The sequence below is a fragment of the Macaca nemestrina genome, chromosome 5, assembly GCF_043159975.1.
Source record: "Macaca nemestrina isolate mMacNem1 chromosome 5, mMacNem.hap1, whole genome shotgun sequence".
In the NCBI taxonomy this organism is placed as follows: Eukaryota; Metazoa; Chordata; class Mammalia; order Primates; family Cercopithecidae; genus Macaca; species Macaca nemestrina.
This window is the reverse complement of record NC_092129.1, coordinates 39,642,851-39,862,214: the sequence shown is the minus strand read 5'-3', so window position 1 is coordinate 39,862,214 and position 219,364 is coordinate 39,642,851. Positions and strand designations below refer to the sequence as shown.

At 38.5% G+C, this 219,364-nt stretch overlaps 2 protein-coding genes and 1 long non-coding RNA gene across 12 annotated transcripts; 2 read left to right on the top strand and 1 right to left on the bottom strand.

Annotated features, from left to right (window-relative positions):
- The first annotated feature begins 67,023 nt into the window (after window positions 1–67,023).
- Window positions 67,024–164,799, top strand: LOC105465656 (HBS1 like translational GTPase). Of its 7 annotated transcripts, none has more exons than XM_011714208.2 (18): window positions 67,025–67,216; window positions 71,569–71,634; window positions 80,031–80,156; window positions 83,884–84,078; window positions 121,114–121,222; window positions 126,465–126,724; window positions 127,180–127,345; window positions 130,299–130,416; window positions 136,619–136,765; window positions 138,813–138,887; window positions 139,441–139,558; window positions 140,211–140,279; window positions 143,022–143,126; window positions 146,314–146,404; window positions 146,787–146,895; window positions 156,210–156,310; window positions 159,101–159,245; window positions 160,277–164,799. In XM_011714208.2, exons 1-18 carry the CDS (start codon window positions 67,174–67,176, stop codon window positions 160,286–160,288), a joined length of 2,055 nt encoding a protein of 684 aa, XP_011712510.1. In that variant the 5' UTR covers window positions 67,025–67,173; the 3' UTR covers window positions 160,289–164,799. The 7 variants fall into 7 exon arrangements, with proteins under 7 accessions (XP_011712513.1, XP_011712510.1, XP_011712509.1 ...); XM_011714207.3 differs by having other exon boundaries at window positions 67,025–67,294; XM_011714210.2 differs by lacking the exon at window positions 80,031–80,156.
- On the bottom strand, window positions 86,840–93,815 carry LOC139363310 (uncharacterized). The gene is made up of 3 exons (XR_011623382.1): window positions 93,685–93,815; window positions 92,089–92,287; window positions 86,840–86,976 (listed from the first exon to the last, which is right to left on the bottom strand). It is a non-coding gene; the product is annotated as an uncharacterized lncRNA (long non-coding RNA).
- Window positions 164,800–178,833: 14,034 nt separating the features above from the next.
- LOC105465655 (aldehyde dehydrogenase 8 family member A1) lies at window positions 178,834–209,883 on the top strand. Of its 4 annotated transcripts, XM_011714203.3 has the most exons (8): window positions 178,835–179,048; window positions 184,917–185,064; window positions 186,316–186,471; window positions 189,218–189,367; window positions 189,517–189,567; window positions 194,985–195,241; window positions 198,762–198,923; window positions 209,078–209,883. In XM_011714203.3, the coding sequence occupies exons 1-8, from the start codon at window positions 178,911–178,913 to the stop codon at window positions 209,528–209,530; spliced, it is 1,515 nt and encodes a 504-aa protein (XP_011712505.2). In that variant the 5' UTR covers window positions 178,835–178,910; the 3' UTR covers window positions 209,531–209,883. The 4 variants fall into 4 exon arrangements, with proteins under 4 accessions (XP_011712507.2, XP_011712505.2, XP_011712508.2 ...); XM_011714205.3 differs by lacking the exon at window positions 198,762–198,923 and having other exon boundaries at window positions 178,834–179,048; XM_011714204.3 differs by lacking the exon at window positions 189,517–189,567 and having other exon boundaries at window positions 178,836–179,048.
- Window positions 209,884–219,364: the final 9,481 nt, after the last annotated feature.

Here is a 219,364-nt window from a genome sequence, read left to right as displayed (position 1 = left end):
GCTCATAGACGGGCCTAGCATCAAGCCATGAAGCCTGAGCCATCTCTTGGGGAAAAGCCTGAGCAGAATCTGAAGAAATGATGACCCATACATTTTTATTGGAGGCATAAGTTAGAAAACCAGTGCAGAAAAACACTGTTTTTTCTTAAACCATTCAATTATAGCTAAATAGATTATCTTTTAAAACAAAAATGAAAAAGAAAAGAGGAGAAGGAAGGCTGATCCACTAAGTATGTGAGATCATGTTTATACTCAGGGTATGGGCCCAGTCAGTGTTGAACCCTTGATGGCTACAGATATTCCCCTAAATCATAACCTCAGAGCTGTGCTTCATTAGTCATATGGAGAATCACAGAAGAAAATGTGGGTTAGTTTGTGCAAATGAAACACGACTCCAGGAAAAAACAGCGCAACGTGCGCGCCCTGGAGACCATGGTTCCGAAACATTTTACACAAGGGAAAACATTTTATAAATAGCAAATGCCACATGCTTTTGAGTGTCTGAATAGTAGAAGTGGCTTTTCACTCTCATTCAGTATCCCTTGTGACCAAGCATCTGCTCCCTACCTACACATAGCAATGACCACAAATCCTATATTTAGTAGAACTATGCTCACTTGTTACTTAGAAAAATAAATTGACCATTTGAATTTTTATGTATTATGATCTAGAACTCACATGGATTATCTGCGTTACTTTTTCCCTTACAAATCTGAAGGGGAAAAAAAGTTTAATTTTGATAGACATTTTTGGACTAGACTTCTGGGAGTATTTTATATTTTGTGATCCTCTTTTTCTTTTTGTAAATTTCTTTATGGGAAAGACAAGGTTCAAAAAGCAAGTGGTTGTGGTCTGTTTCCTTAGACTTGCCTGGCAGTGCCTACTCATTTCTTCACGGTTGGACCTAAATGCCAATGATAATGGCACAGGCATAAGTGACAGAGCAAGGGAAATGTCAACCAGATTAATTTGAATCAGCCCAAGGCTGCCTTTATTCCTGGATTTTTTCACTGATATGTTTTTTAAAGATTAGAAAGCAAACTTTAGCAAATACATCTATTTTATTTTTAATTTTTAATTTTTTTATTTCAATAGGCTTTGGGGGAACAGGTGGTGTTTCGTCACATGAACAAGTTCTTCACTGGTGATTTCTGAGATTTTGGTGCACCCATCACCCGAGCAATATACACTGTACCCAATGTATAGTCTTTTATCCCTTGCCACCCTCCACCCTTTCCCCCGAGACCCCAAAGTCCAATGTATGATTCTTATGCTTTTGTATCCTCATAGCTCAGCTCCCACATATGAGTGAGAGCATACGATGTTCGGTTTTCCATTCCTGAGATACTTAACTTAGAATAATAGCCTCCAATTCCATCCAGGTTGCTGTGAATGCCATTATTTTGTTCCTTTTTATGGCTGAGTCATATTCCATTGTATATATCACATTTTCTTTATCCACCTGTTGATTGATGGGCACTCGGGTTGTTTCTATATTTTTACAATTGCAAATTGTGCTGCTGTAAACACGCATGTGCATGTGGGTTTTTTGTTTCTTTGTTTTTTGTATAATGACTTCTCTTCCTCTGGGTAGATACCTAGTAGTGGAGTTGCTGGATGAAACAGTAGATCTACTGTTAGTTCTTTAAAGAATCTCCACACTGTTTTCCCTACTGGTTGTACTAGTTTACATTCCCACCAGCAGTGTAAAAGTGTTCCTTTTCACTACATCCATGCCAACATTTATTATTTTTTGATTATGACCATATTTGCAGGAGTGAGGTGGCATCACATTGTAGTTTTTATTGGCATTTCCCTGATCATTAGTGATGTTAAGCATTTTTCCACATGTTTGTTAGCCATTTGTATATCTTCTTTTGAGAATTGTCTATTCATGTCCTTAGCCCATTTCTTGATGGGATTGTTCATTTTTTTTCTTGCTACTTTGTTTGAGTTTTTTGTAGGTTAGGGATATTAGTTCTTTGTCAGATGTATAGATTGTGAAGATTTTCTCCCACTCTGTAGGTTGTCTGTTAACTCTGCTGATTATTTCTTTTGCGGTGCAGAAGCCTTTTAGTTTAACTAAGTCCCATCTGTTTATCTTTGTTTTCATTGCATTTGCTTTTGGGTTCTGAGTCATGAACTCTTTGCCTAAGCCAATGACTAGAAGGGGTTTTCCAATGTTATCTTCTAAAGTATTTATGGTTTCTGGTCTTAGATTTAAGTCTTTGATCCATCTTGAGTTGCTTTTGGTATAAGGTGAGAAATGAGGATCCAGTTTCATTCTACATGTGGCTTGCCAATGATCCCAGCACTATTTGTTGAATAGCGTGTCCTTTCCCCACTTTATATTTTGTTTGCTTTGTCAAAGATCAGCAGGCTGTAAGTATTTGGCTTTATTTCTGGGTTCTCTATTCTGTTCCATTGGTCTGTGAGCCTATTTTTATACTAGTACCATGCTGTTTTGGTGAGTATGGCCTTATAGTATAGTTTGAAGTCAGGTAACATGATGCCTCCAGATTTGTCCTTTTTGCCTAGTCTGAGCAAATGCATTTCTTTTTTCTTTTCTTTTTTTTTTTTTTTTTTTTTTTGAGATGGAGTTTCACTCTTGCTGCCCAGGCTGGAATGCAATGGTGCAATCTCAGCTCACTGTAACCTCCACCTCCCAGGTTCAAGCGATTTTCATGCCTCAGCCTCCCAAGTAGTTGGAATTACAGGCATGCACCACCCCCGGCTAATTTTGTATTTTTAGTAGAGATGGGGTTTCACCATGTTGATCAGGCTGGTCTCAAACTCCTGACCTCAGGTGATCCACCCGCCTCGGCCTCCCAAAGTGCTGGGATTATAGGCATGAGCCACTGTGCCCAGCCTGCATTTTAAATATTATAATGAAAATAGTTTTGACCTCATGGACCTCAGACCATACTTTGAGAGTCACTGCTGTGAAGTGGTTATTTCCATATCTGATTGATATTAATATAAGTATAGGTAGCATACTACATGCTTCATCCTCACCTTGCTTATTTTCCACGTAACTATGTATTCTGAAGATCTTTCCACATAAATATAAGGAAAGCTTCCTCACTTGCTTTCATAATAGCCTGCTTTTCCATTGTCTGCATTGACTATAACTGATTTTAGCAGTTCTCTTTTGAATTCTGCCTGTCCCATTGAATTATTTTTCTGTAATAAATAATAATGCAGTGGACAGCCTTGTAAATACAGAATTTTATGTACAGGCAGGTGTATATGTGAGAAAGCACTGCAGAAGGAGGGTGCAACTTGCAGTTTCTTATATTTGGCCAAACTGCCCTTAATGGTGGTTGCTCTGTTTTGCACACCCACCCTGAACAGGCCTTCTCCCCCAACTTGCTGGTGGAAACTTTGCAAATCTGTCAGGTGAACAATGTTATCTTAGTGTAGTTTTAATGTGTGTTTCTCTCCTTATAAACAAGACTGAACATTTTTTCATATGTTAGGGCCATCTGTATTTTCTTTTCTGTGAACAATAGGTTTTCTTTCAGGTTTTTGTTTTTTTTTTTTTCCTCAATTTCTAGTGACTTTTAAAGTATTAGGGACGATATAGAGGGACTTTTAGAGCATTGCTCCTGCTACGAATTTCAAATGCTTTATCTTAATTTGTCATTTGTCTGTATAGTTGTTTGTGGTGTCTTTTGCCATGTTGTAGTTTTCCATTTTTATGCAGTCAACTTGATCAGTCTTTTTTTTTTTTTTTTTTTTTTTTAATTCTTGGCTTCCAGATTTTGAGACTTGGTTTAGAAAGGCTTTTTCTACTCCAAAGTTGTAAAGAAATGCACAAATATTTTCTTCTTGTATCTTTACTTTCCTGTATCATAGTGTACATTAAATTATCGACACATGTGTAGAGTACCTTGATATTTATTTATTTTTATTATACTTTAAGTTCTAGGGTACATGTGCACAACGTGCAGGTTTGTCACATATGCATACATGTGCCATGTTGGTGTACTGCACCCATTAACTCGCCATTTACATTAGGTATATCTCCTAATGCTATCCCCTCGCCCCCACCCCACAACAGGCCCCGGTGTGTGATGTTCCCCTTCCTGTGTCCAAGTGTTCTCATTGTTCAGTTCCCATCTATGAGTGAGAACATGTGGTGTTTGGTTTTCTGTCCTTGTGATAGTTTGCTGAGAATGATGGTTTCCAGCTTCATCCATGTCCCTACAAAGGACATGAACTCATCATTTTTTATGGTTGCATAGTATTCCATGGTGTATATGTGCCACATTTTCTTAATCCAGTCTATCATTGATGGACATTTGGTTGGTTCCAAGTCTTTGCTATTGTGAATAGTGCCGCAATAAACATACATGTGCATGTGTCTTTATAGCAGCATGATTTATAATCCTTTGGGTATATACCTAGTAATGGGATGACTGGGTCAAATGGTATTTCTAGTTCTAGCTCCTTGAGGAATCGCCACACTGTCTTCCACAATGGTTGAACTAGTTCATAGTCCCACCAACAGTGTAAAAGTGGTCCTATTTCTCCACATCCTCTCCAGCACCTGCTGTTTCCTGACTTTTTAATGATCACCGTTCTAACTGGTGTAAGATGGTATCTCATTGTGGTTTTGATTTGCATTTCTCTGCTGGCCAGTGATGATGAGCAGTTTTTCATGTGTCTGTTGGCTGCATAAATGTCTTCTTTTGAGAAGTGTCTGTTCATACCCTTTGCCCACTTTTTGATGGGGTTGTTTGTTTTTTTCTTGTAAATTTGTTTGAGTCCTTTGTAGATTCTGGATATTAGCCCTTTGTCAGATGAGTAGATTGCAAAAATTTTTTCTCATTCTGTAGGTTGCCTGTTCACTCTGATGGTAGTTTCTTTTGCTGTGCAGAAGCTCTTTAGTTTAATTAGATCCTATTTGTCAATTTTGGCTTTTATTGCCATTGCTTTTGGTGTTTTAGACATGAAGTCCTTGCCCATGCCTAAGTCCTGAATGGTATTGCCTAGGTTTTCTTCTAGGGTTTTTATGGTTTTAGGCCTAACATTTAAGTCTTTAATCCATCTTGAATTAATTTTTGTATAAGGTATAAGGAAGGGATCCAGTTTCAGCTTTCTACATATGGCTAGCCAGTTTTCCCAGCACCATTTATTAAATAGGGAATCCTTTCCCCATTTCTTGTTTTTCTCAGGTTTGTCAAAGATCAGATGGTTATAGATGTGTGGTATTATTTCTGAGGGCTCCGTTCTCTTCCATTGGTCTATATCTCTGTTTTAGTAACAGTACCATGTTGTTTTGGTTACTGTAGCCTTGTAGTATAGTTTGAAGTCAGGTAGCATGATGCCTCCAGCTTTGTTCTTTTGGCTTAGGATTGACTTGGCAATGCAGGCTCTTTTTTGGTTTCATATGAACTTTAAAGTAGTTTTTTCCAATTCTGTGAAGAAAGTCAATGGTAGCTTGATGGGGATGGCATTGAATCTATAAATTACCTTGGGTAGTATGGCCATTTTCATGATATTGATTCTTCCTATCCATGAGCATGGAATGTTTTTCCATTCGTTTGTGTCCTCTTTTATTTCGTTGAGCAGTGGTTTGTAGTTCTCCTTGAAGAGGTCTTTCACATCCCTTGCAAGTTGGCTTCCTAGGTATTTTATTCTCTTTGAAGCAATTGTGAATGGGAGTTCACTCATGATTTGGCTGTTTGTCTGTTACTGGTGTATAAGAACGCTTGTGATTTTTACACATTGATTTTGTATCCTGAGACTTTGCTGAAGTTGCTTATCAGCTTAAGGAGATTTTGGGCTGAGACGATGGGGTTTTCTAAATATACAATCATGTCATCTGCAAACAGGGACAATTTGACTTCCTTTTCCCCTAATTGAATACCCTTTATTTCTTTCTCCTGCCTGATTGCCCTGGCTAGAACGTCCAAAACTATGTTGAATAGGAGTGGTGAGAGAAGGCATCCCTGTCTTGTGCCGGTTTTCAAAGGGAATGCTTCCAGGTTTTGCCCATTCAGTATATTGGCTGTGGGTTTGTCATAAATAGCTCTTATTATTTTGAGATATGTCCCATCAATACCGAATTTATTGAGAGTTTTTAGCATGAAGGGGTGTTGAATTTTGTCAAAGGCCTTTTCTGCATCTATTGAGATAATCATGTGGTTTTTGTCTTTGGTTCTGTTTATATGCTGGAATACATTTATTGATTTGTGTATGTTGAATCAGCCTTGCATCCCAGGGATGGAGCCCTGGGATCATGGTGGATAAGCTTTTTGATGTGCTGCTGGATTCAGTTTGCCAGTATTTTATCGAGGATTTTCGCATTGATGTTCACCAGTGATATTGGTCTAAAATTCTCTTTTTTTATTGTGTCTCTGCCAGGCTTTGGTATCAGGATGATGTTGGCCTCATAAAATGAGTTAGGGAGGATTCCCTCTTTTTCTATTGATTGGAATAGTTTCAGAAGGAATGGTACCAGCTCCTCCTTGTACCTCTGGTAGAATTCGACTGTGAATCCGTCTGGTCCTGGACTTTTTTTGGTTGGTAAGCTATTAATTGTTGCCTCAATTTCAGTGCCTGTTATTGGTCTATTCAGGGATTCAACTACTTCCTAGTTTAGTCTTGGGAGGGTGTATGTGTCCAGGAACTTATCCATTTCTTCTAGATTTTCTAGTTTATTTGCATAGAGGTGTTTATAGTATTCTCTGATGGTAGTTTGCATTTCTGTGGGATCAGTGGTGATATACCCTTTGTCATTTTTTATTGCATCTATTTGATTCTTCTCTCTTTTCTTCTTTATTAGTCTTGATAGTGGTCTATCAATTTTGTTGATCTTTTCAAAAAACCAGCTCCTGGATTCATTGATTTTTTTGAAGGGTTTTTTGGGTCTCTATCTCCTTCAGTTCTGCTCTGATCTTAGTTATTTCTTGCCTTCTGCTAGTTTTTGAATGTGTTTGCTCTTGCTTCTCTAGTTCTTTTAATCGTGATGTTAGGGTGTCAATTTTAGATCATTCCTGCTTTCTCTTGTGGGCATTTAGTGCTATAAATTTCCCTCTACACACTGCTCTAAATGTCCCAGAGATTCTGGTATGTCGTGTCTTTGTTCTCATTGGTTTCAAAGAACATCTTTATTTCTGTCTTCATTTCGTTATGTACCCAGTAGTCATTCAGGAGCATGTTGTTCAGTTTCCATGTAGTTGAGTGGTTTTGAGTGAGTTTCTGAATCCTGAGTTCTAGTTTGATTGCAGTGATCTGAAAGACAGTTTGTTATAATTTCTTTTCTTTTACATTTGCTGAGGAGTGCTTTACTTCCAACTATGTGGTCAGTTTTGGAATAAGTGTGATGTGGTGCTGAGAAGAATGTCTATTCTGTTGATTTGGGGCTGAGAGTTCTGTAGATGTCTATTAGGTCTGCTTGGTGCAGAGATGAGTTCAATTCTTGGATATCCTCCTTAACTTTCTGTCTTGTTGACCTGTCTAATGTTGACAGTGGGGTGTTAAAGTCTTCCATTATTACTGGGTGGGAGTCTAAGTCTCTTTGTAAGTCTCTAAGCATTTGCTTTATGAATCTGGGTGCTCCTGTATTGGGTGCATATATATTTAGGATAGTTAGCTCTTCTTGTTGAATTGATCCCTTTACCATTATGTAATGGCCTTCTTTATCTCTTTTGATCTTTGTTGGTTTAAAGTCTGTTTTATCAGAGACTAGGATTGCAACCCCTGCCTTTTTTTGTTTTCCATTTGCTTGGTAGATCTTCCTCCATCTCTTTATTTTGTGCCTATGTGTGTCTCTGCATGTGAGATGGGTCTCCTGAATACAGCACACTGATGGGTCTTGACTCTTTATCCAATTTGCCAGTCTGTCTCTTTTACTCGGGGCAGTTAGCCTATTTACATTTAAGGTTAATATTGTTATGTGTGAATTTGATCCTGTCATTATGATGTTAGCTGGTTATTTTGCTCATTAGTTGATGTAGTTTCTTCCTAGCATCGATGGTCTTTATAATTTGGCATGTTTTTGCAGTGGCTGGTACCGGTTGTTCTTTTCCATGTTTATTGCTTCCTTCAGGAGCTCTTGTAGGGCAGGACTGGTGGTGACAAAATATCTCAGCATTTGCTTGTCTGTAAAGGATTTTATTTCTCTTTCACTTATGAAGCTTTGTTTGGCTGGATATGAAATTCTGGGTTGAAAATTCTTTAAGAATGTTGAATATTGGCCCCCACTGTCTTCTGGCTTGTAGAGTTTCTTCTGAGAGATCCGCTGTTAGTCTGATGGGCTTCCCTTTGTGGGTAACCTGACCTTTCTCTCTGGCTGCCCTTAACATTTTTTCTTTCATTTCAACTTTGGTGAATCTGACCATTATGTGTCTTGGAGTTGCTCTTCTCGAGGAGTACCTTTGTGGTGTTCTCTGTAATTCCTGAATTTGAATGTTGGCCTGCCTTGCTAGGTTGGGGAAGTTCTCCTGGATAATATCCTGCAGAGTGTTTTCCAACTTGGTTCCATTCTCCCTGTCACTTTCAGGTACACCGATCAGACGTAGATTTGGTCTTTTCACATAGTCCCATATTTCTTGGAGGTTTTGTTCTTTTCTTTTTACTCTTTTTTCTCTTAACTTCTCTTCTTGCTTCATTTCACTCATTTGATCTTCAATCACTGATACTCTTTCTTCCAGTTGATCGAATCAGCTACTGAAGCTCGTGCATTCATCATGTAGTTCTCGTGCCATGGTTTTCAGCTCCATCAGGTCATTTGAGGACTTCTCTACACTGGTTATTCTAGTTAGCCATTCGTCTAATCTTTTTTCAAGGTTTTTAGCTTCTTTGCAATGGGTTCGAACTTCCTCCTTTAGCCCGGATTTTGATCATCTGAAGCCTTCTTCTCTCAGTCGTCAAAGTCATTCTCTTTCCAGCTTTGTTCTGTTGCTGGTGAGGAGCTGCGTTCCTTTGGAGGGGGAGAGGTGCTCTGATTTTTAGAATTTTCAGCTTTTCTGCTCTGTTTTTTCCCCATCTTTGTGGTTTTTCTACCTTTGGTCTTTGATGATGGTGACATGCAGATGGAGTTTTGTTATGGATGTACTTTCTATTTGTTAGTTTTCCTGCTGACAGTCAGGACCCTCAGCTGCAGGTCTGTTGGAGTTTGCTGGAGGTCCACTCCAGACCCAGTTTGCCTGGGTATCAGCAGCGGAGGCTGTAGAACAGTGACTATTGCTGAACAGCAAATGTTGCTGCCTGATCGTTCCTCTGGAAGTTTTGTCTCAGAGGGGTACCCGGCTGTGTGAGGTGTCAGTCTGCCCCTACTAGAGGGTGCCTCCCAGTTAGGCTACTTGGGGGTCAGGGATCCATTTGAGGAGGCAGTCTGTCCTTTCTCAGATCTCAAACTCTGTGCTGAGAGAACCACTACTCTCTTCAAAGCTTTTAGACAGGGACATTTAAGTCGCAGAGGTTTCTGCTGCCTTTTTTTGGCTATGCCCTGCCCCCAGAGGTGGAGTCTACAGAGGCAGGCAGGCCTCCTTGAGCTGCGGTGGGCTCCACCCAGTTCGAGCTTCCCCCTTGCTTTGTTTACCTACTCAAGCCTCAGCAACGGTGGGGCACCCCTCCCCGAGCCTCACCGCCACCTTGCAGTTCAATCTCAGACCGCTGTGCTAGCAATGAGCAAGGCTCCATGGGTGTGGGACCCTCCGAGCCAGGCGTGGGATACAGTCTCCTGGTGTGCTGTTTGCTAAGACCATTGGAAAAGCGCAGTATTAGGGTGGGAGTGATCCGATTTTCCAGGTGGTGTCTGTCACAGCTTTGCTTGGCTAGGAAAGGGAATTCCCTGACCCCTTGCACTTCCCAGGTGAGGCAATGCCTTTCCCTGCTTCAGCTCATGCTGGGTGCACTGCACCCACTGTCCTGTACCCACTGTCCAACAAGCCCCAGTGAGATGAACCCAGTACCTCAGCTGGAAATGCAGAAATCGCCCGTCTTCTGCGTCGCTCATGCTGGGAACCGTAAACTGGAGCTGTTCCTATTCAACCATCTTGGAACCACTGTACCTTGATATGTATTTAAAAGATGAATCCAATTTAGTATTTTTCTATATTTTATTAACTTTCCCTACACCATATATTTATTGAAAAGCCCATCTTTTCCACACTGAATTGAGAAGGAACATTTATTATGTAATAAATTTCTAATTATATTTGGTTTCAGTAGCATATGAACAAAAAACACAAACCTTGTAAAGCAGTAGGATTTATTCCAGCAATGCAAGAATCATTCAGCGTTAGAAAATGCAGTTATACCAGGCGTGGTGGCTCACTCCTGTAATCCCAGCACTTTGGGAGGTTGATGTGGGCAGATCACTTGAAGTCAGGAGTTTGAGACCAGCCAGGCCAACATGGTGAAACCCTGTCTCTACTTAAAATACAAAAATTAGGTGGGCATGGTAATCCTAGCTACTTGGGAGGCTGAGGCAGAAGAATCGCTTGAGCCTAGGAGGTGGAGGTTGCAGTGAGCTGAGATCACGCCACTGCACTGCAGCCTAGGTAACAGAGTAAGACTCAGTCTCAAAAAACAACAACAAAAATAAAAAGAAAATGCAGTTATATAGCTCATTAGATTTAAAGATATTGCCCCCACCATGTTGATAAATGTCAGTAGTAGAATCGAATTGACTGAGAGACCAAAGACACTTCCTGATAAATCAAAAAAATTTACTTATCTAGAAGCTGCAGAAGGAAGTCAGTGTGATCAGGATATACAGCAAAAAATGCCAGCAGCCTTCTTCAGTAACAGACAGAGGTCACTGGCAGATGTGCAATTGCAGATAGCAAATCTAAAAGAGTAGGAGTCTTATGAAAACTCCTAAAATTTCAACAGACCCCCTCCAAACCCAGCCTTATATTCATAAGACTGTGGCAATTCTCCTACAGATGAGAGTGGACAGGCACAGAGAACTGTATCATCAGAATTCAATGTATCATCAGTCTCAGTGGAACCCAGTACATACTTGACTACCTGGCATGGTGCAGACAGCATGGCATATTTAGTATATTCATCCTCTCAGCTTCTTCAAGATGCACATCCTGTTCCAATTGTTTTCCCGAACTGAGATCTGTGAAAGAAGAAAAAGTGCCGGTTATAAACTTCTTTGGGAATAATGTTTACAACCTCTTAGAAGAGCTGTTAAGACCAAATCTATAAAAAGAAAATATATGTAATTATTTCAACAGATATGAAAAATAACATTTACTGGTAAATAATCAAGAACTCATAAAGATAGAAATCTTAATAGTCTAGGACTTTACCAAGAACCTGTAGCAAACATCCTTTTGGTGAAATATCAGAAGTATTCCTACAAATAAAAGGATTTTTGCAAAACTACCAGCATTCAATATGTACTGAAGGTCCTGAAAAACACTCTGAAAAAAAGAAATTGAAAACATGAATATTAAAAGGGAAGGGATAAAATTGCCACTTACAGGAGATAGGATCACCTCTACAGATGTCTCGCGCCTGTAATCCCAGCACTTTGGGAGGCCGAGGCAAACGGATTACCAGGTCAGGAGATCGAGACCATCCTGGCTAACAGGGTGAAACCCCGTCTCTACTAAAAACACACAAAAAATTAGCCAGGCTTGGTGGCGGGTGCCTGTAGTCACAGCTACTCGGGAGGCTGAGGCAGGAGAATGGCATGAACCTGGGATGCGGAGCGTGCAGTGAGCCGAGATTGCACCACTGCACTCCAGCCTGGGCAACAGAGTGAGACTCTGTCTCCAAAAAAAAAAAAAACTCAATAGATGAACTACAATAACAATATAACAGTCCACTAAGATGGTCAGATACAAGATTAACATACAAAAATAAAGTGTTCTATATACCAGATATAAGAAAATATAAAAGGGAAAAAGCCCCATTTACAGTAGCAACAATGAAAAGTGAGATACTTAATAATAAATCTTAATACACCTATAACAAAAAAAGATCAAACTTCCTTAGGGTTGTCAAAGAAGACTTGAAAAAAATGTAGAGATAAGTCATGTTCTTAGACAGGAAGACTCAATATTGTAAAAAAATTTTAATTATATAATAATGTATAAGTTTAATGCAATCATAAGTAAAATGTTATCAACATGTTTAATAAAGTTTAATTCAGAAATTCCTCCAGAAGATAATTCAAAAATTCACAGAGAAATTATGCAAAGATATGTAATAAACAATGGGGGAAAATCACAATCACTGGACCTTGCATTACTATAGAGGAAAACAAAAAGCTTCACTAATGATAATAATATGATATGGGTATTGAAGTGGACATAAAAAGAGAAAAGAATTGGTAGCCCAGAAGTCAACCTTACTTGCATATAAATATGGTAATTTAAATCTAAGGGGGGAGGGTAATAAATGTTATTGGGAAATTTAGAAAATGATTTGGAAAAGAACAAATTGACTAAGACATGGTTCCTATGTTAAAGAAGTAAAGAGTTTAGTCAACATGTACCACATTTCCTCATTTTCTTATCTCTTGTGACATGCACACTGTTTTGAGGAGGAAACCAAGGATTTTTTTCCCCCAATCTCTTTTCTTTATTCCCAAGAAAATTAGTGGTTCCAAGACCATGGAGACAGTGAGCTTAATGATTGCAAATTTGAGGTGGATTTTTCAGCACTTTATTAAACAAATGCTGCTTATTTTTGCACTTTATAAAGACTCTGATTTATTGTTTCTAGTATTTGATAAAAGGAAAATGTTTATTGCTATTTGAGATCTTTTACAAATAATGATGATATAAACTTAGATGCAAGTCGGCCTTTCTGAGGAAGTTTTTAAATAGTTTGAATATGGAGAGTGCATTCAAAGATCTTTTTTTCCCTCTATATTTCTCTGTTGAATTCCTTTTTTATTCTAGAACTTGTTGGGGGAAGGAAACAGAGGCCTTTCTTATAGTAGTAAAAGAATTTATCTTTTTTAAAAAAGAATTTATCTTTTTATCTGTAAGAATGAAAATAAACGGAAAAATTCTGACTGTAATACAGATATGTTGTTACTTAGACACACAAATAGCTTAGTCAAGGGAGTTTTGGAAATGATCTTCCTGGCAGGGCACAGTGGCTCACACCTGTAATTCCAGCACTTTGGGAGGCCAAGGCAGGTAGATCACCTGAGGTCAAGAGTTCAAGACCAGCCTGACCAACATGGTGAAACCTTGTCTCTACTAAAAATACAAAAAATTAGCTGGACATGGTGGTGAGCACCTGTAATTCCAGCTACTCAGGAGGCTGAGGCAGGAGAATCACTTGAACCCAGGAGGTGGAGGTTGCAGTGAGGCAAGATCACACCATTGAACTTCAGCCTGGGTGACAAGAGCAAAAAACTCCATCCCCCCGCCACAAAAAAAAAAAAAGGAAATGATCTTCCCCTATTAAATGATTAACAGTGTGTTTAAAGTGTATTACTAGCTAGGACTTTATTATTATCAGTAGAAATTCTACTCTCTACAAAAGCTGTCAAACGGTATTTATCATTGTAACTTCTCTCTCCATTTCTACCTCCAACTTAGTGCTGTATCTATAAGAACGGAAGTAGATATCCATGCAGGTGGAGACTATTAATCACCTATGTGTGTTATAACTTCAGTTTCTAAACAAGAATTTATCCTTGCAGTCTCACTCTGATCTTCAACTGGAATCTCAACTTGAAAGCTAGACTTGTTGGACTGCTTTCTGTACAAAACAGAAAACTGACTAAAGTTAGCAAAACCAGATAGATCACAACCCAGGAAAAATACATCAAGTTTGCAGTTCTGAATAAAAGTAAGAAAAATAAGAGGAGATTCTATTGATTAATATTTTTTCATGGTGAAGCTATGTGCCTACACCTTTTAGTAGTGAAGGAAGATTTTGAGGAGGCTCAAAGGAAGCATCATTGTCCTTCTATTAACTTGGTGACTTGTTGGCTCTCTTTCCTAGCAAGCCTTGATATTCAATCCAAATAGGACTCCTTGGGCCAGGTGTGGTGGCTTATGCCTGTAATACCAGCACTTTGGGAGGCTGAGGTGGGCGGATTGCCTAAGGTCAGGAGTTCGAGACCAGCCTGGCCAAAGTGGTGAAAACTTGTCTCTACTAAAAATACAATAATTAACCCAATGTGGTGGTGAGCACTTGTAATCCCAGCTACTCGGGAAGCTGAGGCAAGAGAATCGCTTGAACCCGGGAGGTAGAGGCTGCAGTGAGCTGAGATCACAGCACTTCACTCCAGCCTGCGTGACAGAGTGAGACTCCGTCTCAAAACAAAACAAAACCAAATAGGACTCCCTTAGTTATTCCAGACAGAGGATAATTTTCTGTTAACCCTGCATTTTGCAAACTACTAAGGAGAGTGCTGCCCCTCAAATATCTCTCTCTGCAAACCCTAGACAATAGTCTGACAAGGCCTCCTACCCTCACTGCTGCTCTGTCTACCCTCAACTCCCCAACTTACTCCCTTCAATCTAAGCCTGGGAATGGCCTGTGAGGTCCACGGCTTCCTGCTGTTAGATCCCAGCCAGGGCAGCTGCCAAGCGTCCCAGACTTGGCGTGACCATGAAGCTTTCTGGGGCTTCTCCTTTCCCCTTCACCAGAACTGCTGCCCTGAGGCCCATCTTTGCTATGGACAAAACTCCCCTTTGTCATTGTCACAATGGGTGCTCTTTTCCAGAGATGTAGAGATGACTCCTCTGCTTTCCTGCATTTAGTCGGATGACAGAGAACAGAAAAGAAAAATCCATCTCAAGGTCACACACTTTAAACTTCTCTGCTCTCTTCTCACAGATGGAATGGAGAATTGAAGTCAGTTTTTTCTTTTCTTCTATTCTGCACCGTGAAAATTTAAGGTTGTCAGGATGCAGCTCTCCTGGTGGAAATGCTTCCTGTTCTTCCTGGCCTGGAACAAGGAACTGAATTGAAAAGGTGTCTATAGAACATTCTGTTGATACCTTTCAATGCATTAGGGGGAAACCTCAACTCTGTCTCCTGATTCCCCACCCCCACTTTCAACAAGCACAATAGTCCAACCTTCCAACATAAGAGGAATAAACTTTCAACATGGTGACCCCTGGCCTATGGTCTTAGCTTCCCAGGGCACAAGTAAATCCCCTGTGTGATTGTTTGGTTTAACCTGTGTATATTCTGCTGCTTATGTTAATGTGCATTTTATGTCATTACTGGTCTATTTTTTTTTAAACCAGCACCTGTTACTTGCCATAAATTTACACAGATTTTAAGAGTTCATTAATATTTCTTGAGTATCTTCTGTCTGTCAAGAACTATAGTGTCACCTTCTGATGTGAAGAACTATGTGTAGTTCTTTAAGGTAGAGATACAAAGAAAAGAAATGAAAAGGAAAGAAAAAGAAAAAAAATGAAGAATGGTGATCATTGGGTTGGCCAACATCGTTAGTCTTTGTTTCTCATTCTGCCTGTGCTTCTTCGTATGAGCTACCTCCCAGTTACTACACCCCCACAGCAGCTTGTCCCAGATGGCAGTAGCAGAAAGGGAGCCAGAATTACTCAACTCTGAAAGGCTTTCTCAATGTATGGGTGAATGGATGGGTGATCATGTGTTTGCTTTACTATTTTTGGTGTTTTAGGGTGAAGAACAGAAACAATACGGCAATCACCAATTTTGACTGGCAACACCACAGATCAAATTGCTTCTCTGCTCAAAAGCCTCCACTTTCTTTCTATCTATCTTGCAATATAATATAACACCATAATACAATAAAACAACACGTTCTCATTGTGGTCTAGAAAACCCTACAGGATTTCACTGCTACCCAATATTCTGACTTCACCGGCTGCCATTTTTTTCTTTCCTCCTGTAATCTAGCCAGTAACAATAGCCTCCTTACTCTTTTCTAAACATGCTGGGACACTCTTATCTGAGGGCCTTTGAACTTACTCTTCCCTCTGCCTGGATCTCCCTGTCTTCAGATACTTACTAGGTTATCTCTCTCACTTACTCAGTTCTCTACTCAAGTATCACTTTACAAAGGGCCTTTCCCCAGCCACGCTTTCTAAACTGGTTTCCTTCTTACCCCCATCACTCTCTATTCCCATAACCAGCTTTACTTTTTTATAGTACTTACCATCTTTCGTTATACGTTTGTTTATCATTTGTCTCCCCTAGCCAGAATATATAGATTTCATGAGCTTGGATTTTTGTCTATGGCCTATATCCCAGCACTTAGAATAACACCTGGGACAAAGTAGGTATTCAAACATAGCAGGTGCTGTCATATCCGCCTAGGTTCCTTGGATTGTAGCATTCAAGTGTGCTCTGGCCCACTTCAAACTGCCTGTATCTGCATCTCCAAACTGCAGGACGCTTTCTAGAAATGATATAGAAGACCATTCGACCTATTCTATGCATCAGGCTTGAGGATTTACAACATCACTGCCACAGAGCAGCCCTCAATCAGTGATTCTCATCATTTGAGGCATAAATACTACAACTGCCTTGCCTTTCAATGGAGGAGAATGAGAGTAAGGAAAAGAGGGGAGGGGAGTTGTTCTGAGACTTCGGTAGCTGTCTTAATAATACACCTTTGTTGGCTGCCTTCTTTCCCTGCATCATTTCCCCCTCGTCTGCTGGTTTTTCCTTCTCAAGCAAATAATTCACTCTCACTCTCAAATTCTTATCTCAAGGTCTGTTTGGAGCAATCCAAACCAAGAAAATAAATATTTGCTATTGTTGAATGAAATATTCATAGCAGATTCTGGATACACATGTAGAAAAAGGCTGGATGGGGGCAGTTAGGGAATAGTTTCACAGACGGCGGAAAGTCGGCTGAGCAGCAAGGAGGAGGAGCTATCACCAATCAGGAGGAAACAAGTTGGTTGCATTAATAGGACTTCCAGGATAATGTTGAAAAAAGAAAGGAAAAAAAATGATACATTAAGGTGAAAATGAAAATGAGTCCTTGGCAGCATCTGAGAATCAGTATCTGCAGTTGAGTCCTAGAAATGGCTGAACACAGAAACAAGCACACGAAATGCCAACTTCATGGGTGTGAAACCTGTGCAGCTGCACAGACTGCACGCTCAGAATGACCCTGTGTTTGCCTTAATGCTCTGCTGTTGCCATCTTGAAATTCTTAATAATTTTTGAACAAGGGGCCCCACATTTTCATTTTGTACTGGGCCTCACAGATTATGTAAGCAAGCCTAAGTTCATTCCATAGTTTCTCACTGCAGTTTAGGAAAAGTCAAGAACTATAGTTCAGAAAGAATAATAGAATGTTAAGGATTTAGAATGAAAGAAACAAGACTTAAAGAGCTGGCTCACTAAGGAATTCTCAGGGTCTTCCCACAGTCTGCTTTAGTTAAGAGTGCTGATTTCCGGTCTCAGATACAGCCATATTGGAAACAGAAATAAGTTATTTAGTAATGTTTCATGGTACTAATTACTTAGTACAAATATGAAAACATTTGAAATATATGTGTATATGTGTGTGTATACATATGTATAAACTATATAGTTTATAGTTTGTTTTGTTCAGAGAAAAAAATACAGTTGGTGCTAACTAGAAAAACACTGATGAATGGCAGGGCGGGGTGGCTCCCACCTGTAATTCCAGCACTTTGGGAGGTTGAGGTTGGGGAATAACCTGAGGTCAGGAGCTCAACACCAGTCTGGCCAACATGGTGAAACCCCCCATCTCTACTTGAAGTACAAAAATTAGATGGGCATGGTGGCGTGCGCCTGTAATCCCAGTTACTTGGGAGGCTGAGGCAGGAGAATCGCTAGAACCCAGGAGGTGGAGATTGTAGTGAGCTGAGAGTGTACCATTGCACTCCAGCTTGGGCAATAAGAGTGAAACTTTGTCTCAAAAAAAAAAAAAAAGAACAGAAACAGAAAAAACACTGATGGAATGCTAGCCAAAAAGTCATATTTTTCATCATAGTCGACCTGTAATGTTCTGTTTTTGTGGTATGTGCCCTATTAGCTGTTAGTGGCTTTTTAATTGATCATTCATCTGGCTGTATAATTGGGAGGCTGCCAGGAATTTTTGATGTTTCCTGTCTGAAAAAATGGCATTTAAAATGCTATTTTAAAATATGCCATTCTACTTATTTCCACTTAAAATAGAGGAGATTGAGAACAGTACATGTAAATACCAAAAAGATGTCTTCTGATATTAAAAAATAAAGAAAAAAGTATTTGAGAAAAAATTAATGATCCCCCTTGTGGGAAATTTTGAAGCTTGTGGATTTTTAAGCAAGGAGGCAAATAAGTAAAGCATCGCAGCATTTTTCACTAACTAAAAACAGATGTCATGTGATAATGGGTGTTACATCTGCAGCTGACACCCACTTCAAAGAACAGGTGCCTCTGGTTGTTTAAAAAAAGAGAGAGAGAGAGAGAGAGAGAGAGAGGGCAGCTCTTACAGCAGTCTACAACAGCCTTCATGAAGTGATGAGGGGGAGCCATGGAAAGACCAGCCCCTTGGATGTTCTGGGTCACTATGTCATGGAGGTACATCTGGGCACTTAGATCCTCAGTGACCTTTCTCCTGGGTAAGCCTTCAATGTCAGAGGTTAAACTGCTAGATGATTACATTTATTTAAAAGTTATTACTTTAAATGCAGTAGAATGAAGTGCAGGCCTTCCTTTATATCATATACAAAAATTAACTCAAAATGGATGAAAGATCTAAACACAAGAGCTAAAACTATAAAATTCTTAGATGCACACATGGGGAAAAACTTCATGACATTGAATTTGGCAGTGATGTTAAGATATGACACTAAAAGTACAGTCTAAAAAAGAAAAAATAGATAAATTGGATTTCATCAGGATTAAAAATGTTTGTGCATCAATGAATACAATCAGCAGAGTGAAAAGGCAACCCACACAATGCAGGAAACATTTGCAAATCATGTATCATATAAGAGATTAACATCCAGAATATATAAAGAACTACAACTCAACAACAACAACAGAACCAACTCAATTCAAAAATAGGCAAAGTACTTGAATAGATATTTCTAAAAGGAAGATATACAAAGGACAATAAATATATGAAAAGAGGCTCAATACCACTAAGCACCAGATAAACGCAAATCAAAACCACAATGAGATATTACATCACACCTATTAGAATGCTCATTGTATATATTTTGTAAAGTGTTGGAGAAGAAGAGGAGAAATTGAAACCCTTGTGCCTTGCTTATGGAAATGTAAAAGGGTGTAGCTGCTTTGGAAAAATGGTGTGACAATTTTTCCAAAAAATTAAATATAGAATTACCATATGATCCAGCAATTCCACTTCTAGATCTATACCCAAAAGAATTGAAAGCAGGAACTAGAACAGATATTTGTATACCAATATTCAGAGTAATCCAAAAGTAGAAATAAACCAAATGTTCATTGACAAATGGATAAACATATGGATAAACAAAATGTGGTATATATATACAGTGAAAAATTATTCCATCTTAAAAAGAAATAAAACTAATACATGCTACAATATGGATGAACCTTGAAAACATTGTGCTAAGTGAAATAAGCCAGATGCAAAAGGACAAATAGTGAATGATTCCATTTATATAAGGGATCTAGAACACAAAAATCCATGGAGACAAAAAGAATAGTGGTTAATAAGGGCTGCAGTGGGGGGAACTGGGGAGTTATTGTTTAATGGACACAGAGTTTCATTTTGGGAAATGCTGATGGAAACGTTCTGAGATGGATAATCACCATGGCCGCACAATATGAATGTACTTAATGCCACAGAACTGTACACTTAATTGAGACCAGCCTGGCCAACATGGTGAAGCCTCGTCTCTACTACAAATATAAAAATGAACTGGGTGTGGTAGCGTGTACCTGTAGTCCCAGCTACTTGGGAGGCTGAGGCAGAAGAATCGCTTGAACCTGGGAGGCAGAGGATGCAGTGAGCCAAGACTGTGCCACTGTACTCCAGCCCGGTGACAGAGAAAAGACACTATCTCAAAAAAAAAAAAAAGAAAGAAAGAAAAGAAAAGGTAAAAATGGTACATTTAGTCTTTTTCTCTTGTTTATATTGAATTTAACTGGAAATTGAATTAAAGCTTAGTTCAAAATTCTGCCTTCTATAATAGAGGGTGGCGTGTTCTCCCAACTCTATTTTAACTTACCTCTGAGACATATTTGTTCTTTTCCTTAAGAGCTAATGTTGAGGATAGTTTCATTCTTCCAATCCACTTTTCTGTTGTGTAGTGACAAAGAGATTAAGGAAGAGAAAGAGAGTGAGCTTAATCTGGGCTGGTGCAGTCCTGGCTGAGAAATCTTGTTCTTCAGGGTCCTTTGGGGATGTTAAATGTCCTGTCCTATAGCCTACCCCAATCAGGCAGAGGTAGATCCCAGCCATGAGCTCACACTGCAAGACGCCTGGCGACCTGTGAGACGGCAAGTCTTTGCAGCCTTTTGTCTCAACTTAGGTTCTAAGTCAATTTTAGGAGCTGCTACTCTTGAGGAATTTTTCATGACTTTTCCCACCACTATCAAGAGACACCCTTGACCCAGTGCAGTGGCTCACGCCTATAATCCCAGCACTTTGGAAGGCCGAAGTGGATGGATCACCTGAGGTCAGGACCTCGATACCAGCCTGGTCAACATGGTGAAACCCCATCTCTACTAAAAATACAAAATTAGCCAGACATGGTGGTGGCTGCCTGTAATCCCAGCTACTCGGGAGGCTGAGGCAGGAAAATCGCTTGAACCCGGGAGGCAGAGGTTGCAGTGAGCCAAGATCTCACCATTGCACTCCAGCCTGGCCAAAAAGAGCAAAACTCTGTCTCAAAAAAACAAAACAAAAAACCAAAACAAAAGAGAGACACTCTTACTTAGCACACTCTACAAAATTTGTAGCTCATCTTTTTTACTCCTCTCTGTTTATATCTGGGAAGAATTGGAAGCTGTGCAATGCTATGCTGTGTCCCATCAAAATCTTTTTTTTCTCTCCTATTCACCACTTAATCTAATTTTATAGTCCAAATTTATCCACTCTTCCTAGTTCTGTTGCTTGGAGGGGAGATTCTGTGATCCTGCTTTATTCCACACATTTTCCCCCAGAAGTCTTTTTAAAAAAAATATCTTGGCTGGGCGCGGTGGCTCACTCCTGTAATCCCAGCACTTTGGGAGGCCAAGACGGGCGGATCACGAGGTCAGGAGATCGAGACCATCCTGGCTAACGCGGTGAAACCCCGTCTCTACTAAAAAAATACAAAAAACTAGCCGGGCATGGTGGCGGGCGCCTGTAGTCCCAGCTACTCGAGAGGCTGAGGCAGGAGAATGGCGTAAACCCAGGAGGCAGAGCTTGCAGTGAGCTGAGATCCGGCCACTGCACTCTAGCCTGGGTGACAGAGTGAGACTCCGTCTCAAAAAAAACCAAAAAAACAAAAAAACAAAAAAAAAACTCCACAGTAAAGATTCCTAGATGACCTATACCAACATGATTCAATCAGTCTTGATTAATTATAAAAGTTTTGATTTTTAAATTGAACAAGTGTTGCAATAATTAAAGACCAATGCCAGACTACAGTGAAATTATGACTACAGTTAAATAGGTAGCATAGGCCAGGCACGGTGGCTCATACCTGTAATCCCAGTACTTTCAGAAGCCGAGGTGGGTGGATCACTTGAGGTCAGGGGTTCAAGACCAGCCTGGACAATATGGTGAAACCCTGTCTCTACTAAAAATACAAAAATTAGCCAGGCGTGGTGGTGCACACCTGTAATCCCAGCTACTTGGGAGGCTGAGGCAGGAGAATCACTTGAACTTGGCGGACAGAGGTTGCAGTGAGCCAAGATCACGCCACTGCACTCTTGCCTGGGCGACAGAGGGAGACTTTGTCTCCAAAAAAAAAAAAAAAAAAAAAAAAAAGGTAGCATAATCTTGAAGGAAACAAAACAAAAACATAGAATCACAGGATTGGAAATGACCCTATAAGTATGAACGTTGATGATATACTGTCTCGTGCAGACGCTGGGCTGGTAGGGTGTTTGCAATTTGCCCTTGAGAGATTGGATATATATAACACCAAACACACACACACACACACACACGCACACACACACGCACACACACGTACCCCTCAACAATAAAAGCAATATATACCAAGGGCAGTCTAATCTCAGTTCTCAGCAAAAAAGAGAATGCCAAGGTCTGCAGGGAATAGCCTTTCTGTCATGGAGGGAACGTTAGCAGCACCTTGAATGTTATCTGCACATAACTTGTATGTCTCTTTTATGATTTTTGAGTTAAAAAATTATTCTTGCTTCACAAACTGCACTATTTTAAATACAGCATGATTTTGGGACAACATAGGTCACACTTTCAGAAATGTTGTGTGGGAAAATTAATGAAACTTTATGACTAACAAGGAATGCATCCAATGCCTTGTTTTCATGTCCCTCTTCATCTAAATGACTCTATCCTAGAATTAAAGACATGGAGAGAACAATCCCCGGCTGTCTCTAATATCATGTTCTGTAATTTACAATCTTGTTTCCTTTTACCAGTCATAATTATGGCAATTTTAAGCATCTTGTGGAAGAACAATCTCTATTTAAGTCACTAATGGACAAATAGTAGATTTTAGCTATAAAAGTGTATGTCAAAATGACTGTTAAATTTACTTGGAAGAAAAACTGAGTGAAACTTGCTAAGAAAATGAAAAGCAATGGCAGACATTGTCCTATAAATTTTTAGAAAGGAATATAAAGCCATCATAATTAAAACACTGTGAAACTGGTACAAGAATGAGAAGAGCAATAGTACAAAAAGCCCATAAACAGACATGACTAGAAAGAAAAATGAAGTATATGGACAAAATGGCATTTCTAATCAATGGGGAAAGGATAGTTATTCGATAGTGTTTTGATAAATGGCTAATCATTTGAGGGCAAAATATAAAATATATTGTTTGTATCCTATACAGGTGTCTTTCTAACTCAAACAATGTTGCAAAACAGATTCTAGAGATATCATGTTCTCAAATGTTAAAACTAAAAACCTTTAAGTGCCGGAGAATAATTGTTAATATTTTTACAATATTCAGGTAGAGTGAGAATTTCTAAGTTTGGTGCCAAAGGTGGCAGATTAGTTTACATAAAACTTAAAACTTTGAGAGTTGTTTTATGTTAAAACACGAAAAATTAAGAATCGGCCTGGGCATAGTAGCTCACACTTGTAATCCTGCTTTGGGAGGCTGAGACAGGTGGATTGCCTGAGCTCAGGAGTTCGAGAGCAGCCTGAGCAACATGGTGAAACCTCGTATCTACTAAAACATAAAAAATTAGTCAGGTGTGGTGGTGTGTGCCCGAAATCTCAGCTACCCAGGAGGCTGAGGCAGGAGAATTGCTTGAACCCTAGAGGCGGAGGTTGCAGTGAGACAAGATTGCCCCACTGCACTGCAGCCAAAACCAAAAACAAACAAAAATAAATTAGTAAAAAATAAAAATCAAAAGAAAAAAGACTGATAAAAATATTGCTACATGTATAACAAAGGAGTACTACATAACAAGTCCACAGAAATGAATAATGAAAAATGCCCAGTATAAAAATGATGAAGTATATGAAAAGGCGTTTCACAAAAGAAGGTAAAGTAAAAGATAAATATATTTTAAAATTTGAATACCATTAGTAATGAAGAAATACAGAGTTTTAAAAACCCGGCAAGATACCATTTAAAGCAAAACAATAACAAATGGATTAAGATTGTTTTTAGTAATACTATTTATTGTTACACGGTTAATTCACTGCCAGAAGCACTTTGGCAAGCATTAAAAATATTTGTTCAAGTGATTCCACTTTCAGAATTTATCCCAAGATTTTAACTATATCTGTGCACAGAAATAGTCACAGCAGGGTTGCTTAGTGAAAAAACTGTAAACAACCATATGTTCAGGTAATTACGTTATTGTATATCCATACAATACAGCCTTTTAAGGTGATGTTGTACAAAATATCTAATGACATGAAAAATGTCTATTGTAGAAACAAAGCACAAATTACACATTTTGCTTATAATCCGATATAATTCCATCATTTCTTCTCCCACCCCAAACCCACCCCAGGCTTATGCTTTTCTCAGTGATGGTATTTCTGGAGACTTCATTTTACTCTTTTTTTTTTCTTTGTATTTTCTGAATTTTCTACTATAAACTCTCATAAGAGAAAAATGTTAATGTTTTCAATAGTAAATGCCAGAAGTTTTTGCCAGTAAGTGTCTTCTGAGGGAACCGCCCTGATAACATTTTGTGGTTTTGATATAATAACATCTGCTGTCCAGAGTGAATTTAATCCTGATGTTGTGTCAGTAGAGTTTCTTAATCGGGAAAACCAAATTGCTTTGTCCTTCTGCAACATCACAAAATTGTTTTCACAACCGGGCCGAAAACCAGAACTTAAAAATGATATGCATTGAAAATACGATGGTGCCATTAGATGGATGTAAAAGTTATTCAGTTTGCTCCAGTTACCATAGAGGAGAAGAATAACAATGAGTGTCTGGACGGGCTAGATTAGAAATCTGGAGAACTAGGTTGTGGTTTCATTTGTTCCATCAGTTAGAGGTGTGCTTTGAGATTAATGAGAATCATCACCATAAAAATAAGCGCAGGCATTATTATTATTAATCGTGTGATTACTATATATTACTTTCTGCAGTTCTTTTTTATATTATCCCGAATTCTCACAACTTCTTTCTCAGGCTATTTAATATCCCTATTTTACTGATAAAGAACTGGGCTTTGGAGAGCTTGTTGATTTACTCAAGATTACCCAGCTTCTAAGTAGCGGAGCAAGGTGTGATGACATTTTCAGTTTGCATAGTTCACTAAAGCTCTGATTGCCCCAGTAAACATCAATTAAAGGCTGTGGCTTTTGTTTACTTTGGAGGCACTGGTCTAATGGTGTGGTTCACAAAGAAAGGCCCAGTATTCTGACCAAAAATTTTCCACTGCTGCCATCATTCTATTCAGGAAATAATAAACGCCTCTAAATACAATGCACTGTGTTAGTTATGGCAAGATACACCATTGTTGAAAGTAGTCCACTCTTTAGAAGCTTAAAATCCAGAATTCTGGGTATGAATCCTCAATGCTTCGCATACTAGCTGTGTGGACCTTGGCTTTAACTTCACTGTGCCCAGGTCCTTATTTGTAAAATGGGGAAAGGAAGAATAACCATCTCAAAACTTACTAGAAGAATTAAAAGAATTATATGTATGGTGCTGAGACTGATATTTGGCATTCATAAGTACTGATATGTGCTAATGAAACAATATATAAATATATAACCAATCTAGTGGCTAATTGGATAATGTTGATAGCATTCACTGATAGAACTACTAGTCTACTTCAAAGTTTATATATGTATGATTTCTTTTAGCCTCGTTTCTCTTGAGCAATAGCCTTTTGTTACCTGGTCCTCTGCTTGGTTACATTATCTGAAACACGCAATCAGTAACATTTCTAAACTCACTACTTTGTTGGCTAGGTTAAATGATAGAAGACATTTAAAAGCACTTTATATGAAAAAATATGTAAATATATGTATATTATTAGTAGTAGATCATTTAATTGTCTACTCAGTAGCTTTCTGTAAGCACAGGGATTGAAGAGGAAAGAAAAGGACTAAAATCATAATTAGGGTCAAATCTAGAATTAACTTTTAACAACACAATACCGTCCTCAGTGTGTGAGACACTGTTTCTTTTAAGTATGGTCCAGACACGCAAGATGATGTGAATAGATGTTTTACTAAAATTTGACAGAATTCTGAGTAGTTATTGTTTTAGCACTTTAATATGCATGACCACTAGCCTTTTCAATGACTTTGTAACTTCATACAAAGTTCTGATTATGTATCCCTGTCTAGGTTGGCAAGTACAAAGAATATATTGAGACATTTATAAAGTCGGAAAAGACAGTCCTATTTCATAAATAAAAGAGAGAGTTAGTAAACAAATATTTAAAAAAGAGGGGTAAGTCTCTTGGTTAAGCACATGTTGTAAATTAGCAGCAGTGCTAATCAAATAATGAAATTCTTGGCAAAGTACAGTTTTCTGCCAAGTCAGATGAGATTGTTAAAATATATATGCACAAACACATACTTAATCTCTTAATTTCACTCATTTTTATATGACTTCATTGTAATTTAAAAGTAGCTCATTGAACAGCAAACTGTGTGTGCCAAGTACTATGCTAGAAGCCTAGAATTGCAAAAGAGCAAGGACCATGCAAGGGAAGCAATCTGGTCTTTGGAGGCTATGCTTTTGCTATTCTTTAGAGTATATTACATTATTTCCTTATTCAGAAATTGTTAGGATTTTAAAACATAAACCCAATTATTTAATGGAGAGTTCAGTTGCATCCAGCCTACCTATCAGATGCATTCACTCATTAAAGAACAGGTATAGTAGTGAGAATAGCTGAAGTAGTTAGTATCTCAGGAGATTCTCAGCCCCAGGCCAGGCCATTTTCACTTAGAATATAACCATAATCACGCACATGTCAAAACTCATTTACTGTAAAAATCATATTGGTTTTGAAATCAGTTAATACTCATTTAAGTAAAGGCAGTGAAAATATCTCAAAGACTTTTCCCTCCCACCTTCTAGTTCTCTCTTCCTTTGCTGACCTTCATGGGCTCAGTGTTGGAAAAACATTGAAATAGCATTGTTTAGCAATATCTTTTACAATTCTACCTTACAGTTGATGAGAAATTTAAAAAATCTTATTCTTTCAAAAAGTGATCTAGAATGGAAACTCAGAAGACATCCTGTATTACAAAAATGTAACCAAGTCTAATGTTAGACTTGAAAAGCTCAGAGTATTTAATCTTATTTACTTTAAACAATGGAATAAAAATCCAACAAAGCCTCAAGGGTTTTAAAAAATTGTTTTTGGAAATAAGAAAAGCTTAATTTAAGCAGTAAAGATAATTATCATGCTTAAAAAAAAAATAAGTAGCAGTGAATCACCAAGACCCATTTTACTATGAGTCATAATGATATGTGGTCAGAGTCTTTAGTAGGTATACCTTTCTTTCTTCTTCTTCTTCTTCTTTTTTTTTTTTAAGAATACCCTTTGGTGGTTTTCTTCTTCCTCCGGATTTTTCATAATTTGGCATTGCTTTCTGGGGCTGAGACTTTTCATCTCTAGAAGATTCAGCACCCTATAAATAAAGTTCTTGTGGTTCACATGGTACAATAGGACTGATCATATAGATGAGTCCCCTGCAGTGTCACCTACTCAGCTTCTTTCCCCACCCCATCCTGTCTCATGTGCAGACACACAAAATGTTCAGTTGATAAACAGGATGGCTTAAGGTAAAAGGTGAGAAGGAAAAAAAGGATAATATGAAGTGTTTTGAGGGTACAGATATTATATCTTTTTTTTTTTTTTTTTTGAAATAAGTTCTCACTCTGTTGCTCAGGCTGGAGTGTAGTGGCACGATCACGGCTCACTGCAGCCTTTGACTCCTAGGTTCAATCAATCCTCCCGCCTCAGCCTCCCAAAGTGTGGGATTACAGGCATGACCCACTGCACCCAGCTGAGATATTATATCTTCATATGCCCCTCTTTTGACTAGCACATTTACTCTGTATCTTATAGGAGATCAATAAAGATCTGTCAACAATGTGAATGAATGAATGAATGAACGAATGAATGAATGAATGAGGGGTCCTTGAGAATGGTTTGCAGCCTCTTGTACTGCATCTGGGAAAGCAACTGAATTGAAAGAAAGTTGTATATAAGGACATTGGACTAATAATAACATCTATTATAGTACTTTATAATAGCTATAAAATACTTTCACATGGTTTATCTCATTTGAACCTTACAAAACCCTTGTTAAGGAGGCAGATGTTATTATACATGGAAAAGATGACAGTGTTTTCCTTCAATATATCACTTATAAAGCACCAGCCTGTGGGAGCGTTTGTCCCCTGGATAGCATATCATTAGTTGTGGTCACTGTGGTGAGCAACAAACCATTTTAAAGATTAGAACTGCACCAGTTTAAGGATGAAATAATTAATGCAACAAGTAGTCTTTATGTACACATGGACAGAGTGGCAAGGAATGGGATGGGATAGAAGCTTATAAACTATTATGTAAACAACAAACATATAATGGGAACTTACTATATGCCAGGCACTTTGATGGGTCTCTTTTCATACATTTTTCCCATTTAACGAATGAGGAAATTGAGACTCTTAGAGATTGAGTGACTTGCCCAAGGCCACAGAGTAAGTATATGCCAGTGGTAGAATTCTAATACCCAAAGAGTAAAATAAAAGTTCCTGTGTTGGCCAAGTGTGGTCACGCCTGTGATCCCAGCACTTTGAGAGGCTGAGGTGGGAGGATTGCTTGAGCCCAAGAGTTTGAGACCAGCCTGGGCAACAGAGTGAGACCTTGTCTCTAAAAGAAAAGTTCCTATTTTAAAGAGCTTGAAGGAAAAACCGTGAATAACACACATCGACAGATAAATATAGATGTAGCACAGGACAGACTCAATTGCTCTAATTAAAAACTCAAGCAGTGCACACTGCATGAGCTAAAGTGGTTGTTAAGTTCTTGAGAGAGGTCAAAAACTTGAACTGACCCTTGAAAGGCGAATAGAATTTGGACAGGTTGTGTGGAAGGGGGAGGTGTTTCAGGCAAAGTGAAATGCATCAGCAATTTGCAATACAAGTATGAGCATAACATAGTCAAGGGACAATACAAAGCCTGGGAAGATTTCCATGGTCATTCGCAACCATGATCTTGTATGATTTTAGATATGTCAAAAAATTCAGAGAGATATTAGACTGGTCCTACAGGAGGTTAGAGGGGGATCAGTGGGGGCCACTGAAAACTGAGTATGTTGATAAAAGTTCCATGGAGGATCTAAATCTAGAGCTCAATTCGAATGAAATTTTAGACCTTACGTATGCATAGAGGGGAAAGAGAGACTGGGAGAATGCTCTTGGTAAAGTATGCTGGGTTCATGGTGTGTTTTGGTAGAAAACAACATTGCTGTGGGCCTTGGATACCAAGCTAACGAGTTTGTACTTTTTCCACCCAACATTTAGAAGTTTGGGGTTGCCTGTCATGGAGGACAGACATGGATAAGTCTTTATTCTAGAAAAATTAGCCATGTGGCTCTTGATAAGACTGACTGAAGGAGAGGAGAAACAGCAGCCAGAGTTAGAACCATTAGGAGGCTTTTAAGATAATTGAGCATGAGTATGTGGAATGGGCTGTGGAAAAGAAAAAGAGAGACAGAAAAGTGCGGGCTGGGCATGGTGGCTTATGCCTATAATCACAGCACTTTGGGAAGCCGAGGCAGGCGGATCACTTGAGGTCAGGTGTTCGAGACCAGCCTGGCCAACATGGTGAAACCCCCATCTCTACTAAAAATACAAATATGAAAATTAGGCAGGCATGGTGGCGCATGCCTATAATCCCAGCTACTCAGGAGGCTGAGTCAGGACAATTGCTTGAACCCAGGAGGCAGAGGATACAGTGAGCCAAGATCGCGCCACTGTACTCCAGCCTGGGCAACAGAGCAAGACTCTATCTCAAAAAATAAAAATAAAAATAAAGGAAAGCGTGGGGACCTACTGGATGTGGATTGAGGAGGAAAGAGCAAAGACAAAGAGGGTACCAAGGGTTCTAGTCTGCTGACTAGATGCCTAAGGACAGCAGGGCCACCTGCCTAATATTCTGCAGTGTTCAAAGCTCTCTGTTTTTATGATATGATTTCACCCTTTACTTTTATGATGGACCTGTAGGCTGGATATCATTCCTCCTGTCGATGAAAGAAGAAACTGAGAGGTCAAGCCAGAGCTCCTAAGCACCTGGCATGAAAAGGCAGTGAACATAGGGAGTTGGTAGGGAGTGGCGTGGGGATTGCTGTGAACTGGAGAGCCTAATTCTTATCTTCCATTTTTCATAGATTCTATTGTTCACGTTTTACTTAATTAGAGATGTGGCCTCACTATGTTGTCCAGGCTGGTCTCGAACTCCTGGGCTCCAGTAATCCTCCTGCCTCAGTCTTTGTTCACATTTTAATTTTTCTGCAGTTGGGGTGCATCTTACAATCCTATAGTCATTGCCAGTGAGGTGGCGGTCAGAATGAAGTTATTATCATAGCTGTTTGTATTATGGTTGATTCATGCATTATTTAATGCATGCATTATTGACACTACATATGATGATTTACTTGCCATATAAGATGTCTTTTAAAAGTATACCTTGAAAGTGAAGGTAAGTGTATACAAAGAAAGGCATGTAAACAAACCTGTGGGATATACTTTTGATATTTAACCACATTCATTTTCTATTGCCTCTTTTTAACAAATTTATACAAATGTAGTGGCTTAAAATAAATAGCACAAATATATTATCTTACAGTTTCGTAGGTCAGAAGTCTGACGGAGGTATCACTGGGCTAAAATAAAGATGTTGGTGGGCTGTGTTCCTTTCTAGAGGCCCTAGGGGAGAATATGTTTCCTTGCTATTTCCAGCTTCTAGAGGCTGCCGACATTCCATGGCCCCTTTCCTCCATCTTCAAAGCCAGCAGCAGCAGGTAGAAGCCTCACACTGCATCTGTGTAACCCTTCTACTGTCTTCACATCTCCCTCTGACTCTGACCTGGGAAAGGTTCTCAAGTTTAATGACTCATGTGAGTGATGTGGGTCTACCTAGATAATCCAGGATAATCTTGCCATCTCCAGGTCCTTAACTTTAATTACATCTGCAAACTCCCTTTTCCCATGTAAATTAACACATTTCCAGGTTCCAGGGAATCAGTCACCTATTGAGGCCATTATTCTGCTCACCACAGTGTTAAAACAAAAATTCATCTTTTGAGCAAAGACCACAGCAAAGAAACAATTGCTATTCTATGGGTCTCTAAAAAGGAAATTATTACAGAGTAGGTACAACTATGTTCAATGTTATTACTGAGATGTATGTGGAAGATTTTACCAAAAACCAACCAGTGCAACTAAAGTGAAGGGGGATTTTGTTCAGTCTCTCAAAATGGATATATTTCCAATCCAAGAGGCTTTACTGATAGAGACTTAGAATATCAGAAGGATAATGATTTTCTAGACTGCTTAAAATCTAAGCTACATAACTTTTCTCTATTTTAATGTCTGAACTAGTTCAGCCTAGTTAAGTACTGATGTTTTTCAACTTGGCTTTGTTAGAACTAGAATCTGTCCTCTTTTTGCCCCTTGACCTCTTTCTATGATAAAAGTGAAAGAATAAGACAAGCGTTACAAGTCAGAGCATGTGTTATTCCTGGGCAAGAGTATGTTAGTGACAATTTCCAGTGTGGGTGGATTTGAGGTTCTGGAGGATGAATGAATATTTTCCAGTTTGCTTTTCTATCAACATCAAAGACTCTATTGTCACATCTGCCCCATCTACTGCTTCAGTCTTGTGCCCATTATATAATATGTTCTCGACCTTAAGATTTTTTTACAGAGGTTTTGTTTCATATATCTAAGTTTATAGTTAATTAAGTGAAAGCTTTTTGAGTAGCTACTTATGCCAAAACAGTGCTAGAGGCTTCAGTGTGTGTCAGCGCACAGAATTTAATCCTCAGAGTGCATCCAGGAGGCACATATCCCATTACTGGGAGCTGGTCTTCATTTGTTCCTGGCAGTATCCCCCCAGCTAACACTCAGCTAGACTTAGCTTCATATGATATTGGCCATATTCAACAACATCACATCCTCTTCAAATATCCAAGATTTGCTAACACGGAGGCTATGGGAAGCCCCAAATGCTCTGGTGGATGTTATTAGGTGGGTGCAAAAGTAATTGCCTCCCAAGGCAAATGCTTTGAAGAAAACAAGTCATGTAGATAACAGGTTTTTGGAACTTTTATTTAGCAAAAATCAATAATGTTAATTTTAGTTATGCTTGCATGAAAGTTGTGACAAAAGCTAATCATCTTTTATATCTAAATCCCTAGCCCCTTTGGATTTTATCAGCAGTTGTAATTGTTCAATAAATATTAGAACAAGTACATGACTTAAAAATATGTCATGTATGCGAGGCATAGCAAAAAAACTAAAGAGAAGTGACCGGCTAGATTTGGCATAAATAAATAAATATCATGAAGCAGCACTTGTTTATGCAAATTTCCAATTCCCCTTCCAGTGCCTCTGCTCCCATCCACTGGGGCCCACCAAACCTATTTCTGCTGGTTTTTATTCTCCCTTATAGTGAAAGTGTTGGCTGATAAAGGATTAAAGTGGCAGCTGTCCATAGAGAATATTCACTTTTACAGTGGCTTTAATGTCCTGATAAGGTTTGGAAAAATCAAAGAATAGCACCCCTAATGGTAGAATCTCAGGAGTAGACAACAGGGCAAAAAAATTCCTATTTGAAGCCTTCAGGTCTTCATTTTGTGGTGACTTTTTAGGCTGATGTTTTTTGCTACCCATTCAGGGTAGCAAATAGTCGCTAACAGACAATAGTCGTTATCACTTCATTTATCAGTAAGATTCTAAAATGAGAACCCATGTCCCCGGGTTATTTTTTCTCCAGAGTTCAAACGTGAAACCATGTTCCATCAAACAGGATCTTAACTGTAACTTCAATCCCATGCAGATTAAAAAAATAACCTTCCATTCCCAATGATGTTGGTTTTTCCTGGTCAATCATTTGTATGTGACTTTATTTCATGGGGTCTCTAATTACACGCCACGGGAAGACAAAAGGTATCGTAGGCTGCTCTTGTGGCTACAGTTATGATAAATCATGGGAGTGATGCAATAGTTGAGAGTATCTGTGGGTGTGAGGTAGTGTATGCTAGTGCTGCTTCGAATTGGCTCATGAGAGCTGATTGTGTGCATTTCTTCCCGACTCAGGTCCAATAACTTCATACTGGTAGTCTGAAATTGGATATGAGGGGGAGTATTTGCACCATGGAATTTGTCAAACAATACAAATCAGGGTTATTGATTGATTGGCTGATTAATTTCAAGAGAACTGGCTTACCATTTCACCACGGGTGTGGGTAATCTATGTCTCCCAAAGAAAGAAATATGCACTTTATTCCTCAATTAATATTTACTCATTTTATCCTAGCTGACCCTAAATCAGGTCAGCTGAACCATTACCTCAGGAGCATGTAAGATTGCAGACAACATAAAGACCTGCATTTGTTAATAAATATGAGTGCCTTCTAGGTGCTGTGGATACAGTACTGACTAAAGTCAGACACATGTCAATAAAAGAATGCCATAAATAATGTAAAATTTAGCCATGGTTAAGAGCTGTGAAAGACAGAGTTGTCATATTACCAGAGTGTGTAAAAGGAGGATCTGACTCAGGGAAGGAAGGAGAGGCTTTTGTAAGAAAGTGATGTTTGCCTGAGATTTAAAGGAACAGCAGGATTAAAATAGACAAAGCTAGCAGGTGTATAGTACCTGGCACACAGTAGGTGCTCATTAAAGATAAATGGTGGGTAAATTATGTTCTGCTCATGCACTGGAATCTCTGTTGAACTTTGATAGCAATTTCCTGGGAAATATGGGTTTCTTTCTATTAAAACATATCACTCTGGGATGACAGCTATGATCTCTTATAAACTGGTTTTCAGGGACCGTTAACACCTGCTCACTGGAAGAACTCCAGCTCTGTGTGAGATCATGTGATAGGAGAGCCGTGGCCTTTAGCTACACATCAACCACACAAGTAGCTGTGGTTTGCAGAGTTAAAAAAAAAAAAAAAATTATTTTCCTTTTGAAGCCCAGAAACTGCCAGCCTCTGGAGTTGTTGTGACGGTGTCTGCCTTCATGTCTGGATGTTTGTTCCCTTCTGTACGGTGACTCATGTTCCATCTTGTCCATTTGCCATATGGTTTAGAGAGGTAACATTCCCTGAAGGAAACAAAAACACAACCACACGATCATCTTTAAGGTAGTGGAACTTAGGTTTTGAATGTAATTGTATGTAGAATATGAGAACATTTTGCTTAGAGAAATCAAACATATGTGTAATATACAGTGCAGGCGGATGTGGAAAGGAAGGCAGGACACATGTGTGATTTGGTGAGAGCTGTGGTGGATATGCCAACTGGGACCTGTAGTGGGAGAACCTCGCTGCCTCAAACACAAATGCATAAAACTCACACTAGGGGGCTCAGGGCTCTAGGATTTATGGGTTGGGAAGGGGAAGAGGAAGGGTGTCCTCCACCATCTGGCGCTCTGTGGTCCAGCTGTGTTAATCCAACCATTACTGTCCTCATGTTTAGCCCACAGCATCAACAGCTCTTTCTTTTTCATTAAATTTCATAAAGGGATATGAAAGTTTTTAATGTCAAAGTTTTGATTCCTATAACCATGTCATCCCCAGAGAAGCCTCAGTCTTTCCACATAGTTGTCATAAATAGCCTGGCCTGGTACTTTACCTCTGTCCACATAATGAGCAGAAAGGGGTCTTCCTAATGTGTACTGAATGCATACTATGTACCAAGTATTACAGTTCACCTATCATCCTGTAATCCTTCAGCAAAGCGATGAAGGAGGCGTCATCTCTATTTTATAGATAAGGAAACTTAATTGTAGTGATATTAAGTAGCTCAACAAAATGTACTTACCCAGTAAGTGGAGAACTTGGGGATTTGTGTCTATGTGTGTCTGCTTTCTTTCTACTATGCTGAAGTGTGTTTTTATCTCTCTGGGTTTTTTGTTTGTTTGTGTTTTATTTATTTATTTATTTATTGCCATGGTCTGGTCATGGTGGATAAGAATTTGGAAAAAAATTGTTTAGTTGCTTTTTTGAAATCTCAGACTAATTTTCCTTAGTTTCAACAATGAAGCAAACTCAGTAATAGTAAGTGATGTAGTTCAGAATAAACTTTCTTATCTTCTTCCAAATGTGACTGAAATTAAGTAAAAAGAGGTGCCATTGTTTTTAACACATCATTTAAATATACAAGATTCTGAGAGTCTGGAATGTTTCAGTGAAAGTTACCCATGCTGAGTTTCTACTGATGGAATCTTTTAAACAGAGCTGCTAAAAATGACTTATGGCAATTATCGTTGAGACTTTAAAATCCCGAGTGTATAACCACAACAGTAGTAACAGACACAAGGTGTGTAATATAGAAACACAAAGTTCAGAGGCTTTACCAAATTCACAATAAATTTAGAACCCAGTCAATCTAAAGGAAATTAGTATATAAACAAAAATAGAAAACACGTAAGAGAACGACCTTGTATGAAAGCAAAGTGAAAGCTGTTGAATTTGTCTTTCTATGGTATGCTTAAATACACAGAAACACTTTAATGCATCCACCCAAGTTAGTTATCTTGGTCTGTTCATCCTTAAAGTCAGTCCGTGGCAGCACATCAGTCTCACTGCAGCCATGGGTAACTTTGGTTAGAGGTGTGCTGGGGATGTCGAGTGGTCATTCCAGACACCCTTGCCAAGGGGCTTTCCTGCTGGCCTCAAGGAAAGATACAGAACATTTCCTGGAATTGGTTAGAGACCCCTAAGCTGAAGCCAAGAACTTAATTTTTAAAATATTCCAGACACTGAAATAAACACAAACTGACTGTTGTTGCTTTTTTCCCCCAATATTTGACTGAAGATTTGGTTGGTGCATGTCTTGTTATGTAGATCATCTACCTAAAAAATTCTTCGAAGAACTTACCTTCACAGGCAATTTGATTTAATTTTTACAGTAATTTTAAAGCCTAACTTGTCTAGTTGGGAGGGAGGGGGAGTTCCAAGCTTGACTCAGATATGTACCAATGTTACTGTTTTAATAAATGAGCTGTAATCATTATCCTCTGCCTGTTATTCATCCTGGATAGTCTTTGCTTTGATAACCCAAAGTCAATCACATAAACTCTTCTTTCTTAGGATTTTCTTGGTGAATTATTTCCAATATATACAATTTTTAGGGAAAAAAGTGCCTTTAAGGCACTCTGCATATATGATTTCATTCTCAATAAGGTTGGGTAAAGCCCAGGTTAAATTTCAGAATCAATCTATATATCTGTCAATCTATATTTATTTATTTTTGTTATTCTTCACTAAATTATGGTTTCCTATCTGTGACTAATACTGTAAATGCTACTTCTAATTTGATTGTTTTTATGGCTGTAATATACACAAAATACATTGACTTTTAGCAAATATTTGAGACTATTCTTTATGGATAAGGGTTGAGTTGTAAATAAAACCTATAATGCAGGTTAAACAATGTTAAGGAAATGTTCATTTTAAGACTGTATACTTATTGAAATTATTTGGCTGTACTAATCAAATGTATGAAAACACTCAATATAATTATTATTGTAGATTTCCTTCACAGCAGAAACAAACTAGTATCTCTAGTGATTAGACTGAAGGATTACTTTGAGAGACTGAGGCGGGAGGATTACTTGAGGCCAGGAGTTTGAGACCAGCTTGCCCACATGGTGAAACCTTGTTTCTACCAAAAATACAAAAATTACCTGGGTGTGGTGCCTCATGCCTATAGTCCCAGCTACTCAGGAGACTGAGGTGGGAGGGTGGTTTGAGCCCAGGAGGTGGAGGTTGCAGTGAGCTAAGATCAAGCCACTGCACTCCAGCCTGGGCAACAGAGTCAGACCCTGTCTCAACAACAAAAAAAAAAAAAAAAAAAAAGACATTTCTGGTGAGGGGATATTAGGTAAATAAATTAAAAAGGGTTTTGTTATAATTATAGAGTTTTTTTTTAATAAAAAAGAACTAAATAATCAGGTTGTTTTCCCCAGTACATGAGGTGAGTTCCCAAGCCTGCAATACCAGCTCAAAGGTCTCATTCAAAGAATTCTCACTGCTCTGCCTTCCCTCTTTATCTGATGCTTCAAACGATTCTTTGTAAGAGCATAAGTCATAAAATCTGCAGTTAATAACTATGCAAAAGTGGCTTATGTTTTGAGTTCTTTTATGTTTTTGCATTTTTTTCTCTCTCCTAGGTCCTACAGATAGTAGTTGTTCCAAGAATTTGCTGTAAATCATTCCTCTCATATGTCAAATCATGCTTGATTCATGATATGCTGTTAATGGCCTTGCAGAAGATCTGACCATTGTACCCTTGTACTTTATTTCTTCACTTTTACTACAAATGTATTTATGCATTTCTCCAAAGGGCAATAAAGTCTTTATAGCAATAAAATAGGCACTTACTGTGACACACAGTGATACAATGAATAATTTCAGATCACATTCAATGTTAAAAGTATTTATGAAAACAATGTGGTACAAATAGGCAGAAATCATGGTAATCTCATGATTCTGTCAGAATAATGCTTTCCTTTCGTTTGTTTTGTTTTTCAAAGAAGTAACAATGGCAGAGACATAGACATCAGAGTTCTAAAAAGGTAAGAAGAAGGTTAAATAAAAATTGCTGTAGTTGAGTGAGTTCTATTGAATAAGTTATGGAAATCCTCTGGCAATTGAAGAAACAAAATTGAGCAGGTGTAACTGCATGCACATTATGCAAATTTGAAAGGAGCAAGGGCTCGTTCTGCAGGCTGTTCATACCTTTATCACAGCAAGACAAAACTTTAGAAGGAATAAAGAAAGTGCCACTGAACAGTAACAGATCTTTAAACTTTTTTAGTTTTCAGCAATACATAATCATATCTAAAAATGAAATATTATTTTTGTACTACATAGTCCTTTGCTGAAACAGGTTATTTCTACTAGTCTGAGAAACCCGTTCAAGCCAGCTGAAACCAAGGGTGGATGTACCACCACTTACCCACTCACCTATTGTTGATCATTCACTTCATTTCCAGGTTTCTGCCATTACAAATGAGGACTGCAATCAACATCTTTGCACGTATATCCTTATGCTGGCTATAAAATAGATTCCTAGCAGTGAGATTGCTGAGCTGAAACTAAATGTGTATTTTCACTTAAATCTTAATAGATGCTATAAAAATGCTTTCCAAAGGGTTGTTAATATTTCACATTACCAAATACTATGTCTCTGCCTCCCACCAGTAGAAGCATTCATACTTTTACATTTTAGTCTTTTCTGGCAGGGTAAAATGAAATCTAGGGAAAAAATGCTAGAGGTAATAAGCAAATATATCAAGGTTGCAGGATATAAGGTTAATACGCAAATATCAGTTCTGTCTTTACATTAGCAGTATACAAGTAGAAAACAAACCGATTATAACAGCATAAGTAGCATGAGATATTTGGGGATAAATTTAACAGTATATATGTGAGGCCTGTATAATGAAATGAAAACTACAAAAAAATTTTCCTCAGATCGATCTATAGAACGAATACAATCATAAACACAGTATTTACTTGATAATAGTGACCAGATTTAAATCGTTGAAAACAATTTCTCATAATCAGATTGTACCAGAATGCTAAAACATAGTGCTTAATTTGCCCTACAAGTTAGTAGCCAAATATGAATACTAAACAGTGTTTGATACAAGGCAAACTAAGTTGATTGTTCAAAATACCTAAACTTTTCTGTTAAAAGTAAGGCAGTTTTATATCAAAGTTGGCCAGGGACAGTTTATGTGATTTGACCTGATATAAATAATGTCCTCAAACTACTTTGATTTGAATGATGAACTATATGGTCACCTTAGCTAATGGGAACTCAGTGCTTAGTTTCAAAACCTTAAACCAGAAAGTTAAATGGAATTTAATAACTAGCTGCTTTTGTGTTTAATTGGTATGTTCTTGTGTAACATTATGATTCTTCTGGGTTTTTTTGTTATATATTGTTACTTTCTTAATGGTTGCCCTGGGGATTGTAATTAGCATATAAATTTAAATAATTTACTTAAATTACTAGTGATTTATTTAAATGGAATACAAAAATTTTGCTCCACTATATCTTTGTTCCTCCCCCCTCTATTGTGCTATTATTGTCATACAAATTACATCTTTTTTTTTTTTTGAGATGGAATCTCACTCTGTTGCCCAGGCAGGAGGGCAGTGGCATGATCTTGGCTCACTGCAACCTCCACCTCCTGGGTTCAAGCCATTCTCCTGCCTCAGTCTCCTGAGTAGCTGGGATTACAGGCATGTGCTACCATGCCTGGCTAATTTTTGTATTTTTAGTAGAGATGGGGTTTTGCCATGTTTGCCAGGCTGGTCTTGAACTCCTGACCCCAAGTGATCCACCCACCTCAGCCTCCCAAAGTGCTGGGATTACAGGCGTGAGTCACCCCACCTGGCCACAAATTACATCTTTATAGATTATAAGAGCATCAGCACAGTATAAAACTGTTGCTTTATACAACTGTCTTTTAAATCCAATAGAAGAAAAGAGTTACCTCCAAAATGCATATATACTGTCTTTTATATTAATCTATGTAGTTTCCTTCTTGTGGATTTTCTTCATGCGGATTTGAGTTACTATCCAGTGTTCTTTCATTTCAGTCTAAATGTCTACCTTTAGTATTTTTTGTATTTTATGTTATAATGTCTCCATTTCTTCATTTTTAAAGGATAGTTTGGCTGGATATAAAATTCTTGGTTGACAATTTTTTTTCTTTCAGTGTTTTGAATATGGCATCATACCATCTTCTGGTCTTCATGATTTCTGATGAGAAATCAAAATACTACTGTTTTTAGGGATCTCTTGTACGTGTTGAGTCACTTGTCTCTTGTGTTTTCAAGACTGTGTCTTTGTCTTTTGACTTATGACAGTGTATATGTAGGTGTTGATCTCTTTGAATTTATCCTAGAGTTTAAGCTTCCTGAATGTGCAGATTAATGTTTTTCACCAAATTTTGAAATTTTTTGACAATTATTTTTTCAAATGTTCTTTCAGCTTCTTTCTGTCTCCTCTCCCACTGGTGTTTCCATTATGTCAATTGTACTAAGTACAATTAAGGTTATTGGGGCTCTGTTGATTTTTCTTCATTCTTTATTTTTTGTTTCTTAGGTTGGATACTCTCAATTGACCTATCTTCAAGTTTACTGATTCTTTTTTTTTGCCAGTTTAAATCTCCTAGAGCTCCTCTAGTGAAATTTTCATTGTACTTATAGTACTTTATAACTCTCGAGTTTCTATTTGGTGCATTTAAAAATAATTTCTACCATTTAATTGATTTTTTAAAAATTTGATGAAACATCATTCTCAGCCGGGAGCAGTGGCTCATGCCTATGATACCAGCACTTTGGAAAGCTGAGGTGGGCAGATCACTTGAGTCCAGAAGTTTGAGACCAGCCGGGGCAACAGAGTGAGACACTGTCTCCACTAAAAATACAAAAATTAGCTGGACATAGTGGAGTGCACCTGAAGTCCCAGCTCCTCAGGAGACTGAGGTGGGAGGATCATTTGAACCTGGGAGGTGGAGGCTGCAGTGAGCCAAGATTGTGCCACTGCACTCCAATCTGGGTGACAGAGCAAGATCTTGTCTCAAAAACACAAAGAAAGAGAGAAAGGGAGAGAGAGAGAGAGAGAGAGAGAGAGAGAGAGAGAGAGAAAGGGAAAGAAAGAAACATCATTTTCATACTTTCCCTTAATTCTTTAGCTATGGTTTCCTTTAGTCATTTGAACATATTTGCAATAGCTGATTTAAAGTCTTTATTTAGGTAGTCTACTGTCTGTGTTTCCTCCGAGATAGTTTTTATTGACTACTATTTTCCTGTGTGTTAACCATGTTTTCCTGCTTGTGTATCTTGTGATATTTTTTGGTCAAAACTGGGCATTTAAAATATTACAATGTGGCAACTCTGGTAATCAGATTCCCTCCCTTTTAAGGATTTGCTGTTGTTGCTGCTGTTTCTTTGTTTAATGACTTTCCAAACTAACTCTGTAAAGTATTTTGTTGTTGTGTGTGGACACTAAACTCTGCTTGTTTAGCTTAGGGGTCAGCTAATGATTAATCCAGGATTTCCTTGATGCCTTGAATAGTATATCTACTATACTTTGCTGAAAAGCTATGTGTGTGTGCGCAGGCATGTGTGTATGCACACATCTGTGTGTGTGTTGAGGCTCATTTTAGACTCTGATAGAGAATTTTTATTATGTAAAAAAGGAATTTTTTTATACCACATATCTTCTGTTTCTTAAATTAAAAGCAATGTAAAAATCCCTAAAACATCTTGAAACAACAAAACCCAACACTGTTTCCCTCAAGTCTTTGCATTGGGTTTGTTTTCCAATTTTAAAAAATGACTATCTTGCTGTGCTTAGACATTCTAAGGACCATGTGGCAATGCTTACAAACACCTTCTTTTCATAGTAAAATACTGCTGTTCACAGAAATCAATGTGTTAGGCTTGCATTAGATTTAGAGTGTAAATAATTGAACAGGCAGAAGTCTTGAACAGACTGCTTAAATATCATTGTTATCACAAAAAGTGTTACAGTGAATCCACACTTTCAGCAATTCATTATAATACTGCAATGTGCACTCCAGCATATGGAGTGGCAATGTCTCAGAACATTTTGAAATATTCTGTTGCTCTCTATGTCTTTTTGTGTATACCCCAAAGCATGATTAAACATTTAATGATCTTTAGAATTAAACTTCTAAAGACAAACTATGAAAAGTATTCATAAAATAGTATTTAATCTAATTTAAGATGTAGAGGTTTTAAGGGGAATTCATGGTTAGAATTTGGTGGCATAGCTTCTGTGTTTCTTTTTAGAGATCTTAGCACACCACTTTTCATAGCAGAACACATGATTGGTGTATGAAAGCTGTTGACTTTTGTGGTTCCCTACCTGAGAAAGTAAGTGGGAGAACAGCCTCCCCTAAAATAGTAGGAGATATTGTAAATACAAGCACAATGTTAAATTGAATATTAAATTAGTGTTATTCTCTTAAATTAAATATTAAATTCATTTCAATACTTGTGACTTGTATTTCCCTTACTTCACATAATTTGCAATATCTAATTCATTTAGCACATATTTTAGCAGAATCAAAATTTCATCCTAGGATTATGCATTATTATTATCATGTGGGGTTTTTTTTTTTTTTTTTTTTGAAATGGAGTCTCACTCTGTCACCCAGGCTGAAGTGCAGTAGTGCAATCTCTGCTCACTGTGACCTCCACCACCCAGGTTCAAGTGATTCTTGTGCCTCAGCCTCCAGAGTAGCTGGGAAATACAGGTGTGTACCAACATGCCCAGCTAATTTTTGTATTTTTAGTGGAGACATACCTGAGACTGGCTAATTTATGAAGAAAAGAAGTTTAATTGACTCACAGTTCTGCATGGCTGGGGAGGCTCAGGAAACTCACAATCATGGGGGAAGGGGAAGCAGACGCCTTCTTCACAAGGCAGCAGGAGGGAGTGAGTGTGAGAGCGCAGGAAAAACTACCATTTATAAAACCATCAAATCTCGTGAGAACTCACTCACTATCACGAGAACAGCATGGGGGAACCACCTCCATGATCCAATCACCTCCCACTAGGTGCCTCCCTCAACACATGGTGATTACAGGGATTACAATTCAAGATGAGATTCGGGTGGGGACACAGCCTAACCATGTGGCATAGCATGCCACATGCTATGCTCTTTATTCTCCAATCTTTCTCCCTATGCACTTGGTCACCTATTTCCTCCCCCTTGAGTCACTAAAATCTATTTCCTCATCTTTGAACCAAAACAAAGAAACAAGCAGATAGATAACCAACCAAAATAAATAAATATATCAACTTATAAAAATTGACTTCTCTTGGGCCATCTTATAGTCTCAGTCAATGTGCTTAGATATTCCTGAACCACAGTAGTGGACATAGTCTAGGCTCACACAGATTTCCTCTATACATAGTGTACCAGTCAGGCATCACGCCTATCTTAAGGTCTGAGTCTCAGGTCCATGAACCTCTCCCTCTGATCTTCCAGGCATCAGCACCAGCCCTGCAGTGGCTCCTCTTCAGAGGCCTGAGTCCTGGCTATGCTGTGTCCTTCTTCTGGGTTTCTAGGTTCTGACAAGACCCATGTCTTTCTTTTTGCCCTAGAGTGGTAGCTTCTCCCTGGGGTGACTTATCTCTGTGTTACCTTAGTATTTCCTTTTTGCTTTAGTTCTCTAACACCTGATCAGTATTTCATTCATTACATTAAACGGTCTCATTATATTAAATTATCAATCTTTCATTCATTATACTAAATTCATTATATTTCGTTCATTATATTAAACTAGTGTAGTTTCTATTTTCCTGACTGGGTGCTGGTGGTCCGGTGGTGTCATTGTAGTGGCGCCATGAGGATGGCTCTGGGAGTGCTGAGAAAGGCAGGAGACCTGGCCTCTGCCAGGCTGAGACTTTTGCTGAAATAACACTGTGGAACAAACAGGAAGATGCAAATCCTTTCTTCAACCTGGCTTTCCTGCCTGCTTCCAGCATCTTCTTTTCTTTTTTGAGACAGAGTCTCCCTCTGTCGCCCAGGCTGGAGTGTAGTGGGTTCACCTCCTGGGTTCATGCCATTCTCCTGCCTCAGCCTCCCGAGTAGCTGCGACTACAGGCACCCACCACCACGCCCAGCTAATTTTTATATTTTTAGTAGAGACAGAGTTTCACCGTGTTAGCCAGGGTGGTCTCGATCTCCTGACCTTGTGATCCAACCACCTCAGCCTCCCAAAGTGCTGGGGTTACAGTCGTGAGCCACCACGCCTGGCACCTCCAGCATCTTCTATTGACCAAGCCTAACAGGGAGCTGGAGGACCAAAGAGAAAAGCTCTTTACAGAGGCTCAGCCCCAGCATCACAACACAGAGTAGAAACGGTGAGTTTGGACACACACAGTTTTGACCACGGCTTTTAATTATTAGTGTTCCCAATTGGACTTTTGACTACTCTTGGGGATTCAATGATATAATGTTAAGTGCTAGGAAGAGAGGCATTTCACAGTATCCAAAGTATTCATTGTTTTTGTCTTGAATATGTATATGAAGATGTACTTTGTTATTTCTTGACTAATAGTGAAAAAGATAGTTTGAACATATGCCCATACTTTTCAAATTAACTTGATGGTTATATAATCTGAAACTAGGAATCTAAAACTAGCAATTAGAAATTAATAAAGATGGAGTTATAGAACTTAGTTGTAAGATATAGTGGAAAGAGACTTGAAAGTGCATATGGGCTGTAAACAGCGGGCACAAAATTGTAACACTGGAGTCACAATGCTATCATTTTTTCCCTTGCTTTAATAAGTATATTCTTCTCCGGAGACTCAGGAATTAAAACACAAACAAACAAACAAACAAACAAACAAAGGATATTCTATTTTACTCCACCAATTTATTAAAGTATTTAATTTTTTCTTTGTATACTATATATTAAGACATAACATACTTATAGATATTAAACAACATCTCTTCATTCATTTACTCACTCATTAAATATTTACTGAGCATGAACTATGGGCCCAGAAATGTGTAAGGTATTCGAGTTATGGTAGCAAACAAAAGCAAGATGGTTCCTGCCTTTAAATCTCCAAAGGTAGACATTAAGCAAGTAATGTAATAAAATTGTGGCCGGGCGCGGTGGCTCACGCCTGTAATCCCAGCACTTTGGGAGGCCGAGGCGGGCGGATCACAAGGTCAGGAGATCGAGACCACGGTGAAACCCCGTCTCTACTAAAAATACAAAAAAAAAAAATTAGCCGGGCGCGGTTGTGGGCGCCTGTAGTCCCAGCTACTCGGGAGGCTGAGGCAGGAGAATGGCGTGAACCCGGGAGGCGGAGCTTGCAGTGAGCCGAGATCGCGCCACTGCACTCCAGCCTGGGCGACAGAGCAAGACTCCGTCTCAAAAAAAATAAAATAAAATAAAATAAAATAAAAAATAAATTTGTTGGGTGTTATGATATGGAAAAATGGCCACTTTATAGCTAGCATATTTATCCACATCTATGGAGTTGGAAAATGGCTTCCTGAAGGAGTGAGGTTTCAGTTGAAACCGGAAGGAAGGACAGGCATTAAGCAGGTGAGGGAAAGTGGGATGGAGGAGTGAAGAGGGATGTGGGACCCTTGTGAGTAAAGGAGGAGTTAGAAGAAGGAAGAGTGAAGAAGAGTATTCCAGGTACAGCATAGGCCATATTCAATGATAATATTGTTTTCTTTAGACTGAAGGCTCCTTTTGTATTATTATATTTTTCCTTTCCATTATTTTTCCATTATTTTTCCTTTTGCGGTTTTGTGTCTCTGGTTTCCAATGAAAGGCTTGTCACACAGCAGGTGTTCAATAAATACATAAAAACTGTATGAGTGAATGTGTTTTTCCTTTTCCTAAAATATTGAAATTCATTGATTTTCTTGGCAACAGTGATTCCATCTAGTAGGTATTCATACTGGTAGATTTAGATATTTTGGTTTTAGGAAGCTCAGTTTAATATCCAAAGATCTGGCTGGGTATGGTGGCTCACACCTGCAATCCTAGCACTTTAGGAAACCAAGGCTGGCAGATCACTTGAGGCCGGTAGTTCGAGCCCAGCCTTGCCAACATAGTGAAATCCATCTCTACTAACAATACAAAGAACTATTAGCTGGGTGTGGTGGCATGTGCCTGTAGTCCCAGCTACTGGGGAGGCTGAGACAGGAAGATCCCTCGAACCTGGAGGCAGAGGCTGCAGTGAGCTGAGATCTCACCACCGCACTCCAGCCTGAGTGACAGACCGAGACTCTACCTCCAAAAAAAAAAGGCCAAAAATATGCCTGTAATCTCAGCACTTTGAGAGGCCATGACTGGAGCCCAGGAGTTCAAGGTCACAGTGAGCCATAGCCATGCTACTGCACTCCAGCCTGGGTGACAGAGCAAGACCTCAGCTAAAAAAAAAAGAACAAAAGGCTGGCTGCGGTGGCTCATGCCTGTAATCCCAGCACTCTGGGAGGCCAAGGCAGGCAGACCACGAGGTTGGGAATTCAAGACCAGCCTGGCCAATATGGCGAAACCCCATCTCTACTAAAAATACAAAAATTAGCCGGGCATGATTGCGGGCATCTGTAATCCCAGCTACTCGGGAGGCTGAGGCAGGAGAATCGCTTGAACCCAGGAGGCGGAGGTTGCAGTGAGCCGAGATTGTGCCATTGCACTCCAGCCTTGGCGACAAGAGCACGACTCTGTCTCAAAAACAAACAAACAAATAAAACAAACAACAACAACAAAAATACACCAAAGATTCCACCCCCTAAAAAGAAATACTGGATAGAGTCATATTCAGTTAATAATAGAACATTTTGAGACAACACTAATATGTGACGTTTCACTGAGCCAGGTCCAGGACCTCTAAAGGAGAAATCAGATGTTGTCATGTTTTAGCTTTGCCTACAACATTCAAATATAAAATATCAATATTGTTTGCTCAGTTCTCTAAAATGGAAGTAGAAAGTATTCATTTATTCATTTAATACTTTTATACTCATATTTTAAGTGGCCATAAGGAAAGGAAAGCTATTTACTGGTCTATACATGAAGTTTTCTAACAAAATTCTTAAAAACGTGAGTATGAAATGTTATTACATCAGTACAATAATAAAATATCATATGAGTTATTTCACTGTTCCATAGTCAGATTCCTAACTAAACAAATAAGCACAAACATGTAATAATCAATAATCAATGAAACAAAAAGGACTAAAAAGCAAAACAAAATAAGGGCTTTAGATAAATTCCCAACTTCTTAACTAGAGTACATAGTGCAGAGGAAGAAAGAAGCAAAGGGAGGGAAGGAGGGGGTAAGGAAGAGAGGGAAGGAGGAAGGAAGGGAGGGAGGGAAGGAAAGAAAACTTCTATTCCTGCCACCTAGTGTCATGAAAAAGTCACGCCAAGATCAAGCACAAGTGAGAAAAGTCAGGTGAAGAGCAATTAATTATCCATTTACAAAGCAAAGATAGAGATCCTAATTTAGTATTCAGTAATTTTTTTAAAAATTAGGTCCTGAGAATAGTAGGAGTACCCTAACCAATGTATGATTGAATACTCTTGTTTAATTATATATGCATGAATCTGGTCTCTGAGATAGGGAGGAGCTGGTTAAATTAATTAGGAAAATGTGGGCTTTTAGGGCCAGACTTTCAAATTTTTAAAAATGTTTCTACCTTAGAATTGTTTAATTAGATTTCAAAGGAACAGTTTCTCATGTTTGAAATTGAGCATAGTTAAATTAAAATACCCTAATAAAGCATTAAAGAGTTTATAAAAATAAACCTTAACTTTCAATTACAGGCTATTAAACTTAGCCAGTGGTTTCTATAAGTAAAGCCACATTATAAATTTACTCACAAACAACTAAATAGAGTCTCTGAGGCAAAAAAATAAGAGAAAACTAGGAAATGATGGGGAGCTAGAACACAACTTCTGTAAGTAAAGAGACAGCCGTCCCTTCTCACTGGTGTACAAAAATGCCTCCAATATTTGAAAGAAGTAAGAGGCATAGTCCCAATTTCAAGAGTTATATTCTCTATTTCATTTGAGAATGAGCCAGGATGATATGTATAATCTTAATTTTAAAGTAATGATAACAGCCAAAGTAAATACACTTTTTAAAAAGATTTACTACTTTCTCAGGCAAATTGGCAGTTTGTCTCTTCATACTCATGTCATAAAGTCTAAAAAAACTCATTAGACCTTATTTTTCCTGTAACTTAAAAAAAAAACAAACATGTTTCTTCTTTTCATTTTGTGGCTAATGTTGTCTGATTATCAAGACTTTGCATGCTTTTAACATGCACCAGCCCCATCATATTATTTTTCTCTGGCTGAGGTCAGACTGACAAGTACATCGATACAACTGAATCATCCTTCTGCAGGCATGTCTTTGTTATCAGATTAGTTTTCAAGAAGATTTATGCATTTAAAAAACATGTCCGTTTGAACAAGATTAGTCTTTGCAAGATATGACATTTATCCTAGCAATAGGTGATAGATTTCTATACATTCGACATGTGAACCAAACTAGATAGTAAGCTGACATATTGTTAAGTAGTTCTTTTCTTCTTGGCTATCAGATCAAGTCACCAAAATGAAGCTGAAAGAGTGTTGTCATGAAAGTTTATTGGATTAGGGCCAAATTTCCACCCTCTTATGATGCCAGGTGATGCCCAGGTTTTCCAACAACCAAGCCAAGTTAAGTCTTGCCTTAATATAAAGAGAATTCACAAAAACTGACAAACGAGAGGTGAAGTAAAGAAGCAAGCAAAAGTTGACGTTTTCTTGGATTTCCGTGGTGAGCCTAAAAAGCATTCCAAAGAGAACCATATAAAATACAAGAAAGGTTGAAAAGATGCATCCCATCAATGTAATTTTAGAGAAGATGCTATATTGCTATACAAAAATAATCCTATTATATTCCTTAATCATGATCCTTCATAAATATATATTAATAACATAATAAAGATCTAAAGTGTTACTGCTGGGAAAAATGCTAACAACCAAAAGTTAAAGAGCCTTTTTTGAGGGATATAAAGAGTTTTGTGGACACTTAAAAATCTAAGAATCACATTATACCACATAGTATGATAGTGTAAACAACTCCAGACATGTTTTATTAGTTTGTAAGGAAGTAGAGTGAAGTATGACTTCCTTCAATTAAACAGCAGAGGATTTAGGTAGGTAGAATAAAACTATTTGACTTGGAGTTTAACCAAAATGTAGGGGTATTAGCACACCTTCTCACTGAAGTACTGTATGATCTTTTAAAATACAGGTGGGTAAAGAGCCCCGGTTTTATTTTATTTTCCAGAAAAGGATTCCCTTTTTCTTGATGGAGAAGTAACATTGCACAAAAACCTGACGCGTAAACTCTGCAGGCCTTTTGGAAAGTTCTCTCCCTTACCTTCAAAACAGCTTCTCACATCTCCTTTTCTACCCATTTTTCCCAACTTCTTGTCTTCCTCTCTCTCCCCCATCACATATCTCATTGGCATAAATTACACAGAAACAAATGGTCAGGGATTTAGCCCACATCCTTGTCATTTCCCACCTCAATTGCTTCAAAGTCATTGGATGCTGTCTACCGTTAGCAAGGGCACATTTTAACAATCATTAACTGCAGTCCTCTAGGAGGACATACCAACCTTCTATTTGTACTTTTCTGGTTCATCTGTCAACTTCCTTTTGCATTTTGGATCAAGTCCCTTGACTCCATATATGAAAAGGGAGAAATCTGGATCACTTGAGGTCAGGAGCTCAAGACCAGCCTGGTCAACATGGTGAAACCCATCTCTACTAAAAATACAAAAATTAGCCAGGCATGGTGGTGCATGCCTGTAGTCCCTGCTACTTGGGAGGCTGAGGCAGGAGAATCACTTGAATCTGGGAGGTGGAGATTGTAGTAAGCCAAGATCACACCACTGCATTCCAGTCTGGGCAACAAAGTGCGATTCCATCTCAAAAAAAAATAATAATTAAATAAATAAACTGGAAAGAAACTTAGAGGTCCTGTAGTAAAACCTGTTTAAAAGCAAGCAAGCAAACAAACAAACAAACAGAGGCTGGCGAAGAAAGTTGCCTTGACACAGTTGATTGGTAACCGGAAGAGCTCCTAAATTATAGATAGATATTCTTTGCCTTGCACCAAGTTGTTTTTTGAAAGGAGGCGAAACAAAGGAGTCTTCCCATGCATTTTTTCATGACAAAGTTTTCTCTGGTCACTGCTAATATTGGTAAATGAAGTACTCTTCTTAGGTTCTTTGGGACACATGCTAAATACTGGAAATTTGCCATAACATGAAGGATACCAGAAATCAGTCCTACTAATAGGCTTACCATAATACAGGTTATTTCTGAATTCCTGATTTACCCCTTACTCTAGAGTGCCTATATTAAGGCACATAAAGAATTTAAAAATCTCTCTCCTTGTGGGACACTCCCTCCCTAAACATCAGTGTGCCCCTGAAAGGTTCTTTTCCCTAAGTAGAATGAGTAAATCGGAAGGCAACATCTCTATACAAGGAATTCAGAATTCATCAAGCCAATACTTCTAGGTCCAGGGCTGAGAAGAAAGAGGGGCCAGTACAAAGGCCAGTCTATGTTTGGCTCTTCCTATTGGTCTGGTTAACCAAATTGTGATTTTAAAAAAATTTCTAGTATATTTTTCCTCTAAAGCTGTTTATTGTTTTTTCGTCTTTTTCACTGACTGTCAATAGGCTACGACTAGTGGATAAAGCAATAATTACCTATATATTAAGATGGATTTATGTACACTAGTATGTCTGAGTATAGGAACAAACTTATCTCAGATTTTGTCTGGCCTAAGACTCTTGGAATGGGATAATTAATTCTTAAGCATTTTACCGAAGGTTTAAAAACATCTTTATAGAGAATTTACTGTGTTTAATGGATTAGGACTATCCTAATAACATGACAGTGTGTTTCGTTGCTTGCTGCTTAATTTCCTGTCCTCTTTTTCATTCACTAATAAAAACATGAGTTAAGAAATAAACAGTCCTTGGGACACATCTGAATCAATTATCAGTGCAAGTGAAATATAATAACCCTATAGTAATTTCTCTTTTTTTTTTTTTTTTTGAGATGGGGTCTCGCACTGTCACCTGGGCTGGAATACAATGGCATGATCTCGGCTCGCTGCAACCTCCACCTCCCGGGTTCAAGTGATTCTCCCTCCTCAGCCTCCCAAGTAGTTGGGATTACAGGCGCCCTACACCTCACCCAGCTAATTTTTTGTATTTTTAGTAGAGATAGGGTTTCACTATGTTGGCCAGGCTGGTCTCAAACTCTTGACCTCGTGATTCGCCTGCCTCGGTCCCTCAAAGTGCTGGGATTACAGGCGTCAGCCACCGCACTGGGCCGTAATTTCTTTTTTGAGATGGAATTTCACCCTGTTGCCCAGGCTGGAGGGCAATGGCGCAATCTCAGCTCACTGCAACCCTCCACCTCTTGGGATCAAGCAATTCTCCTGCCTCAGCCTCCTGGGTAGCTGGGATTACAGGCACGTGCCACCATGCCAGGCTAATTTTTTGTATCTTTAGTAGAGATGGGGTTTCACCATGTTGGCCAGGCTGGTTTCGAACTCCTGACCTCATGATCCACCCGCCTCAGCCTCTCAAAGTGCTGGGATTACAGGCATGAGCCACCATGCCCGGCCAACCCTGTAGTAGCAAAAAATAATAACAATAAATGACCCACATTAATATTACTTGGGAAGACAATATTTTATCAAAAGTTTCCTTGTTCAGCTGTCATTTTTTTAAAGAGCATCAACCTTTGAATAAAATATCTGTTCCTTAAAACTTCTGAGGCAATTAATATGTTGGGTAACAAGTGAAAGAATGGAGACTACAGAATTTCATAACATAAATTTTCCACACAGAAAATCAAGCCCTTGCTACACTAGCTTTCTTGAGTTGTTTTAGTGTAACATTTCAATGGGGTAGAATAAAAAGATCTTTTATGATTATTTATGGTATAGCTAGGAGGCAGTTTTCAGAATTGTGATTAGGGACAAAAGAAAATCTCACTTAGAACAGACTCTCTAAACTTGTATTCCTTGTCATATAAATAATCACAATCAATAGTACTTATAATTAACTTGATATAACTACACTAGCATTTTTATGAATTATGAGAGCCTATAGACATGTAACATGGTGGTATTTACTACTGTCTCCTGTGAGATGTTTTTTGGGTTGGTAATTATTCTGGTTATATATTGCTACACAACAACCCCAAAACTTAGTGGCTTAAAATAAACATTTATATTTGTTCACAGTTACACAGCATGGGTAGAATCAGTGAGGACAGAGGATCTCTATTCCACTCAGCATCTGCTGGGGTATCTGGAAGGCTTGACACTGGGATCATCTGAAGCCTCATTCACATTTGTGTCTGGTCATGAAGGCTGGTTGTCATCTGGAATCTCAGCAAAGGCACTGCTGGGCACCTACCCATGGCCTTTCCAAATGGCTGTTTGCCTTCCTCACAATATGGCAACTGGGTTCTGAGGGTGAGCATCCAAAGAGGACCAAGTGAAAGCCATATCACATTTTATGGCTTAGCTTTAGCAGGTACCCAATGTTGCTTCCAATGTAGTCATAGGTCCATCCAGTTTGTGGAGAGGAAAGATCTCTCAATGGAAAAGTATGTCTCAAAGGAGGAGTCTCCCAATCTCTCAATGGAGAAGAGTCAGTGTATTAGCCTGTTCTCACACTACTATAAAGAACTGCCTGAGATTGGGTAATTTATGAAGAAAAGAGGTTTAATTGACTCATAGTTCCACAGGCTGTACAGGGAGCATGGCTGGGAGGCCTCAGGAAACTTACAATCATGGTTGAAGGATGAAGGGGAAGCAAACACATCTTCAGATGGCTGCAGAGAGAGAAAGCAAAGAGGGAAGTGCTACACAGTTTCAAACAACCAGATCTTATGAGAACTCACTATGATGAGAACAGCAAGGGGGAAATCCGCCCCTATGATCTAATCACCTCCCACCAGGCCCCTCCCCCAACACTGGGCATTACAATTCAACATGAGATTTGGGTGGGGACACATAGGCAAACCATATCAGTCAGTATTACAAGGAAAGAAGATCATGTTGAATAGAATGTACTGGTGTGGACATCTTAGGAAAATATAATCTACCAAAATACCACAGTCATAATGGGAAACCGAAAGGACTAATTTTTGCCCAGTATTCTACTTGAAAAGGATTAATGTCTATTCTGTTAATCTAAATGCAAACATGGCTTTAAAAACTTCTAGTTATATCAATGTGATTATGTGTATCTCAACCAGAGTCAAAAGCAACTCTTGCCTAATAAAACCATGCCCCAGAATCACAAGTCAGGAAATAAGGAAATATGAAGAAATACGAAGAAAATGACTAATCATATTGAACCATTTCCTGAGAGAAACAGAAATTAGGAACCAAAGTCTTCTAAATGACCCCTGGTAAAATTACATAGGCAATCAGTATCAAGTGGCCTCTTCTCAGTGTGAAAGTTTTTCGGAACTTTTAGTGAATTTTACGGGATAGTTTGCAAAATCTATGGCCCAATATACAGGCAACACTGTTGTGTGACTGTCCCATATCCAAGTTTTTCGAGATGAGCAATGGCTTAACCCTATACACATATTGAGGTGAGAAGGAAAACAAATGCTTCCCTTTGGCCTTTCCTATTTTCCAACCTGTCCTTCTGAAAAAAATCTACTAAGAATTGTATCTAGTGGCTTAAAGTGTTTTGATTTAAATTATTTTACTCCTGTCTTCTCAGAGTTTTTCTAGATATAGGTTTCTAAACAACACATTGACACTATATCCCATTTTCTGCCTTTTCAAAGAAAACAGAGCATGACAGGGCAAGGAAGGGAAATTCCTCAAGCAGTTCAGTGTTTTAAATGACTTTTAATGAGAGCCGCTTTTACCTTTTAAAACCCTACTTTTTATGTGCATGCTTTTTTTCTGGTTTAAATTTGATTTGCAAATTTTCTTTGCTTTGAATTTTCCCTTAGGATTTAAAGATGTTTCATCCTTTGATTTGTCATTAACATTCCGTTGGTGCCTTGGAGCATTTTGTACTGTGGACACACCTCTTTCCCATGGCTGAAAAGCTGTATGTGACCCTACATTATACATACATGGGGAGCCCTAGGATGATACCCAGAGGTAGACAGTCTATAAATCCTAGAAGAAGTTGTGCATACACTAAGATGGTATATTGGCAAGTCTGGATTCCGACTAGGATGGATCTAGAAAATAAGTATTTCATCTTTGAAATATTCCCACCCAACTTTCTTTCTTAAAGGATACTATACTCAAAATGGACAGCTCTCTTCAACCTGTGTGGAAGCTGTTGTATGAAAGATTTCCAAATGTATTGGATATATCCAGCAATATTGGGAGCTATGCTAATTTCTTTTTTTCTTGTCTTTTTTTTTTTTTTTTTTTTTGAGAGAGAGTCTTCTCTGTTGCCCAGGCTGGAGTGCAATGGCACAATCTTGGCTCACTGCAGCCTCTGACTCCTGGGTTCAAGCAATTCTCCTGCCTCAGACTCCTGAGTAGCTGGGATTACAGGCACCCACCACCACATCCAGCTAATTTTTGTATTTTTAGTAGAGACAGGGTTTCATCATGTTGGCCAGCTAGTCTCACACTCCTGACCTCAGGTGATCTGCCCGCCTCGGCCTCCCAAAATGCTGGGATTACAGGCATGAGCCACCGTGCCCCGCCAAGCTGTGCTAATGTCTTGATAACATAACCTGGAAAGGCTGAAAGTCCCTCAAAAAAGCCTGCTCCTTGGCATGGTGCAGTGGTGAGAGGTGGGCAGGAGGGTAGTGATATTACTTGGCTAGGGGCTGAAAGCAGTGACCGAGGGCAGACCCACTGAGCGTTGCACGCTGCAGCATAGAGCTGAGAAAACACTTGACAATCATGAGCCCTACCAAGGGGCAAGAAAATGCTAAATGTTTTGTTGGACCAACAGGCATGACATAAAGACAGGGAGGCCTCCTGAGGGCCTCATCACTGGATGCAGTGGTAAAGTTCAAGGGTAACAGTGGTGATGTCAGCACCCAGGCAACCAAATGAGACCAACCTCATCTCATAATTTTCAAGACCCCAATGGAATCTGTCCTGTGCAGCGGAAGTCAGTGGGGCCAAAGAAGAATACAAGCATTGTTGGAGTACTTTCTATGTGCCTAGAGCTGCTCTAGATGCTTTAATGAATTCAGCCATTCAAATCTTCACAACTGTTTAGAGTAGTTCAATTTTTATCCTCTGTCTCACAGTGTGACAACTAAGGCCCTGAGAGGAGAAGCATTTGGCCCTAGTTTATGCAGTGGCTCATGCCTGTAATCCCAGCACTTCAAGAGGCTAGGCAGGAGGATCCCTTGAGCCCAGGAGTATGAGACCAGCCTAGGCAAGATAGCAAGACCTCGTCTCCACTAAACATAAAAAAAATTACTAGGGTATGGTGAAGTGTGCCTGTAGTCCCAGTGTGAACCTAAAAGTATCTGAGACAGGTCTCAATCAATTTAGAAAGTTTATTTTGCCAAGGTTAAGAATGCACTCGTAACACAGTCTCAGGAGATACTGAAGACACGTGCCCAAGGTGTTCAGGGTACAGCTTGCTTTTATACATTTTAGGGAGACACAATACATCAATTAATACATGTAAGATTTACACTACTTCTATCTGGAAGGGTGGGACAATGTGAAGTTGCCGGGTCTTCCAGGTCATAGGTAGATTTAAAAATGTTCTAATTAGCAATTGGTTGAAAAAGTTATTATCAGTAGTAAGGAATGTCTGGGTCACAATAACGGATTGTGGAGACCAAGGTTTTATCATGCAGATGAAGCCTCCAAGTAGCAGGCTTCAAAGAGGGCAGACTGTAAATGTTTCTTGTCACACTTAAGGTCTGTGTTGATGTTAATGGAGGAGGGGTATAATGAGGCATATCCAACTCCCTCTTCCATCATGACCTGAATTAGATTTTCATGTTAACTCTGTAATGCCGTTGGCAGAGAGAAGGGGTCCATTCAGATGACTGAGGGGCCTTAGAAATGTATATTTGGTTTATACTAGCTACGCTGAGTGGTTAAGGAAGGAGGAGCACTTGAGCCTGGGAGATTGAGGCTGCAGTGCACTGACATTGTGCTAACGCACTCCAGTCTGGGCATCAGAACGAGAACTTGTCTCAAAACAAAAGATTGCACATTTGGTAAATTGCAGAACAGAGCTTTTTGCCCAAGTGGCTTATAATCATTACAGAAATTGCCATTGTGCCAGACCTTTCTCCTTCTCTGCCTCCAAGTTACAGAAGTCACAGAAGCTTTACATTGCACCCATGTTTCTCAGGTGGCTCTCGGCTTTCAAACGGACTGAATACCGCCCAGGCACAGTGGCTCACACCTGTAATCACAGCACTTTGGTAGGCAGAGGTGGGTGGATCACTTGAGGTCAGGAGTTCGAGACCACCCTGGCCAACATGGTGAAACCCCATCTCTACTAAAAGTGCAAAAATTAGATGGGGGTGGTGGCACATGCCTGTAGTCCCAGCTACTCTGGAGGTTGAGGCAGGAGAATTGCTTGAACCCGGGAGGCAGAAGTTTGCAGTGAGCCGAGATCACACCACTGCACTCCAGCCTGGGTGACAAAGTGAGTCTCTGTCTCAAAAAAAAAAAAAAAAAAAAAAAAAGATTGAATATTTATCCAGAACAGATTGTTTCACTGAAAAAGACTCTTTAAAAAAAAAAAATTAGAGCTATACAGATACATAATTAACACCACAGAATTGAAGCAGCTGTCTTGTCTGGGGTAAATACTTGGGGTTCATCATCACGTGTCATGAAAATTTAGGACACAGACATACCTAAGGAGTTTAGGAGTGGAGGTTTAATAGGCAAAAGAAAGAGAAAGGAAACAAAAAAAGCTCTCTCTTTCTAGTGAGAGACAGGGGACTTCTGAGAGGAAGGAGCCAGCTGGTGGATGCGCTAGATTTTATAGTCAGGCTGGAGGAAGCAGTGTCGGATTTACATAGGACTCGCAGATTGGTTGAATAAGGTACAAGGTTTAGGTAGCTCAGGAGAAGGTTGGCTGCTCCATCCTAATCTTATTATGCAAATGAACTCTCCCATTGTCCGGTGCCATCTTATTTGTTCCTTCCTGTACACCTGGCTGGCAGAGAAGGGAAGATGGAGCCGCCATTTTGAACACAATTGACACAACTGCTAGCGTGTATGTCTGCAGCTCGATTTTACAGGCTGCTCTTTGTTAGTAAGCAAAATGACTTGGGGCTGCTTTTCATTAAAAGGAAAACCTTACCGAGGTTTTCTATACCCTCACTATCTAAATAATTTCTTTCTTTTTTTTTTTTTTTGAGACGGAGTCTGGCTCCATCGCCCAGTCTGGAGTGCAGTGGCGTGATCTTGGTTCACTGCAATCCCCACCTCCCAGGTTCAAGCAATTCTCCTGCCTCAGTCTCCCTAGTAGCTGGGATTACAGACGCGTGCCACTATTCCCAGCTAATTTTTGTATTTTTAGTAGAGACGGGGTTTCTCAAACTCCTCACCTCGGGCGATCTACTCTCGCCCTTCACAGTGCTTTTCTATACAATGTCTGTAATCTATAGATAACATAACCAATTAGGTCAGGGGTCGATCTTTAACTACCAGGCCCAGGGTGTGGCGCCGGGATGTCTGCTTGTGGATTTCATTTCTGCCTCTTAGTTTTTACTTTATCTTTCTTTGGAGGCAGAAATTGGGCATAAGACAATATGAGGGGTTGTCTCCTCCCTTACTTTAAGGCACACAGGAGGGATACTTATTCTGCAGAGTCAAGGAAGGTGTCACAGAGTGTGTGATAGAAACTGGGCTGTCCTGAGCAATAAAGAAGGAATGAGGATAGATGGGCATTCTAAGCAGAAGAAATAGTATGTGTGAATGTCCCGAGTCAGGAAGAGCATGACTGGACCTGCAACCATAAAAGTAGGGGCTGAAACATAGAGTTCCCCACGTCTGGTGGTGGAGAGGTGGCAGGTGAGGTGGGAAACCAGGCAGCATTGACATCATAGTGGAATTCGTATATCCTTCTAAGGGTTTGGACTTATTTTGTAAATAATGTGTTTCCATTGAAAGATGTTTAACCTGGAGAACTGATTATTATTAGAGTTTAGAACAATATGAACTTTTGAAAAAGTATCATAAAGAACTCCTGAAACATCTTTATTATTATATTTCATGATTAAGTGCTTGACAGCCGGAAAGCCTAGGGTTGTTGGTTGAAAGAACCTATCTGTGCAGGAAGAAAATTTCACCCAGGTGGTATTTTGCTGGTATTCCCCATTTAGTGGTTCATGTCTCAGTGTAGAACTCTTTGACTTTTATTTTGTTGTTGCAGGGCATTACTCTGCCTTATCAAATGCATGACCCTATCATTACCTCTCCAAGGTTTTGGTATGTTCTACATGAAGCTCTATAATACCACAAAGAAATTAAAAATCACCCACTGAGTCTTCTTTGAAGATCCGTTTCAGCGTCCCTGAATACCTTTTTGTTTGCTCAGTTATGCTGTCAGCGCTTCTGTCAAACATGGAATTCCCAGATGGCCTCAAGTCCTTTGGGGGCAAAGCTTTGTCTTGATCACGGGATCTTGTCACAAGATCTTGCCAATTTTTACTTAGCTGAATTTCTGTCAAGAAACAAAGGGGTGGGGAGGGGGAGAGGGAGAAAGAGAGAGAGAGAGAACAATATGTGAGGAAAGTAGTCAGGGGGAATTGCAAATAGGAAGGTAAGAATATCATTTGTTCAGACAGAGGGTTATAGAAGTAATTCGGGATATCAACAGGAAAATAAAGTCATCTGTTTATAAATTTTACGAATATTTAGTAACAATAATCAAGATGAGTAGATTCACATTAACGTGTAATAATAAGTATAATTCACAAGTCCTCAAAACAATTGCAAAACTGCAAAGGACCCCAAAGGATCTTCCCACACACCCATGACATTTTCTAGTTTGTAGCATAGGCCCTACTTTCCTAGACACTTAACTGGAAAATTCTAGAACTTTTCTTATATAACGTATCTAATGTCACAAGTATAACTATCCTCTATCCCTCCTTTTTTTTTTTTTTTTTTTTTGGAGGCTGTGTCTTGCTCTGTCACCTAGGCTGGAGTATGGTAGCACGATCTTGGCTCACTGCAACCTCTGCCTCCTAGGTTTAAGCGATTCTCCTGCCTCAGCAACCTCCGTCTCCTAGGTTCAAATGATTCTCCTACCTCAGCCTCCCAAGTAGCTGGGATTACGGGCTTCCGGCACCACACCTGGCAAGTTTTTGTATTTTTAGTGGAGACGTGGTTTCGCCATGTTGGCCAGGCTGGTCTTGAACTCCTGACCTCTGGTGATCCGCCCACCTCAGCCTTCCAAAGTGCTGGGATGACAGGCGTGAGCCACCGTGCCTGGCCTTTTTTTTTTTTCTTTTTTTTGAGACGGAGTCTGGCTCTGTCGCCCAGGCTGGAGTGCAGTGGCCGGATCTCAGCTCACTGCAAGCTCCACCTCCCGGGTTTACGCCATTCTCCTGCCTCAGCCTCCCGAGTAGCTGGGACTACAGGCGCCCACCACCTCGCCCGGCTAGTTTTTTGTATTTTTTAGTAGAGACGGGGTTTCACCGGGTTAGCCAGGATGGTCTCGATCTCCTGACCTCGTGATCCGCCCGTCTCAGCCTCCCAAAGTGCTGGGATTACAGGCTTGAGCCACCGCGCCCGGCCCATTCTTTCTTTCTTAATGACTAAGATCAATTCCTTCATTTCTTTTTAATAGTTATGGAGTACAAGCATCACTATAATTTATTTACCAAACCTCATATAAGTATTTAAGTAGCTAACAAAGATAGTGTTATTTCAGGAACAACAGAACATTTTAAGTGTAAATGGATCAGTAATTGTTTAGTTCTGAATAGAGGATGGAAGACTATATTCTGAGAAATATTGATATATTGTTAAGTAAATTCTAACTCAGCTGTATCACAGTGCTTAGTTTTTATTTATATCTTTAAAACAGGACACTATATGCTGGGCATAGTGGCTCATGCTTGTAATCCTAGCACTTTGGGAGGCGGAGGTGGGAGGATGGCTTGAGCTGAGGAGTTTGAGACCAGCCTGGGGAACATAGTGAGAACTCGTCAATACAAAGAAGAGAAAATAAATAAATAAAACAACACTGTGAGGCATAAAGGAAACATCTGAAACATATGTATATATTTCACATTAAATATAGTAATGAAAATTCCATTTAAGAAATTTTTGCATGTTTTGATTTGGTTTTTAAATTGAGGTATAACTTGTTACTGAAAGGTGCATAAATTTTAAATGTACAGTACAATAAAATTGTACACATGTATAAAACCTTATAATCCTAATCCAGATCAATATCTAGAACATCTTCAGCACCTCTGAAAGCTCCCTTTAATTCTCTCTTCCCTGACTCCATGAATATCTACTTCAAAAGTAACATTTTGACTTTTTCTAAGTTTATTTTTTTCAAACAGAGTTTTGCTCTATCACCCAGGCTGGAGTGCAGTGGCAATCTTGGCTTACTGCAGCCTCCGCTGCCCAGGTTCAAGCAATTCTCCTGCCTCAGCCACCCGAATAGCTGGGATTACAGGTACATGCATGGCTAATTTTTGTGTTTTTAGTAGAGACAGAGTTTCACCATGTTGGCCAGGATGGTCTCGAACACCTGACCTCAGGTGATCTGCTCTCCTCGGCTTCCCAAAGTGCTGGGATTACAGGCAGGAGCTACAGCACTTGGCCTAAATTTTCTTTTGCTGCCCTGGCGATTATGTAGAGCAATCATTTTGACTTCTATCACTATAGCGTGGTTTTGCGTGTCCTAGAATTTCACATAAATAGAATCAAACAGCACATACTATTTAGGTCTGGCTTCTTTTGGCTCGCTGCAGCCTGGACCTCTCGGGTTCAAGTGATCCTCCCATCTCAGCCTCCTGAGTAGCTGAAACTACAGGCACTGGAACTACAGGCACGTGCCACCATGCCTGGCTAATTTTTGTACATTTTGTAGAGATGAGGTTTCATCATATTGCCTAGGCTCATCTTGAACCCTGGGCTCAAGCATTCTTCCTGCCTCAGCTTCCCAAAGTGCTGGGATCGCAAGCATGAGCTACTGTGCCTGGGCTTGGTACCTTTATGAGATTATTTTAACCATTCTAGGATCTTTGCATCTCCATTTAAATGACAGGATCTAACTGACAATTTCCACAAAAAAAAAACCTGGTAGGATTTTGATCGAGATAACACTGAATATAGATTAACTTTGGAGGAATTGACATCTCTCCCATTTAACATAACAATAGTGACTTTTCCAATCTATGAACATGGAATATCTCTCCATTTAATGTCATTTTCTGTATTTCTCTTAATAATATTTTCTAGTTTCCTAGGATTAAAAAAAAACTTTAAGTTTTTTTTTTTTTTAATAGGGTCTCACTCTGTTTCTCAGGCTGGAGTGCAATGGTGCAATCAGGGCTTACTGCAGCCTTGACTTCCCTGACTCAAGCAATTCTCCCACCTCAGCCTCCCAAGTAGCTGAAACTGCAGGCATACACCACCATACCTGGATAATTTCTGTATTTTGTGTAGAGACAGGCTCTCCCTACATTGCCCAGGCTGGTCTCGAACTCCTGGGCTCAAGCTATCCTCTAGCTTTGGCCTCCCAAAGTGTTGGGATTACAAGTGTGAGCCACCACACCTGGCTGGATGATATTTCTATGCCAATGTGGCTAATACATTTTTAATTTTTATTTTTCTATTGTTTGTTTCTATTATATATAAGTCATACAGTTTCATGATTATATATACAATTTTATAATTTTATCCAATTATATATGAATTATATACCTTATATATAAATTATACATATAGTTGTATATATAATTTACACAACTATATTCACAATTGCAAACAAATTATACAATGTATAAAATATACAATTTTGTGTACTGGTAGTGCCAATTAATTAATTAATTTTAATAGTTTAATTGTACAATTTTACCTTGAAATTTTTAAAAAAATTTACATAGCATCAAAAATATATGGAGTACTTGGCCAGATGTGGTGGCCCACACCTGTAATCCCAGCACTTTGGGAGGCCGAGGTGGGTGGATCACCTAAGGTCAGGAGTTCGAGACCAGCCTGGCCAACATGGCAAAACCCTGTCTCTACTAAAAATTAGCCAGGCCTGGTGGCGCGTGCCTGTAGTCCTAGCTCCTCAGGAAGCTGAGGGAGGAGAATTGCTTGAACCCAGTATATGTAGGTGGCAGTGAGCAGAGATTGCCACTGCACTTCAGCCTGGGTGACAGAGTGAGACTCAGTCTCAAACAAAAACAAAAACAAAAACAAAACACACACACACACACACACACACACGGAGTATTTAGAATTAAATATTCCAAAATTGTGCAAGACCAGTCACTGAAAAACAAAAAGCATTATTGAAAGAAATCAAAGGAGACCTATATAAATGGAGAGAGATATGTTGTTCCTGTGTTGAAAGACTCAATGCTAAAATGTCAGTTTTCCCCAAATTGATCTATAGAGTAAGAAAAATACAAGTTAAACTCAGAAGGAACATGTGTAGTAATTGAAAAACCTCATTTAAAAACACCTATGGAAATACCAAGGACCTAATATAACTAAGAAAACTTTGAAAAAATAGAACAAAGTTGGAGGATTAACATTACTAGATTTTCAGATTTATGAGGCTGCATTATCATGACAGCATGGTAGTAGTGTTAAGGTAGATCAATAGATCAGTAGTAGATCAGTAGTATATCAATGGTCCAGAGACACACTGACACCAACAACTGATTTTGGATAAAGATGTTGATGCAATTCAGGGAAGAAAGGACCTTCTTTTCAACAAATGGTTGCAGAACAACTGAATGTCCATAATAAGCAAGAAATAAACTTTTTTTTTTTTTGAGACAGGGTCTTGCTCTGTTGCCCTGCTCACTGCAACCTCTGTCTCTCTGTCTCTTGGGTTCAAGCGATTCTCCCACCTCAGCCTCCTGAGTAGCTGGGACTACAGGTGCGTGCCACTATGCCTGGCTAAGTTTTGTGTTTTTTATTAGAGACGGGGTTTCGCCATCTTGGCCAAGCTGGTCTCCGACTCCTGACCTCAAGTGATCCTCTCACTTCAGCCTCCCGAAGAGCTGGGATTACAGGTGTGAGTCACCACGGCCAGCCAAGAAATGAACTTTGATCCAAACCTTTCCTCATATACAAAAATCAACTGAAAATCAACCATAAACCTACATGGAAAATCCCAAATTGTAAAACTTATTTTAAAAAGGAGAAAATTTTTGTAACTTTAGATCAGGCAGAGATTTCTTAGTTATGAAATCAATAGCATACTCTATTAAAGAAAAATTTGATAAACTGGACTTTTTAAAAATGAAAAACTTCTATTCAAAAGACACTGTTAACAGTATAAAGAGATGAGTCATGTACTGGAAGAAATATTTCCAAATTTTATATCAGATAAAGAAATTATATCCAGAATATAGAAAGAACTCTCTACTACAAACACCCTATTAAAAACTGACCAAAGATGCAAAGACTTCACCAAAGCTGATATATGGAACTGTCAAATAAGCTTAACATCTTTTTATTTTTTTTCCTCAAGACAGAGTCTCGTTCTGTCACCCAGGCTGGAGTGCAGTGGTGTGATCTCGGCTCACTGTGACCTCCACCTCCCGGGTTCAAGCGATTCTCCCCCATCAGCCTCCCGAGTAGCTGGGATTACAGGTGTGTGCCACCACACCCAGCTAATTTTTTGTATTTTTAATAGAAAAAATCACCATGTTGGCTAGGCTGGTCTCAAACCCCTGACCTTGTGCTCCACCCATCTCACCCTCCCAAAGTGCTGGGATTACATGCATGAGCCACCGCGCCAGGCCATAAGCTTAACATCTTTAGACCATATGAAGTGTTGGTAATGATGTGGAGAAGATAGAGAAAATGGAACTACATTGCTGGTGGAAACATAAAATGTTACAACTGTTTTGGAAAACAGTTTCACAGTTTCTTTAAAAAGCTAAAGATAACCAATCATATCATTCTGCTCCTAGGTATTTACCCAGGAAAAATTAAAGTTTATGTTTATATGAAGATTTGTACACAGATATTCACAGAAGCCTTATTTGTAGCCATCAAAATGGAAAACAACCCAAATAGCTCTCAATGGGTGACTGGAAAAACAAATTGTGGTATACCCACACAGTGGAATCCTCCTCTAATGAAAAGGAATGAACTGTTGATTCAAGCAACTACAAGGGTGAATCTCAAAATAATTATGCTGAGTGAATTAAGACAGATAAAAAACAACACATACCATATGACTTCACCTGTATAAAATTTTAAAGAATGCAAACAACTCATAGTGACAGAAAGACGAGCAGTTATTGTGAGGGGCCATGGTGAGGAAGCCTTGATGGGCAGGAAGGATCCTTGGATATTCTGGAATTTTTATTCTGGATATAAAGGTACTTTAGGAAACTTTTGAAAGTCTGGATATGTTCATTATCTTGATGGGGTTGATAGCTTCACTGGTGTATACATATGTCAAAATGTATCAAAATTACACATTATATGCAGTTTATTGTCAATGATACCTCAATAAGGCTGTTAAATTTTTTTTCAGTAATGTAGTTATGCTTCTTTCATTCATAATTTTTTTCACAAATCAATACAAAATGATTTGTATTGTTATTTATGACATTTAACAATTCCATAGCAAGATAAATGTCATTTTATTTCTCTTCTTTTACTCATTAATTCATTCAGCAAAAATTTAAAGTGCCAGACATTAGGGTGCTGGAGAAACAAAGATAAAGCTTTGTAATTAGTGGGGGTAGAGAACTGGCATCTATTGAGTACCCACTCTGCAACACCTACTGTTTTTTCATACATCATTTACTTTTCACAAAACAGAAGACATACATTTTCATATATATCCATTTTACAGATGAAGAAATTAAATCCAAAGGGATTAACAGCAACAAAACTGGGACTGAAATCCAGGTTCGTGATATTCCAGAGTCATAGTACTTTCCATCAAAACACAATACCAGAGTCTTTTTTTTTTTTTCTTTCTTTTTTTGAGACGGAGTTTTGCTCTTGTTGCCCAGGCTGGAGAGCAATGGCGCGATCTCGGCTCACTGCAACTTCTGCCTCCTCGGTTCAAGCGATTCTCCTTCCTCAGCCTCCCAAGTAGCTGGGATTACAGTCGCCCACCACCATGCACGGCAAATGTTTTTTTATTTTTAGTAGAAGACTGGGGTTTCACCATGGTAGCCAGGCTGGTCTCGAACTCTTGACCTCAGGTGATCCACCTGCCTCGATGTCCCAAAGTGCTGGGATTACAGGTGTGAGCCACGGTGCTCGGACCACACCTGCAGAGTCCTGAGGGGAGTGTAACAGTCCTAACTTTTTCTGAAGAAATCAGTGAAGGCTTTGCTATTGAGGCTCTATTGTTTGAGATGCAGTAGAGACTGTGCAATATTTAGAGTTTTAAAGGAGTGCATTATTGACGACCTAAGGGCAAATTATATATTATCTGGCAGAAGTAATGTTTTCTTATTCATTGCTTCTGTAGCACTTTGCTTATGTGGTCTATTTATAACTCATTCACTTCATACCTCAGTGAGTTGTAGTTAAGCTTGCAATTGACAATTACAGTGGAGTGCAAGCTGCCATTTGTATTTTAATAACACGATTTTTTTGGGGGGGGCGGGGAGGACAGAGTCTCACTCTGTCGCCAGGCTTCAGTGCAGTGGTATGATCTCAGCTCACTGCAAACTCTGCCTCCTGGGTTCAATCAATTCTCCTGCCTCAGCCTCCCGAGTAGCTGGGACTATAGGCATGCACCACCATGCCCAGCTAATGTTTGTATTTTTAGTGGAGAGGGGGTTTCACCATGTTGGCCAGGATGGTCTTGATCTCTTGACCTCATGATCTGCCTGCTTCAGCCTCCCAAAGTGCTGGGATCACAGGAGTGAGCCACCGCACTCGACCAATAACACAATATTTTTAAGCACCTACTATGATCTGTGATAAATCCTCTTATGTGGATAAATTATTCACAGCTCGCGAGTTAGTATTACTATCTCCATTTTACAAAGAAACAGGTGGCAAAATAAAAATTACCTAAGGGTATAAAATAATAAAAACACTTAAGCCATATAACATTAGCAACTATCTCTATTTTTTTTTTATCTTGGAGCTACATTAAACAACAATTTTTGTAGTCGAATACATTCAAATGCATGAATAAATTACGTTCCAAGCCACTTACAAATATAAACTAAATTTGGATTACTCTTATTTCTTTCTATTGTGCATAGCAAAAAGCTGAGTAAGCTTTTAATTATCTCTAGAATTTGACATTTGCCTTTGATGTGAAGTATCATCATTTCAAAAACACAAGCTAAAACTGAAGTGGTTTGTTCAGTATAATGAGGTTGGTTTCTTATATAACATTATTAACTTTATGTTCTAAGAAATGAGGACATTTAATAGTGGGTTATAGATTCATGCATCAACAACATTCATCATTACTACCTAAGGCCAGTGCTATGTCTAAAAACCTATATTTAATACAATGTTATACACAATTATGTGTTCAATGAATGTTCAGTGAATCTTTCTTTATGATGCTAATAAATATCGTTTATATAGCTAAAATCGTTTACATAGCTAAGGGCAAATCGTTGTTTACTGGAGATACTAATGCCGAACGGAGTGAATACATGAAGTTGTAAATTATATGAAAGCAGGGTGACCTATTATAGCCAGAGTCTCAATTTAATAATATATACCCGTTTAAAAATAGCCTTATTTCCTCCTCTAAAGCTTGGACTCCTTTTTTTTTTTTTTTTTTTTTTTTTTTTTTTTTAAGATAAGTTCTCACTTTGTCGCCCAGGCTGGAAATGGAGAGGCCCGATCTCAGCTCACTGCAGCCTCGACTGCCCGGGCTCAGAGGATCCCCCCACCCCAGCCTCTTCAGTAGCTGGGACTATAGGTCTGCATCACGGGGCCGGCTAGTGTTTGTATTTTTTGTAGAGACGGAGTCTCGCTATGTTGCTCAGGCTGGTCTCAAACACCTGGGTTTAAGCGATCCGCCCTCCTGGGCGTCCCAAAGTGCTGAGATTACAAGCAGGAGCCACCGCACCGGCCTGGGCTAAATCTGCTACCAAGTTTACACAAGTTTGTTGAATGCCTACTGTGTGCCTAATTAAAGATCAAAGTTTGATAAGACAAGGTCCCTGCTCTTACTGAGCACATAGCTTTCTCAGGTTATCAGAAACCACATTTGTAAAATAATCCAGAACGCTGGCGTAAGTAGGTCAAGGTTCCCCGCTTGCAACATTTAGTCCAAACCAGTCAGTTCTAGGAGGCGCGATTTCCCCATCCCCCTCCGTCGCCCAACCTTTGGGTGGGGCCACGCCCAAAGGCTCCCTCCCCTCTTCCCGCGGTGCGCAGCAGTGCGCATGCGCCCTCAGGGAGGCGAACAGTGACCCCCCCCCCCCCAGGCTTTGCCGTCGCGCGGTGCACAGATAAGACGTCGCGCTTGCGCAGGCGCTCGGCGCAGAGGCTTGCGGGAAACCAAGATGGCGCATGGGGGTTCTCCAGGGCGCAGTTGGCACCTTATCAGTATCTAAGCGGAGTGTTTTGGAAGGAGTTAAGGGGCTGTGGCAAACGCCCTCTCCGCCGTCATGGCCCGGCATCGGAATGTTCGAGGCTATAACTACGATGAAGGTAGGAGGCAGGGTCATGCCGGGACGTTCTTTTGCGGTTACAGCTGGGATCCTAGCCCGTTGGCATCTACTTCAATCTGTGAGTTTCTCGTCAGTGGTGCCCTGTCGGAATTGGGAGAGCCCAGTTGGGGAATATTACAGGCCTTCTAGTGCCGCCAAATGCCGTCGTTTTAAAGTCATGATTTCTGCCCTCTGGTGTTGATTTTGTTTGGGGAGGGAGAGGTGCTGAATAGCGTCATATGGGTAGGACATTGGTGAGGTTGGGATCCGGTGATATTTAGTCACGTAAGCATTATCACCTCTTCCATTGTTTCCTCCCATGTCGGGCACTCACGTGCCTGCTTCTAGCTCCTCTCTTTCAGACCCCCTTTGAGAAATGGCCTTGAAACGTTGCTTATTTGTAAAACACAGATTGACTTAATGCTTACATTCAACAGACCTGTACCTGTGCTAGATTTACACGGTAAATCTTTTCTGTGTGTCCATACATACTTAGTGCAGAACCAGTTTGCGCTAATTTATTTTTCAACAAATTTCAAAGTGGAAACTTAGGAGACAGTAGAAAAGACACATATTAAAAAGGCCCAAATAATGAGTCGATCAGATGATCGTGAAGTTTATACTCAGTTCTTGGCTGGTAATGCTTGATGTAAATGTATTTTGAAATGTAAATAAACGGCGGTACTAGAAGAAAGAGTGTATGGGAAAGGACTTTTTGATATTAAAAAATGAAATAAAAGAAAAATGTCTATATGAATGTTCTGTAGGAGTTAACAGGAGTTAGAATTATTTTTAGGAGGAGCACATCCCTCTTCATGCAGTAGATAACTATAGGCATCACCAAGCATCACATAAACTAAAAATATAAACAAGTATGAACTAATGCAGAAGAAGAATAAAGACCTATGCTTTGCAAAGTGCAGAACATGTAATGCTTAATATGTTGGTGATTGTCGTTGGCACCCCAGTAGATTATTATGGAACATCAGTGTGCTCTAACTAGAGTGAGGGCAGCTAGCACCCTGTTCTCCATTTGGAACCTGTGACTTCAGTCCGTCTAGAACATGTGAATTTTCTGGTGGTTACTTTAGAATAGAGGCCCTTTTAAATAAGTATTGCAATGGATGGTGTTGCATGTGGACCATTGTCACCTAAGAAATGACTTTAGACTGAGAGATATTTTTGCAAATATAAAGTACATGAATAGGCCTAATTATTATTCGTTTCTTTAATAGTTGTTGATCATTTCCTCAACCACCATTAAGTTAGTGCTTAGAGTACTGTTCTAAGCTTTGAGGACTGACGGTAAGATATTTGAGGGTAGTCTAAAAGGAGAAGATTATACCAGTTACAGATTATTAGAGTATGAAAAATGCTACAAAAGGTACTGAGAAAACGCTATGGGAGGGATACACAGATGAGAACACTTAATTCAGAATGGATTGGGGGGAGTAAGCAGGATTTCTATGTGAAGGAATGCTTCATGGAGGAGAGGTGGTTGGCCTCAGGGAGCACCTTGGCTACTTGAGGTCAGGTTGTCATGTTTCTTTGGAACAATTGGTGACATCATAACCAAGCTGTTCCTGTAACATTAAGGAGGTTCATCCCCTTTTCTTGTTTATAAAAGTTGTACTCATTATCAAGGTCCAGTTTATTTCTCTTCTTCCCAGTTAGGCTTTCTCTTGAATTCTCAGAATAATAATTTAAAAATTCTCTTAAGTAATACAACCTCATTAGAGAGAGTGTGTGTTCTAAAACCTATTGGTTTCTCTACTTAACTCCCACTTTGTTTTTCTCTGTAATTTATATAATACTTTACATGACTGCCTCAGTCACTGATTTAAAAGTCCCAGGAAGGCAAAATCCATACTTTAAGTGGCTGACATAGTGTTCTTTACATGTAGTAAATATTCCATAATTTTGTTGATTGAGGAAACAAACTACGAAGATTGCAGGAAAGAATTCTCTTCATCTTTTTATGTGGTGGCACTTTAGGGTCAATTTCAGCATTGACAAGCTGACTTAGTAAAAAAAGAGTCTTATTATGTTTTTTTTTTAAGAGACGGGATCACACTTTGTTGGCCAAGCTGCAGTGTGAGTCCAGTGGCATGATCATAGCTCTCTGTAACCTCCAACTCCTGGGCTCAAGCAGTCCTCCTGCCTCAGCCTCCAGAGTAGCTAGGTCTATAGGCATGTGCCCCATGGCTGGTTGATTTTTTTTTTTATTTTAGTAGAGACAGCATCTGGCTGTATTGCCCAGGCTGGACTCAAATTCCTGGGCCCAAGTGAGATCCTGCCTCCTTGGCTTCCCAAAGTACTGGAATTATAGGTGTGAGCCACCATGCCTGACCTATTGTTGTCTTCAGTATCTGAAAATATTTTGTTTGTGAATGGCCCCTTGTTTATTTTCAAATAAATTTTTATTAACTTGGGATTGTGATCTAATAATTTATTTAATCATATATCTTTTTGCCCAATAGTAGCATTTATCTAATTTTTCTTTGCTGTAAGCATTTGGTCTCAGCCTTTGAGCATGCTGTTTCTGCTGCATGAATACCCTCAGAAATTAGCTAACTCTATCCTTTGGGATTGGTTTGGATTTTATATTCCTGGGGATCTTTCCCTGGCTACCCCACTCCCAGTTCTAGTTTTGTCGTTCATGTGTGTGTTCCCAAATTGCTCTGTGTTTCTCACGTCAGGCACTTACCACGTGGTTTTGTAATTGCCCATTTTCTTGGGTGTATACCTTGTCAGATTTTAGGTGCACTGATAACTCGAAATGTGTTCACTGTTATACCACAGTTGTCTCAGCTACTCCCTGGCATGGTGTTAGTGTTTGTGAAGTGAAATTTATGTAAATATATTTATGTTCTTTGTGGGTTTTTAGTTGTAATTAGTTTGATTTGTTAATTTATGATAAAACAAATATTAATCTAGTTCCACATGTGTGCCAGGTGGCTAAACCAAGTCTTGCCCTGAAGAAGCTGATAGTCTCATGTAGTGAACAGGCGTAGTACTCTGTAAATTGGGTAAGTGTGCTGGAGGGTAACAGTGGCAGAGGGGCTTACTGCTTTACCCAGAGTGGTCAGGGAAGACTTGTGCAAAGAGGAGACATTTGAGCTAGAACCTTAGCTAGCAGAAAGAAATGGCCTAGGAAAATCAAGGCAAAGAGCATATCCCAGGAAGCAGGAAAAAAAGGGCAATTAGCCATCAGTGGGTGAGCATAGGGGTTTAGGGTAAGCTGGTTTGTATGGATGCTACTTAGCTCTTCATGAAGAAATACTACTTTCGTGATCTATTGTATACCCCCATGTTAGTCAGTTCTGTGGAAGAGACGTGCTTTGGTTATAGAGGGAACTTGGTAAAAAAAATGGTTTATTTCAGATTTTTGTCAACACTGGAGAAACTAAGTATTTTTTTTTCTTTTTTCTTTTCTTTTTTTTTTTTTTTTTTTTTTTTTTTTTTTTTTTGAGACGGAGTCTCGCTCTGCCACCCAGGCTGGAGTGCAGTGGCCAGATCTCGGCTCACTGCAAGCTCTGCCTCCCGGGTTCACGCCATTCTCCTGCCTCAGCCTCCTGAGTAGCTGGGACTACAGGCGCCCGCCACCTCGCCCGGCTAGTTTTTTTTTTGTATTTTTTAGTAGAGACGGGGTTTCACCGTGTCAGCCAGGATGGTCTCGATCTCCTGACCTCGTGATCCGCCCGTCTCGGCCTCCCAAAGTGCTGGGATTACAGGCTTGAGCCACCGCGCCCGGCTTTTTTTTTTTTTTTTTTTTTTTTTTGAGATGGAGTCTCTCTGTCACCCAGGCTGAAGTGCAGTGGCGCGATCTCGGCTCACTGCAACCTCCACCTCCTGGGTTGAAGTGATTCTCCTGCCTCAGACTCCTGAGTAGCTGGAATTTCAGGTGTGCGCCACCACGCCCAGCTAATTTTTGTATTTTTAGTAGAGACGGGGTTTCGCTATGTTGGTCAGGTGGGTCTCAAACTTCTGACCTCATGATCCGCCTACCTCGGCCTCACAAACTGTTGGGATTACAGGCGTGAGCCACCGTACCTGACCTCAGCTATGTTTTTTATAGGATTATTATATTTGATCCTATGAGGTGAAAACTTGGGACCTGGGTAACCCAATTAATTTAACAACTGAAGAACTGTATATGTCTTTATAAATATAGTTAGTAGATAACTATTTTGTGGGTGAAATTCTTAGAGTTTTTTTGAAAATAGACATTCTAGATTCCTTAAATTTTGGATAAACAGTTTATTTTGGAGAGGATTCAGATGCTTCCTCACTAGTAACTAAGAATATAAAAAGAACTTGTAAATGAATTTATCTCTTTTGTCTTTATTTTAGATTTTGAAGATGATGATCTCTATGGCCAGTCTGTAGAGGATGATTATTGTATTTCGCCATCAACAGGTGAATTTTAAAAAATAATTTGATTCCTTTGATTTGGTGTTTAAAAACATAAAGTAAATGTTAGTCGTTCAAGGACTAGAAGTGTTCTGTGAGACTGTAATGTATAACACTTAAAAAGTTAATTATATGTTAATTTTTAAAGGCATATAAAATAATTTCTTTACCTGTGAGTAGAATTTAAACTTATGATTCTGTTATTTAGTTTTAAATAATATAAAAAAGACTTTGGCTTTTTTTTCCCAGCATACTTTGCATCCTGCAGTTAATCTAAATATACTAAAATGGTAATTTAGTCAATAATGAAATTCTGAAGCCTCTAGAGGCAGGCAGCCATTATATCCTCAAGGATCCTTTGAGTGTTAGAAACATGGAGGTCTTATGCATAGACTTTCCTTTATACAGTACTTTAGTTTATCTATTGTTAAACAGTCTGGTAAATAAACCAATACATGTAGTTCAGACTTCTTTTGGAGTCTGATTTGGAGAGGGATTTGGCATTCATATTTCTGTATGATTCCACATCGGAGCTGTATCTTCTAGATTATCAGCCCAAAGATTTCTTCTCTGCCACCATATAAGGAAAACATTCATATATTCTTTCCTGCAAAGACTGCGTCATTAGTCCTGATCCTCCTCTCACTTATTTCCCTAACACTACCCTTGTCTCCAAATTTCAGCCTACTATCTACACAGGTTAAAATGCCCTGCTAAATTTTAGTATGGTATAGGCTGGGTGCAGTGGCTCACGCCTGTAATCCCAGCACTCTGGGAGGCTGAGGCACGTGGATCACCTGAGGTCAGGAGTTCGAGACCAGCCTGGCCAACATGGTGAAACCCCATCTCTACTAAAAATACAAAAATTAGCCAGGCATGGTGGCGAGTGCCTGTAATCCCAGCTACTCGGGAGACTGAGGCAGGAGAATCACTTGAACCCGGGAGGCGGAGGTTGCAGTGAGCTGAGATCACCCCATTCCAGCCTGGGCAACAAAAGCTAAACTCCATCTCAAAAAATTGAAAAAAAAAATTTACTATGGTATAAAAAGAGGGTATAATAGTATATTTACCTATAGTTGAATGTAGCATAAATGTAATTTATAAAACTCATTTTTCACAAGTTTAAAGATTTAATAAACATTTCTTTCAGAGCCTTCTGCCATGGTCTGAATGTTTGTGTTTCTCTCAGATTCACATGTTGAAATTCTAACCCCCAAGGTGATGGTATTAGGAGGTGGGGCCCTTGGTAGGTGATCAGGCCGTGACGGTGGAGCCCTCATAAATGGGATTAGTGCCCTAATAAAAGAGGTCCCAAGGAGAACTCTTGCCCTTCTATCATGTTAGGACACAGCAAGTGGGTGCTATCTGTGAGCCAGAAAGTGGGCCTTCACCGCACACAGGCTGCCTTGATCTTGGACTTCCTAGCCTCTGAACTGTCAGAAATTTCTGTTTGTAAGCTACCTAGTTTATGGCATTTTGTTATAGCAGCCTGAATGGACTAAGACATCCTTGTCTTAATTACCTTCTAGTCTGCTGGGCTGTCTTATAAACTGTACCTATTTTCATCCCATTTTTAGCCTCTTCTGACCAAATATGTCCCTTCTGACTTTTATAATTTCTTTTTCTTTATAAAGGCATAGATATGCTAGAAGTTATCTTTATCGTATCTACTCTTACCACCTTTTTCCTGTTAATTGGTTATTCTGAAATGCATCTAGCTCTTTATTTACAGGCCTGCCCTTCTGGTCAAGTACTTTTCTCATTTAGCTTAATCGTGGCCTTTCCTCTCATCTTTTAATGTTTCACTGTTATCAGTCCATATTCTGTTAGGAGATAAAGATTGTACCAGTTATTTTATCAGAAAGTATTTAACATAAAAAGTTGTTAACCAGGTATTATAGAACAAAGAATGCAAAAAGTGCAACCAGGATATCAAGAAGGTAATAAGTTCAGGAAGCACTTTACTGTCCCTAGTTCTTGGGGGAACAAATGGCAAGGTTGACATCACCTTTTAGAAGCTGGTGGAGGCACCTTGGAACTGTGACTTAGACCTTGAGGAGACGGTTTTTTGCTGCGTTGCCTCTGAAGTTTTCAAGAGGGACTGTGGGGCCAGGACTCAGACCTCTGGGCAGGGAGGCACTGCATGACTGATGCTGGTGCCTCAGAAAGCCCCTGAATCTTAGAGCTGGGATTCAGTCTTTTAAAGAGGGGATTCCAACCTACTGGCTGGTTGTGTTGTCTGGGGAGTGAAGAGGCAGATTGAAGCTGGTTCTGGGAGTTTTTGAAAAACCGAAAATGGATATTAATTGCAGTTACTGGAAGAAACTGCTTCTGGAAGGTGAAGTGAGTATTGCTGGGGTGATACTGGAACAAGAAGCAAAGGGAGAGGAGCATGTGCCTGCCTTCTCTGGCTTTCCAGTGTCCCTTTAGTATCTCCTTATTGGATGATCCTAAAAGGGAGCTGGGTATCAAAGAAGAAATGTGCTTTGCAGTGACTTCAATCCAGCATCACAAAGCTTAGTAAAGGATGGTAGGTTAGAAGCTGAGAGATGGCTTAATAAGCAGCATTCCTTTATAGCTCCTTATTCAGGGATTCAAAAGAGAAAAGACATTTTATAGTGATTTAGGAATAAAACAATTTCACATTTTTCTAGGAACCTCTTAGGCATTTGCCCTTTGGGGCTTCTATAATTCAGCATCACAGTTGACTAGGTAACTTAAATATTAGAGGTGACAAAGTGATGTCTGGTAGTGCTATCCTCATCACTTGCATTCTAAGCACATTAGAGAGCATGGCATATTCATAGAACTGAGAAGATGATATGGTTATATTAGATTTGAGTTAAAAAATCTCTAATACATTGATAATGGATTAAAGGTGGTATATGGGTAGATGTAGGTAGACTCGTTAGGAGAGTGTTATATGTATTTATCTAGAGGAGATGAGGCTATTTAGGACAGTGTTCTCAAAGTGAACCATCAGCATCACTTGAGAGTTTGTTCGAAATGCAATGTTGGGGACTCCACCCAAGAGTTGGAAACTGGGAGTGAGGCATAGCAGATGTTTTAACAAGCCCACCGGGGGTATGCTCGTGATATGCATTGAGAACCATTTGTTGAGGGCAAGAGTGGTAGCATTGGATTTGGAAATACATTCAAGAGAAAATTTACAGGAGTTGAGGTCTACAGGACTTGGAAGTTGGTTGAATATGGCTTTGTGTAAGCGTGGAATCTTTCAGATGGGGGATTACTGAAAGACACCTTAATATTGCAGGTTAATATAGTCATTTAGGCTTCTCTGGATAAATGTTATGTTATCTTGAATAATAAGCTAACAGCACAGAAAGTCAGACCTTCAAAGGGTGTTTCTCTGAGATTTGCATTTATGGCCTAGCTTTCTTGAGGACAGGGTCAGAGTTTATCCATGTGTCTCTCATAGCTTTTGATGTGGCTCTTACCTGTGGTTTGTATTCAGGACAGTCTGACTCTTGAGAGTTACTTTTCGAACACCCCAGAAGCCAACTGATCTTATCAAAGCAGGAGATAGTTAAATGTTTTTGAGTTTCTTCTGTGAAAAACTGATATTTTTAACAAAAGCATACGACTTTGGATTTTTAAAATTTTCAAAACATTTTAAAAATAACAGTAATATCAGATAAGAAACTTAACTTTCCTCTTTAGTGGTATATTTTCCAAGTAATTTTCAATAAAAAATGAATAGTTTTAGAAGAATATTTTCCTTTCTTAAGCAGCTCATGTCATTGAATAGCTGATTATATTCATGGTGTAATGAAGTCTGATAATTGAATGACTTTACCAATTAATTGGAATTTCTCTCTAAAATTCATCAGCATGTGTATATTTTTTTGAATTCTATTAAGCCCAGTTTTCCTGGTCTCACTACGCTGCCCAGGCTTGCCTCAAACTCCTGAGCTCCAGTGATCCTCCTGCGGTGGCCTCCCCAAGTGCCAGGGTTATAGGTGTACGCCACGATGCCCAACCTAGGATGGTGATTTTTAAATGTTAACTTTTCTTTCTTTTAGAAAGATTGACTTTGATACTGAGTATTGAACCTATGTCAAAGAGTGGGGGTAGCAAAAAGTTCATATGTAAAACTTTATTTGAATGGTGATGTATTTTGTTTCAGCGAATATGATTAGAAGTAATCTTTATTTGCTCCATTCTAATTTCAAACCTTTATTGTGTATTTTTTTTTTGTAAGAAAAATGTTATTCTAATACATTTATAAATTAGTTTGGTATAAGGAAGCTTGTTTAAAGTCTTGTTCAAATAACTTGCTACAACAGTATGGTGGGTAAAGAAAATAACCCTGACTGAAAGAGTATGGGAAGGCTTCTGGAAGGAGTTGGGATTGAAGCTAGTAAATTTGGGAGTAAGAATGGCATCCCAGCTAGAGGAAACAGTGTTGCTTAAGCAGTGACCTGTAAGTGAGGCTTGTTTCATCAGACTACCAGGATTAATGCACGTGGCAGGAGGAAACAGGGCTAGGAAAGAAAATGGGAACGAAATTGTGAAAGACAGTTTTTAATTTTGTGTTTTTAGTGTCGACTGATTGGAGTTTTTTGAGTAAGGGAGCTAGTATTTTGTGCAGATAATTGATCATGGTCCACAAAGTGGTGTATTGGTGTGACAGAAGAAAGGGAAGACTTGTAGGTCACCAGTGTTTCTTAATCTTACCTTGTGATATGAATCTGCTGGGAATAGTTCTTTTTTTTTTTTTCCTTTGAGACAGAGTCTCATTCTGTATCCTAGGCTGGAGTGCAGTGGCATGATCTCGGCTCACCCCAACCTCCACGTGGCTCCCAGGTTCAAGCAGTTCTCGTGTCTCAGCCTCTCAAGTAGCTGGGATTGCAGGTGCCCGCCACCATGCCTGGCTAATTTTGTATTTTTAGTAGAGATGGGGTTTTGCCATGTTGGCCAGGCTGGTCTTGAACTCCTGACCTCAGGTGATCCACCTGCCTGGGCCTCCCAAAGTGCTGGGATTACAGGCATGAGCCACTGTGCCTGGCCGGAGTAATTCTTAGGAATACAAATTTCCTGCTTCATTCCAGCACCACTGAATCATAATCTCCAGGGGAAGAAGCCTAGAAAGCTGTATTTTTAATGAATGCCTCATGTGATTTTTATTTTAAGGTGTTTAGGAAACCATTTTAGGAAGTTTCAGGTGTTAGGTTTTGAATTCTTTGCACTTTTATGTTTGTCAAAATGCCTTAAGTTTTGAAAATTATAAGTGTCCATTTTTTCAGAAAGCACTTCCATCAAAGTTTGTGATTTACAATTTTAGAGAATAGCATTTTGTATTTATCATTTTCTCGTCATTACTTTCTCTCACTCCATTATTTCTTGTATTTGTTGCTTTTGGGGCTCTCAGTACAATTTCAGAGGTTTGGACTGCTCCCCGCCTCACCCACCCACCGTTTGAAAGTAATGGAAAAACCTGCAGTTACTTTTACACCAACCCAATGTTTCTCCTGGGGGAATTTTCTTACTCTTCCCCCCACCAACCCTTCGCAAATCCAACCATTACTACTTCCAGAATAGTGGCCACAGTCTAGGTTTCTGAGTTGGAATTATGTGTTGGGTGTGTGTGGTGGTACAGGACCAGCCCGACCCCATTGCAGAAAAAATAGCTCCTGGCAGGCAGAGGAGAAACCTGTACATTGAAAACTTCCTGTTCCCTGTCAGTATTTCCTGACTGAAACTTGTTAAGGGAAACATCTGATTTCATGCCTCACTTAATTTTTTAATTTGTTTTGGGTTTCTCCCTCCTACTTCATGGGTAGGAGGAGAAGTTGGGGGAAGTATGTTTGTTACTTTTAGACTAAACTGTACACAGTTTATTAAAGCCAGGAAAGCACCAGGGACCAAAGGGCCTCATTTATACCACATTAAATCTAAAATGCTATGAATTGTAAGGTATATCATTATTTTAAGGACCACTTTAAAACTGAAAGCTATCAGTCTAAGTATTACGTAATGCTAAGATGTCATTTGATTGAAAGACACATCTCTAATTCTGAGATTTGTAATGTGAAAAAAAGTTGTCCTCCTAGAGAATTGATAAAATAGGATGTCTCTTCTGCTATTTAGCCATGCTGACTTTATACCAGTGTTGTTATCTCCTTGCACAAGAGGGGGGAAATAGAGAGATATATGCAACATAACGTGCATTCTTAAAAATCTTTGTGATCTTCAGAATTACATGGAAAAAATAAGATCAGGACAAACCACTCCACCTGTAGAGTACTAACAGAAATAATCATCTTAATAAAAATGCTTGCACATTTGAAAAGATAAATTAATTTCCTATTAAGTATTCCAGTAAATATAGGATTTTACACTTTAAAAAAAATGGTGAAAGGAGATAGGAGATGTAAGAAAGGGTTGAAACTAAAGAGTAATATTGTAAATGCTCACAGACCTTGGAGAGCCAAGCAGTAAAGGCTGCCCAAACAGGGCACATGTCCAAACTGAGCTAAGGGGAAGAATGTGAAGCTATGTGGCATTACAATACAATTATACTTACAGTATAATATTTCTCTGTGGTTGGTGTTATCGGACTTTATATGTATTATTATTATGCAGTGATGCAAAACCTTGAAGTATTGGGAGAAAAATTTCATAAACTAAAGCATCCTCAATGTTACACTTTCATAGCCCATTGACATGAGCTAATTTGTTTTAAGGAAACATGCATTATAATAGAATGGATTGAATTCTGTCAACTGTTCTTTATTAATATTTCTCTTATTCTGTTCTTGTTCAGGATCTCTTCCACCTCTTCAATTTTCCCTATATTCCTACCTCCTTTATTATAATGCTCCAGTCTTCATTGGTTACTTCTGTGCTTCCACAGTGCTTGTTGTCTGGTATTACTCATTTGGCTTTTAAAATAAATCATTAGGTTTTTCTTCTTTGCCTTCCCTCCTAATTTGTAAGGCCATTGACTTTTACAATAAATAGAGAGTGCTTATGCTTTAACCTTCTGAGTATAGGTGTTACACATACACTGCAGCTTTATGTTCTATGCATTATCTATGCATTTTGATGTCTTTTTCTCTACCCCTAGTGTGATTGTATATCTATAAATTTTGAATGTAGCTTCCCTTTAATAAGTAATATCTTCCTGATAACCTATACACAAGTCAATGAACTTAACATGTTTTGTGCTCTTATAGAAAGCTAGATAATACCTCTAATAATACCTTGCCTTGTGAATATCATATCTGTATTTCTGTCCTTCTTAACATATTCTTTAATTTTATTCCTTTACAATTGAACACAGTCTCCAGGATTCAGTTCAGTGGCCATCAGTAGAGCTGAAAGCGTTAGTACTTTGGATATGCCTGTGATTTTCTCTTTTGCTCACTTGTATTTCATTTATGATACTCAGGCATGTATCAGCATTTTGATAATCTGCCTTTCCTTTCCTTGATCAGATATATATAAATACCCAGTTATATATTGAGTGATGGTGTTGACAGTATTGCAGAGTAGCACAGATGTCTGAAAGTTAAAGTTAGGTATATGACCCTAGTTTACAGTGTCAGTGTATGATTGAAAGTGTGTGATTGAAAGCATGAGTTGTTTAAAGATTAAAGTCTGTATTTTCTGTGAACTCTTACATTCAGGCAAAATTAGCACTTCTTGGGAAGTGAAAATTAACTTTGTGTTTTCCTTCCTTTTCTTTTTTGTTTGAGATGGAGTTTTGCTTTTGTCACCCAAACTGGAGTGCAATGGTGCGATCTCGGCTCACTACAACCTCTGCCTCCTGGGTTCAAGAGGTTCCCCTGCCTCATCCTCCTGAGTAGCTGGGATTATAGGCGCCCATTACCACGCCCAGCTAATTTTTATATTTTTAGTAGAGATGGGGTTTCACTGTATTTGCCAGGCTGGTCTTGAACTCCTCACCTCAGGTGATCCACCCACCTCAGCCTCCCAAAGTGCTGGGGTTACAGGGGTGAGCCACCGCGCCTGGCCACCATGTGTTTTCTTAATTATGTAAATTAGAGGTTTGATATTTGGTTTGAAATACTTGTATCGAAGAGAAAATTTCAGGGAACACAGAATAGTATACAAAGAAGAGATGATAGGAAAGGTAGATTTTGGAAGCCATGGAGAAAGTAGGCTGAGTGGAATGGTTTCAGAGATTGGGGCAGAGAAGGAAGAAGATTATAAGAGATTAATAAGTGTAAGCACATTCGGGTAGGATTTTGGGTATATGTTTTGGTACGATATTGTTTTTGTTTTCTTCCCTTATTTTGAAATGTGGGTAACTATAGGTGATTGATTAGAATTTTTAATTTTTACTTTAACATTTGTAAAAAAAGTTAATAGGAAATGACTATACCATAGCATTCTTTGGTCATTTTATATTCTAGCTGCTCAGTTTATTTATTCACGGCGTGACAAACCTTCCGTTGAGCCTGTAGAAGAATATGATTATGAAGATCTGAAAGAATCTTCCAATTCTGTTTCAAACCATCAGCTCAGTGGATTTGATCAAGGTATAGCAAAAAGTAGTGCATCTGTTATCTGAAAATGATTAATAACCGAACACACCAGAATTTATCAGTTTTGTTCTGAGTGTTTATAACAGTGACTATGAACAGTAATGATGTAAACATATCTGTCCTATTAAGGACAATTTATGTTTTATTAAGTATGTTTTGTGAGGAGTGTATTTAACTGTATGATTGAAAAATTGTATGGCTGTTGTTTAGTGACTGGAATTTTAATTGAACTGTCCCATTTAAAATTTTTTTCCATGGGAGAGAAACTCCAGTGATTTGTTAAGAAGACCTTTTTGAGACGATTTAATTGTTTGATAAGCTGTATGTGGAGCTTATGATTAGAATACATAAACTCTTTTACTTACAAAGATGTTAAGTTCAAAAGGTTTGAAAAAAAGCAGTTGAAGTCTAAAGTGACAATGGTAAGTGTACTCAGGATTTACATCCGTGTGAATTAAGTTTCAAAATAGAACTTGGTAATGTCATTGGTTCTGAGTTTTTGCATATTTTCAACTCTCTTAAACATTTTAATGAACATATTTATATTTTGGCTTTCTTCTTTTATAAATAAGTTCCAAACGTGACATGGCTTCAAACATCACTCAAGCCATAGATTTGATAGCAGAACTAAAATGGCCAGGTATAACAATAATGTCATTTGTTGATAGCACAGGGATTTGATCTTTCTCTGGAGTGTGGCTTTGTTCTCTAATTTTTTTTTTTGAGACAAGAGTTTCGCTTTGTCGCCCAGGCTGGAGTGCAGTGGTGCAGTCTTGGCTCACTGCAGCCTCTGCCTCCCAGTTTAAAGGGATTCTCTTGCCTCAGCCTCCTGAGTAGCTGGGATTGTGGGTGCCTGCCACCACAGATGGGTAATTTTTGTATTTTTAGTAGAGATGGAGTTTCACCATGTTGGCCGGGCTGGTCTCGGTCTCCTGACTTCAAGTGATCCACCCGCCTCAGCCTCCCAAAGGGCTGGGATTACAGGCGTGAGCCACTGTGCTTGGCATGATTGTTTTTACATTGAAAATTTATAATAATTTTAAAACAGAGGAATTTTATGAATCTGGGAGTTGATCTTTGAATTAATCAATAAAATATATACCAGCTGCTAACCAACTCAAGAAAAATGGAGAGAAAGCATGAATATACAAAAGTAGAAAGCAGAAAGGGAAACAACAGATAAAGAAGAAATAAAGGGAATTTACCAACTCTGAAAATACGTTGGAAAATCTGGATAAAAGTCTGTAGCTGTTGTATGCACTCACTTTATAATTGTGTTTTTAAAGAGTATTATTGTTAAGATTGTAAGGAGAGAGGATACGAATAGGATGGAAGTTCTGTCCTGTTATGCCTCAGTGGACAATGATTAAGGAGTTAGGAAATTCAGAGTATTTTTGAGAAGGAAAGTTAATCATTCCAACCTGACTTACATGTAAGTGATGACAGTAATAATGATCGTAGCTGATTTTTGCTAATGCTGTCTAGGTACTTTCTATGTACTGTTCAGGTGTTAGCATCTTTAATCTTCGCAACAACTTTATGAAGTAGGACAGTTGCCCTCATTTTACAAGAGAGGAAAAATGAGACACTGAGAAGTAACTTGCCTGAGGTTGTACCTGCTAGTAAGTGGCATTAGGATATGAACCAAGCTAGCCTAACTCTATAACCTCTACTTAAAATTCATAACCAGCCTGACCCACATGGAAAAACCCTGTTTCTACTAAAAATACAAAATTGCCCGGGTGTGGTGGCACATGGCTGTCATCCCAGCTATTCGGGAGGCTGAGGCAGGAGAATCACTTGAACCTGGGAGATGGAGGCTGCTGTGAGCTGAGATCATGCCATTGCACTCCAGCCTGGGCAATAAGAGCGAAACTCTATCTCAAAAAAAAAAAAAAAAAAAAAAAGGAGGCCCTAATGCTAGCTATACTAAGTATTTTGTTACAGTTTCAATAATTGATGTTATTTATCAAAGAGATAATATTATCCCAGTATAGCTTATTAGCCTTTAAAAGTTAATCTTAGATTGAAGCAAAGCAAAATTGCCCAAATATTTCAGGAATGTATTGTTAATAATTAAGGGGCCAATGAAATAAGTATCAAATACTTTTTTTTTTTTTTTTTAAAGAAAGAGTATTGCCAGTAGATTACTTGTTAAGCATATGAGCATGTACAATTAAATATAAGTTGCATTCTGTGAAATGGTTTTGTGGAATAGGGAGTTTGAAAACCTCTATTCTGTTTTGGTTATTGCTGACTTAGTAGTGCCATGATTTTCAATCTTATCTTTATTAAGTTAGAATTTGCCTGATATATCTAGCTCATAGACTTATTATGAGGATTACAAAAGAAGTATATATATAAAAGTATTGTGAAACTTGGCAAGTGCTATACAAAAATATAAAGGAATATATCATAGATTTTTATTCATTGGCCCCTAGTTACCTGGTACTGTTTTAGGTTCTAGGGATACAAAGCCTCTCTTCTCTTACAGATTTTACATTAATAAGTATTATTAATAATTTTAATACTGTCATCAGAAAATTAAAATTCATAAACAGCTGAGATAATTCCAGACCTAAATTTTTTTATTTTAAAAGTGAATGCTGGCTGGGTGTGGCGGCTCATGCTGGTAATCCCAGCACTTTGGCAAGCTGAGGCAGGTGGAAACCTGAGATCAGGAGTTTGAGAACAGCCTGGGCAACATGGTGAAACCCATCTCTACTAAAAATGGAAAAATCACCCGGGTGTGGTGGCGGGCATCCGTAATCCCAGCTACTCAGGAGGCTGAGGTGGGAGAATTGCTTGAACCTGGGAGACAGAGGTTGCAGTGAGCTGAGATCACGCCACTGCGTTCCAGCCTGGGCAACAGAGTGAGACTCTGTCTCAAAAAAAAAAAAAAAGCCTATCCTCCCCTTAACTTCCTGGACCTTCTTGTTTTTATGGCATTTTTATATTACGTTATCTTGCTGTTTTTTTAAAGAGTCATTAAGGATTATTTTAGTTAGCTGGGAAGAACTGAAGTTAGCCAAAAAGGAAACAAGGTAGCAGCTTGAGAAATATAAGAAATATACTTTGTGAGTAACTGGGTTCACTAACAAATTAGAAATAGTTCCACACTCACCCCTTCCTTTCTGTACATGCGAAAAATGATCAATGCAGATACCATCATCATTGGTGACTGAAAATAGATATTAATGTATACTGTGCAGTGTACACTTTTTAAAATTATTATTATTATACTTTAAGTTCTATGGTATATGTGCACAACGTGTAGGTTTGTTACATATGTGTACTTGTGCCATGTTGGTGTGTTGCAACCATGAACTCGTGGGCACCCATCAACTCGTCATTTACATCAGGTATAACTCCCAATGCCATCCCTCCCTGCTCCCCCCTCCCCATAATAGGCCCTGGTGTGTGATGTTCCCCTTCCCGAGTCCAAGTGATCTGCAATGTACACTTTTTAGAAACATTTAGTCACTATTATTCAGGAGACATTTTATTATAGTGATTTTTAAATTAACGAAATCGTTCCTCTGATAAGGGAAGATAAGGTATATTGTAGATAAAAATGTGATCATTAGAAATAATTTTTGCCAAAGAGAAAGGAGAGTTGAATATTCTAGTACAGCTGTAAATTTTAAAATCAGTTTTGAAGATTAAAAGTTCTTTCATGGCGCCATTTAGTATAGCTTTTGACCATTGTTGTCTTTTCTAGCTCGTCTTTATTCGTGCCTTGATCACATGAGAGAGGTACTTGGAGATGCTGTGCCAGATGAAATATTAATTGAAGCAGTTCTGAAGAACAAGTTTGATGTGCAGAAGGCTTTGTCAGGGGTTCTGGAACAAGATAGAGTGCAGAATTTGAAGGACAAGAATGAGGGAACAGTATCTACAAGAAAGATGGCAAAAGGTATGCCTTTACTTGTTCTTTTTCACTTGTTTTACATAGTTAATGCCTAAAGAGAGGCTTTCATTTGCTTGAGCTTTTAAGAAAATACTTAATTTGCTTGAGCTATTAAGAAAATCTTGCATGTTATTGTTAACTTTTGATTATCAGTTAATCTTCTAGTTGTGAATTTTTAGGATGAGTACTGAGTTTCCTTTCTTCTGTTGTAGCCTGTTTTTGTGGTTATTTTACTACTTGATTTTTTTTGTTTGTTTATTTGTTTGTTTTTTGAGACAGAGTCTCACTCTGTCACCCAGGCTGGAGTGCAGTGGCATGATCTTGCTCACAGCAGCCTCCTACCTCCTGGGTTCAACTGATTGTCCTTCCTCAGCCTCCCAAGTAACTGGGATTACAGGTGCATGCTACCGTGCCTGACTTATTTTTTTTTTCTTTGTGTTTTTTTTTTTTTTTTTTGAGACAGAGTCTCGCTCTGTCGCCCAGTCTGGAGCGTAGTGGCCGGATCTCAGCTCACTGCAAGCTCCGCCTCCCGGGTTCACGCCATTCTCCTGCCTCAGCCTCCTGAGTAGCTGGGACTACAGGCACCCACCACCTCGCCCGGCTAGTTTTTTTTTTTGTATTTTTTAATAGAGACGGGGTTTCACCGTGTTAGCCAGGATGGTCTCGATCTCCTGACCTCGTGATCCACCCGTCTTGGCCTCCCAAAGTGCTGGGATTACAGGCTTGAGCCACCGCGCCCGGCCCTTTGTGTTTTTATTAGAGATGGGATTTCACCATGTTGGCCAGGCTGTTCTTGAACTCCTGGCCTCAAGGGATCCGCCCGCCTCGGCCTCCTGAAGTTCTTGGATTACAGGTGTGAGCCACTGCACCCGGCCTCACTACTTGATTTTATAACTAACAACAGAGTGGAAATAAAATTAGATAAGACAAGACATCTTTTTCTTCTTGTTAGTAGCTTACAGAACTTTTCAATTGTTATTTTTTTAAACTCTAGTGAAATAGGAAAAGGAAATTAACAGCCAGCTAATTAATGTTAAAAAAATCCCTTTATGCTTTTATTATGTATACTTTTTAAAATTTAAATATAATTAGGTATAAGTATCATAATTATACTACTTTGCATTTTATAGCCAGAGATTTAATTTTAAATTTGTAAAATTTGGGGTGAAATTTGGAATTCAGTGGACGTAAGAGGGGAACTGAGGTGGTAGCATTATGTTAATTGGCATGCTATCTCTCAGTATGAGTATGGCAATTTGTTTACTTATGTCAGTGTTTATTGTAACCTTTGGGCTAAATTTTTCTACAACAAAGCTGCATACAGCCTGTTACGATGAAATAAGAGTGTTTTCCGGGGATGCTGGGCCCACAGATGGGCACTTTTAACTGGCTGTGATGGGAATGAATCTGTAATATGTCATCTTGTATTGGTAGTGTATCCCAGATTATGGTAGAAATTACTGGGAGTTATTTGTTTGCTTATTTGTTTCTAATACATTAAAATACAGAATAAAATGAACCTAGTTTCTTTTGTTTTTTTAAAGAAGTTTTTGAATTTGAGACAATCCTGACTATAATTTAATTATGGTTAAAACCTCACATTTTTAAATTCATGAAAATTAGAACATTGACTGACTTACATTGTATTTATCAGTGAATAGAGTATAAAGAGTACTTTAAATTGTTAAAGGAAGGTAATACTCCCTTACTGGTTTTTAGAGTATTCATGTTAAGTAATGATCAAGTATCACTTTATTCATGTCATAATCAAAAGAAGCATTTAGTAATTAAATGCCTCATTTCATGTTTCCTTTTGGTTGCTGTGACTGTCTTCTGCGTGTATCAACCTATTCATCTGAAAATTAATGGCTCTTGTAAGGTAAGGAGTCTTATTTTCTTCTTCTGAAGTTTCAGCTGATAATGTTCAAAGTTCTTATCCTCAGTCAGCAAATCATTTGGATTATAGTTGCAAACCCTTTGATTTGTCTAGCTCAGTAGGAAAATATGGATTATCTCATAATTCTTCAGTTCCAAGTCACTATTTACTCCATAGAAGAAAGAAACTTGACAGACTTAAAAGTGAAAAGAAACTAGAATCATGTAAGTTAACAAAAGAACTTTCACTAGCTAACCTAATTCATGATATGTCAAGAGATTCCTGTGAAAGTCAGCCATCAGTCAGATTATCATCTACAGAGAGTCTGGAAAGTCTACTGTCAAAGAACGTAGATGCTGATTTGTTGAGACTTCATGCATCTGAATGTATTTCCAAAGATGATTCTGCATTGAAAGAAATGCCAGATTTAAAGCCCGTAATCATAAAGAGCACAACACCGAATAATACTTTATATATTCAAAATAATTCGCTATCTGATTTTCAAAACATTCCAGTATGGGACAGTTTAGGAAGTTCAAATAATCATTTGTACTTAACTAGCTCATTGGAAAATATGACTGTTGATCATTTAAATGCTAGTAAAGAAACTGAAGTTGGAAGTGTTTCTTTAGTTGAACAAAGTGCTGAGAATTACATTTTAAAAAATGATAATTTGCAGTTTTCTCAGTGTGAAAGTCCATCCCTCACTGAACTGTTTCAGGAACACAAAGAAAACAATATAAGCCAGTGCTTTACTTTATCTGACCTTTATGACCAGTCATCTGCCAGTTTCACAGATCTAAGTTTGGGATCCTTTCCTCTGTCACAATTAGCAAATCGCTGTCAGTCTTCACCCGGAATATCAGAATTAACAGGATCTCTCTCGTCATTGGCATTTCATAAAGCTTCTCCCACAAGAGACCTTGAGAATTTGTCACTTTCTGAATTGATTGCAGAAACAATTGATGTAGACAACTCTCAGATTAGGAAAGAGTCCTTTGAGGTCAGTTTATCTGAAGTGAGGTCTCCTGGAATAGATTCAAATATTGATCTTAGTGTCCTTATAAAAAACCCAGATTTTGTTCCAAAGCCTATAGTAGACCAATCCATTGGTCCATCATCACGAACTAAAGTTCTAAATTCAAAGCTAGGGAAGAATTCCAATCTTGCTAAGGATAATAAAAAAAACAATAAAGGCTCTCTGACCAGGAAACCACCTTTTTCTCTCTCTTGGACCAAGGCCCTTGCTGCTAGACCTTCAGCTTTTGCCTCAACACTGTGTCTTCGTTACCCACTGAAAAGCTGCAAGCGACGCACCCTTGACCTCTATAAGACTTTTCTTTATAGTAGACAAGTTCAAGATGTAAAGGACAAAGAAATAAGTCCTCTTGTAGCGATAACACCATTTGACTTCAAATCAGCATCACCTGATGACATTGTAAAAGCTAATCAAAAAAAAGCATTTACTAGAGAATAGTAACAAAAGAAAAACTTGATTGCTGTTGTAGAGCTTTTTATTTTTAATTAAAGTCTTCAGAGGAATCACTTTATATTATGGGATTCAAATTGTGATTTTTATGAAAATTGTCCTAGGTCAGTTGATTAGTTGATACTTATTTTTGCACTGAATTTTTTTTAAACTATACCTTCTTTCAGTGATAACTGGCTTTATTTAAGTTGGTAACCTATACTGAGTATATGTTTACAAAGTGGATATGGAAACTTGATGTTGTGAAATCAGACCTCAGATATTTTTGTTTGAAGCATTCAACTTTCTATGTTTTTTATGACAAAGTATTTTTTTCTATGAAATATTTTTGTGCTTTGTTCTTAAACGAAAATGCCAGCATTTGGGATTATTATAGTTTAGTGTGAAGATTATTCTTATGTGGCACAGCATAGCTGAGACGTTATATTTTAAAATATGATATAATTCCTAGTCTCATTATTTTTCTGTAGATAAATACTAAAATTTTTCTATTAGAAAAATCTTAAAATTCCTGACTTTTGAGAGTACTGTGGAGATTGTTGAAATACATTTTTGATAATAATAAACTGAAAATCTTTTAAGGAACCATGTAAATATAGAAGTTGGATTAATATGTGAATTATTTTTTTACATTTTTAAAAACCATTTGTCCTAAATATACACTTTAAAATAAATGTATAAAAAGTGTTTTCAGGTATGGTTGCATGTTCTTTGAATGGAGAATTTTACCAGATGTCTTTAGCTGCTGCTGCTGCTGCTGCTGCTGCTGCTGCTGCTGCTTCTGCTGCTGCTTCTGCTTCTGCTGCTTCTTCTGCTTCTTCTTCTGCTTCTGCTTCTGCTTCTTCTTCATTATTATTATTATTTCTTCTTCTTTGTTATTATTATTACTTTATTTTATTTTATTTTTTTGAGATAGAGTCTTGCTCTGTCATCCAGGCTGGAGTGCAGTGGCGCGATCTCGGCTTACTGCAAGCTCCGCCTCTGGGGTCACGCCATTCTCCTGCCTCAGCCTCCCGAGTAGCCGGGATTACAGGCGTCCGCCACCACACCCGGCTACCTTTTTTTTTTTTTAAATTAAAAAAAAAAATTTTTTTTTTTGTAGAGACAGGATTTCACCGTGTTAGCCAGGATGGTCTCCACCATCTCCTGACCTCGTGATCCGCCTGCCTCGGGCTCCCAAAGTGCTGGGATTACAGGTGTGAGCCTCCGCGCCCGGCCTGTTCTTATTTTTTTAAGATGGAGTCTTTCTCTGTGGCTAGGCTGGAGTGCAGTGACAGTGACACTCACTGCAGCCTCCGCCTCCTGGGTTCAAGCGATTCTCCTGACTCAGCCTCCTGAGTAGCTGGGACTACAGACGTGTGTCACCATGCCCAGTTAAGTTTTGTATTTTTAGTAGAGACGGGGTTTCACCATGTTGGCTAGGATGGTCTTGATCTCTTGACCTTGTGATCCACCCCCTCATCCTCCCAAAGTGCTGGGATTATAGGCATGAGCCACTGTGCCCGGCCTAACTTGTTCTTTTCAGTAAGTAATGGAATGTGGAGTTTTCCTTTTTGCTACTGACAGCTGTGTGCCCCACAGTGACAAAGTTTCAGCAATGGGGGATCAATAAAAGCTTTTCCAATCATTAGAATAAGTATGTAATTAATCCCTTAAAGCAGTGGTTCTCAACTAGCAATCAGAATCACTGGAGGAATTACTTCAGAACACAGACGCTGAGGCTTCACTCCATATATGCTGAAGCAGTCTCTGAGGAATGGCACTTGGGAATGTGTATTTTCAAAATTATTCCCCAAAATGTATATTTCTGTTTGAGAATCATTGCCTTAAAGGGAGAAATCAGTAGAATGGACTTATTAATGCCAAGAATAACATCTGACTGACTTGAATGAATGATTTCTAGAAATAAGGAATACCAAGGAAAAATGCTACTTAGGAATTATAGCTTTTTGCATAAAATGATGGAGATATTATTAGTATTCCTTGCAAAAATATAATACAGTAGTATCTAAAATGTTATTTTATTTTTTTGAGACGGAGTCTCACTGTGTTCCCCAGCTTGGAGTGCAGTGGCATGATCTCGGCTCACTGCAACCTACGCCTCTCAGATTCAAGTGATTCTCCTGTCTCAGCCCCCCGAGTAGCTGGGATTACAGGTGCATGTCACCATGCCTGGCTAGTTTTTGTATTTTTAGTAGAGATGGGGTTTCACCACATTGGCCAGGCTGATCTCTAACTCCTGACCTCAGGTGATTCGCCCACCTCGGCCTCCCGAAGTGCTGGGGTTACAAGCATGAACCACCACGCCTGGCCAAATATTTTTTTTAATGAAAATGAAAAGGCTGATCTTTTCCCAGTAAATATTTTTTCTCTGGCAGCTACTTTACTGTACATTTGATAATTTTTTGTGTTACTTTTGTTTCTGTTTATTTTCAGAATGACATTCCAAAATTTTAATCTCTGTGTGATGTTTTTCAGTATTTCGATGGGAAAAGTTAAGATGGCATTATGTCTTTTTTTTTTTTTTTAAACCAAACACTTCTTGATTTCTTGTGATGTCTTCAGGTTTTTGTTTTTTAATTGAATATATCAGTGCACCATAATACTAATGGTTAGGAGATCATTTAAATCACAAGCTATATTTTGTGATTGATTTTAAAATTTTAATTATCCCAGTGGTTGAGATTGTTTTTCTAGTCTTGAACCTTGGTCAAACATTTTAGTAACTTTGAATTAGTGTATGACTGAACTAGATGTATATATTGGCAGTCTTCAATTTAGGAGTGAATTAATTAATTATAAGAGTTTGTTTGTAACTGATGATAATTATTGATAGGTTAAGTGCTGCACGGGTGGTCCACATTGCACATGAATCCTCAAATACTTATGTAATCTATACTGTAGTTGAATATTGAATAGCAGCACTATTGTGTTACCTCTTTTATAACAAAGTAATTTTCAAGTGGAAATGCAATACTTTTAAAGCCATATAGTAGACCTTGTCGGTTGAACTAGGTCTCCATTTGTTGGCTGATTAGGGTTGTAACTACCAGGTATGAGATTCTTTTGGTGGGGAAAAAAATTATATATTATAGGGTGGTAAGAGATGGCAACGATATCTTAAATAGGTTTCCAGGCTTCCTATTTTCCTTGGCTTGGCTACTGGTCTGTCAGGCATGTACACGACAAGTACTTGGCTGTTGACTAAGGGAATGTCACAGTCTCTGAGATTGCAGAGGTGGAACTGAGCAGACCTTTCCACCTTCCACCCTTGGCCATTGGTCCTTGGTAAAAAGCCAAGTGTCTTTGCTTGTTCATGAATATGCTCCTTGTGATTGTTGGCACTAAGTGTATATTCTGTACCAGCTGCTGTTTATTGACTGCTGTCTTAGTAGCTCAGGTATGCTAGGTGTTTTAGTTTACTTTACTTTCCAGTTCAGCTATAAATTTTAAGATGCAAAGCTGTTTTTATTTGCATTATGATCAAGGGCATTAATAATTTACTTTAGGAATAGAAATAATATTGTAATTATATTCTAAATGATATAAAATACATTAAAAACAATTTTTGCTCTTCACTCTTTTTGGTTTCTTAAAAGATCTGATGTTGTTCATGGATGGATGTTTTGTCCTTTTGCATTCTAAAGTGTTTAGTTGGCTCTTTTGGATATGATTCTTCTTACAATAAATTGCCAAGAACCAGGGTTTCATTTCTGTGCAGAGCACTTTTTAAAACTTTTCCTTTTTAAAACCTTTCCTAGTTACTAAACTGGCATTTTAACCTTTTTTTCTCCTTTTAGCTTTGAATCTGTCTTTCTTAAACTTGCCTTTTACACTTTTTCTTCTCATATGTAATGATAACTATAGTCAGTGTTTTATATTTAGTTTTTAGTATTCAGTGGGGGGTCATGTAACTAATTGTCATACCAGGGATAAAACTAATAAGGTGCTCATTTTTTGTAAGTAAAAGAAACCACTGAAGATAAAATACAGTTAAAGAGAAGAATAATGAGTTCTCTTATGATTATTTCCCTTTTTAAATTGACCCTGAATCTATATGTGGACCATTGCAAATAAACAAGTATACATTGTATGTTGAGAAAGAACTGTGTATCAACATGTTTTCTCTTTTATGTTCATGCAGGTATATATTTGGTTATAAAGTCAATTTTATAATAGTTCAGAAATTGTTTTATATATAAACAGTAGATTATACATAAATAATGTGGACTAGACAGGGAGGGATTAATATGAATTTCTATACTTGTTTTCTTTTACCTATATATTTATAATGACATAAAGCTCAGTTTATGCAGTTACACAATTTTAATTTTTAGATTGTAAAAAATTTGTCACATTTTGAGTTTGTATATATTTTGTAAAAGCTACACAGAAAGAAATGAAAATTCTGAGATTTTCCTAAATCAAGTGTAAAAACATGCAATCTATCCATTAGGATTTTCTATATAAACTTGATATTTCCGAATGATCTTTTAATCATTTATGCTGAAAGTACTGTTTTATTTCTATAAACAAATTAAAAAACAAACTACCTGTTTGTGAAAATTTTCTTTTAAGATATTTGGCATTTAGAATTCTTGCTTTCCATGGGGTAAAATTTTATATATTCTTTTTACTGTTTAGGACTCACCTAGAAATACTATATAAGTATAGGTTGTGATGAATATTGGCGATGTAATTGCAGAGATGACAGTGGAAGGCAAAGGAAATGATGAGCTGGGTATGGTGGTGGCATGCACCTGTAGTCCGAGCTCTTTGGAAGGCTGAGGCAGGAGGATTGCCACTTGAGCCCAGAAATTCAAGTTCAGCCTGGGCAGTGTGGTGAGACCCTGTCTCAAAAAAAAAAAAAAGAAGTGATAAAATGCGTATTTATTTCTGAAATTGACAGGCCTGATATCTACTGGATGAGTGAAGAAAAGCGTTTTAGATGAAAGATATAACCCAAGATGAACAGATAGTATTCTTACGTCAAAGGGGTGGGGGATATATGCACACTTCAACACATGATTATCTTTATTACAGTGTGGCATATTATACCCTTCAAAGCTGACATCTTTGTCTTCCTCATCTAAGGTGCCACCTTCTCTTCTGTTTCCCGTCTTTGTTATTACTATCACCATCTAGTTAACCAAAACCAGGAACCTAGTATCATCCTTGGTTCATCTCTCTTCACCTGCTACTCATAATTGATTACCATTCCTGTTATTCTCACCTTACAAATAAGTAAATATACGTGTGTGTGCGTATAATATGCATACATACATAGTCGACTCTTGTTATTTACAGTAGTTATGTTTTATAGTCACTACAAACACCGAAATAATGAATACTGAACCATTGCTCCTACAGGAAATACAGGGGTAGGTTCCTGTGAGCCTCTCATAACATTTTCATCAATCAGTGAATACATAACATTGTTTTATATGTGTCTCTATTTAAAGACACCTTATTTAATGGACGTGTATAGCATGGATTCATTAACACCGAACTCAGGCCAACAGCACTGTAACTCATGCGTTATCTCCTTATCTAACATCGTTTATTTGTTAGGCACATCCTAGCCTTCTTGTGTTTAGAATACTAAGCACTACACTTACAGGCCATTTTAAAAATTATCAACAAAAAGCACAAAATTACCAACAAAAAGCACAAAACTGGAAAAAATGTGACACTAGGTAGACCATGAAAAGGACATTTGTTTACAGTATGAGAGCTGTAACAAGAAGGCCGACTGTCACCTTCCTCACCTCACCTGGGAACTTGCATATTGGATGATTTTTTTGCTGCTCTGCACATGTCCACAAGTGAGTGCAAAAGTGAGTAGTGATTTTGGGATTACAAGTAAATTTGTTGTGATTAGGTGAATTCACAATGTGGAACCTGTGAATAATGAGAATCAACTGTACATTTTTTGGCCCACTACTCTTGTTATTTTTCCTCTTCATTATTTTCTCCTTTATTGTTACTTTTCCTCTTTATTGTTACTTTTATTTTTATTATTTTATTTCCTGTTACTTTTCCTTTTACAGGCCATTAGCTTTTAGCAGAATTACCTAAACATCTAACTGGTTTCTTGACTTTTCAGTTTATTTTGGCCAGAATAAGTTTTCTAAACTAAAGATCTAATTTTCTCTCTCCCTATCTAAATCCTTTTATTTCCTGAGCCCCTTTATGAGCTCATTTCTGTTTTGTACCTGTTTACCCAAACCTACCCAAGAACACCTACCTGAGTTTCCTCTGCTTCTATAGTGCTTGCCTTTTTTCTCTCCCCCTTCCCTCCTGGCTAATCACTGTTTGAATGGTAGTTTCGATATCACTTTACTCTCAATCATGGGGTAGGGGAACTTTCATATGCACCCGTAGTTCACTGTTCTGCCTTTATTACCACCCCATGTGAAGTCATAATTCCTCTCTCACACATGCATAGACTTTCTGTTGTCACTCTGCTTTATTCTTAACAGCACTTATATCCTCTGACACTGTGTTTGTTGTATATACACTTGTTTTTGTTATGTTTTCTCTCTGCTCTCCCTCCACCCCCCTTCCACGTAAGTCCTACAAATATAGGAATTTTGTGTATTCACTGCTGTATTCCCAACTCAGAATATGTCTGGCACATAAACGTAGGCAAGGATTTTAAGTAAAAATTGAGTCTGTCTCCTAATATGGTCCCACAATCTTGTTCCTTAGAGGGAGCCACTGTAAATACACTGTTTCTTCTTTATTCTTCCAAAGGTTTCACTAGCATGTTACACATATGTGAATGTACGGATACATTTTTATACAAATGGAGAATATACTGTAACACTTGCATATGTATCACTTAAAGCATTTTGCAGAACTTTCTTTACTGCCATATACAGATCAATCTCATTTAACAGCTACCTAGAATTCTGTAATATGATTATACCATAATTTATTTAAACAGCCTCTGTTGATGAACATTTTAAGTGTTCCAGTTGTTATTGCTGATAATAAATGAACATCCTACATTTCTAGAAATTGAACTGATACACTTGAAAGTTTTGGATAGATATTGCCTAATTGCTCTTGATAGAAATTGATTTCCCTCCCACTAGTTTATGAGCATTTCTGCCCAAATTCTTATAGATAGGGGTATTATTCCTTTTGGTATTATACCAACCTGATAATTGGAAAATATTTTTTTCATTTATTTATATTTCTTATCTGTAAAGCTATATTTTTCTCCCTGTCTACTCTTAACTGCCCACTTTTCTGCTGGTTTATCTCTTGTTTCATGATTTTTAGGATGTGTGTGTCTGTGTATGTGTGTATGTGTATGTATATGTGTGGATCCATATGCACACATACATAGGTGCATATTTATATACTAAGGAAATTAGTCATAAAAATTGTTATATGCATGGAAAACACTTCTGACTTCTAGTTTGTCAGGTCATTTTTTTAGAAGATAGATTTTGAACTTTTATATATTCAGATTTATTAGCCTTTTTTCTTAGGGTTTTGGAAAGTTATGCTCCACTGTGACAAGATAATTTTTAAAAAAGTGTCCTTGTTTTTTCTAATACATTTGTCAGATTCATTGTTTTACAGTTGGATCTTTGATTTAGCTGATATTAAGGGCTAACATAGGAATCCCATTTCTCCACCATCTTTTCTCCGTGTGGAAAGATGGATTTATCGTAGTATCTTTTTAAATTACTATAGCTTTTTAGTACCTGTTTTAATATTTGGTAGGCTGTCTTGTTTTTTTCACTCCTTATTGTAGTTTTCCTGAGTTATCTCACATGCCTCTTTTTCCCATATGAGCTTTAGAAACAGCTTGTCTCGTTACTAAAAAAAGAAGAAAATCCAGCTGTAATTTTTATTGTTGTATTTAATGCTAGCAAGAGATTTCTGAAGGAAAAAAATACTGTCTCCAGAGTTGCCAAAGGTTAGATAACGTTAGACATTATTATTATCTTAGTAGATTTTCTAGTATTGTTCTAGTGTTAAGATGTAGAACCATCTCCAGTTGGTCATGGTGGATTTTTCTTTTAAGGTGATGGATTTTATTTGCTAACATTTTATTTAAGATGATTTCATCTATTCATAAAATTACTTGAAATTGTGTGTATGTGTATGCTCTTTGGATATTGTTTTTTCTTGTGATGGTTTTACAAAAAATTTAGAATGATTTTGTCTTCAAATAATTCAGTAGCATTGAAATGATATGTTTTAATGATAGGATTTATCTTTTCGAAGATTCTGGGATCAGTTTTGAAAGTTTTAATTTTCTTAGAAAAACATCCATTTCATCCAAGGTGACAAATGTGTTTGTTGTGCATCGTACCAAACATTGTCTTACTCTTTTAGATTTTTCTATGTCTGTAGTTACTTCTCTATTCTCATTTTCAGTGTGGTTTTCTCTCCTCTAGTCTCCCCTTTCTCTCTGCCCAGCATTTTTTTTTTTTAATTACCTTGCAATTTATTTTGTTTTTTCTTCCCTAAATTTTAGTTCCTAGATCTGTAATTAGTTCTCCTGGTTTAATTCATTACTTTGTAAGTTTGTGTATGACTTAATGTATTTTCCTTATGTTTTTTGCTTTTTATTTCCTATCCTTCTGAGTAGAATATTTAACATATATGCATTTTTAATTCATCTTAAAAGTTTTTATGGCCAGGCACGGTGGCTCATGCCTGTATTCCCAGCACTTAGGAGGCCGAGGTAGGTGAATTGCTTGAGCTCAGGAGTTCAAGACCAGCCTGGGCAACAGCCGTCTCTACCAAAAATACAAAAAAATTAGCTGGGCGTGGTGGCACACATCTGTGATCCCAGCTACTTGGGAGGCTGAGGTGGGAGGATTGCTTGAGCCTGGGGACAGAGGTTGCAGTGAGCCGAGATTGTGCTAATGCACTCCAGCCTGGGTGACAGAGTGAGACTGTCTCAAAAAAAAAAAAAAAAAAAAAAAAAAGTTAGTTTTTATTTATGGAATTTCTAACAGAAAAATGCAGAAAATAATGTAACAGACACTCATGGAACTAGCACTTGGTTTTAACAAGCTAACATTTTGCCACGTAAATTTCAGATCTCTGTTTAAATAAACTGTTAGATTAGAATCTAGCCTCATCCTTTGCTTGTTCCTTTCTAATATTTTAAAGTTGATATGCATAATTCTCACTTTATTCTTATTTAATTCTATCTCTGTAGTCATTATTTTTCCTATGAATACTACATTTGCGGTGGCTTGTGGGTTCTTTTCGAGTTACTGTTATTTTCCGGATAATCAACAATTTTAATTTTCATTTCCTTTTTAAGCCAAGAGTCCAAGAGAGTTTTAGAATTTTGGTTGTTGGGGAGTTTTGTTATTTTTGTTATGATTACTGGTTTTATTATACTGTTTATCAGAGTATCTGGTCTGTACTCTGTTTATTGAGTTTGTCTTTGCGACCTAATGTATTTCATAGGCATTTGTCTACAACACTGTTCTGTTTGCAGAATACAAAATACAATAATTTTCTGTTAGCTTATTTTTCTTTTTTTTTTTTGAGATGGAGTCTCACTCTGTCGCCCAGGCCTGAGTGCAGTGGCACCATCTCGGCTCACTGCAACCTCTGCCTCCTGGGTTCAAGCTATTCTCAGGCTTTAGTCTCCCGAATAGCTGGGATTACAGGTGCCTGCAATCACACCTGGCTAATTTTTGTAATTTTAGTAGAGATGGGGTCTTGCCATATTATCTATGCTGGTCTTGAACTCCTGGGCCCAAGCCATCTACCCATCTCGGCCTCCCAAAGTGCTAGGATTACAGGCGTGAGCCACTGCAGCCGGCCTGTTCATTATTCTTATAATCTGTTTTTTTTGTTTTTTTTTTTTGATTGGCGATAGGCTGAGAGTGGTAAGTTAATATATAACACTCTTGCATTTTTATTTCATATTGCCTGGAGAGTTTACTCTGTAAAATTTGATATACAAAGATACATGATCTTTCTATGGATTTGAATTTATCATTAAATTTCCCTTTTTGCTAGTTTTTTGCTTTTTGCCTTAAATTCAGTTTAGCATTAATATCATGATTGCTGCTTTCTCTTGTTTTATTTGTCCTTTCTTTTGCTTTCAATGTTTTGAGTCGCTTAGGTTTAGTTGTATCTCCTGTATTTATATACTTGGGTTTGGATAGAGAGTCTTTGTTTTAATAGATGGGTTCTTCTCATTTATGTTATTAATAGACCAGATAATAATGTCTGTCATTTTTTAAAAAGTTGTTGTCTTTTATATTTACATATTTTGATATGATTTGTGTTTGTTTTTATCTTTGTGTATTCTATGATAACTTGGAAATTTTATAGTTCATTTTTATCATGTAATAACATACTTTATCTTTTTAACTTCACTAACTTTAAAGAATGTATATTGATCTCTCACTGTTAAAAATGGAGATGTGAACATTTACAATTCACCCCTTTTCTGTTTCTCATTAATTGTGTTAATATTTTAAATTCTTAGGTAAGGTGTTCTCCTTTACACCTTTACACCTTTACTGAATTTATTAGCTTTTAAACAATTTTTTAAAACAATTTATTAAACAGTTTTTAAAAACAGTTTATTAGTTATTTTAAAAGTGATTTTGTGACCTATATTTGCATGACAAATGGAAAATAATAGTTTAGCATTACTCTTTCCTGGAGGAATTTGCAGCTGCTGCTCTACTGTTTTCTGTTGTTGCATGTTGCTAACTAGCTACCTGGATTCTGCCACCTCCAGTGTGGCTTTTATTTCTACAGGAGTTTCCCACTCTCCCTCTGTTCTTCTGAGCCCTGCTGGCTTACTTTTCCATTTGTCCTCCTATTTGTTTTTAGCATCTTTATTTTATCCTCTGTGTCTTTCTTTTAAGCTCTTGGGTCAGATACTGTATTTTCTTTGCTATACTTGATATCATAAAACTTTAAAAACCCTTTTTCTTTTTACATTCAACTGTTACATATTCGTCATCTGCCTTTTGTTTTCCTCCATATTTATTCTTAGAGTATTTACCTATAGCTTCTATGTCATGCCCTCTTTGAATATTTGAAAAGGGAGGGATTTCTTTTTTGACAGCATTTTATAAAGAATAATGGGAGGGGTGTGGTGACTGAGCTCGGACCACCTCGTACTCGTGAACTTGCTGTTTATCCTTAGGTCATGTTGCAGCAGTTTTCTCAGCAGTGTCAGTTTTCTCTCTTTGAGGCAAAACAGAAACAGTGAAAGGCTAAGTGAAATTCTCTTTCGAAGGTTTTTGTGATTTCCTTGTCCTTGGCGTGGATGGGTTCTGAGATTCTTCCTTAGCCTTCACTGTTGCTATTTTCCTTGTTGGGTCCTTCAGAGGTATGTTTCCAACTTTGGAGAACTCTGGCTTCTGGACAGAATCTGGAGTCCTATGTTTCTCATGTACACTGAGTTTGATCCACATTTCTGTTTGGTAAGATGTTCTTCATAGTTTGTGCTTTGGTATTATGACTGTTTCCTACTTTTTTGAAAATGCAGTATTCTGCTTTTCTTGCTGTCTCTCTTTTGGGAAAATGGGATGGGTGTCTTTTGGAAGAAGAGTGGGATAGAAACATCTTTGCTTTGGCTCTTAAAGTGAATGTATTTTTCCAAGGGCACTTGTTAGATTAGATACCCCCTTTTCAACTGTGAAACTAGACCGATCTGAGAGGCTTGTGACAATTTCTTTCTCGGTGTGTGATACAACAGGCCTTGTCCTAAAGATTTAGGAGCTTATGTATAATAGCTCCAGTATCACGTCAACTTGATACCACTAAACATTCCAGAAGATTTCTCTTTTTTCCCCCAGAGAAATTTTCAGTATTTTAATATATCTATAGTTTTAGAATGTGAACTTCCTAGTATTTACATAAATTAGCCTCTTCTGGTACTAAGTTAGAACTAACTTCTAAAATAATATATTACATGTTAACATATCTTAATTTAGACAATATTTTAGTTCATTTTGTTAACAGCAAATACATATAACCTTAGAGTGTTATTTTATAATTGTGTTATACATGCCCATGAATGAACTGCTAAAAAAGCATATATTTGGGGAATAAAATTGTGGAATAATCTTAATTTTCTGATGTTATTTTCCTTGCCACCTTAAATCTACCAAGAAAAAAAAACACCCCCAAGAATATGAAACTGAGTAACACAAAGTCTTCCACAGGAAAATGCAGAAATTAAAATTCATACATCTTTTTTTTGGGGGGGGGAAACAGAGTCTCGCTGTGTCACCCAGGCTGGAGTGCAGTGGCGCGATCTTGGCTCACTGCAAGCTCCGTCTCCCGGGTTCACGCCATTCTCCTGCCTCAGCCTCCCGAGTAGCTGGGACTACAGGCACCCTCCACCATGCCTGGCTAATTTTTTGTATTTTTAGTAGAGACAGGGTTTCACCGTGTTAGTCAGGATGGTCTCGATCTCCTGACCTCGTGATCCGCCTGCCTTGGCCCCCCAAAGTGCTGGGATTACAGGCGTGAGCCACTGCTCCTGGCCCATCATTATTGTTTTAAAGGATCCTCTTCTCAGAAAAATATTATTTATGGATTAAAATTTTATAATTAGTCAACTGGAAGATAGTTTTCAACAGAGTAGATATTATGTGAAGTGAGGTTTCACTCTTACGATTCCTATTGAGGCTTTTTCTACCACTGGATTAATTTTATTTCATTGAAAAAATAGTTAATGTTAAAAAAAAGTGAGCATTGAGAAAAATAGTTGGTCTAAAAGTCTGGAAAAACTATCATGTATAATTTAAATTGGCCATTTTTCACAGTTTTCAAAATTGGTATTTCCATTGCTTCACAAATAAAGTAGCTGATAAATGTTTATACTAATCAGATCATTAAGATAATTGATTGTTGAAAAGTATTTGCTTGGTTTGAAGAAATAAATGTATAATTGAGCTACTATTGACAAGGTGTGCTTTAAGTAATAGTGGTTTACCTATACTGGTTAGAAACCTATTATATATCATTTTCCTTTTCTCTTGAATTTTATCTAGTTTTCCCTTCAAGTAAAACTTTTGTTTAGAAAGTAAAGCCTACTTTTATATGATGAGGTTATATTCTTTCTAGCATTGTTTTACCATTTTCATAGTGTTAATCTGTTAAACTTTACATAGTATATCTGTATATGAATATCTTTAATATTATTTATAACTCAGGTGATGATTGTCATACTTTTGGTTCTTATCTTTTGTTGTTGTTTTTGAGACAGTCGCGCTCTGTCGCCCAGGTTAGAGTGCAGTGGCGCAATCTTGGCTCACTGCAAGCTCCGCCTCCCGGGTTCACACCATTCTCCTGCCTCAGCCTCCCAAGTAGCTGGGACTACAGGCGCCCGCCACCACGCCCGGCTAATTTTTTGTATTTTTAGTAGAGACAGGGTTTCACCATGTTAGCCGGGATGATATCTATCTCCTGACTTCGTGATCCTCCCACCTCGGCCTCCCAAAGTGCTGGGATTACAAGCGTGAGCCACTGCGCCCGGCCACTTTTGGTTCTTAATGTCAGGTTGTTCCCTATTGAAGATTCAAGAAGTTAAAAAAAAAGATAAAGGAGCTATAAACAGTTTCCCTAAGATCATTATTTTCCTACTTGTTTATTTTGCTGTATTTGTCTTTCTCTTAGCCATCTATGTATCTCATCAGTAAATGGGAAACATAGTAACATTTGATTTTTATGAGAAAATGCAACCTCTTTTTTTTTTCCTGCTCAGGTCAAATGTATTATGAGATTTTATCTTTATCCTGGAAATAAATCCTGTGATTAATTTGAAAAGTTTATATTACAAAGAAATATGAGATATTATGAATCCTACTAAATCTGTGTGAACTTTTCAATAATGCACTTAAAATGCCTCTTTTATTTTAATCCTTTTTAGTAGATTGTTAACATAGTCATATTTAATGCATCTTTTTTGGTTTCCCCTTTTGAATATATTTTTCGTTGAAAATATTTTTTCACTAATTTATTCATCACTGAGTATTTTTATTTAGACAGGAGAATTTTATACTTACACAGGTAACTTCAGAATTAATTGGCTTTCTGCTTAAAATTATGTGGGCTTTGTAAAGGAAGTGGTTTATTTTAGTGAAAAAAACTTTAGTTCAGAATGTTCTCAGCTATGTTTTAAGATTCTCTTTGTATGTACACCTACACTGGAAAAACTGAAACACTAATTGCTTAATTTAAAAATAATTTGCTTTAGACTCTCAAAACAGCGTGTCTCCATGAACAGCTGGTACCATCTATGAATTACATGAATGTTAAATATAGAGTTTTCTTCTAACACTAATTACCTTGCTTTTTTTTTTTTAACTTTACAAATTCTAATCACATTATGTATATTTGTATATACTTTCTTGTTTTATTCTAAGGCAATTATACATCCTTTTAGTAAAAAATAATTTTTGAGTGCTTTTTATGTGCTAAGTACTTTAGCCAAAGAATAGAATGGAGGGAGAGGACAAATAAAATTTAGCTTAGCCAGCATTTATTGCGTGCTCTTTTTTTTAAATTAGAAAAGCATGCTAGGCATAGGGGACATAAAACTAAGATACAAACTTTGCCCTCGAGTTTTAGAGTAGCCCCTTAGGGGCTAGGTCTCTGATTTAATAGAAGTACCTTTATGGCCAACTGCTTTCAGTCTGAACATGGTGACTGCTTTTTTCTGTTATTTGTAAAGCTTCCTGTTCTGGGAGCTACCTCTCAAGGGGAGATAGGATGGTGAATTAACATTTTGAATATCAGCTATGCATCAGGCTTTGTGTATGTTTTATTTGATCATTGTAAGAAACTTTGAGGTAGATGGAGAAACTGAGGCTCATATAAAATAAATAAATTGCCTAATTTTACATAGGTGTTAAGAGGCCAATTGTAATTCCAATAGAGTTCTTTGAATCTCCAGTGCCCTTTTCATTGTTATACATTACTTTCTTGCAACAAACTTTTATTCTGTAACAGTTTAATCTTGTTAAGTGATAAGTATCTTAGGGATAAAACTGAATCCATTGTCAAGGAAACCAACTTTATCATTAGTAGGGTATTTAAAAATTATTTTTAGTTTTTTTTTTCTGCTAGTATTATTTAAACAAGAGACTTGACATTCATGTATAGACAATTGTATGTTTCTAAATCCTGCAAATTAGCAGTCCTAAGAAATGAAGTCATTTGCTAGTCTGTTTAAATTTCAGATCACTTTGTGGTCTTTGGATTGTAAAACAACAATTCTGTTTGACTTAAAATACTGTATAATTTAGTTTCTTAATATTTGCTAGCTTGGTGCCATTGTAAGGACCAGCTTAAATAATATTGTTTATTGAGAACCAATTTAAGAGGAAGCTCATACCTAATCCTATGGAATCTAGAATTATGTAGCATTTTGATGCATTTAAGCAGTAATCGTAGGCAATATTAATGAGTACTTTACACCAAATGTACTAAATTCTTTATATCTGCTATCACTTAGTATTCATAATAATCATAGAGAGTAGGGATTATTTTTATGCTGGTTTTATAGTTGGAGGATCTGAAGCTCCAGAATGTGTAAACATCTTCCCCAAGGCCACAAAACGAGTAAATGGTAGAAACAGCATTCACAGCAATATGTTTGTGATACTGAAGTCTTCGTTTTTATACTTTGTGTGTGTTTCTACATTTTAGAGTATATTAGTCCTTTTTTAAAAAGTGGTCATCTGCCTTTTTGAAAAACCCATTTTAACTTAATCATGTGCAACATTAAACAACTCTTCATTTTGCCCTCCCCTTAGTCTCTGACAACCACACATAGACCCTTTTTTAATACCAATAAATTTAGATTTCATAGTATTCCATTGTCTAGCTGTCTGGTTATTATAGGAACTTAAGTGTTTCAATTTATTGTTATATAAAAGATACAATTTTAGAGTGGAATTGCTGGATAAAAAGGGATGGTCATTTTTAAGACTTTTAGTACATATTGTACATATAGTACTTTTAGCACATTTCTTCAGAAAGATACTAATTCTTAAATTTAATTATTACTCATAATGGCATTGATAGTGTTATTTCATAAAGGATAATTATACTCCACTGAAGGATTTTGTATTTGTATTGAAGTTTTCATTCATTGACAGTGGATAAAAGATAAATTATGCAGTTTTTCTTGGGCTTATGGCAGTTACCTTGTGTCCCTGAAAATTGTGTCCATAGTGCATTGAACATGCTGTTATAGGTCGGCATTGCCAAAAATACCATTTATCCATGAGAAAATAATGTCTGCCTTACAAGTTTCTGAGAAGTAAAGTAACCCATATGATGCAGTTGTCATAATGTCTTGCTCTTGGAACATGCCCAGGAAATGATCATTGAACTTAGTTCAAAGAAGTAATGTTCTTTTATTACTACTTAAGGAACAAATGCGGTTAAAAAGTGGATTATTATGTTAAAGTCTAATGAATTGAGATGCTCAAGTTACTTCCACTGAGTTTTTTTTTTTTTTTGGAGGGATTTTTAAAAATTCTTCACAATGTTTTTATGTAGGCCCTTTTACCTGTTACCCCTTTCTCCATTTAGCCATTTTAACAGTCTAATGTATATTCTTTCACATAACCATTTATAAAAATAGACACATATAGGGATTTTTTATTATGGTTTTGTAAATAAAAGGCATACTATATTTTTCATTTTCCTTACCCCCCCCAAGAATACACTGTCAAGATAGAATAGTTATACATCTACATAGTAGTCCCCAAACAATATTAATTTCCTTTTCCTTTACTAATTGCTTTAAAATTCGTTATATTTGTTACTATGGAGTTATTTCTGGATATTGGTGCCATTACTAAGTCTTTTGCTCACACACATAAATTCAAAATGGTGTTTGGAAATAATGTATTATATCTGGAGATATACAATGATCTTATTTTATATCTTTTTTAAAACTAAATGTTTTTTTTAGGATTATTCAAATGGAGTAACCTCTCCCTGTCTTTAAGGTCATGTTTCTGAAAATCCCAGGTTGAAATAAGGATTATGCTGAATCTATGAAGACCTGTGTATGTGTATTTTATTGTCACTAAAAACAGTGTGTGGCACCTAAATATACAGAATATTAGTAAATTTTGATGCCATTTAAATTTGATTAACACAGTTTAATTTTCATTTATCATCTCTGATTCTAGAACCCTTGAAGTTTTCAGTAAGGTCCTTGTAAACCTTTTTTTCCTTATTTCAGCTCATGCATACTGTGAAATTTTTATTTCTCCTGAACTTTTTCTTGTATCCAAATGTTCACTATTTTTCTGATTTTTGTGACCAGAGTTGATTCTCACTGCTAGTTTCCACATTAATTTAGAAGAGCACTGGTACTTGTGTCAGAGTGCTTGGATTTAGATTTCAGCACTAGTCGTGTGTCCTTTAGCAAATTACTTAACACTATGCCACAGTTTCCTCATTTGCAAAAGTAGGGTTATAGTTCTTGTTTTTTCTGGTAGTTGCAATGCTAAATGAGCCGTTATAGTATATATTAAGTCATTATAGCATTTCTTGGTGTGTGGTTGGTACTTACTCAATTTAGATTATTCTGCATTGCTGAGGAGGTATTTCTCAAATATACATTCTTAGCTTTGCTTATAAATAATATGCCTAAGCTTAGGACAGAAGGATTAATGTGATTAGGGAGAGACTTAAGGGTAGATAGTTCCAGGGATAGGGATATAAATGAGATCTCTCAGAGAGTTTGGGATAAATGAAAGAGAAGTCCTAGGACAGAATGTTAAAAAACACCAATGTATTTGTTTAGTGTAGGTTTTTTTCCTTGTTTTTTTTAAAGGTAGTATACTATTTCATTCTGTAAAGTAAAAAGGCTTCGTTTTGTAGGCTGTCCTATTTCTAGTCCAACAAAATTTTCAGTCACAGTAATATTTTCAAATAAAATATAAATCTTTTTGAAGGAAAATTATTAGTAATAAGAATTCTTAGTGCTATAGAGTGGTCATAATATAATTTAAATTCATTGCATGTATTAGATTATAAATTTTGCATATACTACCTCAAGGTATATAATCCAATCTAATATGTAGGTTGAATTTGTTCGTTTAAATGTCTTTGTTTTAAACAATTGCTGGTTCAGTGCTATTTACATAAAATTGAAATCTAGGCTTAGTGCATCTTTTAGGTTGTTTTCTTCTATTGTGATAGGAGATGGATGCTTTATAATGGATTTGATGACACAAGTTATGCTATAAAGCTGCTTTAAAGTGGGAAAGTAATTCATAACAAATAAATCACAATCAGTGCAACAGTGCTATTGAAGGAAGTGGTTTATTCTCTATAGCCTAGGTGGGGTACTTTCTGAATGTACATCTAGTAACTAGAATTTAAATGTTTAGTCAGATTCAGTGAAATGATTTCATATTTTAAGTAGTGTTTTTTTCATTGGAAATTTAACATTGGTTTCTTTGAAATTTTGAAAATCTTAATTTTTGTGTGTGTGTACATGTATCTGTATGTACTGGCACATTGAAACATTTATAGGAATAATATCGATTGATGGCAAAAGTGTACTTATCTGGAAAACCTCAGTTTTTTTTTTTTGGTTTGTTTGTTTTTTTTAAAATAAGCTTGAGTATTGTTTTCACCAAGGCATTTTGATCTGAATGACTTTAAATTGTGAATTTATCTCACATTAAAAGTCTGTTGTGAATTTGTTTTGAATATTTCTAAGCCATATAAATATAAAAAAAAAATTCCCCTTTTTGAAATCTTTCAAATCACCTTTTCACAATGTCAAAGTAATATATTAATGTAATAAAAGGGAAAAAAGTCACTCATAATTTTCTTACCTTGAGATAGCATAATTTATCTTTGCTTTATTTTTTCAGTTTTTTTCTATGCATTTCTATATGTTAAGGTTATATTATACATACATTTCTGTAGCCTATATTTTCCTCCTTTTCTTTATATATTTTAAAATGTGGAATAAATTTTTACATCTCAGTTTGATTCAGAATACTTTCAAAATATTGATTAAAAGTTATAAAGGCATTTTAAATTTAAAACGAAAACTAGTGTTCTACATTAGTGTTTCACATCTTTATAGATACTAATTAAAATTGAAATTACTTAATGCCACAAGTTTACTTTTAGAAATTCTCCCTTGTAATATTTCTCACATTCAGTTGAGGATTTTATGTGAAGAAAGAAACCCAACTTGATGGTTTGGATTGCATTTAAGAACATTATCCCTAGGCAAGAGTTTTCATTAACTAGTACCCTATTTTATGTAGATGATAGTATTAAAATGTTCAAACATCTTGCATTTGATGTCATTTAGAGATAAATGATCTATTTCTATGGGGGAATGATTAGGATTATAAGGACATAAACCCTAAAAGGTCATCTGATTTTCTGATTTGAGGCAGGTCTTCAAATGTCTTTTTAGTTAGGAACCTGAAACCAGTCAACAATAGGTTAGGTGATTATAATTTGCAAGTAATGTTAAATGAGTGTGAACAAATTGTTTAATTTACGTAAGCCCGACTTCTCTATCTATAAAATTAGTTTTATACTAGATGAATAGTTCTAAATCTTTTTTTCTGACCCATGACACGTGAGAGAACACTTGTCAGGATCAGTGTCTCCTAGTGACAGTGGTTTTTAAAAGGGGGAGGAGCAAGGATGTCCCTATTATTTTGATGTACCTGTTCCTCCCAAGCTGAGAATCACTGGGTTAGAGAGTATGTTCCGTTTTTTCATAAATAAATAATTTTATTAAATATTTGAGTGCCTAGTATGTACCATGCACTGGACTGGATGTTGTAAAATACATCAGAAAACAAACTTCTGGAGCTCTTAGTTTAGTTGAAGAGGTAAGGCACTATATATTTTACAAGATAGACAGAAAACAGTATATGCTACACGAGAATATGCAATAAAGTCTTGATATGCAAGTTACGTCATTTTGGTCTGGAGCTATTATTTTTAGCAATTTGAGATTATCATGTGTGACCTAAAGTTGATAGGATTATGTTGTGATATACACTTTAGAGGCTAAATATACCTTTCTCACCTCCCCAAATCACCGTTCACAGAGTGTTAAGAGAACAGTATCCAGGTGTTTATTGCCAAAGGAAGAATAGCCTAGCCTTCCGGTTTCCCATTGGAAGTTAAAATTGTAGTAAACAGAAACTTTCTCTTTGTTAAGCAGAAAATGATCTAACTAGTAGGCTTTAACTGTGTATTAGGACATTCTGAAATGCAAACATTAAACCTAATCAGAATAATTGGTTTTAACATTAACTCTTACTCAGAAGTATCTGAGTAGATGTTAATGGTGGTTAACCTCACTTAAACTCACAAAATCGTGATCTGGACAAAGCATTAATATTTTTAAAGGGGCTGGGCACGATGACTGAGGCCTGTAATCCCAGCACTTTGGGAGGCCAAGGTGGGCGGATCACCTGAGGTCAGGAGTTCAAGACCAGCCTGGCTAACATGGCAAAACCCCATCTCTTCTAAAAATAGAAAAATTAGCTGGTCATGGTGGCAGGCACTTGTAATCCCCAGCTACTCGGGAGGCTGATGCAGGAGAATCTCTTGAACCCAGGAGGCGGAGGTTGCAGTGAGCTGAGATCGTGCCACTGCACTATAGCTTGGGCAACAGAACAAGACGCCATTTAAAAAAAAAAAAAAAAAAAAGGCTGGGTGCAGTAGCTCATGCCTGTAATCCCAGCACTTTGGGAGCCCGAGTTGGGTGGATTGCTTGAGCTCAGGAGTTCAAGACCAGCCTGGGCAACACAGTGAAACCCCGTATGTACTAAAATACAAAAAACGTAGCTAGCTGGGTGTGATGGCATGTGCCTGTAATCCCAGCTACTGGGGAGGCTGAGGCAACAGAATTGCTTGAACCCGGAAGGCAGAGGTTGCAGTGAGCCAAGATCGTGCCATTGCACTCCAGCCTGGGCAACAGAACGAGACTCCGTCCCCCAAGAAAAATAAATAAATGTGTGTGTGTATTTTGTGTGTGTGTATGTATATTTAGAGGCACTTGGTTGGCAGTTTTTGTATACATTCAACTTCAAAATCACCCTGCTTCAGTTACCTTGGGAACACCACTTCCATGAGGTTCTGAGAAGATTTAGAGGACAGAGAGTGGAAAGGGGAGGGTGCCTTGGAAGCAACCTAGAGAACACCAGAGCGAAAACTCCACTAATCAGCCATGTGAACTTTTGGAAACTCACTTAAATTTTCATCTGTAAAATGATGGACAAGATCAAATGACCTCTAACATATGACTCTCAAATTGTATGATATGTGAATCTCAATTCTATGTAAGGATTCTATGAGGAAGGTAGATACTTGTTTTCAGCCTCCCTCTCTTTTGAGTATTAGTGTTGCTTCATTGGCTGCCTTCTCATTCTTCTTTTTCTATAAGCTATCTAGGTCTTGAATCACTTCATGTGTTTTAATGTTGTTTAGCATTCCTGTAAAACTGATTATCCAGCTGTTTTCTATGGATTTCTATCTGTATGTCTGGGTTATTTTTTGTTTATTTGATTTTTTGAGACAGGGTCTTGCTCTGTCGCCTAGGCTGGAGTACAGTGGCATGATCTTGGCTCACTGCAACTTCCACCTCCTGGGCTCAAGCGATCCATCTTACTCAGCCTCCCGAGTACTTGGGACTACAGGTGTGTACCGCTATGCCCAGCTAATTTTTGTGTGTGTGTGTGTGTGTTTTTTTTTTTGTAGAGACAGTTTCTCCATGTTACCCAGGCTGGTCTTGAACTCCTGGGCTCAGGTGATCTGCCCACCTCAGTCTCCCAAAGTGGGATTATAGGCGTGAACCACTGCACCTGGCCTCTATCTGTATGTCTTGAAGGAATGTCTGACCAAATGTGTCTATATTCATGAACAGTGTCTAGGTTAGAGTCATAGCAGTCATTTAGGTTCCTGTGTTTTGCCTTCCTAAGATTTAATTAATTTCCATGTTCTATTAATGTATTGACTCTCATGTCTGTTCCTTCTTACTCATTTCCGGTGCTATAGTACTTGTTCAGCTGCAGTCACAGTGGTTGTGGTCTCCTAGAAACTTATCTTAATTTCTCTGTCTCTTTTTTCTTTTCATCTTATCGTGCTGTTCATCACATCTGTTAGAATGAAAGCTATCTGAAAATAGTCTGTCACTCATCTTTGTGTCCTCAGTGCCAAGAACATGCTGTAATTTAACCTGAAAAGCTCTAAAGATCCAAGATCATGTCTAGGCAGTCTTTAATAAAATAAAAATTTTGGTGACAGTTTCTACTTAGGAGGAGGAAGCAGAGTTCCTCTATGGACTGTTGTAATTTTGTACTGAATGAAAGGAGTAAGAGAAATAAGATTCTGACCAGCAGACTTCTCTTAGTTTCCTGGAAGGTATTTCCTGTTTGTTCATGGCATCACCATCTACCCTTTCTTTCTTGGCAGAAAATCTGAGGACTGTCCTTTCTCTCATCTCCTCCATTCATTCAGATATCCAGGATTCATGATTTTACCTTGTACACTTGTCTCTCGTTTCCTTGCGTTTTGGCTCTGCTACCCGCCCCCCGTCAACCATCTGCTGATGCTTAAACACCTGATATAAAATGTCATTGTATTTGCATATAACTTATGCATATCTTCCTGTATACTTTTAAATCATCTCTAGATTACTTTTTTAAAAGTACCATTACATGAAAAGGAATCTAGGTTATAAGTAATGTGGATACCAAATGCTATGTAAATAGTAGTTAAATACTGTATTCTTAAATTTTTTCCAGTATTTTCAATTTGTGTTTGGTTGAATCCATGGATGCAGAACCCAAGGATATGAAGGACTGACTGTAATATCTTTTAAAGTAATATCGTTTAAATATTCCTTTGTCTATCTCCATTGCTCATAGATCACTTCATAGAATTTCTTACATGTATTTGTACAACAGTCTTCTAACTGCTTTCCTTTCAATCTTGCCTCCACAATCCATTTTGTATTCTGAGGTCAGAGTAAGTTTTAAAAGTATGATATGTATCTCCAATGCTTAAATTCCTTCAGTGGCTCTTGTGTTTCAAGATCAAGTGAAACGTTAGACGTAGTCCTAAATGAGTTGCCTGCTTTTCTAAGCTTATGTCTCACCACATTCTTGGATCTGTTTATTTCTGTACCTAGCACAGTGTCACACAGTTGGCATTTCTCGGCCTTCCCTTCATGAATGAATATGTGATAGCCAGAGAGTAATTTGTGTCTGTAAATGTCCTGGTATCACATGAGAAAAAGAGGAAGTTGGCATTTTGGTGACTGTCAGAGACCCACGGACTATGTGCTTTCTGTTAGTTGTATGAAGCATTAGGTATTTCATATGTGCCAGTCATTTCTCTAAGTACTTTACATGTATTGGCTCATTTAATTCTCAATTCTTCTAACATCTCTGTTAGGCAGATACTATTATTTAATGGACGAGGAAACTAGGCATAGAGAAAAGTTAAGTGATTCACTTGAAGTCATGCAGTGGCAAGGCCTGGCTTCACACTCAGGTTGTGTTGCTGCAGAGTCCATGTCTTATCTACCAACCTAACTGGCTGGTGAATTGGAGGCATTTGGTGTGGAAAACTTGTTGGGATTCCCCTGTGAGGGCATGAAAAGTATTCATGTAACTTTATATGTACTTTATTCTGTTGGTAATTACCTCAGAGGCTCTCAGTAAATCTTTGTGAAATGAATCTAAGAGTCTTTCATCATACATTGCTGAAGTTGGCCTCTGTGATTCATGTATTACACAAGAAGCTATGGCTTCCTTCTATTAATAATCACAAATCTTAGCACAATAAAATTAAAGTATAATTTTCATGAAAGTAGTGGCTTTTGCATGAAACATGGAAATAGATGAGCCATGGCCATGCATGGGAGAAAACAAGAGTGTTTATGTCAGGGGTTCTCAGTCTGTTTATGGGAGTTGCAAGGAAGAGATGGATCTTGAAGGGTAAATTGTGGTCATGTTAAAGACTAAATGTACAAGTAGATTTTTTCTGTACAGAGCTATGGAGTATATTTTAGCAGGTGAGATGATGAAAACCCTAGTGGACAGAAGTAGAACATGGTTTGGGGAGCAAGAGGTAGAAAGCAGAGACACCATATCAGATACTAGAGGCATGAGTCATTTTTATTATAAAAATAATATATAGTCATTGTAGCATAGAAGTATATAAAGTTTGAATTGAAAAGTCAACTCCTCTCTTTCCTACTATCACTCCCTAGAAGTAATCACTTTAAAAAGTGTGCACTTTTTAATGCCAGTCGCATAGTGGTATGATATAGGACCATTGCTATATTATATTTCAGTTGCTTTTTCTACTTCATGTGTCATAGTGATCTTTTCATACATGTAGGTCTTCTAATTCTGTATCTGTAGCGTACTATTCCATTGTTTAGATACATCAAAGCCGTTCCCTTATATACATCTACAATTTTTTGTCATTACGTATGGTAACACAGTGAACAATCTCATTCATATACTGTTGCACATTAGTGTTAATGTTTCTATAGGCCATATTCTCAGAAGTATGGTGTACATAGCAACATTTTTTTTTCCCTTTCCTCTGCCACACCTCTGACTTGTGTTTATTGACCTGGCCCATTTATTGCTCACTTTCTTTTTCTGAGGAGTTTTTTCTCACTAGTTTGTAGGAACTCTTTATTTTTTTTCTTTTTTTTTTTTTAGACTACTTTCGCTCTTGTCGCCCAGGCTGGAGTACAATGGCACAATCTTGGCTCACTGCAACCTCTGCCTCCTGGGTTCAAGTGATTCTTCTGCCTCAGCCTCCCGAGTAGCTAGATTACAGGTGCATGCCACCACGTCTGGCTAATTTTTGCATTTTTTAGTAGAGATGGGATTTCATAATGTTGGCCAGACTGGTCTCAAACTCCTGACCTCAGGTGATCCACCCGCCTCAGCCTTCCAAAATGCTGGGATTACAGGTGTGAGCCACCATGCCTGGCCAGGAACTCTTTATTGTATATATTAACTAACCCCTTGCATGTATTTTCCTCACATATTTTATGCTCACTTGTGGTATCTTTAATCAGGGAGAAACTTTTTTAATGAGACAATGCCTCACTCTGTTGTTCAGGCTAGAGTTCATTGGTACAATCATAGCTCACAGCAGCCTCAAACTCCTGGGCTCAATCGATCCTCCCATCTCAACTTCCTGAGTAGCTAGGACTACAGGTGCATGCCACTATGCCCAGCGAATTAAAATTTTTTTTGTGTGTGTGGAGACAAGGCCTTGCTTTTTGCACAGGCCAGTTTTGAACTCCTGGCCTTAAGTGATCCTCCCACGTTGGCCTCCCAAAGTGCTGGGATTTGTAGGCGTGAGCCACCACGCCTAGTCAGGCAGAAATTTTTATAACAGATTTGTACATCTGTACCTGAAGTAATTATACACATATTTTTGTGTTTTTCTCTTTGCTTTACGTTCATATCATTAATCGATAAGGAATTTATATGATATGCTGTATATATGATAGAGCCTTTTCTCCAAATGAATTGGCCAGTGTTCCCAGTATAATGTGTTGAATAACTCATCCTTTTCCCATTGATTTGAAACACTTCTGCATATACTGAATTTCTATTTATAACTACATATAATGTATACATTCCTATATATTTTTTCCATATATTTAATTCCTGTTAATTCCTATATATAACATTCATGTAAATATATTTCTACTAATTGGATTATTTGCAGATGCCCTACTCTAATTCATTGCATTAGATATCTGGTATCTTGATATCTGGTAGTTCAACTTCCCTGTTATTATTCTTAGTTTATTTTATTGGTCATTCTTTCACATTTACTCTTCCAGAGGAACTTCAACATCAACCTGGCATTTTTCCCCCCAAAATAGTCCCACTGGACTTGTTCTACCAGATCATTCTTAATTTGTTATGTACTCTTGAAACTTATCTGCATGACACTTAAGCAAATAAAAAACACTGAGTTCAAGCCAAGGTAAGGTACTTTGTGATACTATTTATCTGTGGTGAGATACATATTTATTGTAGTATTTCTTGATCCTATCATCACCTAAAATGATTTTAAAACTAAAAGAAGTTAGTAGGTACAGAAATAGACAGTAAAACCAAAAATTATCAGTAAACATGTACTGATAACAAACTTTAGCCATTACGTAAGTGTTTTCTTCCCGGGATATTACTATAGAAACAATAAAATAATTTTATAGAATAAAGGTCTGATTTTTTAGTTTGGTATGAGAATGTCTTAAATGCTTGTATGTATATGATATGTATTATATCATGGTGAGGTGGGGGTACATTTTTCAGATGGGGTAAACTCAGTCTCTGAAATATCTGATGACTAGGTCAAGGCTCAAGTTCTGTGAATTGTCTGATGGCCGAGCCTTAGATTTCTAGCCATAGTAGACTAGTAGGATTGGTTGCCCTTGTGTATAAAAGATATCTGTAGATTGTAAATAGGATCCTAGGGCTGAAGCTTAGGGAATGCCTTATAATGGCTTGGAAAAGGTGAGGAATTATAGAATGATGAGACACAGCAGAATATTTTATGGAGAAATCATCACATATACATTTCTATGGTTTTTCTCTTTCATAATCTTAATTTGGCTTTCCTCATTTCTAAACAGTTTTACTACTTACCCTTCCAAAGAATATTTAATACTAGTTCTGTTTTACTTTCTACTTATTAAATGAGAAAAGGAGTCCATGAACATAAATCTACAAAAGATCTTTTTTTTTTGAAAAAAAGCCATTTTTTCAAAACTTTAGCCATATAGTCTTTAAAAGTTTATTGATGAGTGCCCACATTTAGAATTTTTGCCCCACTGACCCCTGCATATGCCTTTTCTCTTTTTTTTTTTTTTTTTTTTTGCCTCCTCTTTATTACTTTTGAGTCAAGTCAAATCTCATTTCATTTGCTAAGCCTTCTAGAATTACTCAGGTACATATTTTGAATTTCTCTTGCTTATTGCCTCTACAGCTAAGCTTAACAACTTTTATAACTTGTCTCTCAGAATAGTGTAGAATACGCTTTTTGATAATAGCACTAGGTAATTCGTATCTTTTTTTTTTTTAATTTAGCTATGTCACAGGCCACAGTTTTATGGCCTCTGGCAGATCAGCCTGTCTGAACCCCAGTTTCTCTAAAGAAATGTAGGAGTAATTATACCTATTCTGCATGGTTGTGTAAAGGTAAAAGACCATGTAAAGCACCTGGCTGAAGAGCATATGAGAGTGCCATGTTGACTTTCTAGAATTTATATCTCAACTTTGGGAGGTAGCTGGTATTAAATGCAAGGAGTAAGTAAAGAGAGTAAATTGAGGAGGTTATTGCCATCTAAGATAACTTATAAAGACAGTAGAGGTCACCTTATAGTTTCACAATTTAAACCCTTAAGGATTAATCATTAAACTGTATTTATTGGTGACTTGTTACAGGCAGAGCACTGTGTCATGTGCTGTGTACTATGTGAACGTGTATAAGGCATTTCCTGACCCCTGACAGCTAGTATTCTGATAATGAGTGTGCTTAAAGACCAAAGGAATGATTCAGAAGAGCATAAATTGGGGATATGCAAGCAGAGGGTTTCATTAAATTCAGCGAGTCTGTATCAGTTGTGTGATGTGAGAGAGATCTACCTTTGCATCCTTCATAAATGAATATACATTGGAAAAAAAGCATCTTCAGGGCAAGAGACCTACATCATTTCATGGTCAAGAGAAAACCTAGACTCTATTTAGATCTTAGCCCCAGGAAGGAACCAGGAGAGCCCTGGGGAAAGCAGCTTCTCAAGGGGTAACCACTAGGGACAGAGGAGGCAGTTTCTAATCATGTTTTGCTGTAGAGGTGGCTGGAATATGAGAGAGGTCAACTGGACAGGCAATGAGGTAATTTGGTTTAAGTGCAAGCTCTGCCACTAAGGTCAGGTCACTTATTTGTCCCTTGTTTCTTCGTCTATAAAATAAGATTAGACTTGATCAGTTGGGTAGCCCTTCAGCTGGGTGGCTATTATTTCTGTCTGAATGAAAACTCTACCTAACAAATGATCAGTTCTTCTCTATTCTAGAGACAGAACACTAATGATGAATATGAGAGTTTTCAGAATATGTATCTTTTGGGTGATCATGATTTGGTGGGTGGGTTTTGTGAGGCTTAGGGGAGGACATTGATGATCTTTCTTTGGAATGGTGCATTTTACTTTTATCTCATAATGGGCTAGTTGATTTAAAGGACGTCTTAGTGGTTTAATTCACCTCTTAATAGGAAATGGAAATTTTACGTACTTCATGGAAAAGTTTGGAGGAAACTGAAGCTAGTGAAATTAAATGAACTGCTTAAGCCATAAGGTGACAGCTAATTAGTGGTAGGGCAGGGACTAGAATCAATGCTTCCTGTTTTTTCATCCAGTACTTATTTCTTACTGTCATATTTTGGGACTTACTGAAAATTTAGTGTTCAATTTCTTGGGATTGTTAAGTGGTGAATGAATTTCCAGTTGTTTGGGGAAGATGAGAGAACACAGTAAACATTTTACATTTTAAAAAATATGATGGATTTGATTATATATATGTATCTCTTATTGATCTGTGACTGGTTATTTTAGTTATGAGTTCCTTTCTGACCTATATCAGTAGAGTTTGCCTGCCTTCCAGAATGGTGCTAGCCATGAGGGGGACTTTGTAATGTGATTGAGTAAGTAGAAGTATATCACCTTGCTGTTAAGAACAGCTTAGTGGATAATTTACTGAATGTATGTTTTTATCCTTGACTATGGAGAACATTATTAATTTAAATTAATATATTTCCAAAATAGCCTTAGCCATGGTTATCTCTCAAAAGTTCTAGAGTTGGACTTATTAATGTCCTTGAAATAGCCTGCAAAATTTTATATGTATGGTACATTTTTCTATGAAGAATGCCCCATGGTTTTTGTTAGTTTTTAAAAGGGGTACCTGACTGAAAATAAAGATTTAAGAACCACTGCTTTAATGGGGTGGTATTCAAATCCATACTAGACTTTCACTTAAATAACTGCATTTTTGAAATGCTACATCACAAGTTTGATGTTCTATAGAAAAGTCACAAAAAGAAAAGTATTATGATATTTATTGTATCCCCAGAAATATTACAGGATCACATTGCAATTTTTTTGTGTGCTTAGAACCTTTTATGCCATTGTATGACCCACCTACTTTTTTAAAAGCCAAAATTTCCATATTTCAGTGCACTAAATATGTTAAGTGGGACAAGAAATTTTTTACGTGCAAAATGGTTGGAAGATACTAAGATGAACTATAACAGGAAGTTGGAATTAGTGTTGTAAAGACTGGATTGAGACATTTTCATGCTCTATGGTTTTTTTTCCCTCCTTTTGACAGAGGCCAGAATCCCCCATGCCACTTTTCCTTGTTTTAATCTGTCAGGATGTCTCCTTGTTCCTAGCACACATGCATGCACATAACCACACCTCATCATCGTCATCATCATCATGCTCTTAAGTATCCTCCTTCCTTATCTCCTCACTCACCTCTCACTACCCTTTACTTTGGCTGTAACTTCAGGAACTGCTTTTTCATGCAAAGCCAATCCTTCTGTAATTCTCAATCTATTTTCCTAGTGTTTTTTTCTACTCCTTGCTTTACTTCATTTATAGCCTCTTAAACCTCAGGCTCTGGAAGGTAACTTTGTTCTCTTTCCTTCCTTTCCATCATTATTCTGTTATCATCTTCCCCCCTTGATTTCTGTTCTTTTGAAGTTACTGTCTTTAGCTGAGCCAGCCTTCTGTCAGTCCTTACTGCTGTCATCTAGTGAACAGCCTCACGGTCACTTCTCCTTACTCATGGGAGACTTTGGCAGCTGGCTTACTCTTTTCTTCTCTCCCTAAGCTCTTCATGATCACCGCTCATGACCCATCTGTACCACCAAGTCCAACACTGGATTTTCAGTTCTTTGACTATCTTATTTCCAGTGAGCTTCACCTCTCATCAGAAATTTACTAAGATTTCTTCTCCTTCTTTACTTACAGACCCCTCTGCTTTCTCCTAGTGCATCAGGACTCTTCCTTTGTCATTTTATTTATTTTTTAAAAATCAGCTTAGATTTCATTATTTGTTATTTCAGTGCCATATAATTTCTTCTTATACCTGTTGGATAGATCCTTAACTCTTAATGAAGCAGTTAGTGTCTTCTCTGTGCCTTTTTCATTAATGGCTGAACATTGCTAGAGAAAGTCACACAAAGGCAGATAGATTCCACCATAAATTCATTATCACAAATCTTAAATGGGCCCTCAATACTATCCAACAGTTCCTTTTATTTTTTAAGTGTTCAGCTTACTCTGTTTTTGCACAGCAGTTATTGAAAACCTTATTCACTTTGCAAATCTTTTTACTTTCCTTGGGTGGTCCCAGAGCATAATTAGGTGCTGTATTACGGAGAAAATAGAAATCATCCATTAGGAATTTTCATTTTCCAGTTCCTAAACATGCAAAGCTGCCTTCTATTGAAATAAAATAGCGTTTCTCCTGTCTCAGCTCAGTTTCTACCTGTACTTTGGATTTCATCTCATTCTACCTTCTTAGAAATTCTAAAGTATTGATGATCTCTTCGTAATTTATTCAACTAAACCTTCTCCATTTAATCTTTCCTGTCAGCTTGATCCCATTTCCCCTTTCTATTGCTCTTCTGCCATATTATTCCCTTTTCAGACAAACTTTTTTTTTTTTTTTTTTTTTTTTTTTGAGACGGAGTCTGGCTCTGTCGCCCAGGCTGGAGTGCAGTGGCCGGATCTCAGCTCACTGCAAGCCCCGCCCCCCGGGTTCATGCCATTCTCCTGCCTCAGCCTCCCGAGTAGCTGGGAGTACAGGCGCCCGCCACCTCGCCCGGCTAATTTTTTTTTCAGACAAACTTTTTAAGAGAATCATTTTCATACATATGCAATCCCTATCTAAAGCTCTTGGGACCTGATTTGATTTAGAATTTGGAATATTTTGGATTAGGAAAACGTTAGCATGTACATACCATCTGTAGTATAATAGCCCCAGTGAATTGTGGAGCAGTTCCCTGTAATCAGACACATTGCCATTTCTGCCCTGAAGTGTGTGGCTGTCACTTTCAATAGGATCAATAAGTGCTATCAATAAATAGCTTCATATCAGTCCATGTTAGATTTTGCTTCCAAATGAGTTATTAAAATAATAAAACCCAAAACTTTAATATTTCAATGCTTTTGGATTTTGAAATTACAGATGAGAAGTAGTGAACATGCCTTCATTTTTCACCTTATATTTTTTAACCTAGTTTGGCTTTTACTTTCTCACTTTTTTCAAATGACTCTTGCTAACTCTACCAATGACTTTTATCTAAAGTGATCATGTCACCAGTGAATGTTTTCAGTCTTCATTCAGTTGACTGGTCCAGAGCCCCAGATCCTGGTGATGCCAACTCCATCAAACACTCTCTTCCCTTAGCTTCCTTGGCACCACCCTCCCTGGCTCTCCTTCACCTTTTTGTAGGTGTATTGTCCGTTATCTTGGCATTAAATGCTAGAGTTCTTCCAAGGCCTCTTAGGACCACTTCTCTTCTTGCTCTGTGCTCTCTCTCTTGGTGGTCTCGCCTGTATCTATGTCTTCAATTACCAATTATGTGTTGATGCAGCTCAGACCTCTCCTTTGAGGTCAACCAACATGTTCAATTGCCTATTTAACGTTCATTGTCATTTGGAACTCTCAAATATTAGGTCCAAATTCCTAATATGTCTCAATTTCAAAATTTTCCCTAAACTGTTTTCAGATGTCCCTTTACTTCATCCTCCTCTCCCTTTCCCCTTCCCCTCTCTTTTGTTTACCTCATTTTGGTAACTTCTGCCTCTGTTAGAGCAAGCATTAGGATCTTTGGTATGACCTAAAGGTCCTGCACTCTCTGGCCCTGCCCATCTCTCCAGCTTCATGTAGCTCCCTTCTGCTCTTACTCCCTCTGAGGAACTGTGCTTCCTCCTACAGAAGCGCCATTATACAAGCCTCTCTTTCTGCTTGGAATGCTCTTTCTTTCTGTGCTAGTTATTATAATTTATATTCATTTTCCCCATCATAGCTTCAATTCTCACTTTCCCAGAGAAGCTCTCTAAGTCATGTGCCCTATCATCAAATTTTATGGCACCATATATGGATTCTTTATAACGCTAATAACGATTTTAATTGTACTCTTTTTTTTTTAACCATTTAGTATGTTTTCCCCACTAGAATGTAATCTCTTTTAGAGCAAGTGTTACGTCTGCTCTTCACCATCGCATTTCCAGCATAGTGCCTGGTGTATATAGGCAAATAGCAAACATTTTGAATGAATTTTATACATTAACTTATCTTTTCTTATATTGTTAGTGGTTTCTGTATATGTATTTACCAATGTAGCACATGCAGTTTCTATAGTTTTATGTGGATCCAATCCTGATGGTATTTTTTCTGAAAATTATAAAGACACATTTTCAAAAGTTCAATGAATTATGTAGGGATCAAATGCAAAACAAAGTCTTTCTTTGATCTAGCTCATAATTTGTTCTCCTCCATTCCTCTATTTTTAATTTTATTTGTTTGTTTATTTATGTATTTATTTATGGAGACAGAGTCTCACTCTGTTGCCTAGGCTGGAGTGCAGTGGTGCAATCTTGGCTCACTGCAACCTCCGCCTCCTGGATTCAAGCGATTCTCCTGCCTCAACCTTCTGAGTAGCTGGGATTATAGGCATGCACCACCGTGCCCAGCTAATTTTTGTAATTTTAGTAGAGACGGGTTTCACCATTTTGGTCAGGCTAGTCTCGAACTCCTAACCTCGTGATCTGCCCACCTTGGCTCCCAAAGTTCTGGGATTACAGGCATGAGCCTGTAAAAATGCCCAGCCTTTTTTCTTGTTTTTGAGATGGAGCCTTGCTTTGTCACCCAGGCTGGAGTGCAGTGGCATTATCATAGCTCACTACAACCTTAAACTCCTGGGCTCAACTCATCATCCCACCTTAGCCTCTCGAGTAGCTGGGACTATAGGCACGTGCCACCATGCCTGACTAATTCCCCCATGTTCTTAATTCAGTTTTCTACATTAACCTCTTTCCCCAGATTCTTTATAGATACCAGTATTTTAGTAAGTCTAGTGTTGTGTGCAAGTAAAATATAAACTATATTCCAGCACAATTCAGTGGACTCTCAACTTGTTCATCAGTTCGTAAATCTCACAGGATTAAAAATAGTTTAGCCATCTGCTAACTGACCAAACAATTTTAGTATTGTGAAAGGGTGTGGTAGGAAAGGGAGGTATAGGGTCTAGGTATAATGTCAGAACAAGGCTCAGTGCAGAAACTACCTTGTGACCTCTTAATACTGAAACTTAACAGTCAGTTCAAAATTAGGAAGAGATTTGGTGGAGGTTAAGCATAGGAGAGTCCTGACAATAGGGGATTTCCTAGATTAAAGTGACAGATTTTCTTTCAGCATTAATATCTTACTAAATTTTTTAGAGACAAGATTATGTGTTTATAAAGGCATTTATTCTGTGAAAGTTATAATCTATAATTTAGAATAATACGTAATATATTTCTGTATATTACTAAATAAATTAATTGGCCTTTTATATTTTACTCCTTAATTAGGAAAACCAGTAGATTCCCAGACATCGCGAAGTGAATCTGAAATTGTGCCAAAAGTTGCTAAAATGACTGTATCTGGAAAGAAGCAAACTATGGGATTTGAAGTGCCTGGGTAAGACTTTGAGTACCCCCCTCATCCCCACTCCCACCCCCACGTTTTTGAAATCAGTATTGCCTCCTATTAGTCTGTAAGAAAGAGACTGTTTCAATTTTGCATCATATATCATTAGCATTGAAGTATCATATATCCTCAGCGCAACATAGTACAAAGAGACAAAATGAGAAATTAGGCTTGATTCTGGCCTTATGTTGTGTGTGTTACTCTACCTCACTGTCAGTTTTCTCACATAAATATTTTATAGCTACTTTAACGTAAAAAAACCCTATGATTTTGTGAAACCTAGCACTGTGAGATAGGGAATTCTTATACCACTAGGTGGCGGAGATAACCAGATTTCGGACTGAGTCCCGAATCATGGAATCATTAATTAAATTTTTTAATAACTGAAATATTTTTAAACTCTTTTGGATTTTTGTATTGAATAAATTGGACCATTGTAGCAAAGACATACGATATGAAACATACCTAGAATTTGAAACAAGTAGTGAAAAATGGAAATAAAGCATACCTTGGTAGCACTTGTTTGTTCTTATCACAGTCTCTAGAATCCTTCCAGGAGTTTTTATAGACAAGGGAAGTGAGTTGCTTTGAAGCCATTAATTTTTAAAGTAAAATTTTTCAGAATTTTCAATTATTCAATAAATCTTTTACTTATAAATTGTATGTATTTTGTCTGTCAAAATGATAAAGAAGCATTGTTATCAAATATAAACAATAGGTTTTTAACTGTAAACAACAGATTTTTATATACAGACTTTTTTTCCTTTTTTTCTCCCTTTTCCCAAGTTATATTTTTAAAAAAATATAAACTCAGGAGCCTTATTTTTTTTTTTCCTTACACTATTCTTTTGTCTAAATTAGTGAGGTATCATGAGTTTTGGTTGGGAAGAATGTTAATTATCACCTAGTTCAATTTTTGGGTTTTATAGAAACAAGACTTTATTCACTAGATTTCAAAGTCAGTGAAGGAAAGGACTCCTTATCTAGGACATAGTAGGCATTCAGTATACATTAATTGAATGATTGGATGAATGAAAAAGTTAATTTCTATCATGAGTAACTTTAGCCTGTTAAAATAATTTAGAATTCTGATTTGGTCTCAAAAAGCTTCATGTATGCCGTTTTTCCTTCTGAACTGGGATTGGGTTGTCAGAATTATAATCGCCCCTTTTGTCCTTATTCTTGAGTGCCATTTAATTCTATTATGGGATTTTTCCATTAGAAAGAGAGAGAGAGGAAATAAATAGAATATACAATTTATTGTTCTAAGGATTTTATAATCTTAGTTCAAAAGATTTTTCAGAAGTCTTAGCAACATGCAAATAAACCCAAAATAATGTATTATATTAGAAGTAAATGCATAGGTATCTAAATGAATAATTATAACGATAATGGGTAATAAATGTGTCAATAAATGTGCGTAATTTTTAAAGCTCTGTAAGTACAATGCAGGCCTTTCAGAATTTTATGACTGTATTCTTCATGAGGCCAGGGGGCCAGGGACTGTTAATGTTCATCACTGTATTCCTTTTACAGAATAGTTATTAAATATGTGTTGCTCAGAATCCTTGGGGAAATACATATTATTTTAAAAATAAACTTACAAATAATATAAAGGTAAAAAATCCACCCACGAGGCAACATTTTGATGTGCTTCTATGGGAGAAGTTGTTAGAATATGAAAGGTCTGTAGTTATAGATTGAAATACTCAGAAATGCTCAAGGCCAACCAAGTTGTACTATTACAGGATTTTTTTGAGATTTATAATAGGGATAACACTTAGCCTGTTCTGGGTTAGTCTTAAGAAAGCATATAGAAACACAATGAAACACTTTTGAGTCAAGATTTCAGCATCATAGATTTCTATATAGTGTGATTCTCAATGATGTCTTATTTGAAAAAGGATATGGCTGGGTATAGTGGCTCATGCCTGTGATACCAACACATTGGAAGGCTGAGGCGGGAGGATTGCTTGAACCCAGGAGTTTGAGGGAGCTATGATCCTGCCATTGCATTCCAGCCTGGTCAACAGAGTGAGATCCTGTCTCTATTTGGAAGAAGAAAAAAAAAGGATAATGCATAATGTATTGCTTGGAAGGAACTGAAACAGCAAACTTTCTTTTTCTTTAATAACATTAAAAATAGTAGATGCAAGGAAATGCATGTAAGTAGAAATGGAACATTGCATATAGAAGAAATATTCTTCTTTTAAACTCTTAAATCTCAATTATTAGCTTCAAGTATTTAACTCAAGAAGAAAGATTAAACCTCTAGATTCATCTATAGTTTACTTTTAGAAAGGTAGTTTAGAGAAAAAAAAAGACTAGTCATTTTATAATATTAGATAAGTGTACAGGGTGGGCATTGTGGCTCAGGACTGTAATTCCAGCATTTTGGGAGGCTGAGCTGGGAGCATCACTTGAGCCTAAGAGTTCAAGACCAGCTTTGGCAATATATTGAGATCCCCTATCTCTACCAAAAAAAAAAAAAAAAAAAAAAAAATAGCTGGGTATGGTGGTGCATGCCTGTGGTCCAGCTACTTAAGAGGCTGAGGTAGGATCACTTGAACCTGGGAGGCCAAGACTGCAGTGAGCCAAGATTGTGCCACTGCACTCCAGCCTGGGCAACAGAGTGAGAGCGAGAACATCTCGATAAAAAGAAGGAAAGAAAAAAAAAAGTTTACAAAATGATACCAGAAAGCAACTGAAAAAAATTCAACCAACTTATTCTTTCATTCATACCAATCAGTAATTAATTATAGGCCTGAAATCCAAGTGGTCATTTTTAGACCTTATCTTAGATATTTTTCAAAACTTAAAACATTGACTTTTATTTCGTAATATGCAGAAGTTTTTTTGACTAAGGGCAGACTTACCTAGGATACTTTTCTAATTACTTTGGTCACTTCCCACCAACACTGTAAAATTTTAGTGAATTAATTTACAGTTTACCTAAGATTTACTTAAAAGGGGCCGGGTACAGTGACTCACGCCTGTAATCCCAGCACTTTGGGAGGCCGAGGCAGGTAGATTACTTGGGGTCAGGAGTTAGAGACCAGCCTGGCTAACATGGTGAAACCCTGTCTCTACTAAAAATACAAAAATTAGCCGGGTGTGGTGGCCAGTGCCTGTAATCTCAGCTACTCAGGAGGCTGAGGCAGGAGAATCGCTGGAACCTGGGAGGCAAATGTTGCAGTGAGCTGAGATCGCACCGTTGCACTCCAGCCTGGGTGACAGAGCGAGATTTCATCTCAAAAAAAAAAAAAAGATTTACTTAAATGGAAATGCTATCCTGAAAGCGTGAGCTTCAAGCCCCTGCCCACTCTGTCCACCATAGCTGTCTGCTTTGATCTGTTTTCTATATTGAATTTAGTGTAAGCTTGCCTCTGAAGAAAATGTTTTGCAGCTAAAAGCAAAAAGATATGCGGCCTGAGATTGTGATTTCTCCCAGGTCTGATCCAAACCAGAGCCTGTGTCTAGTCACAGTAGATCACTTGTGTTATAGTTTGTAGGGCTTTTTACATTCTTCTAAATACAAAGTTATCATGTTTTGCTTTTAGAACTAGCTGTGGTCGTTCAAACAAATATTTGCAAATTAGAGTCTGATTTCACTTAATTTAGCCTGTTAGAATCATTTAAAACTATGGAACATTTTCCACATACTACTGTTTTTACCTACTAGTTTAAGATGAAGTGCATCTGCATCTGTCTAAGTAGTGCTCAGAAATGAATACCTAAATTGGTTAGTAGAGATTTGAAAAAGCAAAATAAAATGAGAAAGGGTATGTGGCTTTTAATGAAGTTGCAAATATAACTAATGTGACTCTTTTCCTGAGGCATATTGTGAAGGACTAATATTGGGCATATAAAAATGCCCTGACAGGGAAAAATAATAGGCAAGAAGAAAATAGATGTGCTTATACATATCCATCATGCTACAATCTTAAATGATTATTATAAACTGCTTTCTGTATGTAGTTTTTCTCTGTCAGCTCCACATTGAGTTGGATGTAATTGACTTCATTCTTAATAACTTCCAATTTAACCTGCTCTTTGTCCTAATTCTGTTTATCCATAGTTGTTAAAGGAAAGTGAGGCATATCATAGTCTGATTCTTAAGTCACATTCCTTATAGCTGTTCACAGAGTAGCACTGGTACTGGATTCTATGTGGAGTGTCAACAAGCTCATGAAGAACTAAGATCAATGTTTACTTTTGTCAACGGAAGAATAAGTTAAGCTGGGCAGCCTTGTTTCTCCTTTATATATCTGAGTTCCTCACCAGATTGTAATCTTTTGGGAGTGGTAGTTGACTTTTTAATTTCTATGTCATTTTCTTTTTGACATCAGTCCCTAGTATATGTTGTAGTTTTTAGTAAATCAAGAGTTTGTTGAATTAATGAATTAAAGCTCCACTGTCAAAAATGTTTATGAACTGTAGTCATTTAGAGATATCTCCCCTAAGGGTAGTGTTTGAGTAAAAAAGATCATAAGTCTATCATGTTGGAAGGATGAGTTGAAGTAAAACTATATTTTAGTACTAATTCATCTCCAGTAATATATTTGATGCCATTTTGACAAAATATCTCCTTTATAACATTGATTTTGATAGGATGGATTATATGGCCAAGGCTGTGGGCTTAGATTTTGAATTTCAGTTATTTTTCTTTTTTTTTTTTTTTTTTGAGACGGAGTCTTGCTCTGTAGCCCGGGCTGGAGTGCAGTGGCCGGATCTCAGCTCACTGCAAGCTCCGCCTCCCGGGTTTAGGCCATTCTCCTGCCTCAGCCTCCGGAGTAGCTGGGACTACAGGCGCCCGCCACCTCGCCCGGCTAGTTTTTTGTATTTTTAGTAGAGACGGGGTTTCACGGTGTTAGCCAGGATGGTCTCGATCTCCTGACCTCGTGATCCGCCCGTCTCGGCCTCCCAAAGTGCTGGGATTACAGGCTTGAGCCACCGCGCCCGGCCATGAATTTCAGTTATTTTTCAACATATTTTCTTCTTATCTTCATTTTTGGTACACTGTTTTTCTCATTGGGTCTTCCATGTCTGTATTTTTGTGGTTTGAATCTAGCTACTTATCATTTCCACTTTAACAGACTTTAGCTACTTAGCAGAGATTATTTTTGGTCTGCAGCATAAAGGATTATGAAGAAACAGCTTCTCTGCCCTTCTGACATTATAGGACATCAGTAGAGTTGGTTTAAAATACTTTTTTCCTATCTGCCTTCTATAGAGTATCTTCTGAAGAAAATGGTCATAGTTTCCACACACCTCAAAAAGAACGGCTCATTGAAGATGCCATTGCTTCTTCTGATGTTCTTGAGACTGCTTCTAAATCTGCTAATCCACCCCTGACGGTTCAAGCATCAGAAGAGCAGAGTTCAACCCCAGCACCGGTGAAAAAGTCTGGCAAGCTGAGGCAGCAATTAGATGTGAAGGCGGAACTGGAGAAGCGGCAAGGAGGGAAGCAGCTCCTCAACTTGGTGGTCATTGGTAATGCTCTTTGTCCCTCTGGATCGTCAGCTAGCCATGCCTTAGCCTGCCCACTGTCTGGTGGCAGCATGGAAACTCTGAGTTTCTCCATGGGTGGAATGGACAGAGAGCGAGGAGGCACAGGGCCTCATAATGCTTTCTAGTCACCTGGGGAGAGATAATGCCAAGTTACCAAAGAGGTCATTACACTTGATTGTGGGATTTTTCGTTTTGTGAACATTTTGAAATCGGCATGTCTTGTTGACAATTTTAATTTCCAGAAATCTGAGAAATTTCCCCCCTTTGTAAAGAGACATGCTGTTTTTTTTCAATTAGATGTTGTAACTGTCATTTGATAAATATGGGTATTACTGTAAACCACTAACATGAAATATTGAATTACACATTTATGCAGTGCCTCAATGTGTGAAATCTGGAAATGTACCTGGTATTAATCCTGAATCAATTTTCTTTAGGTCATGTTGATGCTGGGAAAAGTACTCTGATGGGCCATATGCTTTATCTTCTGGGTAATATAAACAAAAGAACTATGCATAAGTATGAACAGGAGTCTAAAAAGGCTGGCAAAGCTTCATTTGCATATGCATGGGTCTTGGATGAAACTGGCGAAGAAAGGGAAAGGTAGTCACTATATTTCAAAATTTTCAGTTTGAAGTCATACGGTCTTCTAAAATATGTGTGTAATATGTGTTGAATTTGTAAAACATAAATACTTTAGAGATTATTTTTAGAAAATAGCTTTTAAATATCAGGGAAATATTTTGACTTTTGTTGTTGTAATCTACATACTGTTTTTTCTCTTCTGAATTTTATGAAATAGATTAAAAGAATGTTTAAAAGAAACAAAACAAAAGCCATGCAGAAAAAACAGTAAAAATCATAAGCTAATTATTCTATGGGATAAGTTTCAGTTGTCACTTCCCTAAGTATTTGTCAAATTGTCTTGATTTTGAATTAAAATTATGAGTAAGACTTAATTTCATGTCAGCTTACAAAGGAAAGGTAACTGTAGTAAAACCTATTCTGTCTAGAATCTAAATAACCAGCAAATTCAAATTACCAAACAATTCATTTTTATACTGTATATATTATGTTTTTATGAGACAAGACAGTCAGCAAACAAGTAATTCTGTAGCTGTAATGCAGTTACTCCTCTGTCTCTGTTACTGTATTGAGTGCTAATTTTGGGGGGATTCTAGTAGGAATATGCAGCTACTCATATACTCTGGCCAAAGAATAGTATTTCTTTTGAAGTCTTTTTAGAGTGACAGTATAGATGGTGTTAGGGTTATTAGGGTGGGAGAGCCAAAGGAGACCTTAATAATTAGTGAAATGGCAGATACATTACTGTATCAAAATAATGACTCTTTACAAACCTGTAAAGTCCTGTGGAAGTCCTAAATTAACAAGGTGATTAAACTGTGTTCCCTGATGTCTTCAGTCTGATTATTGGAGAATATATCCGGATTTTCATGCCTTTTTAATGGGTATTTTGTTGCAGTCTTGGATAGTCTCCATTATAACATACAAGGTAACACTCTGTAAAGCAGGTCACAGTATTCCTTAGCTTTTCTGATATACCAGAATTTGTATCATAATGGTTTCTCTTTCTTTGTGGGTGTCTTTAGTTCTGGATAGTATCACAGACCTGTTTTCTATCCTAGTAAGAAAAATTAGCTGGACAGTTGCCAATTTTGGAAAACAATGGAATTATATATATTGCATTATTAGAAGCTTGAATAATTTTCACCTCTCAGTTTAACAAGCACATTATTAAAGTATGTGGCTTTTTAGTTTTCTTTACATTATCTAATAAGCAGGTAAAGACTTTGAGAACAGTATAATTTAAGTTAGAATGGTTTACTTGAATTTATCTAGTATCTTAGTTGAGCTGGCAAGTGAACTAATAGTCTATTTGATTCCTATAATGGTCAGTCATTTTAGCTTTTTTGACAATACCTCTATTGATTGGCTTTCATATTTTTGCTGCTGCCTTTTGCTGCTGCTAGTTCTTTATTGCTCAGCATGATATAAGTTTTAGAATATTTCTTCATTCCATAGATAGCAGATGCTTCCAGGTACATGATGGGAGTTTTAGCTCACCACCATATGTTCCTTAATAGCATTTACAAAGCATAATATGTTGCTTATCCCACCATGTTAAATATTTGTACATCTCCTGTTCTTCTCAGATACTGAAGAACAGAAATTGGTAAGCTGAGTGACATTTCATATCCTTAGGGTTACAAATTGAAATCAGAGCTGGGTCAGCAGAGTATACCCAGGTCAGTCTAGGGAGGATCTCAGAATAATTCTTAGTTCACCATTATTCTGAAGGTGCCTGTCGTCCCTAGACTATTTGGGAATTATTAAAGAGAATTAAGCATCACTTTGGCAAACTAGGATGGCCCATGCTTTCAGATTAAACTCAAATGGCTTGACTAGGGAGATCTACAGTTACTTTATTGCTAGGGCAATCCTATAGTTCATTATTCTAATTGTTGTACTCTTGATAGTAAAAGGGAGTATTATTAGTCCTTCCTTCAGGTGATTTTGGGGCAGACCTAGTTAATTGCCACATGATTTCCCTGTCTAAATTCCTGAGGCCTAGAATGACTGAGTGCCTTTGTAGACCTTCCTTGGGCCCTTCTTTTACAGGTTAAGCATCCCTAATCTGAAAATATGACATTTGAAATGCTCCAAAATCTGAAACTTTTTGAGTGCTGACATGACATCACAAGTAGAACATTCTACATCTGATTTCATGTGACAGGTCACACAAAACGACTAAAAATGTTGCATAAGATTCCCTTCAGGCTACGTGTATAATGTGTATATGAAACATAAAGGAATTTTGTGTTTAGATGTGGGTCCCATCCCCAAGATATCTCATTTTGTATATGCAAATATTCCAAATCCGAAAAAATCTGCCATTTGAAAAGCTTTAGTCCCAAGCATTTCACTAATCTGAATCTACATTTTTGTGGCTGAAAAAAGGCACTGTGTTTGTCTCCAAGAAGAATTAAATGGGATACAAAGCAATCTGCTGTTCATCTATCTGTTTTTAAAAATTAGGCATCTGCTTTGATACCCCGTGTTTTCTAAATATGTAGCATACTAACCAGCCTTGCAAATGTACATTTTATAAGCTCATTTCTATAATTAGTGAAACATAAGCATAGAACATGAAGAAAATTACCTCTTGGTCGTGGTAATTTTTCATTTATCTCTTCTCATATGCAGTATTTTTCCCCCATTTAGAGTTGTCCCCATGTATCTATCTTTCTTCACAATTTACACTATTTCTTACAAAACAAATAAGGTAATAGGGCATAACTATCATTTTTATTGAGCTCTTACTGTGTCCACCACTTTGTGTTAAAGCCGTAAGGATGCACTTCTCTTATAGCAGAAATTCCAGCCCCGAATGATAATTTAATTATTCAAAAATAATGGTCTATAAATACAATTTCCATTTTTACCTAAGAATGTAGATGGGCATGTAGACGGTTATTAAATTACTCTATAGCACTATTTACATAGTACATTCTAACTATGTTTTGTTTTGTTTAAGGGGAGTAACCATGGATGTTGGTATGACAAAGTTTGAAACCACAACCAAAGTTATTACATTAATGGATGCACCAGGCCATAAGGACTTCATTCCAAATATGATTACAGGAGCAGCCCAGGTAACTGCTGTTTTCTTTACTATAGTGTACTGATTGTACTTTACATAAAATTTCCTGATCCTGAGGTTACAGTTCTAGGATTTTAACTGTTAAAATATTTTAAAATTAAAAATTTTAATCTTTATAAAGCTTGAACAAAAAAAGAGCAATATTGTATTTTTCATGATCTTTTTACCTGTACTTTGTAAAACCTTTTAAAATGTCTCACAAAGAAACAAAATGTATAAATGCTATGAGTTTCTTTATCATAAGAGTAATGGTAAAGGACTTGATGAGTATAGTTTCATATTTCCTTTATTGATAAGTTGGCATGAATATTTCAAAATCTGCTTTATGTCTTTCAATATATTCAAGTCCTATATCTTTTTAAAGAGCTTATTTATGCAGAAATAATGAAGCTTGGGTATTTTTGCCCAGTGGTTTATTTCCTTTCTTTTTAACATTAAAAAAGCATTGCAATTTGTAAATTACATGATTCTTAATAAGAATGCTGCAAAAAATCAAATATAATTTGCATTCATGCATCCCTTAATGATAAGGATATATTCTGAGAAGTGACTTGTTAGGCAAGTTCATCATTTGTGAACATATTAGAGTATACTTACACAAATCTGGTTGGTAACATTTTTTATACACCTAGGCTACATGGAACCTATAGCTCCAAAGCTACAAACATGTATAACATATTACTGTATTGAATACTGTAAGCAGTTGTAGCATAGTGGTAAATATTTGTGTATCTAAACTGATCTAAGCATATTATAGAAAAGGTACGGTAAAAATAGGGCATAAAAGATAAAAAATGGAATATCTGTGTAGGGCACTTTCCATGAATCGAGCTTGCAGGAATGGAAGTTGCTCTGGGTGATTCAGTGAGTGAGTGGTGAGTGAATGTGTGAAGGCCTAGGACACGACTGTATACTTTACAAACACTGTACACTCAGGTGACACTACATTTATTTAAAAATATGTTTTTCTTTAATAGTAAATTAACCTTAGCTTACTGTAGCTTTTTGTACTTTATAAACTTTTAAATTTTTTTAACTTTCTAACTCTCTTATAATAACACTTAGCTTAAAGCACAAACATGTTGTACAGCTGTACAAAAATAGTTTCTTTCTGTATAGTCTTATTCCATAAGCTTTTAAAAATTATTATTTATAAATATGAATGTTTATAAATAAATTTTTTTTTTTTTACTTTTTAAACTTTTTTTGGTGAAAAGCAAAGACACAGATATGCACATTAGTCTAGGCCCACACAGGATCAGGATCATCAGTGTCACTGTCTTCCACCTCCACGTCTTGCCCCACTGGAAGGTCTTCAGGGTCAATAAGGTGCATGAAGCTGCCATCTCCTATGATAACAATGCCTTCTTCTGGATACCTCCTGAAGGACCTGCCTGAGGCTGTTTTACAGTTAATTTATTTTTTAATAAATACAAGGAATATATTTTAAAATAATTATAAAAGTGAAAAATAGTAAGTACATAAACCACTGTCATAGTTATTATAAAGTACTATACATAATTACATATGCTATATTCTTTTATACAGTTGGCAGCACAGTAGATTTGTTTATACCAATATCATCACAGATACATGAGTACTGCATGGTGCTATGACATTTTGGCGACTACGACATCACTAGGCAATGGGAGTTTTTCAGCTCCATTATAATCTTACAGGACCACCATCGTATATGCGGTCCATGGTTGACCAAAACGTCATTATGCTGTGCATCACCGTAACTTTAAATGATTAAAGCAATGAAAATAGCACTGCATATATAGGACATTCATTTCTTTCATAATGGATGCTTACTGGAAAACATGAAGAGTTAAAATAACTTGACTCTGTTACATGGCAAAAGCGTGACTTCAAGCAATTAACCATTTTCTGGGATCTACTCATTAAAAGGTTAAGTTTTTGAGACAGGGTTTCACTCTGTAGCCCAGACTGGAGTGCAGTGGCACAATCACCAGTCACTGCATCCACAACCTCCTAGGCTCAAGGGATCCTCTCACCCCAGCCTCCTGAGTAGCTGGGACTGCAGGCATGTGCCACCATGCCTGGCTAATTTTTAAATTTTTTGTAGAGATGGGATCTCACTGTATTGCCCATGCTAGTCTTGAAATCCTGGGCTCAGCATTCCTCCCGCCTCAGCCTCCCAAAGTGTTGGGATTACAGGCGTGAGCCACTGTGCCTAGCCAAAAAGAGAATTTTAATATGAAGATTTGTCAACCATAGAGGATATTGTATGAATACATTATAACATATTTGAAGATAAATAAGAAATTTTTGGTTCCATTTTAGAAAGTTGATATGTAATTTTAGAATATTAATTCAAGATTCATGGACTGAATGTGATAAAAGATTGAAATAAAGTAATTATGACTATTAATTGAGTATCTAATATGGGTCAAATACTGTATTAGGTATTATATGCATTTAGTTTAATATAGTCTTTATAACAACTCTAAGAAGTGTATATTATCACCATTTTAAATTAGTATACAATCATCCCTCCATATGCATGGGTTCTGCATTTATGGATTCAGTCAACTCTGGATTGAAAGTATTTGGGGGGGAAAAATTCCACAAAATTCCAAAAAGCAAAATTTGAATTTGCCGCACGCTAAGTACTGTGTTGAATCCATGCAAATGAAATGATGTTTAGGCATTGTATTAGGTATTACACATAATCTAGAGGTAATTTAAAATGTGTGAGAGGAAGTGTGTAGGCTGTATGCAAAGGCTATCCTGTTTTGTAAAAGGGACTTAAGCATTCATAGATTTTGGTATCCACAGGGGTTGGGAGGTCTGGAACCAATCCCTCACTGATACTGTGGGAAACTGTAGTTTTCATTGCATTTACCAAAGAATACAATATAGTTTTGATTTCTCCTTATATGTGTATATGTATGTGTGTGTGTATGTCTGTGAGTCTTTTTCTTTTTTTTTCATTGATTACTTACTGAATCCTGGCTGTGTAGCAAGCACTGAGGTAGCAGTGTGGGCATACAATGCCTACAAAGCACTGATAGTTTAGTGAGTGAGACAAACACTGGAACAAGCAGTTATAGTAAAAATGCTTTTGAATTCTAGAACCTTAGAGTGCATAGTTATTATAAAGATCGTTTATTCCAGACCCAGGGATGGAGGCTAACACCCGTAATCCCAGCACTTTGGGAGGCTGAAGTGGGCACATCACTTGAACCCAGGAGTTCAAGACCAGCCTGGGCAACATGGCGAAACCCTGTCTCTACTAAAAATACAAAAAATTACCTGGGTGTGGTGGCAGGTGCCTATAGCCTCACTTACTCAGGAAGCTGAAGTGGGAGAATCACCTGAGCTCAGGAAGTTGAGGCTGCAGTGAGCCATGAGGGAAGGGAGTAAGACCCTGCCTCAAAAACCAAAAATCATTTATTCCAAACTCTTTATGGAATTATGGTGGGAAAGGATTTTAGAGATCATCTAATTGAATTCCATTATGTAACAAATAAATAAAGAGACTCAAAGATGTTAAGTAACTTGCCGAGTGTGCAAAATATTGCAGTGGGCTTTGGGGACACAAAGAAGCATACGAGGCATGCTGCCTCACCTCAGGGAAATCACAGTGTAGAAGACGACACGTGAAGATGAAAGGCTAACAGTTGCACTCCAAGAACAGAGAAGATACGCGTTGTGGAGAGAGATCACTTTATTCTGCTTGATCATCAAAGGCTTCCTTGAGAATGCATAGTAGGCATTTGGACTCCCAAAGGCAAGAGCTGCTGCCTAGAAATAATATTAATAGAGAAATTGCCCAGAAATGTTTTGGAGATGGTAATAGGAAGATTAGGTAGAACATTTGTGGCCTTATGTATCTTAATACCAATTCAATGAATTTTACATTTTAACCTAAGAAGGTAAATATAATTTTACAGTTATTATGAAAACCTAATGAGAAAAAGATTGTCAATTACTGAGCCTAGGACTTGGAAGTTCAGGTATGGATGTTCTATATAAACTATATTTACTCCCTAGTGTTTCTATGAAGTAACTAAGTTGATAATGCAGAGAGGCTAGACAACTTGCCTGAGGTGTGGAGAACGGTTATTGACTACAAGCATGCGTGAAAGAGCCAATTTTCAAATTGATTGTTTCAGTGTATGCTTATTCTTATCTAAGAATCCTTGATCAAAAGAACTGTATCTCATTGAGGAAATAAGTGTTCAGCTTTATAAAATATGAAGGATTGGAAGTGAAGATGGCACTTAAGAGTAGAGACAAAGCAAGAGTATTTACGTACGAGTAAAAGGAAGCAGGAATAGTGTAAATTATCCCACCAGACAAAGTATATGGACGGTACTTCAATTTAAATTGTAATGTTCTGTTGTGAGAAAATATCTGAGACATTCCTGACATATTTTATGACCATTTATTTTCCATTATGGTGAGGATTATATATGATATCTGAAATTCTTTAAAAACTGGAGAGCACAGAAATAAAGGGGTCGTTGGGGAAGCAACAAAGAAACAAGCTGTTGTGGACTCTGTTCTGACCAGAAAGCGGGAGAACTCAATAATGTGGCTGGAATATAAGAGGACCCTAGAGAGAAAGTGATTATTGTGTAACAGTCCAAGATAGCTAAAGAGGGGAAGGGGAATGCCAGGTGTAGTCTTTGTTTCCTAGATTTCAGAAAAGTGGATTTCTGTGACAAACAGGTATGCATACAAAGCACAAGCTGTAAAAGAGAAAATAAAAGTGTTCTTTAAAAAATGCCCCTACAGTGCATTGACAGAAATAATTGATTAGAATGAAAAGGGGGAACGTCTGTGGTTGCTCAGACTGTCTATTGCACATTTTAAAAGGCTGTACCCACATGATGCAAGCGGCATCAACACAAAAGAATAGTGGGAACCTGTAACGTTAGTTTCCATAAGGCTAACAAAGAAACTGAGCTAAGCTAAGGTTAGCTTTCTTCTTGTGTGGGGTGTGTAATTTGAGTCTGAAAGAAATGTCTTTCTATCTGATTCACAAGATGGTCCACACAGGTTAGAAAACTTTGTTATGCAAGGCTTTTTTTCAATAGCTGTAGAGGATGAATATGCTGCTTTTTGATAATTCATATATTTGTTATTTTTCTTCATTATAAACAATACTCTGATGAATATCTTTGTAGATCTATAATTATTTCTCTGGGATAAATTCCTAGAGGTGGAATTGATGGGAAGTAAAATATGTATAATTTTTAAGTTCTTGATACTTTTCGTGAAAATACCCCCTGGAAGGTGGTGCACCTACAGTCCCGTAAGCAATATTTGAGAATGCGCTTCTCACTGCACCCTTGCCTACAGCAAATAATTTTGTCTTTTAAATCTTTAACAATGTGATTTGTAAAAATGGGAGAGGGGGAATATGTCAATGTGTTTTTATTTTACTTTTTAAAACTTTTGGTTTCTACTGAATTTGAATTTTTTTCATGTTTGTTGACCATTTATATTTCTTTAGCAAATAGCTTGCTTGTATCCTTTAAAGCTATGTCTTCTTTTTTGTTTTTTTTTGTAAAGACTCTATAGAGATTATAACTTTTACCTTATGTGTTACTAATGTTTGTCCCTCCCTGTTTACTGCTTTTTGTTTTTTTGAGACGGAGTATTGTTCTGTTGAGTAGGCTGGAGTGCAGTGGTGCGATATCAGCTCACTGCAACCTCTGCCTCTCAGGTTCAAGTGATTCTGATACCTCAGCCTCCCAAGTAGCTGGGACTACAGGTGTGCACCACCACACCTGGCTAATTTGTGTTTTTGTTGCAGAGATGGCGTTTCACCATATTGGCCAGGCTGGTCTTGAACTCGTGACCTCAGGTGATATGCCTGCCTTGAGCTCCCAAAGTGCTGGGATTACAGGCATGAGCCACTGTGCCTGGTTGCTGTTTATTTATGTTTTAATTTGTTTATATTTTTCCTCCTTTGCTTAGATATTTTAATTGTTATATAATCAAATATGGCCATTTTTTCTTGGTCTTTATGTTATTATTTTTGGTGACTTTTATTTAAAATTTTAATCCATCTTTGGGAGTCTTTTGTTTGATTTGTTTTGATGGGGGTAGTTAGGGTCTTCCTTTAAAAATTTGACAACATAATTAATTGAATAATCTGTCCTTTGAATTAAAATGCTGAAACATTTTTTCTGGTTTCAATTATTTTTCTTCTTTAGGCGGATGTAGCTGTTTTAGTTGTAGATGCCAGCAGGGGAGAGTTTGAAGCTGGATTTGAGACTGGAGGACAGACACGAGAGCATGGACTCTTGGTCCGTTCTCTGGGAGTGACACAGCTTGCTGTTGCAGTTAATAAAATGGATCAGGTATTTAAGGGCTTTGTGAAGATTTGTTTAAGATGCTAATTAGGATGTTATTCTGCTCATATAGATGACCTCAGATGTCACTAGTGTTTATTTTATTAGTCAGTTGCCATGTTTTTAAAAATAAATTCTCTGCTCTCATCTTAAAAGAGGTGCTAGTAATTTTTAATCAAGAACATCTTATTTTCAAAATTAATTTTTAAAACCTAAAAATTGTTTTAAATTATAAAATAATAGATGTTTATTATAGCAGAATGAAAGTATAAAAATCAGAAATAAACCTGTATTTCCAATTCTCCTTCCCACCCAGAAACTTATAATATTTCATTTTGTATATTCATGCAATTTATTTTTATAGATAAGAATCTTTTTATTTACAAAATTGGGTTATCTGTTTTATCATCTTCTTTTTAAAAAAAGATAATTTTCTTGTCTTGTACATGTTTCCAAGTAATTAATAATCCTTAGATAAAGAGGGTATTGTTTTTATGATTGAATTCTAGTCTATTTTAAAGATATAATTTATTAAACATTTACTTTTGAACATTTCCTGCATATGTATTTAGAAATGGTTCATTCCATGGAAATTTCTGGGCTTAAGGGAATATACCTTTTAAGACTTGCTGAACATGATTAAAATGCCTTTGAGCAAAATTCTGGTTATTTACTTCTGGCACATATGGTGTATTTACTTTTCTAAACTCTTATCACCACTGCTGTTATTACAAAATTGTTTTCCCAATTTATGTATAAAACATGATTCCTCTTTTTTAAAACATTTACTGTTCTGTGAATGTTTGCATTTAAATATGTTTTGTTGATTAACAATTTGTTTTTTCTTTTGGGAATTATTTATATAATTTCCTCATTTATATAACTATTTTTTTCTTATCGGTTTGTAAACATACTTTATTTATTAAAGTTATTACCCCTCCATCCTCTCTTAGATATCTTTTCCAATTTGTTATTTTACTTTTTGTTTATGGTATGTTTTGGACATATACTCAAACTTATAAATAGTTCCTTTTGACTTCTCTCTTTATGCCTAGGTATTTTCTTTTTCTTTTCTTTTCTTTTTTTTTTTTTTTTTTTGAGATGGGGGTCTCACTCTGTTGCCCAGGCTGGAGTGCTGTGGTGCCATCATAGCTTACTGCAGCCTCAATTCCTGGGCTCAAGCAGTCCTCCCATGTCAGTCTCCCTAGTAGCTGGGTCTACAGGTGTGTGCCCCATGCCCTGCTAATTTTTAATTTTTTGGAGCAATAGTATCCCACTGTGTTGCCCAGGCTAGACTGGAACTCCTGACCTCAAGCTATCCTCCTGCCTCAGCCTCTCAGAGTGCTAGGATTATAGGTGTGGGTCACTGCACCCAGCCTGCTTAGGTATTTTGTTACCCTGGGATCTGATTCACCCACATTTGCTATTAGTTCCTTTATGGTATCATTATTACATGTACTTTTAATTTTTTCCCAGCATTTGACCATGAAAAATTTCACTATAAAGAAAAGCAAAAAAAATTTTACAATAAACATCCATATTATACCCACTTGTTAAGATTCTGCCTCATACTTGATCACATATTGGTTTCTCTATCTACTTCTTTATCTATCCATTAATCCATTTCTTTGGCATGCATTTCCATGTAAGTTGCAGACCCCTAAATACTGCAGTGGCATGTCATTATCCAGAGTTCATATTACGTATACTTTTTTAGTCTATTTGGCTTGAGGGGAGTGCTGATTATTTTATTTTGTTCTAACAGTTGGTCCAAGCAAAAGTGAGTAAAATACTCACTTTTTCCCCCCAAATTTGAAATCACTTTTAGCATATATAGAAAATTCTAAATGTACTAGAGACTATTTCTAGGCTTTCTGTTTTAGGAACAGTTACTTTTAGATCATATTACTAGCAAGGTTTGATATTCTGTGTTTTGATTTTAATAGATTTTATATTTATATTTGATATAGTCTTGATTATATTTCATTGCAGAAATTTAAATTTTATGTATCATGTTCTGAAGCATAGTTTTAAAAATAAATTGGATCTTTATCAGGTTAATTGGCAACAAGAAAGATTTCAAGAGATTACTGGAAAACTTGGGCACTTTCTTAAGCAAGCAGGTTTTAAGGTAAGATCATTTCAGATTTATTTGTTATTACTTTCCTTAAGTCATCTTACTGATATGAGAGGAAAAACTAATACTTTGATATTCTTATTAAATTTGTTTAATTCTCTTTGCTTTATTTTCTCTTGAGTATCATGTATATAATATATTCTTTGGATTATTTCACCTTAGAAAATTGCATATGTTTAATATTTGGGTTGGTTTTTATGTAAGCAAAATACTTTTACCCTACTTATTAAATTAGATGGTATACGTTTAGGGAGGTCATAGAGGAATGTGGAAACTGATAGGGAGGAATTTGTCCAGCAAGCATCTGTAATATGCCTTTGTTACCAAATGCTTGAATATTTTGGAATAAATTTGCAAGTTTTCCACAATCAAAAAGGTTGAAAATTAATTGGATCAGATGACTTTGGGGCTGTAGTTCTATGATTTCTATTACCTTTTAAAAAGTACATTGTTGCTTTTGCAAACTTGGTGCAGTTATGGTAATGGTGAATCTTTTAACGTTTTAAAAAATGTTGTATTAAGTTTCTTAAGTCATTCTTTTTAATAGGAGAGTGATGTAGCTTTTATTCCTACAAGTGGTCTCAGTGGTGAAAATCTAATCACAAGATCTCAGTCAAGTGAACTCACAAAATGGTATAAAGGACTATGTTTATTAGAACAAATTGGTAAGTATGCTGCCATTCTAGCTTTAATGCATTATAAACTTGGTATTATTATTTAGAGTTCTTTCTGGGAGATAGTCACATGTGTGAAAAAGCATAGGATTTGTAGTCAGAGGAACTAAGTTGCCTGTTTTGTCATCATGTGCAATACTTAACCTATCTAGTGTTCAGTTTTCCTCAGTTAATGAGCCTAGTGCCTGGTTTACATATCTATAGACTTGTTAAAATTAAATGAGATTAACATTCATTTTATAAACTACAAACTATTACTTGGTTGAATATCCCTTATCTGAAATGCTTGGGACCCAAAGTGTTTGGGATTTTAATTTTTTTGGGGGGTGGATTTTGGAATATTTACATTATACTTACCAGTTGAGCAGCCCAAATTCAAAAATCTGAAATCCAAAATGCTCCAATGAGCATTTCCTTAGAGCATTATATCAGCGCTCAAAAAGTTTCAGATTTTGGGGCATTTCAGATTTCAGAATTTCAGATTTGGGATGCTCAACGTGTATATTAGTGACAGTTAATTTGCTATTAGTAATTACAAAAAGTAGTTACTTTCTAGGAGAAGTGGGATTATAATGAGTTTATTGAAGTGAGTCAGACATTTAATTTTAAATTAAACCTTGCCTTTTGCAATTTTTTTTTCCAGATTCCTTTAAGCCTCCCCAGCGATCTATTGACAAGCCTTTTAGATTATGTGTGTCTGATGTTTTCAAAGGTAAGTGCTACCTCTGCAGTGCTTCTTCAGTGTAGCCCCCTTTTCCCCATTCCCTCCTAACCTTCTTTCCTGGACTAAGTTATGACAGTATATTGCCTTCAGAGTCTCTCTTCTCCATGCCCAAGTATGGATCATTGCCAGATTAATCTTAAAATGCACAGTTTTAGTCACTTAGCTTTAGTTTACTCGCCATTTCTCATCTTTCAAGCATAAGAAAACCTTGCCTTTTGTCTTTCTAACTTTATAGTTTTTTTTTTCCTTCCATTAGATTCCTTTAGTTTTGAAATCCTTCAACGAAACTGGATTGTTTATTGTTTCTTAACCAGACAGGATGTGTTTATTGCCACATGTCTACCCATACTTCCCTGTTGTATTGTTCTTTCTCTTTACTTGTCCATTTCCTATCCATCTGTAGCAGTCTGGGTCCAGTTAGGAGTTAGATACTACACATAGGTGAAATGGGAAATGTAATATAAAGAATTATTAACTATGATAACAATGCAACTAAAAGATATACAGAAACTTTATAGGTAGGCCTGAGGAAGGACCAACATAAAAGAGGTTCAGAGCTTGCTGGAAGAGATGATATATTAAATACCTAAGAATATAACTAACTTAATATGGGCAATATCCCGTATAGAAGACTATAAAATGGAAATACAATTTAAAAACTCAATAAATAAAAGGATGTAAGATTTATTATTAGAATAATAAAAACTGTAAGGGTGTCATTTGTCCTCCTAATCTCCATTGTCACAGAGCCGGCAATGCAGAGTGAATCTGGAACTGAGCAGCAGTAAATTGATAACTGGCGTGCTTACCTGCCCACATGCCCTGATGTGTTCCCTCTGTATTCTCTGTACCCTCTGTCATTGTGCTTTCATGCAGCGTTATAATTTTTTCTATGCTGTCTGTTTATCCCACTTAGATTATGAACTCCTTGAAGGCAAGTACTGTCTCTTCTTTATCTATATCTGCAGCCCTAACCCAGTGCCTGGCACATAATACATTTAATATATGAATAAAAAAATGAATGAATGAAGGTGCTTTGAAAAAATCATGCAATGAAATTGAAATTTATCATTATCATTATTAGCTTCCAGTGTTCTAGTAATAGAAGAAATATGCTAATAGTTTCCAAGATGCCCATTGTTTGTCAAGAATACAAGAGGTGGTTACTTTTCTTTGATTAACAGTGTTTACTGACTGTACTTTCTCACCTCCTGTTCCCCTTTCAGGCTGCTTCCTGGCTTCCGCCTGGGCTGCTCTTCTGAGTGTGTTCCTCCTGAGGTCATGAAATGACCTCTTGGTTGCCAAAGTCAATATACACTTTCAATTCTATCTTACTTGAATTTGGCATTGGTTCTGATGCTGGTAGCCACATCCACCTTGAAACTCCTCCCTTGGTTTCTGTGACCTGCTTTCTCCTGTTAACCTGTCTGTTTCTCTGACCGCTCTATATCTTCTCTGTGGGCTCCTCATTCTCTGTCTCTTAAACAGTGTTCTGCTATGCCTCAGACCTCTTCTTACTCTGCAAGTCCTTTCGAACTGACATCCATGAGTTTCTCTACCTACTGCATCTTGATGCTTCCCAAATCTGTATCTCCAACCCAAACCTTTTCACTCATTCTCCACTCACTTGTCTAAGCACTACTGGACATCTGTCCTGGGAGAGTGTTCTTTTAGGGTTACCATTCTTATGGAATGTGGTGTGATTGGTCCCCCCTGGAATGCAACTTCTGCATGTGTATGTCTCATAGACACTTCAGATTTACCAAGCCTAAAATGGATCTTGTCCTTAGTTTCATATCTCACAGTTAATGCATCATCATCTCAGATTTTCCCCTGTCTGTCATTAGTCTTCACTTTCCTTACCACTCCAAACTTGTTATTCTTTATTCCCGAATTCTTGAGTTTATTCCCTTTCTGTAGTAAGTTTGTGCATTTGTATCAGCCTCTACTCTAAGACAGAAATACCATCACCTTACTTCTCCGGTCACAGTATTTACTGGCTTCTTATTACTTAACTGCAGGATGAAATTTAAACCCTAAGCGTGATTTATGAGACCCCTTTATTATTTCTCCCTTGCCTATCTCTGTTGCCTGCTGTCTTGCCTTTTCTTCATTATTCTGTATGGCCCCATAGCCCCAACAAGTGACACATGGCTCTTAGCCCATCCCACATTTGGTTATGCCTTTGCACACACAGTTTCCTGGGCAGCAGTGTCTTCCTTTTTTTCCCTACCCATGCATACAAGTTACCTAATAAACACTTACTCCTTCTTCAGAGTGCCCTGATGTCTATTCTCACCATCATGGATTCTTTGGTGCACCTTTCTGTTTCTATTGTATATTTTAAATATCATTTGTCTCAGGACAATGTAATTGTTTTCATCTTTCTCTTCACTAGTATACCTTTATGGGCAGGGACTTACATTTTTATTTTTTTTATCCCCAGAGTTTAGTATAATGTCTGGCACTCAAATATTTATTATTTATCAATGAATATTTGAGAAAGGAATGAACCTTTTTTTTTTGTAATATAAGTCTTATTTGCAAAAAAAAAAAAAGTAAAGTGTGGTATGACATACTTAGTGGAGATGTTAATTCTGAAATGACTATTATTTAATGTCCATTGAACGGCTAGTTTTATATGAGTACTTGGGAACTAAGTATAGTTAACAGTATTAATCATCAGATAACATTGCTGTATGAATCGTAAGATTTTGGTATGTTTTGCAGATCAAGGATCTGGATTTTGCATAACTGGCAAAATTGAAGCTGGTTATATCCAAACTGGTGACCGACTACAGGCAATGCCTCCTAATGAAACTTGTACCGTAAAAGGTATTTATCTACAAGATGCTTTTGCTAAACAGGCCTTAAGTTGAGACAGCAGATTTTTAAAAAGTAGTTTAGTTACAACTCCAAAGTAAGTAACCTCTTACTGAAATTGTAACTGACTGTCAAAATGATACTGACTGTTGAAGATTAAAATGTGAAAACATTAAACGATTTTTTTCTGTTGTGACTGTGTCTATATATATATACATGTAACATTCTAACTGTGGTAGCATTCTGTTTTTGACACTGATTTGAGAAGCCTGGTTAGGATTTAACCAGATATGTATAGATACCTAACAGATATATTTGGAATAATATTCTGCGGCAGAAATTAGATCTAGTCCCAGCCTGACCCTAACTAGTCAATGGCAAAGCAGCCTTCTATAGTCTGTTACTTTGAAATGTATGTTTCAGAAAACTATAAATTAACAACTTCAATCATGTTTATGCCAAAAATGTAGGTATATTTTATACGAAGATATAAGTAAGATTCAAATGGAAAAAAAACCCAATGTTGAAAAGAGAAATTAAACTAGTTTAAATTACCAGTCACTGTTTCTGCATATAGATCTAATATTTTTTTCGTAATGGCTGATAATTATTTTTGTCTTCTAATACATCTAATACATACATATATATTTATGTATATGTATACGTGTTATATGTTACATGTACATGTGTGTTATTTTCCAAATTTTGATTAAAACTTTCTAATTCTATACCTCTTTTATTCTGGCTTCCAACTTTAAGCCTCTGATTTCTGAAGATCTGTTTTATACTATAAAATAATATTATCTGTAACCACTTTAAGCTGAAGTATAACCTATTGAAAATGTAAAAATTTTTTAGATTTTAGTATTTTTTTCTCTGTTACTCTTAATTTATAGTTTACATATACCTGACTACTTTATAAATTTGAATGTATGTTTTTCTTGAATTAATATGCTCTCTTTAAAAGAAGATTTCTTGAAAAGTTTAAGAAATTAGTATCTATTGAAGTTACATGGTTTAAACTATATTTAAAGATGAGTAAGGGAACGAAAACCAGTTATTTCCATTTGAACTTTTTATTTCTGCCCACTAGGGATCATGAAATTTCTGTTTTGATAAAAAGTAATATGCACTTTAAAAACAGTGTCATTTTCTATAGATCTGTTCATTGTGTGCAAGTACAGGTGTCTGCTTTTGCTTTTTAAAGTGATTAGAGCTATAATACTTTTGAAACACTATTTTTTTGGTATGTTAATGATCTTTTTTGAGAACAAGAATTTTTTTATGATTAAGAGCCATAAATTAAAACCATGATCCTAAAGTTATCACAGACCTTGAGATTGGCTCCCTTGTAATCTCTAAAATCCTTAGTCACCTCTGAAAGTCTCACATTCTTTACCCCCGTCTTCTCTATACTTTCCACATGTAAACTCTAAAGTATTGTCTTTAATCAGTGTTTGTTAAGAAAGAAGTCTTATCAGAAGCCCCAGGGAAGAACCACCCTACTCCTTAAGAGCCAGACTTTTAACTTAACGGAGAGATTCTCAGTCCTCGATTTCTAACCTTACTGCTTTTGCTTGGTTTACTTGATTCTTGAATGCACTGTTCTGTCTCAACATTTTTGGGTACTACTGTGGCTCTCTAACCAGTACTGTCCCAAAAGAAACACTTGACTGAATCTACTACCAACAAATAGAAATTCTAAATTACTTTTTTTGCTTTATTAACATATCAGGCTCATGGAGTATTAAAAAAGGGCTTCTTTTTGTAATGTTTGTCCAGTGAGAAAAGTTTTTTGATAAATGTCGTATGTGAAACAGTGTAACATCATTGAGGGGAAGAAGAACCAGATAATATAATTACCTTTGGAAAATTTTATACTGTTAATTGAACTTGTAGTGTGAAACCTCTACAAATTTTTAAGCCAAAGGCAATATCTTTTGTATGTAAATACCTAGCTTCTGTTTTTAATTCCGTATTTCATAGCAAAATTCAGATACAGTCATTCTAAATTTACATTTTAAAGTGAAATCTAGTAAGTTGATATTTAGCAAACATTCCTTAATACCATAATTGCTAACATGTTTGGGAGGAAGAATTTCTGATACTTGAAGAAAGTTATGCCTTCTTTTCTCAAGATGAATGCAGATGTGCACATACATGATATTTTGCATAAAACTCTAGATTGTCTCAGAGCTCTTAAAGTTAAATCCTTGAGCTCCCTAAAAGTCAGAAACTCTCCCTGCTGCATAGGAAATGAGTATTTTCAGAAAGATATGGGTGGATTATAATTTACTAAGAACATGTCAACATGTCAATCAAGAACTATCCACAATGGTTGGCCTACACATTCTCTTTGTCAAAAGGCCTACATTCCTATGGAAAGGAACTTAATCCATAAATGGATTCCATAAAATCAGAAAATATGGCATATATTTTAAAAACCTTTGAATAAGATAGTTGAGTATTGCCCTTGGGAACTGCTTTCCCCGACTACCTTCAGGACTATGTCTAGGTAAATAGATGTATATCTCCAGATATATAGCAACACCTAGGATCATTTTTAAATTAAATTTTCTTATCACTATTTCCTTAAAATTTTTCTTTTCATATAAGCAATCATTAGTACGCAGATCTCTCTCTGGAAAGAAGTTCTTTTGAGCCAGGAGTAGTTAAGGGGCCTGCTGAGAGGACCATTTGAAATTCTGACTGAGAGTACGTGTCCCATGGGTTACTTGGAAAACAAGGATTACTTGTTTAGGTGGTTGTCTAATTAAAAGCAAAACTCAAGAAAATACTGCTAGACATCTTCTCCAGTCCCATCTTTTATGTCATTATGAGTAACTTGAACTGTGTTTTGTCTGTATCCATTAATATAATAGAAATATTTGAATGGGGCCTGTTTAATGAATATACCAATTGTGTCAATTAGTTTAAAAATCTTGATTAAATAAGCAGAAGTCGGCCTTTTATGGGCAAATACAAGTCACTTTATGTTTAGGGTGGTATTCTAGAAGAGTCAGTTCTAGAGGAAATGTGTTTTCCTCAACGCTCACAGTTACACTTCTTACTCTCAATCCATTCATATTGAAAATGATGAGTAGTGACTGATGAAGCACAAATCAGCCAAACTCTGTTGGTTGTTATGGTTTGATATCGAGGTGTTTCACTGTATGCTTTGGTTCTTACTCATTTCCAGGAATCACTCTGCATGATGAACCTGTTGATTGGGCAGCAGCAGGCGATCATGTTAGTCTTACTTTGGTTGGGATGGATATCATCAAAATCAAGTGAGTGAGAAAAAGAGTTTAAGCAACTGTTGTCTTCATATAGGACCTCACCTCTAAACACATGTATTTTGCAATCTACTAGTTCAGTTTTGAATTTCATTTGACCAAAAATAGACACCTGTGGAAATGTAAGCAAACTTACTTAAAATTTTAATTAATACATGTCAGCAAACATACTTGGCATGTGCTTTGAGTGAAAGCTCTAATGTGTAAAAATGATGTAAGGTTAATAGTGGTTTAAAGCCATGTTTTAGCTCAGAAGGGAATATTTAGAAAAAGTCCCTAACTAATTGTTTTACTTTCCTTGTAAATGTTTTTGAGGTCTTTCTATTTGATATAAATTTGTCCCCCAACTACCTTTCCTCTTTTTTTGTTCTTACAGTGTTGGCTGCGTATTTTGTGGCCCCAAAGAACCTATTAAAGCTTGCACTCGCTTCAGAGCCCGAATCCTCATCTTTAATATTGAAATTCCTATCACTAAAGGATTTCCTGTAAGTTCCCAAATGTTTTATTCCTGTATTCAAAGTAATTTTATCCTAAAAGTGATAACTTTCTTTACAAGTGGTGATACTATATTTTCAATTAACATCTTATTACTGTAATCCAGAAAAACTTATGATTAGAAAATCATTTTTATTTTGTTTTTTATTTTGATCCTTGAGCCTGGGGCTTTTTAAAAGGCATTGAGAAGATATTTCATAATAAATAGGATACAAAGTAATGATAATAAAATTTATCCAGGGAAAAATGATAGACACATTTTCACTGTGTTCTAAAGTTTACCTAAGTTTTTTAGGTTGAATCATTCTGGGTTTCCATTTTGTTTAGTATGTCGATTTGCAGTTTTTCTGATAATAAAAGTAATAGATTGTTCAGAAAATTTTTGAAAACACATAAAAATATGGAAAATAAAAATGCCATATATTTGCATAATCCATAAATATGTAATTTTACATGTCAGTGTGTTTTAATGTGAGCATTTTATCCACCCAGTATGTGTATATACTGGTATGTATTGGGTGTATTCTGGGGATCCTAGATAGACAGTAAACTTTAATTGTGCTGAAGCAACACATTCAGACCCTGCATGTTGTAAGGTTGGTTTGCCAGCGTCATTTGAACATATACATTTTATGGGAAGAGGGAGATTTTATACAATAATGTTACCTGCCCTGAAAAGCTGTTACTTGTTAATAGTCTGGATTTTTTGTTTTATGTGTAATTGTTTTGAGATATTTGGGACCATATTCTTATAGTTTGGTACCTTGCTTTTGCCACATGACGGATGACCATTTTCCCATTAGACTTTTTTTTTTTTCTAATTAGCTCATATAGTACAGATTCTGCATGACAGTAAATGTTTCTCAGTGACATTTCTACCTTTGATGCATCTTTGAAATAAAAGTAAGACTTTTTAAAGTTAGCGATAGTGGTTTAGAGGTTGGCAATACATTTATTTGGGTCATTTATACTGATACACTTATATTTGAGATAATCATGTACTTTATAATTCTTTGTAATCATTTCTACATTAATTTGATCATGTAAAATTATATTTTAAGGTGCTATTTAGGTACTTTACTTTCATAATTATATTCCATTTCTTCCATACACTAAAAAAGAAATGAAAGCTTTAAAAAAAATTACTATAGTTGAAGATACTTAAATATTCAGAATTCATGTATTGATCATCAAGTAACAACAGGTTAATTGTTGTGAGCGAATGGAACTCATTCATAGAAAGCAGTATGTCCTATGGGGCAAAGGAGAGGTTGGTTACTGCATATTTTTACTCATGCAGTAATAATATTCGCCAATGGAGAGGGAGAGAGGTCAAGAGGTCAGTAGTGACTTTGAATAGTAATATTGTCTACCTGACTACTGTAGTTTCTTAAAAATAAGCACGAATTGCAAGTTTTTCAGTGTTGCTTTAGGAGATTCTACTGGCATACATTGATTCAGAAATACCAGGATCAAATTTGTTTCAGAAAAAATGGTCATATTTTGTCAATCTACTCCCTATGGGAGAAAAACTTCAAAAAAAATTTTTTTAAGCAAACAAAGGTTTCCTAAGCTATTAAAATTTTACTATTTAGGGACTAATACCATAATACTAAATAAATGTTTAAATACATAAATTTAAATACATAAATGTATTTAAATTTCCCCTATTTTATTTCAGGAGCTTTTGGAGAACAAGTGATTTTTTCCTTTGTTTTTTATTTATTTGTCAATTTTCTTTTGACTTCTTTTTTTTTTTTTTTTTTTTTTTTTTTTTTTTTTTTTACCAACTAGTGGTTTTTGATTACATGGATAAATTGTATAATGGTGAAATCTAAGATTTTAGTGTATCCATCACCCAAGTAGTGTACATTGTACCCAAGATGTAGTTTTTTATCCCTGACCCTCCCCCAAGCCCTACCCGCTACTGAGTCTCCAGTGTCCTCTATACTGTTCTATTTGTCTTTGTGTACCCATAGCTTAGCTCCCACTTTTAAGTAAGCACATATGCTATTTGATTTTTCATTCTTGAGTTACTTCACTTAGAATAATATCCTCCAGCTCTATCCAAGTTGCTGCAAAACACACTATCTCTACCCTTTGTATGGCTGAGTAGTATTCCATGGTGTACATATACATTTCCTCTATCCACTCATTGGTTGATGGGCACTTAGGTTGGTTCCACATTCTTACAACTGTAAATTGTGCTGTGATAAACATGTGCATTCAGGTATCTTTTTGACATAATGACTTATTTTCCTTTGGGTAGATACCCAGTAGTGAGAGCACTAGATCAAATGGTAGATCTACTTTTAGTTCTTTGAGAAATCTCCATACTGTTTTCTTCAGAGGCTATACCAATCCACATTCCTACCAGCAGTGCACAAGTGTTCACTTCTTCATCACATACATGGCAACATCTATTGTTTTTTGACTTTTTAATAATGGCCATTCTGGCTGGAGTAAGGTGGTATCCCATTGTGGCTTTGATTTGTACTTCCTTGATGATTAATGATGTTGAGCATGTTTTCATATGTTTCTTGGCCATTTGTATGTCTTCTTTTGAGAAGTGTCTCTTCATGTCACTTGCCCATTTCCTGATGTAATTGTTCGGTTTTTTTTTTTCTTGCTGATTTGAGTCTTTTGTAGATTCTGGATACTACCTGTCAGATGCATAGTTTGCAAATATTTTCTTTCATTCTGTGGGTTGTCTGTTTACTATATTCAGGATTTCTTTGCTGTGTACTAGCTCTTTAGCTTAATTAGGTCTTATCTATTTATTTTTATTTCCATTGAATCTGCTTTTGGGGTCTTAGTCATAAATTCTTTATCTAGGTCAATGTCCAGAGGAACCTCTCCCAGGTTTTCCTCAAGAATTTCCATGGTTTCAGGTCCTTGATCCAAGTCCCTCTTGAGTTGACTCTTGCATGTGGTGAGAGATAGGAATCCAGTTTTCATTCTTCCATATGTAGCTATCCAGATTTCCCAGCACCATCCGTTGAATAGAGTGTCCTCTCCCCAGTTTATGTTTTTGCATGCCTTGTCAAAGATCAGTTGGTTGTTAAGTATTTGACTTTGTTTCTGAGTTCTCTATTCTGTTCCATTGGTCTATGAATCTACCTTTATACCAGTAACATGCTATTTTGGTTATTATAGCCTGTAGTATAATTTGAAGTAAGGTAATGTGATGCCTTCAGATTTGCTTTTTTTGCTTAGGATTGCTTTGGCTAATTGGGCTCTCTTTTGGTTCCATATGAATTTTAGAATTGTTTTTTCTAATCTTGTGGAAAATGATGTTGGTATTTTGACAGGAATTGTACCAAATCTGTAGATTGCTTTGGGCAGTGTGGTCTCTTCTGCGATATTGATTCTTCCATTTCATGAGCATGGGATGTATCTCTGCTCATTTGTCATCCATGATTTCTTTCAGCAGTGTTTTGTAGTTCTCCTTGTAAGAGATCTTTCACCTCCTTGGCTAAGTACATTCCTAGGTGAGTTGGTTGGTTGGTTTTGTAGCTGTTGTAAAAGGGATTAAGTTCTTGTTCTTGATTTGATTCTCAGCTTGATCGTTGTTGGTGCTACTGATTTGTGTACATTGATTTTGTAACCCGAGACTTTACTGAATTCATTTATCAAATCTAGGTGTTGTTTGGGTGGAGTCTTTAGAGTTTTCTAGGTATGTGATTATATCATTGGCAAACAGAGGTAGTTTGACTACTGTTTTCCAATTTGGATGCCCTTTATTTCTTTCTCTTGCCTGATTGCTCTGGCTAGGACTTCCAGTACTGTGTTTAATAGAAGTGGTGAGAGTGAACATCCTTGTCTTGTTTCAGTTCTTAATGGGAATGCTTTCAGCTTTTCCCCATTTAGTATGATGTTGGCTGTGGGTTTGTCGTATGTGGCTTTTATTATTTTGAGGTATGTTTCCTCTTTGCCTAGTTTATTGAAGTTTTTATCATTAAGGGATCCTGGATTTTATCTAGTGCTTTTTCCACATCTATTGAGATGATCATCTGGGTTTTTTTTTACTTTTAATTGTTTCAGTGATGAATCACATTTATTGGCTTGCATATGCTGAACCATTCCTGCATCCCTGGGAGGAAACCTCCTTGATCATGGTAAAATACCTTTTGGACATGCTGTTGGATTTTGTTTGCCAGTATTTTGTTAGGGATTTTTGCATCTATGTTTATCAGGGATATTGGTCTCTAGTTTTCTTTTTTTGTTATGTCCTTTCCTGGTTTTGTTATCAGGGTGATGATACTGGCTTTATAGAATGAGTTAGGATTCTCTCTTTTTCAATCTTTTAATAATTTCAGTAGGATTGGTGTTATTTCTTTGAATGTCTGGTAGAATTTGGCTGTGGATCCATCTGTCCCTGGGCTTTTTTGTTGTTGTTGGCAATTTTTTTTATTACTGATTTATTCTCACTGCTTGATATTGGTCTGTTTAGGATTTCTTATTTCTTCCTGATTCAAGCTTGGAGGGTTGTATGTTTCCTCTAGATTTTTCAGTTTGTGTGCACGGACGTGTTTATAATAGTCTCAAATGATCTTTTGTATTTCTGTGGTGTCGTTTATAATGTCTCCATTTTCATTTTGAATTGAGCTTATTTGAATCTTCTCTCTTCTTACTCTATATTTTTTTAAGTGGAAATAATAGAAGAATGGATTAGACTTTAAGTTAATTTATATTTGATTTTATTATTTTATATATATATAAAGCATGGAATTTACCACTTTTAAGTGTACAATCAGTGGCATTAAGTACCTCCACAATGTTGTGCAGTCATCACTATGATTCATTTTTTTTTTTTTTCTCTTGAGATGGAGTCTCTCGCGTCCAGGCTAGAGTACGGTGGCACAATCTTGGCTCACTGCAACCTCTGCCTTCTGGGCTCAAGCAGTTCTCCTGCCTCAGCCTCCCGTAACTGCCTCAGCCTCCCGAGTAGCTGGGACTGCAGGTGTGCGCCACCACGGCTGGCTAATTTTTTGTATTTTTAATGGAGACGGGGTTTCACCTTGTTGGCCAGGCTGATCCCGAACTCCTGACCTTAGGTGATCCACCAGCTTTGGCCTACCAAAGTGCTGGGATTACAGGCGTTGAGCCACTGCGCCCAGCCAGTCATCACTACTATTCATCTGCAGAACTTTTTCAACATCCCAAACTGAAAATCTGTACCCATTAAACAGTAACTTCCCATTATTTGCTCTTGGTATCCCCTGGTAACCATTCTTCTACTTACTTTCTCTGTGAATTTGCCTGTTCTAGGTTCCTTATGTAAGTGGAATCATACAATATTTGTCCTTTTGTGTCTGGCTTATTTCACTTAGCAAATTGTTTTCATGGTTTGTCCGTGTTGTAGTGTGTATCAGAATTTCATCCCTTTTTAAGCCTGAATAACATTCCATTGCATGTATATACCATCTTTTAAAAATCCATTTATCTGTTGATGCACATTTGGGTTATTTCCATCTTTTGGCTGTTATGAATAATGCTGCTGTGAAAACGGATGTACAAGTATCTATTGGGATTCATGCTTTCCTTTCTTTTGGGCATATGCCTAGGAGTGGAATTGCTGGATCATATGGTAATTCTATGTTTAACTTTTTGAGGAACTGCTAAACCATTTTCCACAGGGGCTCTACCATTTTACATTCCCACCAGCAGTGCATAAGGGTTCTTTTTTCTCTACTTCCTTGTCAACACATTAAATAACAAGTTTTCTAGGAGTGGGGTGTGGGAGAGGGATTTTTAAAAATATAATAGGCGAACTAATAGTTGTTAAGTGGTGTCTTATGGTGGTTTCAATTTGCATTTCTCTAATTAGATGCTGAACATCTTTTCATGTGCTTATTAGCCATTTGTATATCTTTGAGAAATGTCTTTTTAAATCCTTTGCACATTTTGAATTAGGTTGTGTTGTTATTAATAGAAATTCTTAATATCATCCCCTATTACATACATGATTTGCAGATATTTTCTCCTATTCTCTAGGCTGCCTTTTAATTCTCTTGATAGTGTCCTTTGCTGCACGAAAGTTTTTAATTTGGTTGAAGTACAGTTTATTTTTTCCTTTGTTGCCTATGTTTTTGGTGATTATCCAAGAAATCATTGCCAAATCCAATGTCATAAAGCTTTTGTGCTATGTTCTCTTCTAAGAGTTTTGTTGTTTTTGCTTTTATATTTAGGTCTTTGATCCATTCTCAGTTAATTTTTGTACATATGTAAGGTAGAACTTCATTGTTTTGCATATGGATATCCAATTTTCCCAGCACCATGAGTTGAAAAGACTGTTCTTTCCCTATTGAATGGTCCTGGTACCCTTGTTGAAAACCAATTGACTATGTATTTGTTAATATTTTTAAAATACAGGTTATCCAGATAATTAAGGAAAGTAATCTATTTGGCCACCTAACAGATTATGTAGCCCATTTGAGTTTATAAAACACTAGATAATTTGATTCTCATAACACTACATGCAGTCTAGAATCCCAGCCTTTACCGGAAACCCTTTAGGCCAATGGTTTTAGAACTCAGAAATGTTAGAACTTTAGAAAGGTAAATAATGCATAAAGTTACACAACAGAAGGGAACAACACTCTAAAATCAAAATATTAATGTTTCTGCACCAGAACTTATTAACACTAACTGAGATAAATTAAGATCTGTACATTGCCTCACTTCAAGTCTGGTTTTGCACTTAAATGGGCTTGTTACAGAGTTAGGAAAAAACTTCAGATTTTCAGTCTTTTGGGACTTGGGAATTGCAGGTAAGTGATTGTGGACCTGTATTAGTATGGTTCCCATTTGTAGTTAAGGAATTGAACCCTCCGAGAAGTTGTCCTATATGAATAATAAGTGATTAAGCCAGGACTCCTTATTCGTTACCTTTACTCTGAAATCCAGTGCTTTTTTTTCCTATTACACTATGCCGCACATTGCTTTGAATTATAGATTACTTTGATTATATATAATCTGAATTAAAATGTTGAGATAGTGTACAGTCACTTCTCTCTATTATTTTTGCATAATAATTTGTTTGAGCTACTATTTGCAAGATACTGAGGAGATAAAAAGACATATGAGACCTAACTTCATGCTGCCACCACCCATCCTTTGTTCACCCTGATTTTACCTGGAATGCACACATAGCTCACCAAGGGTAGAAAGAACTTAATTAGGTTTGTGTGCTTCTGTTCTTTCAAATTTGGCCATGGAGATTGGTTCCAGTTCCTTTGTCACACCTTGGCTAAGCGAAGTGAATCCTCCTTGTTTACATAAGTTGTTTGTTACAAAAGAAATGTTTCTTAGATACTTAGACTTATATTTATGTTATGTTGATACTGGTTAAGACCTGAATGCTTTGAATGCACAGAGGTGTTTCTCACCACTTTGCCATGCGTTGTGGCAAGTTTTTCACCCCCAGTAGTCAGTTTTTAATTCTTTTGGAATCTTTCTAGTTCTGACTCCTCAAGTGCCATTGAAAAATAAAACCACTTTTGTCTTTTTGGAGTAATGGAGGCTCAGCTGTGCCTTTTTGTTTTGTTTTGTTTTTTTAAATTGAATGAGTTGGTTTAGAAAGTTCCTAAAGTCTAGGATTGTGCATCTACAGCCCCTCTTGCATTTCTGTTTTCTGAATGTGCAAACTGTTTTGGCTAGGAAATTCCAGAGTAGAAGTGTCAGTGTTTCTACAAACAGCATTAAATGGTCCTTATAAACCAATGAAACTTTGATAGTTCTGATATGTCCTGGGAATTGGTCTTTCCAATACCTCCAAACTGTAGACATATTACACGCTTCATGCTTATTGCACACTTATTATTTGAGCGAGGATAGTCAATCAATGTTCTGGTTTGGATTAGGGTGTATCCAAACCTTAGCTTCATCTTCATGAAGCGAAAGGTTCCATTTGTATGATTTCTATAGGCCTCCTTGTAAACTCAAGTGGGAAGAGCTTTCAATTTGTAGTTTCAACTGACATAAGCCTAAAATTCAGCTCTACACGTAGCATCATGGCCACGTTAAATTGCTTAACCTTTTTGATTTTAATTTTCCTTGCATATAAAACATGGAAATAATAGCTAATATATAAGACCATCAGTTAACTGAATGCTTGCCATGTGCCAGGCACCACTTTAAAATAACATTATCTGATTTTCCTCATTTCAGTGATAAGGAACCAGAGGCTGGGGATTTTAGGGGTGGAAGATTGTTAAAGAAATTGTGCCAGGCCAGGCACAATGGGTTATGCCTGTAATCCCAGCACTTTGGGAGGCCAAGACAGGCAGATCACCTGAGGTCAGGAGTTCGAGACCAGCCTGGCCAACATGGTGAAACCCCGTCTGTACTATAGTACAAAAACTAGCTGGGTGTGGTGTCGTGCACCTGTAATCCCAGCTGCTCTAGGGGCTGAGGTAGGAGAATTGCCTGAACCTGGGAGGTAGAAGTTGCAGTGAGCTGAGATTGCACCACTGCACTCCTGCCTGGACAACAGAGCAAGACTCTGCTTCCAAAAAAAAAGAACTTGCCCCAAAGTTCACACAACTAGAGGTGATTTGAACCCAGGTCTGTCTGACTTCAGGGCCTACTCAGCTGCCGCATAAATTAAATAGAACTTATAAATCGTATCATACAATGCTTGTACCCAGTGTAGTTAAAAATGTTAGTGTCCTTCCTCTTTACCTCTGATTTATTATAATATTCTTATTCAACAATGAATAGATTAATTACTGTGAATATGGTATTATCCCCCTCTCTAATTTGTATGAGACAATTCATATTCGTTGAACATCTACCATGGCAGGCACTGTGTCTGATCCTATTTAATTTTCGTCATAACACTATAAAAGCCTACTTATTTTACACTTGAGGAAACTGAGGTACAGACAGATAGAAGAGAAAGAGTTGAGATTCAATCCCAGGTTCTTTCCCTACTACTTATAATAATAAAAATGACAAAAACATTTGTTCTAAATGACGAATTATCTTACTTAATCTTTACAACAACCCTAAGATGTTGTTACCCTCCATCTGTACAGAGGAAAAAGCTGACAGGTTATGCAGTGAGCTAAGTTGATACAGCAATTGGTGCAGTAGAAATTTGAAATGCCTCTCATGACTTTTTTCCCCTTAGTAAGTTAAGTAACCACCTGATTAGAGTGGTGGGACTTAGAGGAAGCAACTGGAGATCCTGAAAGACTCCAAGCAGTAGCACTGAATTGAAGATAATTAAGTGTAAGTGCCAAAAGAAAAGGACAGCGATACTATGCAGATTTTTATGTTATAATTTTTTTTGTTTTAGGTGCTGTTACACTACCAAACTGTCAGTGAACCCGCCGTTATTAAACGATTGATTAGTGTCTTAAACAAAAGCACAGGTGAAGTCACAAAGAAAAAGCCTAAGTGAGTGTTTTAATACAGAAATGATAAGCAATTTAAGCCAATTTTTTAATGATTAGCTCATTTGTGTAGTATTTCTCTTTGTGGTAAGTGAAACCCATTTTTACTTGTTCCAGAAATTATTTTTTTCAAGGACTAGATTAAAACAAACATAAAAACAAGCAAGTATTTAAGCTTTTGTTTAGATATGAATGCTAGATATAATTTCTGTTATGTGTGGTGGTGGAGGATGTGAATTATAAATAAACGTAAATATAAGCTTATATATGTATGTACATTTCAAGCCGTAGATACTGATGATGTGAAAATAAGGGCATTTCAAAAACCAGACCTACGTTTTAAAAAGTATGTCTAGACACTGGTTCCAAATTTCTACTGCGTGTTTAACTTTCTTGTCACCTCCTTAATAAGATCATTCCCTACGCTAAGCTAAGAAGAAAATAATCTACACACTCTGTAGTGCCTGCTCTTTTCCCATCTGGAAAGTTTTTTTTTGGTTTTGTTTTTGTTTTTTGCTCATAGTCCACGTGGAGCCTTACGTTGAGGTGATCAGCATCCTGTTGGGCCTGCTGATTAGCATTAATGTCCAGGCCTAGGTGTGACACTTTCCCTTTGGCTAGGACAAGATTGGGATTTTTTAAGTACTTCCTCAGAAACTAAGTATGTAAATAAAAACAAAATACAAAACTGGAGATGAATGTTACAAAATAGATTTCTTGGCCGGGCATGGTGGCTCATGCCTGTAATCCTAGCACTTTGGGAGGCAGAGGCAGGCGGATCACCTGAGGTCTGGAGTTTGAGACCAGCTTGGCCAACATGATGAAACCCTGTCTATACTAAAAATACAAAAATTAGTTGTGTGTGGTGGCTCACAACTATAATCCCAGCTACTCAGGAGTCTGAGGCAGGAGAATCCCTTGTACCCGGTGGGCGGAGGTTGCAGTGAGCGATGATCGCGCCAGTTCACTTCAGCCTGGGCAAAAGAGTGAAACTCCATCCCCCCCGGAAAAAAAAGAAAAAAAAGATTTCTTACCCTAATCCAAGTTAAGGCTAATTGCAATTTGGTTTGGCTGCTTTAGCTTTGGGGTTTCCCTTCCAACGTCTTTTCCAATAACATCCCAAGTCCCCTTTTTTCTGTCCTTGGTGTTCCTCATCTTTTACACCTGCAGAAGAGGCCAAATGTGGGTAGTGGGTTAATAGGCTGACTGCAAGTGGAAGAGGAAATCTTACATTGCTCTAAACCCTTGCCTGTTTCACTGTTAGGAGGAAGGGCTACTTTACCTCTCTTCTAAAGGTAGATCTTTATATTTAACCTGAGTCTTTAGCTTCTGGCATGAGTGTTTGCCATAATGTTCTGAGAAACACGATATAACTATATGACTAACATTTCTTGAGGACCACTATTTTTTAGGTTGTATTGTGAATGCTTTCACATGATGTATATTCTTAGCAGTCCTGTGAAGCATCTAGCAAGTGACACAAAGCTCAAGTGATAGAGGCAGGATTCTAACCTGGTCATTTGGTTTACATAGCTTACATTCTTTTGTTCAGGAGCCAGGTTGTTTGACCCAGACAATTGATACAGAATTTTCAGTCTGAAATTGGCTCATCGTATATAATCCTGAGTCTTCCCCTCCATGCTTCTGCTACAAAATCCTAGCTCAATGATGGTAGAGTTTAACATATATTCTCATGTTTGTGTTCCCTGTCACCTTATTTGTAGCTTTATGCTTTTATTTTGCACAGCTGTTTGGCTTTTCCCTTTCATTCCTGTTCAGGTACGTTGTAGGCTCTTGATTATGCAGTATGGAATTTAATGTTTTAGAAACTAAATTAGGAACAAGCCATGTATGTATTAGATGCTCTCCTTCCTAAGGAATGAACTTAAGCCTGAAATTGTCCGAAACTGATATTTGGAATTTTTGGTGTATTTTTTTAGAACCTTCTTTTAGTCTGTCTGCCCTTGAACTAATCTTTCAAAAGGAGAGTTTATGATTTCTGTCCACTATACTTCTAGAGTACATCAAAATTAAATTAGAAAACAATTCCAAAATGTCCCTTTTTAGGTTCTGCCTCTCTCACTAAGTCTGAGCAGGACCTACCCTAGAGATTTTTTGTTTACTTATTTTTATGAAACCATTTACAGTCTGATCCATGCCCAGTCTTCCTTCATATTTTACAAGTATCATATTGTGGAAAAGCTACTTATGTGATTTTTGTCCTGAACTCTGCTAAGGAACTATTATTCCTGTGTGGGGAAACAGAGATTGCTTGCTTGATTGAGGGTAATCTTAGCAACAGCAGATTGATTGTCCTCTTTACAGATAACTTCCTAATACATATTCTCCAAATTACAGTTTTACTAGGAAAGACATAGGGCATTATATTCCGCTTTGCAAATACTTTTTTCATAGAAATAAGCCTTAGTATAATTTTCTTTATTAGATAATTGAACTCACTTTCTTGAGGGAATGAAAGAAAAAGCATTTCTTTCATGAGGAGGGGCCCTAAGCATTTTAGGCTATGGTGGTCCTGTAAGGGATAGAGTTATATTTGGAAGACTGGTAAAAATGAACTACCTAATGTTTCTTAAATCTAGAATTACTCCTCATTTCTTTCAACTAAAGCAGAAAGTCCAAAGACATATATTTTTATTTAAAAAATATTTTTCTTGGTTTTGAAAGACGCAGTTGATATGTTGGTTAAATGTGAAATATTTGTTTTTCAGGTTGTCATTATTACGTTTATTCACGTCTATCATATATTCATTTGTTCTTTTTTTTGTCTGAATAGGTTTTTGACTAAAGGCCAGAATGCATTGGTAGAGCTGCAGACACAAAGACCAATAGCTCTTGAGCTGTATAAAGACTTTAAAGAGCTGGGGAGGTTCATGCTACGTTACGGTGGTTCTACAATAGCTGCTGGTGTTGTCACTGAGGTATTTTAAAGTGACTCATTATATATCCATAGTTATGATGCCTTTTCTTTTTTACCTTTTAGGAATGAAAAGAAAGCATTGAGGGAATGAAAGAAGAAGCATTGATGAGGAGAGGCCTTACGCATTTTAGGTTGTAGTGGTCCTTTAAGGGATAGAGTTATATTTGGAAGATTGGTAAAATCTTCAATGAGATTTTATGGCTTAAAGGAAACACAGCTATGCTATTAGAATAAGAAATTAGAATTTATATTAAATTCTAATTGCTGGAGAAAATAGCCAGAAATGAACCAGAAAATTTCAGTGATTTAATTTCTTCTACATTATCATAATTAATATGAATCTTATGAATTTTAAAGGGTACTTCATTACTCCACATGATTGTTTTCTGCCTAAAACTAGTTCATTTAATTGGATATAACATACTCTTTAAATCGCATCCGAAGTGAGTTACACATATCATGAAAGGTCTTTCTTTTAAGTTGCTAAAGCACCAAGAAACTCTATATACATCATTTAAGTAAAATGCATATGGAAGGCGGTGTGGGGTGGAGGTGAAGAAAACAGCTTTCAGAGTTACACTACCCGTTTGTGTTCTTGCTCCACCAACTTTTAGCAGCATAAATGCATTTCTTCTTCAATTTACCTCCTTCAGTATAAAAATAGGATAATAGAATCTACCTCCTAGAGTTGTTGCGAAATGAAATGATAACGTGCAAAGAACTCGGCACAGCAGTCGGCACATATGAAGCATCCAATATGGTAGCTGATGTCATCAACATCACATTTAATCTATCAAGGCATTCTTTCTAAAAGAGCATTCTAAAAATCAGATAGAGTTGTTTGTGGAGAATAATGGAGAGAGTATAGTAAATTGCAGAAATAGCATGACTAGGAAAGGAAGAAAGTTGCAGAACAAATAAAAAGATTTTCTCTTGATATAATAATTCTTTCACTGTAATTTTCCCGTTGTTGTTCTTATAATGTGATTGATTAAATGATAGCAAATGTCTTTTTTTTTTTTGCTTTAACAGATAAAAGAATGATGGGTCAGAATTTCTGCCGTGTTTCCGGATACAGTGAAATAGCTAACCTCTGTTTCAAAGAATCCAGTCATTAAGTCAAAGGAACAATGTGCAATTGATATTTTTTTAGATGAGAGGAAAAATTAAAGCTAAAATTAGCTGCAAAGAAGTATTAATAATCACCTCTGCAAAAATTATAAGTTGCCAACTGACAAAGAAAGGCTAATGTTAAAAACAACTTTCCCTTTGAAATGTTAGTAAATGGATTTACTTCGCTGAGATTTATGGCAAGTGTCAAAAATAGTATCCGAAGATACTGAATCATCATGAAATGAACTCTACTTCTGGCCAAAGCACAATGTATTTGCAGTTTTCTCTTTTGATTCAATTATACTGCACATGTTTTAAGGAAAAGTAACTTAACTGGGTTTTTCAGGCAGTTGATATTTGACCTAAGCTTTTTTTTTTTTTCCGGTTAACGCTAAGAAAAGATTTGGGAAAGGTTATAATAAAGGTATTTTGTGGTGACCATAAGAATGTCCCTCTCCAAACAAGTAAACTTGTGAAAGTTTAATTTGGAATTAGTGGAAGCTGTTCCTTTGAAAGTCAAGATATTATTTAAGTTGTAAAGCCAGCTAATAAAATGCCTTAGTTTGAGCATAATACAAACTGTGTTTTGTTCTTCAGACATTTATGAGATTCTCTAGACATTTATGAGATTCTCTGCCACTAACATTAAATATGATTTAGGGGTTTTGTGGGATCTTTTCCACCTAAGAGTTTCCTAGTTCTGTCACATGAATTATTTTTTATCCTAATGGCAGATCCAATTTCATCTCATCCATTTTTTTAACCATAACTTGCTTTTCCTATTCTCACTTTTAGAATTACACCTATGATGGCCCTGTCTTTATCTTGCTTGCCTTATAAATTATAAGTCCCCTGTGAGTAAGTAAGAGTCATATTTTTCTTTAAGGTTTCAACAACAAACCCCAAAGTTTACTTATTTAAAAACAGGTATTCGTTGAGGTGCCTCCTGGGTGCAAGGAGCTTTAGAGTAGATTTTGACCTCAGCTGGACCTGGAACTCTGATCTAATAGACTATTTATGATAAGCCTTTTTTTTTTTTTTTTTTTTTTAATTAGAAAGCAGTGTGATTTGTATATTGATGGCTTAACATATACAACAGCATTTCTTTTCCCCGCCCCTTTTCATGAACCTGACATTTTGAACATAAGCAATAACATCCATATGGTAAAGTAGGCAGATTATACATGTGCTGCTTATTGGATGATTACCAAGTGAACACACTTGGTATATTTCTTTACCAAAATACATGTGTAGTTGTCACTTCAGAGTAAATTCACTGAGTTAAGAAACTTTTATTTGTATATTAATATTAATCAGGAATTTAACAGATACATGTGACAGAAATCTAACTTCAAGTGACTTAAGCAGCAAAGAAAAATTTTTGAATGACATAACTGAGAAAATTAGAGGTAGCTCTAGCTTTGGTTCAGTTTAAATCGAGCAGCTCACCCAGTGTTAGCAAGGACTCATCTCCACTCTGCCTTCCTTAGTGCTGGTTTTGCCCTCAAACTCTATACAGAACTCTTAGCCCGGCACGGTGGCTCACACCTGTAATCAAAACACTTTGGGAGGCTGGGTCGGGAGGATAGCTTGAGCCCAGGAGTTTGAGACCAGCTGAGGCGATATAGTGAGACCTTGTCTCTACAGAAAAAATTTAAAAACAGATCAGCTGGGTGTGGTGCCACATGCCTGTAGTCCCAGCTACTCAGCAGGCTGGGGTGGGAAGATCACTTGAGCCCATGAGGTCAAACCTGCAGTGAGCCATGATCGCATCACTGCAGTCCAGCCTGGGCAGCAGAGCAAGACCTTGTCTTCAGCAAATAAAAAACCTCTCCTGTAATGCCAGGTTCTTGACAGGATGTGAAAATTCCACACTTACATCCTCAGATCTTCCATCCAGGGCAAGGACAGACTAAAAAGAGCATATATTTTCCAGAAATCCTAGAAACATCTCATCATTGACTCTGATTGAATTTTATTTATTAATACTTCCCTAGGATATCCTGTGTTTGAGTGTGAAGTAAGTATCACACAAAGCATATAGCTAACAGTTGTGGGAGGACTGGAAATTCAGGGTGCTGTTAGGAAGGGGAAATGGATTGGGGTTTAAGGTAGGGGGAGTAAAAACAAGAAACCATCCACTCTGTATATTATATAAGACCATGATGGAATTAAGAATTTTAGTTTACAATTTAGCATAAACAAATAGTAGTAGTAGAAATTAATGCATTTATTCATTCCTTCTCCAATAGTGTTTAAGTACAATCTTTTTTTTTTTTTTGCATTTTATTGATTGATTGTGGTTGAAGGGAGTGGTGATATTATTTCGAGGATTCACTGTGTGAGAACACTGTCGGTAGTAGAAGACTTGAGTTAATTAAGTGACAGAGAGGTAGAGCAGGCACGCCCAAACTTGTTTATGCTCTGATTTCCTCACCCTGTTACTTTCATCCATAATGTATAGTACATTCATTTTGTGTCATTTTGCTTCAGGTATTTCTTGTCCTGACTCTTCTTTTTTATGATTTTACTGTTTCTTCACACTAATGGCTTTGTCCTCTGACTTTGACTCTTTGTGAGATTCTACTGAGCAGTTAACCTCTAGGATAATGTGGCTTGAACACATTACAAAACCGTTTTTTGACTTGTTAGTAGTATTCACACATTCATGACATTTGAGCCTCTCTACTGTGAGAAATGTTTTAGAGACCAGTTTCTAGGCATAGCTGTTTTTCTCCTGTGGGTATGGAAATCAATACTTTTAACCGTTGTTAAAATGCAATCATAGTGACTTCAGAAAATTTGGAAAATACAGAGAAGAGTAAAATTAACCCACAGTTCTATCACCTAAAGGTAGCTGCTGCCAATGTTTTCATGTATTTCTTTTGTGTCTCTCCAATGCATTTTTTTACATAGTTGTGAGCGTTAGCCAAGTTATTTTCATTTTATGTAATCAATAGAATTATTAGAGGTATTTTTTATTGATATAAAAATAACAATTACAGATCCTGATGTGCAGAAATTAGTCAAAATTATACAGTTTCCAAAAAATCAAGACAAGTAGGCCCAGTACAAACTACTTAATCGTCTTCTAATTTCCCTCTAAAATATTTATAGAAATGCATAAGAGAGGCCGGGCGCGGTGGCTCAAGCCTGTAATCCCAGCACTTTGGGAGGCTGAGACGGGTGGATCACGAGGTCAGGAGATCGAGACCATCCTGGCTAACACGGTGAAACCCCGTCTCTACTAAAAAAATACAAAAAACTAGCCGGGCGAGGTGGCGGGCGCCTGTAGTCCCAGCTACTCGGGAGGCTGAGGCAGGAGAATGGCGTGAACCCGGGAGGCGGAGCTTGCAGTGAGCTGAGATCTGGCCACTGCACTCCAGCCTGGGCGACAGAGCGAGACTCTGTCTCAAAAAAAAAAAAAAAAAAAAAAAAAATGCGTAAGAGAAAAACATTCATCCTTTCCTCATCTAATTATGAGCCTGCCATATTCCAGGCACAAGAGAAAGCTGTCCGGCTTGAGTCTTAATAGGGCTGATAGTCCAACCAGGGGACAGGGTATCAGAGAGAGATAATTCAAAACTTTACGATTGGGGAGTAGGTGATGGTAGAAAATTCTGCAGCAAACATCTGTTGATGCTCATCATTTGTTGATGTCATCAAAGATCACCAGGGCATAATTGTAATCAAAATTAGTTTTTATTGATGCTTGCTGCAGCAAGAGAGACTGCACACCACTGGGGTCTATAGGTGCTTCTCAGTGGGAAGGTGTAAGGAGGGGCTTGCTAAGAATTTGAGCACATGTAGCTAATTTTAAGGAGGGCTGAAGCAAGCACGGGTTTCTTCTGGATTGAGTGAGTGCTGTCAGAAAGTGGGAGTGATTTTGCAATTGAGTATCTTAATTTTTGTGTTGTGGATGGGAGGAAAGGAAAGAAGCAACAGTCATCCATGTTAGCCACAAGAAGAGGTTGGCTATTTATGGTTTGCATAGTGACTTTGTTTTTGTCTGTGCTCAGGCATGATTACAGTATCTCATTTTATCCGGATTACGGTGACCTCATCTGATGTTAGAGATTTGAGAATTGTTAAATGTTCAGCAGGAGAACACCACCACATAGTGTGAATGCTAGGTCAGAAGCTGCTTTTTCACACCAAAACCATTTAAGTATGTACAAGTAAGTTAATAGTGTAAATGTAGATGTAAAATACAATGCAAAACAAAATAATGAAGTAAGTGAATTAAATTATTGTGCCAAATATGGGGATATGAAATAGGGAAAGAAAAGCATTAAATTACTTATAGTCCATAAAGGGACTACATTATTTTGTTATTCTGATAATCCCATAAAACAAAGTTTTAAGAATGTTTACAGTAACCATGAGTGGAATTAGTGAAACTATTCATATCAATGAAAAAAAAAAAAAAAAAAACAAAGAAACTAAGTCTGTACAGCAAAAGATGGAAAGGAAACAAGAAAATTAAATGAAGACAAAGGTTGTGATCATTACAATAAATGAAAATAGGTTTTTATCTTTAAAATGTAGACTCAAACTGCAAAGCTAATGATATGCCATCTACAAAATATTCCTATTTTGTAAATAACACTATAGATTTAAAGAAGAAAGGGCACAGATGTACTGGGGAGACAAAAATAACTGTGATCTGTTGGATGTCTACCATGTGCCAAGCAATTTTCATATACTCACTAATATGACATATCTATAATTATATGAGGTAGGTATTATTAACCTCAGTTGACAGATAAGAAGACTAAAGCCCAGAGGGATTACTAAAAACTAGTAAATAAATTATGGAAACATGATTTGAATTTAGATTTAAGTCTGACTGAGGCATGTTCAAAGACACTACACTGCCTCTCCAGAAATCAGGAGTAGCAATATTAACACTGGACTAAGAATTTAAAGCAAGTAAAAAGAAAATTAAGGTAAGAGAATTTCATATTAATAACAAGTATAATGCACAAACTGTACCAAATGACATAAAAATGCATAATGAAATTTAGACATTAAAAATTAAAGGACATAATTACAATTATTGAGGAATTCTCATAGCTCTGCCTTATAGATAATGTAAACAAACAAGGTCATAGAGGACTTAAACAGCAAAGCAGAAAAAATGAACATATGTAAAAAGAGAATGTACTGTTACAAGTTTCCTTCAAGAATTGGATAATGAGCAGTGATAACACTGCTCTTGAAGAGTTACGTTATAAAGTGAACTCAGTGGATCAGACTATAGATATGGGAGTTGTCTTTTAGGTTTGGAATCATTTAAATGGACTACAGATATTGGAATTACTGGTTACAGAATATAAAATAGCTGGCTAAAATATTTAAATATTTAATATTTCCTTATAAGAGGTGAGTAAATAAGAGACTATAAAATGACCATATGTGTTTTAAAATCAAACATAATGTTTAAGTGTGAAATATATAATTGAAACTAAAAACTATTTGAATTAAACAGATTAGATACAGCCAAAGAAAGAATTAGTAGCTGGAAGCATAGATCAGAGAATTTACCCACAATAAGATAAAGACGAATAAGTTCATGTGGAATGGAGACTAGAATGAGAAGGTATATATTATATAAAATTAAAGTTTTAGAAAGTGGGAATACAGAGAATGGATGTACAATATCAAAAAATAGAGCTGTAAAATTTTCCAGAATTGATGGAAGACGTGAATTCACAAAGAGAAGCAATACAACATATTTCAAGGATGGTAAATAAAAAGAAATCCACTTTTAAGTACATTTTAGTGAAACTGCGGAATACTGAAGACAAAGATTCTAAAATTGGTCATAGAGAAAAGTCAAATCTACAAAGGAACAGGAATTAACAACGAAATGGAAAACAAAAATAGCAAGATATCTGCAAAGAGTTAAAGAAGGTCTGTGCCATTCATAAGAGGGCTTAGTTATCCATGGAATCTTGAGAAAGGTTCACAGCAACAAATGCTATTCATTCAAAGCTCTGTCTCTCAGTCTGTTCCAACTGCTATAGCAAAATACCCTAAATTACCCAGGTAATTTATAATAACAGCCATTTATGTCTTAACATTCTAGAGGCTGGGAAGTCTAAGATCAAGACACCAACAGATGTGGTATCTGGTGAGGGCTCTCTGCTTCAAACATGACATCTCTTGCTGTGTCCTCACATGGCAGAAGGAACAAACCGTGTTTGCATGAGGCAGAAGAGCTGAAGGGACAAACTTGCTCCCTTAAGTGCTTTTATAAGGACACTAATCTCATGCATGAGGATGGAACCCTCATGGCCCAATCTTGTAATTAAAAGGCCTCAACTCTTAATACTGTTACATTGGGAATTAAATTTCATCAGGAATTTTGCAAGGCCATAAATATTCAAATGATTGCACTCTGTCCAGAAAGGAAAGACTCCCTGGCTGCCTTGGCCAGGCCAGGCCCAGTTAGGAGATAAATACATAACTCTGAGCTAGATTCAAATACTGTTGAATTTTGATTTGTCTGATGTCTCTTCTGGTTCCTTGTTGTTCCTTTAACTTTTACTGAGCTGCATAAGTTCTGCTGAAGGTAAGAATAAATGTGCTGAAGTTTGATTGTTTGGCAATTCAAGTAGTTTAATTAGAGGAAGGGAATGTGCCAGGAATGAGGACACAAGAATCTGGGGGTTTTCTGATATACTTCTCATAGTATATAAATAAATTGGAATTTGGGTGTTAAATATTAACCTCTTGAGTTTAGTTAAACGAGCCTATTCTCAGTATATTGACAAATTCAGATCCCAGAGCCTATAAGCCAGATATCAAACCATGGTAATTTAAGCGAAATACTGTTGATGCCCTGAGAGCCTCCTGCATGACAGCATACTGACATTTTCATCTGAGGAGTTTTACTTGTGGCCAGACTTATTTCCTTAAACACCTTCTAAAATGTTCATTTACAAAAATTGAATAAAGTATTCTTAGTGATGAAGAAAACCCCAGGTTATCAAAAGCATAATATTCAAATGTTCTGTATATTAAAATGAGTTTTTAGAAATACTTTAGTCATGGGACGTATAAAAGACACTCTTCTAAATAACCTAATGAAAATTTAAGATTATTTTCAAAAATGAAAGTGAGACTACTTATTAAAGCTTCAGATAGCTTTATACTGATGATAGTTTTCTCTTTGTTTTGGCTGCCAGGAGGCTGACAGCCAAATTTGAGGCCCCAAACTGTACAGGATCTTAGGCATTTTGTAAACTACCCGTATCCCTGGCTTTATCTTGTTTGTGAGCACTTTTTCATTCTTCCTAATATTTTCTCCACCCCCAACCTATTATAATGTATGTGTTTTTATTTCTGTAAGTCATCTCAAATCATTTGTGGAATACAAAGTAATAGAAATAAATCAGCAAAGTAAAAATTTTTAAAAATGTGTATAACACATATACCTATGTATTACATGTGTGTACAACAAATGTATTTTACATATATGCATGTGTATATGTGTATATATTTGTATGTAATGGAAAGAAAGCAGTATATCCTTAAATATTTTTTACTATAGGCCTATGGGAAAACTAACTTAAGAAACATTTAACTAAAAACCTAGAAAAGAAACAGAATGACTGTCCTTAGGAAATATACCCATGAGTTCATACCAATATGAATAAATGATTGAATAAATAAAAGGAGATTGAATAAATAAGAAAGGGGAAATGAAGAGACAAATCTCCCTTGTAAAAGCATTTCAAATACTTTATGTAGATACTTCACCTTCATGGAGGTAGAACATAACACTCCACTCCTCATGTGTGGGGCTGAGCCTAGTGACTTCTTTCCAAAGAGTACGGTATGGAAAAAGCAGTGAAAAGAATTTTATAATGGAAAAACCTGACAAGTACTTCTTCAGCCAGGTGATCAAGGTTAACATCAAGAGTGATGTCATGTTGATTATACATACCAAAACATATGTATGTATAATAATGTGAAGATGGCACTTTTTCTCTTTGTTCTTCCTCCTAAAAACTCACAACACCTCTCTAATCATGATAAAAACATCAGGCAAATTTTAATAGAGGAGCATCCTACAAAATTCTTGGCCAATACTCATTAAAACTGTGAAGGTCATAAAACATTAAGAAAAATCTGAGAAACTCATTGCCATGAGGATGTAAGGAGACATAAGCAAGTGTAATGTGGTGTCATGAGTGGGATCCTGTACCAAAGACATTAGGTAAAAGCTAAGGAAATATCAATAAATTATGGATTTTAGTTAAGAATGTATCACTACTGGTTCCGTAATTGTGGCAAATGTATTATTCTAGTATAAGATGTTCATATTGGGGGGAAACTGGCTGCAGTATTTCTATAAATATAAAACTGTTCTAAATAATAAAGTCTTTAAATTTTTGTTATATAGTATTTAATACAAGCGAAAGAACATTTGTAATTAATATATAGATTAAAACAATCAAGAAAACCCCATAAACTCTTCCCTCTACTAATGATTAGAACATTAGCAATAAGTGCCATCGAAGCTATCCTAATATATCACAGCCTTTCCCCAGCCCTGACATTTCCCTTCTTTAAAAAAAAATTTTTTGCCGGGCGCGGTGGCTCACGCCTGTAATCCCAGCACTTTGGAAGGCCGAGGCGGGCGGATCACAAGGTCAGGAGATCGAGACCATGGTGAAACCCCGTCTCTACTAAAAAAAAAATAGAAAAAAATTAGCCGGGCGCAGTGGTGGGCGCCTGTAGTCCCAGCTACTCGGGAGGCTGAGGCCGGAGAATGGCATGAACCCGGGAGGCGGAACTTGCAGTGAGCCGAGATTGCGCCACTGCACTCCAGCCTGGGTGACAGAGCGAGACTCCGTCTCAAAAAAAAAAAAAAAAAAAATTTTTATGGGATATTAATAATATGTTCATGATATGAGATAAGAATCCACTTCCTTTTCTGTTATGAATATTTTGGAAAATATTTCAAACAAATGAAAAGTTCCAAGTCCAATAGAAACAATTTTTTTCCTAAACCATGTTGCCACATGATGTCCCATCACTACTGAATTGAATATCTGTTTCCTACAAAGTATTCTCCAGAGGTTGGGTGCGGTGGCTCACACCTATAATCCCAGCACTTTGGGAGGCCAAGACCAGGAGAATACTTGAGCCAGGAGTTCAAGACCAGCCTGGGCAACATAGTGAGACCCCATCTCTACAAAAAATAATAAAAAAATAGCCAGTCATGGTAGTGCATGCCTGTAATTCCAGCTACTTGGGAGGCTGGGGTTGGAGGATTGCCTGATACCAGGAGGTGGAGGCTGTAGTGAGCCATGTTCATGCCACTGCATTCCAGCCTGGGTGACAGAATGAGACTATATCATCTATCTGTCTTTCTATCTATCTGTCTATATCTATCTAGCTAGCTCTATCTTCTGCACAACCACAATAATAATAATCAAAATTGAGAAATTAATGTGTGTAGATCACAGCTGTTCAACTAGCCTCTATTAACATTTCACCAATTGAAACAAAAATGTCTCTAACCCCACTTTGTTCCTGATGTAGGGAGGGCAAGGCTATTCTCTGACTTGTCTTGGAGCCCTGCTGTCTAGGGGTTAGGGAAATCCCACACTCAGCCCCCACTCCCACCACCATAGTTCTTCAGTGGATGGAGAATTGTTGAGAACATGACCTTCACTTTTCTGGCTCGGCATCCAGCACAGGGTCTCACTGTTACCCAGGCTGGAGTGCAGTGAGCAATGATTGTGCTACTGCACGATCACGGTTCACAGCAACCTTGACCGCCTGGAGCTCAAGTGATCCACCTCAGCCTCCCAAGTAGCTGGGACTACAAGCATGCACCACCACACCCGGCTAATTTTTTTCTATTTTTTTGTAGAGATAGGGGTCTCACTCTGTTGCCTGGGCTGGTCTCAAACTCCTGGGCTCAAGTGATCCTTCCACCTCGGGCCTCCCAAAGTCCTAGGATTATAGACGTGAGCCACCATGCCCGGCATTAAAGAATCCACTTCAAGATACAGAGCCTTTTTCTGAAAGATCCCTGTTTGTGTTGCCTGTGAATCCTACATGCCATAGAGAATTTTTATCTCCACTTTGTTGTTATTCCTGGCACCTTAACAGAGTGTCAATGTAGATTTCTGGATACCTATTCTGCCTAATGCTGATCCTTGTTCAGCTATATACTGTGCAAGTCTTTGCATCTGTCCTTTGTTCTTGATCCCTGAATGAAAGTCTAGGCAACCAGGGCTTCCTCCCAGGGTGAACAAATAAGCAGTGAGATCCCTGGCCTCATTCCTGGTTAATTGTATACATGGCCCGAGAAGCCCATGTTAGAAGCCCTGCACCTCTTCTAGATATGCCTGAAAACATCTTGTTAAATCTCCTGGATGATAAGAAGTGGTCCCTGGCCAAGTAAAATCCTTCCTGTGAAAATCAATTCCTAAAAAGCTTTCCCTTGATGAACTGGATCTGACCACAGAGTTAGGAAGCCTGGAGGATCTGCCGCTGCATGGGAGTTGAGAGTGAGGGAGTCTCGTATCTTAGTACATTTTGAAAAGAAAAACAATGCCAGTCACACCCATTTTAAGGTATTGTGGGCCAGAATCATTTCTGAAGTCTACTTTGCTGAGCAGTTTTTTCCACTTAGTATATTTGGTGTAAGATATTATTTTCTCTGATTATCCTTGGCCATTTGGCCCAGAAGAACTGCATCTTAATTGATCCTAATGTCTGATCCTCCCCAAGTGTCCAGTCACAAATATCAATCAAGGTACTGTGGAGTCAGATGGTAGCTGCTTCCACAGCTTGTGGCCTTTGTAATATCAATTCGCCACCCCTTACCTAGGTTTAAGTTTTGACATCTTAGCACTGTTTCCATACCGGAGAAGGTGTACACCTTCGCCCTGGAGGCTCCTACCTTCCCTCCACTGACCACAGCTTTAAGTCTTGCCTCTGAGCTGGGCACTGGACTTTCACCTCCTTGGTTAGGGAAGTAGGCTAGGGTTGCATCATTAACATGGTATGTAACACCTGTCAGGCCCCACGCATTTGATCATGCCCTTTTCTTTGAGGAAAAGAGCTGTGTCTCCTCACAGAGGGCTCTATTCCTGTCTAGATATGGGATCATTGCCCAGGGACTGCTATCTGCAACACAAAGAGCATCAATGAGAAATTTTGAAATTTTAGCCAACTAAAGTTACATGCCTGCTAACCAGGGTAGGCTTGTTTATGCTGTGATTGGTTAGAAATTGGTGCCCAAATACAGTGGCATGGGAAAACACATGTTTATTTCATGCTAATTATCACCACATGATAGAACTGTACTCCGTAGAGTGACTTAGTCCAGGCTGACAGAGGTTCTCCATCCTGTACCTGCCACCGGGAACACACAGCCTTCCTAGTCTACAGGGAAGTGGGAGAGACAGTGGACAGTCCCCAGAAGGCTTGGCTTTTACTCAAAGACCCTGGCCAGAACTATCCAAACGGCCCCACCTCATTGCAAAGGGGCTGAGGAGTACTCAGGAGGAGAATTGTATGTTAGAGAACGTTAGGGGTGGCCACCACAGGGGGCACCTGGCATTTTCCCCAAAATGACTGAGTTTAATATAAGCATATGTGTTAAGGTCTTATCTGTTCACACTTGAAACAGAATCCCATATACATACTTCTTGAATTTCTCTCTTATACATTGTTCCTCTCCTCACCCAGTTTTTCTAGCCTTCAGCTGTATCTCTTGGGGGATCCTGCAACCATCATCCCAAGACAGTGGTCCCATTCTGAGTGCTGACCTTGGAGGGCAAGGACATGTCCCCAAATTCTTGAGTGGAGCACATGCAACCAAAGAAACCTCTAGTGTTTCATTTTGATAACCTTGCATAGGATAATTCTGATGTGTGATTGTGCACAATATTTCCTCCTAGTAGTGAGGCTAAGAAGATTGGGGTTTGGGGGTGGCAAATGGGCAAGAGAACAGCATCCTGCCACATATAAGTGAGGGTAGTTATTCCAATAACAATAGCACTTTCATTTTAATTCATTCTATGTAACGTTTTCAGTAGGAGAGAAGGATTATAGAGGAGAGGACAGAGGCCAGAGAGCCAGGGAAGATTCTTTTAAATTTTTGTTTATTATATTATTTTATATGATATTATATTGAAGAGGCTGAAAGTGCCAGGAGAGAGGAGAAGAATGAAAAGTTAGATGATAATCCAGTGAGCAAGGTTCTTGTGGAGACAGAAGGAAAATGGTGCCCCAAAACAGGTATTTATTTGGCCTGGAATTACTATCTGGTCTTTTAACTTCCTCTCCATGCTTCTGTATCCATGCTCCCCTATCCTTCTCCAAAGCCTCATCTCTGATGGCTTCATTTCACTGTCTGGGCACTCTCCGTTCCCCATTCTGTGTTTCTCCTGAGTCTAGCGTACCCCTCCCAGCTGCCTCATGCTGCCATGCTGTGATTTTTGTTTACCACTGTTGGTAGTTCAGAACTACAGTATACCTGGGGCCCCCTAAATCAAGACTGCCTCTCCCCTTTTAAAGAGAATAACTTTTGTTCTATTAGATAAAACCACCTTATTCTCTTTTGTAATATTCTAGAGCAACTAGCTCTCTTAGAATATTAGTATACTTAATACCTCCCATTTATAATTTTTTCTCAGTGCACTCAAGGTCTTGAGTCCCTTGTCCTCACTGTGCAGGACCTGGCAGTGAATCCACCCCTTGGGATGTGGTGGTAGGTAGATTCTGTTACCGCAAATGGGAGTACACTTCCCCCATGGGTCAGAATGGTGTTACAGGGATGTGGTAAGAACAAATCTGCATTCAGCAGGACACAGTGGCCAGCAGATGGAGCCAGCCAGAAGAATTCAGGAGCAGGTGATAACCCACACGTCCGGTGAAGCAGGTAGAAGTACCTGGAAGTAGGTTCTCAGCCACTAGGCCCAGATATAGGATTTCATGTCTCTTCAAGGGAAACTGACAGGAGAAACATCTGTGCCAAGCTTAGAGAGAAGGCCTTGAGGGCATGTCAGAGCTCAGGTATCGGGACTGGGGTCAACGGACATGGTCAGACTCTGAGTGAGGCCCATGCTTTGTCCTCCAGAGTGAAAGTCTCTCTCAGCTCAGCTGAGCTCTGGTTCCAGAGTCATCTCTGTGGTTGACCTGCAGGTGGGGATCAAGTGGTTGCACTGCGGACAGAAAAGGGCTGACAGGACAGAGGGGAAGGGAGGGAAGGCCCAGCACATTATGAAAACCCAGCGAGGCTGGGAGCGGTGGCTCAGGCCTGTAATCCCAGCACTTTGGGAGGCCGAGGAGGGCGGATCACTTGGGGTCAGGAGTTTGAGACCAGCCTGATCAACAGAGTGAAACCCCATCTCTACTAAAAATACAAAATTAGCCGGGCATGGTGGCATGCACCTGTAATCCCAGCTACTCAGGAGGCTGAGGTGGGAGAATCACTTAAACCCAGGAAGTGGAGGTTGCTGTGAGCTGAGATCATGCCATTGCACTCCAGCCTGGGCAACAAGAGCAAAACGGTCTCAAAAAAAGAAAGAAAGAAAGAAAAACCAGCGAAGGCCCAGCTTGAGCAGCCAATGGCACAAGGACGCCACTGTAACTGACAGACACGCCTGCTCTGCCGCTGGGCCTGATCTTTTGTGTGGGGAGTTCTGATCAGTACCAGGCACTATTTTGAAGCACCGTGTCTGGTTTCCGTCCTCTTTTGCTGTCACGTGGCAGAAAATTCCTCTCTCATGCCATCCTTGGAAAAGTCCTTTCTTCAAAAAGATCTCCCTTCCATAGTCCTCCCATTAGAATCCTTTGCACTCTGTACAAAAAGACAAACATTCTGATAAGTCCATCAATTAGGCAGAGTTGTTGGAGACCCAAGGAGATGGGCTACAGAAGTCTTTATACACACACCGGGTGGTACTCACTGTCTCTCAGCACCAAATTCACTTACTGGTACTTTGCTCTGTGGTGCCAGGGCTGGGAGCTGTGTATTTCTCGCATTCTGTCTCCAGCTGACCTTCTGACCATGGGCAGCACCAGTAAGAGCCTGAGACTACCTTCTGTCTCCAGTGCCTGTCAGGGACTCTCCGGCGACAGCCAACGGCGCCAGCTCCAGACTCCAGCTGCTCTGGGCCTCCCAGCATCAGCCACACCATGCCCTTCAGAAGTCCCAGCACCGGACGGGCACAGTGGCTCACACCTGTAATCCTAGCACTTTGGGAGGCTGAGGCGGGTGGATTGCCTGAGCTCAGGAACTCGAGACCAGTCTGGGCAACATGGTGAAATCCCGTCTACACTAAAATACAAAAAATTAGCCGGGCATGGCAGCGTGCGCCTGTAATCCCAGCTACTCAGGAGGCTGAGACAGGAGAATCGCTTGAACCTGGGAGGCGGAGGTTGCAGTGAGCTGAGATGGAGCCACTGCACTTCAGCCTGGGCGACAGAGCGAGACTCCATCTCAAAAAAAAAGTCCCAACACCAGCTGGGGCAGAGGGCGGGGGGGGCGGGGGGGGCGGGGGGGCGGTCCCCTGAAAGTTTCTGGTTTCTCCTAGCCCACCTCTTCCTTTTTGTCCTCCAGTTTAAAGAATGGCAGCTGCTTTTTGTGGTTGGTTGCTAATCTCTGGGTTATCTCAGCAGCCCTTACATGCTGTTTCAGCTTCGTCTGGGTAAACATTTCCTGGTATTAATTTTGACAAACCTGCCATGCTTTCCGTTTTCTGAATGGACCCTAATGTATAGGTGATTGTATTTATTTACCCATATATGTATTTATAGTTATACTTGTTTCATTATGGGAATACATTCTGAGAAATGTGACATTAATTGATTTTATGGTTGTGCAAAACTTTTAGCTTGTACTTACCCCAAGATGGTGCAGCCTACTATATACACTTAGGCTAAATGGGATAGCCTATTGCTTCTAGGCTACAAACCTGTACAGCACGTTACTGTCCTGAATACCATAGGCAATTGTAACACAATGGTAAGTATTTGTGTATCTAAACAGAAAAATACATAACAAATAAAGTATAAAAGATAAAAAATGGTACACCTGTGTAGGCCACTTATCCATGGAATTTGTTCTGGGTGAGTCAGTGAGTGAATGGTGAGTGAATGTGAAGGCCTAGGACAGTACTGGACAATATACTGTACACTTAGGCTGCACTAAAGTTATGAGCAAATACTTTTCTTCGATAATAAATTAACCTTAGCTCACTGTAACTTTCCTACTTTATGAACTTTTCCATTTATAAAATACTTTTTGACTCTTTGTAATAATAGCTTAAAACACATGCATTGTACAGCTGTATAAATATATTTTCTTTATATCCCCTTTTCCATAAGCTTTTTTCTATTTTTACATTTTTTACTTTAAAATTTTACTTTTCAATTTGTTTGTTACAAATGAAGACACAAACACATTATCCTAGGTCTATACAGGGTCCGGATCATCCATACTTTCCACCTCCACATCTTGTCCCAGTGGAAGGTCTTCAGAGGCAGTCATATGCATGAAGCTGCCATCTCCTCAGATAGCAATACCTTCGTCTGGAAAATCTCCTGAAGCACCTGAGGTTTTTTGACAGTTAACTTTTTTTTTTTTTAATAAGTAGAAAGAATATACACTAAAATAATGATAAAAGTACAGACAGTAAATACATAAACCACTAACAGTCATTTATTATCATTATCAAGTATTAGGTACTGCACATAATTGTATGTGGTAGATTTTTACACAAGTGGCAGTGCAGTGGGTTTGTTTACATCAGCATCACCACAAATGTGGGTAATGCCTCTCACGATGACATTACGATGGCTATGATGTCACTAGGCAATAGGAACTTTTTAGCTCCATTATAATTTTATGGGACCTTCGTTGTATATGGGGTCTGTCGTTCACTGAAATGTTGTTATGTGGTGATAACTGTATTTATATATATGTGACCAGTGTTTAAAAAAATCAGAAGATATTTTCAACAAAAGCATAGTAATACGACCAAAAATCATTAACACAAAACAAAAGGAAAAAAAAAGTTTGAGACCAGCCTGGGCAATGCAGGCAAGACCCTGTTTCTACAAAATAGCAATAATAGTAATAATAATAAATTAGCCAGGCATGGTGTGGCATGCTTGTAGTCCTAGCTACTCAGGAGCCTGAGGCAGGAGGATTATTTGAGCCCAGGAGTTCAAGGCTGCAGTAAGCTATAATCACACCACTACACTGCAGCCTGAGTAACAGGGAAACTTGTATCCAAAAATAAAAATAAAAACATAAAAAATAAAATGGATTCAAAAAATAATTTTTGCATATGGTGCGAGGAATAAATAAAAGTTCATTTAAAAACAAAAAAGTAACCTAGAAAAGGAATGTTAAAAATTTTAAGCTGAGAAAAAATGTACACCTTTAACATCTTTATACAGCTTTTCTACTTTTTACTGGGTGAGGAGATTGAGCTCTTGCCAAGAATGTGGTTATGGCTGGGTGCAGTGGCTTATGCCTGTAATCCCAGCACTTTGGGAAGCTGAGGCAAGAGGATCACCAGAGCCCAGGAGTTCAAGATCGGCCTGGCCAACATAGCGAGACCTCATCTCTACAAAAAATACAAAAATTAGCCAGGCGTGGTGGCACACACCTGTAGTCCTGGTGACTAGGAAGGCTGAGGCAGAAGAATCATTTGAACCCAGGAGTTCAAGGCTGCAGTGAGCTAAGGTCACACCACGGCACCCCAGCCTGGGCGACAAAGTGAGACTGTCAAAAAAAAAAAAAAAATGAATGTAGTTATGCTAAAGATAATGAGTTATATTTCCAAAGCTTCTGCAGAACTTTTGAGCTGCAAAGAAAAAAAGACCAAGAAGTTGGTCCTTTGTTCCGCAGAGTGTCATAGACAGTCTTTAGATAGGCTGACAGGGGCCCGGAGCTTAGTTTCACAGGGAATGGGTTTGCCTATTGCTTTGAATCAGAGATTAGCAAGAATTTTGGAGAATATCTAGGGACCAATAAAGATGGAAGCAGAGAGGGCCTAAGGAGGTGCACAGCCAGCAAGTGCCCCCATGTGATCAATGAATTTTAGAATATTGGTACCTAATGTTCGACTGAATTACAACTGTAAATCATAATTATAAAAGTAATATAGGCTTGCCATAAAATATTTAAGCAGTTTAAAAGTATTTAGAGTAAAAACGCCTTCCCCTCAACCATGTAAATAGCCAAAGAAATTATACCATATATATTATTCACTAGCTTTCTTTTTTCACTTAACAATACATCCTTCTAATGTCTAAGTAGTATTCCTTGTTATGAATATAACAATTATACTGTAATATTCTCCAATTCATGGACATTTAGGTTGTTTTGATTTTTAAATTATCATAAAAAACGATGTCCTGTGACTTACCTACTTGTTCATGAGCACGTAATTCTGTAGGAGAGATTCCTAGAAAGGAAATTGACCAGACACTGACAAATTGCCCCAAGCAGTGTTCTGCGAACCCTCCCGCCTATGGCCTAGGGATGCTTCTCCACATCCCCACAGAGTAGATGTTCTCAATCTTTAAAAATGCTCTCCAGTCTGATTGGCAAATCAGGCCACCTCTGTATTTCACATTCCTTGCTTAACAACAAAGCTGAGCATTGTTAATATATTCGTTAGTCAATTGTGTTGCTTTTCCTATGGATTGCTTTTTTGTATCTTTGCTTATCATTTCTGTTGGGGTGCTCATTTCTCTTACCAATTTGTAGAAATTCGCAGCTACGTCATGGATCTGAACCCCTTGCTATATGTGTCACACATGTTTTTGGCTTGTCTTTATTTCCATGGCACATCTAGGAAGATGTGAACAGCCACTGTGGCCCCGGTTTTGGGATGGAGAGACAGCTCTTCCGAGAGAGGGCAGCCAAGGTAAAGAAACACAGATGAGCCATGGAAAGAGGGCATCTGTCTTCAGTCACCTGTGCAGGGTGAGCAGTGATGTGTTGAGAAAAAAGTGTATGATTTGGAGATTAAAAGGCTACAGTTCATCCCCTGCTAGCTATGTGACCGTGGAAAAATGGTCTAACCGCTCCAAGGCTCAGTTTCTTCTATAAAGAGAGGAAGTAATGGTTACTTCATACAGGACTGTTGTGTGAAACAAATGAGTAAATTCATGTAAAGGACTTGCTTCGGGGCCTGACATCCAATCAGTGTTTGAGCAATGAACAGTTTACAGTGTGAACCCAATAAAATCACACGCTCAGATGCCTTTTGACGATTTTAAAGGGTTGTGAACACATACGTAAGTAGCTGTTAGTTTTACACACAATTATCCATGTCAAGTACTTCACTAGAAGTCTGTGAAACATTCAGCCACTCTCTTAGTTCTGAGTTTGGAGACTGGAATGCTCTCTGAGAGTGTCAGGTGTCCTCCCACGTTCAGTGATTGGCAAAGGGGAGATGGGGGCTGGGAAGGGGGAGGCTCACTCAGGAGTCCAGACAGTGGTGGGGACAACCTGAGTGCTCAGTCGTAAAGAGGAAAGGCAGAATTTTTCCTTGCTATGGCTGGAACAAAGGCACTTTTGATGCTGGAAAACTTCATAGATGGAAAATTTTTACCTTGTAGCTCATACATAGATTCTTACGACCCATCAACGGGGGAAGTGTATTGCAGAGTGCCAAATAGTGGAAAAGATGAGGTGAGTATATGCGCTTAAAGAAGACTGAAAAGTGTTTAATATGTTGGCCAATTATGGGTAACAATTTTCTAAAAGCAGAGGCAGTTGGGGGGAGATGTAGGATTGTTGAACATGATAGAAGGAAGATTTGAGTTCTGAGAAGATTTACCTTGTAACTGGACTGTATGATACATAGAACAAACCTCTTACTATCTTCAGAAGTAAGTCATTTTCTACCAACCTAACGCAGCCCTGTGTGCAGTTCTTTTTTCTGGTAATTCTCAAACATTTCCTAATCAGTGTCTAGTGCAAAGTATTATTTGTACGAGTTATCGCTTTGTCAAATATTCCCTTTTCTCCACCAAGCACTGCTTAAATTTACCACTATATCCATGGAATTTAAAAAAATGTGTGGCGTTACTAAAACACACAAGCAAAAAACTGTGGGCTTTATTTTAGATTGTCTTCTCATAATTTCTCATGTCTTCAAAATACCTAGTAAAAGAAAATCAATCATTTGAATGATGAAACTCAAAATCAAATTCCCATATATTTTTGGAGTTAGATTTAACGGCATCTTTTTTCTTATTCAAAGTGTTTAATGGCATATGCACTACATTTTTTTAGCAATGTAGTATTAATTTTACTTGGAGAATTTTGTAAAATATTTGAGATATATTTGATTAGCTATCAATTATTGCACTGAGAAGGTAAATATATCTGAAGTGGTAAATGTAGCTGATGTATATATAGTCATCTAATGCCTTATGAATTATAATTTATTATTTTTAAGGCACAAAGAGCTAGATTATTTAAAATATAATTATAGCCTTTATATAAAGATACATATTCTATGCAAAGTTTTTTTTGAAGAACACTGCTATTTTTTTTCTTTTTTGTTAATACTTCAAATCTGTCTTGCATTTAAAATAAACCTTTAGACTTAGGGATTAATGTTTGCAAATGTTGGTTAATGCATTGGTTAAATTATAATCTGCAATTTTGTTTGCTTCAAATGACCTAACACAGCTCTGGGAAATCCAGCTTTGTGTTTTCCCCTCTTCCTGGTTTGCCAAAGTGAAGTTAAAAATGACAAACATGCCAATTTCAGCTGAAATATTTCCTGCAGTTAACTGCTCATACCTTTTTAGAAAATAGAGTGAGGTATGGATGCACTAGCTAGTAGAGTAATAGATATGTTCAATTTCTCAGCAATCCAACTTCCAAATATCCTATCTGATCCCATAAGTCATAGTTTTTTTCTGGCTTCAAAAATATGGTTACCATACAAACCGCATGTCCAATTTCCCAAAACATCACTCAGAAAAATGTTGCTGGTGCTCCCATTTATTCAGCTTTTGCTATGTGCTTTGCAGTCATTAAGCTCTTTTTAAAAAAAATTAAAAAAGTAATACATAATAATTGTACATCTTTATGGGCATATGCAACATTTTGATACATGCAGACAGTGTGTCATGCTCAAATCAGGGTAATTAGGATCTCCATCACATTAAACATTTATCATTTCTTGGTGTTGGGAACATTCCAAATCGTTCTTCTAACTATTGTGAAATATACAATAAATTATTGTTAACTATTGTCACTCTACTAGAACTTATTCCTTTTAACCATATTTTTGTATTAATTAGCCAACCTCTATCCTCTCCTCTACCCTTCCCAGCCTCTGGTAACCATAATTCTGCTCTCTACCTCCATGAGATCAACTTTTTTAAGCTTCCACATATGAGTGAGAACATGTAATACTTGTATTTTTGTGCCTGGCTTACTTCACTTAACATAATATCCTCCAGCTGAAATCATGTTGCTGCAAATGACAGGATTTTGTTCCTTTTTATGGCTGAATAATATTCCATTGTGTGTATATACCATATTTTCTTTATCCATTCATCTGTTGATAGACATTAGGTTGAGTTCATATCTTGACTATTGTAAATAGTGCTGCAACAAACATGGGGTACAGGTATCTCTTCAGTATACCGATTTCCTTTTCTTTGGATAAATTTCCAGTAGTGGGATTGCTGGATCATATTGTTGTTCTATTTTTAGTTTTTTTTTTAGAAACCTTTATATGTTTTCCATAATGGCTGCACTAATTTACTTTCACACCAACAGTGTATGTGTCTTCCCTTTTTTCTGCAGCTTCAACAGCCTTTTTTATTTCTTGTTTTTTAATAATAGCCATTTTAACTGGGATGAGATGATAGCTCGTTGTGGTTTTGACTTGCATTTCCCTAATAGTTAGTGATGTTAAGCATTTTTTATATACTTGGCCATTTGTACGTCTTCTTTTGTGGACTATCTAGTTAGATCATTTGCCTATTTTGAAGTTGGATTTGTTGGTGGGGGCTATTGAGTTGTATATGTATACATAAAAGCTCAAGCTCCTTATATATTCTGGTTATTAATACCTTGTCAGATGGATAGTTTGCAAATATTTTCTCCCATTCTGTAGGTTGCCTGTTAACTCTGTTGATTGTTTCCTCTGTTGTGCAGAAGATTTTTAGCTTAATGTTATTTTATTTATTTATTTATTTATTTAATTTTCTTTTGTTGCCTGCACTTTTGAGGTCTTACCCAAAAAAATCTTTTCCCAAATCAATGTCCTGAAGTATTTACCCTGTGTTTTCTTACGGTAGTTTCAAAGTTTTGAGTCTTAACATCTGTCTAAGTCTTTAATCTGTTTTGATTTGATTTGGTGAGAGATAGGGGTCTAGTTTCATTCTTCTGCATATGGTTATCCAATTTTCCCAGCACCATTTATTGGAAAGACTATCTTTTCACCAATGCATATTTTTGGCAGCTTTGTAAAAAACGAGTTGGCTGTAAATGCATGGATTTATTTCTGGATTATCTATTCTGTTTCACAGGTCTATGTGTGTGTTTTTACACCAGTGCCATGCTATTTTGGTTACTATAGTTTTGTAGTATATTTTAAAGTCTGGTAGTGTACATTCAGTAAGCCCTTTAACATGGATTATCCAAAGAAGCAAGTTATAACAACCTAGAAGTCTCTATTATGATCCTTATTTTACAGAGGACAGTGCTAACACTCTCATCTCTGATGCTTAGATCCATTGGTATGTGCACATGTGTGCACACACACATGCACACCTGTGTGCATAGCACATTTGCATTATAGCATTGCAGTTATAAGCACATACTAGAGTCAGACTGCCTGGTTCAAAGACAAGCTGCACCACTTGATATCCATGGCCTTGACTTAGGGCTGAACTTCTGCAAGGCTCAGTCTCCTCATCTATAAAATGAGGATAATAATGATATCTACTTTGTAGTGTTATTCTGAGGATTAAACAGACTAATATGTGTAAAGCCCTTAGTGCTTGGCATATAGTAAATGATTTCTATGTATTAGCTTATGCTAATATTATTGTATGTAGTACATTAATGTGTATTCTGTATTACATGGACATAAGATGTGCTATAAGGCAACTTAGAAAATATGAGTGGACTTGAATTTTCTGAATAGCAAAAAGATCAGATTTTTACATTGAGTAGGAATTCATGCTCCTCTTGTTGGCTGGCAGTGGGGCTTCCTCATGGCTGCAGCTAGTGGTGGAAGAAACCAAAGGAATCTCTTCCCCCATCCTGTCTACAGGTTCACATCTGAGATTTAGTTTTTGAGGTGAAGCCACCATATTTCTAGAATTTTCTAATTAAGATGAGAATCATTTTAAACCTTACTTCACCTCAGCTAAAAGTGACTGTATTAGTTCGTTCTCACACTGCTATAAAGATACTACCCAAGACTGGGTAATTTATTAAGGAAAGAGATTCAATTGACTCACAGTTCTGCATGGCTGGGGAGGCCTCAGGAAACTTACAATCATGGCTGAAGGGGAAGCAGGCATGTCTGGCGGCAGGCGAGACAGCGTGTGAAGCCCAGGAAAAACTATCATTTATAAAACCATAGATCTCATGAGAATTCACTCACTATCATGAAAATAGCCCCCACAAACCAATCACTTTCCTCTCTTGACGTCTGGGGATTATAATTCAAGATGAGATTTGGGTTGAGAAACAAAACCTAACCATATCAGTCCGTTTGCATGAGGAAAATGAAGGAGGGGTGTGGGTCAAGTTTTGCATAAGGGCTAGCACAGGCTTGGGTGGCTAGATTGCTTCAGGTCAAGTCCTCCAAAAAAGATGCTCACGGCTGCCAGAAGCCTATGGAAAAGGATTCTGAGTCTGAGCCAGGGCCCAGTGGTGGAAGACAGCTGTGATTCTAATAACTTTTCATGCATGTGAGAAAGGACAGGAGTGAGACACAGGTTAGGGATTTGTCATCTCTGGAGAAGGCATTACTTAGACATTGCTGGAGAGAAGAGAAAGGCAGAAGAGGACTTGAAAATTATTTTGCCTACATCACATTTTGGCCATGAGTTGATCCTGCCCATACCTTCTCATACATATATTGTTTCCTTTTGTATGTAACTCTAAAAGCAAGTACCCAAGCCATCTGTTCAGCCACAAATCTCCTCTTCCCCAGTAAGGCCTCTTCCACTGGGCAGAACCAGGCAGTAGGCAGAGCAACCTGTGATCCTGGGAACCACCAAAATCTGGGTTTGAGTCCTGATTCTGCCACTTATTAGCTGTGTGACCTATGGCAAGTTACTTGAGTTTCTGTGTCTCAGTTTTCTCCTCTGTAAATTGGGCATAGAAATACTTATTTTATAGAATTTTAAAAGGACTTAAACAAAATAATTTGTATAAAGTATTTAGCATATTCCCTTATATAAAAATTAGTCAATAAATTATGAATATAATTAGTCATTTCAAGTGAAATTGACAATCTGAGGATGTGATTTCACCCAAAATTTCAGACCTTATAAGATATGTCAGAGCTGAGTTAGAAGCTTTAGAGATTCCACATATCTAGATTAATTTTCTTCTTCTGTAATATATATACTATATATATGCACTATATATATAATATATACATTTTTTTGAGACAGGGTCTCAGTCTGTCACCTAGGCTGGAGGGCAGTGGCACAATTACAGCTCACTACAGCCTCTACCTCCTGGGCTCAAGTGATCCTCCCACCTCAGCCTCCTGAGTAGCTGGGAGTACAGGCATGCACCATCATGCCCAACTAATTTTTTTAAAACAACGTTGTGTAGAAACAGGGTCTCACTATGTTGACCAGGCTGGTCTCAACCTCCTGGGCTCAAGAGATCCTCCCAACCCAGCCTCCCAAAGTGCTAATATTACAGGCATAAGCCATCACTCCTGGCCCACGATATTTTTAAAAATTCTAGTTTCTGAAGTGATTGAAAATGTACATCTGTTAAAATTCAAATAGCTTCTTTCTAATGCTCTGATTACCACATTCAGGATGCATTGGTTGAAATGGAGTGTGTTTCTTTGTTTCTGTGGTACCCCTCCTTTGCTGGTCATGTAAACACCTGTGTCATTTACTTGGTGGGTGGCCCAGCACTGGGGCATGCTGAATATTCAAAATTAGGTGTGGGCCAGACGTGGTGGCTCACACCTGCAATCCCAGAATTTTAGGAGGCTGAGGCGAGTGGATCACTTGCATTCAGGAGTTCGAGACCAGCCTGGTCAGCATGGTGAAACCCCATTTCTACTAAAAATACAAAATTAGCCATGCCTGCAATCCCAGCTACTCAGGAAGCTGAGGTGGGAAAATCACTTGAACTCCAGAGGCAGAGGTTGCAGTGAGCCAAAATTGCACCACTGTACTCCAGGCTGGGCTATAGAGTGAGAATCTGTCTAAAAAAACAACAACAAAAAAATGAGGTGTATGGAGACCTGAGGATTCTGGTTTCGTCCATCCCCTCAGGAGTAGCAGCTTTAAGGTGACCCTCTCTCCCATTTGCTCCTCAAAGATCGAAGCCGCGGTCAAGGCCGCCAGAGAAGCCTTTCCCGGCTGGTCATCCCGCAGCCCCCAGGAGCGCTCGCGGGTCCTGAACCAGGTGGCGGATTTGCTGGAGCAGTCCCTGGAGGAGTTTGCCCAGGCCGAGTCTAAAGACCAAGGTGAGAGTTGCCTCTTAACTGTAACATGGGACTCAGGGCATCTCTGATTATTCATGTTACCCCTCCTGGGGCCATCGGACCAGCCCACATGCCTGCTCCTCTGTCAATAGTAGAAGTGGAGAGCAAACCCTCTCCTGCTCCAGGCCTGGGAAGGCCAGGATTTGCAGCTGGCCCACCCCATCTCATTCAGATGGCCAGAGAAAGTCACATGGCTGGACCCAAAAGCTGAGGGGCAAAGAAATATACTCTGTCCATTGGATGAAAGGAAGTGCAAATATATACAGCAAAGGGCATGGACATAGAGAGATGAAGAACTAGGGCTGATCATGCAGTCTCCTACTCATTCTAAGCAGAAAATTTCAAAGCAAAGATAATTCGAAAAGCAGTTATGCAGTCAGGTTATTTAGGATGTTTTCTGATATGTCAGTCACCATTCCACCCCCGATGCATTTTCTGATTTTTTTTTCCACTCCTTCCCTGAGGTCAGGGTAATGGAGTAAATATCTGTAAATGTTTGCAAGAATATCTGTTAGGATAAGGCAAGAGTTTTAAAAATTATATGTGTGCTATAAACCAAGCCCAAATTAGAAAGCAGCCTGAGTCCAAGCCCTTGAAAAGGAAATAGTTCTCTGTTGGTGTTCCTGGCCAGTCTCCCTACATCGCTAAAGAGAACTCAGTAGCAGTCCAGGTAAGCTTCTGTTTCTCTTTCTACTCCATCCAGGAGCTAGGACGTGCAGGGCATGTGATGGGTGAGCAGGTGCCATGCAGCATCCCATGCCAGGGAATTCCCAGCCGCCCTTCTGATGACTCTACCATGTGTTGAGAGGTCATGAAATACACATTCCATGTGTGTGAAAGTGTTTCGTTTTCTGCTGTGCAAATACAACGGTCCTAACACCCATATTTCAATGCCTTTGTCACAGGTACAAAGCCTGGTGACTGAATTGCAAGAGTTTGTGTGGGTGAAGTGGTAGCATCTGGCAAACTGAGGATGAGAATGATGTGTTCAGTCCACAAAACAAAGATTATTGACTCAATTTTAAGCCCCCACTTCAGTTTCCAACCTTATACCGAAATATTTTATGGTTTTGTCAAACCATGATCAAATATTTGTGAGGTCAAGAAATGCCTGCCCCAGGCTGGAAGGAATCCAGGCCGTTTCAGTGTGAGTTGGGACACGTGGGCGGTGGAAGCTGACGGATAGAGTGTCCCCATTAGCCGATAGTGCTTTATGTTGTTTGCTTCTTACAGGGAAAACCTTAGCACTGGCAAGAACCATGGACATTCCCCGGTCTGTGCAGAACTTCAGGTTCTTCGCTTCCTCCATCCTGCACCACACGTCAGAGTGCACGCAGATGGACCACCTGGGCTGCATGCACTACACGGTTCGGGCCCCGGTGGGAGTCGGTAGGTGCTGTTCAGTGAGAGCCCGCCTCCTGCTTATGCTTGCAGATGCTCACAACATTCTATGTCATTGTCCTCAAGGAACAGGCTAAGGAAAAGGAAAAGCTGATATTTTTCTTTTACCTAAAATCCATTGGCCTAAAAAATCTATTTCTAGTTTATTTTATTTGTGTCAAATTCCCTACTTTTGTTTTTTTAAACAGAGTCTCTCTCTGTCGCCCAGGCTGGAGTGCAGTGGCATGATCTCGGCTCACTAGCCACCACACCTAGCTAATTTTTATATTTTTAGTAGAGACAGGGTTTCACCATGTTGGCCAGGCTAGTCTCGGACTCCTGACCTCAAGTGATCCTCCCACCTTGGCCTCCCCAAGTGCTGGGATTACAGGCATGAGCTACCATGCCAGGCCTCATGTTCTCGACTTATTCCTGAAACATTATCTTGGAAAATCATAGGGAAAAGAATGATGCTAAGAGTAAATACATAAATTCACATGCTAGGATTTTTTTTTTCTACTTATATTTAAAAAAGGAAAAACCAGGCTGGGCGCAGTGGCTCACGCCTGCAATCCCAGCACTTTGGGAGGCCAAGATGGGTGTATCATCTGAGGTCAGGAGTTCGAGACCAGCCTGGCCAACATGGCGAAACCCTGTCTCTACTAAAAATGCAAAAAATTAGCTGGATGTGGTGGGGCGCCTGCAATCCCTGCTACTTGGAAGGCTGAGGCAGAGAGTCATTTGAACCCGGGAGGCTGAGGTTTCAGTGAGCTGAGATCATGCCATTGTACTCCAGCCTGGGTGACAAGAGTGAGGTTCCATCTGCAACAGCTACTTGGGAGGCTGAGGCAGGAGAGTAGGTTGAACTCGGGAGTCGGAGGTTGCAGTGAGCTGAGATCGGGCCACTGCACTCCAGCCTGGGTGATAAAGCGAGACTCCGTCTCAAAAGAAAAAAAAAAGGAAGAACTATTTATGTACATTAAATAATTAATAAGCGTAGGGCATGTAGTATGGTGCCAGGTATGTGATAAATAAGCCTCTACTGAGAACTTTCTTACTTCATGCATTCCTTTGCCTCTTGACCTTTGGAGGAACGTATAAATAAATGTCTGCGATGACTAAAACTTTCCACTAGATGTCACTGTTTCCTCGAAGAAAAAAACAATCATTTTCTAACTTGTTACATTTTATGAATATAAGTTAAAAGGAAAAAAAAATTGGGACATCTCATTGCTTTGGTTCCTTGAAACCTTCAGAAATTATGTTTTCAAGGCATTGTGGAAAGCTCTACCTCCTCCTAAGAAACGTGCTAATACATTTTGCTGCAAAAATATTTTTATCCCCTAAAGAATGGATTTTTCAATGGGAAATGTAATAATCTAAGAGATGCATTTACTTTCATAGCACAGGCTTGAGGGAAGAGTATAAAATAAGGTGAATCAATTTCCTTTCAGAAGGTAGATTTTTATATTTGTGTGTTTTGTGGTTGGAAACCTGGGTAGTTTCAGAATATTGCATGGAGACACATTCTAGCTGCTGATTACATTATTCGTCCAGCAAATCTCTCTGATCAGGATACAAGTGATAATCTAGAGAGAATTTTTATTTAAAAATATTTAGCCAAAATGGATGTCACAGTCTATGTGCCAAAGGTTATTGGCTTTACTGATAGGAGGGCCCTCACAAGGAATACTCCGAACCTATTGGCCCCTATTTTATGAATAAATTATAGAAAGCTTGAGATTTTATGTCTCAACCCACAACAGATTTGAAATAAAGGTAAAGAAACGTGTTAGAAGAAATAACAGCCGGACAGTTAAAATAATGAGGAAGGAGACGTTTTTGAAAAAGTAAAGCTCAGTCTATAAATCTCAAAATGCATCACATTCTGGAACTGTTTAGTGATAGGTGACAACTGTTTTTTTATTTTTTATATTTTTTTGAACTTCCAGGGGACATGTGCAGGATGTGCAGGTTTGTTACATAGGTAAATGTGTGCCATGGTGCTTTGCCGCACCTATCAACCCATCACCTAGGTGTTAAACCCAGCATGCATTTGCTCTTTATCCTGATGCTCTTTCCCCGACCTTCCCTGACAGGCTCTGGTGTGTGTTGTTCCTTTCCCTGTGTCCATGTGTTCTAATTGTTCAGCTCTCACTTATAAGTGAAAACATTCAGGTGTTTGGTTTTCTGCTCCTGTGTTAGTTTGCTAAGGATAATGGCTTCTACCTTCATCCATGTGCCTGCAAAGGACATGATCTCATTCCTTTTTATGGCTGCATAGTATTTCATGGTGTATATGTACTCCATATTCTTTATCCAGTCTATTATTGATGAGCATTTGGGTTGATTCCATGTCTTTGCTATTGCTATTGTGAATAGCAAAGTGCTGCAATGAACATACGCGTGCATGTATCTTTGTAACAGAATGATTTATATTGCTTTGGCTATATGATAGGTGACAACTCTTTAGCTCTGGAGTTTGTGTTGCTGTTGTTCATAATCATGAACCATCAAGAAATGGGTCGATCATATTGACTTTACTCTATTTTAAAAGGTGCAGTTGCTTGGAATATATTTTAGACTCATTCCCCTGAAGGTGGCTACATATAAGCAAAGCTTGGGAAGAAGTTAGAAGAGTAAGCTAAGTTTCCTGCAGCATGAAGGAGTTTTGCGTTAATAACCCCACTTGGCCAGTCCGCCTCAGAGGGGTGTGCTCTCTGTCACAGGCAGTGCTTCTGCTCTCATCCCTTAGCTGGTCTAATCAGCCCGTGGAATTTGCCACTCTACTTGCTGACCTGGAAGATAGCTCCAGCGATTGCTGCAGGGAACACTGTGGTGGCCAAACCCAGTGAGCTGACCTCAGTGACGGCGTGGATGTTGTGCACTCTCCTGAATAAAGCAGGTAATTAGGTGTTGGGGTTGCGGGGCAGGCACAGAGTTGGAGCAAAGCTATAGTTTATAGAAATCTTCCACTCAGCAGCACAATTGATTCCAGTGACGCCTTGGGCTTTGTCTTCTGATCCTTGTCTGGGAAATCCCCTCCACCCACAGGGTTCCCTCATCCTGCGTCCTGTCTTCAACGCCAGAAAGGTGCTACTGCAGGTGAGTTCCACTCCCCAGGGTGGGCCACTGGCAGCACAATAGTGACACAGACTTAAACAGCCCCATCAAATCAAAGACACCAGCCTGCTCCAGAGAGTCAATTAAAATCTTAAATTGGGGCTCGGTGCGGTGGCTCACGCCTGTAATCCCAGCACTTTGGGAGGCTGAGGCAGGTGGATCATGAGGTCAGGAGATCGAGACCATCCTGGCTGATACGGTGAAACCTCGTCTCTACTAAAAATACAAAAAATTATCCAGGCATGGTGGCGAGCACCTGTAGTACCAGCTATTTGGGAGGCTGAGGCAGGAGAATGGCATGAACCTGGGAGGCAGAGCTTGTACTGAGCTGAGATTGCACCACTGCACTCCAGCCTGGGTGACAGAGCGAGACTCTGTCTCAAAAAAATAAATAAATAAATAAATAAAATAATAATAATAAAAAATAAAATCTTAAGTTGGAATCACAAGTTAATCTTGATGACAATAAGAATATTGCTAGGTACACCTATAGTGTGCTTAGCTATAGAATACCTAGTAGAAGTAACCCGATTTTAAGAGCTCTAAATATACATCCTTCAGTTTTCCCTGCCTTTGGGACCGCTCCTGGAAAGCTAATACAATATGGCCTCTTCCTAGCATATCAAGGTTCACACGTTTGCTCCTTGTTCTTTTTCTGGTAATAGTTTATTGGCCGCATTCAGGATGAGCTCCTGGTTTTGTTCTGGGGTGCAGCTCCGCACAGGCACAGGCTGGCACTGTTTCAAGGCAGCAGGCGGGAGACCCCAGCAGCCCTCCTGTGAGAAGTCCCCTTAATGTAAGGTCTTTTGGCCACGTCACCCCACAGCCAGGGCAGGAGTGCTGGGTGGTGGGGACAGACTCACCGTCTGTCTAGCTGAGTCTTTCCTTGCTGCCTTTCAGCTCATAGAGGGGCACTGCTGGGCTCTCCTGTATCCACAGAATGCCCAGTGGGTAAGAGCCCATCCCTCTCTCCCTCTTCAGAACACCTTTCTTAGAAGCACAGACAGACACATTAACTTCCAGTAAACCCTAGCCAGTTCTTTAGTCCACGAGGAAGATGATGGCTCAAAACTGAGGCTGTTTAGGGAACGGCACTGGGCCTTCGGATCCCAGGTCCTCTGGAGGAATGAGGCCTTCCAGCCTAGGACTCTGGGTTGTCATCTGTGGACATCCCAGGCTTCGAGGTGGAGGGAGTGGGGTGGGGCATATAATTTCAAAGTGCCGACCATTCCCATGTTCCTCCTCTACAAAAGACCCCACAGTCTAATCCCATTCTTTGTGAAATGAAGTCTGTGGTGTCTGCAAAGGCACGACATCTTTCTTCCCTGCCTGGTGACTGCAGGTTCCCCAGAGTGGACTAGGCCTGGGGCTTCCCCTCTACTGGGACTTGGAGGCGGGGGTGGCGCCGCAGAACCGTGTTCCCTTAACCACTCTCTCCTGAGACCAAGCACGTCTGGATCAGTGATGAGTTATCTTTCCCAGCCAGTCTGTCCTGAATCTGGCCTGCATGAGAGTTTCTGTTTCCATCTCCGCACAGCATTGATCTTATTTCTTGTGGGCTAATAAGCCCATGAAACTAAGACAGCCCTTCTCCTCTTTCCTCCATGGGCTGAAACTTCCTCCCCTGACAAATACAGCATGTCATCTTCACCTTGCTCCTCTCTTGAGCCCTCGGTTTCTCCACTGGGATTGGGAGGAATGTGAACCACATCTGTGTCATCTGCTTTAGAATCATGTAAGAGAAGCTTTTAGTGTGGAGGGAAAAGCGAAAATAACTAATTCATTCTGGATGTTTAAAGAGTCAGCTCCTCTAGTCCTGGGCATTTAAACAGACTTGACGGATAACCTTCCTTTGAAATAAACTAATTTTTAAAAGGACACAGTGAATACTTCTATGGGATTCCTGGAATAGTCATTGTTTCTTGGGGGCACCAAATATTTGCCCTAATTCCTGGAGTGCCCATTGACTGCATTTTCCTGGCCCTTCCCATTAGCTGTGTGGGGTGGTGGGGTGGGGGATGTGTGTGTGTGTGTGTGAGGGGGCGGGTAGGGAACGTGTGTGTGCGGGTGTGGGTGTGGGGCAGGGGATGTGTGTGTGTGAGGGGGTGTGTGTGTGTGCTCTATTTAAGCCTAAAATTCTTCTTGTTGCCACCCTGCCAAGCCCCGGCATTTGAGGGGTTTCCTTCTAGTCTGTTCTCGTCTGTTCCTAACTTGTCTGTTAGCCACCTCCCCTGAGTTTTGCTAACTTGTTATTTGTCAATTAAACTGCTTTCCTTCTCTTATCACCAGAATCTCTTCAGGGTTAGAGGGCAGACATCTTGAGAAAAATTCCATTAATTTCTGGATAAAACGTCAAAATGGTACTGGGAAATAATGGCCAGCCGACATTAGCATCCAAGCCCAAGGGAATGTGATCAAAATGTTAATACCATCGAGGGGAAGGCAATTCACTGCGGCATGGGCTCATTTTACTGTGGGGATAAATATGCAGTGCTTCTGCATTCTCTCTCACCCTCAGTTAAAATGCTACTGTGGGCCGGACGTGGTGGCTCATGCCTGCAATCCCAGCACTTTGGGAGGCCGAGGCGGGCGGATCACGAGGTCAGGAGATCAAGACCATCCTGGCCAAAATGGTGAAACCCCGTCTCCACTAAAATACAAAAAAATTAACTGGGGGTGGCAGACGCCTGTAGTCCCAGCTACTCAGGAGGCTGAGGCAGGGGAATCGCTTGAACCTGGGAGGTGGAGGTTGCAGTAAGCTGAGATGGCGACACTGCACTCCAGCCTGGATGACAGAGTGAGACACTCTGTCTCAAAAAAAAAAAAAAAAAAAAAACAAGAAACTACTGTGAACATTAGCAGTGATTCCATTCAGTTTTTGCCTTCAGGATTGATAAAGTCTAACAGTCCATCCCCTCCTGCCCCACACCCCATTCACCCACACGCACATCCCATCACTGGTGGAGATGCTGGGCCCCGCCCAGGAAACTGTGGGAAACTTGTCCTTGTTTCATCCCAAGGGAGGGCCTCTCCTTCCACACTTTTCTTTGCCCCAACCCAGAGCTGGGGTGCTCTCACATGGTGCCAGCCACTCCTCTGACAGTGACCTACAGTCTGGGACTGACCTAAGTTAGATTTCAACAAATGTGCACGTTGGGTACAGAGATGCAACACTTAGGCCAATCCTAAGAACTGCCTAGACACAGCGGGATTATACAGATGACTTTCTTTTTGGACATTATAGAGATGATTTTCTTTTTAAAACTTCCTCATTCATGAACCATTTCTAATTTGAATAATGTACACTAAGCATTCATTCACTCATTCATTTACTTAAGTCATTAACCTGCTGGCTTTGCTGCTTACTGCTTGTTATTCAATCTCACTTTGCCTCAAATTTCTTCCTGGTGAACTAAGTGTAATAAAACTACCTACCTCCTAAGGTTGTTGTGAGGCCTGAAGGGTGTGAGTCACGGATAGCAGTGGTGATCCCACAGTAAGCACCCCATCTAATGTTTGCATTTACTGGTCTGAGTTCCCTGTGCTATCAGCTGAAGAATCATAAGGTTCATGCATTTGGAAAGGAGGGTTTTATTTCTTATAAATCGTTGCAGCCTGCAGACTGGCCATCTTGCAGGCTGGGAAGCGTAGCCTCTGCCCAAAGTGGAGAACAAGTACTTGGAGGAGGGGTAAAGGGAACAGAAATTTATCCTGAGCAGGGTGGTTGAATATTCATGTTCAGTAGGATATGGGAGGAGTCATGAATATTTATGAAAGGAGAAACAGGTGCGTGCACAGGTGAGCTTCATGTGTCTTCACTGGATCACGTGCTCAAAAAGATGGCAGCCTTAGCATGTTCCGAGGGTGGAGTTTTTGGTCATCTGACGTCAAAAGGTGAAGCAGAGGACATGAAAACCCTCATGACATACCCTCGGCAGTCGGCCAAAACCAGTCCAGAGATGGTGGTCAGTTTTTAGGAAGGGATGCGTTGTGAGACTGGTGAGCTGCCACATCTAAACTGCAAAGAGGGAGGAAAATTTGGTTGCAGTTTCAGATGTTTAGCTAAAGGCGATAAAGGAATAGGTTGTTCATTTCTTGTTTTTTAGAGCTGGCTTCTGCTTACACTCAGGAAAGAATTCTGGTTAAAGATTAATAAGGAAGGGTCATACTACGGCGTGTTTGACCTCTCATCCTATAATGGCTGGGAATTCAGTTTTTAAGGTTTCTCTGGTATCCCTTTGGCCAAGAGAGGGTCTATTCAGTGAACTGGGGGAGCTTAGGATTTTATTTTTATTTCTCAATGCCAAACTAGGCTGTGGCACAGAGTATACAACGGAGAGCAAAGAACAGATACTGTTTCTGCCCTTAGCTAGTGTACCTTCTAGTTGTGTGCAGGCAATGAACAAGTAAGTCCAGAAAACACATGGATAGGCCGGGTACAGTGGCTCATGCCTGTAATCCTAGTACTTTGGGAGGCTGAGGTGGGCAGATCACTTGAGGTCAGGAGTTCGAGACCAGCCTGGACAACATGATGAAATCCCCTCTCTACTAAAGATACAAAATTTAGCCAGGCATGGTGGTGCATGCCTGTAACCCTAGCAACTCGGAAGGCTGAGGGCAGGAGAATCTTTTGAACCCGGGAGGCGGAGGTTGCAGTGAGCCAAGATGGCGCCACTGCACTCCAGCCTTGGCGATAGAGCCAGACTCCATCTCAAAAATAAAATAAAATAATAAAAAAGAAAACACATGCATAAATGCACAAATATACAGGGTAGCAGGGTCTTGTGATAGAAAAGATTGGGACACCCATTTTTGGTTGTTTGTGGTACTTGTAAGTTGGCCCTACAGTGTTGTGATGTTGTTTATAAGCATGGTGCACAGGACTTCCAACCTAAAACCCACCCTCCCTGGGAGCCTCGCCCTTCTTCCCTGGGCCAAGATAAGTCGATTTCTTCTTTGCTCCTCTGCAGCGTGTATACACCTCTCTACTTAACATTTTCACACTGCATTGTGACTCCTGGACACCAAGATGGAGCAGGGGGCTGCTCCCCTAGTGGGCTTGACCTGCCTGAGACTATCTCTGCATCCTCAAGCCCTAAGGCCTAGCCAGTATTATGGAACGAATCACCTAAAATATGTTCCACCCTGCGTCTCTCTAGGGCAAAGCATCTGGTGGGATCCTACCTGGTGTGTACTGTGGGCTGAGGTGACTCTGTGGGTTTTGCTTTGCTATTAAACCAGAGGCAGTCATGAAAGTTCCAAGTGTTGTAAAACCCAAGTGCTTCCTCCATCCCCACCCACTCCCATTCAAGCGATTGGACTTTCAAGGAGAATTTCCATGTAACTTGAACTCTTCAACATACCGAGAATTACTATAACTGATATTGTTTCCTATCCAGGTGTTCCACCAGGTGTGGTCAATATTGTGTTTGGAACTGGGCCCAGGGTGGGTGAGGCCCTGGTGTCCCATCCAGAGGTGCCCCTGATCTCCTTCACCGGGAGCCAGCCCACCGCCGAGCGGATCACCCAGCTGAGCGCTCCACACTGCAAGAAGCTCTCCCTGGAGCTGGGGGGCAAGAATCCTGCCATCATCTTCGAGGACGCCAACCTGGATGAGTGCATTCCGGCAACCGTCAGGTCCAGCTTTGCCAACCAGGTATGTCCCCTGGGGTTCTTCTCCCTCTCCTCCATGGCCCTGTCAAGCTGGATCTGGTTCATCACAGTGCAATGCCTGGAGCAAGCAACTCAATCCAGTGCCATTTCCGTGAAGGCAGGATCAGTACATTGTGTGATTCCCTTAACTCTCTGCTCAATTTGAACATTAATTGGTGGCCCGGTGGAGTCACGGCTTCTGTTCAGCAAACTCCTCTTCTTGAGTTGCACAGCTTTTATCAGGCACCAGCCGGGGGTGGAATGATTGATTTTGCTGCTCCGAGCATCTCCATTTCTTTATTCACACAGTTGCCCTGTCTTGTCTTTTATTCTTTTCTTAAACCTTGTCTTTGCTTGTGGTTCAAATGTCCTATTCCCAGTAAATCTTACTCTCATTTCAAAAGTATTCCAAATGCATTCATACACTGAGTTCCAAATACCTGAAACTGACTAGAGAAGATTTCTCGGCGTGGATTCATGGATCAGCTTCAGGGCATCGTTGTAGCTTCTGAAATTACATAACAGATATTTCTCTGGGCTCTGTAGTTTTTGGCAGATTCTTTAAGGTTATGGCATTCCAAAGAGTTAAGAACACTAGACCAGATCAACTAAACAGTAGGTTGCAAGAAGATGGAAACGGTGCCTGCTTTTGTGTGGTATTTTCAGTGTCAATGCTTAGAATACTGCCTAGGATATAGCAGATGTACATAAACACTGGATGATTTTCTTCAAAGGATATTTTTATTTTAACAGAGAATAAAGATATAGGCCAAAGACTTAGAACTTCACAGAAGGAAAGAGCAGTGAAATGAGAGATATGTGTATTGAGCTAACTCAGGTGACATTGAATATTGCATAAACTTTTGAACCTGCATTGCTTCACTGATAAAATCATGTGAACAATAATGATGTCTTCTAACAGGGTTTTCATGAGTATAGAGTGACAAATGTTACTTTCAATTATTATCTTCATGATAATCATAAGTGTAATTATTTCTCTCACTGTAACTCTTGAAGTGGCTAGAAAGATAGTTTCTGGATAAATAGACAATGTACTTTTACAATACAACTAATTTAACCATTAAGCAAGTTTCAAGTGAACAATTAAACCAAGTGTTTTCATGGCTTAGAGACAACAACAGAGTGACAAATTTTGTGGACTGAGAAACTAAGATGAGAGAAAGCTAAACTCTGTACTAAACAAATTCTGAGGAGCTGGGCATGGTGACTCACACCTGTAGTCCCAGCACTTTGGGAGGCCGAGGTGGGTGGATCAACTGAGGTCAGGAGTTCGAGACCAGCCTGGCCAACATGGCAAAACCCCGTCTCTACTAAAAATACAAAAATTAGCTGGGCATAGCGGTGGGCACCTGTAATCTCAGCTACTTGGGAGGCTCAGGCAGGAGAATCTCTTAAAACCAGGAGGCGGAGATTGCAGTGAGCCAAGATTGCACCTCTGTACTCCAGCCTGGGTGACAAGAGCAAGACTCCATCTCAAAAACAAAACAAAAAAACAAATTCTGAGCATGGAGATAAGAAGTGTAAGCTTCTCTCCTACCAGAATTGTGCAAGGATTTGAGTTTGCCCAGATAACCTTCCTTTTGGGAGTGTTTTAAAATGTCAATGGGGAAAGAGACATATACCTAACTCATTGGCTAATCCAAGGTCACAAATGGATTTTAGGCAAAATAAATAAAGCAGCTTGATTTAGCTGAGCAATGAATTCTATGTCGTGCATATTTCTTCCTTAATTGAATGTAATTGGCTTTTTTGAAGCATCTCTGTGTGACCTTGGACATGTACTAATTCAAAACATTTTTTCCTAACTGTAAACTGGAAAAGCTAACAGGCTACGGAATTATTTATAATGAGGAAAGCACCCTGCGCAGTGTCTGGCTTGACGATAGGCACTCAGTGAATGATACTATCCTTTTCTTACTCTCTCCAAAGTCTTTCTTCTGGGCATCTTGGTATGCTTACCGATGCTTTCTGGGCACTGAGCAACAGGGAACCGGGTGAACCCCTCTAGCCTCTTGGTCATGCTCTCCTTCCCTGATGTCACAGGGCACTTGTGCAAATGAAAGTATCAAGTGTTTAGACATTTCCCAAGCTAGATATGGAGATGATCCTAACAGCAATCCTGGTTGCAGAAAGAATATATTATTTCAAAACATTAATGGTTTAATCTGGACAATGAATCTTTGTACAAATACCAGGACAATCAGGAGGCTTCTGTTTCCTAGGATTTTTGTGAAGTCAAACACAAACATGGTGAAAATGTTTATGCATTTATGTACTTGTCATGCATAAATGATGCTTTGAAAGTCTAGAATGTGGTTTGTAAACTGTTACATGCTATATTCAAATGATAGGGTTATTTTTCACTGAGAAATCTGTTATAACCCCTCCCCTGCACACTCAGCATCTCTATTTGATGTTTGTGAGGCATCTGAAACCCAGCGTGTCCAAAGCAGAGCTCTCATTTCCCTCCCTCTCCCTTCCTTGCAATACCAATCCTCTTCCCACCTCAAGTCTGCCCTTCCAGGGAACAGCACCCCCAATCCCTGTGCGGCCTACTCTTGTTCTTGCCCTCTCTTTCCATCGACAGGTCCTGTTGGTTCTGTCTTTAAGGTATATCCTGAATCCCATCACTTCTCCGGTGCATCTGTGCCAGCTTCATCACTTTTCGGAGGTCCTGGGCCCCTGGAAGAACCTGTTGAACTCAGTGGGTCCTTTTCACTTCTCTGCATCTCCATGGATGCCTCCCTGGTCCCAGCTACCTACACGCATCTGGACTTCTGGAATATTCTCTTAACTCCTCTGCTCTGTTCCTACACTTGTTTCCTTCCATCCTGTTTTCCCAGAATGAGCATGTTAAAATGTAAATCTGATCGTATCATTCTGATGCTTAAAACCTTCCCTCATTTTTTCATGATACTGAGAATAAAACATAATCTCTTTATGAAACTACAAGACTGCACAATAGAGCCTTGCTAGCCTCCTGACCTCCTCTCCTACCATGCACTTCCTGTCCCTGCCTCCTCTTCCAGCCTCAGCCCCACCAGCTGCTTTTCCTCATGCACACCAGCTCATTCCTGCTGCAGGTCCTCTGTACTTACTCTGAAGAATTCCCCGCCTCCAGATCTTCTCCCGTCTCATGGCTTCACATCAGTCAAGATTCCAGGCGAATACCCCCTCTTTGCACATGCCCCCCATGACTCCCTTCTGTAAAACAGCTGCCCCTGCCCCTGCCGTCAGTTTCCGTTCCCATTCTCTGCTTAATTTTCTTTTATGGCTTTGATCACAACCTGAAGTTATATTATTTATCGAGTTTTTGTACTTGTGTTTTTGTTTGTCTTTCCCACAAGACTATGTGTTCCACATGGTGGGGACTTTGTCTTATTTACCATTGTAGCCCATTGCCTAGACCAGCGCCTGATACATGGCAGGTACTCAAAAGTACGGAGTGCTCTATCCATGAAGGAGAGTGTCTCCAGCCTTGTCCCTATTCTCATTCTTGGCAGGGTGAAATCTGTCTCTGTACCAGCAGGATCTTTGTCCAGAAGAGCATCTACACTGAATTTTTAAAGAGATTTGTAGAAGCTACCAGAAAGTGGAAAGTCGGCATTCCCTCTGATCCATTGGCCAGCATGGGTGCTCTGATAAGTAAAGCACATTTGGAGAAAGTGAGTAAATTTCTGCCATGTAAGTTACAGAATAAGTTCTTATTTGAAGAGAAGCTCAGTATGAGCATTGCACACATCAGACTCTGAAATATTGTTAGTTACTACCCCATTTTTGGACACAGAGTCTAGACACTGTGGATAAGAATATGCAAATGCAGTCCCGGTGAAAGTGCATCCACATGAAATTAATGAACTTGAGAAGTCAGCGTGGAGATACCACCAGTAGAGAGGGGAAGCCAAATTTCAAAACAGAAAGGTCAGCTAATAAGGGTGATGTGGAAGAGTGCCAGTGATTTCCATAGGCAAGCATTCTCTTTGGAAGAGGTCTGCCTCTGGTTTATAGCCAGAAGTGCCAACACAAACAGTCCAAATTGTGTCGTCCTTAGTCAGTGGGGGACCGGGGTAGCCCATCTGGAAGAAACCACTGATAGTCTCTGAGTGATTGATGAAACTCAGATCTTTAGGGTCATTTTTTAAGAAAAGCAGATCTGGCCCTTGACTGCAATTTAGGGTTATTTTAATTTATAACCAGATGTGACTCCCAAAATAAGTCATACATTTTGGAGTCAGAAGGCCTCTGCTTTCAGCTCAGGGCCACTGAGGGAAACTTGTCCCCATCAGCCAGCCAATGAGAGACAGAGCATTTACGTAAGTTTGTAGAAATCCCTGACACTGCACAGTGCACTCCCACATTGACTATATTTAACTTTGACTTTCAGGACACTGCAACACAGTTGCTTGCAGATGGAAAGATGAAGTAGCTTGAAGGCCTGTCCTTATTTCTTCTGTTTTCTCAGTGAAATAGGCATCAGGGTGAGGAGGGGAAAAGGTGTGGAAGGTTTCAGGAGGAAGGAGAGGGTATGAAATCATCTCGCAGTAGGTCATGAGAACAGAACTGGAAAATGACCCAGTTATTAGCAGAGCAGCTCAAAGGGCTCACTTGAGGCGTGTAGTCATTTACTGAAAGTGAGGCTGACCAGCATGGCGTCTTTTTCTCCAGCGAAATTTACCTACAGGATTGTGGGTACATAGACAATGGTCCGCCAAATGTCCAGTGAGACCAATAGCTGTTGATGGTCCTGCACGGAGTGAAGATTTTCCAGGTGCAAGAGACTCCCCTGTTCTCTCTCATTCTGGCTCTTTTGGACACTAGGGCTCCCTGCCTGCCTGCCCACACTTGCAAATGACTGGTGAAAAACAATGTTAGTATGCCCCCGATCGCTTCCTGGGAAACAGGAAGGGGTGGAACAAAAGTTAACCTCCTAGAGTACCTTTCAGCAGGTTCAGGCAATACTGCAGGGTGAGGTTCCTGTGCAATTCGCTCACTCAGAATTTCAAAGTTCTTTCTGTATCAACTCAACAGATACACTATTTTTTTCTATTTTAGTCGCTACCATAATAACTATTTTAGTTACCCAGTGAGAGAATATATATTAGTGAAACAAATAGAAGTAGCAACTTTTTGTATCAGTTGAATGATCTCTCTCTCTCTGTCTCTCTCTCTGTCTGTGTGTGTGTAAGAGAGAGAAATCGATGCCACACTTTGACTCATATTGGTAGCTATGGCTTTTCTCTGTGACACTCTAAATAATTTGTCTTCAATATGTTGTAATTCCTGTGGACTTTCATACAATATTTTTGATGCCCAGTATGTTCCTCCTTGGCCACAGGAGGTTTCTTCTTATTATTATTATTTTTTAACATGTACTAAGCTGAAATGAGCCACTATTGGAGAATTAAATATTTAGTATTGTGATGACTTAAGACGCTAATGAGTTCTAGTAATTGGCATAGATTGCAGATTCTATGTGTTTATGAAATGCAGCACTAAATAGGCCACATGCCCTCACCTTTAAAACCACTCCAGGAGCCCCCTCTTTAACCTGCTCTCTTGTCCTTCTGAGCCCACCGGAGGCCCACCTGTAGGCATCTCTGTCCTGTGACAACAGGCGGCCTCAGGTGGTCTCAATTGCTCTGCTACACATGGACAACAAGACCTCTCTCTACTGAGCCTTGGTTCCTTTCAGTGGAGAATGGTGATCAAGGCCAGCGTTTGAGCTTAAGGGTGACCATTAGGGGATTTCCTATGACATAACAAGTAGCTTAATGACATCCAAGAAGAGGTCAAGAAGAGGTGGCTTAAAACCTTGTGATGCTTCACACACACTGCCCTTTTTTTATTTTTAATTTTTGTTTATTTATTGTTTTGAGATGGAGTCTCACTCTGTCACCTAGGCTGGAGTGCAATGGCACGATCTGGGCTCACTGCAACCTCCACCTCCTGGGTTCAAACAATTCTCCTGCCTCAGCCTCCCAAGTAGCTGGGACTCCAGGTGTGTGCCACCACGCCCAGCTAATATTTGTATTTTTAGTTGAGACAGGGTTTCACCATGTTGGCCAGGCTGATCTTGATCTCCTGACTTCAGGTGATCTGCCCACCTTGGCCTCCCAAAGTGCTGGGATTAAAGGTGTGAGCCACTACGCCTGGCCACACTGCCTTTTTTAAGAAGGGTCCTGGCTGGGTGCATTGGCTTATGCCTGTAATCCCAGCAGTTTGGAAGGCTGAGGCGGGTGGATCATTTCAGGTGAGGAGTTCAAGACCAGCCTGACCAACATGGTGAAACCCCGTCTCTACTAAAAACACAAAAATTAGCCAGGCAGTGGTGGTGCACACCTATAATCCCAGCTATTTGGGAGGCAGAGGCAGGAGAATCACTTGAGCCTGGAAAGTGGAGGCTGCAGATTCCGCTACTGCCCTCCAGTCTGGGCCACAGAATGAGACCCTGTCTCAAACAGCAACAGCGACAACAGCAACAACAGAAGGCTCCTGAGCCCATGCTGACATTTCTAATGTAGCGAAATTACCTTTTAAACCTTGCTCTAATATCATAGTAATTTCATCACCGGTGATGATGTGTCATGCTGTGTATGGTCATACCCCATGTTACTCACAGTCAATGCCTAAGTCTTTAGAATAACCTAAGAAACTGGCTACAATCTTTCCCATTACCTCTGTGACCCTTCCCTTTCCTCATTCCACTCCTGCATACTGGCCTCCCTGTTCTTCCTGAGGAATACCAGGCACCCTCCTCCTTCTTGGAGGTTGCTCTTGTTGCTCATGCTGCCTGGAATGCTCTTCCTTCTGATGTATGCATGGCTCTCTCCTTCCCCTTCTTAGAGTAGATGTCACCTGAATGATGGCTTTCCTGCCTACCCTATACACAGTGGTACCTTGTAAAACTTTGGCTTCTTTGGAGCTTTATTTTTCTCCATGGTTCTTACTGTCATCTGACATGCAATATATATGTCTTACCCCTTTACTGACTATCTTCTCTGGACTAGAATGTCAGCTTCTTGGTCTATTTCATTCATTGCTGTATCTTTAGACTCTAGAAGGCTCCTGGAACATAGTAGGTGCATAGTATTTGTTGGGCGAATGACTGAATTAACACCACATGATGTGTTCCAGTTACAGTATATCCCCCAAATTTAAGGTATCCATTTTCTTTGAATTTTTTTTTTTTTTTTTGATCCTTAGATTAAACTACCTGGAATTCGGTCCAAAATGCACAGGTCCTGGCCATCTCTGGCCAGCATGACTCAGCATCACGACTCTGAAAGGAAAAACAAAATAAATACAAAAACTAGAACCCAGCCTTTCTCCAAGAAAATGCTTGAACAATCCGAGCCTGGAGCCTCTAGTATCACTGATCACTAAATCATACCAATGATAAAGGGGCTATATAGACACATACATGCGTTTGAGGTTTGGCTTGAAATTCCTCTTTAACTGCTCACCATTGGTACAAGTATTGGTGATTCCAGTTTAGGTCACAAGTAGTTTTGGTATCTAACTCTAGTTTTCTGAAAACATTTGGTTAAATATGGATCTTTAATACCTCAAGAGTATACAAATCTAACTTTTTAAATGCCAATTTAGGAATATAAAAATTACATCTAGATTATTATCAAAAATAATTTCAGATTTCTATAGCATTACTACAAATATACAAGTGAAAAAATTTCTGCAGGTTCATATTTCTCCACTGTCCTTGTGTTTCTCAAGAATCAACTTATTAAAAAGGTACCAAAATATTTCTATTATAACACATTTTAGTTATAGACACCATTCACATTTGGAATGCCTCCCAAATTCTTAAACTTTAGCTTTGTGTTTTGGTGATTCCTACTTTTCATCACCCATAAAATAAACACAGAATTTAGCAAGTTTAGGTGTCAGAATACTTCAGCATAAAATATCCATATTTTTCCCTAGAGTAAAATATATACCCTGAACATTGTGTCTATGAGTGACTCCACAGAGAAGACCTAGATTACCTTTTCTTCAGTAGGTTTGTGGTTAGAATCTTTCAACCTAAAATAACAACATAGAGAAGGACTCTCTAAAGAAAATAAAAGCGACTTTCTTTGGGAATTAATGCCAGAAGATTATGAACTGGGATATGCGTGTTGTGATGGATTCTGGGCATAGCCAGGGAGGTAAAGGAAGACGAGGGTTTTTAAAGGGCAAATGAGGAAGGTGACAGAATGTTGCTTTGAAACAATTATCGTTGGCTACAAGGATCAATAATAAGGGTGATTTATTATTAAATGGGAGTACCCATCCAAGGCTGAACGGACAATTTTTGGGGCAAGGTTGCGGTGGCCTTTGTGCAAGGTTGTGGTTTTGGTAGAGTCTCTTGTGATAGTTTTTGTTATCAGGCAAATATGTGTGAGGACTCTGTCCGTGGCAGATGGTAGCAGAGGACTCAGTTTGCAAGTTCATGTCCCAGAAGCACAGGCATACATGTGGGAGGGACACCCTACTCTGAGTTTCTGAAGATGTGTCGCTCTCTGGCCGGCCCTCCTGCCTCAGCCCAGCTCTCTATTTGGATTTTGTCAAGCAAGTTCTTATCTGAATCCAGACTAAGACATGCAGGGAGAGCTTGGTTTCCCTAGGGCTCACCTTGTTCTGGCCAGCTCCAAGCTGTTCATGCAGGGAATCAGGGGACCTAGAGTACTTTGCTGGGCTTGACCACAATGACTCCCAGGAAAAAGATTCTCGTGTTGGAGCTCCTAATATTTTTACAACTAATTTTCATCCCTTGCACCTCCCTAATAATAAATTTGCCTTAACGTAGTGCTTCCATCACCCCATCTTATACACTGTGTTTTTACCAACCCCATCTTCCCCTAAAGGAAGGAGAAATGGGAAGGCCACTATTCCTCATTTCTCATTCCTCATTATTTCTAGCATCACAGCTGCAGAAGCTGTGGACAAAAACCAAGATTTCTAATAGATCTAAACCACTTATTTTATTCAATATTTTTAAAACTTGAAATATTGGCAAAGCCCTAGACATGGTGCCAGCTTCTCTTGGACGTATCTAAGTCCAGAAATGCCATCTTCTATTGAACCAAATTATGCCTGAAAATCAAGCATCTGTTTCACATGTTAGTTGTATTATCTTAATATCATTTCAATTTAGTATACTTAGGTGCCATGCATCACTTTGGAAATGATGAATCTTAGTAGTTACCAATTTTTTTCTGACCACATTAAAATATAAGGCCATAAACTCATATTTATCTTTTAAACAAAACTTTTGAAAGCCCCTAGATATTTTTACCATTGAACACTTTCTCTCTCAGTCAGTTTTTCTTTTCTTTTCTTTTTCTTTTTCTTTTTTTTAAAATAAATCTTCGTTGGGCATGGTGACTCATGCCTGTAATCCTAGCACTTTGGGACGCCAAGGCAGGAAGATCACTTGAGCCCTGGGAAGATCACAGGAGCAGCCTGGGCAACATGGTAAAACCCTGTCTCTAAAAATTATACAAAAAAATTTAGCCAGGCGTGGTAGTGCATGCCTGTAGTCCCAGCTACTCAGGAGGCTGAGGCAGGAGGATCACCTGAACCCCAGGAGGTCAAGGTTGCAGTGAGCTGAAATCACGCCACTGAATTCCAGCCTGGGCGACAGTGAGATGCTGTCTCAAAAAATAAAATAATCCTTCTACTTTGTAATAATTTAAGATTTATAGAATGTTTCAAAGATAAGGCAGAGAATTTTTATATCCACTCACCCAGTTTTTCCCGTTGTTGGCATCTTACAGTCCTAAGGTACATCTGTTCATGCTAAGAAACTAGCATGTTACTATTAACTCAACTGAAGACTTTTCAATCAACTACTTTTGATTTTCTGCTTGATCCTTATAGAAAATAATTTTTCAGCAACTATTCTTATTAAAACTAAGTATAGCTAAATAGTTTGTACTCATCTCAGAAAGCTCCAAAATTCCACTGCTTCAAAGGGGAAAGATTTTGGACATGTTTAAAAAGTTATTCACTGTTAGATCGGGCACAGTGGCTCATGCCTGTAATCGCAGCACTTTGGGAGGCCAAGGAGGGCGGATCACTTGAGGTTAGGAGTTTGAGACCAGCCTGGCCAACATGGTGAAACCCCGTTTCTACTAAAAATACAAAAATTAGCTGGGCATGGTGGCTCACACCTGTAGCCCCAGCTACTCGGGAGGCTGAGGCAGGAGAATCTCTTGAACCCGAGAGGCAGAGGTTGCAGTGAGCCAAGATCGCACTATTGCATTCCAGCCTGAGTGACAAGAGTGAGACTCTGTCTCAAAAAAAAGGAAAAAAAAAAAAGAAACTTATTCACTGTTGAAAACTTGAAAATGGTACTTATCAGCAGCCAAGTTTTTTAAGAGAAAAACAATAAGGATAGTATTTCCATAACCACAGCACATCTAAAACTGCTGGTATCTATGTAGCTTGCCTTGTTTTGTCATCCTCTCTGTTCGATCCCTCCCACATAGAGTAGGACTCCTCTCAGCTCTGCCCGCAATGCCTCCTCTGTATAAAGCCTCAGGAGGATCTACCTTCTGCTGAGAAACAGTCTGCTGACCCCATCTTCCTGTGGCTTAGAGGATCACTGGGCATCTGCCATCCTCACTGCTTCACTCTGAGTGTGTGCACAGATGAAATGAGATATGGCTTTACACTGAGTGAGCCTCCCACCAGCTGGGCTCCTCATGAGGCTTTCAGCTGAGTTCTCGTGAGAAAGCACTGCTGTCTCTGCCTTTTGGGAGACAGCTAATAGAAACACCTAGAGAAATGTTAAGTATGGTCTCTTCAGATTGTGACTCTTAAGTTCTGTGTGCCAAACCATCTTTGCTGGAGGAGGCAGCGGCTGCCCTCTGCTGATGGTCATCTTTCCTCGTGTTACCCCAGAAAGCTTTGGGGCTGAGTGCCCAAGAAGACCGGGCTGCCATCGGCATGCCAGCCCTCTCTGCCCCTACGGTGTGTTTTTGTCTTCTCCAAATCAAATTGGCCATGTGGAGTCTGGAGTTTTCGTGTCCGTCCTACCTCTGCGTGATTGCTGCAATAGGTGGCAATGCCGTTGGCAAAAGAATCCAATTAGAATATGTACAAGTTGTTTTGTAATGGCTGAGGGCTCAAGGACTTATGGAGATAGAACATGCTCCTAAATGGAGGTATGATTTCCCAGGGTCCCAGTGACTCCATGGAATGCTTAGTAACCTGCAGGGAATTCTATCCTTGTGGATTGAAGATAAGGCTCCATTTGCCTTTTCGCAGGGTTGCTTTTTGTTTTTCTTTCTACCTCCTGAATCCTTCCCTACTTGACACTCTGGAGGATCTGGCTGTGTACCTGTCTGCCTAAAGATGCAGGCAACTATACAGAGATAATTCTGCAGGGTTTACAATGAGACTGGAGGCAGCACAGAAAAAGCTGACGGGTGTATCCCCTGCTAGGGCCAAGATTCAGACCTAACCAAGGCCCACTGTTGCAGTTTCCTGTCCCCTTTGATCAGATAAAAAACCTGACCTACAGAATGAGGGGTGTCTCTGAGGTCTCTCTGCTAATAAGTGTCGGGTCAGTCATTTCATTGTCATCACCAACATCGTCAATAACAACAGAGGCTGACAGTCAAAAAGGCTTACTATGTACCAGGCATTATGCTAAATCTTTTGTATATATTATTTTATTTAATTCTCTCAAGAGCCCTATGAATTAGTGACTGTGGTAATTCTATGTTTCAGATAAGGAAACTGAGGCATAGGACATCTAAAAGCCCTCAGCTAGTAAACGGGTGAACTGGGGTTTGAATACAGCTTGGCTCTCGGGGTTACTCTTCTAACGCCTGTGCTCTGATTTTATGTCTAAAGCTACTGAGTACTAACTATTCTCTCTCCTGAAGAAAAAATTGTATCATAATTTCTTACATTTATAGCATATTACTAGTCATGGTTTTGTTCTCCACCCCCCCACCCCCCCCCAGAATTTATTGAAAATCTCTGTTCCCAGGCTGCTAGGGTAGATATCATCTAGTCATACTTTCTCTAGGAAATGAATTCAATTAGTGTGTCACCTTAGATATTAAATGTTTTGATAAGTTCACAATTTGAAGACTGACACTTCTCTTTATCTTTTATTATTCCAAGAGCTTCTGAGAGATAAATCATGTGATCTCATTCAGACATAATGGTCTAAAGCCAGGTACTCCTTGTGCTGTGCTGAATCATTGATGAAGTCCAGCCACTGCATCCCAGCAGGGCCTCCGGACAGCTGCACCTCAATTCCCCTGTTCACACAGGACACTCACCTTTGGAGCCTTTTAATTAATGTGGATGAGTTAGTTTCAAAAAAAGAAAGAGAGTAGGGATCAAGAGAGGTACAAACTTATTTTAGTTTCTACCCACAAACTAGAATAGCATATATTCTGGGAAAACTTCGAGATCACTATGGATGTTGGGGGTGGAGGTTAATGGAAGGGAATATAAATCTGTATCAAATGTTCTACTTTTTAAAAAAAGTCTTGAGCTGGGTGTGGCGGTTCATTCCTGTAATCCCAACACTTTGGGCGGATCACCTGAGACCAGGAGTTGAAGACCAGCCTGGGCAACATAGCAAGACCCCATCTCTTTAGGAATTTAAACAAAATGAATTAGACATGATGATTTGTGTCTATAGTCTCAGCTACTCGAGAGGCTGAGGTGGGAGAATCTCTTCAGTCCAGGAGTCTTCAAGGCTGCAGCAAGCCATGGTCGTGCCACTGCATTGCAGCCTGGGTGACAGAGTGAGACACTGTCTCCAAAAAAGTCTTTAACTTCATGGCTTATTAATTCTACAAACCTGGAGCAAATTTAATAATAGAATAATATTACCTCTATTTTACATGGAAAATATACATATAGTTCTACACTGAATATAGTTCTACACTGAATATAGTTCTATACTGAATACAGTTCTATAATGGAGTTCTAACGTAATCCTGGGGCAGAATTCTCGATAGATAAGTAAAAATCCAAAACATTATCGTGAAATTTACCCTGTTTTTGGTTTGCTTCTTTACTGCTGTTCTACATTTTTAATTTTTAGGGCTACTTTTACACTTCTCTTTTGCTTATAATACACCCCTTGGGGTAGAAAAACATATAATTGTGACTTCAACAATGTTTATTTATATGTATAATTATTACGAGTTAACTTGCTACATAATTTATTTCCCATTATAGTTAGCTAAAATATATTACCTAGGTATATTTTCAGAGTATATTCAGTAATGAGACTAGAAATTAGAAATGATTTGTTCTGGAAGCTCATCTATTAAAGGGCATTCTGGCCTTTAACTAAATCTTACACATCTTTTTCTTCCCATTTTCTGCAATGGACATAGCTTCCAAAAAGGGAGAAAATTTTCTTCGTGTATTTAGCTACAGAATATACATGAGTGTGAATTCTAACTTTACTGTTTATTAGCTCTATGAACCATTTATATTTTTCACACTCAATTATACTATCAGCAAATAGAAGATAATAATAGATTAACAATAGCTAATAATGTTTTGAGGCAATCAACTGAGATTGTATGAAAAGCACTTATCTGAGTTCCTGGCACTTAGACATTAAATAATTACTTCCCTCACTTATGTATGAAAGGTGAATGCCCAAATGATGCTTGGAGCACCTCTGCCCTCCTGCTTAGCAGCTGAGTGATAAGATAATTGACCCTAGATTTCTTAGGAATGACCTTCTGAGCCGATTAGAAAACATTGACTTTTCTGCTGATTTGTGTGAAGCCACATGGTAAGACATTGCTAATTATGATCTTTACCCACGCAGGTCAGAAGTTACGTCAAGAGAGCTCTTGCTGAAGGTGCCCAGATTTGGTGCGGGGAGGGGGTGGATAAGTTGAACCTCCCCGCCAGGAGCCAGGCAGGCTACTTCATGCTTCCCACGGTGATAACAGACATTAAGGATGAATCCTGCTGCATGACGGAAGAGATATTTGGTCCAGTGACGTGTGTCGTCCCCTTTGATAGCGAAGAGGAGGTGATTGAAAGAGCCAACAACGTTAAGTATGGGCTGGCAGCTACTGTGTGGTCCAGCAATGTGGGACGTGTCCACCGGGTGGCTAAGAAGCTGCAGTCTGGCTTGGTCTGGACCAACTGCTGGCTCATCAGGGAGCTGAACCTTCCTTTCGGGGGGATGAAGAGTTCTGGAATAGGTAGAGAAGGAGCCAAGGACTCTTACGACTTCTTCACTGAGATCAAAACCATCACCGTTAAACACTGATCTTTGCTAATGGTGGAGCCACTATGGCCGATGCCTGGCTGCTGGGATCAGTTGTTCAACGTGTTGGATGAAAATCACGGCATGAATTCCAGCTATGCCTTGACTTGGCAGAAGGATATCTCTAGCTTATCCTCAGTTCTTAGTAATTTTACCCACTAGTGAAGAGATACTGTCTATTTTCAATGTGGACTCAGAAGAAAAGACTTCTAAGTAGGAAGACAGAACAATGATGCCAAACAGTTGTCAAGCTCCTCCCAGGTTATGTTTTTATAGTGTTTCTTTCATCATCTTCATTGAACTCTTCGGAACCTCCAGACAATCAGATTATTTCATTTGCAAGTATATGGTAAATTTTTAAAAAATCTACAATCAGGCACAGTGCCTCCTGCCTATAATCCCAGCACTTTGGGAGGCCAAGGCGGCGGATCACTTGAGTTCAGGAGTTCGAGATCAGCCTAGGCAACATGGTGAAATCCTGTCTTTACCAAAAATTTAAAAATTAGCTGGGTGTTGTGCCCTCTGCCTATAGCCCCAGCTACTTGGGAGTCTGAGGTGGGAGGATCACTTGAGCCCGGGCTGTTGAGGCTGCAGTGAGCCATGATCATGCCACTGCATTTCAGCCTGTGGGACAGAGTAAGACCTTGTCTTTAAAAAAAAATGCTACAAACCCCAAAAGAAACAAAGAGCCATAATTTGCCATCTTTGGAGATGTTCTCCTTGTCTATTAACCACTAGCATGGCTAATTGATCTTTGATTGTACCTCATTACATAAGGAGGCAGTGGATGTCTTTGGAATTTGTTAGGGGAAGCTTATGTGGTAAGCTCTACTAAATGTATCTCTACAAGGATGAAGAAAAACAAAATAACTACCACTTTTGGAGGAAACTTGGAACAAGAAGAGGACATAGTTTGATCTATTCCTATGGTCAAGTCCAATCAATTCCATTTCTTAGTGTGTGCATCTAGTGAGGCTTACAACTTACTAACTCCAAAAGAAGCAATAAATGTTAAACAATTTTAGTAACCAGTATGGCATGTATCTTATTTTTGAATGCATTCCTCCTTATCCCCATCCTCTTAGGAATATGGACGTTTTACTAAGTAATAAAGATTTCAAATGCTTTTTTCTTTTTTGGATCCCCAAATGATCACAGGAGAAAACTGAGGTTTATAGAGGTCGAGCAACATAACCAAGGTCACACACATGGTATGGGTAGAGGTACGGTTTGAACCCAGGACTTTCAGGTTCCAAAACCCATGATCTCTCACCCGCTTCCACTTGCCTTAGCTGGTGCTCAGGAAGCAGTGAAGTACCTGTGGTTCCTGGCACACATGGTGTTGCATCTCCCCTCCAAGTTTCCTTCTTGTTTTGCCTCCCCTATCCTCTCTCCTACCCACCTCCACTTTAAGGCCCTTGCTCAGTAGTCGTGCTACTCAGGAACACCTCCAGCATGGGCCTTCCTACACCGATGGGAGTGATCTGTTTGCATGTCTGTCTCCGTAACTGGACAGGAGTGTCGAAGGCCAAGGCTGCTGGAACTGCACTCTGAAGAGTCTCAATTCATAGCATAGTGCCTGGCATACAGAAGGTGCTCAAAGCAAGTTCTGGGAAGGGAACAAAGTCTTCCTGGTGCTCTGGGGTATTTGTTCCATGGTTTGTGTGTGTGTGGTTGAGGGTGATGAGAGGGGAAGACCAAGCTTTATAATTTTGCTTAGGATTTCAGATATATTGGCTTACTTGCAAATGCTGAGAAATAAAAGCCAGCCCCTTTCAGATCAAGTGATGGTGTTGGATGATACCTGGCTCTAGATTCTACCTTCCCTTTTCCTTTCCTCGCCTCTTCTCTTCCTCAGTTGAGTCCCCTTGACCTTAATCACTTTAGTGAAGAACCAATTTGAACATCAGCAGGAGGAATTTCAGCAACTCCAGTCTCTAGGAATCTGCATCTTCACTCTTGTAAATGGGCTGGCCGAAGCTCATCCTTATTCCTGAGACCCAAACCATATCTTGATTCCAAATTCTAGCAACTGACTCCTTGCTCCCTGTGCCTGCACAGCCACCTTCCACCGGCTTGTCTTGGTCCAGGAGACTGTTCTCTCCAGGGCTCAGAGTCAGCCCTGCTCTTGTTGGTTCCTGTCTTGGCCCTGGGTCCTGCCTGCGGAGGGGCCTGCTTCCGGCTGGCAGACATCCTGGAGGCCATTTCCCTACTTCTGGGTCTTTTGGATCTCTCAAACTCCTCCTGAGCTCACAAGGCAGCCTCATTAATGCCTATTTGAGCAAATGCTTTTCCTCCAACCAGCACTATTCCATCTGTCAGTTGTTATAACACTGTCTGAGTCTTAGCAGTCGAGCTAGAACTTCCCTAGTTTTGTTCCAGCCCCTACAGATCTGAGACTGAACTCCTCCCAGGCCATCCATGCAGTCTCAGGTCCCCACAGCAGCGGAGGCACCACTCCATTCTGTGCCTACACTGCAGCAGAGTCCCACGGGACTGGTGTGTCCTGGCTTGGGGCTTCCACACCCCTGCTGTACTGTGCTCAGAATTGACGAAAGACAGAATTGGGGTGAGGGTGTCCACAAGGGTTTCATTTTTAAGCCAGTTGATGGGCATATAAGTGCTCACTATATTATTTCATAAGTCAGAGTTATTTATATACCAAAAAAGGAAAGTAGATCATATTGAAGGGACAGCCAGGAACAGGCTGAGAGGAGAAGTTGAGAAAAGGTGGGAGAGACTCCTCCTGGCAGAGCCCAGAGGTCCTAAGCTTGAGGCTCAGGAATGGACAGCAGCTGAGGAGCAGTGCTTCTTAGACTTGGAAGTGCTCCTGAATCACCAGGGATTCTGTACAGAGTTGGATTCAGTAGTTCTGTGGTGGGACCTGAGATTGCACTTGGAGTGTCGAGGAATTAGAAAACACTGATTAGAAGACTAATTAGGCACTAGATTAGTGCCTCCTCTCCTCTTCCTAGGTTTCGGGAGAAGCTGGCTACATTTGCTCCCTGCTGGAGATACTAGAGTAGAAGAACTTCCCAGGAATGCCTCTAATGGGGCTCCAGGCACAAAGCCTGAGATAGCTCAGGACCTTCCATGCAACACTGGGGAGGAGGAAGGGAGAGGTAGCCCCATCTCAGAGTGACATGCACTGCAAAATGTCACCACCCAAGGCAAAGTCCTCCTCACTGGTAGTTAATGAGGATGCAAGATGAACTCTCCACACTTCTTAAAAGGAAGCTTCTTTGCTTCAGAAAATGGGGATTTAGTCCCCCATTCAGCAATGGGTCTTATGAGTAAACTGTTTTTCCAAATTTCAAAAAATAACTTTGTTAATTACCCATGCCAATCAACAATATAATTTTTTTTTTTTTTGTCGTTGTTTTTCTTTGAGTCAGACTCTCTCTCTGTCACCCAGGCTGGAGTGCAGTGGCACGATCTCGGCTCACTGCAACCTCCATCTCCTGGGTTAAAGCCATTCTTGAGCTCAGCGTCCTGAATATCTGGGATTACAGGCACCCGCCACCACACCTGGCTAATTATTGTATTTTTAGTAGAGACAGGGTTTCACCGTGTTGGCCAGGCTGATCTCAAACTCCTGACCTCAAATGATCCACCTGCCTTGGCCTCCCAAAGTGTTGGGATTACAGGCATGAGCCACTGAGCCCAGCCAACAATATCATTTTTATTAAAAAATTACTGGCCAGGCCCAGTGGCTCATGCCTGTAATCCCAGCAGTTTGGGAGACAGAGGTGGGTGGATCACCTGAGGTCAGGAGTTCAAGACCAATCTGGCCAACACGGTGAAACCCCATCTCTACTAAAAATATAAAAAATTAGCCAAACGTGGTGGCACACGCCTGTAATCCCAGCTACTTGGGAGGCTGAGGCAGAAGAATTGCTTGAACCCGCGAGGCAGAGGCAGCAGTGAGTGGAGATTGCACCACTGCCCTCCAGCCTGGGAAATAGAGCGAGATTCTGTCTCAGAACAAAACAAAACAAAACAAAACCAAAAATACCCAACAACAAAACATGTACCAAGCAACCAAGAATTATCAATTTTTTCAGAGACACTAAAAAGTTGAATGAGTCCCCTCAGAAAGATGTGAGGGGATAGCGCATTTATAAATAAGAACAGGCTTCTATGAAAAAGGAGCAAGCAAACAACATGAAAGGGGTCTTGAGAAATTAAACAATTGATTCTCCAAACAAATTTTAAAAATTTATAGAATGGAATCATTAATAGGGCTGAAAACAAATTAGTAGTCTGGAAGATAAAGTTGAGAAAATAGCTCAGGATGTAGAGAATGACAGAAAAGGAAAAATCTGAGAGAGTTGGCGAGATGCAGGATAGTTTTAGAGAGCTATTAATATGTAACTAGTTCAAAATGTAAAAACAACGGCAAAAATATGGAACCAGCCTAAATGCCCATCAACCAACAAGTGGATAAAGAAAATGTGGTATGTATGTGTGTGTGTGTGTGTGTGTGTGTGTGTGTGTGTATACATATTTTATATGCATACATACATATACACCATGGAATACTACTCAGTCGTAAAAAGGAATGGAATAACAGCATTCACAGCAACCTGGATGGAGTTGGAGACCATTACTCTAAGAGAAGTGACTCAGGAATGGAAAACCAAACATCCTATGTTCTCACTTATAAGTGGTAGCTAAGCTAAGGCATAAGAATGATATAATGGACTCTGAGTTTCCCAACGGGCAGGGTGGGAGGGGCGTGAGGGATGAAAGACATTGGGTACAGTGTACACTGCTCAGGTGCTGGATGCACCAAAATATCAGAAATCAGCACTAAGTCCGTATCCATGTAACCAAATACCACCTGTTCCCCAAAAGGTATTGAAAAAAAAGAAGACAAACGGGGGAAAATAACCAAATAAATAGAAAAATAAAATTTGGCCGGGCGCGGTGGCTCAAGCCTGTAATCCCAGCACTTTGGGAGGCCGAGACGGGCGGATCATGAGGTCAGGAGATCGAGACCATCCTGGCTAACACGGTGAAACCCCGTCTCTATTAAGAAATACGAAAAAAAAAACTAGCCGGGCGAGGTGGCGGGCGCCTGTAGTCCCAGCTACTCGGGAGGCTGAGGCCGGAGAATGGCGTGAACCCGGGAGGCGGAGCTTGCAGTGAGCTGAGATCCGGCCACTGCACTCCAGCCTGGGTGACAGAGCGAGACTCCGTCTCAAAAAAAAAAAAAAAAAAAAAAAAAGAAAAATAAAATTTATCTGAACTGGAGAAACTCTTTTTAGATGGAAAATACCATGTTTCAAGAAATACTCAGTGGAAAATTTTAAATTCCTAGTGTAGGCTGAGTGCAGTGGCTCACACCTGTAATCCCAGCACTTTGGGAGGTCGAGGTGGGAGGATATCTTAAGGTAAGAAATTTGAGACCAGCCTAGCCAATGTAGCGAGACCCTGTCTCAAAATATTAAAAATAAAATAAAAAAATCCTAGTGTAAGGCTTACAGAGTGAATCAACAGGATACCTACCCAAAAAAAGCACATAAGATTGTCATCACTCTTTTCATTAGTAACATTGATGCTAAAAGACAGAGAAGGAAAACTTCAAAGTTCTCAAGGAAAATTATTTTGAACCTAAATTTATATGCAGCCAAACTCTTATTTGCGAATGAAGGTACAATAAGATATTTAACGACTGACTGGGGGATGTAATGCAGCAAAAGGAAGAAGAATTCAACAGAACAGAAGAACTGCCTGAAGAAAGAAATGAAAATAAATTTCAAGTTGTTAGATATTAAAAAGAGTCCTAGAAAGCTATTGGCTCAAGTCAGGACAGGGAAGACAGGACATGGTGATTGAAGAACATCTTTAAAAAGAATATGGATTTAGGCCGGGCGCGGTGGCTCACGCCTGTAATCCCAGCACTTTGGGAGGCCGAGACGGGCGGATCACGAGGTCAGGAGATCGAGACCATCCTGGCTAACACGGTGAAACCCCGTCTCTACTAAAAAATACAAAAAACTAGCCGGGCGAGGTGGCGGGCGCCTGTAGTCCCAGCTACTCGGGAGGCTGAGGCAGGAGAATGGCGTGAACCCGGGAGGCGGAGCTTGCAGTGAGCCGAGATCGCGCCACTGCACTCCAGCCTGGGCGACAGAGCGAGACTCCGTCTCAAAAAAAAAAAAAAAAAAAAAAAAAAAAAAGTATGGATTTAAAAATATGGTTTAATAATCTGGAAGATCTTAGATATATGAAAAAGCTAAAGGGGAACAGAAATATGCCACCCCAAAATATGCTACTTTGGCACATTGATTGTTTTGAGCTGAGGGTAATTAAGAAAAAGCAGACACAGGAAAAGCTATTTTCCCCCTATTTGCCTAAAAGGAGAGCATAACATTATCTTATGATAGTGTTCTCTCCTGTACCAGGACATAAAGAATAACCTTTATTTCTGGAGATAGAGATGGTGCTGAGATGTCTGCATAAACAAACCTTACAAAATGACATTTACCCTCACTGTTTTTTTCCCCCAGATATTTACCTTCCTACAATTTATTGGCTCTAAAAGCCCAAACCCCCTCTTCTTTGTTAGTCATTTCTCAACAATTTACCACTTTTTGTTGAAATAGTACTTAAGGCCCCAAGACTAGCCACTTATTTGGGTTTTTATTTCTTTTCTATGGAGCTCCCATGCACATAAAATGTAAAATAAAATTTGTATGCCTTTTCCCCCTGTCAGTCTGACTTTTGCCAGTTTAATTCACAAGGCCCAACTGAAGAGGGTAGAGGAAAAGTTTTCCTCTCCTACAGAAATAAGATAAAAAACATGTTCGTCTACTTTGTGTTTGTCAAGCATGGATCAAACTCAAAACTTTACATTTGCCATGATTCTAGAACTAGCACAGGAATAATTTTTTTAAAAAAGGAGGAAAAGATGGCTTCAGAGTTTTTAGGAGCTAAAATTAGAGGTTGTGGATGACATGATTAAGTACTGGCCCCAGGGACTTTTCTGGCCAGGATGTTATCTCCTCATTAAATGGTCAGATCATCCTACTAGAAGGCTTCATTTTATAAGAGAAGAATTCATTACTTTAATAAGTTTAATCCAAAACACTTGAGTCAGTAAATTCCTACAAAATATTACTCCATACTCCCAAGTTGACTTTTTTCTTGTTAGATTGATTTATTAGTACCTACTCTCCCTCCTAAGTTTTCAACTACAAAGTATTATTTTCTCTTTCAAAGCCCAAGCACATACTTTGGAGAACATTATAGAAATGCTGTGATTCACTCTATGAGTTATAACCACAGTCTTTCAATCACGTGATGGAGAGTAGAGCCCTGGAGAGGGCTATTCAAGGGGTAATGAACTCTCTAAATATGATTCACTTGAGCAGTGGGCTGGGCAAGGCCATACCTATCTTGGTGGCGGTCGGAGGGCTCTGGCTCCATTCTTCACTCTTTGGGCCATAGTCCTTGCCAAGCAATAGGCGCCTGTTAGCAGATTTTGCACTATCTGATGAGCCAGGGCACTTGGCTTCCATATTCTCACTTAGGGGATGTGTGGGTGCTACTCAGAAATCAATAAAAACTAGAATAACAATTATAATTTGGTTTCTGCCTCATTGTAAACAAGTGTGTCATTTCTCCAGGACACAGGACAATTACTATAGTGATTTTGATTTTTATTACATTCAGTGCAGCAGATTTTTGTGGAGTCTCTATGCTGTCCACGGCATTGATCTTGAATCTATAGGGATAAAATAAATCCTGGCATACATCTAATATGAAAAATAATCTCTGCCTTCAAGGAGTTTGCACTCTATGAAGAATGGAAGAGTGTCGGAATGCATTTTCAGAGCACTGAAGCATAGAGATAATGCTTATGTATATTTAAAACTATATAAATAATAGAAAAGAGAAAAAGAAAAAATGGGACTGGGATGCCTTAAGATTCTTCAGAATGCAGAAATGAAACGTTGCTTTCTGGATGGCTAACCTCTAAGGCAATCAAAATAGAATATAAATAGCTATCTATTGCTGCCAAGGCTTAAATCATTTTTCCAAATTGTGTTTGCCAAGACAAAAGGAGGTATTTTCTGTAGCACAGGAGAGGTGAATGAGAGGATGAGTGGGTTGAATAGTCCTGAGTAATTATTGCATTTATTTAGGTTTCTGCAGCTATCTATCAGGCCCTTGGCTTATGATAGCAAATGATAATGAACAGTCAAAAGGCAGAAATAGCAACATGCACCCTATCATGCCACAGGAACATTATATTCTTTTTATACACAATACAGTGCAAAGGTTCAGGGAGAGCGAGAAGTCTGACCTGAAGCCATTTTTCCACTACTCATCATTTTTGACAGTTACAAGAAATTCAGAGAAGGGATTTTCTTGTCTAATTATTTCTGACCTTAAAGTTCAGGGAGTCAGTCTTTGTCGAGATTAGGATGCACTAAATACATCCTGAGGAAAGGGTGCAGTACATGTTCTGCGAATACTGTCCAGGAGCTGTGAACTCTCTCCCTTTATTTAGGATATCAGAGGGAGGGGCAGGAGAGGGGAGGAGAGTTCAGTCATCTCAGCTTGAAGCAAGCGCTCGGTAAGCACTTTGGTATCGCTTCCATGGGGGACCGTATCACTTCCATCCCAACGACTGAACTCAACCTGAATGCAGACCACTAACTGATACCAAGTCCTAAGCCTCAGAACCCCAGGAGTTACTAGAGAGAAGCCCTCAGAGCTGCTTTCTGGTGGATTATTAGTAGGAAAATGCATTTCCCCTAAAATACCTAAAATCAATGCAAAGAGGACCTCAGAAGTATGTATTTTGCTGAACTTGAAACATCAGAGAAATTGTTCAAAAATCCCCTGAAGAGATAAATATGCTGATATGCAAATTTTTACCTATCTTGATGATTCTCACATGCTTTGATTTCTCAAGGATGTCGCATGAAAATCAGATTTCCTCTATTAGAAATTCATGAGCGCCTGCTGCTTACTTCCCAGTGGCAGTCCTTGGGACCTGATATGTAGGCACTTTCAAAAGATGCTTCCGGAGAGCATTTTATGCTCTGTGCAGGAACCTGCTCCTGCAGGCAAATGGCACCTGTAGTCACAGAGCCCGAGGCTCTGGGGCTGTCACATAAATTGTGTAGAATCAGAGGCTGCTCCCCACACAGCAGCCCAACCACCCCAGATAGCCCCACTCCACCTTCAGTTCCCCAGGGAAGGGGTTTCCACCCTCTCCTGCCATTCCCTATGTCTGAGCTTGAAATATTAAAATAGAGTACTGGTTTCACATGTAACTCAATGCCAACAGCTGTAATTAAGAACACATAGAGGCCAGTTGCTTATTATATGTAGGCAGGAGCTCCAAAATACTTAATCAGAATTTGCAATTAGTTGTCATTGTCCTCAGAATACCTCTACTTCTTGTCTATTTCTATAGGTTCTGTATATTTTGTATTCTAGTTCTGTTTAGGAGTTGTTTGCTGTAAGATCCTTGGCGAGCCAATAAGCTTCTCCGTGCCTCAGTTGTCCATCTGGCAGTGGGGAGAGAGCTACACAGGGTGATTTCAACATCCCTGGCAATTAACCTTGTTATGATTCAGTGACTCCATGAATTCTTAATATTCCAGGAGTATTTTTCAAGGCTTTGTTGGAAATTGTTGAGTCACACTGAAATGAATTGCCATTATGAGATGAGGTTGGAATGTTCTGATCGCTCCAAGGGTAAGACTGGACTGAGGAATGTGGAGGAGGGCTGTGACGAGGTGTGGGTTGGGAAAGTCATCATCAGATGCGTGGAGCTGGCATATCCTAGGCCAATAGACAAGATTAGGCAGATTCCCA

Coding starts and splice junctions, on each gene's coding strand:
- LOC105465656 (XM_011714207.3), top strand. CDS start 67,174: ATGGCCCGGCATCGGAATGTTCGAGGCTATAACTACGATGAAGGTAGG. Junction 71,635..80,030: donor TTGTATTTCGCCATCAACAG/GTGAATTTTAAA, acceptor TTTATATTCTAG/CTGCTCAGTTTATTTATTCA. Junction 146,896..156,209: donor CTATCACTAAAGGATTTCCT/GTAAGTTCCCAA, acceptor TTTTTGTTTTAG/GTGCTGTTACACTACCAAAC.
- LOC105465655 (XM_011714203.3), top strand. CDS start 178,911: ATGGCTGGAACAAAGGCACTTTTGATGCTGGAAAACTTCATAGATGGA. Junction 179,049..184,916: donor CAAATAGTGGAAAAGATGAG/GTGAGTATATGC, acceptor TGCTCCTCAAAG/ATCGAAGCCGCGGTCAAGGC. Junction 189,568..194,984: donor CCAGAAAGGTGCTACTGCAG/GTGAGTTCCACT, acceptor TTTCCTATCCAG/GTGTTCCACCAGGTGTGGTC.